The following is a 284,936-nucleotide window of genomic DNA, read 5'->3' as shown; positions in this document are numbered from 1 at the left end:
TGCCCCCCCTTCCTCCTTCTTCCCTCAGCTTTATATGCTGAGCATGATGTCATATGATATGGAATATCCCTTTGGTCAGTTGGGGTCAGCTACCCATCAGATTCTGGCTGCAGACGAGAAGCAAGCTGCCCACAATATGGGTGCAGGATTTTTCCACAGTGCTGTATAAGGCTGGCCTGGGTGTCAACATATTTGTTTAAGAACATGGGAGGGTTTGGATGTGAGCGGAGACACCACAGTTGTAATTATAGGGTGAGAGAGTGTGGAGGCTCATTCTTGAGGATTGTTTGAGTGTTAATAAGTTTTGACAAGAGTCATGGATGAAAGAATAGATGATTGCAAAGCTTAAGTGAGGCTGGCTGCAACCCTGAGACATCTCACGTTTTCCTGCTGAAGAAGTGCCAGATGAATGTGAAGAATGATGAGCTCCCTTTTTTCCCTGCCTGAATTGATTTTGAAAGGCATTTGATGACCAGTATGGATGGGCCTTGGACCATCCATCAGGACTTCAGCATTATGGTGAACAAGACTGTAGAGATGTTGAGTGCCATCTGGGAGCAGAAGACCTGAGAAAGGAGTGGGTTTAGCTTCAGCAGTTATTTCTTTGCTGCTCTGTGGTTCTACCATAGACCACATGAGGAAGAAGTAACAGAGGTTTTTCAGCAGCACATGCTAGCATTGCATAGGTAGATGATGAGGATCTTTTTACACTTAAACTTTATAGACCACTTATTGCTACTAAGTGGTACACTAAAAGCTTAAAAAAAAAAACAAACCACCAAAGTAGTTAGGTTCACATCAGTTGCACTCATGAAAATGTCATGTCAAAATACACTGGAAGGCAAACATCAGCAATGAAGCTGAGTTCTGTGCCAGGGCAGCATAGACTCTTCAAGTGGAAACCCAGAAAAAAGTCAAGCCAGGGAAAACTGAAGCTAGCTTCAACTCTGAAAAGAAATCAAGCTGAAGCAAAATGAAAAATTCAACACAGCTTGGTGTATAGCTGTGACACCTGGTGCCCTCCCAAAATAGTACAGGACTTTAAAAAAAACTTGTGCTCATGAAATGGAAAAGATCTCTCCGCTGGTGATGAAATTGAGAAAGAACCTACCACCTGATCACTGAGCTGAAATATAACAGCAGTGCTAGACATAGGTGCTGCATGTGCTGGAGGGGCAGCATGCAGACTCCCTCCAGGAAGCTGTCAAACCCAGATCAGCCCCCATGAGGTAAAGAAAAAGGCCTACAAACTTTTATAAAGAGAAGCAGAGGGCTGCAGGAAGAGAGTAGCTTTCACCCCGCACGGCAATGCTGGCCTGGGGCAAGTGCAATTTAAGCGTGATGGAAAAGGTGTGACTGGAGCCATTCACCTCTTCTGAACCTCCTTTGTTTTCTTGTGGGCATCAGCCTCTCCCGAGACCGCAGGCTGTCCCCTGCATGGTGCAGCATGATGCCCTGCGACACTCATGCGCCCTGGCTCAGCCTGCTTTAATCCCCTCATCCTCGCTTCCTCCCTCCGCTAGCGAAGAGCAGAGCTATAAAAGAAAGCAGCTCCAAAAGGTCTTTGGCTCCCTGCCCGCTGTCCTGGCGAGCAGCTGCGTGGCAGCAGGGCCCGGGATGTGCCGGTGGTGAGCCCCGCTCTGCACCCTGGCAGCGCGTGCTTTCCTGTCCCGTGCGCCCCAGCAGCTGCTGCCTGACCTGGGAGCACCCTGCTCCCCAAACTGGTTTGCCAGAGAGTCCCAGGCTGCTTCCTGCTGAGTCTGCAGCAGGCGATGGTCTCATTAACCAAGCCTGGCTAAGTAAGCAAAGCACTTCGATGCTTCTTATTTTTGCACTGGCAGCACCATCAGGTGAGAGCATAGGGACCGTCTTCCTTGCTGCTCCTCTCCCATCCTAGAAATGAGAACAAATCACGTTTCATTAATGTTATTTAATTTTATTAGCTTAATTCTATAGATTTATTTAATTAGGTTTCATAGCTAATTAATCTGAAGGTGCTGGTCAGGAGTAAAACTAGTTTGGGATAATCACCACACCAGGAGCACCTGCTTTTAATTGAACTTCTTCCTTTGTTTCAGTATGTTTCCAGCAACGACAGCTCCAAGCTTTTGGAAACAGCAGCCTGTTCCCTCGTGTATCGTAAGAGTAGCTAATAGTTTTGTTCCTGGGGTGTAGCTACACCACACGGACAAGGCCATAATCAGTGGCTGGGACAAGCATGGCGAACAAATATGTATGCGAAACCCATCACTTAGTAGATGCTCTCTACTTAAAGCTGGGAGTCTCTAAGGAGCTGTGGGCTGATGGACTGAAAGGAAAATCTGTAGGTCAAATTCTTAATTACTGCCATTTTGCTATGATTTCTCAACACATTTTCTGTGTGTTGAGCTGTTGGGTTTTTTTTTAAAAAAAAGGGGGGTTGAGTACTGCCTGTGTTACCCTTTTGTTTACCTGAAGGACAGATGGATCATTTACTTGTGCATTGCTCAATGTTTGAAACTCAAGACCGTGTAATTGGGGCAGGGGATTTTGGTCTGATCTGTACAAACAGTTGAACTGACTTAACTGTAATCAGTGATGAAAAACATCACTTGGAAACACAGTATTTTGGCTAATAGCAATTATGTCTTAGTTTCAAGTTAACAAACTACCAAGCTAAGTTTTAAACTGATATCACAATTAACTTACCAACTGAAAGGTAAATTGCTCTAAGCCACAACTGTTATAAATGAGTTCAGCTGCGTCCCCAAAGGAGTTTCTGAAGGATTAACTGAATCAGTTTAATAACTGATTGAAGTTAAACTGGTGGGAACTATTTAGCGTAAACCAGTCCTTGGGGCTGGGAGGTTTCACAGTGAATCAGGTGAAGGGTTGCACGGCAGCGCCTGGGGAGAAACATCAGAGACTGTTTGGAGCTTAACACCCAGATCTGCTTTGCAAGGGGAGCTATGCGCATCAGCAGAGCATCATTTCTTTTGCTGCTATTAGGAAGATACAAAGATATTCCGAAAACTAGATCAAAAATGCTTGCAACCATGTGACACGCTGCCGGTACAGTATAGTTATATTCTATTGCTTCAAGTTTCTTAAAAACATATCAATGTATCACCTACTTTTCAGCAGGCTCTGGCAGATCAATTACTGCTTATTCGTACCACCTGGACAGATGCTTCTGGATGCAGCTATCCCGTAAAGTGCATAAATTCTGTATTGTGTGCACCAGCTCCTTCTGACAGAAATGTGTATGTGTTAGCATGCCTAATCTGGATCAGACTTGCACTGGGCATGGATTCAGTATTAATAATTTTTAAATCCTAGCCTAAGAAATAGCAGCCAGGGCATGTGTTATACTACCCCACTATTCCCTGGCTGAGATTGCGTAGGTTGTGCCACACACACAACAGTATCATTTTCTCTGAAAGATAATAGTATTTCAAAGAAAGCTTTGACTCACTGATAAGGAAGAGAAATATCCTCAATGGTCCTGCTGTGTGTGGGCAGAAAAAGTAAGCAAATGTTTTTAGAAGGTGACAGTGAGAGCACAAATCACGCAATTTGTAGCATCTTTGGATACTGTAGCTCAGATAGCTTTCCCTTAGGCATCCAGATGCATATGGTTCAAAACATCTTGAATATTGATGGTAATGGCAACAGCTGTTCACTAACGTGCAATTGTAAACAAGGTGCGGTTTAATGGGCACAAAATCATCTGTTTGCAAAGAGCGGCCCAACCTCCCCCACCAGATGCAGGTTCCCAGGACAGGCTACAGCTGAGCCTGACCTGTGTACCAGACCCAGGCTCAGTCTGCTGGCACTCAGCACAGCATGGGAGGACCCAGAATGTGGCTCCATGGGCCTGGCTCCTGCACCGCAGTCTTTTGCTCCACAGCACCCAAAGCTGAGCTCACCATTGCCTCAGCTAGCACAAAATGTCATGAACTCTTTTAGATCATGAGACATCTATATCATGCACTGATCAGCACTATCTGGCACCTTTGAGAGCCCTCTTAGCAGAGAGCTCAGTGATGAATTGGGCAAAAAGATTAATTTCTTTTTGGTCAGGGAGGGAGTAACGAGGATGTGGGCAGCTTGCCCTCATTCTGCCTGTGTTTGTTGCAACAGTTTGGGCACTTTTGGACTTTGTTGTTGTTGTTCTTTTTGTGGCTGGTTGGGGGTTTTGCAGTTAACAATCTCCGTGAGCACTGTTAACTTCACTCTGGTAAGTAAAAAATGCCATACTGTCGTGGTTTAGCCCTGGCTGGCAGCTAAGCGCCACGTAGCTGCTCGCTCCCCCGCGATGGGATGGGGGAGAGAATTGGAAGAGTGAAAGTGGGAAAACCTGTGGTTTGAGATAAAAACAGTTTAATAGGACAAACAAAAAAAAAAAAAAAAAGGAAGATAATATATACAAAACAAGTGATGAACAGCACAATTTCTTATCACCTGAAGTGGATGCTGCACAAGGCCCCCAGCTGCCCAGTTAGAAAATGGAACATGACATTGTATGATATGGAATATCTCGCTGGTCAGTTTGGGTCAGCTGTCCTGGCTGTGTCCCCTCCCAGCTTCTTGGGTGCCCCCACCTTCACGTTAGCAGGGCAGTATGAGAAGTTGAAAAGTCCTTGGCTGCTTGGCAACAGCTAAGGACATCAGTGTGTTATCAACATTATTCTCATCCTAAATCCAAAACACAGCACTACACCAGCTGCCAGAAAGAAAATTAACTCTATCCCTGCCAAAACCAGGAGACATACGCATAACCACAGTCTGTTGGCCTGGACCATCCCCCTAAATTAACAGACGACAGGGCAGGCATCAGTTTCTGAGGAGTTAGTATAGAGGGTGGGAAGCAGTGTGGTGTACTCTCAGTTCACCCTCAGTAAATTCACTGAGCTGTGTACACATTGCACAGACAGAGAGTGTTTGTTCAAGAAAGGCATCAGGCTCCACTAATTCTCACCACAGAACCAAGCTCATTAGGAACTTGCAAACCTCAAAGGATAGTCCTTTATCTTCTTTCTTTAATTATGAAATCCACAAGAAATACGAAGCAATTCCTAGCTACATAACACCGGCAGCATCTTGTATTTTAAGTGGAAATGCCCTGGATTTTTTCTCCTATACCACTGGTGATACAGCAAAGTTAATAATCATAAGTGGTATTTATCATTGCATGTAACAAAGAACCGTAATGACATCCTATTTATATCAAAAAAGGCTCTGTGCATGTGTCACCTCTGTGTTTTGGTATAGCTGTCTCTCAAATATCTTCTGATAGGCCATCTCTGCCAATCATTGCGAGGCAGTAGGAGTAAAATCTTCTAGGACATTTAACACACAATACTGAGTATTTTGGTTTGGCTTGGGTTTGTGGCTGTGTAGTGCTCCAAACTGTGCTTTGCTAGTCAAGTTTGAGAGTTTTTCCTTGTAGAGAAGAGCTGTGCTACTGTGAGATTCTTATAGTCGTCTGTTATCATGTGTTGTGAGACAGCTCGGAGACCCCCAACCACACGTGGTCTGCTTGGACCAGGCGCAATAAAGAAATGCTAAAAATAAGAGGGAGAAATGGGGCAGAAGGATGGGGGAAAAGCGAGTGGGGTGTGTGGCTCTGCACCCTTGTGGGTATGTATGTTGCATGAGTCATCTCGTAGTCCTCTTGGCTAATCTCATTGCTCCCACCATGATTCAGAGGCCAGGAATGAGGATGTAAATGCAGGCAGCCAGCACAGGCCCTTTGTGGGTGGCGAGCAGTTGTGTTTTCAAATCATCAAAGCAGAAATCTGGGATGAAAGACGTACCCCTGCCCTTAGTCCTTTGTCCCAGCTTGTAACCCAAAGAGCAGAAATGAGGACAGGAGCTGGTTGTCCTCAGCAGATCCCAACAAACAGGGAAAGCAGCAGATGACAAGAAACAGCTGCACTGATATGCAGGATCCAAAAGATCATTCCTATCACGGTAATTTTTAGGATAGGTCATACTTTTTTCTTTCCTATTCTGACAATTCCTTCCAGTGACATCTCTCATGATATGAAATGTTTCCTGGTGGATAAAGATGACAATTTAGTTTTCAGGTGCTGTAAATAATTTTAAGAATAATTATATTTTATGTTTATGCAGAGTCTTCCATCTCAGGATCTTGCTGTGATACAGGCATTGTACTTAAAATATATTAACTGTCACACAGATGGGGAAATGACAGCTAACCCAATGTCACACAAAGTTTCCCCATTGCAGTTGGGAATAAAATGTGAATCTCTTAGTCCTTGGTTCCCAAAACAAGATCTTCCTCAGCACAAAATCTTTTTATAAGTGTAATATTGACTAACAACCTTCATACACACTAAGACCTGTGGTATACGTAGTCTTTTTTTTTATAGAGAAGTTTGCCTCAGCTGATGAAGTTATGACTCTGTATCAGACACACTTTACTCTGACATCATTTTCATTACTAGCCTTCATCGTCGCAACCTTCATTCCTATAACACTTTGGGGTTTTGAAGTTTTATAGGAAGAAGTGCTATCTGCCCTGACATGAAAAGGACAAATGAAAGCAAACATCCCCCATGCATATCATCTGAATTATCCTACTCAGTACCCAAGCACGATGGTCACTTTGAAGAAAGATATCTCTGTCTTTTTTGGAAACTTTTTTTTAATTCTCAATGGCAGTTAAGGCTAAAGCTTTTCATAATACATTTCTGTGCAGCTACTTAAAGCTGTGCAAAGTGAGTGTATATTAAAAAAAAACCCCAAAAGTCCTTCTATTTCACCCTGATAAAAATGATCACACAAGGTGTGGAATGATACAGAAAAAAAATTTCTTTTTCTTCTCCTAGCTGACTGTGTCTATCAGTGTGGAAGACTGAACACGCTGGCATTCAGCTCTGTCAAAAGCAAAACTCCATGATGTGCTCTGTTTCAGCAAATACTGATCCTTTGTTGCAAGGCTTTCAGTATGCATCATCAGTCACTTGACATTCTGTGTACCCTAGAAACCTAGAAACAGCAGCATCAATGTTAATTTGTTTATGTATTTTAAGGAACTTCATTTATGGTTTGACTTCAGTCACATTACTTCACAAATTAACTTTCAAGTGCCTGACTGAACAGAGAATAACTGGAGACCATCCAGCCTGCCTGTGGCTTTACCATTTTTTCTCCTTATTCCCCATTCCAGTGACTCAACTCACCCACACCACCAGGATCTCTGTAGTACTCAGGACCTCCCTGAGGCTTACTAAAATTATTCATAGTTATGATTCGCTGACTGACTGACACAGAGGACTGTGTTCACGATGCACGGGCAGAGCTGAGATGCTTTGGCTGTAGGCTTAATCCAGTAGATGGAGCAACTGCCTGACACTGTGGAAATACCCTGTCTCTTTGTCCTGGGTAGCTGATCTGGTGGCCTGGGGCATCTGGAAGTTATTAACTGAAACGCGGTCATTGTTATTTGCTAGCATCCACAGGCACGAGAGAAGGCTCTGCTCCGCTGGATGCTTTGACGAAGTTTTACTATTTCCTACTTTTGTGTGCTCCTCTGAAAATAGCTCCCAGCTTCAGAGTTTGTCGTTAGATTCTTAGAACAGGCAAGGCAGATGGGGATCTCCGCTACAGATGGTGTAAATCTGGTATGTCATCTGATACTGGCCTGACTAATGGAAACTGATCTGAGATCCAGCCCGCTGTGGGGCTTAAGAGAAACAGGCAGTACCTGCTCGTGTTCTATAATTATTGGTGACTATAGTCAAAGATAGCCTGATACACCTTGTGGAGTTAAGGACCCCAAGCTAATAGCTGCGATACATGGAGATGCCCCTTGCTTTGCATATCAGCTGTTCCACATCATCCTGTGGGGATGGGAACACAAGGCAAGCTTACCATTCCCAAAGCTTTGTACGCTGCTATTACAACATTTCCCCTACTTCACCCTGGATCAGTTTTCTGTCTCATCTTTTTTTTTTTGTTAGCTGCCTTAGATGGTGCCCTGTTCTGTTGACTGGGTAAAGTGCTGCTAAATTTATTTCCATCTTGACATTGCAGCATGTGCTTTAGAGATAATGACAATTTCGGACAAACTGTGGTGTGATAGGCCCTTATCCTAATACTGTTTAAATGCATACTTCTTCAGAAAAACCAAAGAAAAAGCAGATAATGATGCCATCTGTATCTTGACTCTTGGCAGTGTTAGGTTTATGGTTGGATGATCTTAAGGGTCTTTTCCAACCTAAATGATTCTATGAATCTGTGTCTATGAGTGCAAAAACTGTAGCTACCCTGAACGTGGGAGCTATTGTTTGTCATGTCAGTGCTACCCCAGGCAGGCGGACCGCATCCTCACACAGAGCACAAGAGCGATGGCTTTGCATCCTCTCAAGCCCCAGTCACGGAGTCCAAACAGAGCTCGTGGGGCAGTTCGGGTGCTACAAAGGCAACATGCTGCCTTTCTCCGCGGGGCAAATTTGGATTACCTACTAAGATCTTGCCCGCTCATGCTATTTAAAGTTGTTCCACGGACATGTAGAGTTGTTGCCAGAGCAATAACAATATGCAGAGAAGCAAATTATCTTTTTTTTTTTTTTTTAAATGACATTTTAATATTGGCAGAAGCCCCTGGAGCAGTCTCTTTCTGTCAGTTTGGCTTATTTCACCAGCAGAACCAAGGCAAGTTCTACCAGCAAAATCTCTGTTGCTGCATCTATTCTAGGAGCACTTGCCAATACAGTTCTATCTATATCCAACATAAAGGCCACTTCTCTCCTCGTGGAGACCGTGGGCTAGTTTCCAGTTACAAGTGACTGGTGGTAAATCTCCTGCTAGCCTGGAAACTTCTTCTGGCCAACTCCTGGACCCATTTCTCACTTCTGTTTTCTTGCTGTGAGTCAGGGAATGGTGTGGGAATGATCAATGTTTTGCCCACGGTGGCCTTGCAGGAATTTGGGCCAACGGCATAAATCAGAGCATTTCCTGGACTGCTTCTGCTCTTTCCAGGCTTGGACTGAGCTTTCCCATGCATCCGGAGGTGATGTCCGTTTGCTCCTGCACTGAGCAGAGCTCTGCTTCCAGAGGGAATCTGGCCCATTATGATTAATACTTTGGTTAAAGCCTAGGTGCCTTTGCTTTAATTTTTTTTGCTTCTAAGACATCTTCTCATGTTACAATATTAAATATCTAAGCCCCTCAGGGATTCATTAGCAATAAGTGATACAGGATGTAGTCTGAGAGCTGGGAAAGAGATCTTTATTGACAATACACAGAGACCATGTTTGAGCCAAGAGGCTGGTGTTCGGTGGAGCCCCAGCTCCTGCTTTGCATTCCTGAACATCAGGCTAATTTCTTCTTAAAATACATCCTCCTTTCTCATTTTATGTGCTGTAGCTGTACTTTGTCTTGACTGGCCATAATAGAGAGTGAGCAGTCTACTTTAAATCCTTATTTTCAAATCTCCTTTTAGCCTTCATATAATATTAATAACATCTTAGAAAAATAAAACTGAAGGCTATGTTCAGATCAGGTAACTTGCCTTGGTTATGTAGCTTCCTGTTGTTTTGGTAATATTAAACAAAATAAGAATATTTTCATAGTAGATCTAATTTCTTGGCTTTCTAATTAGCTGCCTTCCTTACATTTCACAAAGGAAATTTATCCCTTGTGGATAAATCAGTGGTGTTTCTCTCTGCTCTAAAATTTAAGCTTGGATATGATCTCAGTACAGGTAGTTTTAGAAAATAGTCTCTGCATTTTTTAATCAAGTATTGTCCAAAATGCGGAGTCCAATTAAATCTAGTGGATCAGCTCCTTGACAGGGATGAAACACGACTGTCTTCCCCACAGCTGGACCCTGCCCTGCCTCTTCACATCTCTACTCACTTCTTCTCTTTTCTGACCTGCTGAAGTGCCAGTTAGTGCCAGCTGCGGTTTCGTGTTATGGAAACTTATCTAGGTAGAACCAAATAGAGACTAAAATGCCATCAGGCAATGCTGATCACTTAACTGACCCAAACTACTCCTGCAGAGACGGTGTTTGCAAGATTACACCCTTAACCAGACACACATGTGTCTCCTAATCTTTCTGTGTGGGTTCCCTCTCAATACAGCTTTTCTCTTTGACTTCTGTCAAGGTAAGAAACCTGATGGTTTTCTCACAGCCAAGCTGTAAAATCATCAGACGTTTTGAGAATTTTTTTTGAGGCAACAACAACGGCAAATGTCTCGTCTCCCCTTCTGCCTGCTGACGCTTACACCATTAAAACTAGCCTCTGCGAGGTGCAGAGCATTTATGCCCCAGAGAAACAGTGAAACCCTTCCCAAGTTGACAAGCCCTGAGAAGCACTATCTGATGTTTTATATTGCTGCTTCTCTGACCCTGTGGCAGGGTAAGCAGATACCGAGTGGATGTTCCTGGGAAATGAGCCTTTAGAGCTGCAGAGGAGCTGCTTTGGGAAAGTTTGAGCGGGTAGAGCAGATCCGTGCTGTTTCCTACCCAGGTTGTGCCCTGGCAGGGTGAACTGACTCATGCGGGAGCAGGATGGCTAATTCCTTTGGAATGAGAAACAGGCCTACAGCTTTTCCCCTAGGATGAATGAAAGCTTTGCGGTATACACACAGATGTTTAGGATGAACTAATTTCCAGCCTGTTTTTGTTATCTCTTGGCAGGTGTTGGCAAGCATCTGCCTGTGCAGTGAATTGTTTTAGTTCACTGGTGAACAGGCGTTTCTGAGGCACTGGTCCTTGCCAGCTGAGATGACCTTGTTTACCCCATCGTGTCTTGTCTGTTCATCTGGCACCCAGCAATCGGTGCGGAGGACCCAAGCTCAAGGTCAGGCAATGATGGAAGAGATGGTGGGCGTTAATGATTTCCAAGGGGGTGAAGAATTGCAGGTACAGAGGGATGCTACCAAGGTCTTGCTTTAGTTTGCAGTGCTGTTTTCCACTAAAAAGCTCCCAGGAATCAATACATTAAATCAGGTGGGGGTTTTTCTGGCGTGTTTGAGGGGGTTTTTCCTACTTTCTTCTTTGAAGTGTTTTTGAGTTTTGGAGGGTGTTTTGGTGGTGGTTTGTTTTTTTTTTTTTTTGTAATAGCAAGTGCTTGTTCATGGGAATGAACAAGAGTATTTAATGTTATCTGAAACCCAGAATTAATTCTGGAAACTTTAAAGCATCTAGGGAGTACATATCACTCTAATTATGACTTTGTTCTTTTTTATTTAACAGAAGAAAAAAAAAAAGGACAAACCACTTCAACTTAATGTAAAGGGTTTCTAGAGCAGGAATTGCAGCCAGTTTTGGTTTGGTTTTTTTACAAATTAATTTATTTTGGACAGTTCAAGCAGTGATCTCTAGCTCCAGAAACACCAGAGCAAGATTTTGGTTACGGTAACCAGAAAAATGCATGGATATGTGCAGTGTGTTAAAATCTGCAATGATTTAATGCTAGTACAGTCCTACTGGCTTTTCTGGAGCTTCCCCATTATGGCAGAATTTCTGATCACCTATGACTTCTTCCATTCTCAGCAGTGAGTGGAAACGTTGTATAAAAGCGTGGTGAAAGCTAAGTGCTGAGGAGATCTGTCCTGGTGAGGTTCCTGTCTGTGTCTGGAATCCTCCTCACTTTTTGGCCAATCCAGTGCACAGCCAAAACACGCTCCTGGGGCAGTTTGGAACTCATGAGCACAGTTCATCTATTCCTCTGCCCAAGGCAAGACTGGCTGTATCCGTGTTGCTCCTGACAGGCGTTTGAAGGAAAATAGGATTTGGCAAATACTACTTGTTGCTGAAATACTACCTGACTTCTTAAATGCTTGGAGATGGATGCGTTTTAGCAGCCAGGCTGCCCAGTGTAGCCAGTGTTTTTATGGTGACTTCTACCTCTATGGGCTTTACTGCGATATTTATGAACAACCGGCTACATCAAGAGCTGGTTTGTCTTTTGGCTGTGACTTGGGCCCAGAATTTCCAAAGGGAAGAGTAAATTCCAGGCTGGCATCTCCTTGTGTGTGGAGCAGGCTCAGATCAGACTATGCAGGTCCGCCATGTGAATAACTGAATAAAGACCTATAGGGTAGAAAAGAAGGTGGATATTAAAAAGCTTGGTGGGCGTCTATGAGGTAGAGGTCCACAGGTCAGGAAGGAAGTTTGTTAACAGAGAGAAGAGCCAGGAGACTCAAGCACAAGGCTTTTTTCCTGAAAGAAAGTGTAAGGTAGCAATGAGAGGGAACCATTCACTCCTGGAAGAGCTCTCAAGAGGAGGTGAAGATGCTGACTGCAAGAGTTCAAGAGAGGCTGAAGAAGCAGTCAGGTGAAACCTGTTACAGGTGACCCTGAGGGAAAATCTGATGCCTGGTGAGGCCTCTCCAGCTGGGCCTTTGCTAGACAGCTGATCATGGTTGTTCTTTATTGGGCATCTCTCTCAACCTGGATCCCTGCTGCAGGACCTTATGCCGATGGAGGTTATGCTTCTGGTGGCCTCCCTTAGACTTTGTGTCTGGGAGGAGTTGTGACTTGGCCAGAAGGATGAATTTCCTGCTGTATTAGATCCTGATGGATGGAGAGAAGCTGAGGTAGGTGCTGGGCAGACATAAGCTGTGTCCTTTCCAGGGCTCTACTGACCTGCAGGTAATCTCTTAGATTTGATTAAGAGATCTCCCTCTCTTGTATGATGAGCAGCAAACTTCTGGCTCCAAAGTCCTCTGCTAAATCAGTGTGTTCAAATTAGTCACAGATAAGCAGAAATCTCAGAGGTAATCTCATCCTCTATAAAATGTGGCTGAAATTAAGGCAGGTGCTATTTTGAAGGTTCAATACTAAACGTACCCACAATCAAGCAAACTGAAATAAATAGCTTGGTTTAGGAGGAAAATGCTAATGGAAAGCAGCTAAGGTGAACATCCAGAAGCATGCCCTGTTTCCAAAAGGAAGAAACATGTAAGTCTTACTGCGGATTTTGAAGAATGTATTATCCAGATTGTTAGCATTACAGGGAAACTGTGGTCCTCAGACATAGCTGCACACACTGCCAAGTTTGAAATTACTTTTCCTCAATACAAATGTGTCTGTGTATATAGCCTAGCTATAAGCTGCTGCTTAAAAACTCTATTGCTTTACGGTAAGCTGAAAATTAGATAAGTGAGTCTGGCTTTATAGTTTGAGCAAAGGCTCTTCTCCACTTCCTTATGCTATAATGAACTCCTAAGTACCTGGATCAGTTTTGCTGAACGAATAAGTTCTGAAATATCTGTAGTTTATTTTGCTGCCTTAGAAACATCTTGTGCTGGTGTGAAACTTAAAGATGCTTTAACTTCCTGGAGGGAATATCCTTAAAGGGATACAGGCAGTTCAGACCATAAAATTTTTTATATGCTTAACAGTGTCATCAGCACTCTAAGAATGGCTGCATATCTGTTACTGTATTAGGTCCTGTGAAAAATCTCCAAGTAAATCTTAAATATGCTACTTTGCACATACATAAAATAGATCATAAAGTTTCGAGATGTCCAAAAGCCAACCAACAGTACTTATCATTTACTTTTTCTTCTAAAATTCTTTCCCAAAAGCTTTTGGTATATAAACTGCTTTGCAATAGCTTACACAATGTGCTGATAGAGAAGGCCAGCTGGTTCAAGAGTACTCCTGACCAATTCCTTCTTCTCTTTCTTTTCTTTGTAATACCATGTGGCCAAGTGACAATTTTGACTCCTGGTGGAAAGAAAAGCATGTGGTTTTTTGTTTTGTTTTTCCTTAAGGTTTAGTTTCCAGTTTGGTAAATTATGGTGCCACTTGAATGTAGTTCTATATAATGAAACTTGTATGAGCATTTTTGTTTTGTTTGGGTTTGGTTTTATTTTTAATGTGAGAGCTATGGCTATCTTGGGTATGGCTATGGCTTGGCTAGGCTGGTTCAGCGGCTTTGTGGCGTGATGCTGAGAGCTACTGCCTCTGAGAAGAGGAAGAAAGAAACCATGAACTTTGCAATGTACCAAACTGCATGTGTTAGCATTATGCAGTATCTTTCTCCGGAGTGGGGTAGCATCCAGAATCCTTTCCCAGGATTAGCTGGCAATGTGAGAATGCAGACTGGTTTTATCTGCCCGGCACAGTGCAGAGATACTGGAAGCAGGTCAGGAATGAGGATCACAAAGTCTAGCTGTGATTACTGCCTCGGTTAATGAGGCAGGCTCTTGATCTACCACTTCAGGACTCAGCCTAGCTTGAAGTCAAGGCTGCATAGAAAGCCTATGAGTGTAGAAATCTCCACTAGATGTGTAGCAACACTGAAAAGATTTGATCCTTGTTTGTTAGGTTGGTCCTGAGACAAGAAGTAATGCTACAGCTGAGTTATGAGAATTCTTGCCAGCAGTAGTGGGAGGTTGGAACATGCTGTGGTCTGTACAAACACTTTTAATGGAAATTATTATAGATTTATTTTAGTATTCTAAAAATATTTATTGTAGCAGGTTGAGGGGGGGCATTTGTCCAGGTAAAAAGATAATTGTCGCTGAAAAAGAGGGTGAAATGGCTCCTCTGGTGTGTCACTGAGCAAAAATGGTCCAAAATCTGGATCTCAGCATACTGAGTGCTGGTGAAATGGTCAGTGTCAGACCGTTGTACAAGCAAATGCATGAAGCCTGCTTGTTCGTTGGCTTTTAATGCTCTCCTCTGTCGTAAGTTCATACGTATGGTGTTTTACTTATTCATGCCCAGGTGATCTATGCGAATGAGAGCTGGCAGCAGCTGCTGAATAATGGATGAAACACCAGAATTCTGCTGGTGGCAATCTCCACAGCGTGGGGAGCCGTGCTGAGGGCTTGCTGCTCCCCTGGCCAAGCTGTTTGCTCAAATGCTCTTCCCTGGCAATAGCCAGAAACTTCCAGCAAGTCCTGGGCTGTCTCAATGAAGAATGTCTTTCTGCAGAGTATACTTTGACATCTTACATCACGGTCTGTTTAATTTTCTAGCTGGTTGCTCCCATTTCTAATGAAGAGCCTGACTAGCTCTAGTCTACAGGAGTAGCGATCCTGTCTTTTCACTACCTTTTGCAGCATTTCCAAAGTGCATTCTGTAAGGCTGTTATGCACAATTTCAAATGAATAAGCTTTGCTAAAAAGAAAGGAGAAATGTTTAATTAGAGTAACCTAATAGGCTGACTGAACTCTGAATACAGCAGTGGTGGAAGATCAGTGAAAAGCTTCTGCCCTTATCTGGCCTTAATCGTATATCTTGGTTTCCAGGGCACTTGGAGGCTTTATTTTGAATGTTTCAGAGATTACACTGACTAATATGAGAACAGGGTCATTAGTATAATAAATCTCAGGTAACTGTAGAGCTAGCCTTAGGAAACCTTTCTATATTTGGCCTCTGGTATCCATTGCTGTAGGAGTCTATAAAAAATAAGTGTTGGCATCTGGTGCAGGGTACCAGTAAGCACGTGTGAAATGCTAATGCTGCCATTTTCCCAGCAAAATGGGGCCAGGCAGTCTCAGCTTTGGCAGCACAGCTCTGTAATATTCCTCGCTTGCCCTGGAGGAAGCCGAGCTTTTCCTTGCTGAGCACCTGTCCATTAAAGACAGCTAATGCTGAAGGTCTGATTACAGTTCAGTGACTTGCGCACACAGTGATTAATTTTTCTCTCCACTAACTGAGGAACTTGCTTCTATAGCACAGCTGATGAAATAGGTATTTATAACCTCATTTGTAGGAGGGGTGGGAGTCGGTTGAGCTACAACAGCCTGGTTAAAAACATCTGACCATCATCACACAAGCTGTGGTCAAGGACTCACTCTGCTTCCCATTTTGGCTGGGCAGGGCTTGACCTCAGTGGGACCTCATTGCTTCACCCTTCTGATCACCCCTGGGCTCACTGTGTGCGTGGGAGAGGTGCTGGCTGGCTCGCCTGCCTGTGTTTTGTGTTTCTGCTCTGAGGGCTAATTGCTATTTATTCATATTCCAAGCCCATATCAGATAGGAAGGGATGGAGAGCGTGTGGAGAGGAAGCAGAGGAACCAGCTCGCGGTGAGACTATCAAGGGGACAATCCAGCGCTGCGTGCAATACCCCAGCTGCCCTCTCTCTGCTGCTTCTGTGCCTCCTTTCCAGCGGCGCTAGGAAAATTACCAGGGAAGGGCTCTGAAAGCTTACCTGCCTAATCCCAAACTGTTGGGGATATCCCGCAGTCTAGCAGTGACGGAGAAACAGCTACCCCACCTCAGCTGAAGCGATCAAATAATGCTCGAGGGCAGGGGGTGTTTGAGAGCACACCAGCAAGATTATTTAGCGGATCTGCCTTTGGGCAGTGTGATTAAATTGCATCCCAATGAGTTTGTTGCTAATTCCATCCTAGCTTGCTCTGCTGCTGTAAACTGCTGGAGATATCTCTGCTGGCTCCCTTGCTCTGGCACACAAAGGCTTCTCTGTGTGAGTGTCTGTAACAGTGTCACTATTTTCTTTCATTTTTTTTAATCCTTCACTCCCAAACGATTCTGAACAGATTGCTTTTCCCTCTCTATAGCTTTGTACAGAAAATACAGTAGCGGAAGCCACGGGGAGCTGTGGGGGAGAGAATTCACACTCTGTTCCTCGCTTTGGGGTTAGTGACCAGATGAGAGCAGGGGACCCAGCTACCTCCCCATAAGACTCCTGCTCTTGGGCTGGGACGCAGCTCTGCTTTGCTTAAAAACCGGAATGGTTAAGGAAAGCTGCAAGAGGGAAAGGGGGGCAGTGCTGAAGTGTACATGTGTGTGTCGTTGGGTCATCTCAGCAGCCCAACTTCACAAAAGCTAGCGCAATGCTCCTATGATACAACTGTTACCTGTTTATGGCTCTGTATACCTCAGTTTCCCCATCACTCACCACAGGCGTGGAGAAGCCTTGGTTCGTCTCCGTCAGCAGCTGCTCCCTTTCTTTGGCTCTTTGGCGTGTGCGTGGCAGCTGAGGGACATGAAGAGCAGCAGCCGGTTGGGGTAGGTCCTGTACAGCACAGCAGCGCTGCAGGGGTGGCAAGGGGGATGGAAAGCCTCTCAGTAAGGACCGTGTGTAAAGTATGACACTAAGAGGGCTGGGGAGAATAGCCGTCTCCTGCACACTTGTGGTGGCACCTTCCTGACCTGGGCATTGCTGCCAGGCAGGCCTGCTTGGTGCTGCACAGTCAGCTGCTGTGAAGGGGGAACAGGGTGCAGGGGTTGGGGAGAGCCTGTCTGAGAAAATTGGCTTCCCTCTCCACAGAAGTTATTGCAGAAATGCGCAAGGTAAATGATGTTGGATGTACTGGAAATACCAACTTCCTTAGACTGTCCAGAGGCTTTGCTTTGGTTGGAAAGATGTATCTTTCCTACTTATTCTCTGTCTGAACTGTCTTACCTGAATTTTCAACATATTTCAGAGCATTCACAGACTTTCTTTATTCCCCCTCACTCTGGAAAATTAGACTTCAATGTCTTCTATTCAAGACAAAACTAATTAAAAGGAGCGGGGAACAAAACCTGCTTTCTAGTTGGTCTCTTGCATACTGGATTTGTACTTCAAAATGTCTGCCTCTAATTACTGCTCATCCTTCCCCGAAGAAGGTGGCCGACCTCAGGTCCTGGTGGAATGGGCTGCCAGGCTCTGGGGAAGGAACCTGGCTGCTCACTGGTACCTCGTCCCGCTGATAGGACTCACAGCAAACATCTTTGAGCAAATATTTAGCAAATGCCCAGAGCTACTGGTAAGAAGAAGAAAGTCTCCAAATCAGTTTAAATAATGTCTGGTCCTCTGTGAGGTGGTGATGGGAAGGGCTAGGGATGTAAGTGCATCCCAGCTCCTCCGGTACAAAGTATTGCTTTCAACATCCTGCATTTTTCAGTTATATCCCACCATGTGTGGCTTCCCTCCATCTTTCAAATAGCCATGCTCACCTTTAATCCACAATAAAACCGCTGATTCAGCATGTAACACATGCTGCAATGTACCTTGCCCCCTTAAATAAGTATGGTACATGTTGCAGTCTTTGCCTGGGCTGACTCAGAGAGAATGAAAAGCACTTTGGCTTGCTTTATCTTTTTAATCTTTTCAAAGAATAATTTTTCTTTAATTTGGTTTTCTTGGTTACCCAAAACGTTGGCTTTTAGCAGTAACTCGGGAATGTCATTCCTGAGTAAAAAGCTAGTTTTATTTACACTGAAACATGTTTGGGAGTTTTATAAATTTTTGTCACTTATTTTTTGGCTTTTGTATTTATTTACACTTGTACCTGCCTACTTGAACTTTCTGGAAGGAACTAGACCACTTGTCCAGCAAGCAGTTGTCTCCAAAGCCTGACCGCAGGCTCGGCACAAGGCGTTTCATGGGGGCTTTCCTCCGTGGGCTCCTTCCAAGCGTGCCCTCGCTGTTCCTCCCTGGTCTCATCTGTTTCACTGCTGAGTTTGCTTTTTATCTTTAGTATAAACGGTCATTGTTCAGCAGTAGAAAATAATTGGACCAGAAAACCTGGCTTTGTTCCATTGGGTCAGGTGCTTTTTTTTTTATCCTGCTTGGTTTGAGAAGGGGGGAGGAGAAAGGAACCCCTCCAGCTCTGTTTTTTAAACTGGTTTTTCAACATCTGTGGTGATCCTTTTGCCTTATGGATGTTGATAGTCACTGCCGGAGGAGCGAAATGTCTTATCAGTGCCTCTCAGGGCTGCTCTGAGGGGGAAACAGGCAGCTGCCAGCGTCACTGGGCTCGTGCACAAAGGCACAAAACCCTGACGCATCACTACACGTGTGCCACGCTACGGAAGATGGTTCCTTTTTGCCTTTGAGTAAAACACAGGGCACTGCAAATGCCATTTCTGAAGTGAAGGGGAGGAGCTATGACTGAGGGGAAGGGTGATGCTTTCAAAGGAACAAACAAAAACAGCTGCACTTTTTTTTCTTTCTCCACTCTATTGGTTAGTAATATGACTTTTCCAAAGCTGTAAACAAAATTTCAAAGTTATCCAACTTCTTAGCTTGAAAACATCAAGGAAAAAAATGAGATAGTTTGGCAGGATTTCTATGGAGCTCTTCCTTTACTTTCTGGAAGAAGTTCAGGCAGCTCCAGGGAGGTTCACGTTATCGTTATTAGTCACCCTATGTGCTCATAGTCTTTTAGAGGTTTTGTTTACTCTTGGTAAGAAAGGGAAAAGTCCATCCACAGTAAACCTGGAAATATGAACGCATGCCTTCATATTTACTTGCATTTTTATTACTGGGTTTGGCTTTACTGATGACATAAAAATTAGATGGAGAGCTCTGCATAGTTAGTCTATCTGGTATTGTTTACTGTTAAAGTAGAGAGATCACTGCAACTTAAGATCTTATTTAAATAAGCCCTTATTTTCTGCTTCCTTACCCCCACATGTATGTATCCTTTCCCTAGTTTTTAAGAGCCTAGGGGTACTCTTTAATAGGTCTGACTATTCACATCTAAACCAGACTCAGGAACATAAAAGAAACACAGGAATTTACATTTGTTCTCATTGCAATCAACTGCTGCTTTTCCAAATGTTTTGTTGTACTTCTTTTAACTAAAATTTAAATGTGTGTTTGTAACGTCCCTTTTTAATTACCTGAACTACACAGACAGCTGAAGGTGCGATAGTCCTTCCAGTGTGACAAAAACTAATGCAAGCCACGCAAGGCGCTGATGCCTCCCAGGGCTAGTCCTCTGCTGAAGGTTACTGGAGTACAGCAAAAAGCCCTCTCTGAATAGGAGCCAGGAGGTTGACCCTGTAACTTGAGTGTCAGATCCAAGAGGAAAGTGCCGAGAGGATTAAGCTGTCTTTAAAATAGAGTTTTTTGAGTATCAGGCTTTTAGTTACATCTGTTTTGATCATAAGCTGCCTCTAGACTGATATTGCAGAAGCTTGGCTATTTATTTTCCTGCAAAGCATCTCTGGACCTCTCCACATTGTAAGGTTCTAAAAGCATTGCTGCATTTGAACACATAGTTCATGCCTGATGGGTCCAAGCTGAGGTCTTGTTGCAAATTGGATGAGTCTGGATATCCTGAAGGTGCAGAAGATGCAGTAAACACATGTCAGACTTGCATTGCCTAGCTCCAGGATTTTTTAATAGTGTTAAGGAGTGAATGGTAAAATGTGAATGTTCAAAAATCCCAAATACTCCAGTTTTAGTAATTTATTGATACTGTATGGGGAAATGCACACTGAGAATTGCAGCTGCTAAGTTTTGTTTTACTCTGTGGAACAGTGCTTATCTGGTTGGCAGGGAGAAAGGCTTTTAGCGCAGTCCTCCAGTCTGCAAGACATTAGCAGATAAATATCCAAATTAAGAGGAGGCAAAAATAAAGACCAGGCTCTCATACGTGTCAGTAATCATGTGAGCAAACAAATTTAATTAAGGGAATAGAGGGGAACAAAAATAATAAATGAACATTAAGGTTAACCTAACTTTGATATGGTTGTTAATGAAAACTGTGTGATCTCACTGTGAAAGGTTTTTTTCAAAGACTTAACTAATTCTTCCTTTAAAAAAAAAAAAAGTTAGGAAATGCTGACCTAGCTCATATCTATGAATAAAGTCTTCTCGGTAAGCGTTCCAACTTGTGAGCAAAAGCTTTGAAATCTTCCCCCGCTCATGATGGAGCTGAATGAGTTCAGTGGTAAATATGCAACAAGTGTAATGCCTGTTTCCGCTCTTTGTTCCCCTGAGAGTCATTTAAGCAAAACAAATTCAGTGCACACTAATAAAGTGGGTAGGTAGCTATTGCAGCTTAATAACCTGTGCTCGACCATTTTCCTTGGCAGGGAGTTTACGGAACGTTTCCAGCTAGGTTATGATATCTTCATCATGGACCGTTATCAGGAGTTGCATTTCCTGGTGTCAAGTCCCAGCACTGAAGATAGGCTGCTCTTCAGGAGCCTGGGGCTGCTCAGGAGGTACAGAGTTAAATGCAGCGTATGTGCTGCTCCCCATGGCCCATTGTTATTGCTGCAGCCTTCTCCGCTTGCATTCAAAATGTTTTCCAAACAGAGCGTGTATTGGGAGTTTGTCTGTTTGCTTTTCTTTCTTTCTTTCTTTCTTTCTTTCTTTCTTTCTTTCTTTCTTTCTTTGGCAATCACTTGTGTCTAGCTAGAACATTTTTCTGCAACTCTACCTCATTTTTTTTTTAGCTTCGTTTTAGTGAGGAGCAAGGTATAAATGTTCTGCTCATGGTGTCTCCTGAATCTGGTGCTCTGTGTCCACTGTAGCTATCCGATTAACACACACAAGCATCGCAGATTTGCTTGGCTACAAAGGATGATGAAAAGGTTTGTTCCTTCAGGTCATCTCTGGCCCTCTGGAGCTACCGCAGTTCTGCTGTGGGAGAGCAGACAAGTGATGGGACATGGGGAACGGGGTAATCCAGGACAGTTTAGAAACTGTTCCCTGCTGCCTGTAGGCAAAAAGAGCAGGGACAGATTAGGGAAAAAGACTAACAGTCACAATGTGCAAGCTACTTACTTCGTATTCATGCACCTTGAACAATGAGCCTGCTGAACGCTCCTCTGTAGAAAAGGACCCTGGCCACACTTAGGCCCGATCTCATGTCAGCTTTGCTGCAGCTGATCTGGGCAGTGCCCCCAGCCTAGCACTGCCACCTCCTCTCTACAGCTGGGTGACTCCTCAGACGTGGCTCCCTGCATGGGCAGGAGGGAGGGACAGCAACTGCCTGAGCCAGAAATGCTGCTGAGGTTTCCTTGGTGAGCTGTGCTCTGAGCCCCCCTTCCCCTACCTGGCCACTGTGTGGGTCTTGTGCTGAGTACATGTAACCATGGTGTGAACCTCCCAAAAAAAGGACCAAGTCTTCCTTCATCTGCAAATGGATGACTGTATTTTACTTTTTTTAGTTTTCTAGTGATCTTTGGAAAGTGGTGAAACAGTCCAGAGGAGGGCCACGAAGCTGATCAGAGGGCTGGAGCACCTCTCCTATGAGGACAGGCTGAGAGAGTTGGGGTTGTTCAGCCTGGAGAAGAGAAGGCTCCGGGGAGATCTAATTGCAGCCTTCCAGTACCTGAAGGGGCCTACAGGAAAGCTGGTGAGGGACTGTTTATCAGGGAGTGTAGTGACAGGACAAGGGGTAATGGGTTTAAGCTGAAGGAGGGTCGATTTAGATTAGATGTTAGAAAGAAATTCTTTACTGTGAGGGCAGTGAGGCACTGGAATAGGTTGCCCAGAGAAGCTGTAGATGCCCCCTCCCTGGAAGTGTTCAAGGCCAGGTTGGATGAGGCTTTGGGCAACCTGGTCTAGTGGAGGGTGTCCCTGCCCACAGCAGGGGGGTTGGAACTAGATGATCTTTGAGGTCCCTTCCAACCCAAACCATTCTATGATTCTATGAAACTAGAAAAAAATGCTATGTACTGAGGAGTTAATAGTACCTGGTTTCCAAAGGGTTTGTATTTGTAGCTTGGCATCCTTGAGGTTTGTCTTTCCTTTTGGGGGTTTTTCCTCATCTACCAAGATATGGGAGCCTACACTGCAGCCTTCTCAGTCAGGGCATCTATGTGGGTTTACTTATGGCCTCTCCACCTGTTTGGACCCTTCCTCTAATATTACAGTAAGCATATTGAAATAAGATGAAGGGTTGTCTAATTACTAGAGGTTGAAAAGAGCTCGATAATGGGACAACACATCCCCTTTTCTTAGGGAAACTATGACACTGCTGAATGTCCTCTAAATGATGCTCTCCCAGTTTAGTTCTGCACTTCTTTCTTTCTAGCTTGATGTGAATGCTTGCTCTTCTAGAAGATTGATCATCTAGAAATCATGCCTGAAAGATTTTTAATTTACCTTCAGCATCTGAAGGAAACCAAAGTTCAGATGTGCAATATGATTAAGTACAGTCTAGTTTCAATCAGAACCTGTTATTCTTGCCAGCTGAACTCTTAATTGGAAAGGAGCGAAGCGTTTCTGGTGAGCAGCAGATTAACTGAAAAATTTATAACAAACTTATTCAGTATCTTGGGTCAAATTCTGCCAATAGCTGAGCTGAATTACAAAGATCTTGAAACACTAACATTTAGAATATGTTTTGATGCTTAATTGCTTATTTCAAAAGGTTTTTTAAAAATTATTTAAGCTTTAGGAAAAATTGAGTTGAGCTAATATGAGTGGAAATTCTCAGTTATTTTGCTCTTGGTTTTGTTAAGAAATAAACACATCCACAATTTTGGTTCAGTCTAACAAAAAAAAATTGGAATTTACTCCCAAACAAACAAACCTTATTACACGCCCACTGCTGCTACTAGTAACTTGTTGAACTTTGCACACATTGGTAGCGATTGTTTATAACAATGTCTATAGCTGAACTCCAAAGAGTTATTTTTTCGCCTCCCAGAACAACAGTATATAAAATGCTGTACGTCAAACTATGTGCTTTGGGGGCTGGTTTTATGTGCCCTACTTTTTCAAATGGCACAGATCACTGATTTAAGGAGCTCTGCACAGTCCTCGCTGCTCCTGAAAACCCAGCTATTGCCATCAGTGCTCACTTGTGGACGCGGAGTCTGAATTTTTAACCTGGTAGCTTAAATGCCTGCATCGCATCTTATAGCATATTTCACGTCGGCTGTATATTTGGCTTTGTTCTGGTACTCTCCAGGCAACTCCACAGCTACTCCCAGCCCCTCTCCAGAATGGTTGTGTTCATAGTTATGGTCTTCAGTCACCTGAAAGCCACCATGAGAGTTTAATATAAGGCTTTTTCTACTTTCCCCTTTTGGTAGCCAGGCGCTGCTTCTGGTATAACTGCCTGCAAATCAAAGCAGCGCTCGTTTTCCCTTTCAGTGGATGTACTGTTCTCCCTTTGTGTAGCGCCTGGTTGCACCAAACCGTACAGGAGCCCCTGAGTAGGGAGCAGTGGTGGGGTGCAGGTCTGGGTGCTGCACCCGTGAGCGTTCTGAGACTGAGACCACTCACGGACAGGGTTGAGCAAGGAGGAAACAGGGCTGGGTGCCCAGGGTGTCTGTAGGGAAAAATTAATCCAGTAGTCTGTAGTATCTCCAGCGAATTGCTGTAGTTGTCAGGACTCGCTGCTGTTGTGAAGCCTGCTGTGTGGTGGTCTTCTGTCCTGTTAACACGGGCATCAATGGACTGCCTATTCCACCCTCATAAAGGAAGCCTGTTTTGCAGAGGACATGATGCAAAGAGGCTGCAAGCTTGAAATATCTGGATGTCTTCCAGTTTCTATTCCCAGAAGTCTTGTTCTAACAAATACCGTTGAATATACACGCGGTACGAGGGGGTGCAGGGAGAGACTCAGCAGGAGATGGGATCATACAAAATATCACCAGTCTTGGAGTGGCATGATTAAAAAGCCTGCACTAGATCTTTCAAGTCCAGCTGGAGTGATTCCTTGTTTGTGGAATCCCATTACCTGGCAAAGGCTGCAACCCAGTTCATGTGTATGATTAGCTACACTTCTGAATTTAGGGCGTTATTTTTCCAGTCCTACTGTAGTCATGCATGTGGATTTCAGGATGCACCGAGGCAGGAATATTCAACTTATGTGAGAGCCAGCTGGTAAAAGGAAAGATGTTGGGAGTTTCCCCACCCACTCCAACAGATGGATAGTCTTCATTTGTCAGTCTAGCACAAGGCAAAATGAACAAAATTTCCCCCTGTTCTCAAGTCCCCAAACTTTCATCTTCCTCTGACCAAGTTCACAGCAGCTGATAGTCCACAAATTGTCCAAGACTGTCATTGCTTGCTGTTTATTTAGGTTTAGACAGTCATAGACCCAGTTTGGAAAATAAGAGCCATGTAGTGAAGTTTGCTAAAGGAAGTTCGGTGGTCCGAGAAGAAACTGAAAAAAATCTCTCCCTCTGCTTTCACCAGCCTGGATGAGCTATCGACAAGTACAACGGAGCCATTGTCCTCCAGGATCTGTCCTGCTTTTGTTTAATATCTGTAAACCTCAGTGTGCAGAGCCAGGCTCCTTATCCATATGCTCCTGGGAATAAGGTAATGAAAGCAAATGCGCTCCCTGGGAGGGATTAAAGAACCACCTTGAAAAATAGGCAAATTGGAAAAATAAACCATAGTAATATAAACGAGCAAAGGAAGAAGAGCACAAATGTATTAGTCATCTCTTAATTGCTCTCAGAGCCCAATATGCTTAACATCCTGAAATAGAAAGCCCATCACTTCAGTTCTGCACATTAACAATTGAAAAAGAAATAAAACAAGATCTCCTGAGAATGAAATAATATATATATTCGTATTGTCAAACAAGTATTTTTCCTGTTTGCAACCTCTCAGCTTAAACCCTCATATTTTATTATATTCAGGAGTTCTAGATTATTTTTTTTTTTTAACAAGAGGAAAGTTTTGCCTGGATTTCAAGGCAGCTTATTTCATATTGCATGACCTGAGTGTGCCAACATGTTATTAATTTAGGAAAAAATTTTGAGTGAATGAGCTTGAGAGCCGAGCAAGAGCTCTCAGGCTTGAATGTTTTCTTGCTTAGTAGAAGCCCATGCATCAGAGGTGAGAGCACCTACAGAGCCATTCAATCCAGCATAGCCACCAGGTGCCCATCGGCAGTTGGACTCCCATTTTTTAAGCATTTTCATTTTTTAGCTGTCAACAAAATCTGTAACTTTTCTTGTAGTGTCTTCAACCACTTATCAGCTCAACTGCCCCTCTACCCATGCACAGTAAACCTAAAGGAAATCATCAAAGTGAGAGTGGTTTGTGCTTAAGAGACGCTGTGATCTGTCCTGTAGACCTCCAGGGACTGTCCATTGTTCTCGTTCCTTTGGCATATAGGCTGTGCCAGAAATTGTCGTTCTCTGTCTTCTGTCAAAGGACATTTCCCCCTCCCTTTCCTTCCTCTTTCTGATTTTTTTTTTCTCTCATTCCTGCTTTATGCACTGGTAGTATTTCAGCTCTCAGGTGCTGTGATAGACCTTGTTCTCACCAACAAAGAGGGGCTGGTGGGAATGTGAAGCTCAAGGGCAGCCTTGGCTGCAGTGACCATGAAATGGTGGAGTTCAAGATCCTCAGGGCAGTGAGGAAGGCACACCAGGAGGCTCACTAGCCTGGACTTCAGGAGAGGAGACTTTGGCCCCTTCAGGGATCTGCTAGGTAGAGTACCATGGGATGAAGCCCTGGAAGGAAGAGGGGCCCAAGACAGCTGGCTAATATTCAAGGGTCACCTCCTCCAAGCTCAGGAGCGATGCATCCCAACAAAGAAGTAGTCAGGCAAAACCACCCAGAGGCCTGCATGGATGAACAAGGAGCTCCTGGGCAAAGTCAAACACAAAAAGGAAGCCTACAGAGGGTGGAAGCAAGGGCAGGTAGCCTGGGAGGAATACAGAGAAATTGTCTGGGCAGCCAGGGATCAGGTTAGGAAAGCCAAAGCCCTGATAGAATTAAATCTGGCCAGGGATGTCAAGGACAACAAGAAAAGCTTCTATAGGTATGTTAATGATAAAAGGAAGACTATGTGGGTCCCCTCTGGAATGAAACGGGTGACCTGGTTACCCAGGATGTGGAGAAGGCTGAGGTACTCCATGACTTGTTTGCTTCAGTCTTCACTGGCAAGTGCTTTAGCCACACTGCCGAAGTGGCAGAAGGCAAAGGTAGAGGATGGGAGAATGAAGAACCAACCACTGCAGGACAAGAGCAGGTCTGAGACCTGTCTAAGGAACCTGAAGGTGCACAAGTCCATGGGACCTGATGAGATGCATCTGTGGGTCCTGAGGAAACGGGTGGATGGAGGTGCTAAGCCACTCTCCATCATATTTGAGAACTCGTGGCAGTCCAGTGAAGTTCCCGCTGACTGGAAAAGGGTAAGCATAATCCACATTTTCAAGAAAGGAAAAAAGGAAGGCCTAGGGAACTGCAGGCCGGTCAGTCTAACCTCTGTGCCTGGCAAGACCATGGAGCAAATGCTCCTGGAAACTATGCTAAGGCACATGGAAAATAAGGAGGTGATTGGTAACAGCCAACTTGGCTTCACTAGGGGCAAATTGCGCCTGAAAAATTGGTGGCCTTCTACAATGGGATTACAGCATTAGTGGATAAGGGAAGTGCAAGTGATGTCATCTACCTGGACTTGGCAAAGCATTTGACACCATACCACACAACATCCTCATCTCTAAATCAGAGACACGTGGATTTGACAGATGGACCACTTGGTGGATAAGGAATTGGCTGGATGGTTACACTCAAAGAATAGTGGTCAATGGTTCAATGTCCAAGTTGAGAGCAGTGACAAATGGTGTTCCTCAGGGGCTGGTATTGGGACTGGCACTGTTTAACATCTTTGTTGGAGACATGGACCGTGGGATCAAGTGCAGTCTCAGCGAGTTTGCTGATGACACCAAGCTGTGTGGTGTGGTCAACATGCTGGAGGGAAGGGATGCCATCCAGAGGGACCTTGACAGGCTTGAGAGGTGGGCCTGTGCGAACCTCATAGAATCATAGAATGGTTTGAGTTGGAAGGGACCTTAAAGATCATCTAGTTCCAACTGCCTTGCCCCCCTGCCATGGGCATGATGTTAAACAAGGCCAAGTGCAAGGTCCTGCACATGGGTCAGGGCAATCTCAAACACAAATAAAGTCTGGGTGGAGAATGGATTGAAAGCAGCCCTGAGGAGAAGGGCTTGGGGGTGTTGGCGGATGAGAAGCTCAACATAAGCCAGCAATGTGTGCTTGCAGCCCAGAAAGCCAACCACATTCTGGGCTGCATCAAAAGAAGCATGACCAGCAGGTCAAGGGAGGTGATTCTGCCCCTCTACTCTGCTCTTGTGAAACCTCACCTGGAGTACTGCATTCAGCTCTAGTGCACCCAACATAAGAAGGACATGGAGCTGTTGGAGCAAGTCCAGAGGAGGGCCATGAAGATGGTCAAGGGCTAGAGCGCCTCTCCAGTGAGGACAGGCTGAGACAGTTGGGGTTGTTCAGCCTACAGAATAGAAGGCTCCGGGGAGATCTAATTGCGGCCTTCCAGTACCTAAAGGGGCCTACAGGAAAGCTGGTGAGGGACTGTTTACAAGGGCATGGAGTGACAGGACAAGTGGTAACAGCCTTAAGCTGAAGGAGGGTCGATTTAGATTAGATGTTAGGAAGAAATTCTCTGTTAGGATGGTGAGGCACTGGAACAGGTTGCCCAGAGAAGCTGTAGATGCCCCCTCCCTGGAAGTGTTCAAGGCCAGGTTGGATGGGGCTTTGGGCAACCTGGTCTAGCGGAGGGTGTCCCTGCCCATGGCAGGGGGGTTGGAGCTAGATGATCTTTAAGGTCCCTTCCAGCCCAAACCATTCTATGATTCTCTCAGGAGGATTTGGTACAATTTCTGGGCATCTGCTTTGATGCACTCGTTCCTTGCGTACAGCTCTGGTTTGGAGGCATCAGATCCTTTCTGTATGATGTGCTGGGGCTGTGAAAATGGTAGCCTTTTGAAATCAATGTGTGCACGTATTAATTGTGAGCACGGGGTTAATGCTGTGGGATCATGGGTGACCTATAATTTTGCTCAGCATTGCTTACCTAACAGCCTGCAACTGTAATCAAGCAGGTTTATGGTCTTTACTGTATTTCCTGTGAGGTGTTGCTTGCAGTGATATTTTTGAGGATGGAGAAAATTACATATTGGGAAAAACCTTCAGCATTTATAATTATATGGCTGAGATTAAACGGTACTGTGTTGAAGAGTGGTTGTTATATGAAAATGACCAATAATGTTCTAAACTGAAATGGCACTTCTAACTAGTTTCTTTAAAATTAATGTTTGGTGCTTTATTTAGTTATTTTGCTATGTGTTAAGAAAGTGTGGAAGTATGTATTACCATGAATTTTAGAAGTACTTCCTAGCAGTAGATTAAAATGTTATTTAGACAGGGCCCAGACAGATTACCAAGCCTTTCTGTTTCCAGATCACAAGTCTAGTCTTTCTGATGGTTGCTCAAGAGTCTATAAGTGCAAAAAGAAAAAAGGAGAAAAAAAAAAGAGCCTGGGGCAAAATCTAAAGTCAGGATATTGGGACTGGAGGTCCAAAATCAGAATTGGAAGTTAAGACTGGATTTTAATTTTCATCAGAATCTGAGCTGTCTACCATCAGTACCACATTGCCGTCACAGGTATCAGTGTTGCTTATGTCTTCTAGTGCAGGAACCAGCAGGACCTGAAGAAGCTGTTCAACCTCAGAAGAAATGGTCTACAAGCCAACAAACTTCCAAGTGAAGCAAAAAACCCAATGAGATAACAGTCTAAAGGAATTACAGAGGCACAAGGGCGACAAGACTGTTCAGCTCTAGAACAAGAGACTTTTGAGGCACACAAGCTGCTCAACAGTCATCCAAGTGTTGCCTAGTCCATGTGGCAGAGGAGGCAGAGAAAGGGAACGAGGTGGATACATGCTGACTGCACAGAGCTGTTCCTAGTTATGGGGAGCCACCTGAGGAGAAAGCATGAAGGTGCTTGTTCTACTCTCTAGCAAGCGGGCAATGAAGTGGCCTTTACCTGTGGGAAGCAGAAATTCAGACTTCAATATATCCTTGCAGAGAGGCCAATGACTGCCAAGGACTAGAGTGGGTTTTGTTCCTGTACTCTAATCACAGCTTGGAGAAAGCTTCGGTGAACAGTACATCTTGCTATATTAATTCCAAGATGAAGCATAATTTAATTCCGCAGCGCTCCCAGTCTCGGTGCGCTTCTTCAGAGCCAAATGCACATGCACTGCTTTCTCAGATGAGCTCAGTGGGAGCGGTGGCATTTCTAGCATCTGTTGAGCTGACTTCCAGCCCTCCACTGCTGGCAAATTCTGTAGGTAACAGTGGAGACAGCAGAAATATCAGCATCAAAGGGAAGGAATTCAAAGAAAGAGTATTTGAAACAAGGTCTTTAAATACAATTGGTTTTCATGCATGTTCGCTAATATTGTATCGCTGTGAGCTAATACTTAAACCAAGGGTCACTGAAGGAGAATGAATGGGGAAAAGCAGTTTTTGAGGAACACCTGGGAATAGGGTCCCCACTATCAACTTTGTACAGTGGGACCAAAGGAAATTCTTTGTTTCTCATTTGTACCTGGTGTTATGTGCTACAGCCTCAGAGCCTTCCCTCTTTATGTCAGGGTAACTGCTCTGGAGTTTAGCTGTGAGCAAGGGAAACCACTGGAAAAAAATGTTTCTGTTAGAAACACAGGATATCCATGGTGTGCTGGACTTGACTTTTAGAGTGGAGAGATATGACATTGGCAGCGCTGTCAAGCTACAGCTATGGAGGGAGTTTTCACCTTGCATTAACAAAGAGAGAACTGGGCAAAACATACCACGTGGGAGCCGGGGAGCAATGCTCCAGACCCACATAACATCAGCTGTGTTTTACAGTCAGCGACTGAGGAAAGCCTATTGTTGTCAGGCTGTTTTGGTGATTACCTGCGGATGGCCCTGGCAGCCAAATGACAAGATCACAGGACAAACTAGCAGGGGAGAAAACTGACATTATTCCTGGCAGAGCGCCACACTGAGACCCTGGCTTCCTGCTGCAAAAGCAGGGAATGTTTTTTTCTGGAACAACGATGGACTAAATTCAGTGCTGGGGTACGTTCACAGAAGTCTCCGCACCTTTACAACTAGGCAGTTTTCTGTGCCCAGTGTCCCAGGAATAATAACTAGAGAGAGAAAAGGCTTTTTAGGTAGGTTCATCTTGTCTTGCCTGTAAAAGATGGAGGCCATGGGGGTTTGCATGCTCTGGTATTTTGGCCAATCCACTCCTAAATAGTCCAGCTGGTTGGAGTCCTACTAGCTGTTCAGGAAGGCTATTCTATAGTGTGTTTCACTGTGAATTGTTTCAGTATTGAGCTTAAATTTTCCTGTGTGATTCCTCATGCCCCCTCTTCCTGGAGCACTTGCAAGACACCTGTGGGTACCGATAGCAAGGCTAGGAGCAGGATTAACAGGTGGTACCTTTTCTTTTTCTTTTTTCTTCTTTTTTTCTTTTTACTTTTTTCTTTTTTCTTCTTTTTCGTCGTCTTCTTTTTCGGTGAGCATTGAACTGTCAAAACTACTTGTCTAGTTTTCGGTTGTAAACACCTCTAGGTGTGTATTCTTAGAGAGTTTTCTATGAGCAGCAATGAAATGGATTATTTCAGATAATTTGAAAAGTTTCCAATATACATTGTTAAAAGGCACTTTCTTTTTCCCCTTCTTTCCCTTTATGGCTTGTACCCCTAAGCTCTTTAGTATTAACAAAATTACTCTGTACTGATGCAATTTGAATATTTATCCACTCTTCTAACTGAGGGAATCTGGAATATCAGCTGTTTTGCGTATGGAGTGTGATGATACAGAAGCAGAAAGGTTCTTGGTGAGGTATGTGCTGATGGGTTAAGTGTTTGGTATGACTCTGGCACAATCAAATTACTAGTGGAAGCTTTTGAAACCGTGTCACAGAACATAAATACCTAGAAAGACTGAATACAGACTGTACACACAAGCTCTAGGGGGTTTGTTTGTTTTATTTTCTAAGCCAAACTTAACTTCATTTGAGCATAGTGAATTACATAAATTATTTCTCTTTCTATATAATGAAACATTTAAAAATCATTATCCCCTCCTGTCCTTGAGATATATACGCTCCTGCCTGATAGGTGCTTTCAACAAGCTGAAAGTACACCCTCTCACAAATAAGCATGGCTCTCCAGGCAAAAGTCCAGCCCTCGCAGCAAGCCTCATCCCAGGCAGGATGAAGCAATCAACATCAAGATCTCCACTGAGCAGAGCCTCACAGAGGGGAACTTGTTGCTATTTCATTCTGCAGCTGAAGAAACATACAGTAGTGGCAGGGAGCCTTGAGGCAGCTGATTTAAAGATTGAGTTTGCAAGCTATTCCTTACTATCTGGCATTCATAAAATTCACCTTGAATAGCTGGGTTTCCTACTGAACTCTTAAACTCTTGCCAGAAGAGCATCCTGCTGGCTGAACGTATTCAGACCATCTCTCGAGCTACACCAGATGGTACCAGCCGCACTGAAATCCAATGAGTAGCGATATTTTTTTTTTTCCCCTGCCAGTTATAAGGATCTACTCTACCACTTTCCTGGGAACTTTGCTAACGCGAGCAGTAAAGTGTCTCCCCAGACAGCGCCTTCCACCAGCTTCAGCTCTGTTCTGTGAAAATGAGGTAGGATTAACAGAGCACGATTGCTTCTGGGCAGGGAGTTTGTGGCCAGCCACGTGGTGGAACAACTTGGGCGTAAATTTTATTTTAACACAGAGTTGCTAATCAACATCAAACGTGAACATCAGTGACTGATAAATTTAATTGGGTGTTTGTTTAAGAGCATTGCAGGAAGTATGTGCTTGAAGCATCAAAGAGTGAGTTTCAGAACTTCAAACAATACTCTGGCTAGGTTTTTGGGAAGGGCTGTCACCAGATCTGTGCTGTTTGGCTGCTGCAGTGATACCTGTTGCATCAGTTTCTGACTTGTATGGCAGTTCCTAAAATATGCATGTACCTAAGTAGACTTACAAAGAACAATATACATGTACATAAACAGACTTACGAAGAATGATGTTAAAAGAACATCATGGTGGGCAGCAAAGACCTGGCTAGGTGATGCAGGGATGGCTGCCAAATCTTAATTCGCTCCTCCTTTCATCTTGTCCCCATGTACTGTGGACATAGTTCTCGTGTGATCACACACTACATTTCTAGCAGGATTGTGAATGCACGGAGTGGCTCTGGTGAGAAGCTGGAGCTGTGGAAAGAGGCCAGTTCCTCCAAAGGAGGACGTATCTGCTCTCTCTGTCCGCAGTGGGTAAGACAAAAGGTTCGAGCTGTGTCAAGGAGATGTAGGTTAGGCTTCACGAAGAAATTGCGAACAGTTCCACAAGCAGCAAAATGCTGGCATAGTCACCTGGAAAGATGGAGGAATTGCCGGTCCTCAGAGCTGAGGCGTCAGGGATCAGGCAGGGCTCTCTCTTCCCTCATCAAAGGAAGGGAGTGGACCTGATGGCTTCCAGGTTCCTTCCGCACATTCCCATTCACTCTGAGTCCTTCTTTTCTACTTCCTTTTCACTGACAGCAGAAGTTAGAAGGCACATGATGAATGAGGCAGGCATTGGGGAAAGGGGAAAGGAGCCTTTGGCAGCTGAATGTGGTCCTAGAGAAAGGCATCCCTTCCCAGCCCGTGCCACGGAGCTCCTGCGAGGGGCTGCAGATGTTTTGCAGCTATCAGACGTTCCCAGTCAGCGTTCCGGGTGTGCCCACTTGCGGTCTCATTTGAAGCATTAAACCCTAAAAATTTGAACTGAAATTAGCAGAATATGTGCTCTGAATATGTGATTTTGACTTTTCCAGAAAGCTATATATTTCTGTGCGTCAGCTGCCTTTCTGTAAAATGAGGGTAATACAGCATTTTCAGGGGGATTGCATAAGTAAGTTTGTTAATACTTTCAAAGCACTTGGGTGCTGTAGTGACATGCAGTGCAGATGAGGCCATAAGGAAATGATGAATTTTGTTCCGACAGCGGGCTCTGAACAGCGCGCCATAAAGAAGGCCAAGGGCCACATGCTGAGTGACAAGGAGAAAACAAAATATTGAATGACTGCTGATTAAGTGAGCACTTTTCATTCTTTGTGTTGAATGAGGCAGGAATGCCAGGGAAAAAGTAGTATGTGTATAATAATTCAGTCTCCTTTTGCATAAAGATTAAGGTGGGTGATTTGCCTCATCCTTCTGCAAGGAATTTAAAGCATTCCTATGCTACAGGCAAGCACTTTAAACTAAGAAACATAAATAACCTAAACAGCAGCAAAAAAGAAAAAAAAAAATCAGCTCTGTAAATTTGATGTCTCTGTGATTCGCCAGCTGGTGGATCACACAGCCCAGCACACAGATGAGCTGACAGCAGTTGCAGGCTGACCTTCTCCAGGCTGATCAGTGCTAGGGATTTGGGGGTCCTTTGCCAGAAATTGGACAAATGTTGATGAGTAGCAGGGGAATGATGAGGTTTGGGTGTCCTGGCTTCATCCCAGATCTGGGAGAGAGTATGCTGAAGGAGGCATAGACCTTTATGTCCCAGTCCTTGTCCTACTCTTGTTTTCCCTGACAAAATACCTTCTGTGGCCTCTGTCTTGGGCTGCCCAACTGTGTTGGACTGCCTTAGACATAAAATCAAAAAATTATCAACTTCTGACACCTTTTCCCTGCAGAAATGGCCCAGCCATTATACTTTTGTGTGAGAGGTGTTGAGCAGCTTACGTGTTGCAGCTCTGTCTGGGATATCCTGTAGCAGTGATGCTACTAGCAGCAATGGCTTGAGAATGCAAGGCAGAAACTGTAGGAAGATTTAAAATCTCTTGTTGTAACAGCTAATAGGGTTAGGAATACCATACCACAGAGGACTGGGAATGTCAAAATACAGAGTAGGTGACCATGCCCTCTCAAAAGTCAGGGGAAGGGGAAACTTGTATATTGAAATCTCAACAGAGCTACATAATTAATAGTGGGGAATTAACAGGTTTCAGGGATTTCCTTCCTCCCCACCCTTCCACCAAGTGTAGAACACCAAGGATCTTTCTCCATGGGATGCTGGCTTTTGCATCTGTCACTTGCTGCCCTTTTTTCTTTTGGATGTGGCAACCAGCAGGAGGGGGAAAAAACACAACTGCTTTTCCCCAGCCCTCCCTGTAAGCAAACCCAAGTTGTACTCTGGCTCCCAGATTTCCTCTGTACTTCAGGAACAAATGCAGGGCTCCTGTCCATCATCTAAGAATTGCTATGCATGGTATAACTACCTGCTATTAAAAAAAAAAAAAAAAAAAAAAGCTATAGGCCTCTGCTATGGGATACCCTGCTCTGGTGATTGAAATTCAGGAATAAAGTTTTGACTCTCTTAACAGCGCTCCTCTGAACTGTACATCCTTCAGGGGAGGCCCTGGAGTATTTTGTTCTTTATTCCAGCAACTTGTCTCCAAACCCTCCTACATCTTTATTTCACAGGACAAAATTGGGATGGTGTAAAATGCCGGGCATTGCCACAGCATGTGAGAGAGGCTGTGGTTCTCCAAATGAAACGGTCTGTGCAATAGACAGAGACCGAGATAGGGGTTTCTACGTGGACACAGCTGACATGGCATACATATGTGACAAGAGAGTATATCAAGGAGCTTCTGTCTGGTCATAGCTCCCCTTTGTTCTACCTCTTAAAGAAAAACCTGGAAGAATGATGCAACCTCCAGTAAAACATGTCTCATTCTTTCTCCCTGTTCCTCTCAGGCAAATGATGCAACACCTGAGGCTGTTGACACATTGAACTGATCTTTAATGAGGAGGCAGACAAGCAAAGGTGAACCTGAACCAAGCAGCAGGCATAATGGGCTTTTGTGTAATTTCTTATGATCAAATATTATTACATCAGCAGAAAAGAAGATGAAAAGAGATTCTATTCCTCTGGGACTCCCTAATTTTAGGTTACAAAGTGAGCTAGTCAGACAAGAGATGCTTAAAATGAATAGGATCACCTTTCCATGCACACTTGGGAATTCCCTGCTTCAGTCACAAAAAACACTAATAAAGCAGTGGCAAAGCAGAAGCTGAAATTCTCGTTTCAGTCGATTCCTGCCCTCACTTACCCTGGTGCAGACTCATTCCTGCCTGGTGGCCTGGCTCAGCCGCAGCCAAGGACACTAGGTCACTCCTGGAGGATCTTCACCGATGCTGCTGATGCTTGCACTGCAGAGCACCCTACCTAATTACAGATGGAAAAATCCATATTTTAAATATTTTTTAACTGCACACCTTAGTGGGTATTTAGTCAATGGTCCTTTCATTGTGAAATAATAATATTTGGAATATAATGCAATTAATTTCAAGTTGTCCCATAAAATCTATCGGAACTCTTATTTTAGCTCAACCAATGTTATTAATGGTACTTTTGAGGGAACGTGGGTTTCTTTGACATTGTACTCCGAGACTTATTGATTAACAATAATAAAATCTGGCCTGACTTGCCTATCTGGAATTTCAAGTAAAAACCTGCTGGTGCAGCATCAACAGCTAATTGACTGAATAATTTTCCCCCATCAGAGATCATAAAGATTAAAGAAAAGAGATCAGACCTTAGTTGTTTTCTGATGGAGACAGTTGACACACAAACTACTGTTGCATCAACAGGGCAGCACAGAGTGCTGTTTTCCAAGGTGAGGTAGGACCTGAGCGGAGCGTGTCCATGTAAGACGTGGCCCACATGGAGCAGCTCTGCGGCGCGTTACCAGGCCCCTTGCAGAACACCTCTTCAGGAGCAGGTTATTGATCCTCCAGGAAGAAAACCACAACGCTGTTAGCAGGCCAGGGCAAAGCCAACACCTGCTCATTGTGCCACGGCACCTTGACGCACAGCCGTCCATCTGTGACTGTTCTACCTTCGTACTATTGGTGAATAAGAAGTGAATCCTAAAGCACTACCTTATCTTCAAAAGCAAAGTCCCATAAATCAAATAAGTGTCCACAAAAGAAGCAGGGAGGGAATGGCAAAGGTATTCCAAAATTGCTTCCAGGATATTGTTGCCCAAATTTTAATAGAAACTAAGAATTTCAGATACCTTAATGAATGGCCTGATCTTTGAAGCAAGCCTTAAGAGTCCCACTAGTGTACATGTGAACTGCGAGGGCTCTGTCATTAAAAAACTCTCACCTGAAACGGACGGTGCACCCACACACTCCAACGTCTCCTTCCCAGGGGCGACCATGTGAAAGGATGTGCGAGAGCCCTGTTCAATAACCCTTCCTATCTCAGTCACACCCTAGCCTCTAACAACTGCTTAAGGCCCGGAGCATAATGGTTAATCTCTCTTCTTAAATTTGCATGATTATTTGTAACTTTCTTCTTAGTAGCCACATAAATGGTCCAGTCTCTGAACTCTGCTGTGCTCACCAGCACCCTGGGGCACAGAGCTCCTCGCTCTTTGTGAAGTGCTCGCCCTCTCTCATAGTTTTGTAGCCGTCACCTTTTAGAGTCACCAGCGGTTCCATTGCTGTTGTGTTGCCAGTTAGGGAGAACAGAATTCCTACACCTTGAATCATTCTTAATTTATTATACTTTTTCATTTCCAATTTCTAGCTCCTCCTTAGAGCAAGAAACTCTGGGGGTTTAATCTCTTTAACCTGAGCTTTTCTAGGTCTTTGACCGCCCCTGTTATTCCTTTCTGAAAAACTTTTTGGTTATTCAACAGCCACTTTTTTAGGATAAGCAGCACTGAGCATGCTGTTCCAAGAGGCCACCCCGTTCGTTCATTCATCATTATGACATTTTTTGGTGTTTATCTTAATCTCATTCCTTATAAATCCTTCTTGTTGCCTTTTGACTGAAGTTGGAGATTGAGCATAAATCTTCACTGAGCTGTCTAAGCTTGAAAAATGTGTCTGTTTTCCCTAATATATCTATAAGCTAAGGAGTAAAAAAAAAAATCCGGGGAGGGGAAAAAAACAGAATTTACTTCTTCCCTGGCCACTTGGCATTCTTTACGGCTCTGTGAAAGTTTTTAGGGACTCCACTTGCAAATGTGCAGTCTTGATCTCACTGTGGTATATGCTTGGGGTAACTAGGAGCAGTAGATCATTAGAAGACCTACAGGTTTTTATTTGAAATAAGATGTGTTTCAATGTAAAAGTCCAAGATAATTTCAGAAATGCCAAGCTCGTTTTCTCATAGCCTTTCTTCAGACTTTTATTTCCGTAACTTGGCAATACTGCAGTAAATAAGGAAGTCACAGAGTTTGAGTCAAGCTATGGCCAAACGTAAGATGCAAAACTGTGGAAACATTTACCATCATAGCATTATTAACCTTTAGTCTCATTAAGATCTAGTGGATAATTATAGTTCCAGGCTCTTACATATAACATGCATTTGGATAGTAAGACTTATGATTATAACTTTGTCTCTGCCGATATAAATATTTACAGCTTATCAACCATCCCTGGATGCTGTTTTATAGTGTCAGCAAGTTTAACATTTATTAACCATGAGATGAAGCAGGAACGTGAAAGCAATACTGCTTCTCAGTAGCTTCTCAGTTTACCGTGCAGCACTCGCAGGCTAAAATCCACCTGAGAAAAGGCGGCGGCTCATGCAGTATTCAGGATCCAGTGCAGGTGAGAAATTACATGCGTGACAGGCTCAGTAGCCTGCCTGAGTTTTGCACAGCACGGCTCGGTTTGCAAGAGCCGTGCCTGATGTGGGATTTAATAAGGCAAGCGAAAGGAAAGGGTGATGGAGTCCTCACCTAAAACAGATTAGGATGCCGAGCTCATACTGGTCTGCAGCCTGGCACAAAGCAGAGCATTGACCAGAGCCAGCAGAAACTCTTGTTTCGTTGGTGGTTGCCAGGTAGCGTAAGCCTTGTGAAGGGTTTATTATCCAAATAACAAAAGAGGAGGGTAAGTTTTCACTGACATAGAAAGATTACATTGCTGAGGTTCATCTCTGCACAACAAATTTCTTCCTGTTGCTTTTTTCCTGTCTTCTCCCAGCTACAAATAGAGAGTGTCAGAAGTGGGAGAGGAAAAGCAAAGCTCAGCCTCCAAAAAGGAGCAGAAACTTGATTTCAGAGTGATTTTAAGAGATTTCAAATCTTTTCTAGCACAGGGAGTTTGGCAGTGTGAGCTGCTGCCTCGCCCCAGGACATGTATGAGGTTGCTGAAGGCAGTGGAGCTGTGGAGCAGCCTCTTAGCTGTGGGGAAATAATTGCTGTCATGACGTAATAGGCTGGGATGTGGTCTCGCACCCCAAAGTCCCGATCTCCCGAGATAAGGGACATGGTCAGAATCAGCGTGTGTTGGGCAGGAGTATGTCACATGTTTGTGCTGCTAGTGCCACCTGTGCTCGCAAGGACATGAGCAGGTTCCCCGGTGAGGGGTACAGAACAAGAGAGGTTCCCTTGTTCCTTACCAAGGTCTTTGCATGACCTGCTGGTCTCTCTCTGTCCATTAAGGATCGCGGTTTATGGCTGCAGTGGTTTAATTGAGCTGCCTGCTCTCAAAATGCAGCCTCCAGCTCTCGGCCGTCTTTACCTTCACGTAGCTGAAAGTAAATGTTGGAGGGGATAGGGATGTGGAGGGTGCGTACAGCTTGCGAAAGGCTGGAAAAGTCCAATTGTCTTTCAGCCTCCTTCACTGGAACACCAATATCCCAAATTGCCAGCTTTTTACACAAACCACTTGCTTTATTCTGAGTACCTCTGCTGGAGTTACTGACAACAGCCGGACCCCTGTACTTCAGGAACACCCGTTTCAGAGCACAGGAGTGCACTGGGAAAGACAGGATCTGACTGTTGTAGGAAGCAGCAGGGCAGAGCAAGACAGGCACAAATGCTGGGACAGTACCAAGGGCTGGGATGGAGAAGTCACTGTCACGTCTGCCGCAGGAGTGCAAACAAGGAGGTTATAGCAGGAGAAACAACCAGCAAGCTGAGTAATTATGATGCAAATCAATAATTGAAAAAATACATTACTACATTCTTCCACCAGTTACTTTTACTCTCCTATCCCTCTTCTCTGGTCCACAAGAGTTTTCCATAGAGAATTATTTTCACTACTGTTATCAAGTTTGCTAACAAGGGAGAGCTTAATTTACAAAATAATTGTCACTTGCTACAGTGTCTCCATCATCCCTTGTGTAGCATCCCAGCCTGACCATAGACTCCCATGTAATCTCCCTGCTTCAAACAGGCTTTTACGCTGCCTGTTGGCTACTCCTTCTGCCCCTCGGGAGCAAGTCCCAGGCCAAAAGTGCTCCATGTTGAAATTCATGCTCCTGAATGGATTATACTTATCCTTACATGGTCAAAGGGCTTTCATTTTCAAAGCCCTCAAACTAGCAAACCCACTTTGACTCTAAGGCTTTGGGCGTTAGGCTGCCTCTTGATGTTGTCTGATGGCATCCAGCTCTGTAGGAGCACACCTTGCCGAGGGCTTTCATTCAGTATTGTGAGTTATTCCTGGGAGGAAAAAGGGGGTTTGAGGGATGAGAGAAAGAACTTGAAATTGCTATGCTTTTTTTTAAGCCTGCTAGGAATACTTCCTATGCAGGCTGCTTTTCACATTGTGTTTTCTTCCTCTCCTTTGGGACAAACACTGCTTTTCTTTATCAAAAGGAAGGATGTAGTTGCTCACAGACATGGGGGAGAGGGAGGTTGCCTCTGCTGTCTTTGTTGTATTCATTTGTGGATTTTGTAGCCTGGTTTCTTAAGATAAGCAAAGCTTGTACAGTCATGTCGTCTGTCTGTCTTCCTACACAATTATTCTTGAATTTATTGGCAAATTTCATTTTAACTTGATAGAGGCACTCGAGATATCAATGATACTAAATTTCCATAAGCTTTAAGGAAATAGAGGATAGATAAGCATGAAAGATTGTGTTAACATCCTTGCTGGGTGACAAGCTAATGAACTGATCCTTTACATCAGAGAATCCCCATGTCAAAAATAGGTGTCTGTAATTCTGCCATCTGTGGAGCTACTGTAGAAAACTGGCTTATGTGCCAAAGGGCTTACAAAGAGTAAATATTGAATTGTCAAGATGTGACTAGCTCTAATTTATATATACAAGTGGAGCATACAGAGTATGCTTTGGAGACAGGACGATGGCTCAGCCACTTCAATGGGCAAGAGAAAACACAGCAGGTTCTGCAGCCCCACCTGCGCACGCAGAGAATCACGAGGCGATAGCCAACCGCGCTTCCTGGCTGTAGGAAGCCTGCTGAGGAATTTGGGGAATGACTACCATCTAATTTAGCGAAGACGCCTTGGTGAGCACCCGCCAGCTTTCTGACTTTGTTTTCGTGTTTGAAAGTGAGCTGCTCTGAGTCTGGTGAGGGTGGTGCCAGTGCAGTATCTATGCTATTCCCAGACTCCTTGTGTTGCAAATGTTAATCAAGAGCAACGGCATGAAGGGCAAAGGTACTCGTTGCAGAAAAGGACAGGGGGTCAAAATCACTTTTGTCATCTCCTATAAATCTCACAGTTCCATCTCCAGGACTAAAACCTAAAACTGCCCAGTGTGCAACTTCTGTGTACAACAGCGCAAAGCTTAAATTGCTGGCACTGCATTACCCTCCGCTTGAAAACCCACTGGCTGTATTTTTAACTACACTTAGGTTGCATGCTGTCAAGGGAAGTTAGAAACTCCATCTCTTTGAATTCAATTCTATTGATGATCCTTTAAATATCAGTGAGGTACTTGTTCTGTGGTGTAGCAGCTCCTGGAGTTTTGTGACTTTCCAGGGCATACAGGCAATGAAGCTCCTGTGCATTTGTCTACCGTGGGCTTCTAATCAGTTGTTACAGAATTGTTTCTGTAGAAGAGCAAGCCATTGTGTGCTCTAATTGTGGCAGTTTAGCTTAGCTGGAATTTAACAACAACAACAAAAAAAATTCTTTTTAATACAAAAAAGTGTTCTTAATCTACCAGCTGCCTGTAAATAACAGCTGTGATGAAGCTCCTTGCCAGCTAAGAGCAAGTCCCTCACTGAGAAATGAGTGAGGCAGGGCAACATGTGCCACCGTGCGTGCAAATGGCAGGTCCCAAGTGGGTGTGACTGGGGGAGGAAAGGGAATGGCAGCCTCAGAGGATGCGCCTGGCTGAGGTGAAATATCATGCTGTTGCAACTAATAAAAGAACAGGCACGCCTGCCACGGGGTACATGCCCTGTGTTCTGAGACCCGTGGCAGAGTAACATACCTGCCCTACACTTGCTCTGTGAACGATCAGGCTATTAAAACCACTGGTGTAGCTTAAATCTAAAATTCAAGGCTGCTCAACAGCTTAATGGGTGGAGCCCTTTGCTATCTTATAGAAGAACTGATACAGATTTCCATTCCCACCCCAAATCCCTGATCTTACCCCCTTAGAGGTGTCAGTTCATTACCCCGTAGGTCACTTCAGATGTGGTACTTGACACGAGTGAGAGCAGTGGGGCTCGGCCCAATGGAAAATACCACAGAGGCGGCACAATGTCTGTCAGAGAAGGAAGCAAATCGTGTTGCTCCTAAATGGTCACTATACAGTGCTTATATCTTGCAAATTAACTGCTGTCCAGTGGATTTCTGCCCAGCTGTGACCAAGCACTTTCTAGGAGCGGCAGTGCAGGAGGAAGGGGTGGCTTGTCAGACCTCCAGCGGGGAACCGGAAGACTCACAGAATAAATAGCATCAAAAACCTAATCAAAATTGATTTTTTTCTTAGTAACACTTCAAGATCCTAGTTCATTCCTGGCTGTCTTTCCAGCAGCACACACAACTAGTGATCAAACCAGTCAACCTTCGAGAGTTGGGCTGTTTGGATAGAATAATTGGCCTTTATTGGCTGTCTCTTAGGGACTTATTACTGGGCTTACAAAAATGGACAGTACAGCATAGTCTGTATTCTCAGTATATTTTACTGGCGTTTCACATGTCTACAACCACTGCATCAATTACAGAGTCTCCACGAGTGGTTCGTGAGTGCTAAAGGGGCCTGAGAGAAGGCTTTGGTCAAACACAATTCTTGGCTTTGGCAGTTCTTGACTGTCAGAGGGGAAATGGAGTTAAGGAAGATGGCTGTGTCAGGAGAGACTTGTCTGGTGGGCATTACACCCCTGGTACTGGCAGTCAGGATCTCTGGATCCTCATGTCAGACTTGGCACCGTCACGGTGTGGAACCTTCACAAGTCATTGCTCGCTGTGTCTCCCGCATCGCTCCCAGAAATGGTTCTGGGGGATGTATGACGCACTGTGGTGTAAAGATTAGCTTTTGAATGTAGATTTATGATCTTTGGATGAGAATTTTCATCCGTGTAACATGGTAATCGTAAGCAGAGCGGTGCAGTGAGGTTTCTTTGGTAGTTGTGTACATGGCCTAATAGAGGAAGCTACCATTGCCTTGTGATAATTTGCTTTTAACCTTGTTGAAATTTCACACCTTTAATTGCTATCTGTGTCAGAAAATGGATGTCACCTAAATTTTTCCCCAGCTCACAGCCACACACTAATTAGCTCAGAAGACATTTCTGGTGAAACTAAAGCCCAGTCATATGTGGGAATGGTAAAAAATGCGCTGAGCCAGAAAGCGAGGGGTCTGCCACAATGGGCTCTGCATCACGGGACAAAACAGCCAAAAATTGTTCAAAAACGATTAGCATTCAGTTACCGAAGACTTAAGTTCCTACATATTGTGCAACGTATTGGTGCCAACTGCTAACCTGAAAGAGCAAACAACAAGGGCACGGATACTCACGTAGTCTTTCTGCTCTACTTTAGAGAAAATAATTTAATGTGCCATTCTGAAAAAAAGATTTCATGAAAATACCCCTCTTGTACAAGAGAGACTTAGGGCCAGTCCACCACTGCTGGATCTACCATTTTATTTTAGTATTGATTTGATTGCAAATCCAAAGTGTTCCACAGGACTTTTCCCCTCTTGTTTCAAGAGCTTTTCTCCATCTCCTTCCTAAGTAAAAGGAAGATTACAGCAATATTCAAAGCCTAGTCTATTGAGCTCATGTTATCTGGTAACTTGTGCTGTACTGATAAGCTGTGCTTATTGTTTAAGTTAACTTCTTAAGTTTCAAGCAAACAATACAAGCTCACTCATACAATTGCATGAAATACCACTTGGCCTGTGGGGACATTCCTGCTGTGTCTACTCATATTGTTTTCTTCTCATCTGTTTCAATATCTCCATCATATTGCAGTTGGCTGATGATGCCAGCTACTTTAAAAGTCCATTTTTGCTCTTGCTGACAGCTTAGAGTAAGTTGGTTTTAAGGATCAAAAGGGATGTGCTGGTTTTCTTTGCATGTTGCAAAAGCACCTGATAAATCAGAAAGTTTAACACAGCCGTACAATTACAACACACAGCTGCATGCAGCTACGTAGTACATTAAAATCTTGATAACGCATTCGAACTAAAATTCCAAAATACTTTTATACCCATTCCTTAATTACTCAACAAAATGCTGGCAGCTTGAGTGAGCTGTGAAAGTGTAAGCTTGGGACCCGTGGGAAGCCTTGCTGGCTTTCTCTTAGTTTCAGCAAACAAATAGAGTTTGGAGTGCAATTCGCTCCTGTGGAGAGGATCAGCACAAAACATATGCATCTTGAAGACCTATTTCGATGACTCAACCAGGACTTAATTGGTACATTTTGTGGTAGATCATTACCAGGCATGAATTTCACTTCAAGTGAGTACAACACCAGACTAAGGATTTTGTTTGTTGGGAATTATTTCTTTTAAGATCTTTACTTTTGCATTCAAGGAGAACAAGCTGAATTCTCTTCCCTGGCACACCAGCAGAATTGTTCTGCAATTCCCAGTGAATTACGCTGTTCAAATCCTTTAAGAATCCTCAGGTTTCCATGGTGTCACTAAAAGGCATAATTTGAAGGGAATGTCATCGCTCTTGCACAAAGGAAGGTAGAAATTACTCAGAGAATTTTCATTTTTACTATCTTTTATGAGAAGGAAAAAACCCCCACAATAAAGGCTTCACTTGAATGCAATGACCCCAGACAGCATCTGCAGCGGTAGCAGTTAGAGAAATTATCTTTTTAGTTTGCATACCGAGCGTGTCAGAGAGAAAGAGGCAAGGACTGTTGGATTACACCATGCTGCTGCTATTTCTGCTGCAGTGCAGAATGATGCTTTCAGATGTGAGCCTCAAAGAAGTGAGATGATCCAGGTCTGGGGCACCGTGGACTCATATTCAGGCAGCACAAAACCAAAGTGCCGTGCTATCCCCCTCCTTGGGACACCTGAGTGCGGCTCCGTTTCCAGGCTATGAATGCGTTCGTCCTCCACAGGTCGGCACTGAACCTCACAGATAAGATAACACAGGGAAAGTACCACTCCATCCCACGTAGCTAAATTGGGGATTACAGTCAGCAGGCATCTGTACCCAGCGTAGCTCCTTGGAAAGCCTGTAAATTCATGTATTTTCTTTTTTGGGGATGCCTGGAAGGCATCACTGGTGAAGGCAGTGGTTGTCGTGACTAGTTTAATTAGTACTTATGCACACTAATTCTACTAAATTTGGCACCTGTGTCTGCTAATCTACAACCCAGCTGGAGGGCATCGGATATCAAAGGAAAAGGGAAAGTAATTGCTCTGGTCTTGGGGATTAAACGTTAAAATTATGATGGAGAATTTAGTCAATAGACAGTTCTATCCCCCCTCTCAGGAAAAAAAAAAGATTGTTACAATTGTCTGGAAAACAACCAACAACAAACCAATGTTAAATATCTGCATGCCACGTACACCCAATAGAATACGTGGTATTATTGAATTGTTTTCGGATCAAGTCACAAGCAGGATTTTACAGACTAATCCTATTAATTGCCACCTATTAGTTATCTGGAAGTAAAAGCAAGGGGGGGTTTTGTATGTGGACTCTGGTGGAGAGTCAAGGTCTCTCAGCACATTGACTCTTCCCACGCTGTATATCGGGACTGAAAATTCACTGCCGTTCACTGTGAGCAGGAGGGTAGACATATCCTCTTCTGCTACTGTCAGGAAGGGCACAGGGTTAAACAGCTGAACGTTATTTTTCACACTCTTTCCAGAGATGCTTAAAAACTTGTTCTTTTCAGGCCCGAAGGAGTACAGGCTCCTGATAGCCTCAGAAGGATTTCAGGCAGAGCACCTCTCCACAGCGTATCAGCCGAATCTTAGTGGCACAGACCAAGCCAGAGATCCCCAGGGTGTGCTCTGGTTCCTCTCACCCCTACCTAAAAATGAAGAAAAAAAAAAAAAAAAGTGAAAAGCTGGAAGAGATCACCACATCCGTGCTCAAACAGGGCTCTTCTCTCCGTGCTGCTTCCTCTCCTCCTGCACCGCGTCCCTGAGTGAGGAGATGTGGCCCCTTTTCTCCCCGCAGGTCTGAGGCGAGGCGAAATGACCCTGCATCCGCTCAGCTCTCCTCCTGCCTGGTGGGAGCCCTCGTCTCGCCAAGGAGAGCGCGGTGGGAGTCCTCCTTCACCAGGGCTCGGTTTTACAGATCCTTACCCAAGTCTAACTGTGCCAAGACACAGGGGATGGAGGGTGTCACGTCGCTCTGCCATCTAGGTCTTTTTGGGGTTCTCTTTGGAAGGAACCAGGGAAGTCACTTTTCCAGTGCAATTAATAGCGAAGGGACAGGATTTTTCTGCCTTGCCAAGTCCCAGACCTTGACATAAAATACAGCGCACGTGTAAAGCCGGCAAAATAACTCATACTAGCTGAATATTGTAGATTGATTCTAAAAAAAAAAAAAAATTTTCCTTAAAATCCTGCAATCCTACACCATTCTTTCTGTTTAAAGAATACAAAAGAAAAGCATATATTTTAAGGTTAACCATGCTAACATGGCTGATTGAAAAGGATTAGCATGAATAGACATGCAACAACTGATGCAAGGCACATCATAGCTTTGTGTGCTCTGTGTTGCTCTCTGGAGATGTCCGACTCTTACCCTTGGCTTACAGAGGTACGTGAGGCTCCTACACTCAGGTATCTATATTGCATTTAAACTAGATGCTGGAAAGGTGAGGGAGATTGGATATTGCTCAAAATGTTCACCGGCACCAGCAATTACAATCAATTTGCCTGTTTGGGGTTTTGAGGTACTTCATCAGCCATAATTTATGCTTTGCTACATCTATAGCTCTGGAAAACACGGCTTTTCTCCCTGTTTGCCCTGGTTTGACTTTTTTTCAGCAGTGATTCCATGATTCAGAAACCAGTCACAGCAGATTTTGTTTAACTACAGTTTTCAGGTGCAAATTACTTGTAACTAGGTGCTCAGGAAAAGCTTTTATATTGCTTGTCCTCCTTCTTTGGGGGGGGGAAGATGTTTGAGACAAATTCTGGAGGTGTTGGACTTTTGTATATCCCCACAAAACAGATGAGAGTCTTCAAAGTGAACAAAGAAAGTCAGTGATACGTTAAGTTTCCTGAATTCCAGGAAGAAAAAGGAAAATGGTAAAGTCCTGATGGAAATATTAAGCGCTATACTTTAGCTTAAAGGGGGGGGGGGGGGGGGAAGAAGGAAAAGGGAAAAAAAAAGAAAAAAGGAAAGAAAAAAGAAAAAAGGAAAGAAAAAAAAAGAGAGAGACTTGTACTGCCATTATGCTGAACAAGCTGAAAATACATCCTTAAGTGGAGATGTAGACTTGAAACTCTATTCATCTGCTTTGTGCGCAAGCAGATTGTGACCCTGGTGTTTCAAAGACTTGCAACACATACTCAACCTCATTTGCTTAAAATAGATAATGGGAATCATGCCTCTTAAAACCACAAGGGAAGTTTCAAAAAAATGAAAGACTAAACTGCAGTGGGCAAAATTACGGCACTTTCTAATAAAGTACAAGCGGTTCTGAGCCTGCTGTATGTGGGTAACAGCATGACTGCTCCTGAAGCATTCACTGGATTATAGAAGGTGGTTACAGGATCTGTATTATTCCTGCTAAAGCTAAGACTTACCAATTATTGAGAATAATATTATGATGCAGCTTCTGAAATGGCAACCTGCAACTAAATTTGCAGTCAGGCTGTCAGAGACGGCTGTATGCTGGGAACTTGGCACACAAGGAAACAGTTGCAGAAAGTGTTTACCCAAGGGATACTCTTGAAAATGTTGATAAAATCTGAAACCAGGACTGAATTAAATGTTTAAAGGAGAGGCTACACTTTGGGACCTGAAATGTAAAGTGTTACATAGCTTGTTCCCCACTACCCCGTAAGACAGCCTGCCGGCAACACAGCAGTTCACTTTCTGAAAACTTTGTTGCACTGTACTTGATGTGGGAGGATGAAGGAGATTCAGAAATTCAGAAAAGACCCTAAAATGTACAGTCAAATTAGCGATACAGTCCTTACACCCCCATCCCAGATGAGTTTAAATTTCCCTGTGATATTGGTCGGGGTTTAAAAAGGAAGTTGCAAGCACTGTGGACTTCTTCAAAACCGTGTCAGAAACCCTGCAAGGAATGGACACCTTAATAAAAGAAAGTGAATCACTTGTTTGCCTCAGCGGTTTGATGGATCAAACCCACCAGAATAGTGTGAATCCGGAGGAACTCAGAATTACCTTCCCTCTGAGGAACTGGAAGTTTCCCAGGAAAACAAATACAGAACAGGAAAACCCAAATATCCAGACTTTACAGAGTAGATGTCTAGGGTCACCTCCTCCCAGAGATTATGTGTAACTTACGGTATCCAATTAAAATCTGATCAGAGGTTCTTCAAAACTATTTTAAAACTTGAGAACATCACAACACCAATTACACTGGCAATGCAAGATATGCTACAGATGTATGGGTTGGATTTCAACCCCACGCAACTGGTGACTCAGCTTTGCCTGTTGCAAGCCAGCTATCAATTTGCAGAAGGTCACTGAGGTCCATTTCAAAATATTTTTTGTTCAGCCAAACCAAATGCTGGCTGTTTTGCAAAAAGGTGAAGCTGACACTAATGTTTTCCATGATAGTAGCAGCCAACCCTAAAAATGGGAGGAATATAGATGCCTAATATCAGTCACAGCTCAGGGGTTTGTACTTCATGCAATGGAAAGAAAAGTCAGATTTAAAGCTCACGGGAGTTTTAGGTAAATTCACTTAAAGAAAACAGCAGCCTCTGAACTTTGTCTGACTTGGACTCCATTCCTCTATTTGTGTATTTAAAAGAAGTAATTATTAGCTTTGTACCATTCCTACTTTGTCCACTTCTAATAAAGTGAGGAAAAGAAACTTTGTCCTAATCTTTAAAACTTACTGTCTGTAATCTTCTTCCTTTTTCAATATAGGCTAATTCTCATTAAGCACTGCACTGATTTGCTCTGAGGTCTTGGACCGGTGAGTAGGACACTTCATTCCCAGCAGAGTGAACATACTTTGTGTCTACATTCACCAACTGGATAAAGGTTTGCCCTCAAATCTGAAAATCCTGGAAGGATGGGTTTAAGTATCTAAGAAGAAAACTTTAAAATAACTGACTTCAGGAGCATTTCCCCATAGCAACATGCTTTTAAAAATAATTGAGAGAGGTTAACAAAGAATTGCTGCCTAATTATACAAATACATCTTCATCTCTTACCACTGGGTTCTTAATCACGAAAGTGAGTTGCAAAAAAGAAGCTGAACTGGGCACTGGTTATTCATCTGCTCCAGGATAAGCAGGAGCCAGTGAGGTGCCTAGTCAGAATAACTGTTTGACACTGAAAAAGGAGATCATGAATAGGTCAACACCACTGTGAAACTAGCCGAACAATCTCCCTCCTGCCTAAAGACCAGGAATGGTATTAAAGCTAATAGCCATACAGAGCCTTTTGTCAAAATCTAACTGGCCAGGAACACTTGGTCCTTATGGAAAGGAACTGGAGATAAGAAATGTCCTGCCTAAGACAGCTGGCAGGACAGCTAAGCCGCACAACACGGGAGGCTTTCACCAAGGTAGGTTTTGGCTCACTGCCTATCTCATTCCAACAACCACAAAACTGGTGAAAGCCTTTGATGTTCTCCCATGACACGGTTACAAGCGTGAACAATTGACAGCATCTGCAGTCACCGGTACAGACTTCTTTATTTTTTAAATGCTAGCTGCTTTAAACTCATTACCCACTTGATGTCTTCCTGAGGAAGATGGCTGAACCTTTTGACACGTCTGAAATGAACATTTGCTTGAAAAGAAACACAGGTTTGCCAGCAAAAAACCAGCTTCTCCTTGCGATTGAGGTCATTGGTATTGCCTGGTCTGCTGGCTGACCATCCATGGACCAGCTGAGGGGGCAGGGGGAAGCAGGGAGAGGCCACAGCAAAAGCTGCTCATCAATGATCCTCTGTTCTTTTGTTCTTTTATCTTTTAAGCACAAATACATGCCTTGTATGGATGAAAGTCTAATTTCCCTTTCCCCCATCATCCTATACCAGGTTTGTTGCTTCACAATATTGTTTACAATTTGTTGGTTTGGATTTTTTAAATTTTTTTAAAGCCTGTTTTCTTTTTTTTTTTTTTAAAGCTAAACCTCCCCCCAAGCCAGGTGTCTATTCCCAGCTGACACCTCCCTTGCAGCATTTCTTCTCATTCCAGGTGTAACCTCTCATTGTCTGGCTGCTGCTGGCAGCTTTTCCCTCCTAGCAAAACGTTTCTAACTAGATGTCTCCAGCAGCGGAAGAACTTGAGTTTTCTGACTGTTCTGTATTTTCAGATTCCTCAGACGTGATGTCCTCCCCGGGCCGCAGAGGGGAAAAAGGCTGGAGTGAGTCTGCAGTGGGTCATTTGGTGCAGTGTACTCGGTACAGCTGATGCCTCTCACCTTTCCTCGGATACGCTGGGTGTGTACTGAGCAAACATCCTGGTGAGCTGCATGTGCTGGCCAGGCCCTACTGGTCCAGAGCAAAACTAGGTGGAATTTCACCCTTTACTTCAGATGCAGCAAGTCCTGGGGCTCTAGTGGTGTAAAATACAGAGCCATTTGGATGAACGAAGGAACCCACCTCTCTTCCTCCTCTCTCCTTTTCTCTGTCTCTCTTTTTTTTTTTTTTTTTTTTTTTTTTAATTTCGAGTCTATGGACTCCTTGATTTTAGGCCGCATAAATTCAGGCCAAAAGAAATTATGAAAGAAGTGCTTGGTATTTCCAGGGTAGAGGCTAACAGCTCAAGACAACATTACTAGCATGCTGGAAAGGGAGTTTTGACCTTTGTGGGGTAAGGTAGAAATTGGTGGTTACGCCTGGAAAGACAAAGTCTGCTAGGCTGACCGCACTGCAGAGCTGTATTTGCACAAGCTGGCCCAGGTTCCAGGTAACTACAAACTATTTAACTCTAGCCGTGCAAGCCCCTTATCTCTCAAATCTTCAAATGTTGATAGAAAATACAACAAAAATATTAAGTATTGTGTTATGATTTTTTTCCCAACCTCTTTCTTTTCCTTTTGTTCTTAAGACTGTTATTTTGTTTCATAACAATTTTCTTGAGCAAAATAAACATGCTCTTTCTCCAACTTGAACTAATTAATGCTCTTATAACCCTCTTAAACCATATGCACATAGTCATGCTTGTTTTGTATGCAGAGAATAGAGAATATGCTCTTCTCCTTGCAATTTTTGAAAGGATTTATTCAGGAGAGCCATGAGCTGAGCTGTGAGCCACTGGTGCAGGTGTCCCCTGTGGATCAGCAGCGGAAGGGTATCCAGGGCTGCACTTGTGCAGATCAAATTTAGCAAGGTCTGTGCAGGGTATCCCAGTAATTCCTGTCTAATAGAATAGAATTAGAATAGAATAGAATAGAATTAGAATAGAATAGAATAGAATTAGAATAGAATAGAATTAGAATAGAATAGAATTAGAATAGAATAGAATTAGAATAGAATAGAATTAGAATAGAATAGAATAGAATTAGAATAGAATAGAATTAGAATAGAATAGTTGGAAGGAACCTACAACAATCATCTAGTCCAACTGCAAGCAGGCCTTGCAGGGTGCAAGCAGCAGTGAGTGCCAACTAACATGTAAATAGGTGGATGTATATATGTCAACATCACGTGGCTACGTGACACAGCTTAAGACCTTCCACCTTCTCAGCCTCCCCACAGGTAACATCCAGTTTACGCCTGTGTTGAAGGATAGAAGCAGCTGAAGTCTTGCTGCTGTACCTTGGAGCTCCCTCCCAGCCCATGTCAGCACGGACTCATGGCAAAACTGTTTGGACACTAGGGGAGTCTGAGCTTGCATACACAATATGGGAGCACACATGGAAAGAAACACTCTCTATCGAGCATCTCTCTTACCCAGGTATAAAGACCAAAAAAAAAAAAATCAAAGGGAAATATTTCATGTGCAAATAAGGTTCTTGATTATAGGTTCCATTTTTATTAAATATTTCAGTTAGGTCCTGCAAGATTGGAACTTGGTGATTCATACATTTGAGGCAATTAGGCTTTCAGTTGCCATCCTTAACATTTGTTTGGTTACTTTCTGTAGTATATACACGTGCTTGCACAGTTAGTCTGTGTGCAAGGTGTAATTTATCTGTCTGAGGACTGCATCCTGAGTCACTGAGTTCCCTCAGGGTGTCCTGATTCCTTTCCTCTGATAATCCCTAAGGAATATCCTAGGTGCTGTTTGGTTTTTGCTTTCCCTTTAGGAACTGAGTTACACAATAAAAGCGACAGGAAGCATCTGCATGTAGCAGGCTGTGATTCCCATTACAGGTGAAAATGCACCCATCTTGCTCCTGAGCTAAGCATTACTGTTCCAGTCTCACTATTTCTGTCTTGTCAGCAACCTTAGAGCAGGATGCAGAAAATATATACATATATTTTCACTACGTGATTTTTCAACATCAGATGTTCAGCTACCATCTTATGACCAAGAGAATGTAAAATGAATGCTGGTAGAGACTTTGGTCTTTTGAAGCAGGAATACAGCTCAAAGCATGTTTAATTTAATTTAATTTTTCATTTAGTTTAATTTATTTAATTTTAGTATTTGAAGATCTGTTTAAAATAAAAAAGCCACTGGACTGACTTAATTCCTACTTGATTTCACTACATTCCATTAAGCCATTCAAACAATCTGTGTCTAAAAATTATACACACTGTAGAACTTGTCTTGTGTAAGCACTCATTAGTTTTTTGCATTGTTTTAATGTATACACACAGAGAAAAAGACCTACCTTAAAACACCACAAAGAATGCAAAATTAAACACTTGAAAGTCAGGAATTACACAAGGTAAAATAGCTTGTGTAAATCTAATTTGGCCTCTCCATGTGTTCACATAATGTCTATGTGTTATACATACATATATATAAAAATATATAATATTTGTGTATGTACAGTGAGAAAAGCCTTTAATTACATGACTACCTACTGCTTTTTCCACAGAGCGCTTGCTTTATTCAGTGAACAGGATAGACCTGCTTCACATGTGGGTCACCTTGCTGTGAAGAAGGCTGTTCCCTATACGACACTGCCTCCTTAATTGTAGAGGTAGGTGCATCACAAATGAGGTGGGAGACTGGAAGAAGAGTTAAGAGGTGTCACTGCTTCTCCAGAGAATTAAATTCCTAACTTAGAAAGTCAACCAGCTGACTGCTGACAGGTACAGAGGTATCTGGTGAGCTCCTGAACTCCCCTCGAGCAAAATTATCAGGACAAGGTTTTGCAATTTAAGCGGCTGGTCTGAGTGAACTTCCCTGATTTACCCTGCTGTAAAGTAGGGAGTGCACGCAGGAACTGCTCTGCGGGCTGATTGGGAGGGGAACTACTTCCTAGCTAGGAAATGGTCACAAGCAGCTGGTGGAGGTAAATTCTTCTGGTGGAGGTAAATTCTTCTGGTGGCACAGCTGTGTCCAGAAGATAACATCTGTTCACAACCTGGATGAAGCTAGTGTAGAACTAGCTTGGGTTTATCTTTCTTACTGTACAGTCACTAACAGTCTACATCAATACCATTGTCTTCATTAACCAAATTTATAACCTCATTTCAAAAAAATGGTAGTGTGACAATTTTTCCTTAAATCCAGGATAACTGGCTCTAATTAGCTTACCTAGTTTTAATTCTGTATTAATCCAGTGCTGCATCAGCTGCTCCATCATTTTACCCAGGAGTGATGTCAGGCTTCTGTCTCTTCCTCAAAGCACCGACGTTATTCCAGTTGCATTTGTCTCATTTTATGAGTGCATGCCTTGAGACTCTGGAATCTGATTTACAAAAGCATTGCACATTCACAGTTGCCAACAGGAGCTGTACTTTGAAAATACAAAATGCTGCACCATGCTCAAGAATGCTAAATTGCTGGGAGCTGCAAAACTTCATAGTTTTCACCTTAACCTATCTGCCTCTGAGTTTCCCAATATGAAAAGAAGGTAATAAACCTTCCCTTTATGGAGACACTGTGAAAATAAATGCATTAATATTTGTGAAACACTTGGATACTTCATAGGGGAGAATTATAAAAAATCCCGCGAGGACATTAATCATTAGTTCTTGAGAGCAGGGTTTGAAGATAGTGCATTAAATAAGTCATGGGGCTCCATACTGAACAAGGAGAAAACAAAATATTGAATTGCTCCTCATTAAGACCTAGATTCTCAAAGGTATTTTAAGTGCTTAAACCCTGCTGAGAGTCAGGGCTTCTTAAGTGGTTTTCTTTGTCTTTTTCTCTAAGACAGGAAATCTGCAAGAAAAATTGTGCATAATCATGTAATTAGAGGTTGCATCATAATGCACTATTAATTAAAGGTTGCATCAGAATGCATGTGCACAAGATTTGGGGCACAAATTAACATTGCCCAAGCAATCTTAGTTACAGCATTTACCAACATCAGATTGCTTGACTTTGCAACATCTACGATCTTTTCCAGTAATTAGTGTACAAATAATTTTCTCTGGTTTTAGGATAATAAATGAAGGCACCCACATTCCTAACAGATGGGGGATGGGAACCCTTCCACTGCTGGATCCCTCCCCATATGGGGTACAGGCCTCTGCCAGCAGAGTAAAAGATACAAGTAATAGGTTGTCATCCTCTGTTTGAATCAGCATTAGGGAGGGACAGAACGTTTTGCCAGTGAGTTTCACTGATGTTTGCTGCCATCGGAAGAATGGTGTAAGTCAGGTGTCTTTGGTTCAATCAGGATTGGAGGAGAGCACACTGAAATAAGTACAGGCTTTTCTGCCTGTTCCTCAAGTGACTTAGCCCCTTTTACCATTTGCAACACATTCTTCTTTCTTTCTGTTTATCTTGCTTCACACCCAGCTCTCGCAGTACTCACCTGGCCCTCCTGAGCTGAAAAATCCCCTATAGCTTCTGAATAAAGCCCTGAACATCCTGATCTGACCCCATAGCTGATCCTGCTTCCAGAGCAGGTGGGACTAGAGACCTCCTGATCCCTTCTAACTTGCATTATCATATGAGTCTATGAAGACATCATGCTTTTCTCCATTATATAGATAGTCTGCCTTCCAATAGAAGATTTCATTAATCGATCTTTGTACCAAGCAGCTCTTGGGTTATTGCACTGTCATAACTTCACCTCTACAGTACATGATTCCTTTAGACAAAAAAGGCAACCAAGCATACATCCCGTAAAACAATAAATTATAGCTAGAGTTGTTGCTATGTGGAATGAGGTTGTCGCAAGTTCCACATAAAGCAGGAATTTATGCCATGAGCTCTTCAAAGTACTGCAGGATGGCCTTCCAAGAATCTGGAAATGTTAACGCTAAGGCTATGGAAGCAGGATGGGTTTTTTTTCCCCTCCTCTCTGTAAACATGATGATATTTCTCAGGGTCCTGGCTTCAAATCCTCTGAGCCGTGGCGGGGTGCCGACTGACAGGATGCTTGTTCTGCAACAGGAGGCTTGCTCTGCAACAGGGCAAAGTTCACCGGTTTTCTCTGCTGTCGTGTTGTCCCAGCTCCGAAGCTGCTCTGCATTACAGAGGGATGAAACTGCTCCTCTCAGAGGAGACAAAAGCCATCTTTTCTGCTCCTCCTCCCCAACCTGTTGAGGACCTAGGTTATAGTGGTACGCAATTTCTTTCTTCAGTGAGTGTGGAAAAAATAAGCCGAAAGACAGTGATTCATTCTCTTCTCGAATGCAATTTATCTTTTAAATGGTATCTTTTTGTCGTCTAGCAAAGAGGCTCCACCAAAGATCCTGTGTCTTCTCTCTGAGGTCAAAGAGGCACTGTTGCAAAAACCATGCTTGATCATAAGATGTAGCGTCTCATGAAGCCTTGCACAGGACAGAGAGGCTTGCCTCTGTAATCTTAACTTCAGTATTTACTCACGTGTAAGCTCCACCACGGAGCTGGAATATTCCTTTCAAACCTTTCTCGTTTCCTCATTCAAACTCAAACCAATTTTCACAAGAATATGTAAAGGCATTTCTGTTATTTGAAAGATATTTTTCCATGAAGTTTTGCTTCAGTAGTACTTATTTCATCAAAAATTTATTTCTTAACTCCTAGAAATGTATCTTCTTTCCTTTTTTGTACTCAACCTTCTTGTACTCAGAAACAGTCTCCCGAGGATTATTGTTTCAAGGCCGGGAGAACTACTATGTAAAACTATGTAACTCTCAGGAATATGCTACTTTTGAAATTTTTCAGTTCCAAACAAAATCTCAGGATGTAGGAGCATCCCAGAAGAGGCATTTGGGATGAAAAATATTTGGTCAGCTCGGGTATGTGTTGTTGCCTCTCATTATGGGCTTTTTATTGTACTGCATGATTTTATTCTGTTTGTACAGATCTACTCATTCACAGTATGCCTACCTGCTTCTCTAAGGGCTCTTCTTTCCCCTCCCGTCTCTTCCAAGTTTTCAATTCTTTGCTTTCTTCAGTCAAATTTCTCTTTCCTCAAAACTTCAGCTTGAGACCTCTGTTCCCAAAGTCCTCTTCCCCTCTCCATTTCTTCTTGCCAACCCCAGAGCGTGCCGAGGCCTTTTCCCCTTTGCAGGAAAGGACAATGAGTGATGGCTGGGAGTTTCTAGAAAACTTATCTCAAACGATCCCATTGCAGAAGAAATCTAGGAAAGATAGGAAGCAACCGATCGGGCTAAATTGTTGGCTCATGAAAAGGATGCACGGAGAAAATAGATCAGGTTTCATGGGGTAAGTGCAGAGGTACCACCTAGCTAGCAAGAGCACATGAGGACAAACACAAAAAAGCCAGCACAACAAATAAAACTTAACTATCAAGAGCATTGCAAGTAACAAGAAATCATTCAGTAAGTACATCGGTGGTAAGAGGAAGTCAAAAGCAAGTGGATTACTCATCAGAGAAAGCTATCCACTGATGCTGAGACAGCTCAGAGTGCCTCAGGCCTCTTGGCTAAAAGGGGTCACTTATGATCAGGTGATTGACATAACACATATTAATGACAAGGGTTTCAGCCCAGACTGGGACAGAACCAGTTACAAGAGTGCGTGAGATAACTTAGAGGTGTTCAAACCAACAGGCTGGTCAGACTTCGCGCCAGGGTACCAAAGGAAGCGGCTCAAACAGTGTTGGAAACACTGGTGTTCATCTCCGAGAGCTCAGGGAAGATGGCCAAGGACCCTGCTGATAGAAAAGGGCAAAACTGGTGCCTATCTTTAAAAAGGCCATTTAATAAATAAATAAACAAATAAACAAACAAATAAATAAATACATAAACCTGCCAGACACTTATTTCACCAGAACACACCTAGTAAAAATAGACACATTATTTGTAAACAGATGGAAGGAAACAATGAGATAAGCAACTATTAACATGGATTTGTCAACAAGAAATTGGGACAAGCTGGCCAAATTTCCTTTGATGATAGAAAAACAGACTTTGTTACAGAAGAAAGGAGCAAGGCCCGCAATCATCTGCACCTTGGTTAGGCTCTGCACATTCATTCATAAATGAGGGAGTTCAGTTTGTGTGAAAAATTTGGGCAGTGGGTACAAACCTATGGAAACAGCAGTTGTCAGTGGTTTACTAGCAAACGGGTGGATTATAGACGCAATTCCAAAGGGGTCTGTCCCGGGATGTTGCATTAGCGGCCTTCAGAGATGGCATTCATCAGGGAGCGACTCCAAGTACGTTGGAAGATGAAATAAGATTTCAAAATAATCGTAAGAAATTGCTTGGAAAGCACGGAATGTGACTGAAAAGCAACAAGAAGAGTTGTTTCTGCAGGCAGGGTTAACCCCTTGCACGCACAGAGGCTGGGGCACCGCTCAGCGCACGCTGCAGGCAGCAGCTGAGGCGGGGGGAAAACAGAGGAGAACTGGGGGCTGGGGGCAATCGGTGGCTGAGGAGACAGCGGATAAATTGTTGTCATAAAGAAAACATGGCGTGGGGACGTGATAACAGCCATCAGATGTAAAAGGGCACTGCAAGACAGGAAGAGAAAAAGGAGACTTCCCCGGGCAGGGAGCACGAGGCTCGCGTTTCAGCAAGGAATATTCAGATCAGACAGGAGGATGAAGCGTCGCCTGGGGAGGCCGTAGGGCTGCTGGGGTACTGGGGATCCCTCGGAGCAGGACTGAGGGAGGCCCTACAAAAGGGATCCTGAGCCACCAGTAGATGGGAAACCTTTTTGGTGTCCTATGTAAGAAAAGGAGCTAAAGGGAGGAAGATCTAAGGAGTTAATGGTGTACAATAATTCGCTTGCGGAGACCAGATCAAGTAAATGAAAATCCACCAACAACTTACTTTTCCATTTACATTCAGTAATGATGCCAGTCCTCTTCTAATGCACACAAATATTTTCTGCTCACTAGCCATGTTCATATGTACAAGCATATATTGATCTGTTGTCTCTCTTCCCCTTCTTCCAAAGGAAAAAATAACCGCACACTTCAGTAATGCATGGGCTATGCTCCACGATGAAAATAGTCTGAGGCACTTACATGCTGAAGTAAATTTAGCTTAACATAAAAATAACCTTCAGAAATCTGAAATGTCTATTTTACACTTAATGTCAGGTGTTAATATGATTTTTTTTAAGTGTGTACTAATTTGACAGGCTGACCGAAGCAACGCAGGTACAATTTCTCGCACCGCTCTAGGTCTCAGCAATGTCCCCTTCGACCGTGGGTTCCTCCCTCCAGGTCTGCCCCCGCTCCAACCTCCCCCTTCCAGCCACCCAGGGTGCTCCTGCGACTTGGCTCCCCGGTGCGGTGCTCCTCCAGCCCAGCCAGCTGCAGCTGCACTGCATTATTAAAGGGATACCGTGTAAATAATTGATAGGGAAATAACAGCGCGCTGTAGAGCCAGAGCACCTCTTTCCCCGACCCTCACGCTGCCCGCTCCGGGGCCACTCGGCCCGCCGCGCTACCTGCTCCGGGGCAGCGGAGCGCAACGCAACGCGGCCGCGGGGCGGTGCGGAGCCCTCCCCGCGCCCTCCCCGCCCCGCGGTCCCGCCCCCGGCGGCGGCGGGTCCCTGCAGGGGGGCCGGGCCGGGCCGGCGGCGCGGCGGGAGCAGGTGCGGCCGCCTGGCACCGCGGGGGCGGAGCGGGGGGCGGCGGCGGGGCCGGACCGGACCGGCAGGTGGGGGCTGCCGGGAGGCGGAGGGCGAGGAGCCGGGCGGGCTGCCCGCCTCTGGAGGTGTGGCCGGCGGCGCGGCGCGGCGCGGCTCGGCTCGGCTCGGCTCGGCACGGCACGGCACGGCACGGCACAGCGAGCGGGCTGCCGCGGGAGGCGTACGGCGGCGGTGGTGGTTCCCGCAGCCCGGGCCGCGGAGGGGCCGGCGGGGCCCCTTGCTACAGAGCCAGATGTGCGGGACGGAGTGCTGCGAGGGGCCGGCGGGAGGGTGCTTGGGGCTGCCGCCGCCGCTGCTGCCGCGGCCGGGAGGAAACCCTTAGCTGTGCGGGAAGCGGGGAAGCCGCGTCGGGAGCTGTTATTTTCTTCTCCTCCTTCCTTTGCCTTCCCTCTCCTCCCTCCTCCTTCTCACCAAAACCGGGAGAGGAGGCGTGTTCGTAGAGCCTTGCTGCACCGGTTTTGCTTGGTTTGTTGTTGCTGGGTTTGGTTTGCAGGGTGGGTTTTTTTGTTGGGGTTTTTTTTTCCCCCTCTCCTCTCTCCTCCCCCCTCCCCTCCTTTAGCCCATTGCATGCTCGGATCCGGCTGGATCCTTCCTTTTATTTTTGCCGGTGCCTCTCGGAGGGGGGAAGGGAGAGCTGGGATGAGTGCAGCTTGACGCACAGGCGAGGGGAGGGGGGGCACCGCCGGCAGCTGCAGCGGTTCGTGGCCGCAGGGTGCGGGTGAGGAAAGGAGCGAGCGAGGGGTTCGCTCGGTGCCTCCCCCTTTCTTCGCCCCTCTCCTTCCTCCTCTCCTTTCCTCCCCATCCGTCTCCTGCCGGGTCCGGCTGGGAGCGTGTGTGCAATATATTACGTTGCAAGGTGTGTGTGCGTGGAGGAGAAGGAGGGAAGGACTCGCGAGGGAGTCGGGGCTGCCCCAGCCCCCCCCTATGTGAGCCCCCCCCCGGACGGCTGGATGGCGATAGACCGGCGCCGCGAGGCGGGCGGCGGGGGCCGGCCGCTGCCGGAGGAGAACGGCTCGGTGCCGGGAGCCGCGGGGGGGGGCGCCGCCGCCCCTCCGGGGCCACCCCCCGCCAACGCCGCCGGGGCTGAGATCCAGGCGGTGCCGGTGCCGCCGCCCGCCACCGCCTGCAGCCCGCTGCTCCTCGACTACGACGGCTCCGTGCTGCCCTTCCTCGGGGGGCTGGGCGGCGGGTACCAGCGGACCCTGGTGCTGCTCACCTGGGTCCCGGCCCTCTTCATCGGCTTCAGCAAGTTCTCGGACTCCTTCCTCCTGGACCAGCCGGACTTCTGGTGCCGGGAGGCGGACGGGCAGGGCAACTGGAGCGCGTCCCTGGCGCCGGGCCATGCCAACCGCAGCGGCAACGGCAGCATCTTCCCCCCGCCCGGGCTGCCCACCCCCGCGGGGGGCAACGCCAGCGAGTGCGACTGCCATGAGTGGCACTACCGCATCAGAGCCGGCCTCGTCCAAAACGTCGTCAGCAAGGTAAGAAAGGCGGTTTTCCTCGGCCCCCCCTCCCCGGCCAGCCCTCACGGACCCCCTTGGCCCTACCCCGGCCCCACTCGGCACCCGCTCGTCCCAAGACAAGGGGAGCAGCTGACACGATGCGGATCTGTCTGTGCGTGCCGCTGCCGGGTCGGTCAGGCACCCCGTGGGTTACCGTCCTACCAGGAGTAAATCCCGCATCCCCGTAATCCTTTCCCTCCCCGGGTGTCACGCCGGGCGTCCGTCCCGTGGATTTGCACCCGAGCGCTGGTTGCGGCACTGAACTGTGAAGTTATACCCTGAAAGGGGATCCTCGGCGGCTTTTTGGGATCCCGGCGATGGCAGCTGTCCTGCCATCTCGGGACGCAGGTGTCCGTGGGAAAGACCAGCTAGTGAGGGGAAAGGGTTGTGGAGAAGGCTGCGGTTGTGAGTATCGCTCATCTTTTGTGCAAGTATACTAAAGCAGTCATATAAACCAAAAACCTGATTGGTTTTGGGGGGAGCTGATGAGGTGGTCACTGCTGGGAGCAAAATGAGGCAAAGTTCTGCTGAATTCTTCTTGTTTTGTACTTGTTCCCTTGATAACCGTTTCGGTAGAGCAATAAAAGAAGAAATGTCTCTCACGAGTTGTCGTACTCCAGAAGCAGAAAGTGCGTGCTGCTCTGTTTTGTGTTTCCTAATGTAATGGCTAAGATGGAAAATTTCTAGTGAGGAGGGTTGTGCCGCTTTCTGCTCTTGCTTCGTATTTGCTGAGTAGTGCATGCAAGAAACCACCTCGCCTTTTCACCTGAAAGCTTTTGCTTGTTTATGGTACCGGCCCTGCGAAAACCCTGCCGGTTGTGGATGGGCCTTGTTGGTATTAACAGACAACATGAAAGTGTAAAATGAAACTGTTAGACCAGGAAAGTAGTTCCCTTAATCTCAGGGACCCCTTCCCTAAGATCAGCAAAAATTACTTCCTGCCTGGGAGCAGTGTTTTGGATTAATTGTGCTTGTCTAGTTGGGAGAAAGAAAAGCAGCAATCATCAGATGACCAGCATGATCGTGCTTTGGTCAGCTGGCACACGTTCGTATTACTCATTGAAAATATTTCAGTTTCTTTTTGTGTCCCTTGAAAGCATGTGTAATGGGGAAAAAGTAGGTAAAGCAAATCCCTCAAACCTTGAACCCAGAATGGATTTAAAAAAAAAAAAAAAGTAACTCAGCTATGCTCCTTTCCTGAGAAAAACACAGGCACATGGTGGACTCAAATGTTTGTGAAGTAGAAGTGCATAATGAAATTTGACATTTGAAAGGCTGATTCTTCTTCTGTTTATAACCAGAGATTGAGCTATTTGTATGTTTTACGGTATAACACTGATGCTTAAGCATGAAAAAAAAAATCTTGAAATATTTTTTAATGTAAACTGTAAAAAAAAAATAAAAATTTTTGAATGTTTGAACCTTGTGAAGGTCGTCATCAAGCTGGCCACAAAAGGTTGAGGGAGAGTTAGTTTGCTATCTTGCATGCTTCTTTAAAAATAATTAAAGTGTTCTTTGGAAGAACTTGCGGTAAAGGGCAGATCAATTTTAAGGGATAAATAAACATCTGTGGTCTCTGCTGTCTTGTTTTCTATTAGAAAGAATAATAATCATCTTTTGAGACTACGGGTATTTTTCCAGTGTGGAGTCTTTATTTTTGTTGTATGCTCACTTCCAAAAACTTGGCAGCTTTTTTGCTTTGATTTGTAATCCCATGTAATTATAATTAGGTTGTTTTCTCAGGGTCAGGATTCCCCCTTAGTTTGTGCTTTGGTTTTGTTCTGGGGGTTTTCTGGGTGGGTGTGCTGTCTGGCTTTATCCTAATGCAGAAAGAGAGGAAAAACCCAGGCAGAACAGCAGCGCAGCTTAATTTGGACTTCCTTTCTTATAAACCCCCAGGAGCTCTGATACTGTGGGAGCAATTCTCGTAACTGCTGATTCCTCTTATGTGCATCCCACCATCCTTTGTGAGAAAGAGCTGCCCTGGATGAATTCAGAAGACTGGATGTTCAGATCTCCCTTAACTCCCCTCAAAAATACATTTGTTTCTGTAATGTATTATGCACTGTTCTCATCTTTCTAAATAGAGTTTTATTAAATCTTAGTCTAATATACCCTCATCTGTGTAGTAGCCAGGGGTTATATTGAAATATCATAAAGAGAGCCAAAAGTATATTAATAAAAAAAATGCACTTCTGTTTGGCCAGTAGATCCCCTTGTTCTCATCTTCAGCAGTCCAAGCTAATTGCTGCTGGATGCTCCATCATTGCTTTGTCTTCAGAAACGACAAAACAATTGTGGTTATTTAGCACGAAGCCTATTTCCTGCTCAGCATTTTGTTGATGTACGTGCATGTGAGACGTCACTGTCCCCCATTCCTCGGGAGCAGATAGCTGTCCTTAAACTGTGTTAAGTTCCACTGTCTCCATAGCCTCTCTCCTAATGGTACCCTTCATCAGATGTTGTCCCTCTGTCCAGGCTTTCTCAGCATTCCCTTCACGGGTACCCATTTTCTCCCAGCCTGCGTCATGCTTGGGATTGATGTGAGCGAAGATCTTGCTGTTTCCAGCCCCGCTCTGTGCTTTGCTTAGCCCTGCTTCTCTTTGAGTTTTTGCTGGAGCCAGGGGTGGCCTTGCACTTTCCTTAAAGAGTGGCATTGCCACGCTAGGCACTGCCATTGTCCCAACCTCCTTGACTGAGTCACTGGGAATGGTGCTTTTTATAGTGCTGCCAGTCATTAGAACTGGAAATGGTAATAAAGGACGCACTCCTCATTATTTAACGCTGTTGAAATACATATAGCGAAGAGGTCAGATGCATAACTTAACCACAGGGATTCCAGTGGCCATATTAAATCACCCATCTGAGCTAATGTCCTGACTTGGTACATAAATCTTGGACTTTAGCTTGGTTTGTACATAAGTATCTTCTTCCTTTTAGAACAAACCGCTTGTAAGCCTTTTTCACTGCTAAATGCTTCTTTGAGGATTTGAATCTATTCTTTATCACATCGTCACCATTATCACGCTGCTATAAACAGAGTACACATGTATTGTTTGTGAGAGATGTACCCTGAACTGGCCTTTAGGCAAAAGGCTAGTAAAAAATAAATAAATAATAATAAAAAAATCTGTCTTTTAAATGGTCTGTGTATCTCCCCACTGTCCCAAAGAAGGATGCTGAGAAATACTCACCTTTTTTTGCCATGGGGAAAACTGAGGTCTCATTTTACCTATCTGTAAAGTGATGCTTCAGATAATTTATTAGCATTATCACAATAGGCAACATAATGACAACTAAACATACATAGCCGTGAAGCCTAGCAGGAAGTTGGACTGTGTATTCACAGGGACTTTTCTAACTCTCACGTTAACTTTAGCACCTGTATCTTCTGATCCTCTGCAAAGCCAGCTGTAATCGTGGGGCAAGGTTTTCACAGAAGCTCTTAGTTTCAGGATTGATGGTAGTTGTTTTTCCCTCTGTTACTAGGATGACCCATCTGCTGTGTTCGATTGGGTTACGTGGTGGGGTTGTTTGTTGTTCTGAATGCTAATTTGTATAATGGACACTGAAAGCTGATGATGGGCAAGGACTGAGGCTTGATTAAATTGAAGCTCTTGATAGCACACCATCCCCCTGTGTGTACCTGCAGCGTTCCAGATCGTCCCACCTCTTGGGGGTGGCATAGAGGGAAATGGTTGGTTGAAAGCTGCGTTTTAACCATCTGGAGCAATTATGTAATAATATTTCATGTCTATGAATTCCTGTTGTGGCTGCTTTTCTGCTCCAGATGCCTTGTTTTGCTGCAATGCTGTTCTCTTGGCTCTCAACTTCCCACTTGATTTGGGTTGAGTCATCTCTTTCCCAAGTAACATGCCATCGTTTTACCTGTTTGCCACTGGTTCGATCGTTCTCGTGCCAGTTTGGCTGAGCCTCTAGCAAATTGTCCCCTCCAAAAAAGCAGAGCTTAATTCAGGAGAGCCAAATGGTCCAGAGGCAGTGCTGCCATGCAGCGAGCACCAGGCAGTGCTATCTTGGGGTGAACTTGGATCAGTTCAGGCTAGGATGTGATGCTCTTAACCCCTGCAAGGGGGGAATGTCCGTGCCCCTACCAGCCTTTTTTCCCTTGCTTTTATGACAGTTCTTACACTTTTCTGGACGCATCTTCAGCTGATTTAGTTACTAACCTGGTATAAAACTTTCTCTTTAAATGCATTTTTATTATCTTTTTTCTGTTTTTTTTTCTGCTATGTTAATGAAGCGAAATGGCTCTGTGCTGTAACATGTGTCCTAGACTGTGGTGTTGTCTCATGGGATTATTGCACGTACCTGCAAGTAGCCAGAAATGGTAAAACAAAAAAATCTCTGTGTGGTAACAGTGATGACAAATTTGTTGGTGTTGGCTCCTGGCTGACTGGCTTCTACTCAGTCCCAAATCAATGAAAACCTCAAGTTATTGCACACAGTGCAGTAGTTGGGTCAGAAGCGGCAAGATCAAAGCTGGTATATCGCCCATGCTCTTGCTACCCTGGTACGGACTGAAGGGGATGTAGGGACATGCAGATATTTGCCATAGGCATAAAGACTATTCTAAATTTCTTTCAGATGAGGCTCTGAAATGACTCGCTCTGCTCCTAACGGGTGCTGAAGGTGTCAGCAAGTCCTGCGGTCAGAGGTATCCAGAAATACAGGCAGACCAGAGCAAACTTTTACTTTTTTTTTTTTATGGTTTCTTCAGCTATGGGAGAGATCCCAAACTTTTTTTTCCTTCCCTCTGCAAGTTAGCTGATAAAGAGTTAGCGGTTGCCGGTCTGAGTGCCTGCAGACTTGAGAAATCTGCTTGTTAAAGAGGGAGCAAAGAGAGCGGATGGCGTGTTCTGCTGCAGCTGCCCTGAGGCCTGCCCGTAGACATTCAACATGGTGATGGAGTCTCCTGGTTATCAGGGCGCTGGTGAACAACACCCTAAAACACCCGGGCGAGTTTCTGGCTGAGCGGAGTGAAGGAAGGGGACGGCTGTTTCGGGAACAGTGCTTGCAGTTTCCCGGTGCTGCAGAACTGTCCTCTGCCTGCAATCAGCAAGTTACCTGATGTTGATCTGTGAGATAACCAAGTATGGTGATATCACCAGACTACAAAGACTTGTTTAGTGAGCCTAGATACTGTTTTTATTTATTTGGAGGGTGCTGTTATGTATGGGCCAAAAAATTTTTAAGCAGTTGGTTTAGAAAACAGAGGCTGGGTTAAGACTGATACTGTCATCAGAACTCAGGTAGCCTCAGGTTTTCTACCTGGTATAGGGTTTCTTTTCACTAGAGGGAATGTACATAGAGTTAATGTTTATTATCACCCTTAAGATAAAGTGTCTCAGATACAGGAATCTGATTCAGCCTACCATGAATCGTTTGTAGCATTGGTAGACCTAACAGTAATCCTTCAGGAAGGTAGTTCCATATTAGAATATCTTAAAGTCTTTTTAGCTTTCCAAAACTTGCTGTTGAGCCTTTCATATTCCTCACTTTCTGTGTGTATGTCACAAGTGCATTATTTTTTTTCTGGATGGAGGTGATGTTTGAAATAGTTGAGGTTTTGTTTGGTTTTGTTTCCACTCCTTAATACATCCTGTATCTCAGTCTCAGTTTAAATATACCGACCCTGCCCATGCTGTGGCAGAAGTTGCAGGCTACGGTGTATATTTACCAGCTGTTCAGGCAGTCTAAAACCAAATTTCTAAAGTGCTCTAACAGTTTTACCTCTTCCTACTCTGACTACAAGAGTGTGATTATAAAAGATGACCTCATGTTTTTCTTAAAGCGTTTGTCAAAGACGAGGAACTGGCACTTAGGAAAGCATCTAATTTGGAGCCAGTTCTGATGGTAACCTTGAGATGAGGATTACAGGCCAGCCGAGCTTGAAGGTGTTCATTTTTAATGAAATAACATCAGGAATAGCACAAGGCTTACGGCTTTCCTTAACTTAAAAACTTCTGGCCACGCTAATGCCACAAAATCTTAAATTAAAGCTTTCCAAATGAATTCTAGAGAGCTGCTAAACTTAGAAAATGCTGAAAGGGATCTAGTGCTTTTTTGTACCTTGTCTTTTGTTTTCCCTGTCAGCCTATTTGTTTCTGCCCGGTTTGCCCTCTGCACTACCTGGCATCCTTGCTTGGGACAGTTGCTCTCACTCGCTCCCTTTCATATTCCTCCTTCCCTCAGTGCGACTTCTCTTGGGCTCCGGTCTCCCCAACTCTGAAGTGTGTGCTTAGCTCTCATAATGTAATTTTTTTTAATCCTTTTTTCCAGTTGGCTTTTGACAGCAGATGACCTTGTGTGCACTCTGAATTCCCTTTTAAAGTCAAGGGGGAAGGAAGGGACCTGAAGGAGGGAGAAAGAAGGTTCAAGTCTCTTCCACAACATGTTATCGGGATGTGTTGTAGAGGTATCGATGCAAAACCAGTGTCAGTGTTTGATAACCGCTCAGCGCCGTACCGGAGCCGTGCTGGCCCACACCCAGTGCGGGCGCTGCGCAGCCTGCCGTGCCGCCGGCCCATAAAACCCGGCAGGCAGCGATGATTAATGTGCATGTTGAGTAGCTCCCACCGATCCAGGCCACGTTGTACCTGCTGGGGCCGTGCAGTAGGCCCGTGCCTATTCCCACGTGGTGGGAGATGGATCAGCGGCCGGCTGCGGCGTGCGCCTCTGTTCCGTGCAAACTGGCTCTGTTCCTGCCTGCCCTGCGAGCTGACGGGGCCACGGCGAATGTGCTCGGGGGCAATGGGCTGGGTGGGACTTGCTCCTGTGGAGAAGACTTTTTTCTTTTTCTTTCTTTTTTTACTTTTTTTTTTTCCCTAGGGCTTTGTTAGGACTTTTATTTTGTCTTTTAATTTGGGAGAGCCCCAAATGTTGGTTGTCCTACAGAAACACAAGAAAAAGAAGACTAAAGTGAATATATCCTGATACTCGTTTCTGGGACACATATTTAGATCCATAAGTAGCAAAGCCAGGAGCATCAGGAATGCAACTTGTGAGGTGCAGGGAAGCGGTACGTTTGCCTTGTCCAGTAGCGTGTGATTTATAGTTACCCTTGCACGCTGTTTTCAGAGCAGGGTGGCCTGGTTCCCTGGAAAAGGTTTTCGGCTCCAGACAGTTGTGGAGGAATTCATTTTGGCTCAAGTACCATCTCCCTCTTACTTTGCAGTGCTCTGGAGCTGCTCGATCTCCTCCTGGCCTCCAGGCTAAAGTCCACGAGCATGTATACGATGTTGCAATGTCCACCCTAAAAATATTATTAAGGACAGGGAATGTAAATTAAACTGTTAAGACCTTTTCCCCTGCGCTGTCTCCCAGGCCTGTGTAAAACATTGTCTGCATGAACAATACAAGCTTGACAGACCAGTCTCTTATTCTGATTTGTAAAACAAGTGGAATATTTTTCTCCTTTTCCTTCCCCTTAATATTTTTTTGTTTGAATTAATACCAGACCATCTTCCCCCCCTCCTTTTCTTCTTGCCTGAATTTATAATAGCTGTAGTCCTTAAATGATGAGAGGGCAGGGTCACAGCAGCAATAATTGCTTGTCAAAATTAAGGTGTCTGATCTTTTCATCTACGGTGACTTTGAGGAAGCATTTCTCATGAGCAATGGCTTCCTCCTCTTGTCGTCTCCTTCTCCCTTTCAGAGTTTTTATGCCATGTTTGACATTTTCACTTTCCCCCGCCCCAATCCTTAAAAAGGCCCAATAAGAGAGTAAATTAGGTTTTGTCATGTCAGCCCTCTCAAGGCTGCCTGCATGCAGGACTTTTTACATCATGTGGTTTTGGCAGCCTGAAAAATACCAGTCCTCAAAGTGTTAACTTGTTTTCGATAATCAGATGATAGCAAATGTTAATGTTTAACCAAAATGTTGGAGGTTTTCATACATATGGCTTCTATTTACAGTGCCTAGACATGTTCTAAATACCAGTTTGAAAACTAGTTTATCTTTTTATTTAGTTTGGTTGCAAAGCCAGTCCCAGCAGCACGTACCTTGGTCAGAATAAAGGTTGTCATCAGCTGAGAACTGAGGGACGGCACTCAAAACCATTTTTCTGCACGTGTCTCAGTCTTAGTGATAGGTGTTGCTGCTCCTGGTCTTACCATACAGGCAGAGACAAACAACTATGGGGCTTAAAACAAAGATGAGGTTTAAAGTTAGTCAGTTTTGTGACAGTGGCTCCTAATGATGTAGAAAAGCTACTTAATTACAGCACAGAGATGTGAGAGAGAGATGGGAATATCCTGATTCTGCTCTCTGGAAAGTTATGAATATGGTGTTCATGAAAGTTGCAAGCAAGATTTTGTATCTCCCAACTCTTTGATGTTAGATGACATTATGGAGTTGGTAAAAGTGAAGCAGATAACATCAGCTGAGAAACAAGTTAGTTGACTAATCTGGGGAGGGTGAAGGCTGGAGAAGATCAAAATGTCTCAGAGTAAAGGGAACTCCTGCTACTGAAAATAAAAGAAATAGTGATGGAGAAGTGGGTGGTACATGGATGCTACTAAAATTTATTTAATCATGTTGAGTATTCAGAAGACTGTCATATGATTAACAAATCGTGTTTTAATTGTTAGCGTATTAGTGATGATTATTTACTTAGCAAACTTCCTTCTTCCCTCTCCCAGTGGGGAAAAGAAATAGATCTGTGATGAGAGCAAGGTTGAGAACAGAAGAGCTAATTGCTCCTGATTAAAGTGTGAAGTTGAAGGGTAGATTAAACTTTCTTAGTTTTGCAGTGTTTCAGGTGGCATCTCGTTATCTTGGGACTCTGCTGATGTCTTTGGTGGATAGCTTGGAGGCTTTTTTTTTTTTTTTGCTAATGGCATAAACTAAGGAATAATTTAGTGCAGAGCATTCAATTTAAAGTATTTTCCAGTTTATTTTACTGGCTGTGAAACAAAGTCAATTTGTGTCCTCTCACATATTTGGAGCTTTGGGCTTGTTTTATGATTGCAATGTTGCTTGAGCCATCTCACCACGTTGGGGAGATGGCTCTTACAGGTGAGCCATGACTGAAAGGCATTAGATGTGACACAGGGCATGCAGATGTGCGCGGTGCAGCTCGACTGGCAGCCTGGTGCTGCTTCATTGGGCACAGGCAGGAGATGCTACAGTAAAGCATCTGCTGTTGGCATCACCTTCCTGCTGCTGGGGCGGAACGGGGCCATGCGCGTACTGGATGTGAGCAGGACAGCATCTCCCCGTGGGGCATAGTGGGGACAGCCTAGTTACCCTGAGGTAATTCATACAGGAGGCGGTGTCTATCTGCCTCTCTGATTGCAAGCAACTTGACACAACCTGTGCCTTAGTGTCCCATCTTCATGATGGAGTTGAAATTTGCAAACCAGGAGAAAGTGCCGTTTTATGTATCTGTGTTCACGCAGTGATGTGTGGCAGCACGGCACCAGACCTGTGTGCTTTATTTTTAAGGCTGAAATACCAGACTTAAAAAATACACGCTTCAAAAATTAATGTGGAAATTTCACGGTTGAGCCATGCGTATCCGAAAATGTAGTTTTGAAGGATGTATTTCGGCAACTTCAACTATGTTAAACTTCAGAAACCACTAGGGAAATTTGTGAAGTCCACAGCTGTGCAGTCTTGTACTGTTTTCATAGGTACATGAAACTGCTTTCGTACAACACTGCACGATCTAATTATATCTTTCGTGGAAGACAGCTAAGCACGTGTCCTCTGGCTCACGTGCCCTCTCCTCTTTCTCTCTCCCCAGTCCCTTCCGTCCCCATGTCCCCCAAACCTTTGGCTTTGTGGCAGTAGTCAAAAGTAGTTTCTTTGCTTTATTTTTCAAGTGGTACATTGCCCAGGTGGTCGGTCATGTCTGTAGTTACAGCAACCTGACAATTTCTGTGTGTGTGACCTTGTGTTCACTGTTCATGAGTGATTTTCCTGGACTGCAGCTTTCCCTGCCAGTTGTCTGCCATGGTCAGAAACAGTTTGCTAGTTTCCAAGAATGAAAAGTGCAGAAAATTTTGCATTGTCAGAAAATCAATCAGACAAGAAGACGAACAAAACAAAACCTCGCATCTGTTGAGCTAGCAAGCTCCAGTGTACAGAACAGGGACGCCAGATTTGCCGAGAAAGGGAGGGAGGCAGACATTGAGCAAACAGTGATACTCTGGTACCAACAATATCTCTTTTGCTACCTGAGAAAAAGTTATTGCAAATTTGGATGGTTATAATCACAGAGTGATAGGGGTTGGACGGGACCTCTGGAGATCATCTCGTCCACGTCCACCCCCACCCCCCCTCCTAAAGCAGTACCACCTAGAGTAGGTTGCACAGGATGGCATCCAGGAGGGTTTTGGATATCTTCAGAGGAGACTGCAGAACCCCTCTGGGCAACATGTTCCATTGTTCTGTCACCCTCAGAGAAGCTTTTCCTCATATTGAGATGGAACTTCCTGTGTTCCAGTTTGTGCCTGTTGCCCCTTGTCCTGGGCACCACTGAGAAGTCTGGCCTCATCACCCTTTAGATATCTATAAGTGTCGATTGGATCCCCTCTCAGTCTTCTCTTCTCCAGACTAAACAGACCCAGCTCTCTCAGCTTTTCCTCATACAAGAGATGCTCCAGTCCCCTCATCATCTTTGTAGCCCTCTCAAAATACCAGTGCGTACTTGCTGAGTAGAAACTTGTTTATTAGAAGAATTTATCTTTAAGAGGTCCAAAGCATACAGGCACTGGTTGAAGATTTTCAGCAAAAACATCCACTTATGATAAAGCTGAAGAAAGCTAGATGTCCTCAGCGCTTGGAGGTCTAGCATCATACACAGAGGAAGTAGCGTAAGTCAGGTGTTGACTGCGTAGTGGGTTGAGGCATTCCAGCGTAGGTGGTGTAGGCTTCTTTGAGTGGCTGTTTAAAGAAAACAAACAATGAAACCTCTCAATAGCTGATTTGTTCATTTTCTTGTGGCTGTGTGGTTTTTTTAATTACTATTCTGTTTTCCAGGGAAGTCCAGTTCTGTCTGATAAGAATGTAAGGCTTTTACAAGGATTTCCTCCGATCGATAGGAAAGATGTAGTTTGGAGATGTTTAGTTCTGAATGTGGCTGGCCAAAGGAAGAAGAAATCTTTTATTTTTATACCTTCTTAAGTCTTCCGGGATTACTTGGTTTATTTTTTTTTAGTTGTCTTAATTCCCCCATTTTGAAATGTGACCTTCTTGATACTTCAACCCAGCTGGTTGTACTGGTGGTCAAAAAAAATGCCAGATGTTCTCAAGAACGCTTTATTGACACTTAAAATACAGCTTGGAGTGCTTTGCCCAGCTGTGATCTCAAAGGGGAGACATCCCTACCCTGAACCTTGAAGGTTAAATAGTTTAAATCCCTTGTTGTTGCCACAGCTGAGGGAGATACAGGGACACCCAAGTGGAGCGCTCCTGCGGCAGTAAAACCACCTTGACTTTGTGCTGCACTTGGGCCGGCACATCTCTCTGGGAAGCTTCTCCTGCAACCTCTTTAGTGTGGTTTAACTGCACAGGTTTTTTTCTATAGAGAGTTGAGCATCACACCATTTTCTGGAACTTGTGCACTGTCTTTAATAGTAAAAATGCAGCCAGAGGGTCATCTTTGGCTGGGGCTTGAGAAGGGGAGGAGAGAAGCGTTGTCCTGTAGCAGTGTGGAGGGAAATCTTGGTACAGAGGTCTCCAGTGGCTGAAACTACAAGTACTACTCACATAGTTTAGTACTGGGAAAAGGCATCAGTGGTAGGTGTATTATGGTAGAAGTACTAAGGTGGGGGTTTTTTTACTTTTCTATTGGGTTGGGGTCTTTTTGGTAGTGCTTATTCTGCTGACTTGGAGCTTTTCCTCCAGGAGTAAGTACGTGGAGACTGCTTTGCTTTTTGTTATGTATATTGTATGAAAAGCCTAACTTTGTGGGGTTTTTTATTTTATTCCTTTTAAAAACAACTTTGTGGTTCACTTTTTTGGAAAAATACTGTAAGAGAATCTGAAGGCATCATAAATTTAAACTCTCACTAGACGATGTATTTATATAGAAGATAGATTCTAGTGCTGCGCAGGGAAAATCGACAGGGTTTGGCTATAAAAAGATGAAGCAGGAAAGAGAAGAGCAAAGAAAGATGAGACCCAACACACACAGACCTCGGTGACAAATGATAGATTTTTATTTTCATTTCCTTGTCTTAAAATCAGCATCCAACGTGCAGGTGAGCCTGTGGCTTTTCCCTAGGAGGGATTTGTGTCCGCCATGGTAACCTGTGGCATGAGATACGTAGAGGCTGGGGCTTCCAAAGTGGGAACTTTTCTCTAGGGGTCGAGAGGCTGCTTACGGTGCGTGGGGCACGTTACGTGCCTCAGGATGGAGCCTGCAAAGGCCAGCACAGCAGCTGGGTGCTGCCTGGCTGGGCAAGGACCAAGGGTGCAGCTTCTTGCTCGGCTTAGGGTCTTCCACGGCAGCAGTGTGGGTGATGCTCTGGTCTCCTTGTGCTGAAACCAATGCAGACAGCAGTCAAAACAGAGCTACAAGCCACCTGCAGATTGTTTGGGGAAGGGTCTGCTTTCTTTCAGCAGCGATTTGGGCATCGGTCATTGGAAACACTGTGAACACACAGTGCAGGGAGAGGGTGTGTGTGTCCAGCTCCCCTCTCGTGGGCTCTTTGGTCCAACGCTTGCCCAGAGCCTGGCATAGACTGTTTCTGCTCCTGTCTCTCCTCTTTTTAGGACAGAAGGGTCTGCCTTGCACTTTTCCATGCAATCAGTGTGAAGGTAGAAGCAACCAAATCCATGGTAGACATCTTATTATGACCTTTTTGCAGTGGGTATACAGTGTTCTTAGACACCACAGATGGCATTATGGCCTCTGGAGGACAAGTGTGTTCAAGGCAGGAGCCCTTAGTTGAGACAGCTTGTGTTTGTAGTAACAAACGTGCAGCAGACTTTACATTTGTGACTTTTATAACTTCAGTGCAAATACTGGCTCACGGTATGAACCCTGTCCAGACTTTCACCTATTGTAAAGAAATTACAAGGTTACTTCTCGGGTGCGTTACCTTTTGCCAGATGTCTTCCCAAGGATTTCACGTTTGAAATAGTCCTCCATCTTGATGTGAAGCATAGTGACTCACAGCATGGGTGGTGACTCACCGATATCAATTAAACATTAGGATCCTGAAGGTGTGACTCCTTAAGTTCTGACATAAAAATGCTGTCACAACATGAAAAAACCCACTTGCAATATATTGCACATCTGCAAAGGTGGCAAATTCTCTACATTGCTGTACTGCTACAAAAAAAGCTTTTTTTTTTTTTTTTTTAGGAAACGTTCCCTTTCCACCAGCATAATTTATATACAGTTATTTTTGTTTCAGCATAACAATACAGTCCTATTGGTTTAGCAAGCCACTTTATCAGATCTCTTGCATTAGGAGGATGGATGGAGGACAGAAAGCCAGACAAAACCCGGGGACTCAAAGAGAAATCCCACGGAGCACTGTAAAAGTCGCAGTACCTTTCCTTCAGGCTGGGCGCTGTTAACTCCCAAGTGGGACACCAGGGGATTCAGCCAGAGCGGTTACAGGATTTCACGGTCTCCCTGCTCGTAACAGATTAATCTACCTTTTGTAAGAGGCGTAGAGGATTACTGTATCATCTCTGGCCAAAACAATCTCCCGGTGTGGATTTACTTGGAGTGCCACTTGAACTGTCATCAGCACTGCCCAGCCCAGCATTTTGTTCTGCAGGGATGTGGAAACCTGTCGCTGCTTTCTCTGTGGAACAAATGTGGGTGTTGTGTTTGCAGGATGAAACTCCTGGTGCTTACAGCAGGACCTGCCATGGCTCCAGGCACAGCCGTGTCATGTGGGCACGTGTCAAATACGCTCTGCCCTGCCGAGCCCAGATGTATATAAGGGCAGCGTTGATAATATACAGTGGTTCCTGCTTGACAGCCCTTTATTTCCAGCTCTTCAAAGCTGAGGCTGCAATCCTCTGCCTTTGGCTTTTCCATGGACAAAGGACGGGGGAGTGTGGGTCTCTGGCAAAGTTTCACGTCTTCCAGCATGATGAAGCTTTGCTGGTTTGCTCTGCTGCTCTTGTAAGATGGGTGAGGGCGATATGCTACCTATTAAATATGTATTTTGTCCTATTAATGTCATCTTTACCTGGGTCTGCTTTTGACTGTGGCATCCATTTTTCTTTTGTGTCCTCTTCTTATTCTTCTGTCTCTCTGCCAGTCAAATGCCCCGGTGGCACCCACCACTGTCCTCCCAAATTTATTTTGGACAAATGCTTCACTGCGGCCTCTCTCCAGCTTGTGACAGCTGCCGGAGAAGAAACCTGGGTATGCTTGTGCTTTTAGTACTGAGCAAGTAATTTGGGGTTGCGGCAGATTCTCTGAAAGTTTGTGGTAAAGCAGCTGTTGAAATATTTCACCATTTCACTATGTACAAATTCTGAGGGTTTTGGAGAGGTTCAGGGATGGTCGGGGGCTGCTTGCGTCTGGCAGCACCCATGTTACGCTGCCTTTGTGGGCTCGGGGATCAGCTCTGATTTACGCTGGCCTGCAGAGTGAGTGCTTTGCTAGGACAGGAAAGGGCCAGATGCAGGGTTTGCAAGGAAATACAAGTTTTTATTTTCTGAGCAGCTGGGAAGTTGGGCAGTAGCCTTAAAAACAAACAAACGATGACTCCCAGATAAGTTATCAATAGGAATGGGTGCATTTTAGGCACTGCTGAAGGACCTGCTGATAGATTTACTTTTCTTCTGCTTTTAAATTCTTACTCTGTGTGCCAGTGTGCCAAAGTGGTTTGACCTGTGTTGTCCTGGCCTGAAATTTCACAACAGCCCTTCATGGGACTTTTGGCTCTTCCACCCATAAACTTTTACCTCTGTGTAATCTGGTACTGCATGTTCTCTGCCTGGAGCTCGTGCGAAGGCTGGCTCCCTTTGACTAGCAATAGTCAGCTGTGAAAATGAAAAGGCACTGGGATATCTCCTTTTTCTTTTTGCATTTGGATGACATCACAATTCCTCTGACAGCCGTAAAATTAAAAATTAACAACTTGTAGAGATTGCCTTTAAAAAAAGGTGTTCTTGTGTAAATATGACCATTTTTAATAATCTAATTTGTATTCCACAAATGAAAATGATTTCTCATTTTTAAGCAGCATATACACCTTCTGCATTGTAAAAATAAACCCAGAGCATTTGAAAGCCTGCCTGAAGCTCAGATGTACCTCCTGAATTTTGTTTTGTTTGCAGCTTGTCTGGGCAGTTGTTTTCTTTGCTAGGTGGACGTTGGTTCTGTAATTACAAATATCAGGAATTGCGTTTCCCCCGCTTGCTAAATACTTCTAAGGTGCAAACCTCTGCAGAGAGAAATTCTCGCTGCCTTGCTGAGCTGTTTGCTGCAAATAAGTCAAAGCTATTTGGTGGGAAAAATACTCATACTACTTGCTTCTGGTTCCTTAGTGCCTTCAGTCTGTAGCTTGGAGGATCAGATGCGTATGTCCCGACTTCTACAAGTCAGTACAGTAAGGAACTCAAAAAATACCTTTAACTGAAACAAAAAGCCTGAATGTTTGCACAAAGCTGGCATGTTTCTTTCTGCCACAGAAGTGCTACACTTCTTGGTGAGATGGTGCGTGGTAAGGAGGACATCTCCTGTGATGAACCGGAGCGCTGCGTCAGAGCTAACCTTATTTGTGGGAGGGCTGTATGTCACGGAAATGCTTAAAACTGCACTGCACCTAACCAAACTCTTTTGAAGGAAGCTTTCTTTCACAGTTGCACCTGACTTTTAAAAATAAATTGCATACTTCTACTTTTACGTATTTGCCCATGAAATTTCAGTTACTGGTGTCAGGATGACTGTTACTATTACATTACACACAAACAGCCTTTTATTCTGCAAAGGTTCAATTGTGAAGTGTCTGACTCTCCAAAGTTAGCTGTACTTTTTTTTCATGTAATGTGCATGGCTCCCATTACCATCAGTATTTGAACAATTCACAAACGACGAACAAACACATCTGCCTACACTTATTCAAGGGTATAATAGTACTATCCACACCTCACACATAGAGAGAGATTGTTACATGTCTGAGGGCAATGAGGATGTTGGGCTAAAGCCAGGAATCTGCCAGCCTGGCTCTACACAGACTGAGTCTAATGTCTTAGAGGAAGATGTCTTGGAGTTTAGGGAAGCCTCACTAGAAACCTTGGTGTTCCCATCTTTCTCATGGGAATGAGGCAGTGCCCTAATGATGGGGCACCCAGAAAAGTCCATTTTCTCTTCCTCTGGACAGAAAAGGTAATTTCACTATCAGGGGTAGCTTTAGTGTGGAGGTTCAGCCTCTGTCTGACCTCTGGGCCGTGAAATGTCGCTGCGGAGGCTGCTGTCCCGAGGAGTCACGTGGCTGCGCCGGGATCTCCGGCTGCCCTGTCCGCCGCCGTGCCAGGGCTTGTCCTGGTGAGCCGTGCCATCAGTTGGTCTTCATCCCCTTCTACCGCCTGGGGAATCGGGGTGCTTTTCTGAAAGCAAAAGTGTCTTGACGCTTTGTCTGTGGGAGCCCGGAGCTGACGGCCGTCCGGGGTCTGTGGCGGAGCAGCTGCTTGTCCCCGTGTGTCCAAGCAGCCCTGAGGAGCTCAGCTGGAGAGCTCGCTCTCAAATTGCGGAGCTCGCTGCCAGTGAGCTTCGCTGGGCTCTGGCAGTAGGTGTCTGGGGCTGCTGCGGTGAGATGCTCTGCTACGTCAGTACTGCCAATGTCGGAGATATCCCGCTTAGTCTAAATTCACGTGCCCTGGAGAGGAGGAGACTTAAGTGTTGGATATTGTCATTTTATAAATAAGGGCCTGATAAAACTCGCTGAAGTAAATGAGTCTTGAATTTGCTTCTTGGGGTCTGGGGTTTGCCTTGAGGCAGAAAGTTTTCTTCTGCCATTTCTATGCACTCACACTAGATTGAAATTTGGAAGAAGCTCTACACCAGTGTATGTATGTTTAAACACATCTGAGAAACTAATTTATTTCAGTTTATCTGTTGGGTTTTTTTTTTCTTCCAGTGGGATCTTGTTTGTGATTCTGCCTGGAAAGTCCACATTGCTAAATTCTCCCTACTGGTAGGATTAATCTTCGGCCACTTAATAACAGGATGTATAGCTGACTGGTAAGTGAAAAATCTTTTAATGCAATGTAGCTATAAATAAATAACAATAAAATATTAAATATTGTTTTGATTTTCTTGTACTTTATATTAATGAAGAACTTTTGCATAATGATTTTTCAGATTCTGAAAGAAGCATGATGAATAAACAGTTTAAAACTGTGTTAATTGCTTGAACTGAGTAATTTATATCAAGGTAAATAACATGAATATAAGCTATTCGATAGCTGACTTGGTTATTTCCTGCTGACACAATTTATTACAGCTGTAATGCTAGTACAGAATAAAGTATTTTCTAATTATGTAAGTGAAGCTTTTGGTTTAGGGTTTAGAAATTGGAAGCAGCATTGATTTGTTGGAATACAAGACTAGTGTCATGTCAACCTTGTGCTTACACAGTGTCTTTCAGGGGGTAGAAGGCTGTTTTTTGCAAACCTTTCCATTGTTCTATTTTTAAAGTTCTTGTTAAGCAAACATTTTGATGTAGTGTTAAGGAATCGCTGACTAATGTGCTGTTAATATTGGTGGTATTAAATTTAAAAGCATAGATTGCAATTCTTTAAATTGCAGTGGTGAAAACATTATTGGATATCCCAGTTATTCTGAGTGTTCAGCTTTTATTTAAAGAAAGGCTCTTGTAGTGCAGAAGGGGGGTGAGGGGGGAATTAAAGGCATGACTCAAGTGATTTCAATGGAAACTTGCAGCATCTGAAACAATAGCTCTGCACTGCTGTCCCAGTCATTTCAGTGCCTTCCAGCACAGTTGCCAACGTTGGTGCTTTAAATGGCCCCAAGTTAACTCCTCTGCCATTCATTAAAACGGGAAAGGAAGAAGAGCTGCCTATTAGGGGAATCCTACAAAGCTTCGGCAACTCACCAGTCAGTTGGGAGAGAAGAGGTCCCTTGCAGCTGTGCAGTAATTTAGCTCAAACATTTGTAGCAAAATTGCATCTTAATTCTTGAATAGTCACTAAAAGTCTTTAGGTAACTGAGGAATGACTTTTCAGTGAAGTAGGGAATGTGCATGATGAAATACAGTTGAATTTGATTAAAATACCGAAGTAAAACAGGGCTCTAACAACACGTAGAAAGTATAGTTGGGAAATGAATGAGGGATCTTTCTCGGCTTTCCTAAAAAGGAATCATTGTGGAGAAAGCAGACTTATTGCCAAGTTAGGGAAATGCTGCTATCATTGACAAATAAGTCACCAATAAGTGAACAACTTGTTGCCTAAGGCACCAGCTTCAAGAGAGAAATGCAATAAGCAGATTTAATAGCTCCTTGCCACCAAAAGAAGGAGCATCCTGCTCTTCCATCCATTTCGGTCCCCAGTGTGTACTTTGTGCTGCCACGTGCGCCTGTTGAACCCCTCTGCAAGCTGCTTAGCTGAGCTAATGCAGCATAAAATTACCCTGATATAAAAATCAGGTTGGTTTGTTGGTTGGTTTTTTTTCATGAGTTTAAGAAAACTTGGGGAGCATCTGTTTTCCAGCTGTGGTGCAGAGGAGAAAAAGGGTAACTTGGTGGATGGAGGGATGAGTGAGCCCTTTGCCCTTTCCTGGGTGACCAGAAGGGACAAGGTTTGCTGCCACCAAACCCACTCCTTGTGCTCCTCTTCAGTCCCCATCCTTGCTGGCTGATGTAGCTGACACAGTGGGGGTTCTGCACTGGGTAGTCTTCTGGTCATTTAACAGTAGCATTTGGGGCTGGTAAAAGAAGGCTTGAGTGGGATTTACTGAGCTATTTAATCACAACTTGAGTTTCCACTAAAGCAGGGGGTTGTGTGGAGAGACAGATACAAAGGGGTTTGTACCTGTAAAAAGAGAAAAAGAACAAAAAAAAGGATGTCAGTTCCCAGCAAGAACAGGGGAGATTAAAGGGAGTAATGTATGAAAGTGTTACAAACTTCCAAAATCTGTTTCCATTTCACTTATATACCACTGTCCAGTTTACATAACTAGACAATGCTTCTGGGTTTTTATAGCTTTAGGGTTTGGAACTTTGCTTTTCCTTTTTTGAAAGAAAGCTTTTAAAGCTGTACGTGGCAAAGGCTTTGAGTGTATCAAGGTCATTTGCTAAGTAAACTGAGTGGTCTGTGTTCAAAATACAGTAGGTGTGCACGCTTGGATAGCTCTATGTGGAAAATCTATAGGGAGAAGGTCTGTAAACGTGTTCGGCTGTGCGATGACTGACTGCGTCCAACGCCTGTATGGGTTACTTGTTCAACAGGCAGCGTGTTGCTGGCAGCTTTGCCTGCTCTGGATGGAGGCTGTTGAGGTCTCTGTGGAGCAGGTGGGTTTGGTGTCCATGTAGTATTGAGACGGCAGGTCTCTGCCTCTCATTGCCCAGAACTGCTCCTGCTTTGCACCTGCTCTGGTGCTTTATGGAGCCTTGGTGGCAGTTCAAGTCACAAAACCTGCAAAGAGCAGCATGGAAAGAGCAATCTGACCAGCAGCAAGAGCAAACCTTAGCCTTCTCGGGGTGGCAAGGTACACGTGTAGGAGCATGGGAAGAGCAAATCTTGCCCTCAAACCCACTTGCTTTCCCCCTGTGGTGCAACTCTAATGACGTTATCTTTCTGTTGCATCTGCATATCGCACTGTGGGGACTGCAGATTCTTCAAAAGCCTGAGGTTGCTTGTATCTCTAGTTATTTACCTGTGCAGGCAGCATTTAGCATTTGATCTAGATAATAGTATGTGCAGTGTAGGCTGAGACTTTTGTGGCACAGAAATCTCTCTCTGGAATACTTTGAATGGCAGCAGATAGCATCCCAGGGCTGTTTTACCAGGGAGATTGTGTATGGTTTAATTTCTCACAAGCGTCTCCTTGTACTGCTAGTCAGATAACTCTGTCTACATATAAAAGGCTTTCTTTATGCTCTGAGACACCATCCTGTCAAAACACTGCTGGATCACCAAATATATGGCTGATAACTGCCCTGGAGTTTTGATTTTTGAGGAATGTGGTGCATGCCTTGGTGAGGAAGGAGACTAGTTTTGTGTCTGGGAGGAGGTGCTGATGATGCCTCTTACCACAGGACTTCTCTGGCCTGAGTTGGCTTTCACAGGCCCAATCCAAGGGTCTTGGATTTCCTGATTCTTCATTGGCAGCAACCATTCATTTGCATAACTTGTGTAACGTTAGAATAAATTCTGCATCTTAATGATGGATAATGTCTAGTAAAGAGAGCGGGAGGAGGGGAAGAAGGGAAGTGATATATGTTAAGCATGAGGTCTTTTTTAATCAACATCAGGGAATGGCAGGTCAGGCTTGTGATGAGAATTAAGTTCCTAATTCTGAGTGTTTGCATAATGCCTTTTGTCTACAAAATACTTCCACAAATACTAATTAGTATGAATTACAGCTTGGCGATTACGAAAATAGGGCTGCAAAAGTCTGTGCAGATTGCTGATAACACAAAGTTCATAGCTGCTTGGGTTTTTTCTGTATTCAAGGTTTCATATGAGGTATTTCCCCTCCCTGTCCAAGTGCCTCGTGTTCCATAGATATAAAATCTGAAGCACACACAGCAGTAACTGCCCCAGTGTCCAGCACGTTCCCAGTACATCCCGTATGACCAAAGCAGTGATGTTGTGTTCCCACCCTGACCTCAACAGCAACTCATCTTCTGGTGGGCTGGGTTTGTACGTTGACTGAGAGCAGTCTGCTTTGACCTTGCTGTCTTTAGTTTGCACGTTGGTACTTTCCATTTTGAAAACATTGCACAGCTAATGCCAACAATTTAAATCTTTGAGGTGCCCCAGAGGTGATGCTACAGCTGAAAAAAATAGTAAACCTGTCCTTATGCAAGGAGCCTTCACATCACCTTCCTAGACGTGACTTTGCAAAACCGTGAATAGTGACACACGTGTTGGTGTACTCTTCTAGTTCCATAAGTGTCAGAAATTATAACCATGCCTCTTTTTCAGCCCTTCACCATATATTTTATTGATCTTGTTCCATTTTAAGTAAAGCAAAATCCAAAGTTTTAATTGTGAATGTATATAGGATATACTTTATAGCTGCTGGTAACAATCTGCTGAAATAATTAAATAGAAACACTTCAGTACGCAGAACTGGACTAAGTTGTGAGATTTCAATGCTCTTTATTGTGCTGACATTCAACCTGATGGCTGGCTTGCAGCTGACAGACTACTTTGAATGGCTCTGTGAAAGCTGCCTACGAAAAGCAAGTTCATATATTCTTTGTGGAAATGGCATATGGAGCTGACTAAAAGGGATCCTCAGTTCCACTGGAAACCTTGTGGGAGTTGACAAGTTGAAAAAATTTTGGAAATCTCCATGTAACGATCCAAGTCTTGCTTAAAAATAGCTGTGTGCTCTGGTGCTTCGTATCATTCTCCTTGCACAGGAAGAGGGGAGGGAAGAGGAATTATAAACAGTAAGCATATGAGTAAGAGATGTAAAAGTCTTGTATTCTTTTGACGTAAGAGCCAAACTCTGCAGCAAGTGCCCCCACGTTCAGTGGCAGCGTAGCTCTTCCTCCTTGTTGGTGCTGCACCAACAGGTGCAACTAGAGGTTGCAGCTGCAAAGCCTGCCTGCAAAGGACAACTGCAAATCCTCACGCCCGCGTTGCTAGTAATCATTTTTGGAGAGATTTCTTCCTAGTCCTCCAGTCAGGCTGGTTTTGCAGATCTTGGCAGCCGCTGTGGGGATGCGAGGTGGAGGAAGTTCACTGTTCTCCTGCAAGCATTACTATCAGCTCTCTAAGGCTCAGGGAAGCGATACAAACCCTGCTTAATGCTTAGTCTGTGTTTGTTAGGCTTGCCATCAATGAGGTCAAGAAAAGTAATTTTCTGAGCCTGCTCCTCTTGCAGATGAGGCTGAGAAGCACATGTTGGGAAGAAGGGATCTCTGCAGGAAGCTCTGTGGCTGTATACTATGGAGAAATAATAATATACCATGCTACATATAACATGTAATACCATATACTCTACTGTGCTACTATAGAAAGCTCTGAGAAGTTGTTTTTAATCTCCAAGGTATTCGTTTATGGTCTTATCGTAGTTCTTAGATGTTCCCTTGTTCACCTTTATTGTTTCGAAAATGATGTTTAAATCAAGCAGTGATACATCATGTGCTGTTCCCACTTAATCCCACTGGAAATGAACTTGTCAATGTAAAGCTGATGGAGGAATCTGGGTTTTAGTAAGCAGAAAAGAAATGAGAAGAATGAAGCAAGCATTAAAAATGGATGGTAGTACTTGGAATGGATTGCATGTCTTGTTTCCTTCTTTGCTAGTTGTTGTCCATCCTGGCTTTTAACACTGTTTCTCCCTACTTTATTTTTAGGGTTGGTCGACGGCCTGTACTGCTCTTCTCTGTCATATTCATTTTGATATTTGGACTGACTGTGGCACTCTCAGTGAACGTGACCATGTTCAGCACACTCAGGTTTTTTGAGGGGTTTTGCCTGGCTGGAATAGTCCTCTCCCTGTACGCATTGCGTGAGTATGCCTTCATCACCCTTCCAAATGTGTCTTTATTGAGTATGTGGTTTCCTGTTCTCTGGTTTCCCGCTTTCATCCGAACAGATCAAACCAGAATCGTATCAACTGAAAAAGCTTTTGGCTGAGTTTTGGTAAGGAGGTAGAGATTTTGCAGCTGTCTCTTTAGGTTGCTACAGAGCAGCCTGTGAAGCTGTTCAAGAGCTCATTTTAAGAGTTACAAAGTTGTTTTGGGTTTCCTTGTTGTTATTTAAACCTAGGAGTCGTCTGTGTTGTGGCCATAATGTGTAATGGGAGTGGGTTTTACCTTGCAGTATTGAGCTCGGTAGGACACTCCCCACTTTTGCTTTCTCTAGTGGTATGTATTCTGGCACTTTTTCAGAAATTCCTGTTACTTGCAACAAGAGATCCTGTGTCCTGGCCTCAGGATTGTAAAGTACAGCAAAAACATGTGAGAAGAAGCCTGAAGTCCTTTAATCAATAATTTTGTTTGGTTGTTGATATTTTTGTCTGTTTCATGGTGGGGGGGGCGGAATAACTGAGAGAACTTGGGGGAAAGCTTGTAAGAAATGTCTACACGCTCATACCTGGTGTGACTGCTAAACTTGTAGCCAAAACATTTGAAAACCCCTTTCTGAGTCCTTGCCTTCGGACAGTGCATGAGCGATGCACCAGCCTAGTTTGTGTCCCTTGGATACGCTCTAGAGAGCTCTGACGGCTTGGGCTTCCTTGGCTGTTTGTAATTAACAGGCAATACCACACCAACTGAGGAAAACACAAAATTCCCCCCTTTGTATATAATAGAAGTATTATCTAACTATATCCTGGAAGTTGCTGTACAGATCTTCATAAATTTTTATTTACTTCCAATTGTAGATGGTGTCTAACCCATTAAGACTTAGCACAATAACCTTAACCTGCATAAAGTGCTTCACAGTATCAAGTCGCACCACATTTTGTTTAGATTTTGGTGTGCACCAAGGAGAAAGAAGCCTGGCTAGAGTATACAAGAGTTTATCTGTATTGCATTCTTCGTTATGGCTGATACGGTACCCAAGATGCAGTTTGGTGGTGGGTTGTTTTTTTTTTCCTTCTCTTGCCTTTGGTCATGTAGACTCTACTGAGAATTTTTCACCAAAACTACCATTTAAGTCATCATGCTTTTATTAGGAAGTGTTTTTACCTGTGTGGTTCCCATGGGAGTGGGGTTTCAGCCATTACCAGTATAATATTCAGCTGGAAATTAGGCTTGTTGGGATTTTTCACAGCCCAATGCAGTATGTTGGTTTTTCTTGATTAGTGGTTTGGGGTTTTGTGGGTTTTGTTGTTGGGCTTTGTTTTGTGGTTTGGTTGTTTTTGTTGTGGTTTGTTTTTGTTTTGTTTTTTAATTTTAAGAGAATGACTGAAACTGAAGATTTTTGTGGGGAATGCCATCTAAGTAAAAGTTTTGTTTTGGACCTTCTGAGGTCAGAGCAAGAGAGTGCATGTGTCACCTCAGATCAGACAGTAGCTGCCAGCCAAGGCTTTCATTCAGCAAATGGGAGATGCTGGTTAGTTCATGCTCTGCTTGATCCAGAGCAAGGATTTGAGTCTGATTCCCCCGCTATAATTCAAGTGTGTGCTGTAACTACCGCATGTCTATGTCCATTGCAAATGAGCAGCTGCATGGATAGAGCTAGTAGGTGTTAGGAGAGATCTCTGTGAAATTATCTGCAGTCTGAACATCGCTGCACTTCCATAGAAGTGAGAAAATACGAAAGATGCAGCACCCACACCTCTAGTAAATCTTCTGACCTTCTGGCTGTGGAGGTGAGGGGAGCGGGTTTTTCTGTGCTGAATATTTTCATTTAAACAACTATAAAAGTTGTCATCTTGGTGTAGAGTCATGAGAGAGGATTAATCCCTAAAGTCTTAAGAGAATGGGAGGAACGGGGCGGGGGGGGGGGGATTTGCTTGGTTTTTTTGTTGTTGGTTTTGATTTTAGTACTCATAATCTGTTAGGCTTCCTCTCAATTTAGATTTACTATCTTTCCCTTTCTGCTACAATCTGTAGCATGCCATCGCACAGCTTTGTGGAGTCATCTTCCGTTTCAGACACCCTCTTCTCTTTCTCTTAATGACCTTGATTTCTTCTCCTGGAGGTTTGTTGCTCCTGAATTCCCAGTTGGCTGCCCTGGGCAGAACAACAGAAAGTGGAAAGTTTGATCTGCTAGACACAGTCATTAGCCAAAGTTTTCAAAGCTGTTGTGCAGAAGCAAACTGTATAGGCTTGCATAGCTTGCAAAGGTAATTAGCCTGCCACAGGGATCCTTTTACACTGTGTTGGGTTTGCTAGTTGTGCTTGGATTTATGGCCCGCCTAAGGGAAATTGTAAATAACTGTCCTGGATGCTCTGGGAGTGGGAAGAGCACCGAAGTGCTGTCTTTAAAACACAGAGCTGCCAGGGCTGAGCTGCCTTCGCCATTCAAACTGTACTCTTAACAGCCCAATGCTGTTTTCCTACCTGTTTGCCCTAAGGTGTAGAGTGAGCCCAGGGATAAACCTCGCCTCAGCACCTGAACCTCTGTGCTCCTCTGCGGGCTTTCCTCGGTGTTGTAGTGAGCGAGCTTCCTGCGGTCTCCAAGTACAGCCTCTTGCCTGGAGCTGCTTGGGGTTTGTCTAAAGAAACCACTTTTGGATGTTGATTTGTTAAACTGAAAAGTTTTCCTGTAGCTGCTGTAATTCTGTTGGAAAAGATGTTTCAGGTGAAATTTCTAGTGAACCTGGAAGAAGGCACAGGCTTGGCACAAGTGATGGTGTTTGCTGCAGAGTAGTAGTGAATTGGGGGCTTTCTCCTCCCAGGTGCTGTGGGTCATTGACCATCTAGGAGAATGAAAGGCAGTTAATCCTCTTCCACTGAACAAACACACACAGCTTTGAAAGGCTTTTGTTTCATGCTGATGTGGAGTGGTGGGAGTTTCTACTGTCCTCTGGAAGAGGTTTCCTGCCCTGGTACCCAACCTTCAATGTCTTCCTGTGCTCCTGAGCAGCCTGCACATGTTTTGTGTGGAGAGGCACCAGCAAGGTCTTCAGGAAGTTCTCCCCATAGGGAGGAACCAAGTGGTTCCCGATACACCACACTCAGCAGTCATCTGATGCACAGAGTTGGAGCTGTTTGCTGAGATACGCTGGTTAGGTCCCCAGCTATGTTTGCTGAGCAGATTTCTGCAGAAATGGGCTGCCCCTTGTTGGAGGAGTGGAGGCAAAAATCTCCTGGAGAGAGAAATAGTGGAAGGGTGCTAAGGAGCACTCTGGCTGCAGTGGTTGGAAGAGGATGTATGGCCTGCCCAGCATTTAAATGTAGAAAAGAGTGTAGATTGAGGGGCTTTTAAGAGGAAGCAGAGGAAAAGCTTTTTTTTTTTTCTCTGAGAGTGTCTTTTGTCCAAGTATTTGTCCAGGGAGGAAGGACAGGCATCCTGCACCTGCTGGCTCGGCACGGGTGGATGCACGACGCTGTAGCCTGCTGCCCAGCTGAAGACGAGGAGGTTTAAGTTTACCGATTGGGGTGGCCAGTCCTGCGAGGAGTTTGCTTCGGCTGAGAGCGAGGGGAAGAGGTGTGGGAGCCCTGAGCAGGGATACGTATGCCTGAGTAATGCCTCAGCGGGCATCTGTGGACTCACACAGCAGGCAAGGTGTGCCGCTCTTGCTGCAAATAGCTCTGCTTGCTGGTTGCAACTCGTGTGGGACAAAGTACACTCAGCAAATGTGGAAGTCATGGGAGAAAGCGAATCTGATTATCTTAAGGGTGGGGAGGGTGGTGCTTCTGGGTCACTTTAGTATCACTGAGACATTGCCTCAGCCATGACCTCAGGGCAGCCTTTTCCTGTGTGCTTGCGCAGAAGGCCTGATGCTGCAGCTGACTCAGCATGGGTCCCTTCCTTAGGGCTCGCTTTTGCGAGCTCGCATGAGCTGATGCAAGAGCCTTCATGGCTGAGGGCAGGAGTTCCTCCTCCCCGTTCCCCCCCCTTCTCTCATGTGCTGCTGCCCAAGCCATGCTGGCGCCAGCGTCTGCCCGAGCCCCTGCGGGGAAGCCATCCACCTTCCCTCTGGGGAAAGCCAAGTATGCTGCTGTCAGTGGGATGCTCCCTTTGGTCTTGTCCCCTCTTCCTCTGGGAGATCTTCTACTGGGCATGGCATCCCTTGCACTGTCTGAGCCTGAGGGATGGAGCAGGAGTGTGGCCCAGTACTGTGCAGGGCCAGTTAAATGGGTAAAAAGAAGCAAGGGTTCCCTTCCAGCTGATCGCTTCCTATGCCGTATCTGCCTCCTCCCCCGTGTCCCTGCTTTTGTCACTTTCTGGAGTCAAAGCTAGGATGATGATGTTAATTAAACTATTTAAGGGGGAGGATGATGGGGGCGGGGGGGGAGAGTCACATTTTTCTGGCAAATGCTCCTGGCAGGTATAACGAGCCTCCTGTTCCAGTGCTGTGTGCCATCGCTAATGGCTAGACCCCAGCTCAGACAGCGCAAGCCATGGCACGGATTTGCATACAATTGCAGGCTGTTCAGCAGTTTCATGGGTGACTGAACTACAGATTATGCTGCAAAATTAGGAAGTCTTAGACTTGAATGAACTAGCAAATAGGCTCTGGAAATAGCTTTGCTGAAAGGGAGACAGCACTTTCTCAGGTTGGAGCGAGGACGCAGGGGTGCCCCTCCGATACGAGGTAGCAGAATGAGTAAGCACATTTTTTCTTATGCTGTTAGAAGAAAAAAGGTAGAAACGCTGTTGAAAATCATAGGTTGTGTTTCAAAAGCCTGGAGAAGCTTGGCAAAGGCTTCCAGACTGGTTAAGATGTCCAGCTGTGATGTATCTTTCTCATTTATAGCTAGGTCAATCTAACCTGTTACTCCTGTAAATTGCACAGGCACTGATCTGAGACAGGCTAAAATGTGGCTTCCTAGGATTTTTATTTTTTTTTAACACGTATCCTGGAAAGCTAGAGTGGTGTGCTAGAAAGCTTGCTCCAGTCTGAAGAATGAGCAAGTGCCAAAACGGAGCATGGAAGCTGTTGGGCTGTAGTGATGTCAGATGTGCAAAATAATTCTACTTCCAGTCAGGTGTCAATATAAAGGGTGACATTTATCTCTTCCCCCCCGCTTCCTCTCCTCCCAGAAGTGTATAGGCTCAGATCCTGGAGCGTTCCCACCTCCCTTGGAGTTGGAATGGTCTAAACAATACAATGGCTCAATATATTCTCCGTTTTCCTCTCCTGACTCTTTAGTAGCAAGCATGGCCTCAGCTAGGCAAGGCAGGTGAAGCACTGGAAATTGCAGGCTCTGAAGTTATCCCGTGTAATCCGAACCGGCTCAATAAATAACTTTGCAACGCATTCCCAAATTGGATGATGTGGAAAACATCTGACTGCTTTCCAGTACATTGACATGTGCTGTAGCTCTGCGGTAACGTGCAGTTCTCTCCGCTGACAGGTCTGTGATAAGATCAAGGTTGTTAAGCCACCTACCTTCTGTTCATGTAACCAGCCTTTCCTTGCTCTGAGTCACTTGGTGCAGATCCAGTAGGAGTGATCGCAGAGGGATCCACTGAACGAAAATCCTACTGGATCACACTAAAGTGACCGTTAACTGTTAAAGGATAAATCTTTGTTTAAATAGCAGCCACAAGCTGTTCTAATGTTGAGATGGGATGTGACTTTCTGGAAACAGCACCTCTGTATTTTTACTAGCTTTGTGCGAGAACTGTTAAAAAATAGTATGGAGTAGGAGCACTCCAGCTGCTCAGAAAAAGGACTGTGCATGCCTGTTATTAAATGCCTGGGGGCTCAATTTATGCAAGAGTGGAAAAGGTTATTGGAATTCCAGTACTCTCCTTGTAAGTATAAATCTTCCTTGCTCTGCGTTGCTTCCTTCAGTACAATCCAATTATGGCTCCTTGTATAATCTGTTAGCCTCTTTCTCCTCAGTACTTCCCATGAATTTCCTCTCCTTTTCTGATGGTCAGGATGGGTATGAGCTTTTCTAGGCACATGGTGTCTGCCACTAGGGCATGGACTGTTATCCTTATTTTAACCCCATAAAACTATATTCTAGAGCAGAGGTGCCCTTGAAGCATTGTTAACTTATTGTCGTGAATCCTGGAAAAACTGTACCATTTGAGGCAGTCTGTTTGAAATGAATTTATACAAACTTTTAAAGTATGCCAAAGTGCAATAAAAGGAGGATCTTTCTAAAGCTCCTTGGGAGGTCAGAAGACGTTTGGTTAATGCATAAATTGCAGCAGGATCTGATTTTAATCAGGTTTTTTCCATTTCAGTTGCTGAAAATCTTGTGTTGTCAATGTGACCAAAAAGCCCAAGGAATTAATTTTATTTGAGGTGGTACTTGTATGACTGGTCAATTGGGAATGCAATTAAGATGCAGCACTGCAGTTGTTATACTTGTGGTGATGACAATTGGATGAGATTAGAGTACACTTGTAATTTCTCCAGCTCAAAACACAGCTTGCATTTACCATTTAAAGTGTCTGTCTTTTAATTGTTCCAAAACAGCTCCAGCAGTTTGGGTATGCTCAGTATGTGAAATCTTACTTTCTGTCATGCAAATACTTGTAACTGTAACTGTTCAGGATTGTAATGATGCTTTAAGGGATTTTTATTTTTTTTTAAATCTGAATGACGGCAAATAGACGCACAGGTCTGCTCATCCCCGTTGTGCAGCTAAGAGCTCACTGCCGCTGAAAGGAAATGAGGTGATTCCTTTCCTCCTCTTCCAAATTCCTTTGCATTGTCTCAGCTGCTCATACAACCACAGTTTCAAACTACAAGGAGGTGTTTAAGATGGGTGTATAGTTAAATCCAGAAAGTTGCCTTTCACTTGCAGCTCTTTGACTCGGCTAAAGTGATGTTAGAGCCTCACTGCAAGCATAAATTGTAAAGTGTCTGTTCCCCTTGCTTTTTTTTTTTCTCCTTGTTTTAAGACAGCTGCTAAATAGCTTTTCCTTGCTATGCAGATCCAACCTAGCGTTCAGTGTTGTGAAGGGTTGCTGGTAGCAAAAGCTTCGCACAACTCGTGTGCATGCATCCGTGCAAGCCCTGTCCCAAGTGACTGATGCTGCCGTCGGGACGTGGGTGGTCTGTATCTTGCAGAGTCCTTTGGCTGCTGTGCACAGTGCCCCTGCTAGCCTCCCTCCTGAGACTGGGTCTCGGTAGTACCTCCAAGGAGTCCTCCTGGCAGGAGAGCACTCCACCGCAGCTGTCAGGTCTGCTCCTTCTTACTGGGAAATTAAAGTGCAGAGCCTCCCCACTGTGACCTGCCCAGTGCCTGAGCTCCAACTACTCTGCTTAGTTTGGCTGAGAAACGGTTATGTACTCTGCGGTTGCAAGGGCTTGATAGTGCAGCAATATTGTATCACTAGCGTATGTCTGATGTTGTGGTGGGTTTATGGTTCATCCCATACTTTCATGATCTGAGCGGTATTTCCCCCTCTAAGAAATGCAAGTGGTTTGGAGACAGGGATGTGAAAGCTCTGTCAGTTGTGATTTTTTTTTTTAATTTTATTTTTCCTAGCAGGAAACTGAATTTTGTGCAGAGAGCATCAGAGAGAAGCCGTATATATAAAGCCTTTTCTGCTAAGCCTGTCAGCTTACTGAGTTTTAGCTCTCCTGTTCCTCGGCTATGTCCTTACACTTGACAGAACTTGAAAACTGGTAGAGCTAGAGCTGGAAATGAGATGGGCAGCAACGAGCTCAGGAGCTGCCCTTAAAGTAGTCAGCATACAGGGTTGGATTTTTTTTTCGCCAGCTGCATGTGTTAACTTTCTGCTGCAAAAGGAAGCACGCGTAGCTTCATAAATCACCTATGAATGAACAGTGCTTTACTTCCCTTTCCTGCCTGTCCCTACAGGTTAGCTTGTCAGGAAAACGCAAGCCAAATTATCGTGGCAACAGGATGTGCATAGAGGAAAAACCACGTGTATGAGGAAGGTGGATTTAGAAGTTATCTGTACTGACTTGAGTATTCAAGTCCAGCAACAAATGTCAGCACACAAATTCACATAAATATTTATGTGCCTTTCAAGAGGAACCGTAATTTAACAAGGCTAGCCAAATTTCCATCCCCAGTCACGCAGACATGATTCCTATTTTCTCGCTTACAAATAACATAACCCCGTGGGATTTTTACTAGTTCAAGTTAATTAAATTTCACTCAAAGCATGAAATTTACAGGCAGCACTCACTGCAGTATTTCTACAAATGCATATTATTTAGTCAGATACAATAAAAAGTTCACTTTTGTTTTAATTCATTTTATGTGTTGCCAGTCTACAGAATTTAATCATACATGCTGTACCAGTGCTCATATCACTCGTTTTTCTTTTTTAAAGAAAACTGCTCAATGTTGCATTGTGCCTGAATTTGTTTACAAGTCAAATGCTGCAATTACTGATGGACCTAAAAGTATGAGCCATGTTTTTGTCTTTTGAGAACATCTGGTCCCTTCTTAAATGAATTGTATGTACACTTACGTAGTTTTTAGAGATAAGTTGAGACATAAGTACTTGTTAGTATCTTGAAAACTTGTTTGCTCACATTCTTTGAATTCTGGTTATGGTTTGAATTGTGAGAGAAGAAATTGGTTTACTGAAGTCTAATGAATGATGTGCAAATCTTTGCAAGCACTACTTCAGTTTTGCATGTGTGAGCTGTATGTCTGCATTAGTCACCCATACATTCAGTAAGGAATATTTCAACCATAGTTAACCTTGAATTTAGGCTTGGTAATAAAACAGGTAGTATCTTAGAGAGAAGGGGTGTTTGAAGAAGGCTCCGTGGCTTGGAAATGTAGCTGTACCTTGATGCACACACAGTGTCTGCGCTGAACCGTGGGAGGGAGCATGATCCAGTCTTTGCATCAGAAGTTCTGGATCCATGTTCCCGCACCTCTGTGGGTGATTTCCCCAGCTCCTGGATGCCCTAGCACCTCTTTCCAACAGACTTGTGTTTGGAGGAACTCAGGGCAGACTAACCATTATTGTGGCTTCTCCTTCCAGCTTTCTAGCCTATTCCTGTGGCAGAGATCACCCTCTTGTAGAGCAAACTATTCGCTTGTACACTGATGCCTCAGTCCTCTCCCATACAGTCAGGCATTTAAGTGCAAATACCTCTCCATCAATGGCTTACCTCACGTATTCAATATATTAGGTTAAGGACATGCATTTCATTCTGCTGTTGTTTACTCTCGGAGGAAAGTAATCTCTGGCAGCAGCAGCAGCGGGACGCAATGTTTGCGCATGCCTTGGCCGGCCGGGGACGGGAGGACGTGCCTCGGTGCGGTGGGAGAGGGCAAGCTCTGCCAGAGCACTCTGCGCTGTAATTAATAATTCTGTCAAAAATGCAGACTGGAAGACCTGTGTGCCCCACTACTACGGCATAGGTAGGTAACTTCATGTACCATCTCTTATCCAAACACTTGAGACTAATTCCCTGGAGAAACAAGGAGGGTGTTTTCTCCAGGTAGCATTCAGTTCAATAGATATTCAAGCACATGGACCAGCGATCGTTGTCTAAAATAATGTTCTACTTGATGTGAAACTGCTGTCCAGAAGGAACAAAATGCTGCTCTGTCAGCTCCTCTTTAAGGGCCTTGTCCAGCTCCAGTGTTGCTTCCACCCTGATTTCAGTCCTGTACTGGTAGACAGTGTAGCTGTCCCCTGGGTGTAGAGCTGTTCTCCCCTGAAGCACTTGCTTTACAGCTTTATAAGATAAATAGGAAGAAAGAAAAGTAACAAAAACCATACAGGAAGCAGAATCAATAATGTGGTGAGGCAAAAAGCAATATAAGGCAAGAAATGTTTTTTCTTATTATAGCAAACAAAAATGGATTGAAGGCAGGGAGGAAAAACAAGAGCAGCTTAAAAAGATTGTATAATGGTAGAAGTAGCTTATGCGGTGAAATTGCAACCAGCGTTCCTAATAAAATCTCATTTTGGTTACATTTATAGCTTTGACTTTGAAAAGGGGGTTTTGCCGAAGACTTGACTGACTTGTTTTTCAAGGCACAAAACCAAATCTGTGTTTCTAGGAAGCTTGAAGAAAATTAATTAAAGAGCTTTTGAATTATAGATCCATTAAAAATGAATGTGCTTTGAAAGTTAAATAAATAAAGTTGCCAGTGTTAGTCATCTACTGGAAAAAAAATGGATTCTCTTGTATCTGTACAGTAGGGAAACCCAGTTACCACACTCCAATGCTTTGGAATTTGGGCAGGAGAAGCTTTGATTATATGAACCTTGACTCTACCCATACATGACATCTGAAGAGACTCGTATGAGTTCAGAGTTGTGAATCAGCCTGAAGTGTTGTCCTATCTTTGCTTTTTTTTTTTTTCTTTAATGCTGTGCTAAGTCTGGAAGAAAATATGTAAAGTTCAATCTGCATCTTTAAACTTTAAACCTGATGGACTTGACTTTTTCATGAGACAAACTTTACCCTTCTTGACTGAGTGTTGCATTTCAGTAAAATAAGTATTCGTGCAGCTGCCTTTCTTCCCTTCCTGGCTTTTCCTTAGTGTTCCTCTTTGGCTGAGGGTAGGTGCTTCACATGGGTCTGGAATCAGTAACATGTGGCAAAGCAGAGAACAAAAATAGGCAGTGTGTGACCCAAAGAGGGGAAAATAAAGAAAAGAGAATATATAATATGTACAAGAGCTGCCAGTTTTCTCTCGCTGCTGATAAGAAAGAGTGTGACAGATATTTTTCTAAAAGAAGAAATCTGCTCCTATCCAATGAAGAATAATAGCAGCAGTTGAAGGTTTTGTATCCTAGTTAATTTGGAAACAAAAACATGGCCAGACAAAGCAGGCAGCGTGTCATGCTAGCTTGCGTGAATCCGAGTCGTGCTGCTGTCTCAGTATTGTACTCTGCTGGGATCCTGGCTGGGAGTTTTCAGTGCCTGGTGGGACTCACACTGGAGACACGAGTGCCTTTTCCTGCCAGGACAGCTTTGCGTATGACTTCTCTTCAGATTAGGAAATGCTTATTTACTCCTAGTCTCTGTGCCTCCTTCAGGCCACCGATGCACGTCCTGCTTGCCCGGTGCCACGCTGCTGCAAGGTGGCTCCGCTCACAGCAGCGCAGAGCAGATGAAATACCTCACAGAAGTCAAACTTCTTTGAGAAATAACCCACCTGCCTATCCAAGCGGGAGAGGGCCTTTTATTTATGCGTGTATACAAAAAAAGATCCTTTCTGCCCTGATTGCTGGCAGTAGTTAAAATCTCAAAGTGACAGTGCAGGAACTGCCTGAAGTTTCTGCCCTGCAGGAGAATCTGACGGCAGCTTGGGAACAGCCTGAGCTGACCCAGCTCTGCCTGCCCCGGATCTGCCCATCCTTCCCTGGCAGGTGCTCCCACCTACTGCTGGCCCTACACGGAACTGATTCAAGTGTGTAAACCAGCCGAAAACTATTGACTTTATTGTTTGGTTTGTTTTTAAGTCAGTTTTCTCCTGGTGTCCTCCCTCCCCCAAAAAGCTCACCGCAGTTGGATGAGCCTGGGCAGACAAAGGAGGAGAGCAGGAGCAGGCGACCGGGGAGTCAAGGACAGAGGAGGGACCACAAAAGCCATGATGCTAATTTGCCTTGCCCTGGTGCCTTGCTACAGATGTAATTTAAGAACCCTTGTGGCTTGCTCGTAGTGCAGATCAATCAATTCTTGCAAGCTGATTGCAGCAACCTTAGGTCAGGAAATTCTCTTGGTGAAAACAGATTAGGCTGTTACAAGTCACCGTAAAGCTTGCCTGTATTCAGTGTTGGTCATTCTTGAACATGGGATTTAAAACTTCTTTCTTAAAGGCTTTTTAAAGATTAGACAGTGTTTAATTGCATCTTGGCAGAGACAGCAGGTCTAATATGTTTAGAAATGTATGTCTTGGACAGGTTGATGTTTCCTCCCAGGATAGCTATCCTTGTTTGAAGTAGTAGCAGATGGAAGTCCTTCCACTTCTAGGCACTGACTAACTTGTCTTGGAGAACAGTGGATAAACTGGCAGCAGAGAAAAGGATTCTTAAAAATAATTTATAGGGTTCTTTATGGTTTTAACTTTATTTATTTCAGCCCTCAGAGTGAGGAAACTGGCTTTGGATTTATTTAAAACTTTGAAACTCAGTTGGAGAACCAAATATGATCAGGTCTTGGTTATGAGACTTGCACTTTTCTGGCTGGCTTTTCTTAGCAACATCCAAATTAGTGAATAAATAGAAGCTTTCGGTCTGCCGATGACAACAAATAATCTGTGATTCAGAGTAAAACATCTTGATCATGGATTTGGCAGTCCTAAACCTTCAGGAGCAGGAATGCAGACCATCAATCTGATATTACAGTACTGGAAAGACCTAGTTTCTTTAAAAAGGTAATTTTGTTGCTGTCCCTTCAGTTTTCTTCAGAAAATTTTACCCTTTAAGGAGATTAGATTTTGGTTTTGGATTTAGGAGGAGAAGAGAAAAAAAAAAAGGTTAGGAATTGAAACAAAGGGCAGAGATTATGTTGTTTGTGTCTAGTATAAAGATGCTGAAAGATACTCTGCATTGAATTGTCTGACTGGCTTGTATGACCTTGATCTTCTACTCTGAGCATTTCAAAGTCTTTGGGATTGTTGTAGTGTTCCTCTTATTTCTGCTTGCTTAATATTTGATTGCCATTTAGGTGGCTGCCACAGTATGTCCGTCTCTATTTGAAAATATTATACTGTTTAAAATAAGGAAAAGACAAAGGGAAAATGCTGGATTTATGTGTTCAGACTTCAGCTGTGTCTCCCATTTGTTTTGTTATAAGTGGTAGGACTGAAAAGAGTAAGTTTTACTTTCTCAGCACTGGAAGGGAATAGTTCTTATTCTTTGGAAAAGACATCTATGAGAAAGGTATTGCTAGAAGACTTGTTATGTTAAGGGAATTTACTAAGATTTGTAAGATTTCTATGAAAACAGATTTGTCCTGGTGATTCTGAATTGGTAATATTGGTCTGCAAAGTATTATGCACAATTCTAATTTCAGGTAACAGAATTTTAGTGACTTAAGATGTTACTATAACAAGATTAAATGCCAGACCAAACAATCTCTACGGGTTTTTTCATACTGCATTGCAGTTATACTTGTACAACGTGCAACTGGTGTGAAATAGTGCTGTTGTGATGTAAACAGTGAGACAATTTCAAGACAGGCGTTCAGTGTAAAACACATTAAATTTAATTTTGCTTAAAAGCTACGTGCAAAATTACTATACATTTGAGAAACCTAAACATACAAACTGTCAAAACTTTCGTTGCCCATTTGTTCTGAAAACTGGTGTACCTTCAGAAATCATCCATTTTCCTGCTGACTGAGGAGTTGTACAGGAATAGGATGTGACTGGTAAAGCCATCCCGTGTTGCCTGTACGTGGAGAGGTTGGCGGCAGTGTGTTCCCCTCTGAAACCCTCTCGTCCTGCCCCAGCACAGGTATATGTTGAGAGGCACTGTCAGTGCGGTGCAGGTCTGGGGGCCAGCAGAGCTGCTGCCTACGTGTCCAATAGCTGCTTCTCAGAGTACTGGTGTTTTCCTGGTGGTCTTAAAGGAAAAGTTCTACTGTATGGGAACTGTGATCCCAGTAAGATACTGCTGTTTGGTAATTATTGGATATAGTATTCCTGTTACTGTGGTCACGGTGTAGGAGAACCGTGTTTGCAGTGTGGTAACTGCACATTAACTCCTGCGGGCGAGCCCTGGGGGAACTGCTCAGCAGCTTCTGCCGCCGGGAGGAGCAGCCCTGCTCACCCACATCCCTCTTGGCAGCCACTTGCTTTCTGCCGGCTCTGACGTTTATCTCGTCCTCTTCAGCCACTTAATCCAGCCAACAAACAAATTCACTTTTCTTTTATTGAGCTGATTTTCTGCTCTTCTATTGAAATATCCAATTAGGAAGCAGAGAGATGCAAATGTCAGAGGTAAATGTCAGGAGAGGCAAGAATGCAGGAAGGTGGACTTTGCTGATGGAGTGGCAAACTGCGTCCTGAGCAGCACTATCTCACAAAACTAAATCTGAAAATAGAGCAAAGGTGTGGCTCCGCATTACAGCCCTTGAACGGCACAGCCAGTTTCAGAAGTTTCTGCCACGTGTTGCCACTTCCTGAATTTTGCTGATTTAGCTAGTTTTGTAACTGCACTCAAAACCAACTGTGAAAGGTGATGTGGCTTAAACAAAAATATTCAAAAGTGTCTCCTGAAATATTATTCCCACCCTACCACTGCCAGTTGCTGTGCTCTGTTTTTTTAACAAGGTCCACTTTAGGATTATTTTGTGATTACATCAGCAGTGGAATTAGTGCAGATGAGGGAACCATGGCGTGTAGTGTGCTCTCTCCTTCCCACGGCACATTGTTTGTGTGCATTCAGGATGAACTATACGTAAATGAGTTTCTTGTGTACTTCAGAGTATGCTTCAGATGGAGCGAAATCAAAAGGGAAGAAATCAGAGCATCATCGTGTGAGGAAAATTGAATTTTTGAAGTATAAAGTTTTCTAATGGCAGCACGCAACCTTGTCTGACATGGCTGCAGTCTTTGGACCCCAGTAAAGGAAGTTAAAGAAACGACGAGTGGTGAATGGTGCACGCGTGGGTTCCAGCTGAGCTGGCCACCCCTCGCATGGAAAGGTCAGGGAGGGGAAGAGAGGCTCTTTCACTCAACTGTTTTTAATGGAAATCATATTTAGAGTTCTGAAATATTAGCAGCAGACCTAGCAAAAATGGATGTATGAGTGAATGGTGGCAAAGGGGTAAAAAGCACATGAAGAAGCACTAAATGGAAAGTACGTCATATGGGGGCATGTGACTTAGAGGAGGGGAAGATTGCCTAAAAACAGATGTATATTTCTTCTTTGAAAATAATATTCTGTTGAGGTAGAAACTTTCTACAGAAAATGCTTGACTTCTCTGGCATCTCCCTGTGCTGAGTAACCTGTAAATGTTTTGTTCTGAGTCAAACTTAGTATCTGTGTTCTCTGGAGATAATGTGGTGCTTTCAAGTGCTATCATAGAATCATGGAATGGTTTGTGTTGGAAGGGACATCAAAGATCATCTAGTTCCAACACCCCTGCCATGGGCAGGGACACCCTCCACTAGACCATGTTGCCCAAAGCCCCATCCAACCTGGCCTTGAACACTTCCAGGGATGGGGCATCCACAGCTTCTCTGGGCAACCTGTGCCAGTGCCTCACTACCCTCATACTGAAGAATTTTTCCCCAATATCTAATCTAAATCTTCCCTCCTTCAGCTTAAGGCCATTACCCCTATCACTCCATGCCCTCTCCAGCTTTCCTGTAGGCCCCCTTTAGGTACTGGAAGGCTGCAATTAGATCTCCCCAGAGCCTTCTCCTCTCCAGGCTGAACAACCCCAACTCTCTCAGCCTGTCCTCATAGGAGAGGTGCTCCAGCCCTTTGATCGTCTTCGTGGCCCTCCTCTGGACTTGCTCCAACAGCTCCATGTCCTTCTTATGTTGGGTGCACTAGAGCTGAATGCAGTACTCCAGGTGGGGTCTACAAGAGCAGAGTAGAGGGGCAGAATCACCTCCCTCGACCTGCTGGTCATGCTTCTTTTGATGCAGCCCAGAATGTGGTTGGCTTTCTGGGCTGCAAGCACACATTGCTGGCTTATGTTGAGCTTCTCATCCACCAACACCCCCAAGCCCTTCTCCTCAGGGCTGCTTTCAATCAATTCTCCACCCAGCCTGTAGTTCTGCTTGGGATTGCCCTAACCCATGTACAGAACCTTGCACTTGGTCTTGTTGAACTCCATGAGGTTTGCATGGGCCCACCTCCCCAGCCTGTCAAGGTCCCTCTGGATGGTGTCCCTTCCCTCCCACATGTCGACCACACCACACAGCTTGGTGTCATCAGCAAACTTGCTGAGGGTGCACTCGATCCCACTGTCCATGTCACTGACAAAGATGTTAAATAGTGCCAGGCCTGGTACCGACCCCTGAGGAACATCATTTGTCACTGGTCTCCACTTGGACATCGAGCTGTTGACTGCAACTCTTTGAGTGCAACCATCTACCCAATTCCTTATCCACTGAGTGGTCCATCCATCGAATCCATGTCTCTCCAATTTAGAGACAAGGATGTCATGCGGGACAGTATCAAATGCTTTGCACAAGTCCAGGTAGATGTCACTCTTGCCTCATCCACCAATGCTGTAACCCCATCATAGAAGGCCACCAAGTTTGTCAGGCACGATTTGCCCTTAGTGAAGCCATGATGGCTGTCACCAATCACCTCCTTGTTTTCCATGTGCCTGAGCCTAGTTTCCAGGAGGATCTGCTCCATGATCTTGCCAGGGACAGATGTTAGACTGACCAGCCTGCAGTTTCCTTAGTCTTTTCTTTCCCTTTTTAAAAATGGGGGTTATGTTTCCCCTTTTCCAGTCAGTGGGAACACCGTACTGCCGTGTTCGTTTTATTCCTCATGCCTAGATTCCTGGATCATATATTTTCACCACAGTTTTTTTTTCTTGTTAAACTGGTCTGTTGTATCAAGGGAATCCTTAAGCAACCAGGACAGACTTAGGTGAAAGCAGATGTCAAAATATTAAAATTTCTTCTTGGATAGAAACTCCCTGTCCCACGCACACAATATACATAATGTATTGTTGGCATAGTCTCCCATGCATTCATTTCTCTCCTCTGTAGCAAGTTCTTAATTACCTGAGACTGGCTTACAGAAAATGCTGACTGAGCACAATCCAGAATGGCCTGAAATATTCAGTGTTACTTGTGCGCTGCATGGGTGTGTGGTAAGAAATACAGTTGCTCCCAAAATCTGCAGACATTAGTATCACAGTGTTTATTTGCACCTAATAACCCAATGAGCATTCTTTCCCTCATTGATTTCAACTGAGCTAACTGAGGGTGGCAATCCAAAGCCTTCAGATGGGAAGTCAGAGCCTTTCTTTGGAAGCTGCTGGAAAACCTGTGAGCTGCGGAATCAAAGACAAGAGCTCTTGCTGTTGTGGTTGCCACCGGAATCCTCCATTCCAGAGAGAAACAAATTCCCAAGTGCTGGTTTGTGGTTTTGTCTTCATTTCTTTTCGTATACTTTTTGTCGGGCTTGGAAACATTTCATCTTTCTTTGTACCTTATTCCAAAGATCGTGTGTTGAAGAAGCACAATGAAAGACTGGTAGATACAATTTGCAAACTTTGTTATCTGTGTAATGATAAAAATGTATGAGATCGGGTGTTCGATTTACAAGGAGATCACACGGGCTTTTTAATTCCAGTGTGCTTGAGTGCTTGACGCTTTTTGCAATGTTAATACATTGCATGTGACATAGGAGAAGACTTCATTTCTGTGTATGCGCATGATCTCTTAGGCTGTCTTAAGGGACAGATATTCCTTGCTGTGGCACCAAGTCGTTTCTCTGTGGACTTGGAGCCTGTGACTGAAATGACAGAGGACTGTAGGATGAGCATTAATGCGTTAGCGGGCTGTCCGCTGTCATGTTCATCGCCTGGCTTTGGTGGGACTAAGCACCCTGACGCTGCTCATGGTACTGGGGTGAGGGACAGCCATGCCTTTGGGAATATTTGCTTTCAAAATAACCGTGGAAAATGGGCTGCCACCCCAAAATGGTGTGTAAAGCCATCGTGAGAGAACGTGTCGCTGCCTCTGTCAGAGGCGATATGTTGTGCAGCAAGGCTGCTGGGGACACAGACCTGCTCACGTGCACCTGTGTGACACGGGAACGTTTCTGTGTATGATAGCCACAAACTAATGAAATGTGACTGGAAAGCACTGGGAGGGTGTGGGCGGGTTGTGGAAGTGGTCTTTTGACCACTGGTTCAGGCATTGGTCTGTCTTGTGCTTTCCTAAAGTAGCATAGATTTTTGTTTTCTGGTTTGTTATGTTAGCAAAGGAGCACATAAATTGTGTGTGCAGACTTTCTGTCATAAAACTGTAACTAAAAAAAACCCAGCAAAATTAAAAATCCTAAATTCTTTGTTAATGCAGTTCTTTAATTCTCAAGTTGGAATGTAAAACTGAATTATTTCTTGACCTAAGACATTTCATTTGTTTAAAAGAGAAGAGGAAAAAAGGTTTAAGTCAAAAATTATGCTATTGCCTTTAGGTGTCTCAGCATGGAAAAAGATTATGGGATGCAGTGTAGTCAGCAAATCACTTTTGATCCAATGCGAATGCTCCTCACCTGAGCAAAATCATATAAAGTTCTGCGTGTGTGTGCGCGCCTTACTATTGACCCTGATTTCCTGGCAGCGCCACTTAATGGCTTTTGCTTCTTTGGAGACAAGCCTGGGCTGAATTCCCTGGCCAGGCCAGTGTGATCTGTCCCTGAAATGTCCCTCACCCCAGCAGTCACCACTTCTCCCTCGAGCACCGAGGGTGCCGGTGGCAGCAGCTGGTATTAGCATTGCTCACTCTGTTCGGTTTCTTCCTTGACACAGCTTCTTAATGAAACACCTGATGAGTCAGTGTTAACTAATCTCACTTGGGTCTATGGCTGCCGCCTCCCTGGAGACCAGGGAGAAGTTCTGTCTGTGTCTTGAGGATGTTGTGAACCAAAGAGATATCATTTGCATGCAGCTACATCTTCCTTCCTTTTATAATTCGGTACCTATAGGAATAGCAAATTGGAAGTGAAACTGGCACAATCAGAAGGAAATGTATGTGTCCCTCGCTCCCCCAGGCACCACTTTTACATAAGAGGGACACTTTAGAGATGCATATCGAAATTGATTTCATCTTTCTGCCCCATTAAACAAGCAATTGGTTTTCAACAGCAGTTCACAGATGAATCTGAGTCAAAGCAGGCTGATTAACTGGAGAACGGCCAGCTTGGCAATTCTTTGTCATCTCCTGTTTAATACTCGTGGTGTATAGTGATACACACATCAGAGCCTTAAAACTTGTCTCCTCAAGAGACAATACAATAAATTAATCTGTTGAGAAATTGCTGAGATTCCAGCCTCCCTACCAACTTTTTCATTTAACCAAGTTAAATACTGCTAGCTGGAGTTGCTCAACTCAATGACTCGCAGCCAATGATGGAAGACTTTATTTTTTGCTTTTTTTGTGTCTCGTATCTACAAATGGGTGGTTTGGGGTTCAGTTGGGTTGAACGCACTGAGGGGAAACTTAATTCCTGTCAGCTAATAACAACAATTCCTCATTCAAACACAGAATATGCTCTGCTTTTACTCACAAAACTAGGTGATCTTTGTGTCTCTTTCCCAAAAGTTACGATGTCCCGAGGGCACATATGCCTGTCCCTATTCTGAATATCTGAATTTGGGGTATCTTAGTGACTAACCTGACTCCTGAAAGGCAAGGGTGTTAAGGAGTGTCTCTTCAACCTCTGACAGGTCTTATGTTTAATCTCCCAGTATTTGTCATCCTGATTATTTTTAAAGGAAAAATAGATGTATTTAAAATCTCTTAATCATCATCATGATCCCTCTTTTGGTTTGTTGGTGGGTGAAGCAAACGTGCTCTAGTCTTTTGGGGGCTGAACGGGAAAAGGTGGAAGGACGGAGGAAGCTGCTAGTACTGCGTACAGGATTCCTCTTAGATTTTCTAATTCATTCTTACAAAGGGAAGTTAATGCAAATGGTAGAGTTTAAATGGCTGTGTTGCTACCTGCAGGAAGGGGGGAGTGAATCTACAAATTAAAGTACAAGGTTATTGGAGCACTTATCTGCCTATAATGTAAGTATATGTCTCTCAACTACTGAATATTTTTATTGCTGCTGCTTTAATAATTAACCTACCCTTTGGAAGCTGCAGGCTTTTTGTCTAGGATTAATGTACTCTTAACATCCTCGTGTCTGCCACCTCGTCCTGAAAGTGAGGTGGTAGCACAAGAATCTGCTACAGGGGGCTTGTCCCATCTTCGACCGCATGTTCGTTTATCTTCACACAAAGTGTTTTCAGTCCCTCTCTGCTGCCCGGTTCAGACATAAAATCTCCAGTTCTGTTCTGCAGATCTCTTCCGTGTGAGCTAGGAGGGCCGGTCCATTAACAACTAGCAATAGTAAATGGCAGCTTTCTCCGAGCTAGGCTAAGAAAGAAGGCACGTGCCTGACTGAAAGGGCTGTTGCACGCCTGTCTCTGGTGAGGAGTGGGGAAACTCTCACCCATAAAACACAGATCTTGCTGCCTAGAGGACGAGCTCTTCCCCCGTGTGAAAGGCTGAGTCAGGCTCTGCTCAGGGCCTGCCCCCACTTCCTTGGGACAGACCTCGTGGGGTGAGGTGTTATTCGGATCTGTCAGCAGGCACTGCAGGTTGTTGGTGCGTGTTCTGTTTTTCCTGTTCTGCCCTGTCCTGTTGGTGTAGAAAGGTGACAAATCAGCACGTAATGTCTGCCACAGTGGAAGAGGTATGAAGCGGATTGCTTGGCTGCTCCCATTTGTTTCCCAAGATCCTGTTAGATTTCCTGGTGTTACTCTCTGAAATGAGGAGCTCTTGCTTTTTTTCATGTAGGATAATCAACATTGTGTGCCGTGCTTTGCCCTGTTCACCCTTCTGCTTTCCATTAAATGCAACAGATGCCTGCCATGGATTGCATGTCGTACAGTCTGGCTCCAAGGTGCGGTTGATGAGGAAGAATCTCCATCCGTACGTTGCACATCATGCTGGGCAAGATGGGGTGAGGGCATATGTCTTTTATGTTTAAGGAACATCTGGTTGGTGGATTTCTGATCCCTGTGTTGAAGGGGAGAAGGGAAGCAAGACTGGGAGGTTGGCTAACAGGAGCACGGAAGGTGGCAGAGGTAACGCGCTCATCTCTCAAGGTAGCTTTTGTGCCTCCAAGAAGGAAGTGCGTTGCTCAAGGCAATTACTTTGGGGCAGCCAATTAACACAAGCCCTCCTAATTATAGAAGGAGGGATACCCCTAGGACAGGGTTTGTGGAAGGTTGGAAGAAGCAGAAGGAAGGACAATAGGAGCTGGCAAAGCTGCATCCGTACATTGGGGAGAGGGAAGGACAAGGAAACTTAGGGTAGAAAGGTGTAATAACAGGATTCTGGCTCAATAACTTATTTCTGAAACCCAAGGAGTAGAAAGAGAGAGGCAAAAAGGTGGAGAGCTCTGCCTTCTAACAAGGTTTGTTTCCAACTAGTACGTTGAATGACTTAATGGCCAAAATAAGCCCTTTGAACTGATCCCCTCCCTGCCATGTTTGTATTTAATCTTTTCATATATGCAGAGCTTAAATTCTGAAGATCTCTTCAGTGCCACCAATGACATCTAAACAGAGTCTTCCTCGGTGGGTGACGGGGTTTTTTCTGTTTGTAGCAGCCCACGCAGTTAAAATCACACGATGTTTGCCTTCATGGCTGACACCATGATTTAACCCAGCTTTCCAGAGGCAAAAGGTAATATTTTTCTGCCTCATTGAACTGTTTTTAATTCAGTTGGGGCATTCCTCAGAGTCTCCAAACAAGGTCATACAGACTGTCTAGAAGTAATAGAACAGCTCGGTTGTATGGCTGTTGCCCAGTCTCAGTAGTAGGAAGGTGTTTCTTTCTGAATCAGCAAACAAAATTGGTTGAAACCAGGTCTGTGCTCCTTTGTTCCCTGTGGTGCTGTTGGCAACTGCACATATGATAAGTACTGGCTAGAATTGATGGCTAGTTGAAAAATAGTAATTTTTTTTTTCTATCATCTGGTGCTTTTTCTGGTCATTTCTGTCAGTTTGCAGCAAAACATCCACCAATAAGGCAAAGATGCCCCATCAGAACAAAGTATGCCATTCCCACAGCAATCGCAGAAATACAAGGCTCTTCATTTTGTTTTAGCAGTGTTTGAACACACAGATTTCTAGGATTGCTGAGGTATACAATTTAGCTTGGATGACTGCTGTAGCGGTGACACTTCAAGTCATCAGAAATACTGCTTTTTTTGTTTGGTTGTTGTAAAGCCATAGGGATTTTACTTTAGAAACAAAATAATTACTAATTTTATTCTCTAAAATTTAGCTTCCTGTAAGGGATAGTTGTATAAAATCAAACCAAAACTCTAGTAGCTCACAGTTTAGTTGTGTTGGTGATATGGAAAACTGAGTTGGATAGTGCAAACTCAAGTCCTCCCTTCCTGAAGAGGATGCCAGGAGCTGAAGAGGATGCCAGGATTAGACATAGCTTCTCTTAGGGAGCCAGTTCTGCGTACAGGGGTCTACCATGCACAGATTCACGAGAGGTTTGTTTTGAGACACGCTATTTTCCCTTATACTGCCCCGGCTGTAGCCTGTCTGCATTGGAGGGCTAATAAGCTGCCTCTCTTGCTTGCCTTCGCGTTGGAGAGTGTCAGTTTGTCCGTTCTCCCCGGCTACTCCACGTGCACCACCCAACTGACTGTTGTCTGTAATTATTATTTGAGCTGTTCTTGGCTTATAGCTATTTATTTGTCTTGGAAACTGGCCAGTGTTTTCCATGGGTTTATTTCTCTTTGTTAAAGTTGTTATAGTCGTGATGGTTTAGGCAAAGCAATGCAACTGTTGGTTTAGGGACGCTGAAGGCTAATTCAAGACTCAGAAACCTTGATTTACAGCCCGGAAGCGTGCACTGCTCAGTGTATGGGAGATAGTAAGTGCTGTCTCTTGCCTATATGCACTTAATGTTTTGCCTTCCTTGAAAACGTGAGGATTTTTGCTTGTGGAGATCAGTGCTGTTCAGTGATAACAGAGCACCCTCCAGGAAATGATCTTACTACTTTTTGGTTAACTGCCAGCAGAACAGAGCAAGTTTTTGTCAGGTGGAAGGGCAAAACTAGTGTAGGAGGAGGACCTTCAGCAGTCTGGAAATGGCAGATTTATGGACATGGGACAACTTTCTGTCAGTAACAGCGTGGCCAGATCTAATTAAGCGGGTCTCAATGGACGGACAATGTTTGTTTCTCAACTCACCACAGTGGCTGCTTCAATTAGCTTTTTCACTTGTGTTAAAACTGTCCTCGAGTGCCACGGATGCAGGTGGCAAACTTGGTTGCTTCTGAGGTAAGGGGTTTGCTTTTTTGAGGCCAAAGGAGGCCAGGAAGCCAAGTTAATTTAGTGTGGGTTTCATCTATGAGGTTTCTGGTGTTTTTTTCCACAGCAAAAGCTGGCAGAGTATGGAAAGGAGTCTTGGTGACCTCATAATTGAATAAAATGAGACTGCTAATTATGTTTAGGAGGGTTGCTTAGATTGTCATAAATATTTCTGCTCACATTTAAGCCCACAGACTTTCTTTTTTAAGAAGGGAAGAATTCAGGGTGGATGTCGCTGCAGTCTGACTTTACTCCCTACTTCTGCTTCTGTGACTTCTGCGTGGTTTAGTAAATTGCTGCCTCGCCTGCCTTGACAATCGGTGGTTCTGGGCAAACGGAAGGTTATAATTGCATTATCCCACAAATGAGACATGAGGGGTTCACCTGATCTATGCTTCCCTTGCCCTCTGGACAGGGGTCGGAAAGGATGCTGCCCTTTGGGTGGTGCCTGCCTGTTCCCTGCTCCCAGAGGAGCGGAGGGCTCCATGGGGGGAGCCCCACAGAGCAGGTGGGACCCCGGAGGCTCCCCTTGCTCTGTTCCAGCTCTTCAGCACTCCTGTCCAGAAATGCCAATGAGGTGAGGAAAATGCTGTGCATCGTGGGTGCTCAGGTATTTAACTCTAATCAAGCTGGAGGGGGAGGAGGCAGCTGGACCCAGGTTTCCTGCTGCTCTCCCTGTTCTGGCTGTTCCTCTGCTTTCCTACCCCCTCGTGCCTCTCCCTAGAATCCATGGCATACTCTTTTCACCCTCTTTCAGGCTGTGCAGTGGCACATGAGAGCCTTTGTTGTAGCTGGAGCGCTGTATCTGTATGCTGTGAAAAGCATTGCAGCAGCCGCCTATATTTGAGACTCTGCACTTGGGGACACTTCAGATGGGAGCTGTGTGGCCAGCACACTGAGCCGAGCAGCAGAGCTGTGGGGAGACTTTGGGGATACAGGAGGGATGCTGTGGAGTGAACAATATGGAAACACGCTGCTGGTCACTGCCATGGAAGTGTTTCTGCAAAACAATTGCTGTGTGTTCACATAGCGGCGAAGTGAGTCTCAGGATATCTGTAAAAGGGAAGACACTTTTTTGACGTCGGGTCAGTGGTACAGAGGCCAGAGAGAGCAGCGGTGGTGGCTGCGTCGTCCACTTGGAGAAGGAATACGTCTTCTTGGGGGACTTCTCAGCTCCACCTGCAAGGTGCTTTCCTTCACTGCACAGCTCCCAGTCCGCGCCGTGCCCCGCGGCCAGCCTGTCTCCATTACTATGGCCCAGCACTACTCTCTGAGAAGAGCAGACCTGGGGAGGCTGCTGGCACTACAGAAAGCCCTATTTTGAGTCAGCATGTTTATGTTTTGCTGCAAGTGCATCTTGTTCAAAGGCTGTACTAATTATAAATTGGTCTTGGGAGATGAGGCCAAAAATAACTTTAGTCAGCTTGTCTCTGTAAACAACCTGTGATGTTATTTGGAAGCACGGCACAGTTTTCAGGGAATGCGCATGCCGCGTGTGAGGGACTTCAGCAGTCATGGTGCAACACTTCCTCATGGTCAAACTGATGAATAAAGAGGGGAAGGAATTTTTTTGACTCCCAGAGGTGGCAAAGTGGATATTCATAAGATTCTCTTCCATGCAGTTCTGGGAGAAATCTGAGTTTCCCTCAGTATTGGGGGAAGAAGAGTGTTTATTATACCAAGTGTATGCCGTAATAGTGCCTTCTTTTTTAAGTAAGAAAACGCCCTTGAAGAACCTTCTCTGTCTTGGACGTATGAATTTCGGTGGAATCTCTCCTGTGCATTGCAGGACAGGTTTGCCTCTGCGTGTGGAAGAAATCATCTGGTTCGCTCCTAAATCAAATGACAGCATGTACTGTCATTCGCAAGGTAACGTGCCCTACTGGGAGGGGGTGCCAGAGGCAAGAAGAAGAGTTGGGTGCCAGCTACCAGCGATGGATGTGCAGGGAGTACCCGTAAGCGGATCCAGTGGAAACAGTGCTGGATAAAGCTGCCAGGAAGGCGTCCGTCCCCGCGGCAGGACTGGTCTGCACAGCTGGAAGCTGCTGCAACGTGGCAGCGAGAAGGAACCAGCAGAGAGGCCCTGCAGCCTCTTACGGCCAGCGCAGGGCTGATCCCAGCTGATCTGTCGCTCTGCTTCCAGTGGAGCTGAGTTCCCCATGGACCTCCTCAGCCTTCTGTGCGTGCCTCGTGCAAAATTTCCAATGCGTGCCAGACATTTGGAAGACGAATAATGCAAGCATGCTTTTTAGTGGGGAAAAAAACACTTTGCCTTTCCCTTGTTCTTCAGCTGAACTGTGACTTAAAGCAATGTGGTACACCACATCTTTCCAGTTTCCTTTGGGTAACACATCTCGCCATAGGTCATAAACTGATCTATGTTCTGAACTCTACTTTTTACGAAACAGGCAAAATAAGAGCAGAGGAGGAAGGAGCAGTCAACAGCCCCAGTTAAGTGCCTTTCATTTCAATACTTTGGGACCACATCGACGGTCTTGAGGAGAAAACACCTGAAGTATGCAAAAAGGTTTATCTTCTGAATTAAATTATTCATCGGACTACTAAAAGAAGAGTATGCAAAGATGTAAACTGAGCGCATGCCCCACTGCGGGCTGCAACAAGCTAAAACACAGGCATGGTCTTGAGGAAAGACCTGAGAGTCTCAATTAGCTCTGCGCTATTGGCTGCCTGTGTATCAGCACCTTCTGTACAAGGATGATGCCAGATGTTCATCACCTTTGTACTCATTTTTTTAGTAGCTTAAATAAAATAGGCTTTAGTCTGTATTAGCAGTAGATAACAGTAATGCCAGTTAATAGTGTTGTAAATCTGGTGAATAAGTAATGGCAATTGGAACCCCTTTGCTCCTGTTGTCTTGTAACTCCCCTAGGTTTTCTCATTTGTTTTTCTCCTTGTTGTTTGTCCCATAAACGCTTATAGCTAGCTTTTCTGAGATATCATCCCCTGTGTCCCCTTCTTGCATCAGCTCTGTTGTCAGCTGTTGAGTACGTGTATGCTTGAATCTGTCTCCATCAGCATTTTAAAAATTGATGGCTTCTTCCTTTAGTTCACAGTTTCTTTTTTTTAAAACCATCTCAAGTTTAACGGTCTATTTTCTGACTCTGTTTTAAAGGAGGCGGGAGTCTTGCTTCTCTAGCTAGAGTGTCATCACTTGCATGTATCCTCTGCATTTCAGAGCAAAGGTGAATGATATGTTGAGAGGTTTAGAGTAGGTGAGTGATGAAGAGGTTTCTCTCCTCTTTCTTTTGGTCTGTCTTAATGCTGTTGTGGAAAGCCTCGGTTGGAGAACCAGGTCTTGCCGGGATTTTTTAATGCTGTTAAGTCTGCTTTCTCTCTTTGTCACTAGTAGTGCTTCAGGCAATGCCTTTCTCTTCATGAACTTGAAGGTCTTGCCTTAACCTTGATGACAAGCTCAGATACTACAGCAGTGTGATTTAACTCTGAAAAGTGCTAGGGCTTGAATAGAAGTCAGTCTGCATTCAGGTTAGTAGTTAATATGCTTGAAGTTGGTCAGCTTGTAAGGGGATTTCATTGTTTCCTGGGATGAAGAAGCTTTTCTGTGTGTTTTTCTCTCTCCGTCTCTCTCCTAATGCCCTTCTCCCCCCCCCCGCCGCCCCCCCCCCCCACTTCTCTCTCCCTCTTATATTGATTAATAATAATCATGGTGTGGGTGGGGATTTGTAGAGCCAGAAATGGAATGAACTAGAAATGACCCAGGAAACTTCTGCCATTCTACATGTGTATATATAGCTCCTAGACAGCCACAACAAAGAACATACTGCTAATTATTTTCCAAGTAACTTTGACAAAGGCATGAATAGAAAAAAGTATGTGAATATTTTTGGAAGATCATCTGAGCAAAAACTCTAAATTTAGAAGTTGTTTGATCTGGTTTTAAATAATGTTCAAGAAGTCTTTAACAGCAACTTTAAAAAAAAAAAGAGAACTTTTCATTGAAGAATCTAAATCAATTTCAGTCTTAAATGAAAACCTGATAAATTTGGACAGGCATTTCTATTAGATATATTCAGGAAGGTTGGGGGAGGTGTTGGAGAAGTCTCTTCCTGAGAAGTTGTTCTGTGTGCTCTTGGTGCCAATATATGGCGCAGAGCTCATGTGAAGCAATAACAGGAAAAAAAAGCTACACAGAGCTGCAAAATATGCTGATTCAGGGATAAGAAACGTAATTGGAATATTTAGGTTGTGACAGTATTTTAGGCTTCCTTCTTTTTTTTATGAATTCATTTATATTCAGTCGTGCTTCTTGGCAGTATCTTAGTTTCCACACTGCAAGAAAGTCTGATTCTCAATGTGAGAAATACTAGTGGAGGAGGGAGAACAGGGGCATGTAGGTAGGAATACAAATGCGAATGGCTTTCTGCAAAGAGGAAGGCTGTTATACAGGATCAACAGTGGAAGCCACAGGTCTTTCTTATTATTATACGTAGCCTGGTAGACATTGCAGAGAAATACAAATTGGGAAAGTAAGCACATATTTCTTTCTTCGAAATGGTTAGGGGTGGAGTTGTCCCAACCTATTTCACCTGGAAAAAAAATTTAGTCCTATGTGCTTGACTCTGCAAAGAACTAAATAGTTATTGTCATCTACTGTTGCTGCAGCTCTGGAATGCTCTGTGTTTGGTTGGATGACCTTCTGTTTGGGTTGTTTAGACATCTTTCTAGTCCCTCTGCATTTTCAAATAGTGTTGTGTCCTGGGGCAATGCTGTAGTTGGTTGATCTAGCCTGGTCTGTTGCTTGTGGCCTTTCAAATTGTAGGAGCCTGCATTTAGCTCTGTTCACCATCTGCTGGATTCAGGCACTTTCTTGTCTGATGTATTTTAGGCTTCTCGCTCTTATTTAGTGTTCCAGCTAACCTGGCAAGGCTCTGGTTTTATGTCACTTCTAGCTCTGCGCAGGGGTCCGTTGCTGTTCACGTGGCCCAAAGGAACGGGTGGAAGAGAAGTGTCTGAATCCTCAGCGCCAGTGGCTGCACCCAGCAGTACCAGAGCCCTCTGTGCAGGCGTGTAGGCCTGTGGCACACACCGTGTGCTCTCTGCAAGGATCAACGTCGTTTATGTCCTCTTCTTGTTGTAAGACTGCAGCATCACTCAGATTCTTTAAAAGCAAGAGTCAGTGGGGTGCTGATCAGACTGTCATAGTTTTGCTTAATTTTTTTACCTGCTCTTTGGGGTTGTTCCACTTCCTCTTAATTAAAACTGGGAAGAGCTTCTGAGGGAAGAGTGTGTCACCTCAAACATGAAGCCTTTCCTTAAACTATGTTATTTTCTTATGGACTTCCATTCAGAAAATAAAGCTTTTTTTCTTTCTTTCTCCCTTTCCCTCAGTCCAAAGTGTAGCCTAAGTTGATGCTGGCAGGTTGACTGTGGGAACAATTAAGCACTTCTATTTTTGTCAATTTAAAATTTACATTCTTGTTATGCTACAGTTCGCATGCTGGCCTGCAAGCAATGGTACAAATTGATACAGGTAATGAACTCCTGCGCTCCTGGCAGCTTGCATGCTCTTTGGCAAGTATGCGAGCCGTCTGAAGTAACTGGATGCAAATTACTGGATGCAAATTGGCAGATTGCTTCATACAGAGCTGAGGTGCACAAAAGCTTCAATTGCATCATGCTTAGGGTGAGATTCCCTGCCTGCTGGAAATTTTTTATGTATGGGGAGAACAAGCAACTCTGGATCATAACTGAGAGGCATCAGCAGACTCTGATCTTCAAGTCTATTTGATTGCAAATGAGAAGGAAAAGACCCTTGGGGGGGGAAAGAAAAAAAAAAAAGAAAGAGAAAAACCAACAAAAAATATCCTAAAAGCCCTCCCAAACAAACCACTGCGTGTGGGTTGGCTGTGGGTTTGTGGGGTTTTTGCTTGTAGCTGGCATATATTTATCTCTGTGTTTATTGCCATATAGTTGGCACTGTGAAAAACTGGCATCTTGCATACTGAGTTACACAAGCCACTTGATCCTGAGCCTCTTTAGCTTAATTTCCCATGCCTCTTTTATTAGTAATCATCACGTATCTGTGAGCAGAGGGGTGATGTATTGTAATATGTGAAGTAAAAGCAACTGCAATGAAATCAGATGACTGACAGTAGGGGGGAAGCACAGGGAAGACAGCTTGCTTGGCTGCCAACTTGACAAAGCATGCTAGTTCACTGGGGTTTTTTCCTTCTGTTTTACTTGCTTCTAGTTTTGATTCCCTGGTTGGGCTCTGTCTTCAACTGAAGTGTTCATTATTTATGTAAGGCAGCACTCCTATTCCTTCAAGGTAAATGCTTTTAACCACTTGTATAAATAGAACTGACAGGATTGATGCAGAAATACTGGTATTGGACAGGCTTTGCCATGTGCCATGCATTGTCCATACTCTTACGGGCATCGTCGCACAGAACTGTTGTTGCAAAGAGCGCTGCTTCTTCAGGGTGTTATTTTAAGGTGTTTAACTTTCTTCTCAGGTGCTGAAATGAAATTCAGTTTGCTACTTTATCTGTACTATTAAGCCTTCAGAAAGACTGGGGAGAATATTTTGATTAGCTTTCACTTTGCCCTGTGCCAGACTGAACTGATTGTCTGTGACAGTACTGAACAAACCCTGCAGAAGTGGAGGGAAAAAATTCTTCCGACTGCTGTGTTTGCAGTGCTAGGAGTGTTGAGCAAATATGCTTGCGAGGTATTCAGCAGAGTTTATTAGTAGTAAGTATAAAGTTGGGGTTTTTTCCAGGCACTAAGTACTCCATAATTGAAACTTTGTTAAATTGTTGAACCAATTTATATATCCTTCTCAAAAGCAGGGGTCAAGCTTTCTTGGCACAGGGAAACATTTAACACTTCTTTTTATTTAATCCAAACAATCTTTCCTGCTGGCAGCCAAATTGCCCATGTCATTTCATGCTCAGTGCTGCCAACACATTCTCCCTTCCCCGTAGTACTTGCTATCTCATATCGTACATACTAATTGCAGAATTCTTTCTGGAATATCAAACCCAAATTGAAGGAAAAATAATTTTCTTTTTGAGTTATTGCCACTTTCTGTACATTTCCTATATTAACTGATTCTGTACCCCTAAGACCAGACCTGATAGTAGAAAACAAGCAGCTATCTTGGGAATGTGAAGGAAGAGTCATGAGCAGATTATAGTAATTGTTGGGACTGGGTGGACATCAGAGGAGAAGGTCCAACCTTGCTGCACAAAGGCTAAATTATGGATACTTTTATTGGGTTGGTAGCTAATTTTGGGAGTGCAGATCTAAATTGAACTTTTTAGATGTGGTTTGTTCAGGCAAGTTTTGTTGCTTACTCAAATTGGCGACAGTGTAAATCTGTGTTAATCAGAACCAAACCATTTTAAATACGCTGGCAGGTCTCACTGGTGTGCCAAGAAGGCCAGAGCGCTTAGCCTTGAAGGTGTGACAGCTTCCACAAGAGCAATGAGCATTTTCTTTAGGAGTGTCTTTTCTCTTGGCTTTAGTTTAAAAGCAGCTCTGTAGCTTGTCTCCTGCAGTTGCGTTAGGTGGAAACTTGTCTTACAGAGAAACTATCCCAAATAAAGTCTTGCCCTGTGGTTCTAGCACAGGCCACAGTCAGAAACAGCACTCTGAATTTCTCAACTTTTCCTTAAGCATCTTGGCCTGCAGACAGAGAAAATTTGTTGTTCCATGTAACTGATTTTTTTTTAAGCTTGTTTTCCTAAGAAAATCAACTAATGTAGCTCATTCAGTCACTGTGTATGCTCCTCCTTGCTGCTTGCTTTCTCCTTTTTCCTTCACCCCCATCACTTTTGAGCCTGTTGACCAGTTCCATTCACACAAAAGCAAGCTAAAATCCTCAAGTTGCTCCTCATGGTGGAGGAAGGACCTGGCATGGTTCAGGCTTCGTTAGTGGCTCTGCTGACGGGCAGCTTGTTCGCTCTGGCAGGGGCCATCCAGAGAGAAGAGTAGGACTTGAGGACCAGCACAGTTGGGATGGAGGAGACACTTTCCCCTAACTCCTAACTTGCAGTGGAGGCCAGGCTTATGGATAAGGCAGCGTGGGGTGTCCCCAGTACCACTTGCACCGTGGTGAATCGTGGATCCCTTCTGGGGATTTGCTTCAGCCTCCTTTGTTTGCAAGGCTCTCTGCCAGCAACAGACCACAAACCTGGCATGCGGCTCCTCAGCGTTACCTCAGCCTTCTCTCTGAAGCCAGTTCTTACCAGGCTTGAAATTTGGGAAGTCAGAAGGAGGAATCAAAGGAGAAGTGCATCTGGAATTGGAGAGGTCAGCAGGCCGGCAGGGCACATTGGAGTGGCTGTGTGTGTTGTTTCAGGGGCAGTACCATCCCAGCAGCTCCAACATGCTTGGCATTCAGCACCCTCACAGGGTGCTCGGCTTCAGCTGAAGGGCAAGAGGAGGGGTTTGCACAGGTATTAAGAGTAGCTGATGATAGGTAAAAGCTCATATGGCACTTAAGCTTTGCTAGCCATTGCCAAGTTTCCACATGGTTGTAACATCGAGTGCTCCTGTAAACAAGATCTCAGCCCACGTCCTCCTCCTGTGTAGGTGGCCACAGAGGTTTCACTTAAAACCCTGTACATCCTGTGTGCAGCCACAGTCATGACTGATCTAATGACTCTGCAAACTAAACTCTAACTTTCAAACCTCATTATATGGCTGACAGGGCTAGGAAATGCTTGTGCGTCTTGAAGCTGCCTGGACAAACTGCTGTGATGTGAAATATTTCTCATTCCTGGAGCAGAGGAGTCCACTAAAGGTAGCTGAATAAAAGGAGAAGTAGCACAGCCTGGAGATGAAAGAAAACGGCCTCTCTTTTTAACTTAAATAGGTGTGAAGCTCTGAGGCTGGTGGTTGTTCAGACTTGGTTCACATGAGGCTTAACTGAAATCTGTGCTGGGCATGGCTTGGGGTGCTCAGCTCGTTTGAGGTCTGATGGAGATTTGGCCACGGATGCAGGTGGAGGTAACCTGGTGTTTGACAATAAAATACATCCCAGTGTGGCAGCAGAGTTCAGCCAGGGGTGGCATGACAGTCACAGTGGGGCATCTCCATCCTCCAAGTAAAGGCTGTTGCCTGTCAGAGGTCCATGTTGTTCCCAAACCTCAGTCTCTCGGTGGGCTCTTTCCCATGGGAAATGAGTGTCTTCTGCAAGTTATGTACTTTATGCTTCATGCATAACTCCTCTCAAGCAGAGGAGAGCTCTCTCTTTCCTGCTGGTGGAAAGAAGAGCTGAAATGGAGAATATGGTATGGTCCCAGCAGGTCTTAGAGCCCAGTCCCATCTTTGGGCCCCCTTTAGATACTGTGCTGGTGCCAGAGAAACGTCAAGATGGTGCCCTTATCTATACAACGTCTCTGAGGCACCACATCAGCAAATGGTGCTGTGGCTTTACATCTATATACATTGTCTCTGGCTTCTCATCGACCACTTACAATGTGCTTTAAGCCTCTCTCCGTTAAGCTGTTTTAGAAGCTGTAGGTGTTGACCTGTGCGTAAGGAAGGCTGCAGCTTCTTTACATCTTGCTGCTAAGGGGCTGGGGTAGTCTTGTGAAGTAAAGTAAAAAAAATACTGTTTGGTAAAGCAGTTTTTGGAGATTGCCGTTGGTAGAGCAGCGTCTGGCGTGGACACTGCTGTTTCTCACACAGGCATTTCTAGAGACCAAAAAAATCTCTGTTTTGTAGACAAAGTCTTCGTAGTGTCTTCAAACCGATATGTAATATATACGTATTTGTAATAAATGGTACTGAGAAGGATGCCCTTCCAGCTGTCTGAGGGGTGAGGAGAGGCAGGCGGAGAGGAGGGATGGGGACACTGTTAGACAAAAACATCTTCCATCCAGTCGCTAACAGGGAAAACTTGGTCACAGAAGGGCCTTATGTGGGAGGACCAGGATTTCTTGAACTTGTTTCAGTTCTCTGAAGTTATCTGGAACAAAAACAGTCAGAGAAGAGTGATGGACTTCATGTGTGCACAAAGACATTATGTTAGATTGTACTGGAGAAATCCACAGCAGTGGTCCCCAGGGAATTTTGGGCTATTGGTTTTCTGTTTTGTTGATTCCAACCAAAACGTATTTGCAGTTAGAGGAAAAGGTTTCAGTTGTATAATGCACAGACTAGCAGAACAAGGAAATCCTTGCACCTTCCATCGCTGTTCTTAAGATTTCTGATGACTCTATTGGGATATCTCTCCTTCTGGAAAGGAAGCTGGATGGTTTATAGAGATCTCTGAATTTCAGATGTTTACTGACATGCATCTGGCTTATTCATTTGTCTCATTGTCACTTGTCAGAAGGTTAAAACCAAACCCACTTCAATGCAGACATATTTGTTCCCTTTTATTTGTTCTTTGGAACAGGCTGGAAAGAGTTGTTTGTGAGGATATGCAATTTCTTGTTTATAGTGCTTTAGTCTTTGGACTTCCCCGTAAACATTAGGATGAGAAGAATGTGTCGTGGTCATCAAACTGAGCTGAATTTACGTGCCTGGCAATAAGACTCTGTGCTGGGAAATGGAATGAATCTACTTAGGGATATATTTAAAGAGAAGAACTGTAGTGAACCCACACGCAAGTGAATTTAAATTTAATTAAGTGAGTCTAAATACTTGTCTAATCTCCCTGACCAACTTATCATTTGCTCTATAAATACATTTTACCTGTTGGTTTGGGGTTTTGTGTCTTTAGTTGTGTGCTGTTAGTTTTTGCTTCTGAGATGCAAGAGCCTTTTTCTTCTTTTCTTTAATCCAGGTTAAGGTCTTCATACAGAGCTGTTGTTTCTGAGTATTGTCTTTCCTACATCTTCAAACATTAAATGTCCCAGCAGTAAAATAAACAGCCCCTCACTCTCCCCAACTTAATTGAGGAAGAGCTTTTCTAGTGTTAGAACATTTGAGAAGCTATTGCAGTGCTCTGGCCTCTTCCCACAACCCCACAGCTCTTTGTCTGAACAAAACTGACATCAGTAAAATATGGTTACAAGGTGCCAGATACTAAGGTTGTGGTTTTGTGATGCAGTAAATCTGGATTTAAGATGGTTTTTGTGGGATTAGAGGTACCCTGCAACCATGTGGGTTGATGGGTTTATTCAGTACGGATTCACTCTGATGGTTCTCCTTTGCATGCACAAAAACATATGAAGGCTATTTTATTTTATTATCTTTTTTTTTCCTTGGCAGATGTCAATTAATTATTGTCTGTCTGCGCCTGTTAGTGCAGGTCAGGCATTGCTGTCCTGCTTCGGACAGTATTGTCCAAGTCCTGTCCAGCATTGGACTTGGCTGGCTACTTTAGACTGTGACGGGTTTTGCATACCTGATTGTGCTGGTGATACATTTATTTTTGTAATTTTTTTTAACTTAGCACCAAGTCTAAGGCTTTGTTGGCTGAATGAAGCAACATCTAAAGCCTCTCTTGATGTTGTTTAACATGGCTGGTGACAACCATCAACATCTTTGAGCTAGAAAACCTTCCTGTATCTGTATTGAAAGGGTGGACAGAGCAGCTCTAAAATGCAAAATGTTTTGAACATTTTGTCTGTCAGACAGAAGGACAAGAAATAGTTGGTGGGAAAGCAGGGAACTGAAGGAGGCAGATTGCTTCACATAATACACAAAATTGTGGTGGGTCTCCTAGTCAGTGCAAGAGGTGGTTCCTGCTGCTGACTCCCAATCCCAATTTTGGATCACATCTTAAAGTAGACAAGATATCTGGAATGGAGAATATAAGGAGTTGGCTATAGACTTTATACTTTTGCCTTCAGATAGCAAGGTTGAAACCCTAGCTTAAAGTTAAACTCCGTTATTCAAGATGCTTTTCAAAAGGGAAGTAGGTGATCACTGGTAGGCAGTAATTCAAATGTGTTGACTTGTAATTAAATATAGTTTTCACTTTCATTTGGCACTATTCCTGGAGAACTGGGTGGGCGCATGCCGTGTGTGTACACATGCTCACTGAAGCAGCTGTAGAGCTCAGCGTATACTTACTCAGATCCCTCATTAATAGTTGTTTTTTTCCTTGTGGTTTGTGCCAAGTTGCACTTGGATGGAAAACGGAATTAAAAAGCACCAACATTGTTTAAAGACTAATTATTAATGAAATAAAAGCTTGTTCAAATGCTCTTCTGTTTGAGCAGAAATAGAAGTTGACCAAAATACAGTTTTGTTCTTTAATGCTACCCAATGTCATTAAACAAAGGAAGCATTATGGGTTTTTCTGGTTACCACGTCCTTCAAGATTTTAGATATTTACAATAGATAACAGTGGATACCAGAGGGAAGAGAAGAGTAAACTTTCCATATCCTGAAAATTCCTCACTCCCACAGCTTGCTTTCAGTGGCAAGTTCAAAGCCCATAGTAATAGGTTAATTTAAGCAATCTTAAATTTACAAAATATTTTTTGCCCATTTGGGGAAAAGTGTAGTTGTCAAAAGCCACGTTAGACCTTCTGCAAACTCTTGTTTCAGAGTGCTGGTCAATGGTTTCTGCACACTCAGTGTCCGACTTTCATTAAGGCTCTGACAGCAAATCATTGTTTGCTTGAACACTGTTTTGAATTAATTTAGTTTTAATTTTTTAGAATTAATTTAATTTACAGTAGACATACTGTGATTTCAAATGTAGAATTAAAAGGATTTGATTAAGAGAATTGAATAGCTCTGATTTAATTCCAGCTGTAGAAGTGCAGAAAAGTGTGATTCGGATTTGAAGGGCTGTCCCTCACTCCCTAAACCACCACCCACCCCAGCAGCTCTTGCTGTTAACCTTTTCTTAAATAAAAAAATCAGGTAACTATCATACCTGAGCTATCCCCAGGTGAAAAGCAACACATTTGAATAGGTTTTCTAGAAAGGAAGGCTAGTCCTATGTATTGCAGTGCAGTATTGGAGATAAAAACTAAGTAGCAGGGGATATGTCCGAAAATAAGGGGAGGCTTTCTTGGGCTCTCTGGTATCTCTGCAATGCACTTGACCAGTCAGCAAGTTAGAACCGAAGCCTTTCAGAAACTGCTGCTCATGTAAGGAGGAGCATCTCTCACCCCCTCTCGGGAATGCCTGGGTCGCTCCAGGGTGAGGGCAAGCAGCAACAAAACATCTTTTAATGCATTTGACTTTCTAAATTTATCTTTGTTTCCTACCTGACTCCTGTGGTGTGCGGTAGTTCGCCTATCGGGGCAGACTGTGTATTTGAGTGGTGTTTGCAGGGAGACTGGCACAATTCCTCTGGTCAGGAGTTTGGGAACAAGAAAGGTCAGCGTATATCTGGGTGGGTGGGTGTGTGCCCAGTGGGGGAAGTAGAAACAGTGGTTTAGAAAGAAAGGATACGGATTTTTAAAAAAATTTTTGAATTTAATTTCTCAGGGCAGAGGGGGATTGGGGGGTGGGGTTACAGGGAAATGGGGGGGACAGACATGACCCCATTTCTTCTTGAACAGTTCTTGATTTTCTTTCTTCTTTTGTGATATCTGAGTGAAATTGCAAAGTCAAAGGTGACTATAGCACCATCAGCTTACTTAAGTGCACGTCAAGATTTCAGCAGGCTTTAGCTATCATTTAAAAACAGCTCCGTCATCAGAGCGTAGGTCCACCTTGCGGACGCAGTGGAGACCCCAGTGTTCTCAGGCTCTGGAAGCAACTTAGCCGTAGCTATAAAAATGGCACAAAAGATGGTAGATGAGTCTGTGTGGAGCTCCACTCTATTTAAATATGCAACAGAAGCGAGAAATGTCTGGGGTGGATGGGGTTTGGCTGTGGGAAGAATCTGGATGCCCAGCCACTTGGGATGTGGCACCTTTGGAAGGGAAGACTGTGACCTCTGAAAGGGGATTGCTCAGCTTTGCTCACTCAGTGGCTCAGCTCAGTGCAGAGACCTGGTACGTCACCTGGTTTTAGAAGTAAGCGGGACTGTGCCAATGAAATAGGCAAATCATGTATTTTGGGTAGTGTCTCTGAGGATGCCCCTTAGGAAAGGAGATGCCCAAATTCTTTCATAGCACTTGTGTTCCTTGATTTCCCATGCAGAAGACATCCTCCATCTGGTTCCTGAGGAAGAAATTATTCTTCTCCAACCTGTCACTTGTGTGCGCTGATGAGACCTAAGAGCGGAAGTTCTTGCTCTTTGAAAGAGCTATCCCAATGCAAAGGAGACTCTGTGGCCTCTCCCAGAGGCTTCCGATGGGAGCCACTGAAGCGTTTCAGCACAGTGTTCACATAACGGCTAACACTGAAGGAAATGGGAAGAGGGAAGGAGGGGAGGTCAGGCTGCTCGTTTTGGGGGATTATTTATTAAGCCTCAGATCTGTGCCTTTGGATTAGGAGCAGATTTGGCCCACAGTACTGAGTACGTAACACCACAGACTGCCGTGTGTTTGTTTTCTAATATAAGATATGGAAATCTGCTTTGTTGCCAGCATTGTAAACGTACTAAGAAGTTATTTCTCTATTGCCTCTCCTCGTTTCATGCCAAAGACGTTAAGCCCTTTAGTGTCCCAGGGTGTTTTGTTCGCCTCAACGCAGACACGCACGTTTGGAGCTCGTACAGCATTTTGTAGGGAGCTTCTTGTGGGGAATGCACTGCAGTCACAGAGAACTTAATTTTTTAGCCACAGCTTTGCTTATTCTAATCCTATATAAAGTGCATTAGGTCTTGGGATTTGGGTCTTCATACGCTTCAGTACATACCTTATTACAGGGATCAATTTTAATTTGAGCAATAATGTGTGGAAAATGCTTGTACTGTAATGTAGGACTCTCCCATAATCCTGTGGATTTTTTAAGTGTTTCATCTAAAAATCTCCTATAACACTTGCAGACATCATTGGTTATCTTAAAGCGTTATAAAAAACAGACCTGCCTGTCCCATCTCATCTACGTTTGCACTTGTACTTGGAAATTCAGTGCTTCGGTTGCTGACCTGCCAAGGAGGGTCCTGAGGATCATTTGGTATTTTGTGACCAGGAGTGTCTCCACTGCTGTGCCCACATACATCATGCCCCAGGGCTGTCCAGCCAATTAATGCCTAATCCACAGCTCCTTCATGGTAGGGAATATGCCAGGCAGGACTCAGACACATGGTGTATGTTACAGGACGTTTGGTGCTTTGAATATTTCTGGCATAACTTGATAGCTCGCTGTCGGAACTGGTTGTGATATGTGGCATGGCAGTGTTAGCCCCAATCTCTGGCACTTGTTTTGCACTTTTTAATAAGAGGAGGTGCCTCTGATTGCTGCCAACCTCTTCCCATCCCTGCTCTCCCTGTTTCACCTCCTGCTCCCGCTGCGTGCCCTGTTCCCTGCATAACGCCTACTGCTGCCCGGTGTCGGAGCAGCCCCAAGACCTGGGGAAGGGATGAGGGCACTAAGTGGGCTGGTGTCGGTGCAAGCACCCTGCACACTGCCCTGCTAGAGGCATGCTGTTCACTGCGCCGTGGGCGTGCAAGGCTTCTTCCAAGCAACCCGTGGGCAGATGCAGCGTGCACAAGGTGCTCTCAAACACGTGCGCTTGCCGCAAGGACCACAACTCCCTTGTTGGTGACTGCCAACTTCTGCTCTTACTTTTCGTTGCTTAAAATATGTGGCGGTTTTCTGCCTGTTTTGATTTAAAACAAAACAAACCACCCAAATAAAAAAGCAAACCACCTCTTTAATGCCAAAATATTTTGCTCTTCTCCCTGCAAAAAAAAAAAAAAAAAAAAAAAAAATTTGTATGAGGAGAGGAGTTCACATAAGTGGAAGAAATGAACTCCACTTTCCAGAAGGGGCATCAAATAGGGTGGGTGCCCCAGCAGCAAATAGCACTGGTGAGTGCCAGGTGTTAATTATACCCCAGAGAATTTTGCAGTTAGCTGTTTTCAGCCATGTCTTTAATCAGTATAGTATTTTAGTTCTGTCAAATTCAGAATAAAATCATGTCTCAAATATTCCTTGTTGCTATCAATTTTTAACCAGACACACTTTAGAAAACTTGCTTCAGCTGTTGCAGGGCCCAACTTGTGAATATTTCAGAGACTGGATACTTTTAATTAACCTGGTTTTTTGGAGAATGACTGCAATGGATGTCAGCTGTGTTATGATACTGGGTACTGTAGCATGTGTAGTTTCCCATTCTTCTGAAACATTATAAATAATTTCCAAAGTCCACAGGCCAGTTGCAGTTGCCCTGCTTGAGACAGAAGAGTCAGGACATGAAGTACTATTTTTTTTCCCCCAGCTCACAACCTTTCTGGCATGACATGAAAGAGAAACCCAGATCACTTCATGGTGAAGGAGTGTCATGTCCCTCCCTGGGTAAATTCCCCATCTCATTTCAGAGCAAGGATTTTTTTATTATTATTTTATTTTAATTTTTTTTTTATTTTCTGCTTTCTTTAGCTGGAGTAAATTGCTTGGATTTCTACAAAGCTCCTCTACCCTGTCCCAGCCCCTAAGCAAATGTGAAGCGACTCCCATGTATTTTGAGAGTACTTGTTGTGTTAGGATCCTTCGGTGATACAAGCGAGGTAGCGTAAGGATAGCTAAATATGAACTGACTGCGTATACTGCAGCACACAGTCACTTAGTGGTTTAGGTGTGAAACCATGGAAGGAAGAGGCTGGAACAGAGAGACCTTCTACTGTTTGGTGAGAAATACCTGTTGGTACAAGGTATCATCAAATAAACGCATTCTTAGGGTGGTTGTCTATACATTATATTTTTGTGTTAATTAAGCCTTGTCTGTTATACATAACAATGTTTCCAGTAGTAAAAATGTCTGTTTGGCTGCTTTAAAATTCAGCATGATTTGTTCAAGTGGAAACAGTGTGGTCGATCGCTATGTGACAAAGTAACTGAAGGGTCTGAGCCAGGGTCACTTGTTTTGTGGACTGCAGGAGTGTTTCTAAGGTTAGGCTCTCTTTCTGCTGGAACTATGTTCGTTAGCTGAAAATGTTGATTTGCTGATGCTGTGATCATATGGCGCTCTCAATATCAAAAATAACGTCCAAAACAATTCTTCTGAAGCTTATTCTGATGTTGGCCAGTTAAGTGTCCCGTTACCTACTGTTCTGGTTCTGTCATAAAGAAATATATAATTCAGATGCCTTTATAATGACATTTTCCTATTCTTTCCTGAAATAAATTGTGCCTTCTATGAATGTTTCTAGGAGGTTAATGAATAATTGACTAGCGAGGAAAAGGGAAGAGCCTTTTAATAGGCAATTGAATCTGGTGTGATGTATGAAAATTAATAGGTAGGCCTTGAGCTTTAAAGGTGATATAAATAGCTTAGTGTAGATACACAATGTTTGGACACGAAGATGTCCTTATTAGCCTCAATTCCAAACCTTGTTATTTATTTCACATTCATCTCCAAATAACTTTAATTCAGTTTCCCAAACAATGAAGCTTAGAGTTTATATGTTTAGGACCTGTACTTGAATACAGTTATTCAAGTTAAGGTAAGGGAGAGGATACCAAAAAGCAGGGGTGGTTTTTTCTTTCTTTTTTTCTCCCTTCTTAACATTTTTTTTTCCTTTCTGTTATGCCTGTACAGGCATTTGTTCAAATTGAAAAATCAAGTTTGAATCTCTCTATCTTCTTAGGAAGGAAGAGTGTGCAATGATAGTGTCCTGGTTCTGGCTAGGATAGAGTTAATTTTCACCAGGAGCCAGGACAGGCGAGCCAAGCTGGCCAGAGGCTATTCCATACCATGGGACGTCATGCTCGCCATAAAAGGGGGCCAGTCGGGCAGGGGTGGGTTCGGCGTGGCTCCGGGACGGTCTGAGTGTGGGCTGAGTGTCCAGTCGGTGGGATCGGTAAATTGTGCTCTGTTATCACCCATTGTGAATATCTGTTATCAGTGCTGTTGTTGATTGTTTCCCTCTCCCTTGCTGTCCCAGTAACCTGCCCTTATCCCAACCCACGGGGCTTTGCCTTTGTCATTCCCATTCTCCTCCCCATCCCGCTGGCGGAGGGGTCAGCGAGCAGCACGTGGCACTCAGCTGCTGGCTGGGACTAAACCACATCAGTCCTTTTTGGAAACTGTCCCTGTTCGGGCACCAAAAAAGACTGTGGTGGGTTGACCCTGGCTGGGGGCCAGGTGCCCACCAGAGCCGCTCTCTCACTCCCCTCATTCACTAGACAGGGGAGAAAAAGTATAACGAAACACCTGTGGGTCGAGATAAGGACAGGGAGAGATCACTCACTAATTATCGTCACAAGCAAAACAGACTGAACTTAGAGAGGGAATTCATCTAATTTATTACTAGGCAAAACAGAGTAGAGGAGTGAGAAAATAAAATCAACTCTTAAAACACCTCCCCCCACCCCTCCCATCTTCCCGGGCTCAACTTCACTCCGGGCTTCAACCTCCGCCCCCCTCAGCGACACGGGGGGACGGGGAGTGGGGGTTACGGTCAGTTCATCACACGTTGTTTCTGCCACTTCTTCATCCTCAGGGGGAGGACTCCTCTCATTGTTCCTCTGCTCCACCGTGGAGTCCTTCTCATGAGATACAGTCCTTCACGAACTTCTCCAGTGTGGGTCCCTTCCACAGTGTGCAGACCTTCAGGAGCAAACTGCTCCAGCGTGGGGTCCCCCACGGGGTCACAAGTCCTGCCAGCAAACCTGCCCTGGCGTGGGCTCCTCTCTCCATGGGTCCACAGGTCCTGCCAGGAGCTTGCTCCAGCGTGGGCTTCCCAGGGGGCACAGCCTCCTTCAGGTGCCTCCACCTGCTCCGGCGTGGGGTCCTCCATGGGCTGCAGGTGGAATCGCTACACCCCCTCATCCTTCCTCCATGGGCTGCAGGGGGACAGCCTGCTTCACCATGGTCTTCTCCAGGGGCTGCAGGGGGATCTCTGCTCCGGTGCCTGGAGCACCTCCTGCCCCTCCATCTGCACTGACCTTGGTGTCTGCAGAGTTTCTTACATCTTCTCACTCCTCTCTCCAGCTGCAAAAGCTCTCTCTCTCTCTAAGTGTTTTTCTTCTTCTTAAATATGTTATCACAGAGGCGCTGATTGGCTTGGCCTTGGCCAGCGGTGAGTCCGTCTTAGAGCCGGCTGGCATTGGCTCTGTCAGACACAGGGGGAGCTTCTAGCAGCTTCTCACAGAAGCCACCCCTGTAGCCCCCCCCCCACTACCAAAACCTTGCCACGCAAACCCAACACAGATAGTTAAAATTAAAAATATTTTACAGCTGTTGCTTTTAAAGTTGGTTTTATATGTTAGCTACTGATGAGCCAGTAATAAATCAGTGCAAGCCTCGCACACCTACGCTTTTCCTTCTTTCACAGAACCTGGATATTTTTTGCTCCCTACTCTCCTCCATGTGGTGAACTGCATGGGGAGTTTTCCAGTTTTGAAGAAGGATTTGGAAATTAAGTCGCTACGGCACTTCAGATCTTAATCTTCTTTGCTGTTTGCAGATGCTTCTTCACCAGTCAGCTGGGTCAATATTAAAACCAAGCTGTGCTACCTAAAACCCAGAGGCTGCATCTATATCAGAATTTCCAATTTCTCATATCTGGAGTTCAGAAATTGGCTATAAATTGAATTCCCTGAAAGGGAGGAGGGCCACGAGTTACAAAGCTCAGCCATCTCCTCATCAGCCTACTAGTGAACCCTGCTGCCTGCCTGGGGCTGGGCAAGGGCTGATGGTTTGCCTTGTTCGAAACCTGTGCTACTTGTGTTTGTTCTTGTCCTTTTAGGAGCTTGCTTATCACTTTCTGTCAGTTATAAGTGAATATATTAACCTAGATGTGTTTGTTTAATTTTTTTTTTAATTTCTGGGTCGTTCTCAATCCCTCTCCCAAATCCACACACACCCAAAAAAAAAAAAAAAAAAAATCATAATTTTCTTTTGCTTTGCTTTTTTTGTTTATGTGATTATGCAGAAACATTGTGGGTGATATCAGCTCAGTGATGGAGATGGCAGCCTGGCTGTAACTGGCTCAACAATTCTCAGGCTTTTAAATCCTTCAGCTTTCTGGTATCTATTTGTTTCCATTTCAAAGGTGGCCTCCCTTTTAGATGGGTTTATTTTAATCAAATGCATGTGAGTACTCGGCTGTGTTGTGGATGTGTTATTTATAGCTCTACGCTGTCAGATGCAAAATGATCTGAGCAACAGCTTCTGGCCAAGTTAAAAGAAAAAAGACCTCAGGGTGAAGGTTATAAGGCACAGGTGCGTGTTATCTGGGTTTTGGGGTGAAGGAAACCTATTACTGGTAGCGAAACTGTTGCAGGGAGTTTGCGTATTGTTGGAGTATTGGTCCTCTGCATTTACTGGCAGTTTACCCTCATGTAGTGAATGCTGGAAAATGCAAGTAGGGGGCTTAGGGCAGGGGAGTGAGTTTTAGCATGCAAAGGAGCACGTCTGTGCACTGGGAGCTGCTAGTCTCTTGCTGAAGAGTGAAAGTGTGGGCAAAAGCTAGCTGGCTTCTTTGGAATATTTTTTTCATTGAAAAGGTCCTTTTCTACTCTACCACCACCGCCAGTGCACTTGTTCTGTGCCATGGATGCAGGGGGCAGAGGAGGCAAAATAACAGGCTGCTTCACCTCTTCCTGCTCTGAGATTTGGTGGTGTTTGCACTCTCCCATACCGCTGTGCTGCAACTGCGTACAAAGTTGGGTGATTGCTTTGTGGCTTGGGCTGCTCCTGCAGCTGTGACTTCCAGGGACAGAGCGATGAGCTGGACTGCTGGGGGCTGCGCACGCTCCGGGCTCAGCAGACCCTGACCTTCAGCATCGGTGGTGGACCCTGCAGGACGTGGTGGCTGGGTGGTGGGAGCAACCCTCCAAGAGCCGCATCAAGGCAGGCGCGGAGCAGAACAAGTACCACGGCGATGCAGTCAGCCCTGCTCGCCGCAGGAAAAGCTCCCTGCCTCTCGGAGCTGGTCCAAGGACCTGCAAACAGACCTTCAACCACTGCAAGGGAAGACCTCTTTTTGATCAGTCGTTCCCTTACATTTCTAAATTAGCCGAATGTATAATCTAAAAGGAGAACCGTTTCCCATGCAAATGACAACAAAAGTATCTGTTGTTGGTAGCAGGGCAGTTGACATTAGCTCAGATTAAACCAGGAGAAATTTCAAGGCGAGCCTGTGGTGCTCGTTCTTCACTCACAGGTATTACCTACATACCCTGACTGACGGGTAACCTTTTCTGCGTTAAAATGAGGACTGCAGAGTCCCACATTTCTTTCTCGGGCAAATTCAGACCTGTTTGGGTATGTCTGTAAACAGACACAGATATCCCAAGCAACATAAAAACTCATAATGACAAATAAAAGATAAAAATAGTGTTGTGAGTTTTTACATGCAAAAAAAAAAATAATGGTGTATTATGCTGGCACATGGACACAGAGAGGAGTTGTGGTGATGGTGATTTTGGGTGTGACAGAGGAACAAAACACACAACTAGTCTGGCTCTGGCTCACCCTGAACGGAGGTTTTTCCACTGAAATGATGATTGTAGGGGCTGGGCTCTTTTGATGTTTAGAGTTGTCATAGGACAACGCAGCACCAAATAACTCTTTGCAAGCACGTTCCCTCTGGCAGGCTGGGGGCTGAGCAGCAGATGCCCGGCACCTCGCTCACCTGCGAGTGGGTCAGGGCGTTGTGTCACCCAGCATCTGGGAACGCCCGGTGTTCCCTCTCCTTTGGGCAAGAGCTAGAAAGGAAAGCTGGTTTATTTAGATAAAGGGGTTTTTTGTTTACTTCTGTCTATTCTTATTCTTGGTAGAAATGGTATTCCTCCTTCCATATGAAACATCTGGCTAAATTACAAATGTGAAGAAGCGACTGAAGAAATGGCTTAACTGAATTGTTGTTTATCGGGTAATTTTGTAGGATTTCTGTATTTTATCGTGGTGTAGCCATATAGCCACATATTCCTGTAAAATAAGGAAACGTGACAATAGCGGAAGCTCCTGTTCTTAGAAACCTGAGGGTAAGCTTGCCCCAGGGAGCAGCTGGTGTTGTGCAGTGCTGCAGGAGGGCTCTTGCCGGTGCAAGCCCCTTTCTTGCCCATCGCTCAGGAGCCACCTGGAGCAGCCTCAGCACCCGGTGGCTCCAGCCTGAATTCTGAGCATTCCAGGATTTCCAGTTCTACCCCTTTTTTAGATGAGAAAGCAGTGATTAAACGTTCCCTTCGTCTGGAAGCGTCGTGCAAATGGGCAGGGATGTGTAGAGAGACTTGGTTGCTGTTCGGTTCCCGGCAGCCTCGTGCGAGGGCTTTCTCCGGGGGTCCGGCTGCTCCCGGGTGGGGAGCGTGGGCAGAGCTCAGCGGAGCAGTGGTCACCCCCGGGAAGGGCTCTCCAGGTGGGACCTGCGGGCATCAGGGTTTTGGGTTTTTGGGTTTTGGGTTTGGGGTTTTTTTGGTCAAATCTGCAATCCTCAAATCTCATGATTCAGAAGTTTCTCCAATCCCTCAGTCAAATCCGAAGCAGACAAAGGTCTTTTCTTTATGACAGCACTTTGAATAGCGAAAACTAAAAAGAAAAATAAGAAGACTGGTTTTGTTACTCTAGTTCCTAAATGACATAATATGCCTATTCCTCTTAGGTGATGGAGGCTTTTTGGTTTGTAACTTATAATTTATTTTATTTTATTTTTTAGGACCTGTAGTTCTGAACAGTTTTGCTCTTTATTTATTTTTATCACTCTCTCGTGTTACTCCTCCTTATTTACTCATTTATTTTTGCTCTTGACTCAGAATTCCAGATGCATCCCAATTATACAGCCCTCTGAGCTTTATCCTTCATTGAGCAAACATCAGAGTTCAGTATAATAAACATGACTGTTCTTTGGCAGCGCTCTCTGCATGTCTTTCATAGCTGAAGGGTTTACAGCACTTTCAAATGTCTCTAATTTTTTTTTCTTCAAATTTTGATTAGAAACATCACTCAGCAAGACAGAGTAGCAGTTTGCATTTTCTCTGCTTCTGTAAACATATATAAATATAAGTGGACATTAATTTTTTTTTTTTTCAAATTATGTCTGTTGGGGGTTTTTTTTTGAGATTTAGTTATGCTCAGTTCCCATGTAAACCAGTCTGGTCCCTAAGAGGTTTCTGTGGTGCTCGTGCCAGAGGGGACGTGTACCTGCGGTGCGCTCACGTTTGCTGTGTGCCAGCAGGTATGGGGACCTGCCCTGGGGAGGTGATGGTGTTCGAGCCCTGCGTGGGGGTGCTGAGGACCCCTTATCACACCGGGCACGGCAGCACCAGCCACAGAGCCTTTTCTCTCCGGTCACCCAACATTTTTCTCATAGATGGAAACCATTGTCTAGTTTATGGCATTCCTTTAAGTGGTCGAACATGGTTACGAAGCAAATCGGTATTTGAGCTGACAATTGAGCTCAGCTCTTGTACCTTTCCAGTTCAGCCCTTTCTTTCCTATCTCCTTACTGGCTCTGCAAGATGATCCAGAGGAAAATTTGGAAACCTTAAGTGAATTATTTCTGTTGAGTCGAGCAACAGAGTGATTTGTTCATTGCTCAGTGTGGGAAGGAAATCAGATAAGATGAGCTGGGGACAATGGGTCTATAGTTTGGTTCCCTTCCCCCTATGGCCACCATCTCCTTTCTGCCACACTGCCTCCCTCTTCCACCCCCTCTTGCTACAAAAGGGAGGTAAATATGGGAAGTTTTTCTGACGTACCTGAAGCTACTCCCTCGAGCAGGGGAAACCTAACGCTACATGCCTTGCTCCTCTGGCGTTGGATGCATAGGAAGCAGCCATGTAAAAGTCATGTTGTCATTTATGTACTATAAGCAATTTAAGTATTGCTGGACAAACAAAAACGTGATTATCTTAATGGAGAAATGCTGTGTGCATTTGTCTTCAAAGTAAGTAGCAGAACTTAGGGAGAGACAATCTCCCAAACCTCCTCTGACCTTAAGAGCACGGCGTGCCGTACCTAGGCAAGGTGAGGTCTGGACCAGGCTCTGCCAGCTGGTCTCCTGGGCAGTATTGCCTCTACCCACAGGTCACGTCTGCGACTTTGCACTATCACAGGTACAGCGAAGCACCACACAATAGGAACTGCCACAGAAAAAATACTTAGGAATTGGTAAGAAAAGGTTAACAGTCATTTATCTCCCAGGGGCACGTCTACATCTCCACAGTTTTAGCTGTAGTTGCGATGTGTACAAAGTTTACTGATGTTGTAATCAGAGCAAGTGAAATCCCTTTCTATGAACTGCAGCTGGATTCTTTCCAAGGAGCTCAGCTTCCTTTTAATGTTGTGTTATTAATTAGCTCAGCAATTCGTTCTGGTTTTATTTGGAACAAATCGGCGAGTGTTGCCATCTTTGAACTCTTCTGTAAGTGGCAGGAGTTTTTTTGAAAGAGGTCTTTCACTGGAGAAAAGCGAGCGTCCTCCGCAGAAGGATGGCTTCTGCTCGGGGAGATCGGCGTATTCTAGCAATACTTACCAGCCTCCTCAGAAGGAGGATATTAAGAAATGTGAGCTTCCTTTTTTTCAAACTTATTGCAAAGCAATAGAAGGTTTTCCAGCCATTCAGCAGAAATATTTAGCTCTTACCACAGTTTTATCAGGATACATTAGTATTTTATCCTTGTAAAGCTACACATTCTTCTTGGCTGTCTGATACCCTTGAACAAACTCGCCCATTTTTTCAGGGATGATCCTGGGAAAATTTCAGGTCCCAGTGGATGGATGTCTTTGGGTGGTCTGGTTTGGTATTGCACAGATATCCTTAGCAGAGCAATTTACATGGAAATACAAGATGCTGGAGACATTATAATGCCAGTTTCCCTTTTATTGTTCTTCACCCTCAAGTCAGGTTTTACCAATTCAGGGAATTCTGGTACTTCAGGGGGAAAAACTTTTCATAGATGGTATTTGTAAAGATAGCAAGGAAAAAATGTAAGGAATGTTTAAGCTTTGGGAATTATGAGATCATTTTAATTACATATGTGACAGCAGCAGGTGAGGGATGTTCCATTGCACTCACCTCTGTGTGTGCAATTACAGGTGCTGCCCTCCTGAGTTACCCTTGGCTGGAAACAGAGATGTGCTTGAAGAGGGATGCTCTTTCCCCAGCTGCACTCTCACTGAACTCATTGCATTATGCCGTTCGCTGCAGAACTGCCCGCAAACCAGCCGCGAGCAGAGCCCACCGCACAGAGCACTCCTCGTGCGCACAGTGGTGGAAGGTGTCCTATACAGTATACAGTTCGTGTATTTAATATAAAGAATAAAACTTAGGACTTCATTTTGAAGGAAAATTACGGTAACATTAATAGCTTCAAGAAGCAGGTTTTTTCCCAAGGTTGGATGTCATATCTTTTTCACTTTAAAATCAGTCGATCGAGAGGAAATCTTCACTGGTCTTTCCTTTTTCGCCTAGAATATATTTTTTTCCTCCCTTATGGGAATGTTACTTAGTAAATAAAAGCTCATTGGCAAATGGAAGAGAAAAAACAATACCTGTACTTCTTCTAACTGTGCATTGGCTGCTTTTCTATCAAAAGGAGTTTTCTCACCACCTATATGCTACCATAGCCTCATTTTTCTTTTTGTATTGTCACAGGTTTAAGATTAGGGGAGATCTGACCAGGGGCTGTCCTGCTTGTGGTGGTTCTGGTGTAATGGTTGCAGGCACTGTTTGACGCAGTCGTCGCTCGTCGCGTGGGTGTTCCCATTCTGTCTGCCTGCCTTTGCCTTCCCCAGACCCGTGTCAGGTTTGACGCTGAGTCGCGGAGACAGAGGACTATTAATGCAAGAATCACCGCGTTAGTTTGGGCAGCACTTCCTTCTCCAGTGAAAGCACCCAAAATATAATGGCTTATTGGCTCTGAATCTCCCAAGCTCCGCGTTCACAGTGTTCATGAAACATCTGTCCAGAGTGCCTGGCACAAATCTTTAAAAAGAAAGATGCCCCAGGGGCCAAAAGTGTGACAGCCTTTCACGAGGATGCTTGCTAATTGCTTTTGATTAAATGGCCTGCCTGTCTGCCAGCCCTTGGTGCATGCCTTCAGCCAGCGCTGCGGTATCGCGGGCTCTCCCCAAAGCGGGTGATGCCACCCAAGCAATTCAGGTTCTCTGAAATGACATGGGGTTCTTCAGGGCATCACCCAAATTTCCACTGATTGCTTTTGACATCACAGGGGCTCATGAAAAGAAAAGGGACTAGGGGGTTTTGCCTTTACAATTATATACGTGTGTGTGTGTTTACACATATGTGTGTGTGTGTTTACACATACGTGTGTGTGTGTTTACAGCTGTATGTATGAGAGTTTAATAACCAACCACCCAAAAGTTTGCTTAGACTCTGTATATAAGCATTTGGAGGGCTTATGACTAGGTTTACACAAGCTAAAGGAGCAAGGTGCTTTCCTGGGATTGTGCCCGTGGTGTGCGACGCTTCAGACAAGCCATCCTCCTCTGGGGCGAGGGAGGGCATGCAGGGCAGGCTGTGCTTTATTAAGACCTAGGGAGCACCAAGTACATTTCTTGGCCATCCGTTTAAAGGTTTCCTCCGTGCTTCTCTTTTCTGCTTGGTAAGCTAGGCTGCAAACAGCTCGAGGCTCCCGTGTCAAATTCTTGTTAGCAATATACAGTTCTGCTGGGAATTCGGGGCTCGGTGCGTTTATTCACTCATCCAACGGCGTGACGGTGAAAAGCTCCTGCCTGCAGGATCATCTCGTGTGGGATCAGCGCTTGAGGAGAGAGGGGCTGCTCCTCACTGCCCTGCTGTCTCAGCAAGCTGGGGAACATTTAATAAACCTGTTAGGCTGTTATTTCTTTGTTCTTGCCTTTCTGAGGACCGTCATCTGTCTGGAGGTTGCAAACGTTTAGAAATAGCTGCTGTTGGAGTATTATTTGCCACTTGGTTAATTAAGAGACTGCCATGCAAATTTGTGGCTATTGAATTTCTTCTCTGTTCTTATTTTAAGTGGCTACAATATTGTTAAAAATTTGCTAACAAATACAGATGCAGAACCCTTTCATCTGAAGCATCAAAGAAAATGGAGGTTCTCTGATACCTCTCACACTGGTTTTTGTTTCATCTGCTCTCATTCATTCCCGTCAAAAAGATGCCAGTTGTGATTTAGATCCTGCCAAGAGCAAAGGGGCCGGCTGTGGTGAACAGCAGAGGTGTTCGATTTGCAAAATATTCCTGTGATCGGCGGTGCATTTGCTTTAAAGCAAGCCACCGTTTTGGAACAAGGAAGAATCTAATATATTTCTACGCAATCTTAGTTTTGTGCAAAAATAATCAAATATTGATACGGGTTTGGAGAGTGTCTTAATGGGGGGGTAGGAAGTTATAGACTGGAGATGGAAGAGGAATATTTTTATAGATAGTGGTTAACGTATATGAGGATGTATGTCATCACAGAGCTTTTTAATCACTTTTTAATTGCATTTAAATTAAGACATCTTTATTCTGAAATTAGCAAGTTCTGTATCTACTATTTTCTTACACTCTTTGTCACTGCTGTTTAGGTTTCCAGGACCATCCTCCTGGTTTTGTATCATAATGCCACTATTCACATATAGGAACTGTCATCAAAAATCAGTGTTGGCTGGGAGATACTGCATGGCAGCAGCAGAGATGCTGCTGCTTTCCTCTGGAAGTGGGATAGATGGCAACTGCAGTACCATGAATGTGATTTAACATTTCTTTGGTTTTATTACTTTGTGAATGGCAGGCAGCGTAGTATGTTAAAGGTTTCTTAGGCAATCAGACGCCTGTTTTGTAAGATGTTGTTTTGTGCAATGTAAAACTCGGCAAATACAGATGCTTACGGGATGAAGAACGACGTGTGCTCCCTGGGAGCCAGCTTCGATCCAGAGCGTGATTGCAGGCATCGCTGCGTCCCACACACTGGCTGGGCAGCCGCTGTTCGGGGTCTCCTGTGCCTGGAGGAGCTGAGCTCGCCCTTGCCCTGCCCAGCTCCCTGCTGCGAGCAAGCCTGGCCCCAAGAAGGGGTTCTGCTGCACGCGCTTGGTGCCCAGGTGGTCCCCAACTCCCGCAACTGCGTTCATGGGGGGCAAGCGAACGCCCTGCATTGAATCCCAGCTGGCTCCGTGGCTGTGGTCCAAACCCTCTGCCCGTGGGTAGCTACAGGCTGATTGCAGCTGGGAGAAGATCTCCTGAAAATATCCTGACTCAGTTGAGCAATACCCGGCCTGAAATCGGGTTGGCGTGTTACCCGTTTGTGCCTTACGGGAGGGGGTCAGGTGCATGGAAGGAAAAGAGAGGGAAAGGTTGCACCTTGAGCTTTGTTTGGATTTTGGACAAAAAAGGTAGCAGCGCTTACTTTTTTTCATGCTGTGCCTCTCTGTGCACGTTGTAGCGTTCACAGCAGCAGAGGTTGAGTAGTTGATCTAAAAGGCATTTTTCTGAGCATAAATTCAGCACTATCCTGCTACTTGAATACAAAATGAATGTGTGATCTAATAAGAAAGATATCTATTCTGATCAGATATCTACCGATCTGATAGGTCCATCCAGCAGATACGGGGTACCTGTGCTGCTCAGCCGCGAAGAGTGACACCGCGACTCTGCCGAGGGGTCGCGCTGGCTGCCTGACCTGGAGCCAGTCTGACAGCCCCATCAGCTCGGGTTATGTCAGTGCACAGACGACTGATTTGACACACATAAAAAGTGTTAATTAGATATAAATGGGGTCTAGTGTGTGTTTAAAAGAAGCCCCCACCAAATCTATGATGCGTAGAAAAGTAGCTTTGAAGGAGCACCTGTGTCACCTCATAGATGTATTTTAGAATAACTTTGGTCCTGCTGTGCTGTTGGGGGAAAATAATCCCATTTTTCTTACTCGGCCATTGGAGGTTCAGTCTATTACTGCTGTCTTTGCTTGGCAGTGGATTGGATTTCTCCAGAGAGGAAATTAGATTTTTCCTTTCCTTCCACTCTGTCTCTGTCCTGTGTTTATACCAATTCACAGTTGTCTGTGCACTGCGGTGCGCGGGATAACCTTTCCTTCCACGTGCTACTTTGTTTGCAGATCTCTAATGAACTGTATTTACACGTGGTGCTTCCTCCCTTACTACTGGGGACAGCAAAGACAATCTACAGATGTGTTCCATGTCTAAACACAGCCAGGGGCAAATGCGGGCTTAACCTGGGCTGTTTCGGCCAGCTCTAATGGGGATGAGAAGTGTACGTAGCCATTGGGTAGGGCTTGCAGCTCTTAGAAGTTTGTAGCTATAAGCAGATATGCTGGATTTTATTTATTTACTTTTCCCCCTAGCAGCCAGCTGCAAACTTAAGGGCTTATCTGGGAGTTATTAACAGTTTCTGCTGCAATTGTATCTGGTAGCTAGCCACAAGCCAGCCTGGGGGCCGTGTTTTTCTAGGAATATCCAGCAAGACGATCTGTTTAGAGTGGAGGGCAAATCCCACGGAGAGTGTTGGAGGAAGAAGTGGTCCCTGAGGTTTGAGAGAGCTTGGTGGGAATTAGGAAATACGGCAGCAGCAGGGACGGGGTCGTCTCCCAGCAGTCTTCAAGAGTGCCCTGACGGAGGTGCCGGAGTTCGTCATACCAAAAGGCTCAGCTCGGGGAGCACGGCGGTGGTAGGATGTGCTGGAAGTGCTGAAGATCTTGGAAAACTAAGTGCTCTAGGATTATTTTTTTTTCTTTCCTTTTGTGCTCTTTGGAAAAGCAGAGTCCAAACTCAAAATCCTGCCGTAGTGCCTCAGCCTGGGCTTTATTCGTGACTGAGCTGAGCAGCTGCTGGGGCTGAGAGGCAAACCCAGGCCTGGTGCTTTAGGATGCTGCCACCACTGGCAATTTCTGGCGTCCCGCGTTTTGCACGTAATGCTATGTTGCCTGAGCTTTCCTCTGCTGAACTGATAGTATGGGTCTTGTTCATCTGAGTCTGATTGTTTTCCTCCCCTCTGGGATAGGGGAACATCTTGAGGGTTCCTTGGAGGGAGGGAATTAAGACTGTTGGGGGTACAGTAATATGGAGGAAACAGTCGAAAATGGTGATTTTTTTTTTTTTTTTTTCTTAACGGGAAACTGTGAATGTGAATCTAGAATCAGCATGTCTCCTTGGGGACTCGTTTCAGTGGGGATGCTGTTGCTCGGGCTTCAGGTGCTTTGTCCTGGCCATTTTCTCCAAGGGATACTCCTATGTAATTACAGTCTTGGTGGCTCACAGACTGAAACAGGGCAGGGAGAGAAAACTGCAAAGGCACAAAAAGCAGCCAGCTTGTGGTTTCTGATGTAGCTAGCACTTGGGCTGCAGTGCAAGAATTGCTTTGTGTTTTGGGACTGGAGATGGGTGAGTGAATGCTAGAGAGTTGTTCAGGCAGTGTGATTTAACCTCTTTTTCCTCTTGGTATATAATTTGCAAATGACTTACAATTTTTTTTTCTTTAAATAAAAGTATTTGCTATTCATCCTAGCGCAAATATCCTGTGAGAATAAATGTCAGCCTTTGAAGACAAATGAGAGGGTTTTTGAAATCTGAAGCAAGTTATTTGTTACTAGTGCGCAAGCAGAAGACCAGGTGAGAAAGGGTGGGATGTGGCCCTCAATCCCTTCGCAGCAATGACAGCTCACCCGGCGGGGTTTGGAGGAAGTGGGCTACGTAGGGCCATGCTCTGTGGTCACATGAGCTGATGTTAATCTGATTTTACTGTAGTCCACCCTGGTCACCTGTTCGTGTGTCCATCTCTCCCAGATGCATTGCTCCTTCCACAGCTGCAGGTGGAGAGGGTGGGATAGAGGAGCCGATGGGAAAGGGGAGAGGGCAGCATTGCAGATATCAGGCCGCAAAATACTTGGGCAATTTTAATTCAATTTCCCATCTTCTTTTCACAAGACGTTGTCTGAAAAATTGTAGTCAAGGATATCAGCCCAGGGTTTTTTTCCATCCCAGTGCCAGGGAGAGGAGAAGCTGTTAGCAAAGACTACTTGCCCTTTCCGATCTAAAATCAACGTGCCCCTTGTCACCAGTGCCGGTAGCATTTGCTGCAGGTAACCTGCTGTCTGACTTATGCTTTTATCATCCTTTCCTCTGCTGATGCCCGGGGGCAGCAGCCTCCCGTGCCAGGGAGCAGCTCTGCGCGCGGTGGGGCTGAGCCCCCGTGGGGTCGCAGAGGCTCTTCATTAGCTCCCTCCTTGCCCGCATCCCGACGAGTCCGAGTGCTCACGGTCGTGCACAGGCAGGGCTGAGCCATGAGCCCTCCTGGCCCGTCCCTCTGGCCCGTGCAGCTTGTGAGTGTGCCCGTGGGAGGAGTGCCCTGGTCCTGCTCGGAGCTCTAACTCCCCCTGATATCCCATCTGAGCTGTCAGCAGTGTTGGGATCTTCCTAAATTTTACCAGCCATGAAGAGATATGTGCTGGAGTCCTGCCCTTTTCTGTAAATCCAAGCCTTTTTGGTCAGCTGTCGGGGACAATTGATTTTGGTGGGGAATAATTCAGAGCCCTGTTGTCTTTTGCAAGCTATTTCTAGGTTTCTGAAAAACCATAAAAAAGTAAAACCTTTCAGGACTAATGGCTATCAGCAGACGCTCCAAAGACATGTGCAGGTCTGAGATGTGCCATACCTCAGCCACCTATGGCCTGACTCCAGAAATGTCCTCCTTTCTGCTCCGCTCCCTGAGTTCTTCCAGGCACGCCTGTTTCCAGATGAGACGACATAAATGGCATGCTCTGGTTCAAGTACCATATAATTGTAGTGAAGTAATTCACTGCAGTTTATACGCAGCTTCTCTTTGGCAAAACCACAGATGCGCTTGCCGAAGGGCCTCCCAATGCTTCATGCGCTCCGTGGAATGGACCTGCTTTTGCCTGTGAAGGGTTGTTCTGGCTTTGCCTTCTCTCCAAGGAGGGTCCCAAAGGACTACGTCAGGGGAAAAAGGGCAGAGCGAGGGAGAGAAAATGAACCCCATTAAAAGAGAATTAATTTCAGTATTCCAAAATCTGCTTGGGAGATCTTACCCGGTTCAACTCCGTTGGTGTGCCGTGGGCTGGCTCCTATCAAATAACAATGAACTTCTCATTTTCAGTTGTTTCTTTGTTTTGCTCTGTCAAGAAAATCTTACTCTAACCTTGCCGCTGTTGTTACATAATATGCTATGCGAATCACACAAGGACTTGCATGTGACAATGTTGCCTTCAGCTCATTGTTTTCCTGGTCCTAAAAACTACTTATCGTGCTTTTTAGACACGTTTGGAAAATGCTGCAAGTTTGAAACCTCTATTGGGCTCTGTATTTACCTAAGATGCAAGAGGGTACCCTGGCAACCCGGTTGTTAAAGCTAGATGGTCAGAAAATCTGACCAAGCTCAAAGCCCTGTAGGTCCATCGGCATCTGAGGCAGCTTTTCTCAGGTCAGCATCCCTCATGAAACTTAACTCCCCTGAAACCCAAGGGCTGCCCTTGCTCTGGGGGGGACCACACCAGTGAGGGAAGCCAGCCCAGGGCATCTCCAAGGCTGCCTCCAGAGGGAAGTGTGGGGAGCGTCAGGGACAGAGCCCTCCTCAGTGGGGGCTTTTCCCTCAGCTCATATCTAGAAAGTTTAACTATCGCATCCTAGGGGTGCGTGTGGCGCTCTCAGGAGTTAAGTAGGGCCATTGCTGCAATGCTAGGGGTCAGGAAAAAGGACAGTGGATTTGGTAGTGGGTGAGCTGCTCTGAAATTGGTCCTCTTAGTATACCAGAAATGTTGGTTTGAAAGTCCTTTCCCTGAGCTTGGCTTTTGTCACTAGCCAGTATAGCTGCTGTGGTTCCTTTGGTTAATATTAGAAAATATTTCCCATGGGGTTTCTATATGGTCTCTCACCGAGTTATCTAGGAGGAGAAAGTTGTTATGTTTTTTTTTCCCCTAAAGTCTCTAAGTAGGCAGAGTTTGCACAACCACATTCATTCTCTCCCAAATTTCATTCATGCATGCTCTCATACCCATGCGCTCACAAGTACCGAGGTGTATGTCCACATGGTCTGGCCAAGGTCACTTGTGTGATGCAGAGGACAAGAGTCAGTGGCTGCTGCGTCCTCATCACATCCCTGAGGTTGTTCTTGGCAGGCAGCAACAAACCAGTTTGGGGATGTTTTTCATACCCTTTAGGAGTTGATGATATTTACAATTTTTTCTTCATTGTTTTTTCTCATCCCTCATAATTCTCAGGCAAACAATGCATTTCTGTTCTTTTTTCTCATGGTCTTGGTATTTTATGACTCCAATCCTGTTCTTCATCTTCTTGACACCTTATCTGTAGGTCAGGTTGTTCCTCCTCCTTTTGTTACTTGAATGAAATCACGGGCAGGGTGCGATTGGCACAATGAGTGTGTGCCACTCCTTTCACCCCGTGCTCTGCCCGTTCTTCTGGTGCCTGCTCACTTGCTCTCACACATCCATACGCTCATACACACACACAGACTTTTACTCTGCCCTTGTTCATTACCAGTTTTAATACTTCTGGTACAAATCGCTGCATGCAGGCTCATGGAGTAACGTATCTGGCCCCAAGTGCTGTTCCTTCCATGCCAGAACATGTGTCTGCACATCCTGCACATTAGTAGTAGGGTTACTTTGAGCGCATCAAGCAGCCCCCAAAAATGCTTGAATCCCTTGTAAGAAGGGGCATAGTTCACACCGACTCTCCCTGTGGCAGGTTTGTGGTCTGTGAGGCTGCTGAACATTGACTTGGTCATTTTTGTAGAGGAAGGACATACAGAATAGGATCCAAAAGGAGGATTTCTACACTTTATTTCTGCATTTCCCTGTGGCAGGTCTGTGGTCTGTGAGGCTGCTGAACATTGACTTGGTCATTTTTGTAGAGGAAGGACATACAGAATAGGATCCAAAAGGAGGATTTCTACACTTTATTTCTGCATTTCCCAGCCAGAGGCAAGTGCCGTGCAATGAGCCTCGTGTGTTCGGTGCCTGGTGTCAGTGATGCCTACAGGGACCAGATCTGCACCCCACGTGTGACAGGGCCATTGCCTTCAGGCTGGATTGTACTTGCAACGTGTGTGGAGCAGTTCTGCCACGGGGGTTGGCTGGGTCCTACTTCTGCGCTTGTGGCGTCCACTGTTACTGGGTATCTGCTGATGGTGAGAAAGTCTGTCCCACGTGTCCTGGGCATGTCTGATTTCACTGCACAAGTACTGCAGGACTGCTTTGTGTACAGGTTTCAACTTGCCCGTACGATGGTTTGCCTGGGACTTACGGAAATCAGGCATCTGAGTTGGATCTGCCGCTCTGACTCTGCTGCCTAGAGTAGAAATGCTGGGCAAGGAAGCAAAATCATTTCCTCACCTGTCTCCTTGCCCACACAAAATTTTCCAAGTAGAGCAAACAGCTGTTTGTTTGGTACTGATGGTAATTTCCATGATTTGTGCGTATGACAAGAGTTTGCTTGACTCTCTGTGCTCCACAGAGAAGTTGAGGTGGAGATCTTTTCACTGACTGGGGGAGCCAGAGCTTTCTTGCTGGATTTGCCATGGGTGGATAAAGCTGTCCTTTGCCTTGTAGCGATTTTGTGCGAGTTGGTAATTTATCATGCAAACCGAGTGGAAAACCTTGCAGCCATAGAGGCCTCATGCCTGCGTGCATCACGGCACGGATGTGAGCATCAGCAGGGTGCCCTACCTGGAGCTGGGTGCTGCGGTGGGTGGCTTTGCTGGCAGCGGTGGGAGAAGGTTGATTGCTAAATGCTTGCTAAAAACTGCCGTGCTGAATGTTTTATCATATAAAATTGATGCCAGAGATGTTAGAAAGTCAGTAGGCTGTCCTAATATGTTGAACATTTCAACAGAGATGTGATATTTCATATACACGGAGCGCCTGCTGATGTCACTTGAAAGTCATGCTCACTCAGCTACAGCAGGAATTATTTTTTGTCTTCTCCAGCTTTTTTAGAGGAACGGGCAAAAATTGATCGTATGCATGTGATAATCCAGAGATGATAGATGCTAAACAATCTCTGAAGTTATTTCCTTTCTATACAATGAATAACTTGCATATGGAGTTATGTACTATGCACCAGCGACTTCATAAAATATAATTTTATTATTTGGACACCTCTTTCCGACTTCATATAAAAGTTGTTTTCTTGGTTAATTTTTTTTTTTTATCTGATACTAACCTAAGCAATGCAATTGAAATGCCAAAGCCTTACCTATCTAATGCAGACTTCCCGTTTCTATAGCAACAAAGCTCGTCCTTGTACTTAATGAAGGAATGTTGGAGTGTGAGTAACTGCGACTTGAAGGGTTAGAAAAACAAACAGAACTGCTTTACATTTGAAGATTAGAGAAATAAAACGGAAGTGACCTCTTTGCATAGAATAAAAAAAAAAAAATCGCCTAGGCTCGGGATACTTCGTTAGTAAGAATGAAACCATATTAATGTCATAAGGAGCTCTGTGTTTTAATCTTGTTTTCCTAATTAAAATGTAAAAGCCTTTTATAGCAAGTGAGAGAGTCTTTGAGGGGGTTTTTTTCCCCCCTTTCTCTTCCAAAGCTGCTGTGTTTGTGGTTAAGCTAATGAAAATTAGGGCTGCCTCGCAACAGATATATTTTCCTTCGATATCGGCAAAAATCCATCTATAGTTTTTGTCATTGGCTGAAAAGAAAGCGAAGGGAAATGTGTGGTGTTTAATCCCACATTTGATCTACAAGCTAGTTCCTGGTCAGCTAGTTTAAATCTGTGTTACAGCGATAAATGCTGAACAAGCTACCGATGAGGGAGTGAATGAAGGACCAGCTGTCATCTCTTCCTATTATCTTATAGCTTTTCCATTACAATTTTAACAATTGTTAAATTCTAATTTAAAATAACCTTAGGAAAGATTGCAGGGAAAAACAACAATGCTGACAGCAACATACCATGAATGTTTACAAGCTTATGTTTCTGTAACATCATGCCGATAAGTACTACCCAACATTTGTGGCAGGTTTATTGTGCTTAATTGTAAATCTGTAGAAGTGAATGGGGGCAAATGGAAAATATGAAATAGGGGCTTCTATTGCAATCCTACTGGTGAAAAAATTGATTGAATATGTTTCTACAAGGCAGTTCAATTTTTCTGCTATTTCTTCTGTGATTATTTTTTTTTTAAAGCTGTGATGCTGATAGATTCATCCTCATTTCTGAGGACTGATTAAAGGTAGCCAGAATTCAGCATTTAAAGAAACTTTTTATGCACACAACTCACTTGTCACAAGGCAGCTGAGACAACCAGTGATGACAGTGATAGTAGCAAATTGCCCCACAGCAAAAGGAAGGATGGAGGACAGGATAAGACAGATGGAAGGCTGGCTCATTTGGAAGTTGATCAAGATTAGCGATTGCGAAACCAAAAAGCAAACCCAGAAACAACCCACTCAGCAAAATCCAGCTTGAAACTGGCTGAGTCGTAGTGTATTAAACTGTGGGCAAGTGGCATCCCGTAAGAGCTGGGCGGCTGTATCCAACCGAGAGCTGTGCTCTTCTGCCTCCCAGCAAACTGATTGGAAAGGCATGCGGCGTCTCTGAGAAGTGTGACAAGGCTCAACCCAAAATCTTTGCATTGTGTTTTACCCTACATTCCGTTTAAAAAACCAAATATCTTACAATTTGGTAAAATGCTTCTCTAGGCAGAGACTGGAGGAAAGCTGACAATGAGGATACAGCAGGTCTGCAGGAGACGCAATAGGTGTATGGAATTTGCAATGTTCACACCACAGCCAACTGCTAATGGGTTTCTCTAGAGCTGCTAGGGTATTCGAAGCCTAAATACAGGAGGAAACAAGATTTATGTGATCGTGCATAACTTTGGCAAAGGTCTTGAATGACATTAAATCCCTGGAAGTTTCATAAAGAGATGCTCTGTGGGTGCCTTCGCTGGTGGGAGGCTAATGCGTTTGCGTGTGCTCTGTGTTCCAGGGATAGAGCTCTGTCCTCCCGTGCACCGGTTCATGATCACCATGGTGGCGAGCTTCATTGAAATGGCGGGGCAGTTCCTCATGCCGGGGCTGGCTGCCCTCTGCAGGGACTGGCAGGTCCTCCAGGCAGTCATCATCTGTCCTTTCCTGCTGATGCTGCTCTACTGGGTGTAAGTATTTCTTCCTCCTGTCAGGTCAAAGGCAACGCGAGCTCCTAATGCTGGACTTGGGAGGTGCTTCACTGTCGGGAAGTGTGCGCGCTTCGCGATATATATCAGCCTTTCCCTTTGTTCTTCCATTCACTTTTTGCAAAGGTTTGACTTTGAAATATGAAATAATAATTTTGTAATTTTGCGTAGCACGCACATAGGTTACACGCTGCGATGGGGTGGGAAGTTGGGAGATGGTCCTGTCTTGCTGAGCAAAGTTGTATTTTGCAATTATTCTGGCTGTTGCTTCCTCTTTAGAGGTGAAAGCAATTCTTGAGAGGATGAATCTAACCCTAGCTGTTGTTAGATTGTGCCGGTACAGCTAAGTATTTCCATTAAAACCTATATTGTGGTTCTGGGCTGTCACTGTTGGTTTCTTTGGCCTGGGTTAGCCAAGCTAGGTTAAAAATAACACGCATCAGCTTGTGAACAAGCGCACTTGGACGTTTTCTGTGTGTGAGCTAGCCAGCCCTCAGCTAGACTGCCTGTTCAATTTTGCCAAAATTAGCGCACGCTGCGCCAAAGGCTGGGTGGCCGGGCTGTGCCGGGCAGCGGCTTGGGATTGTTCCCGCAAGGAATCCTCCCCTCCTGGCTGCTCCCACTCCTCTCTGCCTGCTGCACCGGCAGCGCTGCGGTGTTGGTATGGCTGTCCTGAGAGAAGCAGGGTGGCTCTCACCTTGCAGATGGTGCCAGGTCCATCCCCACCAGGACTCTATAAATCTCCCAAAAAGTCTTTCTTTGTTGTTCTGTCTTAATAGTGACACGCAGTGGCGGCATAACACAACGGAGGCTTATGAGAGCAGTGTTGTACACAACCATGACAGTAACAACATGCTAGATCGTTCGTTTTAAAGATAACTCTAACAAGACTAAAATATTTAGTTGGCCTACACTGAAAAAAATGAGGAAAAAGGCCACCACACCATGCAGGACCAGGCTGTTTATGTACCATGGGGTGCCAAGCTGCTAGTTGTAATGCCTGACAAGTTGCAACACATAAAAACTTGTTACAGTATGTAAGAATTTTTAACAGTTGTATATTTATTTTTCTATTAATGCATGAAGGCTTTACAGAGTTCTCCTGTGTTCATCGCGGTAACCCTCAGTTGGGATTTCTTCCCTTATCCCCAAGCTCACGGAGGTAGACGCGCTGAAGCTTGGGCTGAGGGCGAAACGCAGCACATGGAGGAAAGTTACAAGTCCTTTGCAAGATAACAGTTGTGGTTTTTCTTTTCCTCCCTGTTTTCCAACATATAGTATCTAAATAGTCTCATCTTGTCAGTGTTAATCTTGATGATGAATAAGCTAGAGTGCTCTTGTTAATGTACAATACCGTTCTCCCAAACCTGCCATATGTTATATACATACAAACACGTGCAGGTCTGCTCCAAAACCTCCTATTGGGATGCCCGCCAGCTGGAAAGCATTATAGCCACCACTGGATAGAACCCAATACCAAACATAATGTTTGTAGGTATTTGTGTCCAAAAAGTAGGTACAATAGTATGAAGACGCCTGACGACATGGGCAGCAGTAACCCCTCAGCAGTCTTGTGGAGGCAGCGCGGTTTCCAGGTGGCTGAGTCAGGGTCTCGTATGTTCCTGATGAGAAGTCGTCCTTGGGTGACGCTGAAAGCAATAGGAAATGCTAACGTTTATTTCCTAATCTGCAAGAGCTTGTGGCTTTTTTGGCTGGACAGGACAGGCAGACCACGCAAATAGATCTCCCTTATATAACATGTGATGCGACAGCTTGATAAATAGTGGTAATAGTCAAAGTAACAGGATTTGCGTTCCTTGGGGTTTTTGCGTTTGCAGAAACGGACTCTGGTTAGGATGCCTGTTTAATTAGGCAGTCGGTACAATATGCACTTTTCTCTTAGGCTTTTCTCTTCCATCTGTTGCATGTTCTCTGGAAAGTGCTACCATTTTATTACCTCTTTCCTTTCCTGCCCTCTTCCCCCGGTATTGTGTTGAGGAATAGAGCGTGGACCCGCAGCATATGTTACAGGTGGAGGAAGAAAACTGATTTGTAATCAAAGAAGTGGAAAACTGCGCTGCTTGTTAATTCCCCATTGCGTACCCTAAGCAGAGAGTCCAACAGCAGACGCTGCGACAGCCCCTGTGCTGCCTCCCCCTTGCTCTCTTCGCTCCCCTCTCCCGCTGTGAGAGCTGTTTGCCCTCCCCCACCTATAGACTTGCTCTGCTCCCGGCCGCGTACACATGGCAGGCTATACCATCCCCAGGAGGCAGGCGGCTGAGCAGAGCGGGGAGCCGGCACGGATGGGGAGTAAGGAGGGAGCAGATTTGTCTAGGAGGGATGGGCTGGCGGGCTGGGACACCCGCACATCGAGCAGATGCCTTTGCCGAGCTCTCAGGTCGCTCTAGAAGGGCAGAGAGGCACCCACGTAAGCTGGATGTGAGCACAGGGGTTGGTTACAAACATATGAAAATAAGTTAATAGAAATTAGGCTCCTTTCAAAGTGTGTCTGTGTGTTAGAGCCATGAGGGAAGGGGAGCTCCAGTTACACAGAGGCATTATTTCCTCTCCCTTGGATGCAGGAAACTCCTGACAGGACCATGCCATGAAGGTCGGCAGAGGTATCAATAATCTGAAATAAACTTCTGCTTCACTCTAACCAAAACTGAAGAGTGGGAAGGGGTGGCCAAGTCTTTTCTGGTGTTGTTAGATTGGATTTACTGTCACCAATACAGAAAGCTGTAATAACTGGGCTTGTTGCCCTGAGGCAGACCCCTAATTGACACACTGCACCCTTTCATGGGCACGGGTTTGCTCTGCATCTGGACAGGATCGTGGTTCTCCTTGCAGCTATGCATGGTACCTGCCTGGCCTTTTTCTGTTTGGCAAGGATTCTTCACTCTTAGGATTTCTTGGGCTTAGGATCTTTTTTCCCAATGTCCTTCCCACTCTTCTCCCTTTCCTCTCCCGAGCAGCAGCTGTGTAACAGGAGATGAACGTTTCCCCATACCCACCCACCCCTCGTTCTTTTCTTTGACTGTAAAACACTGGTCCTTTCCTCTGCCCCCTCTCTGGAGCCAAGCACAGGGAGTTTTTGCATTCAAAGAATTCTTAATTTTTCAAATATGCATTTGCAGTACAGGACTTTTTGCAGGAGGATATGGCAAAGCATCTGTGCAGCACCAGTGGTAGTAAATAAGCTGTCAAGCTGAATGGCTGTCATCATGGCTGTTATGTATTTTTATTGCCTGATATCATTTGTATTGCAGTCTGCCTGACTTCTCTCCTTTTTTTCTTCTTCTTCTTAAAAAAAAAAAAAAAAAACCAAACCACACACACAACTTTCTCTATCAAGGATGGTGGTTTCGCTAAGCTGTCTGCTAAATTGCATCAGCCTTAAAAGATAGTACCGTAATGGTGCAATTGCCTGGTCCACTGCTCAGAAGTATAAGAACCGAGGCAGCACCCACAGCAAAGATCAGTGCTTTCTGAAGTAAATTTGAGGTTTATTAGGTATTTCAAGTTAAAATTAGTTGTTAAATTTTTTCTTAGGTCTTTTGGAAGATAAAAATATGCTTGGAGTCAGATCTGAAAGTTTACATATCTGTAGCAGTATGGGAGATTTTGTTTGTTTTAAGATCTACATACTTCTTTTGGTTTTGTGTTAAAATAAACTCATTTTAAAAAAAAAGGAAGAATAATCAGTTGAACTAATGACTCAGGTGAATATCAGCACTTGAAGGAAACAACTGGATGGAAAATAAACTTTATTTTGTAACTCTGTATGCATGTGTATATTTTTAAGGCAACTCAACTAACATGATATTGTCTTTACTAGGGAAAACTTTTAGAGCAACAGCTGAATGTTGTCTGGAGCGTACGCAATACTGACCTGTAGAAAAGAATGGCTTAAAGTCTGCATATGTGGGAGAAGATTTTTGACGTGTTTAAAAATTAAAAAAATCTGTTCCATTATAATCCTAAAAAGTAATTGTTCTCTTTCCTTTCTTCATCTTTACAAGAGAATCCAAATCACTTCTGTCAGCTATTTTCCTTTTTTGGTCTGAATTACCATGTGTTAACTGCAGATCTCATTCATTCCCTGCTTGGCAGCAAATGTCTATTGCAGACAGTGCTGCCTCCTTCCCCCACTTCTTTCAAAATTGTATTAACAATTACACAGAGCACGTAATATGTTATAAAGTTCTAATATGTCCTATTTCTAGGTGATAGAATAGTTCCTATATAATTTGTGAATCAGTGTAAAAGGAAATGTAATTAATTTGCGCATTCTGAAGCTTTTCCCTCTTATTTGTTTCATAAGTGATTCTCCTGCTTTTTGAAAATAAATATGTAGCTCATGAACAGTTAAATGAGCAGCTAAACACAATCAGTTCTTCCTCTGACAGAAACTCGGGAGCGACCCTAACGTGTTTTCCATCTTTAAAGTATTTTCCCAGAGTCCCTTCGGTGGCTGATGGCTACACAGCAGTTTGAGGCATCCAAGGAACTGATCCTTCAGTTCACGCACAAGAACAGGATGAACATGGAAAGCGACATCAAAGGAGTGGTACCCGGTGAGTAGGACAGACGGACAACCACAAATCCCTTTGCTCTTCTCTAAAGGCTGCACGTGACATTGCTGCGAGAATTAATCTATTTGTTGCCCGTAAAATCATCCCATTCATTCATTCATCTTGCTTTTCCTGAAAAACCATTCCAAACTCCGGCGCTGCGTTTAAAATTACTCGGCCTGTTGAACAGTCCCAGTAATTATAGTCTCATCTTGCAGTGCCGTACGTCTTTAGAGACGTCTCGTGAAGAATTTTGCCGTGGCTACAGAGTGCACCTTCAGCCCTGCGTGCCTCTGGAAACTGTGTTTTAAGACAGCAGCTCGCTGGGATCCTGCCCATCATGCAACGCTTATTTTATTGGTTCGGAGAAGTGGCAGCACTCAAACCCCCAATTCTGAAGCGCCAGCCCCATGGCAGACCTAAACCACGTTGCAGTTTCTCCTTAAAGCCTTGCTCTAAGAGCCATTTTGCTTTCTTTTCCGGCATCATCTGAGTGATGCTGCTCAGGGGATGGGTGGGGGGCCAGCAAGTGGCAGCGGTAGGGTGCAGTTTTCAGTTGAGAGTCTAAATTCTTCTTTCCTTGGTTTTCTAGTGCATTTAGAAAGAGCTGACTCCTCTCCTCACCAGCGTTGTCACTGAAGTAGCTCCTGTCTCGCAGGGTGCTTTGCAGAGGAGATTCTGTGTGTGTGTGTGTGTGTGGCTCTAATTACAAAAGAGGGGAAGAGTTTCTGGATCTTCATCTCACCGGTGCACCTGTCAGATTTGGTTCAGGCTCCCCTCTTCCTTCTCCCAGGCCTGATGGTGCCGATAAACACCCATTTTGCACTGTCACTTGCAATCTGTATCAGACTACCCACTAGTCAGAAAACAGTGGAAACGTTTCTTCCCCCCCCTCCTTTTCAAACCCTACTTACTCTGACCCCAGGGGCTGCAGGGAGAGCTCGCCAGCTCTGCCCACGGGTAGGGGTGATGCTTCCTGTGCTTGGCCGAAGGTCAGTGCTAAAGGTATCAGTAAGCACTGAAACAGACTTCATCCAGAATAGAAAAATGTCACCGTTAACATCAGTGCCTAACAAATGAAGCAGTTTTCATCAGTGAGGGGTGAAAAAAGTCTGATTTGGGTCTGTGGTATTCATACCCAGGTCACTGCTGTGATTTCTGGTGCAGTTGGCAGACTGGTGTTAATTAGCTGGTTTGCACGCGAATTGTGCATCTGGGGTTACAGTTCCTGGATCTGCATCGTGCACAACATGGCTTTACAACGTAAATGCCATTTTTCTGGGAAAGTTCTGAAAAGCTGGAGGGTATGTGAACAGCCATTAACCGGGGGATCTCCATCCCCCCCTCCCACCACCTCCTTTTTGCAGATCTTCTGCAGAATAAGTGATGGATCTTGTAGAAAACCTATCCCTGAGGCAATTAAGTGTCTCACACTTGGCCTTGGAGTTTCCCAACCAACTCTGAATTTGGCTTTTCTCAGCTAGTCAGCTTCTTGAATTTGCAGATGAAATGAAATGTGTTTTAGGGGAAAGAAAAAATAAATTACCTGAGTTTCCTTTAAGGAAAATGATAAAGATGCAACTGTGCGCTAGAGGGATTTGTTTAAGCCATGTATAATGATATTGTCCATGGAGGAATGCTAAGTATCAAAATGGTTTTATGACTATTATTCGTGACTGATTACTTTTTCCAGCAGTTTCATGGTAGAGGTACATTCCTGTTTAAGGAGGGACTCCCTTTCATGTGGAAAACAGAGCATTATTACACACCTTGATGCTATGGATTCTCTGCCTGCAAATACATTTATAGGCACTTGTCAGTACATTAACTTTTGCAAACTCAAAGGGATATAGAACACGGTCATTTCTGCCTCCTTGCTGATGCTGGATTTGTTGGGGATATCATTGGAGGTTTTTATTATTTCTTCCCTTGCTTTTTCTCTTTAAACTCTCTCTGCAGCCCCGCAGGTTAAGGTTTTCCTGACCCAGCTCTGGAGGGATGCTGCGTTTCTGAAGGGAGAGTAAGAGAGGAGAACTATCAAAAGGATGAAATGAGCTTAACTAGGAATTTTGGAAGGACCTTCTCTCTCAATCTGGGTGCATGGCAGTGTTGATAGTCTGAGCGAGGACAGGAGAAAAGTCGAAATCCCAAATGAAGAATGTGATCAGACCGCAGGCCATGTGAGTCAGTGGGACTCACTCTCGGTGGGTCTGTAAGCAGAAGAAAAGACTTCTCTGATTTTGAGTGTTACCATCACATACCCGTAGTGGCTGTAGCAGGCGTAAAAAGCTGGTACTTGCCTGGGAGAAAGGATGCCATTGAGCCTGATGCAGATATCCCCTATTTCCCCTTGATTCCATTGTTGAGCTTTCCTGTCTGCGTGGAGGGGTTTTTGTTTGTGATTTGTTTTATTCTTTGTTTTCCATCTGAAAGGGCTGGAAACTGTTTTGCTGTAGTTAGGGGCCATTGTGTTGCTGTTGATTATTCTTCCCTGCATTGTGGTAACAGCCTCCTGTGATTGAATTACTCCCCATACATTTAAATGATAAACTGCTCACTTGCAGTCCCTTCCAGCTGGAAACCCCACTGTAATTTTACTGATACATACCAGTCAAATTAGTGTATCCTATATAACAGATCATTACAGGAGTTGCAGTAGTTTCACATGTACCCATTTTGGCAGCTGATACAAGTTCCATAATAAAAAGAAGTAGTGTTCAAGTGGGTGAAGTATTTCTGGGATAGAAGAAAATGTAATTTTTTTCTCTTCTGAAGAATCGTGCCATTCCCATTGCCTGCTGAAAGTAATTACTGATCTGTTTGGCCACACCGCCCATAGAGTAAAGTGCCACTAACCTTCTGTAAGGCCTGTTTGCTCCATAGGGTGGTGGCTCACATGCTGGGTGGGGGGAAAAAAAAGAAGCAAAATTGATCTGCTGTTTTTGAATCAATCCATAGGGTGAGTGAGAGCACTTTGCCAGTGCTTTTCTGGAAGATGTCTGTGAAGAGAACAACTAAATGTCTGGAGACTGGTCCAGCTGCAGCCGAAAGGTCCAGCAGCTGTGGTAACAACCCCTGTCTGGAGAAAAGCACCACGGGCAGTTGATGGGCAACGCTTAGCCAGCTACGCTAAAGCGAGACAAGGGATGTTGATAAGGAGTCCAGAGTGTTGTAAATTAACATTGCCCTTATTGTCTCAGCAACCTGCCCCAGGGGTGTAACGCAGTGTCTGTTGTTGGTTGCAAAGCCAAAGGAGAGCTGCCCCCTCCAGAGCTTTAAGTGGCTTTATTTTTGAGTGAATGGTGCACCTTGTGATTTTTGGCAGGAAAGGTTACTCTTCAGAAGGAGATTTCTGAGTTTATGTGGTCATATTTTCTTCTCTAATGCTTAAGAAATCTAGGTGTGCTAATTAGATCTGGCTAAATCATCCCTGATGTTTTGAGTCTCAAAATTTCACTAGTTGGCTCAACACTTTGCCCTCTTTTAGAAACAAAAGTTTAAATTCATTTTTACATCAAGGAAATTGTTTTTATCCAACTGCATATTGAAATGTCATTTGTAAAACAGGCTTGGTGAGATTTGTTGACAAAGATTTCAAAACATTATCCAAAAAAGTCAGCTTCAATCATGAGCAAATGAAATATTTTGATAATATTAATTCAGTACAGGTTTTAAGCTGCCAGTTTCTCCAAAAACTTCCTCATCTCTTCCCTGTCCCCCTGTGGAACAAGAAACAAACATTTCGGTGCAGCTGCAGGACAGTTGTTTTGACCTGAGTGACATAAATGCCAAGGAAGCATGGAGATCTGTTTAAAGAACAGCAGAAAAGAGTGCTTTGGGGAACTGGAAATCCCAAAGCGCCAACTGTCCTTACACCATGTAAAGGCACGTTGTTTAGATGGGTTTTGTTATTTTGGTAGGATGCATGTTTTTAATTTGCGTGGGGCAGAGGGTCTGTTTGTTGGCTGGAACAAATGGACTGCTGCAAGCTGACCTGCGCTGCACCAGCACCCAGCCCTGCGCGTGTTTGGGTGCGCAGGGAAAGGCACCGCTTGAGAAGCCGTGTCAGCACTCACCTGGGTGTCCCCATGGAAACCCACCCTTGTGCCATTCTCCTCCTCTTCTCCCCGTGTGGGAAACATTTTGATGTTCCTTAACAGAAAAATAACTGCTTGACCAGGCTGAATAACAAATCCCCCTTTTTTGCTCACCTCTAGATGAAAATCAGAGTGCTCCTGTGGACAGACAGGTTAGAGCTCTTCTTTTCCAAAGTTCCTTTCTAAGCTTAGAGAATAATATTATATGTAGTTACAAAACTGGCCAGAAAACATCAAGCATCCAAACAGATGCAGAGACTTGAGCATGCAGGACACATTGTGGAGAGGAGGAAGGGGTCCAGTGGTGACAAGTACAAGTGTGTGTATGTGTGTGGTTTTCAGTTAGGAAAGCTGTGGTTTTCAGGAGCTTTCTTTTTAATGAAAAAAAAAAAAATACCATTCACCTTTCTTGCTACTGAGCAACATGCTGCCATGACTTTTCTTTTATACACACGCTAGTTTCCTGTTTTGTTTTGCTATATATATTTTTTTCTCCTAAGCCTGAGGCTTGGACCTATGTATTTGCATGCTTTTTTTTTTTTTTTTTCCATTGGGTAAATAGTAGAGGTAAGAGTGAAAAAGCCTTATGTCTGAAAGTCAATCTCTTTCCCTAATAGGAGAGATTAACTCTCCCTACAAAGCTTTGCTCATATCTTTAGACAATCACATCTACAACTACGCTGCTGTTTTAAATCTTGTGGTAGATGAAGAGCCAGGTGTATTACCTAGAGAAAGCAAGCAAGTTCCCTGGCCCCATAATATAGGTAACTCTGTGTGATGCTGCTACGTACAAACCTGCCAGAAGTGTTCCTTTACTAGATCTTGTTTTGTGGTTGCTTAACGGTGCCAAACTTAAACATCCCATGCAAGTCCCTGTGGGCAGTCAGGTAAATGTGGGAAATTTAGTTAAAACAGTTCAAGGTGCTACTTGAAGGCAGCCTTTAAGTCTTACAAAGGACTGTGTGTCAGCCACAGAGGTTTCCACCTCACACAAAACCAGCCAGTGATTTCTGTTCCCCTCTTGTATGTTAAATCAGCTTTCAGGAGAGGCTGGGTTTCTTCTGGTGGTCCCCTCTTGTCCAGGAGCAGGAACTGATGGAGTTTGTGCAACTCTTTCAGGACAGGCAATACATGATAAATAGCGAGTAACGAGAACAAAACTGATCAGTGTAAGTCCTCTTCTGCTGGCTAGGTCTACAGGAATGGAACAGGAGAGTCCACGTGTGCCCTGAGTGTATCCCTGGCAGGGGCAGTAGTGACCTCTGACGGTGGCAGGTTTTGGAGGGGGACAGGGGAAAAAGGGAGCGCTCCACTGAAGACGTGCCTTTTGATGCCACTGCGAAAAGCCAGATGTGCTAGAAAACTTTAAATCAAAAAAAAAAAAAGGAGAGGGAGGGGGTCAGTCTCTATTTAAGTCTGAATGACTCCTTCTCACCAGTTGAGTCCTGTGCAGACTCGCTGGCCGCGCTCCAGCCTGTCGCAGCTGCTTTGTGCCCGGCTGGCACACTGGCTCTTTGTCCGCAGTGCTACCTTTCCTCCTGGAGGAGCCGGCTTTATAGGGCAGGAACCGCGTGCGGAGGGCTGGCAGCAAGCCCCGGCGCTCCCCCAGCCCATGGGCACCGAGGGAAGAGGATGGATGAGTCTGGATGCAGATGTGAGGGGTTAGGAGAGGAGACCTCGGGAACCAAGCGGATCCGGGCAGAGAGCGTAAGGGGGGACTGCTGGACAGAGAAGAGGACAGAGAAGAGAGGAAGTAAGAGTCAAAAGAGTTGTGGGAGCAAAGAATAAAGATACTTGGAGGGGACTAAGAGGGTCAAAGTCGACAAGGGACTGGGTGGAATTAACGACTGTACAGGAAGAAGAGAGGAGAGCTAGAGCATGGAGACCAAAGGGGCTATGACCATTTGCTTCCCCCCTCTCTCCAGAACAAGCTGTCTAGCCTAAGGATTCAGTCTCAGCACTCTTCTCTTGTGAAATCCACTCCTAAAATGTGTGCTTCACCCCTCCGTACTCCCCAACTCACCTGCTCTGCCTGCTTGTCGTTTCCTCCACAGCTCCAGCAGTAGATAGCAGCAATGCATGTGTAGGTATCTGAAACCTCCTGATGGCCCAGACGTGGCTCTACATAGTGACATTTGAGATATTCTTTGTGTTGTTGGGTTTTTTGTTGGTTTGGGTTTTTGTTTGTTTGTTTTTTTAATGTTGGTAACGTTAGAGGAATGTAAACATTGACAAGTCACGCTCTGGGAAATGCAAGAAGTCAGGTTGCCTGGGCAACCCTCGCTTGGCCTCCTGGCATGAAGGCATGATGATACAGCCTTTAATAACATGATTACGACCTATTTTTTCCACAGGGCATAGGATGGACGAATCAGTGCATAGGATGGACGATGCTGTGGGAATGAAGCTGTTGTCTGTTCCTCATTTGTTGCAGAATTTGGAAGGTGTGTAGTGAATGAGGCAGAGGGTCGCAGAAGGAAAGAGGACAGTCTTGGGGAAATGAAGCTGAATGCCTCCTGAAGAGCTGTACTCATTCCATGTGTCTGCCAGGGATCTCCTTGTACAATGATGGAAATTTCCCTGGAATCAGGCTCTTCCAGTGCTGTCACTTATCACAATTTCTTCAGTGTCTGTCTCTAGCATGTAATTCCAGGGCTTGATTTGCAGAAAGCTTTTATATCTGCACCTACAAGGGCTATTGCTGCATGATTTTTCTCATTCTGGACACAATTCCTCTGTATTTTATCTCCCTGCCTGCAAAACAAGAATAGTCTTTGTCCTTACTCTTACGAGAAGGTGGTGGGGACGATTTAATTGGTATTTATGAAGTACATGAATATTCTGACAGCACTGTAAGAATGTCTCTGAGGAAACCTATCATTTTTGTACTCACTGGGAGGTTTGGATAACAAGGCTGAGGGGCACACGTTGAATGGGATAGGTAGAGACATCATTAATAGCTGCCCATTTGCTGACTGCAGTGAGCATTCTGGGGGAAAAACTAATGTGTGATCATCTAATTAAGTGCTGTATCATAATGCATACGAGCAATTGAAGACTGCAACAGCAACATTATGCCTGGCTTTTCCTATCTTTTTTTGAATGTAATTAGAAATACAGGATTGAAACAAATTATTGCAATCAGTCCTTTGCTATTATAGTCATCGAGTTATACCGTTGCTCTCATGAAATTAGCTTCATTTTAAATGCTGTTAGTATTTAAGTCCCGTGCTTATGTTGGAAGGCTATTCCAGACTCCAAATTGCTCTTGTACCAGGGTACGTTTCAGCATTCAATTCAAATGCGCTATGGGTGTCCAGTTTCTTTCTCTTTTTTTCCTTCCCATTTGCTCCTGTCTGTGTCTATCTTAATTTTTTCCTCTTTTCCCACGCCTGTGAGCAGACAGCAGCCCCATTCCTTTGCTGAGCTGAAGTTCTCCTCTATCTCCTCTCCTTTTATAAACAGGCTTGCCAAGGCTTTAGTTTCTCAAATACTGATGACCAGAATTGTAGAAGAGCACCAATATTTCATTGTCTGAATTGCAAATACCTCATGGACACAACAGACTGGTGCCTTATAGTCACTTGTGATCAAGTATTATATAACCAAGTCCAACACAGTATTATCTTCCAGCAGAAGCATTTCCCATTAGTCCCTGAGTGTCGTACCATATATTTTGCATTTTTTACTTGCTTTTGCCATGCACGGTGTCGAGCTCGCCCAGTTCCCTCTGATGTGCCGTTTTTGCGTTGTACTGCTGGCAGTGCCTCACTTTGTCGCCAGCAAACTTTATTGGCACATTCCCAAGGTTTGTGCCAAGCTCCCTAGTGAGGTTATTAAACTAGATTTCTTTTCCTGAGAATAAGACGAGTCATCCCGCCGCTAACCTCCTGCCATCCGCTTGTGATTTCCATTTTGCTACCCCTTATTGCTGTCTGCCCATCAATCAGCTTCTTACCCACCTCATAATTTCTGTATGTGACTGGATAGACTCCAATATTCCTTTACTATTAGGCTTTTGAAAAATACAATGTATCAGGCCGCTAGTCCTCCACAACAAAAACAAAACAAAAACAAACAAAACAAAAGAAAACAAGAGCAGAAAGGGAGATCATGGAGACAGAAATCTTGGAAGGCAGAAATAACCCTGCGTACCAGTAACTCAGTGCGGCTGAGAGTAAGTTGCTTTGGCTCTGCATTTCGGACCAATCTACCTCCTGCTGCAGAGCTGTCGTGCTCTGGGGATTGACTGAGCCTCTGTGCTGGGCTTCCATAGCTCTTTTCATCTTCAAAGAGCTACTGACAGTATCGTTTAGCAGCCAGGAAAATGCAGCAGAAGTCCATCACCACAGGACACTTGTCACTTTGGACATCCTTTTTTGGTAGCTTGATTTGAGCTTTGTCTATTTTGTCTTTGCCAAGTGATGCGGAGATGGGTGGCTTCATCTGAAGGCTTTAAAGATACTGTCTGATTTTGAAAGCCGTGCTCCTGAAAGGCAGAGGATCCCACGAGAATTCAGCAGTGTTGGGAGCTGGAAGCTGGTAGGGTTCCCCTCCCCATGAGACTTTTAAAGTCTCCCAATGAATAGTTTTAATTTCCACTGAGATATAAAGAGTTAGCTTGTTGACAGTTTTCCTACCGAGTCCCTGAATAGGAAGCCTAGAGTGTGTGTGGGCTCCGGAGTATGGGAAAACTCGTAATGGGCCTCTGAGTAAATGGATAAAAATATTTTTTATTTTCCACTCTCACCCTTCTGGTAAATCAGTCAGAACCAAAACATTTAATGCAAATTTCTTCCAAACTGATGACTTCAGTGCAAAACCAAAGAATAAGCTGGGGGTAGGGGGGGGGTTCCCGATGTTATTCCAGTAACTGACAGAGCAGTCGTTTGCTTCCATGGGGTTTCAATAGGCGCTGGCTTGACTTCTCTTTTAAGATCTTAACGTTAACCTACGAGGTCCAGACAGCCTAAGAGCTGTCACTCTCCTGATGCCTGTCGCGGTCAGCCAGAGCAGGTCCCTTCGTGCAAGCGAGCTACCTCCAAAAACAGCAGGCCTCTTAAATTAGAGCCATTTCTGTAGGTGATGACAATTTTGCAAGTCACACAGCTCATTTGTTGCTATCTGAATGATATTTTGAGTACTGTAAATGATTGATTTTGTGGTAGGGTTGTTTGGTTTGTTGGGTTTTTTTGAGAACATCTGAGTGATATATATAGAAATAAAGGATGGAGAAAGTTGTCAGAAAGACAGATGGTGTTGGAGACTTGGGGAGTGTCATTCATCTGAAGCAGGTGACTTAGATTTGGAGTTTTAACACATCATAGAGAGATGGAGGAGTAAATAGCTGGTAGAGCCAGAAGGCTTTCAGTAAAAAGTCAGGTGCTCTTTGCATTCTTTGGTGTAAGGTTTGAGGCCAGATTCTTTCTTTTCCTTTTTTTTTTTTTTTTTTTCTTTAATCCTTGTCATCCAGCTACATCTGGAGTCTCTTTCGGGACATTTTCATCTAATGATGCTGTGTATTCATGGAGCATAACCCCCATCAGAGCAGAAGTAAGGGTCCACTGAAGGGAGACCGCTGCATGCGGCAGGGTAGAGAAGGGGTGAAATCCCCCTCGCGTGGGATCCTCGCTGCAACCGAAGCAGAGGAAGCGTTTGCCAGTTCACATAACCCACGGGCTATCCGTTGCTTGAGGGCAGAACAGCAGTTCAGTGAAAAAACACTAAGGGGAATTAGTTTGGAAGGACTGATTTATAAGAAAGGTTAAAAGGGGGCCTGAGCGCACGCGAGAAGGATGTGTGACAGCAAATAAAGAACATATGGACTGTAGCAACCCCTCATATATGAACAAGGCAGGAATGGAGGGTAAAATAATGTTTGGCTCTGAAGAGTAACCAAGTTAAGCGTCACTTCTCTTCATTTTATTAAGTTGTGGCTCAATAAAGCACATATTGACAATAAAATCTACTTTCTCTTCCCAAAGAAAAAAGTAAAAGTGACTCTGAGATACAAAAAACCCCCATATTAAGAAAATTCAAAGAATATGGCATCGGGGCTGTCCTCTGCTGACGGAGGAGGAGGCATTTAAGTTTGACAGGCTGGATCTGGTTGTTCTTAGACAGTTTGAGAGTGAACCTTTATGTCCTCGTGAAATCTGTGCAAAGTGTGTTGTTTGGGGAGTGATTTTCATTGTTGCCCTTCAGCTGAAATAGTAAACAGTCATCAACAGCTTTTCAAACCCTCGAGCTACGTCTAGTGCTTGCTTTGACTTTTTCACTGTAGAAGGTTTGGCTTGGGCTCAATTATAGGCTTTATAATGATGTTTTATCTAACTGCTTCAGTTGTTCTGAATTATTTTATTCCCACTTACTCCTTTCCAGAATCTTGCTACAAAAATAATTTTGACCTTGCTCCTTGAGATTAGGTACCATCTTTTTTTATTGCTTATTTTTTTAATATAGCCCTGATCCATTGCTGAGCCTGCTGAGTGCTCCTGTAGTACAAATATTAATTTGACCAATTTCCTCTTTTGCTCCACTTCTGGTTTTATGCTTTTGTGAGCTTCATGCTGCGTAGGTTCTGGGGAGAAATGGATATTAGCAGGTAGAAAGGAAAGTAATATGGCAATATTCTACTTAAATACAATCATTAATGTAAAACACCCTTTGCCGCTTTTCTCAGAAGCGTTCCCTGTAGTTAATCTAGATAGAAGACCAGGAGTGACCTGTGAGCAGTGAATAGCTCAACTATTTGCATATAAATAGTGGAGGGTTTTATTTATTATTTTTATTATACAATTTTCAAATAACAGCAGAAAAATGTGTCCTTTGTTTTGTTTGTAAATTAGGGTGATTTATCTCATTTCTTTCCCTGGGGCTTGCTTTTATTTTTCCCTGTCTTGAATATCTTAAAGAGATTGCTATTCAGTGGAGTAAGGCAGAGGTCGAGGCAGGCCAGTGCGGACGACTGAGGACACCCAGGCTAATTGCGTATGCACAAAGGGAACGGATGCACGGTCCAGAACACGGCCACGCTGCCGCCTTCAAAAGCAGCCAGTCTAGAAAGCAGCAGTACAAGTCTTTGCCCTAAAAACCAGTCCTAGCTCATACTCTTGCAGTGCATCATTTTTGTGACACTTCCTTATAGCTACAGCTTCTTCCATTTTTACCAGACTTTATGCCCTTGCAGCTGTCTCACTGATCCTGTAGCTTGGAAACATTGGCTTCATTGGCACACTTAGGTAGGTGCTCAAGCTCTAACCTAATGATATTTGGGAAGTAAGCAGTGCCCTTCTTTTTTTTTTTTTTTTTTTTTTCCTTGTCCTGTGCCAACAATAATATCAGATGCAATACCTGCGAGGCTTATGTGTTGCTGTAGCATTGCAAGGAAAAGTTAGCTTGCAGCTGCCCAGCACTTTAAGGACATGGTGAGGTTTTAATTCTGAAATGCACAGGTGACACAGCTGATGACACCCAAGGATTTTGCTTTAAAGAATTCTCTCCTGTGTAGGACATCCATCAGAACAATTTCAAATATTTGAAGGGGGGGAGAAGAGAATGAGCTAGCATAGTGTTCTAGCCACTTCTTTTTTGAAGTCTAGATTCAAACAAACCTCAAAAGATTACCATGAAAAATGAGTTTGAGCGCCAGTCCTTTCCATAGCTTTTCAGGTGTGCATTGCAGAAATGCAACAGGTCTCGTAAGAAAGCGAAGGGGCCCTCTTTGAGAGCAGTCCTGCATGAGCGCAGTCCTGCTTGTGGGGGTGTAAAAATTCACAGAATCCTGAAATTCTTCAGGAAATATTATATCACGCTTGCTGGGACCAAGCTCCGTATTGCCCCCATTCTACATAAACACTTTGAACTGGGGGAAGGTCTGGGGTTTGAAGGAGTTCTTGGGCAGTTCTTCAGTCCCAAGAAGGTTAAGGGAAACCTGGAAGAAAAGGAGGAACCTGAGGTGGACTTTAGGCAGGTTGTTCAGTGTTTTTATAGCTCCTGTTAGTGTAACTGATAGTGTCCTGCTCTCCAGAACATCCCTCAGAATATCTGTAGTTCACAAGCGAAGCTTCTCTCTCTCATTCTCCCCAGTGAAAGAATAATTTTGATTTGATTTGTTTCAGAGCTGGAAAAGGAGATCACCAGGAGACCGAAGAAAGTCTGCATTGTTAAAGTGGTGGGAACCAGGAACCTGTGGAAAAACATCGTAGTATTGTGTGTGAACTCGTAAGTCCGATCTCTTTCTGTTTGAACAGTTGTGTGGTTGGTGAACTGGCAACAGTAATGGGAATGATGGGGGAGCTCCTCTGTTTCCTAGCGTGGGACCCTTCACTAGTGTCTTTGATAAATGATCCTGGAAAAACACTAGCTGTTGCAGGGAACTATTTTTTATGGCAAATATGGAGGAAATCATTGGCCGTTTCAGGCAGCAGCACCACGTGTCTTCTCCCGTGTCATGCTGCAAGCGCATTGCTTTCGCCAGCGGTCTCACAGATCTCGCGCGGCCGCGTGCTGGTACGTGCTCATGCACGCAGACATCTGCTGCTGCCATCCTGGGTGGGATTTTTGAAACCATTCATGCCACAGGAGCACAAGTTTGAGTTCTTTACATCTGATATGCCTGCGTTGCGGAGGAAGACGTTGCTTGCCAGTAAATACAAGCCTGCTCTCTTGTATAACGGCTGTCCTTGATAGGTCTTCACAAGCAGGTTACAAAGTGCTTCAGCTCTCCCAAGGCATGCACAGGGCATGCAGGGACAATGTGCTGCCTCACACAGAGCAATGCGGTGCCTGTGTCCTAGGGCTTCAGCTTGGACATGCCGATGTGGGCAAAACCAGGCATCTGCCTCAGAGTTTTGCAGGTTACAGGCTCTGAGACCTTCTGTCCAAAACTGAGCACCTTGTAAAGAGGAAATAGATGGGCTGCAAATTTAGCCTCTAACCAAATCAAACTTCCGGGGTGGCAGCAGTGGTGGATTTTCTAATTTTTCTGTCTATTAAAATACCCATTTTTTTCAAATGGGATGTGGGGAGAAGACTGGAAATCCTCCATCTTCTACTCTCTTTAGAAGTACATCGTGGTCTTGTGGCTTTTTCTTCGTTGTTTCAGGGCCCTGCTCTGCAGCCTTCACTCCTGTTAGCAGGCACATGGATCAGTCGTAGCCCAGAGAGGGCAGCCCCTGTGCTGGGCAGATAGTCACCCAGAGGCACGTGGGCTTCAAGGCTCTGTCTCCAGCACAGTGGTTGCAGAAACAACTCTGTTTTTATGATTTTGTGTCTCTCTCCCGCCTACCGGTGGGTGACTCCCTCTGCTCTGAAACAATATTTTCCTCTTAGGCTGAGCTGGTAGATTTAATAGCCAGTGTTAATTGTATTTGTGAAAAACTTTTACATGGGGAATTCTCCCCTTCTCCCTCTACCTTTTTAATTACACACACTTGGAAATTCCCTAAACCAGAACTAGGCAGCCCAAAGAGTGACTTCTGGCAATAGCACACAGAGGCTGTTTGCCGTCCAAGTACAGTGTGAAGCAGATGTGTGTTTGAGGAAATAGCTTTCATGTTTGTTTTCAGGGGGTGGAAAAAAACCCCACTATTTAATTTTAATTCTGTTATTCCTGTTAGATGAGGATGTGCTGAATTATAGTAGCATGGAATATGGAGAAGGAACCTTTTGCAGGGCATGATGAGACATCAAGGGAGATAAATGTGTTTAGTTTTAAAAGCAACTGTTCTGAGCTGCTCAGCAAGTTAAGATAATAGAGTAATTCCTGGGGAAGCAGGCTGGAAAGCAAAGTCCAAGTGATACATTAATTTAGTTTACAGGTCACGGCCTAAATAACAACTTCAGCAAGTGTGTTTGCATGCACGGAAGAAAGAGAGAGAGAAGATACACACTGGTTAACTCTGCCCTCTTATTAAATATTGTTTTGTCGATTAATATTTCTCTTATGGGAGGAGTCAGTTATAATCTAGATATCCAAAGCAAATGACATTCCTGCGTAACAGCAAGTACTTGCGGTAGGTTTTTATCAGGGGGGAAGGTGTTTGGTATTGGGAATGTATTTTTGAACTACAGCATCGGTGCACAAGATCACAAGAGAAATTCCCTAGGCCCTGGGCTGTCATGCACTCAGCAACTGCATATTCCCCCAACTGTTTATACCCAGTTTATACCGACAGCGCTTCAAATTCATGACATTCAGGCAGATAGAGGTGTATCAGTGTAATGTAACTGTCATTCATTTTTTGGAGACCTGGGTCTGTGCCTGCTGCTCTGCCAGGCACAATTAATTTGCGATGTGAGGTTTGTCTGGTCTAAACGCCTGGGACACGAGGTCCGTGCCGGCAGCGGTATTTGTGCTGTGATGGGGGCAGTTGGGAGCATTGACTTCCCCTAGCAGCTCTGCTGCAGTTTTGCACCATGTCAGGGGTGATGCTGGGGCTTCTCGTTCAACTCCCTGCTCTGCCCCCCCCTTCCCCCCCCCCCCCCCCCTTCCCCCCCCTTCCCCCCCCCTTCCCCCCCCCTTCCCCCCCCCTTCCCCCCCCCTTCCCCCCCCCTTCCCCCCCCCTTCCCCCCCCTTCCCCCCCCTCCCCCCCCCTTCCCCCCCCTTCCCCCCCCTTCCCCCCCCCTTCCCCCCCCCTTCCCCCCCTTCCCCCCCATTCCCCCCCCTTCCCCCCCTTCCCCCCCCTTTCCCCCCCATTTCCCCCCCCCCTTCCCCCCCTTTCCCCCCCCCACATTGAATTACGTTGCAGTGCATGGCTGCCTTCTCAGCCATGATCCCCTCTTGCCCTCTCCCGTTTCCCCTAGGCTGACTGGTTACGGCATACACCACTGTTTTGCAAAAAGCATGATGGGGCACGAAGCAAAGATGGCGATCACGCACAACTTCTATGCGGACTACTACACCATGGCTGGGATTGCGCTGGCATCCTGCCTGGCCATGTGCCCGGTGGTCGGGTTTCTGGGGAGGAGAGGAGGACTCCTGCTTTTCATGATCCTTACAGCTCTGGCATCGCTTCTGCAGCTGGGCCTTCTCAACTGTAAGTTGGAGACGAGAGCTTTTCAGGACACAAGGAGTTTAACATGCAAATAAGGGACCAGGAAATATTAGCATTTCCTTTGCCTTTCTCAGGTTTGACGTGCCATACACCTGCTTAGTTTAAGAAGATGGATTCGTTTGAAGGATTCCCCGAACACTCGTTGTCTTAGGTTCATTAACAAAAGGCATTGTGTTCTGGATGAGTCCCCATGGAGAAGCTCGTTGAGCATTGGTGCTGCTTCTAGGGCTGTCACTTAAAAACAAGCAAACAAAAAACACTTTTAATTTTATTTCAGTGAAACAGCCTCTGGGGAAAGAGCTGGATAGGGATTGGGAAGGGAAAACTTTCCCACTTGAATCTGCTTCTCAAATGGCCTCTAAACCAAACAGATGTTAAAGCAGTAGGCGTATGTCCTCTGCCTGCTCTGAGCATCTTGCTACGTGCAAGTAATGTGCAGGTAGCATAGAAATATGCAGCTGAGAGACCCTACTTTTAATACGGTATGCATGTATACTCCATGTGAATGTATACACGTGATTTTGTGAGGTAACACAGTTTTTCAATGGGTTGTTCCTGCCAAAAGCAAGAATGTCCCACCTCCTCCTTTGCAGGTGGCTATCTTTCTCAGGCCCTTTTGAGCTGTTTCAGCTATTAAAACTGCTACAGAAATATTCCCTTTCTTTATTTTATTTTCTTGTCTTAATTTTCTGATGGTTGAGGAAGTTGAACTTCATGGATAAGAGCCATGTTGAAGCAGAGGGAAGGTGGGATGTGCTTTGCCACTCTGACAGTTGCCAACCATTAGACCTCTGTCCCATGAAACCTCACCCCAAGGAACGGGGAAGAGGATTGAGACGTGCTTTGGACAAACTGGATATGAGACGAACACCAGAACGCTGGTTGTTGCTGGTTTTCATTTCTAAGTTTAGGAGTAATTAAGGACTTTAATGAGAAACCGTCTTTTGCATTGAGGATAGAAAGTTTTCACATTCCTGCATGCTGAAGGCAGCCCCGAGCCAGCAAGAATTGTCCATATTTACAGACCGTGTTTCCTGAAAGCGTTTACTAGTTTAACCTTTAGCGAACACACTATTTGTGGGAGTGTAGGAGGGAAACAGGGAACCTCTTTCATGACATGGAGGAAACTCCAACATCATGTGTGTTTGCTCCCAGCTTGGCACAGGTGTCCACATTCCCTTTGAGCACGTTTACCATGCCCAGCAGTCCCGGCTGAGAGCGGGAAAAGCCCCCTGGCCCCATCTCATCCCCAGCCCGTTGGCAGACTGCGACCATTCACATGCACGCTGTGCGTGTGTGCGACCTCCCAAAACTCCATGCTCTTGTGGTGGTGTCCAGCAGGGTTTCTCTACACTAGATTTGTCTAGTTGTTTTTTTTTCAGGAAGTTAGATGCTTTTTGAGGCTGTTGAGGTAATAAACATGCAATTGCTTAGTGGAGAGAAAGTGTGCCAGAGCCATTAGTCTGCTCCAGAGCCATGAAAATCTGGTTGCAGTTTTTGAGCAACAACAAAAAAAGGGGTGAGGGAGGTGGGGAGGAACACCCTGTAGAAATCATTACAACCTCTTCCATAACAGGTTCAGGTGGTTTTGCGAGCAAAGTTGCTAAAACTAAGAGCAGCCATGGGCTCTAGGTGTGTTCTGCTACGTTGGCACCTAGGCTTCTCTCAATATTGGGCACCCATCGGCCTTCCCCGCTCTGCCCTCACCCCTTTGTGAGAAGAGGAGGGAAAGGCAGCCTTGAACTTCAGAGCAGCTCATGTCCCGCTGCTCTAGACCGTGCCCCCCTTCTTCCTCAGAAGAGCTAGACAGTGTTTTGAGAGAAGCAGTGACCCTGCTGATTATGAAATCTGTTACAGCCTCCTGCGTGTTTTAGTTTAGCATAATTTGTGTGTAATTAGCAAATGAAATCAGAATTTGAGGAGGAAGCTGAGAGAGGGAGAGAGGTATTCTCCATCAGCAGCAAACCCACGGTAGACCTTGAGGCTTGCTGTGTTCTGCCCTTCCTCCCGACCGCGGGGCGTCACCTGGGATGTCGCAGGAGCCCAGTGGGAGATCATCAGCAAAACTGCACCCAGCTCGTGCCGCTGATGCTTGCTGCCCAGCACTGCCATGCACTCCTTTGCAGCTAGGACACATGGCACCCAGTGTGACACGTGGACCACTAGCTCAGGGTTTTGGCGAGGAAGACGTCTCCCAGAGTGCAACAGTGCTGATGCACAGGGTTTTGCTCTCTAACTAAGGATCTGTTGGCCATTACCTTGGGGCTGCAGCAGGATAGTTTCTCTTCTCCCCCTTTGCTAACATCAGAGAGGTCTTTGTGTTAATCCCAGTGGTAATTCTGGGGCTCTTAAAAATGCTTTACCACTGCATTTGTTATCACTGCCTCATTAGCATGCTGTCCTCCAGCTGAAAGGGGCCTGGAAATGCCATGTCCTATCTGCTGGCCATGGGAAAATGTGCCAGTCATGGCATGGGAAAGAGGTGTATGGGGCTGGGGAGTATGTGGGATTTACCTTTTTTCTTTTTCTTAGTATAAATTGCATATGTAACAACAGTATGTTCTTGTTTTCTCTCCCTTTCTCTTTTATTTTCATCTTACTCTACTTTCTATGGTCTTGGATCCAGTGATCGGAAAATACAGTCAACTTCCAGACTCAGGTATGGTTTACAGATGGACCTGCATCATGCAGGAAGCGCTCCCCCAGGAGCGGGTGGATCCGAAAGGCTGTGGCAAAAGCACCCAGAGTGGAGCTGCTGCTGCAGAGGGGTGCAGGGGGAAAGCCCCCTTATACAGTGCCTTGAGACCCCGCTCGTGGGCAGGCCTCTTTGTTTATATGCAGTCTCCTGGTGTAGCATCCCCTCCACATATTCTGACCTGCTTCTGCATGTCAAGAGACTGTGCAGAGGTCCCTCAAGGTTTATTTTTAGATATGGGGCAGTGCTCCCTTTGAAAGTCTCCTTCTCACAAAGCAATGCTTCCGCTTTGGTCTTTTCCATAAAGGTCTGAGATGCCAAAGTCCCTTCAGATAAGGGGACTTAGACACTGTAGAAAGTACTTCCTTGGGCACCTTATCCCAGCCTGAAGTACTCTAATAGCAATGCGGTGACAGTCAGGGGAACAAAACCTACCTTTCTGTGTTCGATTTAACAGACCTGTCCTTGCCCAGCTGTTCCAAGGTCGGTTCTGCTGAGCAGTTGTGACTCCTGCGGGGTCAGTGGTGCAGCTTCACCCACTATGCAGGAGGTGCCAGGGCGCCTCAGAGACCTGTAGTTTGCAAGGTGCCGCGCTCACATCCCTGTCTGCTGGCAGTATTTGCCCTCTCCCACAGACTTGGGGTGCATTGCAGAAAGGGCTTAGCCCTGAGCAGGCAATAGCACGCTGCAGAAGGTGTAACCTAAGAGCTCCCAGATACCTTTTGCTCTCTTGAGAGCTGATGTATTCAGTAAGAACAAAAGCAGGTGTTACTTTTTGTTGAATCCATACAGAGAGCGTACCTGCTTGGGACTGCACGCTGGTGAGCAGCCCTTTCTCCGGGCAGATCTTGGGACTTGGCTGTAGGAAGGTTTGGGGGTGTTTGCTGCAAAGCTCCAGTCCTTTCCTCAGCGCTCCTGTGAGGCAGGATGCGTTCCCCTCGTATGGCGCAATAGTCTCTGTGAACAACTTGGCCTCCTCACTGGCCATGACGTACAACCCTGGGTCAGATATCCCACCCCTGCCCGCAAAAGGTGGTGAGCAGGGATTAAGCAAGGGATTTATCATCATCGAGGCCAGGAGACAGTTTCCTTGAGCTTTGTTTGGCTTTACTGGGGTTTCTCCCTATGCTTGACAGACACTGTTCGCTCTCGGAAACCTTGCTGCCATCCAGCCGTGAAATGATTGAGCAAACAGCCTCGCTGGACACGGGTACTTAGGGGAGTGCTTCACCGTCCTTGGCATCGGCTTTTCTCGCCCAGAGTTGTCAGGCGAAGGCTGTCAAGCTGGGGGTTACGACAGAGTTTGCAGACTGATCACGTGCAGGGGCTTAGCACGGAGATGGGAGCACTTCTGTTTCTTTCCCCGCTTGTCCTGCGAGTCTCTCCAGTGCCTGAGCCACCGAGCTGTACCAGATGTTTGGCAGCTTGATGAACGCTGCCTGCCTCCGCTTGTCTGTCAAATGTGGGAGGGAAGTGGCTGGTGCCTAAAAGACTGCCCAAAGATGTGTTTTTTCTTGGGTTTTACCTTTTTGTGGTGGCTGGGCATAAATAATTCGGAGATCGCAGCTATTTTTGGCATGACATTATGATTTTTTTCACGTATGTTTGTGTGACGAGTGCTTTGGGAATGGATTTTATAAATACCAGTTTTAAATTAGTATTACAAAAATGACTCAAATTCTTATCTAGGGAGAATGAGTAACATAAGCGTGTTTTCTTGTTTTCTTCCTTGGAAGTTTGGCCTCATTCTCACTTTTTATGAACACGCTTGTCTTGACAGGTATGAGTGACAGCGTCAAAGACAAATTCTCTACCGCGTTTTCCATCGTGGGTATGTTTTCTTCGCATGCTGTTGGAAGCCTCAGCGTGTTCTTCTGTGCTGAAATCACACCCACAGTAATCAGGTGAGATATTGGAGCCCCCTTCTTCAAGGCACGGGGGAGAAATTCTCCTCGTTTCATTGATAACTGGCTGTGTAACTGCACGCATTGTACGGGAGGGGAAATCCCCCATAATTGGAGACCTCGCAGCAATTTTCGGGCCGCTCTTCAATTTATTGTCGCTGCAGTCAGTCTGCCTAAGTAAATGCCTGTCTGTAGACCGAGAGGCTTTGTTTCCGATGGCTCCACCTTGTGTCCCATCGTGGTGACTATCAGCAGGCCAGGCGTCGCATGAGTGGCGCTGGTTTGCAGTGCGGTACCGTCTTAACCGCTTAGCTGAACCAGATTGCGCGGTTGAACCGTGTTATTGCTTCGCTTACTCTGCCGGATTTGTGCAAGCGGCGACCGTGTGAGTCTACGGCTTGATATTAAAAGTGAAATTCCACGGGTGCGCAGAGGAGGACGTAGGTGCAGGCAATCCCTGCGTCTGTAGGGCAGGCTAATTGGGCCAGCTATCGGGGTGCTTCAGTGGAAAGGAGGGGTTGCGACATGCGGTGTTAAACACTTTTTGTGCATGTGGGTGCTCTGAGAGTCTGCAGTCCTGCTGCTCCTACAGCACCAGTGTGAGGGGTCTGCCTTTATTGCAGATAAAGTCGTCTTTCTCTCTGCACCCTGTCTTAGCAGAGGCTCACAGTTTTTCTAAAGAGGAACGCTTTCGTCCTGGGCAATAGTAGAAATCAGGCAGATGATCTTCGCTGGACAGCTTCCCATAAAATGTCTTTGTATGGTCAGGTTTTTGTACCATTTTATGTATTCACTGTTATTTTTCATGGCACAAAGGTTGTGCTTGTGTGTTCTGGATCACACGTTCAGCAATGCCACAGTCTGCCCTGACTCCATTGAATTTCCCAGGAATGTAGGTCATACGGGTGGGAGGGAGAGAGGATGGAGGGAAGAGGATACTGTTCCTTTTTTTTTTTTTCCCCCTCCAAATTATATGCCTTTTCAATAACTTAGCAAAAGTATTGTAGCAAAACTGTCAGCTGAGTAGCCAGAGTCTCCTTGATCCATGGCCTTTTCTTCCAAGCTATCTGACTTTGTGAATGTATTTTACAGATAACATTATTTCCACAGGGAAAGGCAGTGTGAATGGTGAGGAGATTATACAGCAGCCCAAAACCACTAACAGATATTTACTTATGTGCATGTCAGTCAGTTTGGTGTTTTCATGCCTCTCTAATTTTCTCCTTGTCTCTGTTTGAAAGACATATAGATAAGGACTTGGACACGTCAATCAGAGGAGAGTCTGCGGAGTAGGGTCAGATGCACAGTGTGAACTTAACGAGCTCTTTTCTTTAAATCACTTATGTTGCTACAGGGAATGGGACAAAGCCCTGGCTGGGAGCCAAAATTCTGCTTCCCCTGACGGTGCTGGGTGACCCCAGGCGAGTGACAATAGCTGGATAGGCCTCGGGGTCCCCATTTATTGATAGGGTTGATGACACTCTGCAGTGCTTTGCGGTCCTACGGCCATGAAGCTCTTGATAAGATGCACTCAGGGCTGTAATTAGTAGGTGGAGCTCAGGAGGGCACATAAACCTGTCTCAGGCAGAGGTGTGGTCAAGCCGCCTTGTCTCTTGCGTTTCAGTGGCTGCTCCCTCATAACCTGTTCTCCAAAATAACGCCTCAGATGCCATTTAGTGTTTCAGACCATCTTAACATGCGTTTGGTTGAATCTCGAGGAACTTTAAGGAAAAGGGAGGCAGAGAGAGAGCTGGGGCTGTCTGTGGGGTTTCCCCGATCAAATCCTTTACCTGTAATCCCCCATCCCTGAGGGGGGAGAACGGCGCTGCTGTTATCGGGGTGGCAGTGACACGATGAGCAACCGGTAGCATCTGTCCAGCTCTACTGCTGTGCTGTTGAGATGAATGGTTACAGCAGCACAGGAGGAAAACAGCATCAAGAGATGCTGCCAGTTCCAGAGAGACAAAGGTCCCACCCTGTCACGCAGCACAGAGGGGTCCTTCGTACCCTTGCACTGCACTCCGGTCTCCTGGCACTAGGTAGGAGGGCTTCACCAGAGAGCTCCCGTTCCTTGCACCAGGGGCTTCAGTTCAGAGCTCCTTCCAAATGCTGAATTTAAGCACTAAGTGACACCGATAATCCGTCCGTAGTAATCTCAATGGGAACGCCACTGCGGGTTGCATGGCTACTAAGTAGGAACAGGCTGAGGAAAGCGTGATGCGTCCTCTCCCTGTCCTCTGCGTGCTCGGTTACTAACAAGCAGAAAAGCAATCTGATTTTTTCTGTCTGTCCTGCTTTTGCAGTAATGAAGAGTGGGCAGCAATAGCCAAATTAAGAGCTTTACCCATCAATAGCTGTCTCAAGCCAAATTTCCAGTGGAGTGCAGTGCTGTTTGCTGGGACCTGGCTATTCAAAGGTGGTGCCTTGCCCCGTGAGGCCAAGGGTGTGCTGGTGTGTTACTGAGGCTCCGACCTAGGACGGAGCACACAACAGGGTCACTTACGTACAGCAAAGGCAGGGAAAACCATGGAGGTTTTCAGGGACTGACTTCTAGAAGTGACTGAGCTGAGTGGACAAAGCCCTAAAAAAACCTGGCCTGAATTCAGGCCCTGTTTTGTGCAGGAGGCTGGAGTAGGTGCTCTCCCAAACTCTCCTCCAACCTGAATGGCTCTCTGGCTCTTCTGTACTCTGAGCCGTGCCGCTTGTCAACCCGTTTGCTCAAGACAGACAAACGCAGATAGGACTAGCATTTCTCCATTCTCCTGAGCAGTGCTGAGAAGGGCAAGTCCCAGTTCTTAGGTTTAGACCGATTCGAGCAAAGGACATCAGCGAGGATATTTTGCTGTTGTCTGAAAAAACTCTGTGGTAGTGAGCGAGGAAGTTCTCCACTGTGATCAGGGAGGCCCTTTCCGAGGACAAAATTTCGGAGCACGGTCCCTTGGCGATTTGTCCGTGTCAGGACCATAAGCCTCCCGTAAACCATCCTGCCTTGCTGCCGCTGGGCGAGCGGGGATTGGGGAAGTGTCTCTGATCACCCGTGGGGCCATGCCGTGGGAAAGCCCCCCACAGCAGCCGCTGCCAGGCGGAGGTGCGAGGGGAGAAGCTGGGGTTCGCTGTGGTGCCAGCAGCCCTCACACGCCCTCCCTCAGCTCCGATCCGCACCTTGGAGTGCGTTTGAAATACAAATGCAGGTGCCCCACTGTGGGAAAGCCCGTACTGAGGAGGAGCGGTGCCCCAAAACACCCTAGACATTTTTGGTTTCCACCTGCTCCCCCACCGTGCCAGTGAAAACACCGAATGATGAGAGTGTTGCCTCTCTTGCCCTGTACCCATTTTCTTGATGTGCATGTGAACAGCAAAAAATTCCTGACGGTATTTTCACTTTTAATTTTTTTTTCCATTTTCATTTTTGCAGTGTAGTAAAACATGAAAATAAAAAGTCTTCTAGGACACATACAAAAATGTATTTTCAAGCCTTCTTCTGCCAGGTTTTTGATGGTGCTGCATAAAGTAACACCTGCTTTAATTACTGATGTCATACGGAAAAACTTTTTTTTTTCCCTTTCCAAATCTGAAGCTGCCTGACCCGTAATGACAGAGCCGTCTTTGTTGTTGCCTTTTCCTGTTTCCTTTCAGCTTGCTTGACGTCCTTCTACAGCAGCTTTTAAAACTCACCTCAGGTTTTTCCTCGGTGGTTGAGATACAATTTAGCCGTAGCAAACACTGATGTGAATGAGCTGGGCTTTTGTTGCTCCGGAGCCGACTTGGAGAGTGATTTGCCATGCGTTCGGGGCTGGTTGTGTCGATTACTCGTGTGAGTGGATTAATGAAGTTGCAGGGAGGCCAGTTGCACAATGGCCGCATTCAGCTGGGTTTCTAAATTGCCATTGGAAAGCTGGCAAGTTTTTAATAAGGGCTTTTGCAGTATTTGGGGAAATCACTGCTGCCTGTGAAAGATGCTCTGCAGAGTCTGGAGAACTAGAAGATACATACATGAATTTTTGATGTGGTCAGTGTCCCAAGAGCATTTTTTTTGAAACCTGTGCTTGCTGCCCTTTAGCTGCCAAGTAAGAAGCAGTGGATTTTGGAAAGGATTGGGTGAAGATCAGCTCTAACACAGTGGCTGGCCGAGTGAATTTGGCATTTGTAGGTTTGTAGTGCTGTGATTTCTAGTATGCTCAATGGTCGATGAATTTTTTTATTTTTTTTCCAAGCAGTTCCTTTATCTTCTGCAGTTGTTTTCTGTAAGGTCCGGTTAATTATCATTAATAATTACATTTCCACCTCTGGGCCAGGAACTGAAGCACCTGAAGCCCATCTGATCACCAGAGGGTTTGGGAATAGATGGCATGTCCCGGAGGAGCCGCAGGAAGCGTGCTGCCCGGGCCAGCTCAGTGGGGGAGTGAGGAGCAGGGGGCCAGCGAGTAAGCCCACAGGGAGACCTCCCTCTGCAGGCAGCAGCGTCTTTGGAAAATCAAGGACAAGCTGCCACTCGCTTTCAGGGATGTTGGTAAAATGAGTCACTTGAGGGTGACGCTCCACTGGCCAGAGACCTCGGTTGTGCCGCAGCAGGAGGAGGGAACGATGCTCCAGAAACGCCTGCGGTGCCGCTTCCGTGTGGGATCATGAGCGGAGACGAGCCCCGGGAGCGCGAGCTGTGCCTCAAAATGTGGTGGGCATGCGTGCTTGGCCGGAGATGTGCTGGGCATGCTGCTCCAGGACCTGGAGAGACATTAATGAGCAAGACGAGGAATTGCAAGAGAGGTCGCTTGCATAGCCGAGCATCGGGAAAGAGCACTGAATTTGGTGCTTTTTTCCATGCTTGTGACTGAGGTGGATGAGGTTATTTTCACACTTTTCTCTTTTTTTTAAACTTTAATGTGCTTTCACTCTTTTTTGGTGTGCATATATGTATCATCTCAATACATGAGCACATTGCATTTAATAAATAAGCATTTGTGCCATAAAGAATATTTTATGAAGTTACCTATTTACAGTTTAAGCATTTCACCAATGTTTACCTTTTTGTAACTCCTTTCTGTGATACAAGAATACACAAGAAGAGCAAGAAAGAGCGAAGTGAGGGACCTTCCTCAGTTTGTACAGTGAGTTAAGAGGTCTCGGAAACTAATCCCAAACTCTTGTTCTCCTATTCTGACTGCTACTTATGTTATCTTTATTTTGTAATTTTTTTTTCTGAAAATGATGCATGTCATTACAACATCAGTGTGTTGAGAGGTTCCAGCCACAACACATTTTTATGGAGATAATATTTCAGCACTTGATGTTTGGTATAACGGATCGAGGTAGTGGCCTGTAAAGTCTAATCTTCTGCCTCCACTGCTGATCGATGCCAGATGTTTTAAAGGCAGCCAAAACTGACTTCCGCACCTACTGTTTCTTGGTGTATCTTGTCTAGGCTGGAGAAGGCTGGCATGCTTAGCAAAATCTGGTTTTCCTTCACTGAATATGGGAATACTTGGACGTGGCAGTACTTTAGAGGGCTGTCTACGTACTCACATGATAGCGCTTCTCTTCCCCTTACGTGGGGACAGTTACATGGGCGTGAAAAGATACTTAAGTGAGTACGGTTATTTCCCCACAGAGGCAAACGGGCAGTGATGATCTACAACAGCAAAGCCACTCCCTAGCAGGGTAGCTGTACAGTACAAAAGCTGGGAGCAAACCAGGTTTGCCTTGAGGATTTCGGATGCCCGCGTGCATGCCGGACATGGGGGGAGCCCGGTGGGACCCATCAGGGCGCTGGGCTCCCCACCCCAGTGCCGATGGGGCTGTGCGGGGCCAGGCTCTCACCTCTGCTGTGTTTGCAGGGGAGGAGGGCTGGGGCTGGTCCTGGCCAGCGCGGGCTTCGGCCGCCTGACCGCCCCCATCATGGAGCTCCACAACCAGAAAGGCTACTTCCTCCACCACGTCATCTTCGCCTGCTGTACGCTCATCTGCATCATCTGCATCCTGCTGCTGCCGGAAAGCAAGAACCAGAACCTGCCTGAGAACATCCCGGACGGGGAACATTACACCCGGCAGCCCCTCCTGCCGCACAAGAAGGGGGAGCAGCCCCTGCTCCTGACAAACTCTGAACTCAAGGATTACTCCGGCCTCCACGACTCGGCAGCTGTGAGCGACGGGATCTCGGAGAACACCACTGCCAATGGGATGAAGTCAATGTAACCGGGTGGATTATTTTTTCCTTCTTTTTTTTTTTGGTTGGGTTTTTTTTTTCCCCTTCTCTTTCTTTTGTATATTATTTGATGCTGTTGTGCAGGAGGAGCAGCACTTTGGGCAAAGGTGTTTTGCACAGATTTTACAAACCAGTGATGGAGCAGACACAGACTTGGGGAAATTCAATTCTGCTGCTAAAGCAACTTCTGGCATCTTCAACTGTTGTGCAGATTGCTCTTGAAAAAGTATGGGAGAAAAGACTCATCTGAGAAAAGACCTGGCTGGAGGTAGCCCTTCAGACCTCTTTTTTTCCTGCCATTAAATATGTATATTTATTTTGATTTATTCTCAAGAAGCACTTTATTTCCTTTTCCTTTCATAGATCACAAAAATGAAGCCATCTTATTATAAGAGGTGCAGCCATTCCAAGAAAGAAACCATGGGGGGGGTGTTGTTTTCTGTTTTGTTTTTGTGTTTCTTTAAAGGAAAGAGGGATCCACTGCAAAGTTGAACTGACTGAAATTTAGACTTGTGCAACATTCTTCTGCCTGTCTAGAAAGTCCAAGTGCCCAGGTTGCCTGCTGTGTTTGTATACACCAAAAAAAAAAAAAAAAAAGCAAAACCTATTGTGACTCTGACTGCATTTTAGGCAGCTTATGTTTGGTTTTTATAGCCCATGTGCACTTAAAAGTTACTTTCTAAATTAGTACCTTATTTTTTTTTTCCATTGAATGCAGTGAAGAAAATCCTACCCAAACAAGCTGATTTTTCAACAAGAATCAGCCGTCTGCATTTTAAGTGTCCATTAACCTCTTTTAGACGGTTCCCGCTGGTCTTTAATAGTGATGTACATGATGTAAATGATTTGACCAATGATGCAAAAATTAGTTTTGCTGACAATGGCTTTAATTACCAGGAAGCCCAGAATCTCTGATTGACATAGACCAGCAGGGACAAAAAGTAAGGAGCATGGGCTATGATCTGTACTTTTATTCCAAAAGGCAGCGCAGCTGGGATTCCCGCTCCAGGGAAATGAGTGTCCTGGGCGTTGCCTTACCTGTTTTTAGAACCAGAGGTTTTGTTTTCAATTTAAGTGGACAAAATGCTTAAGGAATGAATTGATAGCCTGTGAATAATGACTTACGGTCTGCTGTTGGCCGTCTTGGGGCTTTTAGAGGTGTTTTCTGGTTCTGACCCAAGAATATACAGTGAACTCACCCAGACTTCCCCCCTTCCCCAACTGCTTTCGTCGTATTTTCATTCAGGGAAAAAAAAAAAAAAAAACCAACAAAAAAAACGTAAATTGGATCGATTCTACTCTAGGCTAAGCAAAGTGAACATCCAGTTTGCCTCCTACTGTGCAGATGGCACTTTGATAGTGGCCACTCGACCTCTCTCCTCCAGCCCCCAAACCAACTATTTCCTTTGGCCATCGGCTTTTGGTTCTCACTGTGTGAATATTGTGAGGATCTAGTTCAATGCAAGGACTTTGTAAAGGAACAGCTTTCTTGCATTGTAGTTAACCTCCCTGCTCTCTCTCCCTTCTTCTCCTCCTTCCTCACTCAGGCCATCCATTTGTGATTGCTCGGTAGTGCAGACGTTCAAACAGAGCAGCAGGATGTCGATGTTGTATTGACCGTCCATATGATTGCCACTTTGTTTGATGTACATCTTGCGTTCGTACGCATGGAAAGTGCTCATTTGCACTTTCGTCCTCTACCTTCCCTCCCCCTTCCTCCTTTGCTGTATATATTGTCGATTAACTACTGTACCTAACAATTTCCATCCTCCATTAGGCTGCCGATGTCCTCTTACAGGCCCCAATAAATTAGAGATACGTGCTCCCCGGCGGGCGATGCAGCAAGTAGCGCAGCCTCGGACGCTGATGAGTGCAAGGGGACAGGTAGACCTGCAGAAGCGACAGAGATTGTTGTGTTCAGAGTAACAATGTTGTCCTAAAGCTGCTAATTTTTGTACAGAGGATGTGGACATTCAGGTTCTTCTGGAGCCTGGTAAGAAACACTGGACCAGTTGATGGTAGTTTTGCCCAAAGTTACACTACTGGTTTTTTTCACCTTTGCTAGACTTGCTGTGACAGCGAGAGCCCGATCTTTCTTACGCTCAAGTTTTATTGTCGAGCTCGAGCGTGGCTGCTTCTCTTTTTGTTCTGTGCTGAGATTTCTGCAGCCTATGTTCACCCAAGGAAGAACCCCAGGCCTTCCTCATTCATGCAGTATTCACGTGCCAAATTTGTGCAATAACTTTTGCCTTGGATATGAGATGCTCATAGCAACCCACACACATTTGGGGGGGGGGGGAATAAAAAAAGTGGGTTCACAACAAAAACTTGAAGAAGCAAAACAAGTCTTAATGGAAAAGGGCTTGAAAGCAGAGGAGCAGGGGCGAGCGCAGAGGCGGAGAGCGGCCTCCTGCCATCCATTGTGCCGTGGAGCCAGCGGCTCCTTCGTTCGTGGTCTCTGTGCGCGTGTGCTCAAGCTACGGTACGGCTCTTGTAGACCATCCACAAGCCTACTACACCAGCTGCTTCCAGCACTGCCAGCGGTCCTGGTGTGCTCACCGCTGTTGTCCACGGCGCTTTGTCGTTTCCTATTCTGGTGGTTGCTCTCTTGTGACAGATGGGCCCAGGGAAGAAAATGGTTGTTTAAGCATATCGATGTTTATATAATAAACAAACTAGGTGACAGGAACATGCAGCAATTTTTTTTTTTTTTAATTCTAAAATTGACTTGATTTGCTGCTTTTTGGGTTTTTTTGCCTGAAACCAGGTAGTTGGTACTGATGTTCTGCAAGGTGGAGAGCCCCAACATCTCAAGTTGGTGTGGCCCTCTGCCTCTGTCATGACAATAAAACACAAACTAATTTCCTGCCTTGGCAGCTCCAGCTTTGCTCCTTTTCCTGAAAAGACAGAACACTTCTGTGATTATTTTTTTTTTTTCCCACACACGCTCAGAGTTGGGAAAGCTTTAGCTAAGCGTATCTCGTGTGGAGGAGTCGGGCACCAGGTGATGCAGCAGGGCAGAAAGGCAAAGACGGAGAGAAACCGTCCTCCGCATAGTCCCGCGGCGGGACAGGGCTCTCGGTCTGCCGCACCATCGGCTCCTCGGCCGCGTCTCCTCCACAGCCATCATCAGGAAAAGCTTTTCTCAGGCGGCGCCTCCTGGCCACCGCAGCAGGGGAAGCGGTCAAAGCTGTCCTGTCCATTTTGGCCTTTTTCTGTGAACCTTCAGTAACCTCTAAGCCCATCAGTGGATTTTTCTTTGAGTTTACCATTTAAGGGCTTTCTTCCATCTTTGTGAGTTTAAACAAAAATGTGAAAGTGATATTATGCTTGATCTTGGGGGGAGGTTTCCCCTTTTAAGGTTTCAGTACTGCTTTTGTTGCCTGACACACTGCAAATGGATAACGACAGTCACCTGTTTGCAAGTGTTTTGTGGCACCTCAGAAAGGAGTTTGTGAGATTTACTTTTCAGTTTTGTTAACTGGGCTTTTTTTTTTTTTTTTTTTTAATGGAAGTATTTTAACTGTTGCCACTTCCTGGAGCCAAACACTAAAGGTCACCAAATTGGAAGCAGAAGTGCCATTAACTGAACTCTGTGAATGTCAAGTCAAGTTGCGCCTGTAGCTGGCACATAAGACAACGCTATTAAATGGGGGGATGATCTCCCCCGCTGTAACTTTTTTTTTTTTAAAAGAAAAATAAAATGAAAAACCTCATTTTAAATGTATTGTGTAAAATGTTTCAGGAAAGGAGTATGGTGTGCTATGTCTAGTGGGTGAGACCTCCCTCCCCATTTCAGTTTCTGATGAAGTTTTAAAGAATCGTGTTACTGTACGTTTTGATCATGAATAGTCTGGTGGTGCTTCCTCATAGCACAAGCTTAAATCAAGTACTGAAAACAGTCTTACAAGCTAAATGTCTGCATGATGTTACATCTGTTGTACCTACTGAAAAGAACTTTGTATGTAGATGTACAGAATAAAATGACGTTGTCCCATCAGTTTGCTCTCCTTGGTCTGGCTCCCTCGCAGTGACTTCCCAAACCACCCGGCAGCAGCTAATGTGACACCCCAGCAAACAGCCCTACCCTCCTCTACAAACAGAATGAGCTGATTTTAAATCAGACTAATTAAATCAGCTCATTGATTTGCAACTAATTACCTTTTACATTCAGTCACAGAAGAACAGTTGACTCACTTTCCTGGGTGGTGTAAATTAGAAAGAAAATACCCTCCAACGGTTGCTTTTTGCTATTCCAAGGACCGGCGCCTGTTCCCACCAGGTAAGGAAGGGCCCTTTGCGCCCATGTCAAACCTGCAACGTCGAGGCCGCTGGGCGTTCAAACCCCTTCGGACAAGAGACTCATCAGGGGTTACGTCTCCTACGTCAGCAGCCTCTCGGTTACAGCTTTTAATTGCTGATTGTGCCGCCGCAGCAAGGTAAGTTCATCAGTTTTCTGTAGGTTTTTAGGACAGCAGTAGCGCTATTTTTTTCAGCTGTATCAGAAGCTTATGTCCGAGTCAGGGTTCAACTTGCAATGCAAAAGAAAGAACCTGGACTCAATCAGGTAGCTACGCTCAGCGTTCCTCCAAATTGCTGTGAACAGTAGGTGGTGTGCCGTAGCTCAGCACGTATCCACAGCTGCAAACGGTCACCGTGCCATTGGCTCTGTGGGCAGTTGGGGAGTTTTTGTATAGTTAATTTTAGCTGCTCTTCCTGTTGAACAAAATAGCCCATGGATCTGCTTTTGAAAGGATATCCATCCTACCTAAAAGCAAGTCCAGAGATGTGGCAGCAGGACACTTTGCTTTGGTGGCGACTGCTCTGATTTTTCCAATAAGTATGCTCAATTTACACAAATGATGCTCTTCTAGCAGCCCGACAGATTCATTTCTTGCTCCAAAGTTCACGCTGTGCCTTTTCCTTCTACATAGCCCTTGGGGACATACAGAAAATCCTTTGTGAAACCCTTCTGGTGTTCTCAGTGCCCAAGAGATGGAAGGAAATTCAGTGTTTAGCACTACAACCAACAGGGGCTAAGAAGACAGAGCAAAGTAACGCTCATTTTATGTTGCAGCTTTTCAATACAAGAAAACATGGGGGTTTCATTATTTGAACACTAAAAACTGCAACACTATGTTCAGTACTACTACATAGTACATTAATCGTACAGGTAGAATTTGGAACTGATTTCCCAGCAGATCTCTACACTGCATGCAGGCCAGACACCACACGTGCTTTTATGACGATGTTCTCACACTGCAGTGTATTTTCTACTGGGCTATCCCCTACTTAACAAGGTAGCAAATTTGGAGCGGGGGGAAAAAAAGGGAAAAAAAATCCAGGTCCAACTGTATTTAGGTCCAGCTATATTTAATAACAATTGCAAATTCAATCAAAACAATACAAAACAAATATACTAACTTAATGTCAGTGTGAAAATGGCAATCAGTTTTTCTAAAACAAAAACCCCAGTTATTTTACAATGACGAAAAGTCAGAACTTCTCTGGAAAAGCCATCATTTCTTCTTTGATCCTGTTTTCTATGAGTAAGGTGAAATTGCTGTCTGTGTTTTGAAGATTGTAGCTGACAAATATCTGTTTTTTGGTCTTGCTGGCTAAAACACAAAACAGAGTCGTCAGCCATAGTTTGCTCTTACATGAAAGTGACGATGATATTCAAGCAAGCCTTTTAAAAAGCCGTATCACGCAGGTTTCTAAGACAACATTCTCCACTCCTGCCGTGCTGGACCCAGCTATAAAGGGACAGCAGAGCAAGTACCTGAGCGCTGGCACGTTGGGCAAAACTACGCGCATCACTGAAATAGGCAATGTCAGCCTGGGGACTATCAACTAGTTTTTGGCCTGATGCAAAAAGTCATTAGTCACTGGAAAGCCTCACAGTGCTGTCAGTGGATTTTGGATGCTGCTTAAATGTAGTACAGTTTAAGTGAAACCACAGACTACACCGGACTCTCAGCACTGAAATCTAATTTATGAGTTGGTAAGTCTACGCTGTGAAAAAACACTTACGGAGGGGAAAGCACATGAGAAAGTGATTAGGCCCCAATTAACAAAATTCTGTTTTATTATGAACCCCTAAAAAGACCTCCAGTAGTGTGCACCGCTCTTGTCTAAGCCTGCTCTCAATCATTTTGTTTCCTTTAACCTTGATTTATACGGTGTCCGTGAACACTCCGGGAGGCTGCAGAGCCTGGCTCAAACATGATGAAACCAAGCTCGAGTTCCAGGCTGCTGTAAGGACAAATACCTAGAGAGAGGCGCTATAAAATTAAGCGCTGCCTGCCTTCCATGACAGAGCTAATTAACAGTGACAAAAATAATGTCCACTGGGGCAGGAAGACTTAATCATCACAGTAGAACAGATAACACCAAAAAGTGGTTTGTAAATAAAATGGAAGCCTACTTCGCTTTTAGTTGTAGCAGCAATATAGCATATTTGTAATTCTCTTTATACACTGCTAAAGCTAAACTTTGTGAAGAATGTAAGCGCTATAGAGGAAAAATAGGCACTATATTCAAATTGAGTTGTGTAAAATACAAGATAAAAAATGGTATTTGGGTCACGAGATATTCCTGGCAGGGAATGAGCTGGGAGCTGACAATCCCAGGGAGAAATCAGACCATTCTGCTGAATATTCAAAAATATCATCTGAATTTTGAAAATTGAAAATAAAGACACCAGAACTCCTGACATCTCAATCCTTTTTAAATGGGAAAGTTAACTACAGGAAACCTATATATACATATAAAATGTACTTAAAAAAGCACCTTTGAGGCATTTTCATTAGGCAAATCAATTTATTATCATTTTTCCATTCTAACAGGTTACCAGCTTCCTGGCTCAGTAAGTAGAGCTGCTTCTGAAATGCAAGGACTCATCGGCCTTTTAAGACTTGGCACTACAAAATGCTGATATAATGCACCACGTTGCTCTGATTGCAGAAAAATTAGTGCTTGGCACCAGATTTTGTGGTATAAAGCAGCATGTTTTGTAAGCACTAGTGCTTCATTATCACGCCCTAAATGAATGCAACACTAATTCTGAACTAATTAATACTGTTAGCCTATCTAATGAAGCTACATCGTGCACTGCAGCATCAAAACTCAACTTCTTAATTATGTTTGCGTAAGAAACGATTGAGTCTCTGGGATGCTGCTCCAGTTCCTGGGAATACTGTGAATCCCTCAGGGCTGCCTGCACCGAGCAGCTCTGCTCCCAGCGGGACCTTTTCTGTCCCCACTTCCCTGCGGATTCATTCGGACACGTGGACTCTTGTGAGAAGGACATTAGAGGGAAGATCTTATACCTCCATGGAAGACCATCTGCAATGTCAGAGCAGAAAACTGCGAAAGAGAAGGCTTACATAAAGAAACCTTTCAGCAGGGCTGCTTCCCACGCAGCCTGGCTACCAAGCCCTCTTGCACCAGCCCCTCAAAGCGGGAAAAAAGCCTCCTCGACAGCCCATCGTCCGGGACGTGCTGGGTGCCGAGAGGCGCCGTGGCAGCATGGACCTGCTCCTACCACCTCACGGACAGGGCCAAGGCCCAAATCTCAGCTTGAAGAGGAGCCCAGTGGGAGCAGGAGAACGGACAAGTGTTAGGCACGAGTTTGTAGACTGTTCGTGCTGGAAAAGAGGTGGTGGAGGGGAACTGTGCCCAGCTGGGGAAGACTTGAAGAAGAGGTTGGGGTGATCTTCACCGAGAGTCTGCCAGTCCCTTGACCAGTGAGACACATCTCATGCCAGAGCAATCAGGCAGGGTGGTGGGAAACAGTCCCTGCACTAATACAATCAGGTATAGGTAGAAATAGGAACAGGAATGTGGCAGATGTCTTCAGCAACAGAAAAAAAAAAAAAAACAAAACAACAAAACCCCAACCTTGAAATAAGGGAGAAGATAGAGTCAGTACACCAAATGCAGCTGTTCTGGTGAGGACCCCTACCAGGCTATAAAGAAAACAGCAGGAGAATGTGTACCCCGTGCACAGTAATGCTGAAACTTCTGCTCCAGGGCAGGAACCTGACATTGCAGGAACAAAAGGTAGGTGATGGAATGTGACTGGCAAGTAGAAGAAATAAAAATACTTATGTTCAAGTGGCATTGTATGGTATTTAAGTTAGTGCCCGTGAAGACCAGAATGGAAACAGCATGGAAAAAATGGTGACAGCATAGGGAAAGAAAAAAAATTAAAAAATAATACTGCCTGCCTGAAGATGCCATGGCAGGATGGTTAAAAATGCTGCCATGGAAGTACAGCTCAAATCAGACTTGGCTGTGAATAAGTATCTCTGTTATTACAGAATTTGTGGGAGTAAGAAGGATTTAATTTCCCAGAGAAAAACTTAGCAGTAACAGCAAAGCTTGGTATTTCCAGTCACAGCAGAACACAGATTTCCTTACCGAGCACTTTGTGAAACAAAGAAGATACAGAGATGCTTGATGATGATCTTGCAGATCCACTAGTTTTGGGAGAATAAAGAATTTTGCCATAAGTGACCATGAGCCAACTTAAATTGCTGGACTGACAAAAGCAAGCCTAAAAACTAAGGTGTAGGATTTCAGAAAGATTTATTTCTCTTCTCAAAACTCTGTTATGTTCAGGTGAAGGGGAAGCATGTAATTATTCAAAGCCAGAAGCGTATTATTGACTTTCTCTTTCCAACTAAAGTTGAAAAAGGTCTACAGGCCTTCCTCAATACAGTACACCTTAAGCAGGATAGCACAAGAAAGACTTATATTTATAACGAATATAAAAGGGACTGACCAGCAAGGAAAACTGCAACCCAGAGGTTTGACAGCACGGATACAGAGGAATATTGCCCCAAAGCCTAGCTGGGCCACAGCTGGCACAGAAAGCTTAAGACAAAATAATGAAAGATACTTAAACCACAAACAAAAAGAAAATAGGAAGCTGCATTATGTTCTGAGGATAAAGATAACTGATATCCCAGTACCAAGCAACACTATCAGTTCTCAGTAACAAAGTATGTGAAATTAGCAATGTAAATGAGAAAAGGACCTTAAAAAGAAAAAAAGGCAGCAAAACTTAGACCGCTTACTGGGAGAAAAGAATCAGGGGACCCGGACAGCCTTTGTCCTAGAACATCGAAAGAACTAATATAAGAAATGACAAGTTATTACCAACTCTAGCTATGAAATCTTTAAGAATAAAGATAGCATATGTGCTTAAAAAAAAAAAAAAAAGTCAGGAGAGGGTGGGAATCACAGAGACAGCTTAGAGCTGTTAGCTGGACTGCAACGCTACACAGAAGCTTAGAGCAAGATTCAGAAGAAATAAGTAACGAGGAGACCAAACAGAAAATGGAATAAACTGTTACGCTTTACCCAAAGTAAACCCTCTCTGACTGTATTTTTACTAACTGACTTCTTAAGGATAATGCACTAATTACACATAAAGAAATCATGTTATACAGTGCCCCACAGAATTATTACTTAAAGTAGAAATGATTGAACACAGTATGTAGAGAAAGAGCTGCCACCAGGGGAGACTACAACAGTGGTTACTAAAAGCTAAGCTACCAGGATGGAGAAAGGACGCTAGGACTGTTTTTCAAAGACCAGTCTTGTGAGCAATCCTTTTTTATATATGTGTTAGCAGCCATGGAGAAAAGTAGGCATAGACTTGTGAAACTGCCTGACAATATGAACTCGGGATATACTGCCCGTAACAAAGATCAGCACACAAATAATTAAGAATTATGTGGCCTTTCCAACTGAAACAACAGAAGATGAGATTAAGCAGCACAGCAAAACCCGGTAACAAGTACTTCAGCAGTTCACCAGCTGGAGCCGCATCAGCTACTGGTAGGTGATGATGAGTAACCAGCATGATGCAGCTGTCAGAGTTGTAAAGGTGCTAGGATGCATTAGGCCAAGAGGTTTTTTTAGAGCTACAGGAGTTTGAAAGTGTCCTGCTTTCAGCAGGGAAAGAGTTAAGTTTCTTCCTAGCAGCTGGTATAGTGCTGTGTTTTGGGTTTAGGATGAGAAGAATGTTGATAACACACTGATGGTTTAGTTGTTCCCAAGCAGCCAAGGACTTTTCAGCTTCTCATACTGCCCTGCCAAGGAGAAGGCTGGGGGTGCACAAGAAGCTGGGAGGGGACACAGCCAGGACAGCTGACCCCAACTGGCCAAAGGGATATTCTATATCATATGACATCATGCTCCATATACAACTGGGGGTTGGCCAGGAGGCAGGTTCACTCGGGAACTAGCTGAGTATAGGCTTTGGGTGGTGAGAAATTGTGCTGTTCATCACTTGTTTTGTATATTTTTATTATTCATCTTCCTTTTCTGTCCTATTAAACTGCCTTTATCTCAACCCATGAGTCTTTTTTTTTTTCCCCGTTTTCAATTCTCTCCCCCATCTCACCGAGAGGGGGGGAGCGAGCAAGCGGCTGTGTGGTTATTTTAGCTGCCGGCCAAGTTAAACCACAACAGAAAGAAACGTGACTAGGTCGGCATTGCACCAGGTATAGCAGGACACTCTTACACGTGCTCACAACAGAGACATCCCGAGAGGTGCCCGTTAACGTGCTGCAGGGACAGTCAGATCAAACACAGGCATCTCGGACATGATCCACGACTTTCCAGGCCAGAACTCCTCAGAATTTGGGGGCTAAAAAGTGCAAGATGTGACGAGGGTTGGCTTCACCTTCAGGCAAAACGCACGTGCCTTGCATGATGGCCATCCCACCCTATAGCACAGAATTGTTACAGCTTTACAGAGAGGAGATCGCTGAAAATCCCACTTGATAGGCACGAGCGTGCGCTTCCCCTGCCTCGCACCCAAAGCCAGGCTCAGGATATTAAATAATACGGCTTTAATAATGCTCAACGTGCCTTGAGGCAGAGACTCCATCTGCTGAGGTCAGGCTCACTTGTACACTGCTGAAAAACGTGACTCGTAACGGAGACGGCCGTGAACCTGCCATCGCCGGAAGGGCCGGCCCGCAGCAGCGGCCCAGAGGGCACCGGCTGCGGCTCGGCCGGGGGCAGCAAGCGCCGCATCCCCCCTGCGCCCACCCGGACCGGGAGCGGTGGTTCCAAGGCCACCCGAAACGCCTCCGCCCGGGCCCGACCCGCGTGTTCTCGCCGCCCCCACGGAAGGCAGCCTCCCAGCGCGGCTCCGCCCGCCCCCCCGGCTCCGGCCTCCCTCCCCCGCCGGCGGGAGCGCGCAGCCGCCGCGCCCGCACCTACCCAAGCGCTGAGCCAGGCAGGCGGAGGCGGTGTCGGAGGGATCCCCCAGGAGCGAGGCGGCCACCGGGATGCTGTCCTGCAAGCGGAGCACAGCAGAGAGCAGGGCTTAGTCCCCGGCAGCGCGGGGAGGGAGACCCGGGGCAGAGGCGGCGGGGCCCCGCCAGCCGCCCGCCCCGCCGCTGGGCTCCCGCCGGCCGCAGGGCCCCGGCAGCCCGGGAGAGGCGGCAGGGACACTCACACGGGGGCTGCACATGGCGACGGCCAGGCTGGCGAGGGCGGGCGCGGCGCCCACCCAGAGGAAGAGCGAGTCCCGCAGCCGCATGGCGTGGAAGTGCACCCGCTGCTCGCCCAGCCGCCCGCTGAAGTCGTGCAGGGCGATGCCGCCCGTCGCCGCCGCCGCTCCCCCGCCGCCCGCCGCCTCCATCGGCCCTTCACCCGGCTCGGCCAGGCCTCAGCGAGCAAGGCCCGAGCGGGCGGCCCGCCCCGCTGCCCGGGGAGGCGGTGCTCCGCCGCGCCCGCCCCGCCACAGACGCTGCCGGCGGTGCCGCCCCCGGTACCGGCCCTGCGCAGCCGCCCGCCCCGGGCACCCGGTGGGCGCACGCTTCCTCCGTGCGTAGCTCTCCGGGTGCACGCGCACAGCCCCCCCTCGCCCGGTGGCTGCGCACTCACACGGATGGGTGCACACACCCCCATCCGTGCACGGCCCCTCCCCGTGGCACACGCGCAGTCCCCGGTGCACACCTCCTCCGTGCACAGACCCCACCAGCACGTACACGCACCCCTCAGTCCGTGCACAGTGCCCCGGGGTGCGCGCTCCCTCCGTGCCGCCCACCCCCCGAAGTGTACACTTCCCCCAGTCGGTGCACACCCCCTCCGTGTACCCCCCACGACGGACACAGCCTCCTCCCGGTGCACACCCCCTGTGCGTGCACGCACACACGCACCCGGGGCACACACGCAGCCCCCGGTGCGCACCCCTTCCGTGCACAGGCACACACACCAGGTCGGTGCACTCTCCCCCCGTGCGCAGCTTCCCCGCGGCTCCCACCCGCCCGGGGCGGTGCACACACGCACCCCACGCCCCCCCCACGTACACCCCGCCGCGCCCTCCGCAGGGGCCGGGGCCGCGGGAGTAAGGCGGAGGCAGGCGCAGGGACGGAGAAAGCCCGCTAGATGGCAGGTAAACCTCTGCGTGCCGGGCTCGGGCGGCTCCGGTCAGCCGCCCGGGAAGAGCCCCGGGGTTTCAGGCTCAGGGGAAGGGGCTGGCGTGATGCTGTGCCGCCTCGGAAACCCCCCGGGAAAGGGGAGGAGGAAGGTCACGGTGACCTTGGCTTCGTTCATCTCTGGAGGTTTTCAGAGTTATGGGGAATCGACAAAGAAGCGAGTCGTGTTGGCTGAGCTGCGGAGAATACGGGACCGTGAATTAAAAGCCCTGCTCTGGGTACGGCTGTGCCTGCCGCACTTTCACCAGAGCACAGCTAAAGCTGGCCATTACTGAAAAGGATTTTCCTCGACTGTACCGTCTGTTGCTGATAAGAATATAGGTGGCACCCTGATGGCCGTGAGCCCTTTACAGTTGGAAACGCGTATCTTCAGACCATGGGCAGGGCGATCATCTCTGCTTAAACAACAAGCAAGTTAATGATACAGATTGGTTTTTTAGTCGGTATTTCCTCTGCCTCCAATTTCATACACACCTCTAGAAATCAAAATTTCCATTTCCAAATTCTAAACCTTCATTTTCACGCTGAAGAAAAAGGGAGGAAAAAAAGGAACTGTTCATCAGTTTTCTTCCCTAAGCTGCTCTGGTTCTTTTGGCATCTGCCAAAAGACAAAATCCTCAGCCCTGCTAATTTCTGGCCGTGCTGCCACATCGACACTAAATCCCGGGAGGCTGCTAAGCCCGGCTCAGCTGCCATACCCCGACATCCCATGGCACAGGATCAGCTCGGGGAGAGGGGGGGTCGCAGGCTGCCTCCTCTGCCCTACATTTGTCACTTGCTGCTTGCACAAAGCATTATGGGATGTATGGTGGCAGACTCTGGCTACGCCTGTCACCAGCCCCGCTGCTGAGGCGGTGTCAGGCTTGTGCTGGTCCCCAGCTCTTCCCCATGTTCCCGCTCCACAGCCTGTCCCAACCCTTTGCCCCCACATGGGTTGGTCTCCCACAAGGTGAGTATGTGCAGAGGCTGGGGCTCAAAAATCAGCCTCTCCCTGTCCCAGCAGCCTGCTGCAAACTGACACAGCCCGTGGCAACTGTGGCGATCAGGCAGGCAAACAGGTGACAAAAGCCACCTTGGAACGGGGCAAGTGGCAGCTGCGTGCACCAAACATTTCCCTCTGCATCATGTTCCTCTCTCTGCTCGTTGCAGTTGTGGGTTTGCTCTGCACTCCGTGGGGGGCCCAAGGCCACCAGCTAAAACAGCAAAAACTATCACAGGCTGTGAGCATTGCAGGAATCAGAATCTAGGCACCGGATAAAATACCTGCTGGGAGCCACACAGGTGGTGGTGAGATTCCTGTGATTAGACACCTGCAGGTGATGGAGGAGATTTGCCCCAGGCTCGCTTGATCAGAGGAGAGAAGCAGGAAATTTTAGGGCACAGTTCATCTGAGCTGCTTTAAATCTCTCTCCTGAGTAAGAAGTATCCCTTCCTGACCAATTTCCCTTGACCCCAAGGAAGTTAAGGTGAAAGGTAAGATATGTACAGCTTTACAGGCAGACTTATTCATGTAAGCAAATCCTTCTTTAAGTGTTCAGGCCCAGTTTCTCTGTTATACTGAGACAGAGTTGGCTTCTGCAGTAGAGTCCCAGTGGAGGATCTGCTCTAAAAAAGTTCCAGCCCGCTGTGTCTCTTTCCACCAAGTTGAAGTTTGGGCCTCCTTGCAAGCTAAACCTATGTTTAAATGACCTGCTGGAGTAGAAGTAAGTTGAAGTAAGAGTATTCTGTTTTCTTCCCTGGTCTTTCTGCAGCAAGTACAAGTTTCTTGTGTTGCTTCCAAGGCTGTCTACAGGCTTGCTTCTCCCTAGGGGGGAACTGCCCCTATCACATCATGCTCTGATCTGTTCCTCTTCTCCTCAGGAGTCTTCTCCAAAGTGCTTGTAATTTTCCTTGGGGTCCTAAGCCCTGCAGACCTCTGAAGGTAAGTCACAGGGTTCCTCTGCACATAAGCAGTGCTATATATTTAATGCTTCTCTGTGAAATGTAGCTGCTATCTGTGAATCACGCTCAAACCTTGTTTAAGCTCAAAAGAGGAAAAACATTCATCTAGCAAGTAAAATGCTGGGTAAGCATTTTTATTTGCAGTGCAGGTGTGAAGAGTGAGTGGAGCTGTGCACAACCAGACCATTGAGTGTGAAATGAATTTCCTAATTGCAGCACTGTAAGGCCATTATCCCTGCAAAATGACAGGGGAAAGCCCTCCAGCAGTGTATGGAACCTCTTGTCTTTCCTTTAACATGCTGATCTTTTTTTCTGTGGCTATGAAAGTAGTGCCCATTAGTCTGCCTCTTTTGTCAGGTATGAGGCTAGAACGAGCCTCAGCGGCAGTGAGACACCAGATAGCAAACTGATGACAAAGCAAAAATACTGTAGCAAAGGCACTGCATGTGTATATGGATGTGCGTGTATATATATATATTGCTGCTCAGATGAAATCCAAGCCCCAGGAGATGTGGTTTAAAGGTAGGTACTTCTATGTTCCTTGTTCTTCTCCAAAAGTTAGGTTGCCCGCAAGAGTTACTAGATCCTAAACCCCCATACTCTCCCCTGCAGTACAGTTTTAAGCCAGGAGTAAATATTCTTCTTGGTAACTGAGGAGTTAAAAGATGTAAAGTATATAGTTATGAACTGGGATGTCACTGAGAGAAGCAAATGTTTTCTGATTTTAAAATACATTTTGCACTTTTTCCTCCTGCATGAATAAAGGGTGAATTTGACACATGAGAAAGCAGTTGATCATTAGTGTGTGTCAGTGAACCCTCTGTTGATGCTCCAGGATATGCCAGTTTTCTTGATTTGTTGTCCTTTTGCGGAGGAGTAAATGACCGCTTGGTAAAGCCAAAAACAGTCTTCAAGCTGCTCTGGTGAGGCTTTGTGGTACCAGGCTGCTGCAACGGTAGCTCTGCTGCAGCTCCAGACTTTTGGGGGCCTGCTTTGTGTTGAGACTTGGAGACTCATTGCATGTAGACTTCCCTCAGTGGCACTGGTGACTGAAGGAGTCCTTTTCTCTCCTTGTGCCATCAGGGCACCCAGGGAGCTGAAAAAAATACTTAATTTTTTTTTGTCATCATTGGATTGTTTTTCACAGCTGGATCAGTTGTCTGGTCCAGCTTGCTGTGACACTGCTCAAATACTTGTGCTGGCACCACGGAGGGTAGCATCAGGCAAGTAAGCAAGGGAGAAGCATCTCTGCTTACACTGTACAGTTACCATGTCTGTGATGCTGTGGCCATGTAAACCAATTTTAGGAGGGGCTGCCCCAGTCCTGCTTTCTAGCACTAATCTGATATGATGATGAGTCAATTTGGGGAACCAAACTGGTCAAAAGCTATTCCTGGGATCCTGGGATGGGATGTTTGTTTAGCTGTGATAGGAAACTGCCTCTGAAATGTCTAACCATGGCCACAGCACTTTCTTAACCTGAGGGCTCAAAACACTGTCAAGTGTTGATCAGCCTAACTTATAGTCCTAGAAAGAGACAGGAAGACAATCCAGGCTGGGACTTTTTCAAAAGTTGCATAAAAATGGGGGGAATCAGACTGGTAAACTTGTATGAAAAATCACAGTTTGAGATCTGCAAGGGGACTGCACCAAATTCATGCTATGAATCTCATGATCCAAAACAATATCACCCATAAGCAAATGCAAAATGTAGGTGCGTAAGCAATTCCAAATCTGCTATAGCTGCTGTGATGGTGTTAGCAGATAACTGCTCCTCAGTGCATCTGCTGGTACCTAGGCAGGCATTGCTCCAAGGAAATCCAGCTCCTGATTTCCAAAAGACTTAAGATACCAGCTCTTCCTTCGAGGAAAACCCTCTTCTTTTTTGTGGGGCTTGTAACCTCGGCTGTTGGGATTTCCCTGCCTGGGTGGGATGAGGCCTGGGATGCACGTGGCACGGTGATTCTCTGACGGGCAGCTTGTCGTGATCCACTGTGCAGCATGTTGGACTAGAAATTGGGGCTGTTAGGTTTTGTGCCTGGCTACCACAGTGACCTTGTGCAAATCCCTTCTGCTCTGATTTGTTTTCACTCTTCTGCAGGCTGGAAGAGCCAAATAACCCTTGCCGATCTCCCTGCAGCTGAATGAAAGTCTGTGTAATACACAGCTCGTAAGGACATTTATGAACCCAGACTAAATTTCTACCTTTATCAAATGAGATGTTTTCCTTTTATTATTATATGAGTCATTGGAAGAACTTGTCTTAGGTCTGTCAGAGCATTTGAGACATGTGGGTTCATAGCTGCCGGACGGGAAGCACTAACATGGAGTGACTCACCGCTCCCCTCAGGGACAAGAAGAGGTTTATGCAGTCAACTGGAAATCATATTTTATATGCAGATAGTCCGCTTCATGGTGGAGAATCCCAAAGCAGCTTACAAATACTGACTCTAGTGCATAAAAGCCAGCAGCTGTAGTGAGATCTGCAGGTGCAATGGGCTGTTACATACCTGTGACGTGACAGGGAAGGGAACAGGTGTGAAAGCCTAATGGAAACGAGCTTTTGAAAGGCTGAGAGGGGAAGAAAAAACCCCAAGATAATATTGAAAAATATTTTCCCTTTATATTGCTCAATTCAATGCCTAGATTCCACATGACATACCACACACCTGATGGATCCTGCTATTTTTCTGTCCTTGGGTCACCTAGCGGGATGCAAGGCTGGGGTATGTAACGCACACAGGGTATGTTGTGTGCTTGAAACAGAGAGGATGCCAGCCTGCTGCTGGCTCAAGGGCTGACTTGTCTGCTCAGGTTGCAAAAAGTGATGTTCTTAGCCGTAGAAATCACTGATTCAACATGCAGTGCTGGCAGCCGCATAAACAAAGGTTTGACCGAGAGTCAGGTTGCTTTGGGAGGGGAATGAGGGTCTTTTTTTTTTTTTTTTTTTTTTTGAAAGATAGTTTGCTAGTGTCATGGTTATGGGACTTGCTGCGCTTCTGGTCTCTTCCCCATTGCTCTGGGTACTTTGCCTTTGCTGACGCCAGAATTTCCATCAATCTTCTTTTCCTCCTTAGTCCAGGTCTTGGACTTAATAGTCTCCGTCACAGAGTCCCTGAGCCTGCAGGTCTGACTGGACATGCCTGCACACAGCTTCTCCCTTTCTCAAGCATGCCAGCAAGGGCCTGCCTCTCAGTCTGGTTCTCCAAACAGCCACTCTCTTTCATTACTTAAAAGGCCACGGCATTACTTTTTTTAAATTTTTCCATGTGCAAGCAAAACTAGCCGGACAAAATCAGCTTTGATTATTCTGCTTCCTCCTCCCTGGACAAGGAGCGAAGCTAACAGGCCTGGCATTGTCCCTTAGCAGCCCTCGAGTGTTCACTCAGAGGTGGCTTAGCTCAAGCCAGTCTTTTCGCTCGGCTTTTCCTTCCTGCTCTGAATACAGTGGCTTAGCAGAAAGAGTAAATATCCCAATCAGTAGCTTAGTACCTGTACATCACTAGAAAGCAGCCCAACATTGTCTGATCCATGAAGGATGTGGCTGTTCGAGCAAGGCTCTCCAAGTTCTTAGTACAGTTCTCTGCAGTACAGCATGATTTAGATCAGGGATGTATTTGATTTCCTAGCAGAAGTATGTCAAACAGCTGCTGCTGCTGCCTAATCAGCGTATCTGATGTTATTGATGATTACACAGAATATAACTTTTACAATCATCACTTCAGTGATCTGTCTCCAATCTCCGGAGTTAAAAAATTTTAATTAGCACCAGTATCAGAAGATGGGTGTGTCACCTAGTTGCATGATAACAGGACAGAATAGTTACGCTGTCAGAACATACACCCTAAGAAAATGCTGTCGGAGTTCCTTTACCGTATTTTCAAAGTCAATTAGGATCCCAAAAGGTTGAAGCTGTGTCTTCAAAAAGTCTGTGTCCCACCCGTGAACAGCAACTGAAAAACATCCTTCCCTGCTGCCTCTCAAAACATGAGAAATCATCTCTTCTGTGCGGTGCTTGAAAAAGCTGGTGCCAGGTGCTGTTGCTGCTGTTACAGAGTCCTTGGATGGATGGTGGCCTTCCCCAGGATTGAAAGATATATGTCTGTGTGAAGTCCCATAAAGGGACATTTGTTTTGTGTTTCTCATCAGGCAAACACAAATCAGGTGAAAATTATCCCTAAGTCCTGTAGAGAACCGTACATGGGAAAATAGGAGGAAAGAGGAGGACAAAGGAATCCATGGCATTTGGGAGTGATACCTTTCTTTAACAGATTCAGGATCTGAGCCAGCCTCTACAGAAATCAATTGAAAAAACACCTGCTAGCTCCTGTGAGCTGAAGATAAAGCTTGTAATGATGAACTTCGCTTAGCAGTTGTCCAAAATGCTGCAGTTTGGGCTCCTGAGTTACTGCTGGATGGTTTGTTCACGTACCTGCATCCCCACTGGTGTGAAGATGAGTCTTAGCCTGTAAAACCCGTGCAGCAATGTGGGCGCAGACTTGCGCGCTCCCCTGCAAGCACCTGACACCCCCCCTGCTCGCCCTGAGTGACGATGTCAGCGCTGGCACAGTGGCCCTGTGTCACCCCACACCCCAGTTTCGCTGCCTTTTCCCCATCGCTGCAATCTCAGCGGCAGGGATTCCTTAAAGTACAAGGGGAAGGAAGGGCTGGAAACAGCGTTTTCATCTCTGCCACCGGTTCTAGCTTGGCTGGGATGCTTCCAGCTTTAATGAACGAGGTGATCAAAGCCTTTGTGTAAATCCTGCCATCAGGAGTGAGGTTACACCGCTGTACTGGCAGCACACGAGAGCCCTGTGCAGCTCCCCCAAACCCTGCTTTTCTCAGCTGCGAGCTCTTGGCACCCAGATCATCTCCCTCCAGCCCAACGCGGGAGGGCAACTGATGCTGGGGAGACAGAAATCTTTCCAAACAGTCCTTTTCTTTTCTGGTAAGCCAGAGATTTAATATACATATGAGTGATCTGGGGCCATTTTTTTTTTCAGCCTTCAAAATTATATATTATATTTATTTTCTTTCCAGTCTTCTGAAAGATGCCTATCGGAGGCATACCTGAAAGCAGCCAAAGCAGCTGCCTGATAAGATCTTTACAATTCATTTGCACAACCATGCCTTTTGCAAAGGAGAAAAAAAAAAAAAGTGTTAACGAGTTGACAAGCACACTCTTCCTTGCAGCAAGCAGCACTGCCAGCCGCAATATTACTGCAGGGAGGAGAGAGCAGGGTGGTGGCAGAAGACCTTGAAAAAAAAAAAATGCTTTGTTCAATCGGGTTACAAAAACTCCTGCTTCCTTAATAGACCAAATCCTAGCTGGCAGAGCAAGGCAATGGATTCAGTAGAAGCTCGACTTAGTAATGATGCTGGGCAGCATGTCGCTATTGCGGTTTCAAGGGTGAGTCCTTGGGGGGGAGGGGGGGGTGTTGGAATAAAAAATGTTCAACCTAGAAGGCTCCAAGCAAAAAAAAAGAGTGTTTGTCTGGCATGTGGCTTCTGTATCGCTGCGGTTCCAGATTCTGACCTGATGACCACAAATGAGTTTTACTCTCTGACACAAATGGTTTTATTCTCTGACACTGCCATTTGCAACCAGATCCTCAAACGATGCAAATTTGCTCAATCTCAGTTCACCCTGAACATGCAAAAAAAAAAAAAAAAAAAAAAAAATCCTGCTTAGGAAAGAAAGGACCAAGCCCAGATTTTAAGAATAACTCAGACGAGCAAGTGAATATTCCCTTTCATGCCTTGCTCTTTTGCATTTACTGAATTTGTTCCACATGAATGTAGAAACAGCTGCATCAGCACCAGCACTGAGGCTGGAACCTTGTTAATATTTATGCCTGGAGAGCAGAGCACACAGGAATCAAAATGCCTTCCCATCATTGGTTCGGGGACCCGAGCATCCACACAGCATCTTGCCATGTTCGGTGGCCAGGCAAGCGGATTTATTAGAGAGCAGATCAATTTCTCATCAGCACTCTCACCTGATCGCAGGAAAACTGCCCTCTGCCTCCTACCTGCTCTTTGCTTCAATAATTTCCTAATTAAGGGAACCATTTTTCATCTCTTCTGCACTTCTGTGGTTTATATTCTCATCTGTTAAATATAGTTGGAGACATTATTAGACGCTCGAATTATTACTGTTTGCTTATGTAAGGGCATACCTGTAAGCCTTAGTATGAATGAGATGAAACAAGAAATAATGCTGGGACAGGTTCAGCATGTGCTAGGGGGGACCGAGTTCACAACACATGGTGCTACTGTGCACATGAAAAGTGTTGCGTGGTGCCAGTGTGACCTCGGAGCCTCCTTCGGGACTTCTTACTGCTGTAATTTTTGCTGACGAAGTGCCACAGTGAGAGTCCTTAATCTGAGGCTGGGGGTTTTCCTTTCCGAGAGTGCTGAGCAGGGTTCTGGCTGACAGACTTGCTAAGGCTTTTGTTTCGCTAGAGTAATCCTTACCTTGTTTGATAATGAGTAACTGGTGAGCAGGTAGGTGCAGACAGTGTTCTCAGCAAAATGGAAACATTCATGTATTTTTAACTAATTAATAGAAACAGTGGCTTGCAGCAGCAGTAAATGAGAAAAACATAATCCCGTGATCTGGCTGAAGCTGGTTGCAGGTAGGATGTGTAGCAGCCCCAGACGGCTGCACCAGCAGCCACCGGCTTCACCCCTGCTGAGGCCAGGGATGCCCCCAGATGGGCAGCACCACTGGGGGTGTGGGGTAGCAGCCCCGGCCCCTGGGCCCTCTGGAGAGCGTGGCAGCACTGGAGGGGTACCCCTGCTCCCCTGGGGTGCTGCCCGGGTGGGCCTGGGGGCTGCAGGTACACCATGGCCACGGACTCACCCACCGGGGCTTGTCGTGTGACCAGTGCCCACCCAGCAGCCGGGCTGGTGTGGGGCCACTGCCGATGGTGTGGCCACCCCTCACTGCCTGTGCATCCTCTTGGGCACCTGGGGACACACCAGCATCGATCCTGGGTATCACAGCCTGAAGACAGCTTGGCTTTGATGAGTTCTGGGGTTTAAGCGTCGCACCGACGGGCAGAGACAGCCACTGGTGTGCTGGCCAGGCAGGGGGAGGTGGGCTGGCCTTTGCTGCTCCCACGAACATGTCCTCAGTGTTGATGTGCTGCAGTTTTCTGCTGCCTCCCTCTTTTCTTCCTTTAGGATCTCACAGCTTTCCGTGCTGGTGTTGATCCTCCCCTGTCCTTGAGCTACTGATGATCACATTCCTATAGTCCTATCTCTACCTGTGGTTCTACCTTTCCTTATTGGGCGTGGTGCTACGCCGCTGACTTTCCCATAGCTTAGCAATTTTCTAGAGAGCCTGGGCAGACACCATGCAGCTAAGCCATGTCACAGCCAGGACTTTTGTTGGGGGTAAGGCTACCTAGGGTCGCAGTTAGCACACAGTCATGGCTGCTATCAGCCTTGTCTGCTTCTTGTCCTTTCTCACCAGCTGACACAGGTTGGTCCAGCCGCTGGTATAACCTCTAAGCAACCCATACACAAAAAACAAGAAGGCACACAGAAATCGAGACCCCCCCAACAAAAATTTTGTTTGTATAGATACAAAATATTCCCCCTGCGCAGGCACCACCCTGAATTCCTCCCAAATGTACCCAGGGTCCTCCCAGCCTGCCCCTCCCTGGCCCTCCTCTGAGTTACAATGATGCATGCTGAGGAGCAAAATGTTGGCTTGCCCTAAATGACCTAAGGAGATACCCTAGACACAGGTCACCTACTGTCTAGCCTGGTTTGTGGTGTCAGACTTCAACTTTTGAGAGTCCAAACTTTTTTCTCATTTTTCTACACTACAGCATCCTGCCCCGCAAGATACAGAAAGCTTAGGTGCCACTCTGGGAGTTTGGGCATAACTTCAAGGTCTGTAAGTCATTCACGTCTTTCTGAGAGGAGCCACAGACGAGGACATGACCTATGAAATAGGATGCTGAGCCATGGGATGGGTGCATGTTTTCTGAAAGGAAGAGCAAGTTTCTCTTTAGGAAAAAACCTTCTAATGACCCACAAACTGTGCTGCAGTACATCACACAAATGCACATATTTCCTATTATAAAGTAAAATGAGTGACTCCTTCCCTTGGGCTTTTGTTAGCTGGCTGTTGCAACCTTCTGCATCCTTCAAGGGAGTCGGGACTTTCATCAGTGACCACTTTGGTAGCTAAAGGCAGAGGCTCTGACGGTGATGACACCCAACCTCGTAGCTGGGAGGATGGGAACCACAAAAGCAAGGGGGGAGAGGACACGTTGGCTAAAACTGGGTTGATTCTCTGAGCTTCATTAAACTCTTGACTGAAGTCATGTTATTCCCCCTCTCGTGTGTCCGGTGGGGATGGCTGCAGAATAACCCTGTGGGCCAGCGTTTCACCCACCCCGCTGCCGTTTCTGCACACCCAGAGCCACCCTGCTTTTACACCCTGGGAAAATGGCCAGGCGAGTGAAAATGTCGCAGGGGTTTTTTGCGTGGTTTTCGTTTTGGTTTTTGGTGTGGGGTTTTTTTTTTTTGTTGTTCCTTTCTTTTTTGTGTAGCTCGTTTCTGCCGGGAGGGGGGGCCGGTTGCCGGGGAGACTGGGGATGGAGGAATCCAGCCAGGGCCGGCCCCGGGGCTGGGGCAGGGGCTGCGCTGACAGACACATCGATGTGAGGCAAATACAGAGAGGGGAGAGAAAGGCACCAGCATCTAGTAGCTGAACAGTTAATTTCCCAGCAAGTTACTTGCAATAAGCTACGCTGAACCTTTGGGAAACCCTCTGTTTCAAATGCTTACCTTTGAATTAAGCTGGACCTTGTCTGAAGTCTCCTGAAGTTATGTGAATGGCTGCTGTTCGCCTCTAAAGGGTCTTGTCCAGGGGCTGCAGAAAAGCTAGACCTGGATTTCCTCCTTCATCCCCCAGTAATGCAGCTGTTTATTTTAGAACTTTCATGTTGTTTTTTTTCCTTCTAGTCTCAACAAGTTCTATACAGAACATGTACTTGAACCTCCCCCCCCCCCCAATCAAAAAATTGTGAATTCTTTTAAGATAAAGCAGTTGGGGTGGGTTTCTTTCCTCCAGTGTTAATAATCGGGTCTCCTTGAATTGGATTTTAAAATGGCTTCCTTTGAAGCTTCAAGCTGTTAGGAATGAGCTTAATATAGGTATGGAGGGTGTGTGAAATCAGCTACTCCCTTTTGTGCTGAAATATCAACAATTCTTCCAGTAAATAACTAAGATGCACCATATGATATGCAGAATACTTGGAAATCATAGTAGCGAGTAATCATAGTACCTGTATTTTGCACCAGCTCTGCTGTAACCGAGTTTTGCTGCAACAGTGTTTTCAGGAGCACACCCACTGCAGCCATGGGAAAGACTGGCATTACTTCGAATCATTACCTGAAGCGGTCAGTGGTCCACTGGAGTTGCTAATCTGCAAGTTATTTTTAAACAAGTAATTCTAGATGTGGCCGTTGATTATGCAGTTAACATGCCACAAAAAAAAAAAAAAAAAAGTGCGCTAGAAATTAAAGCTACACATTGTTTGCGAAGCGTAGTCAACCAAATAATTAAACTGCTCCTGGCTTAGACGAGTAAAAACAGATTTTACAGGGAGTGCAAGTGATCAGACTTATTTTTCTCAAAATCACTATAGAAGAGACAAACCTGAGAGTGTATTTTCCAGCATCCCCTTTCTGGAGCTGGGATGCCTTCTCCCTGTAAGGTGAACAAAAGAGAGGTGTGGATGCTTTGGCATATCAATCAGACGAAGCCGGGTTGTTCTGCAGATTGCCTTGGAAGAATGTAAAATCAGGTCTAGCGTGATCCACGGGCAGGGTTATCGATCTACAGAAACGAGGTTAGAAAGATTAGGGGGATCGGCACATGGATAGAACAAAGGAAAGAGTATATTGAAGAAATACGTGCTGGAAATGGTGATGAACTTTTATCTGTACCTCTAGAATAACTGCAGCCTTAAAATAGTGGGTCACTAAAACCCGGTTTAGCGGGGTACCGCCCGGCGCTGGCTGCCGTGACCCTACCTGCGCTTGCGGGGCTCTGGGCCGTTTCTCGGGGGAGCCGCACCCTCCCATCGCCGCACACACTCGTACAAACCGCGGCGTGAAGCAGCGATACCGACGGGGACCGACACGCCGCGCTGACCGCACCAAAGGGCCCCGGGCGCGGCGCGGACCGTGCCGCCCTTCCGTGCTCTTCCTCCCGCGGACCTCCTCCTCCTCTTCCTCCGGCGGCGTGGGCATGTGCCGTGCCGTGCCGTGCCGTGCCCTGCCCGCCGGCTCTGCGGCCCTTGTAACGACCGCGACGCCACACCGGGCTGCTCGAAAATAAGCCGAGGAAAGCATCTCTGGGGCGCACATATTCCACCCTCCCCTACCCCCCCCCTCCCGCTTTTCAGCTCCTCGCCTTTTTTCATCCCTCACCGTGTGTAAATCCGCAACGAAGCGACAAAGTCCTGCGAGTTTGCAAGACCCGATTGCTGCAGAGCTCAGGGAAAATACACCCCCAAAGCCCCCTGGCCCTGCGCAGCAGCACCCGCGTTGTCCATTGTCTGGCTGAGGGTCGCGGGTTGCCGCAGCCGGACGGGGGGGACAGCGCGGAGCCGGTCGCTTTGCCAGAGAACGGCTCCTGGCTCAGCCACGGGAACTAAATCCGACCTTTTTAGGCGGAGAAAGAAAAGCTGAGCCCGGTACCGGGGGAGCGGCAGGCAGGGATCGCTGGGGGACGGCTGGATATAGGGCAGGGTGGGCGGGCGAGAGGTTACACGGCACAGCCCGTGCTGGGGGGAAACCCACCCGTGTCCAGCCGGGGGTAGATCAACCGGGTCAGGGCGCCGGGTTCCCGACCGCCGGCGCGGGCATATGCAGGCAGAGCGGCGGCAGTCACCGGCGCTTGGTGATGCCGGGGGTGCGTGGTGCCCCCGCGGGGACGGGAGTCTCCCGCCGGCGCCGTGTGAACGGAGACGCGGGGGGGGGGGCGGAGGCGGTGGCAGCCGCTGGGCTCCCCCCGCCCCGCGGCAACGCCCGCTGCTGCGGCAGGGAAAGCTGCTTGTCTCGGGGAACAAAAGGCTGCGGCGGCCGCGGGAGGGCGGAGGGACGGCGGCCGCCAGCTGCGCAGCGGCGGGGCCGGTTCACACATGGGCGGCCAACAAAGCCCCGGGACAGGCGTGGCCCTGCCCGGGGAAAGGGCCCCCCGAGCTGAACGCCCGGCCCAGGGCGGCCGCCCCACCGCCGCGCTCCGCGCCTTTGTCCCCGCTCCCAGCGGCGAACCGGGGCGGTGGCACCGGTGTGCGGTGGCCGCTCCAGGGAGTCCCGCCCCCGGTGCCGCGCCACGCCCCCCGCTGCGGGAGACAATGCCGCAGCCCCGCCCCGCCGCCGCGCGCCCATTGGCTCCGCGCCGTTCCCGCATGACGTCACCGGCGGGGCGGGGCGCGGCGCCCGATTTAAGGCGCGGCGCGGGGCGCGGCCGCTGCAGCGGCAAGTGCGGGATCGGGCGGAGAAGGCGGCGTTAGCGGCAGCAGGGCAGCGTCAGACACCGGCACCATGCGTGAGATCGTGCACATCCAGGCCGGGCAGTGCGGCAACCAGATCGGCGCCAAGGTACGGGCCGGCGCCCTGGCCGCCTGCCCGGGGCTCCGGGTCGCGGTCTGGGTCGGTGCCGGGCGCGGGGCGGTGCCCGCTCTGCAGGGCTCGGTGCGTCCCGGGGGGAGCGCTACCGGGAGGGCCCGCTTTCCCGCTGGGGAGCACCACAGGGCTCGCCCCGCTACGGGAGGGTCCGCGCGGGGCGGGTCCCGGCTGTCGCCCCGTGGAGGAACGCGGGGGGATTTCCGCGGCGTGGGCGCGGTGCGCCTTGGGCGTGTGTGGAGAAGCCCTGGTGTCCATCCGCTACCTGTGGGCTGCAGGGGTCCCGGGCGGGCGGAGGGAAGGGGCGCCCAGCCGGTGCCACACCCCTCGCGGCGGTGGAGGGGGGGGCGCTGAGGGGCGCGGTAGCGGCCGCGTCTGGCGGGGTCCGCCCCCACGCGTGGCGAATCCTCACGCGCCACGTCGCGGGACTTTGGTCAGGGGGCGCGGGTGGGGCGTGGCAGCGCTGACACCCCTTCCCCCCCGGTCCCCGCAGTTCTGGGAGGTCATCAGCGATGAGCATGGCATCGATCCCACGGGCAGCTACCACGGGGACAGTGACCTGCAGCTGGAGAGGATCAACGTCTACTACAATGAAGCCACCGGTAAATGCCACTCTGTAACGAGCTTCCCGGCTCAGGGCCGCTGGGGGGGCAGGCAGGGGGTCCCCAGTGCATTCTGCTATAGGGGCTGTGTCCCAGCCCTCCCTGCAGCGAGTCTCAGCCTGGCAGAGCTTTAACAGCTGCTTTGTGTTCCCATCCCCAGCTATCTCCCTCCAAATTCTGTCACCCTCTGCATCCCGGGCAGCAAATAGCAGGGCGGCGGAAGGGAGCACAGCAGGGCTCCTGTGACGCTGGCTGCGGGGCTGTAACGCCAGTGCTGGTTCCTCCCACAGGTAACAAGTACGTCCCCCGTGCCATCCTGGTGGACCTGGAGCCCGGCACCATGGACTCCGTGCGCTCCGGCCCCTTTGGACAGATCTTCCGGCCGGACAACTTTGTCTTTGGTGAGTGAGCGTGGGATGGAGGTTTCCCGAAGTGGGAGCTCAGTGTGCGGAAGAGGCTCAGAGGGAGCATGCAAGTGACCTGGGGGACCTGAGTGGCACCAGCCCGGTGGGGACGGGGATGGCAGCGAGGGGTGGGGATGCCCATGGGGCAGGAGAAGCGGCACCATCTCTGTTCCTCCCCGGGGCGCTAACGCGGCACCTTGCTTCTGGTCTGCCCTGCAGGTCAGAGTGGGGCTGGCAACAACTGGGCCAAGGGGCACTACACGGAAGGTGCTGAGCTGGTGGACTCTGTCCTGGATGTGGTGAGGAAGGAGTCGGAGAGCTGTGACTGCCTGCAGGGCTTCCAGTTGACCCACTCGCTGGGCGGTGGCACGGGCTCTGGGATGGGCACCCTCCTCATCAGCAAGATCCGGGAGGAGTACCCCGACCGCATCATGAACACCTTCAGCGTCATGCCCTCCCCCAAGGTGTCGGACACGGTGGTGGAGCCCTACAACGCCACCCTCTCTGTGCACCAGCTGGTGGAGAACACGGACGAGACCTACTGCATTGACAACGAGGCCCTGTATGACATTTGCTTCCGCACCCTGAAGCTGACCACTCCCACGTACGGGGACCTCAACCACCTGGTGTCGGCCACCATGAGCGGCGTGACCACCTGCCTTCGCTTCCCCGGCCAGCTGAACGCCGACCTGCGCAAGCTGGCGGTCAACATGGTGCCTTTCCCCCGGCTGCACTTCTTCATGCCGGGCTTTGCCCCTCTCACCAGCCGTGGCAGCCAGCAGTACCGAGCCCTGACGGTGCCCGAGCTGACGCAGCAGATGTTCGACTCCAAGAACATGATGGCCGCCTGCGACCCCCGCCACGGCCGCTACCTGACGGTGGCCGCCATCTTCCGGGGCCGCATGTCCATGAAGGAGGTGGACGAGCAGATGCTCAACGTGCAGAACAAGAACAGCAGCTACTTTGTGGAGTGGATCCCCAACAATGTGAAGACGGCCGTCTGCGACATCCCCCCGCGCGGCCTCAAGATGTCCGCCACCTTCATCGGCAACAGCACGGCTATTCAGGAGCTCTTCAAGAGGATCTCGGAGCAGTTCACGGCCATGTTCCGGCGCAAGGCTTTCTTGCACTGGTACACCGGCGAGGGCATGGATGAAATGGAGTTCACGGAGGCCGAGAGCAACATGAATGACCTGGTCTCCGAATACCAGCAGTACCAGGATGCCACTGCTGATGAGCAGGGGGAATTTGAAGAGGAAGGAGAGGAGGATGAGGCGTAAAGTTGCAATGGGTAGGAGTTAAGTATAGTCTGAGCAGGCAAGTGTTCATTGAGAGGAGGAATCTGTGCAGTTGTGCTGAAGCATGCATTTTTTTAATTTGGTGCTCTCCACTGTTGCTTCTGTCAGCAGTTTTGTATCCTTGACTGTCCAATGTAACAGTAGTTGCAAAAATACTTCAGAGTCTTCTGTTGAAATGGTTAACTTCTCAAACATAAAGGCTTTTTGTGTCCTAAACTGTCTCCTCTGCCTTATTTCTCTCTAGATTAAGAAAATAACTCTTGTGTAGTTTTCTGTAGCTTCACTTCTCAGTTTAATCCCTAACCTCAATGAAAGGTTAAGCTCAATAAAGCAAGATTTCTCAGGCCGTGAATTTGGCACCATGAGTAAACTGCAGTTCTTCAGCTTAAGATGGTAGCTAACTTATGGAAACAGAGTGTTCACTGTTAGACGCTCTTGTGTCGACAGCTAATGTATTGTTGGGGAGAAAGCTGCCTTAACTAATAGAAACAAGACACTGCACTTGAGAATCCTGCAACTCCTATTTATGGACATACATGTAGTGAGGTCAGGGAGAAGGTATTGAATTCCACATTACAAGCTGTCAAAACTGATTTGACAGGATAGCTGCAGGCTTCCCCACTGCCATTCAGCAGCTCTCAGTTAACTTGTTCCAGGGCCTATAGTAGATGTGAGTGGCTGCCTGCGTATTTGACTTGGTCCTGAACTGTCCTGTCTCCCCCACCCTTCTCTAAATATGAAAGGTCCATGCAGAGAAGCATAGGTGTCTGTTAGCAGACAACCTGAACTTGATTAAGAACCTAAACTTTCTCTTCAGGCATAAAATTCTTGAGTGTTTCCCAAAAATAGCCACTAAGTTGCCCTTACCTGTAAAAGGATTGACTCTTGAGGGCTTGCCCTTAACTGTAAAAGGATTGACTCTTGAGGGCAATCAGTTCCTTTCCAGAGGTAAGAGGTGATGGGCAGATTCTAGATATGGCTCAAAAGGCTGCTCAGAGCATACATACAATCTTGGGAGTAGTCAGGTAGATACCCTGACAATAACTCTCTCCCACATCCCAGTTATGCATTTACAGGGCTGTTGTTTGATGCTCTTGGTCCCTGCAGCAGGAAATGGACCTCTGCCCAGGCAGGAGAGAGGTGCAGCAGCACCCTGTTGTGCATCTTTGCAAAGGTAAGTGTGGCTTCCTCATAGTGAGGGTGGGGGGACACTTATGCTGCCATGTGCTTAAAGGATGCAAGAATCTTGAGTCTACAATGCAGTTGTCAGTCATTATAAGGCCTCTGAGACTTTTCTTACTCCTGCAAAACGAGTAAAGTCCCTCCCAGAGTATAGCAGCTACCCAGTATGTATGCTTAGTCCTTAGTTCACCCAGACACCACTTAGGGGAGTGCTCCTGTACTAAAAAGTGTTGCCTTCAGAACTGCCAATGCTACAATTACTTGCTGCTCAAAGAGCTGGTATCTGTGTGTGTGCAACCTCCTTTGTGATCCTTTAATGAAATGCTTGGAAGGCGTTACTGGAATAAAGACTTAAAAGGGAGTTACTGTGCATGACTAATATCTTGCCTGTTTGGGCTCTGTTAATTGACCAGTGCCTGCAGACACTGCTCTGAGGCTACCCTGTTCCTTTGCTGATGGGCTTGTTATCCTAGGTGTGTGCAGGACAGCAGGCACTTGCTAAAGCTTTCCTCTCATTTATATGGTTCATTTCTGGTCTGTACCCTGTAAAGAGGGGTGAGAAGCACTTAAATTGCCAAGACTGTTGGTAAACAAATAAACTATATATACCCACAATAGGACTTGTATTTCTTAGCACTTGAGCAGTTCTAGGATTAAGCATTAAATAAATCGAGGTTGTTTTAGTAACTGAGTTACTACATGCTGCCCCAGGCCCTTTGGGGAAATAACTTACCTGGTTGTCAAAGAAACCTTCCCTTGAAATTACCTAGCTGGGTTGCACTTGAAACTGTTTATCATACAGCTTTGTTTGTAAAGCTGAGAAGGGGAGCCAGCAAATGAGTTTAAACAAAGTTTAACTAAAAGATGAGAACCTGGTCTTTGATAGTAAAGATCTTCCTTTCTGCCATGGGACTGTAGCAGGTTTCACTAGTGTTGAGCATGTCTAGCTTCTAATTCTTAGTGTAATTACACTCTGTCTCTAGCTAACCCTTAAATATAGTTACCCAAGTGACACATTTCAGTACAACTCCTGTACTGGAAAGTAGGACACCATCCTACAGTGCTTGCTGTTTTTTGTATTCTAGTTCTTCTAGAGGAAGAGAAGCCATAAATAGAGATATTCTAGACAGAAACATGTCCTTTCATAAATCCTACACAGCTTGTTTGCCAGTCATAGTCATTTAAAAAAAATAAACCATTATTTCAGTGGTTGTCGAGGGAAATACAGGCAAAAAGGGGATACTGGAAGGTTTAGAGGGGAGATTCAAAACTCCTTGGTAGGAACAGTAAGCCAATTATAAGGGAGGGTGAGTCTCATACTGGGCCTGGGGGCTGCAGTACCTTTTGTTTTTTCTGACGGATCTTTGAGCTTTAGCTCAGGACATCATTTGCTATAAAAACTGAAGGCTGACTGCTGTATGCCAAACAACAAACAGATGTCTTAGCAAGTGCTCATGGTTGCACTTCTGTTTCACAGAGAAAGCAGAACCACTGAAAGGATTTCAGATTAGCTAATCTGACTGCCTTAACCTCTACTGGGTGTTGATTTGTATTTGTCTGTGTGATGAAAAACATCTCTAGGGCTAACGGTCTTGCATGAGGCATCCTGTCTGGAAGAAATGAGGCTAGATAGTACAGGCTTAGTGCTGTGCAGCTTAAGCCACTTACAATGACTCACTTGTGTGGAGATAGAAGTTACTATCAAGCAATAAATTTTTGTTTCAACATATCAGTGGTGGCCTGCAGGGGAGCATTCTCCGCTGACAATTAGAGCTGATGGTGTTGGGGAAGGGAACAATCTCTTTTCTTTGTTCCCTTTGTTTAATGTGTGGCATTAAGCACCTTAGAATGTCTTGACCAAGGAAATGACTCAATGTTTGTCCACTGGTAGATGCAAGATGGTAAAGCTAAATAAGGCTGTAAAAGCAGCTAGGTACTATGTAGGTTTAATTTAAAGAGAAATGGAATGAGATGTGGTAGCACAGAGATGCCATCTCTCCTAATTTCTCTGTTTAGTTCTAGGACCTCAGTCTAAGCCATTGTACCAACAGTGTTGTGAAAGGATAGTCCAATATGTGGTTGGATTCTTCAAAACACTGAAGTATCTGTTGAGAACATGGGCCTACATCTGTTTTCCAAAGATGTTTTCCAATCTGTCAAGCGGGAGCAATAAGGATTCTCTTCTTACCAACATATGTAAAGTGCCCATATATGTCAGGAATTAGGTTGCATTAAATGTACAATGGTCCTAGTGATGTGATAATCTATGAATCAAACCTGAGGCCCATCCTGTTGGCAGGTGTATCTTTCCAGAAGGTATGAGATGAAGAAAACAGTAAACCAAAGTAGCAATAGGATTTATGACCTGCACAAAGAAGAGAATCCAGATCTTTGGTCTCTTCTCTATCCAGTTCTCTGTAAAAATGGGGCTAAACCCTAATCTTCTGTGTAGGAAAATCTGTGCATAGATGATATCACATGCTGCATACTTCAAAAGAGTATAGCGCTAGTAGGTCCTCCTAGGTATCTGTGCAAATACTGTGTGCTTAAAGAAACCATGATGGACTGACAGAGTCCTTACAGGGCAGTGCTGCAGTGCACTACTGTAAAACGCAGCTCTGGTGCCCGGGGGAACTGTGGCAAGAGGGACGAGTTTTCTTACCTCACTAGAAAGAGCTGGGGCATCTAGCAATACTCTCTGCACCGGGAAGAGCTCTTCCCTTGCTTCCTTCATCTTTTGCCCCTCCCTGTAAGCCCCATGGCAAAGTTATGTATAAGATCAGGATGAACCCTGGTACTGGCTTTGAGTAGGGCCAGTTTCATGGTTGTTCCATTGAAATCACTTTCCAAAACCAACCAGACAGACAAACAAAACTCCAGCAAACCACACCTCATTGTCTTACTACATTTTTTTAAGAAGTGCTGTTAAACTATATTAAATTCTGCTTCATGATGGGAGGTGCCTCAATTACTGCTTTCTGTTTGTTGAGGCCTAATATTTTTGTTTGCTAAAGCTATGAGGAGATAAAATCCTCTCTGGAGAAATCATGTGACTACCCTTTATCTGGTAGACACCATTTCTCCCAAGGGATGTTATTCTATTTTTCTGTTCCACTTTGAAGCATATTGAGTGTATACCTTTAGGGACCGTTCACATGTGGTAGCCTGCTTAGGAGCTGTAGGTAATGCTGCTCCTCTGAATCTGCTTATTGTAGGGGAGGCACTGTTTTTGCCCTTACAAATAATCCCCTTCTCGATCTTCCTGTGTATTATTCAGCTGCTTCTACGTTTCCGCAGAACAAAGCTCATGGCTCTTTTGATGTGTCATATGTGCCTGAGGTAATCCAAGTAAGGGTTTTTTTTTCCCTTCAACTCAAAATAAACCTTTGTAAATAAGTATTAGGAGCTAAACTTGTATGTGACTAAAAAAAAAAAAATTTTTTTGAGAATTTTCCCCCTTCCAGTCTAAAATTCATTCATGCTAAGCCTTTTGATACTCCAGCAATCACCTGCCCTGGACTGGTTGGTATTTATTAAGATGGGAAAGAGCAGACTATGGGATCTCAGATACTTCCATTTTAGATGGTGGCTATCTTTAGCTCACCTACATGACAATTCGAAATGGAAGCATTTGGTCACAGGAAAATGCCCAAGGCCATGGTGCATTTTGGAAAAAGACATTTCTTGGCCCTGACTTCACTGGACACTTGTCCAGCTGGAGTCCTCTGAGCAGTTGAATCCGAGGTGCAGGGAGGGTACGGGGGGAGCTGTGAAAGCCTGCCCTCCCCCCCCTCGGCCATTCTGCTGGCAAAGGATGCAGTGCAGGTGATAATTCTTTCCTCTCCCTGAGCAGTTCAACAAGCAGCAAACTGTTTCCCTGCTCCTAGCTTCAATCCTACTTCAAGTATTTTATTTGTGAATCTGCCAGAAAGAAAAATTTTGTCTTTTTCAAGTGTGTGTATGAGAAGGCTATCTATTTACAGTATCTAAGCAAAAAATAAATAATTTAAGAGTAGGTCATTCCCTCCTCCCCACTCAAAGTCATTTTTCCCTTACGGGCAGAATTCCACTCGTAAGGGAGGAAATCAAGTTAGCTTTGTTCAGTTCTTGTTTATCAATGTTTGATTCTTGTATGATAGAGATTTTCTAACTGGTCTCAATTTATCCATATGTCATCTTTTATAATCAGATTATTTTTCTCACTTGGCTTCCTTGGTAAGTTTAAGGCATATTTCCTTTTGGCAAGAATGCCTCTATCATTGCAGACAGAAATGTTAGTAATAATCCAGCTTAAGCAGAATGTGAAAACACTTGCTCCAGAGAATGAAATGGCTACCCTGGCAGAGGTTGTGTAGTTTGTACGGTAAACAGTTGTCTGTTTTGCACTGAAAAATGTTTCCACATTTTCCATGAATGTAATAGAAAGATACTGCCTTCCTTCATAGTGAATAATTAAGCAGGCTTTTCAAGCAGAATTCAAATGGTCTCACAACAAGCTTTACAAACATTAAATGAAATTCAAGCATTGACTTCTTACAGTCTGCTTTTCTGCATCCAGCATAATGCTGGTCTTATAATTAATAAATTAATTGCATGGCTGGTTTTTTGGAAATTCCAGCTCCACCTTAGCAGGCAGGGAGAAAAGCAAGCTTGGGATAGAGATTTCTGGCGCGTTGAGAAAACTGCCACTTGCAGAAGTGGGTAGCTCCATGGGCCGGGCTGATTGAGCATGCTCCAGCTGCTGAAAAGGGTGGTCCTATTCCCTTGGCCCTGCTTCAGGTGTTACCTTTGTGCTATTTCCCTTAGGCAGCTCCAGGGCCTGACCGACCCCTCTACCAGTCAGTCCAGCTCCCTAAACTCCACGGTTAGGCTCAGTAAACTGGCGGTGGGAAAGAAGCTTTTTCTTGGATTAGGAAGTGTGCCAGAGGGAGAACTGGTGCAAAGGAGGAGGACAAGGCAGGCAGCTGGAAGCAGGAGAGAGCAGAGCAAGCTGTTCGGTCGATTCAGCCACCTAGTGCAACGGCACCCTGAACTCTCCCACGGGGAACCCAGGCAATTTTAAACAACGTACATTGAATCCCACCACAAACTACTGCATCTCTTAGCAGACATCACAAGATGAAGTTTAGAGTTTGCTCGGTGTCTGAGTTACAAGTAACTATCGGGTTGCAAGATAAGCAAGGAGGCTAAGGAACAAAAGAAACGGTGACTAGCAGATCAAAGTTGCTGTCTGTGCCTTGTTCTCGATGACGTGCAGGAAATAAGCTACCCTGGAAAACGTGATATCAGCATTTCATTTATATTGATGCTGGAATCTTAGTCATCTCTTGACTGGAGGACCCGGTTCGTAGAGATGGCAGACACATTTCATCTACGGAGCGATCTTAAAAGGTAGATGCAGCCTGGATGGGGGCAGGGGCCATCTGGCTGCTACCCATCACATCTGGTGTGCCAAGCAGAAATAATGACAGGCTGCATTGTTTTGCCTTTCTTCTCAGTAAATCGCTGCCTGATGATGATCAACATATTTTTCCCTTTCTGGAGTCATTTTGCAACATGTGATCTTGTTTATTACGGTAGCTTTGGAAGCCAGACGACTGGGGTTCTCTGTGTCCTCTACAACCAAATTCACAGAAATTCCTGACTCTCAGAGGTTATAATCTAAGTTCACAAGAGAAACCACAGGATATGGAAGAAATATTAGGTTTGTGAGGAAACAATTCTTCCCTCAAAAGGAACATGGGTCATTTTAGAGTTGACGGTGCCCTAAATTGTTCCATAACATGATGTTCTCTCACACACTCGTCCTCTCTCCTCTTTTGTTCTTGGCCAAACACACAAACCCCCAGGTACAATAAATCCAAGTACAGAGGAGTCTGCAGTGAAAGTACTTTGCTTTTGCTCATTCATAAAATGCTCAGCATTGTAGTATTTAACTGCTTCTAGTGCCTGCCGTGGGTTGTAATTTTGAAATAAAAATAGTTTTTCCTTTTTGGTATTTTATCACTAGAATTAAATATACCTTCATTATTATTCCACCCTCTTGCTGGCAGAAATATTCTTCTATCTTAATGTGCATTGCAAGCAATTAAAGATCACGTTCCAAAGGTGAACTCAGATGGTCCTGATCAGGTGGGAATATCATAGTTATCAGGTAGCAGGCAAACAATAAGCTAACAAACAGAGCCGGCTCATTCGAGTACCAACAGAAAGATGCAAAAAGTCATGTAGCCTCTGATATACGTGCCTGAGCAATAAATCCATCACAAATAAGTGAGAATAAAGCCATCGTCAGACATTTGGTATGCTTGAGCAACTATCACATTTGTACATTTGTGATTCTTTTTCGAACAATGGGAAATTACGGACAGATATGAAAATGTTGTGGGATCCCTGTTGCCTCCCTTGTGCATCCATCGCTCTGGTTCCGCTGTTGCCTTGGAAACTGGGAAGGTAGGGTTTGATGGAGCAGGCTGCGGCACTGCCGGAGGAGTTTCGGCTGCCGAGGAGCACATGGGCATCCCTGGGCACATGCGCTGCCTTTGTATGAATGGGAGAGTTTTGACTTTCGGTTGTAATTCTGAACACTTAGAATGTATGGACCTATATTAAAAAATACAATAGGGAGCTCCCGTGTCTATTTAAATAACATTGATGGCTAAGATTTGTTAAAGTGTTTGCCAAAATGGAGGGTTCTGAATTGACATGCATGTAATCGACATTTAATTCGCTTCACTGTGTGTTCGTGGATGTTCAGCATTGCTGTAGATGAGGGAACTTACATAAACATGTACCTCCCTTTAGGTACTCAGTTTTAAAACCTGGAACTACATCCCACAATAAACAATGGGGATCTATAAAGAGACCGGTGCCATAGCATCTAAGAATTAGTTTCTTAATAAAAGCTCAGAATCCTTAGTGGAAGAATTATAGTCCTAGGAGGCCCCTGTGTGCATGTCAAAAGACGACATCTCAGGGAGTGTCCAGGTGCCTTCAGGAGGGGAATCAGAATGCATCAAGTGGGTCCTTTGTAGATTGCCAGGAAGAGTTTGGCACCTGAAAAGCTCTTCAATGCCTGTGTGGATCCCACAGAGATGCCAGAGATGCAGTTGTGTTGCAGTTCCATCAGCAACGAGAAGATGTAACTGTCTGCTGCAGCCCAAAAGGGCAGGTTATGCCTACAGCGCGTAGAAATGTATATGCACAAGTTGAGTGAGCAATTACAAAACCTGCCTGTGATTAAGTATTGTAGCAATGTGTCAAAGAAAAATACTGACAACAGTTGGGATTTAAAGAACACAAAATTCAAGAGAAATTGGTGAAAAGATCTCAGTGCCAGCACAATGCTGGATATTTTGTGATTGCAAAAGCCCCGTGTAATAACGCGACATATAATTCCATGTGTCGCAAAGCTTGAGCCAGTCCATGCTCGTGACATTTCCCAGCAGCTGAGGTTTCTGTACTAGGGGAGAAAAAGAGCCATAGTTTATAAGCAAGTCAATTCACTGGAGCAAACTGAGAGCCACTTTTGCAAATATGGCTAAAGTATTTTTCCAAGTTCACAGCAGCCAAATGCTGGGCAAAGATATGGTACTTCTTTAGCCACTGGTACTTCCCACATTCCAGTGGATGAAAAAAATGAGTGAAGCTGGTGACATTATGCATCGATTTATATTGTGTTAAGCACAGCTAACCTGAGTAATATGTAAACAACCCTGTCCTTTCTGGCTGCAATTACCTTTCTTGTTGATAGTGGTAATGATTTACCACATTAATTATTACCTCACCTTTGAAAAATCTGCTTGTTTTGTAGCTGTTGTAATTGAACATTAGAGTGTGGCACCAAGATCAATAAACTGTCAATCTGGTGCTGATAGTCACACACAGCCTCCTGCTTCTTTCTCTCCTTTTCACAGAATTGTTGAGGTTGGATAGGACTTCTGGAGATCACCTAGTCCAATCCTTTACTCAGCCTGGGAGGGTCAGCTAGAGCTGGAGCTGGCTGATCAGGGTTGTGTGCACTCGGGTTTTGAATATCTTCAAGAATGAAGACTCCACAACATCTCTGGGCAACCTGTGCCAGAGCAAAGAAGGTTTTTTCTTATGTTTAGATGGAATTTCTCGTGGTTTGGTTTGTGCCCATTGCCTCTCCTCCTGTCACTGGGCACCACTGAGAAGAGCCTGGCTCCACCTTCTTTACTCCTTCCTATCAAGTATTTATATACACTGATAAGATTCCCCTGAGCCTTCTCTAGGACAATCAGTCCCAGCTCTCAGTATCTCCTCATAATACAGATGCTCCAGTTCCTTAACCACCTTTGTGGCCCTTCACTGGACTTGCTCCAGTATGCCCGTCTCTTTCTTGTACTGGGGAGCCCAGAATTGGATGCAAAACTCCAGATGTGTCTCATCACAACTGATCCCCTTCCTCAACCTGCTGGTAACGCTTTTCCTAATGCAGCTCAATATGCTGTTGGACACTTTTGCTGCAAGAGCACATTGTTGACTCATGTTCAACTTTGTGCGCACCAGGACCCCCAGGTCCTTTTCTGCCAAGCTGCTTTCCATCTGGGTGGCACCCAGACTGGATTGGTGCCTGGCGTAGTTCCTCCCCAGGCGCATGACTTTGCACTTCTCCTTGTTTAATTGCACGAGGTTCCTGTCAGCCAATTTCTCCAGTCTGTCAAGGTCCCTCTGGATGGCAGCACGACCCTCTGGCCTATCAACCACTCCTCACAGTTTTCTATTATCAGCAAACTTGCTGAGGGTGCACTCCTTTACCATATAGGTCAGTATTGAAGATGTTAAACATTGTTGGCCCCAGGATCAATCACGGGACTACACCACCAGTGGCTGGCTTCTGAACTTTGTGTTGCTGATCTCAAGCCCGTCATCCTGGCAGTTCAGCTGGTTTTCACTCCATCTCACTGTCCATTTATCTAGCCATACCTCATCAGTATGGGGATGTTATAGGAGACAGTTCAAAAGCCTCAACAAAATAAACAATGTTAACCGCTCTCGCCTCATCTACCAAGCCAGGCACTTTGTTGTAGGGGGCTATCAAGTTGGTCAGGCATGATTGCTCCTTTGTAAATTCATGGTGACTACTCCCAGTCACCTTCTTGACCTTAATATGTTTCAAAATAGTTTATAGAAAAATTCATTCTATCATCTTTCTAGGAATTGAGGTGAAGCTTGCTGGCCTGTATTTCCTTGGATCCCCCTTCTTGCCCTTCTTGAAGTTAGCAGTGACACCCTTTTTTTTCCCCAGTCCTTGAGAACCTCCCAAATTGGTTTGGCCTTTCAAAAATTATCAAGAGTGTCCTCACAATGATATCTGCCAGCTCCCTTGGCACTCAGGGGTGCATCTCATCAAGAGTCATGGACTTGTATATAGTCACTTTATTTAAATGTTCCCCGAACTGATCTTCCTCTACCAAGAGTAAGTCTTCATTGCTTCAGACTTCCCAAGAGGTCTCAAATGCTTGTGATCCCTAAGGGCAAATCTTAATAGTGAAAAACAAAGTGAAGAAGACATTGAGTACTTCAGCTTTTTCCATGTCCTTTTGTCACTGAATACGTCCCCTGCCATATTCAGCAGTGGGTCCGTATCTTTCCCTAGACTTCATTTAGCTGCAGATGGACCTGTAGAAGTCCTTCTCACTGTCCTTCACATCCTTTGCTTTGACTTTCCTAACCCTTCCCTAGCCCTGCACACTAGGACAGTGACTCTATGTTGCTCCTGGATCACCTGACTCCACTTCCAGCTCCTGAATGCTTCCTTTTTATGTTTGTGTTTACTCAGGAGCTTCTTGCTTATCCAGACAGGCCTCCTACCACCTTTGCTTGATTTCTTGATTGTTGGCTTGGACCATTTTTGAGGCTGGAGGAGGTGATCCCTGGAAATTAACCAGCTCTCTTGGAGTCTTCTTCTCTCCAGGACCATCTTCCATAGGATTCTTCCAGACAGATAACTGTAGAGGCTAGAGTCTGCTCTCCTGAAGACCAAGGAACTGTGATACTGCAATTTGCCTTTTTTCCTTCTATCGGGATCTTGGACTCCACCATTACACAGTCACTGCAGCCAGGGCTGTCCCAAGCCTTCACGATCCTGACCACTTCTTCCTTGCTTGTAAGTATCAGGTCCAGCAGTGTCTCCCTTCTGTACTCCTTGATCATCTGTGTCAGGAAGTTATCACCAACGCACGCTACAAAACTCCTGGATCGCTTGTACCCTGCTGTGTTGTCCCTACAGCAGATCTTGGGAAGGTCGAAGTCCATCTTAAGGAGTAGGGCCTGTGAACGCAAGATTTCTTCCAGTTGTCTGAAGGTCTTGCCTACTTCTCTTCCCAATCAGGAGTTGTTTAGCAGACACCCACCACAACATAGCACACATTAGTTTGCCCACTAATCCTGACCCTTTAGATGTCAGCTGACTCATCATCCACCCCCAGGCAGAGCTCTGCGCATTTCTGCTGCTTTCTCACACAAAGGGCAACTCCCCTTCCTCGCCTTCCCAGCCTGTCCTTCCTAAAGGGCCTGGATCCCTCCATCGCAGCACTCCGACCATATGACCTATCCCATCATGTCTCTGATCCCAGTGAGACCACGGCCCTGAGACTGCACGCAGATCTCTAACTCATCACGTTTATTGCCCGTGCTGCGTGTGTTAGTGTAGAGGCACTTCAGAGAGGCACCCCAGCCTGCTGATTGCCTGGGAAAAGCGTGAGAGCTTGCCCTGCCATGCTGTCCCCTCGACACTTCCACACTGTGCTTGAGGTGGACGCCTTCCAGCTCTGCTGTGCTGAATACGAGGTACCTTGTTTTTGCATCCTCCTTGCCAATCTGCTCCACCACTTCCTCGTTTGATTGTGGGTTGTCATCTCTCTTCCCTGGTCCTAGCACAAAGCTGTCCTTGCTAGGTTGGCCGGCTGCGTGGCAAAGAAACTTTCACTACTGAAAAATTTACAGCTCTGAATTGATTAATGTTTTATAGCCAAGTTCAATAGTTTCTGCACAATCCATTCTAGACCCTGCTGAAATTTATTCTGGATATTCTCCACGGCAGCAGTGTAGATACAGGTGTGTATCTCGGTTGGTTTAAACATGTTATTTTCACTGTTGTGCTTGAACTGTACCTCTTCCCTTAGTCATCTGGCAAGTACTTAGTTTATTTCTACGGGGGAACAAGCAGAGATGCTAGGAGGAGGATCCAAAATTTTCCAAAATGAGGTCCATGGTAGGTGTTTGGTAAGACAGAACATAACTTCACTTACAGAAAAAAAGATATGCCATTTCCATGGGTGTTCAAACTCTCATCACTGCTGGACCACTCCCAGGAAAAGCCATTCTTTAGTAGCCACATGAAGTTTCATGCCAGCCCTCTGTGTTCCTGAAATCAGAGCCCCACACGCGCAGGTATGGCCGCGCTATCTGAAGGAGGGTTGCGCTGCTTCAAGGTGGCCGTGGGCTCCGTCAGCGCCACTCAGTCCCCCCTTGGTTCGGTGCCCGAGCTATGGAAAGATGATTCTTGTGCCTAAAACCTATCAAAACGTGATTAAGTAGGCCTGACCTAGAAATACACGCTTGAGGGTGCTACTAAAACATAGCAGTGCATGCTATGGAGACGAGCTCCGACAGGTTTGCAAAGGGGAGTTGGGGGTTTTTGTTTTTTTTTCTTTTTTCCACTTTTTCAGCCCCAGACGCGCCGCGCCTTGTCCCATTCCGCCATTCTCCCACCGGCTGAAGGCGAGGTTCCTCCCCCGCCTCAAGCCGGCCGCGCTCTGCCTGCGGAGGGACCCGCCGGACCGGGACCGGGACCGGACTCCCCGCCACCCCCCGCTGCGGGAGACAATGCCGCAGCCCCGCCCCGCCGCCGCGCGCCCATTGGCTCCGCGCCGTTCCCGCATGACGTCACCGGCGGGGCGGGGCGCGGCGCCCGATTTAAGGCGCGGCGCGGGGCGCGGCTGCTGCAGCGGCAAGTGCGGGATCGGGCGGAGAAGGCGGCGTTAGCGGCAGCAGGGCAGCGTCAGACACCGGCACCATGCGTGAGATCGTGCACATCCAGGCCGGGCAGTGCGGCAACCAGATCGGCGCCAAGGTACGGGCCGGCGCGGGGAGGGGGTGCTCTTCCCTATGTGGGGGGGTGCAGGGCCCCAGGGTCGCGCCCCGCGGGTAGCACGCAGCCCTGTCCCTGAATGAAAAGCGGTCCGGGGGCTGCGAAGGCATCGCGGATCCTGCTCCCGTGCGCCCTGTCTCCGCCGGTCTGACCTGCCGTGGCGCTGGGCGCTGGCTGGGATGTGCCCGGGCTCCGCGCAGGCAGCCGCGGCAAGCCCTCCTCCGCCTCGCCCCTCTGCAGCCACGGCACCTGCTCCTGCGGGAGGGAAAGAGGTGTTTCAGTGCCACGGATAGCCCCCGAGGGTGTCGGAGGTGCTGCCATCTTCTTGTAGAGGCTAGAGGGTCTTCAATCACTGCTAGACAATGGCAGACCACCAAATTGTGATACCTGAGGACTGTTATCCTTTGGATAAAAGCTATACAATAATTAACTTGCATTTTGGTGCTCCAGCTGCCTGTCTGCCCTCTGTTAATTCAGCTGCTGCTGCCAGGGAAGCCCTTCTGCACTGACTCACCTTCCTCCCAGGCAGCTGCTCTGCCATGTGAGGGAGTGGTCAGGGCCACGGCATGCACAGGCTGTGCTGGGGTGTGTGATTGGCACCAGCTGCTGTGGTTAACAATTGCCCTTTTCCAAAAATTTCTTCTAGTTCTGGGAGGTCATCAGCGATGAGCATGGCATTGATCCCACAGGCAGCTACCATGGGGACAGTGACCTGCAGCTGGAGAGGATCAACGTCTACTACAATGAAGCTGCTGGTAAGTGTGTCTGCTTCCTCACATGCCCTTAAATGGGGGATTCATGCCAGCTCATTGAGGCTGGAAAAATCCCTGAACAAGAGCTGTCATCTGCCAGTGAAGCCTCTGAGAGCTTTGTTCTCAGAATGGCTCTGATAACACAGTAGTCTTGATCAAGACAGCATGTCACTCCAGTGAAATACAGGGAGGTGGAAGGGAGCACAGCAGGGCTCCTGTGATGCTGGCTGCGGGGCTGTAACGCCAGTGCTGGTTCCTCCCACAGGTAACAAGTACGTCCCCCGTGCCATCCTGGTGGACCTGGAGCCCGGCACCATGGACTCCGTGCGCTCCGGCCCCTTTGGACAGATCTTCCGGCCGGACAACTTTGTCTTTGGTGAGTGAGCGTGGGATGGAGGTTTCCCGAAGTGGGAGCTCAGTGTGCGGAAGAGGCTCAGAGGGAGCATGCAAGTGACCTGGGGGACCTGAGTGGCACCAGCCCGGTGGGGACGGGGATGGCAGCGAGGGGTGGGGATGCCCATGGGGCAGGAGAAGCGGCACCATCTCTGTTCCTCCCCGGGGCGCTAACGCGGCACCTTGCTTCTGGTCTGCCCTGCAGGTCAGAGTGGGGCTGGCAACAACTGGGCCAAGGGGCACTACACGGAAGGCGCTGAGCTGGTGGACTCTGTCCTGGATGTGGTGAGGAAGGAGTCGGAGAGCTGTGACTGCCTGCAGGGCTTCCAGTTGACCCACTCGCTGGGCGGTGGCACGGGCTCTGGGATGGGCACCCTCCTCATCAGCAAGATCCGGGAGGAGTACCCCGACCGCATCATGAACACCTTCAGCGTCATGCCCTCCCCCAAGGTGTCGGACACGGTGGTGGAGCCCTACAACGCCACCCTCTCTGTGCACCAGCTGGTGGAGAACACGGACGAGACCTACTGCATTGACAACGAGGCCCTGTATGACATTTGCTTCCGCACCCTGAAGCTGACCACTCCCACGTACGGGGACCTCAACCACCTGGTGTCGGCCACCATGAGCGGCGTGACCACCTGCCTTCGCTTCCCCGGCCAGCTGAACGCCGACCTGCGCAAGCTGGCGGTCAACATGGTGCCTTTCCCCCGGCTGCACTTCTTCATGCCGGGCTTTGCCCCTCTCACCAGCCGTGGCAGCCAGCAGTACCGAGCCCTGACGGTGCCCGAGCTGACGCAGCAGATGTTCGACTCCAAGAACATGATGGCCGCCTGCGACCCCCGCCACGGCCGCTACCTGACGGTGGCCGCCATCTTCCGGGGCCGCATGTCCATGAAGGAGGTGGACGAGCAGATGCTCAACGTGCAGAACAAGAACAGCAGCTACTTTGTGGAGTGGATCCCCAACAATGTGAAGACGGCCGTCTGCGACATCCCCCCGCGCGGCCTCAAGATGTCCGCCACCTTCATCGGCAACAGCACGGCTATTCAGGAGCTCTTCAAGAGGATCTCGGAGCAGTTCACGGCCATGTTCCGGCGCAAGGCTTTCTTGCACTGGTACACCGGCGAGGGCATGGATGAAATGGAGTTCACGGAGGCTGAGAGCAACATGAATGACCTGGTCTCCGAATACCAGCAGTACCAGGATGCCACTGCTGATGAGCAGGGGGAATTTGAAGAGGAAGGAGAGGAGGATGAGGCTTAAATCCCCTGGTATCAAAGGAACTTCTGTAAAGCAGGCATGTGTACTGAATGACTTCCGATAGTGGTGGTGAAGCATGTTCTCTAGAAACTGTGTACCCAATTATCTTCTCAGCACTTGTAACTTTGACAGATTTCTCAATGTAACAGTTCTGAATCCCAGTTACTACAATGTTTTTGTCCTTTAATGTTAAGAGCACATAAAGGCATGTATTCTAGATCATGTTTTCTGTCTTTCTTAACACTTCTATTGGACACAGACAGCTATATGGCCCGTGTGGCCAGAAGTAAATTTAAAGACATGTCAGAAATCTTGCGGCACAGTGGTGCGGTCTGATCCAATGAGGCTTACATATTCTCAAAATGTATACTTCTCATGCAAATATCTTTCATGGTTTTTCTTACAGGACTCAAACCTACCTGTAACTTGAAAGAAAATGGAAAGCCAACTAAAATGCCTAAACAAGGCAAGCACAAACATCTAACTTGTTTTACAGTTTTAGTCACTGTAGGAAATCTTCTACTTGTCTGTTGAAGTCCTCTGCGAAACGCAGGTGTAGATTATGCTTTCCTTCTGGCATCAGAAGCAACCTTAACAGTGAAAAAATCAAACACTGAATATACATTATATTCTGTCAGTATAGATAATTAAAATATTTGTTGCCTTTTCCTTGCTCTTGGTTACCCCAGTACAAAACTGAAGTAGCTCTTGTTTTAAGTACTATCCCTATGCATGTCACTCAGAATGTGAGCCACAGCAACAGTTGAAGCAACAAGCATGCTACTTGCCCCACTTTGGGGAAGATAAACTAAGCTTAAAACAAATTTGTGTCCTAGACTCAGTTTCTAGGGACCTTTCTGGTGGTCTGCAAAGATGATGACATTCCAAAATTTGTGTGAGCAGGATGCATCTTTGAAAGGTATGTGAAGTACCTGAGCTCTTTTGCCTCTCTGAGAACAGTGGTTGTGCTGGGCAGTGAACACACTGAAGACATCACTACAGAAATGTAGATTTCTTGTTACCACCAAACTTGGTGTTTGAATTTTGTCTAATCTTTCTGCAAAAAGACAATCCAAAACTAACACCATTGAGTCATCTATTAAGGTAAAAAGGGAAATCAGGACTTCTTCAGCTGTAACAAAAGCTTAAAAGTAGTATCTGTGAAGAAAGTTAAATCTTTGTAATACTGATGTGTGACAAGCCTGAAATGCTATTTGTCATTGCTTTTTATCTGAGAAAAACTATACATCAAGTATGTACTTCTAACACTTTTTTCCTTTATATATGGGGATGGGAAATCTTTAAATTATTTTATCCTACTACATACTAAGCAGTTTCAACAGGGCTAAAGCCATCTTGTTTGATATTTTGTGTGCTGGGTTTGGCTGAGACAGAGTTAATTTTCTTCATAGTAGCTAGGACAGGGCTATGTTTTGGATTTGTGCTGAAGGCAGTGTTGATAATAGAGATGTTTTTGTTATTGCTGAGCAGTGCTTACACAGTCAAGGCCTTTTCCATTTCTCACACTACCGCACTAGCGAGGAGACTGGGGGTGCACAAGGAGTTGGGAGGGGACGCTGCTGGGACAGCTGACCCCAACTGACCAAAGGGATATTACAAACCATATGATGTCATGCTCAACATATAAGGGGCTGGGGGAAGAAAGAGGGAAGGGGGGCAATGTTCAGAATGATGGTGTTTGTCTTCCCAATAAGCATTACATGTGATGGAGCCCTGCTTTCCTGGGGATGGCCGAACACCTGCCTGCTGGTGAGAAGTACTGAATGAATTCCTTGTTTTGCTTTGCTTGTGTGTGGCTTTTACTTTGCTTATTAAACTGTCTCTATCTCAACGCACGAGTTCTCTCACTTTCACTTTTCCGATTCTCTCCCCCATCTTGCTGTGGGTGGAGTGAGCAAGTGGCTGCATGGTGCTTAGTTGCCAGCTGGGGTTAAACCATGATACTTGGCTATGTTGCCTTCATGACATCTAAGCCTCATTACAGCAAGGCAGATCTTTCTGCTTTTGGTGGTGATAAGCGCTGTTTTGGGGAAAAGAGCGATAGTGTGTGAACATACCCAACTCTTCCAGCACTTCTGTCTGAATTTTAAGTCTCTTTCTTCAAAGATGAAACAGCAAACAGATGCACAAACCTATAGCACTGTGTATGCTATTAGCTACTGCTTTTAAGCCACTGTAATGCCAGCTAACTCAACTACAGAATGATGGCATACTCCTTTCCCATGAGAGAAACAAGCAATGTATCTGCACTACAATCAGCAAAAGCTTTTTCTAATTTACTACTTCTGGAATTTTTGAACAAAGCAGATGGTGCCCTGAGATTTTTTCTTGTTTATAAAGTAATATCTCTGAGCATAGTTGTACTTTTTTTTTTTCTCATTCTGCTTCTCTCAAAAAACACTGAAAATTCACAGGGCAGTTGGAAAAACAAAGTCTTTGAGGTGGTGGTTCACATCAACAAGGCAGAGCAAATATCAGTATCCTATGCTCTCTCTGTCCATAGCATCTAAGTTCACTGCTTTACCGAATGGGACGGAAACAAAGACTCTTGCAGCAAAAGGAATGCAATGGCCATAACAGAACCAGAGAAGAAATTTTGTTGTTTCAATAAATATTAAGGAGTGATTCTGTGGGGAAAGAGGAAAAGGACCTTAGTTTCTGTTGGAGGACTTTAGGAAGGAGCTTATAAAAATATTATACATTTTATAACACAAGAGGTCCAGCACAGTGTTTGCATTGTAACTTGCTAGGAAAGTCTAGAATAGCTCTGTCTTTGACAGAGACAACTTGTCCAAATACTTTTTTTTTTTTTACACTGTGGGTTTGAACTACTTCATTTCTTCAACAATGATTTATAAATACTCCATCATATAACTTACTGAGAGCCTTTGATGTGCTTATGAATGTATTCTGCGTGAGCTTGTGGAACCAAAGGGTCTTTCTCACCATGAATTATAAATGTGGGACATTTAATATCTGGCAGCAGCTCTTGGCAGATATTACCTAGGGAGAAAATAAATGAAGGTCACACTTTGTTTTAAAATAGTATGAAAGACCAAAACTGCTTTTGTAAAGGACTGTGAACTCCACTGGGTTCTAGCTATTGCCTCTCCTTGTGGATAGCATGCAATTAATCCGCAGAACTATGTAATCAGAACTATAATTAACATTTCTTTCTCCAAACTGTTACTTCACTGAAATTTGCTTCATTAATGGATACAAGCACAAACGGATAGACCGAATGAAGGACTTCTGTCCCCCGTTTCCCCCAGGCTCTCTTTGACTCTTGAAAGCAAACTCTTGTCTCTCTGCCTGGGCTTTGTTCTTTCCAGCCTTAGTGTCTCGCGGCCTTCATGTTAATGCTACATTTTGTTACATTGGTTGACAGGTTACCGGATTTGCTACTTTTATCAAGTTAACTTAGGTTGTACTCATGCTTGTTCCACCTTCCAGACCCTTTGCAAATCGTACTACAACTATTCAAAGGTTCATCTTACAGAACTTCAAGAATAATTTTATGTTTACTAGTCTTTAATCTCACTAGAAGTAATTTTAATGCTTTTCTTTAAAGACTCTTCTATTTTTTCCCTTTCTTTTTTCCTCATCCCTTAGCAACCTAGTTTCCAAACCCATTGCCTAACTTCTCATACTCTTGCAAGACATACTCCATGAGTTTTATGTTCCATTTATCTTTGAGCTAACTTTTTCCTATTTGTAGTTGTCTCCTTGCTTCTACCAACAGCTGTACAATTAAAGCTGATATACGCACACTTTTCTTAGCTCTGAAGTCATAGGCTGTTTCATAGAGTTTTTCCATTTGTTTGGTTATTTATACAGTCTTAGTTTGCAGTTCCACCAGTTAAATATTTTCATTTAGAACATTTCACCCACAGTCCTCAAACACCTGCCCAAATGTTGACTGTTTTTCAGGATAAGTAACAAGTAAATTTAGGTTATTTACCTAAGGTCATAGTTGGCAGTCAAATGATTATTTCCTACTTTCCAGTCCTAAAACTGTTTTGTACTATAACCACTAGATTATATTTACTCCAAAAACACAGAACAGCAAGAAACAGCTTGAATTTTGCAGTTTTATGCAACTTATTCAGTTTCATTAAGTGCTGGCACCTTTAAAAAGTTCGTTTCTTATGGCATTTCACACTAAAAGCTGTCCCATTTAGGGCAAATAGTCTATTGCTTAAAAAGAGCTTGAGTTGAGTTTTTGACCAACAAAGGCTTTGCTGTCATCCTTTTATCTCTGCTGGGTTTTATTAACCCCTTTTCTTGTATTTGCCATATCTGCACCTTTTGCATAGTGTGTCTTAACTTTAATTCCAAGGAGGCCTGCTTATAGTCTAAGTCACCCTCCCCAAGCTAAGCCTGGGAAAACCTGCAGTCTGATGGTTGCTCATCTTTTTTAGCAAATGTTAGGCTTCTCCCAATATCTGACCCAGTTACAGCATCTAGGTAATTCAGGCTCTTTGTTACATGTATCTAGGTGGCTTCTTTTTCACAGTGAGACCTTCTCATAGCGTTTGAGGTGTGTGCAGGCAGTAAAAGGATGTCACAGCCAGAGTTTCATCAGTCTGAGCTCTGGACTTAAGAATAAACTAGTTTTAAGGAGATGCATTCTAGAAAGGGTAAAATAAAATCTGATCATTATTTGTTACATCACTCTACTGGGAGAAATTCTAGTACCATGTTGCTGATTCCGTGCAAAACTTTATGGAAAAAATATGAAATGAAGGAATGTTTTCCTTGTAGTACCTGCTGCCTGTTAATATATGTTACCTCCTGTCTTTCATTATGAGAGGTACAGGAAAATGTGTATAAGAGAATTACAGACTCCTTATTTTATATATTATGTATTTCTGCTTTAGGCAAATTAAAACCACTTTTCCTCCAAATTAAAACAAAACTGTAAGTTATTATTCATGGTATCCTTGTCTGCAAAAGTCTATGTAGAGTAATTGCAGATATCTTCAGAAATAAGCATTTAATAATTACATGGTCTAGTTTAACTATTTTTTTTGGATTTTTTAAACACCTAAACTGTGTCAATAGTGCTTTTAAAAATGTGTTTTGTTAATCCTGAGTTCTCAAAATCTGAACTTCCTTCTTTTTTAACTCATATGCTACTAGGTTTGAAATACTGCCTTAGCTCCTGCTTGCAGAAATTGGAATGAACATGTCTCACTTTCGGGATATCTTAACAATGTCATCAAGAGGTAATCCTTCAATGCTGAGAGAGAAGACGAGAAAAAAGCTTGAGCAGAATCCCTCCCATTCAGTCTGCACAAAAGCAATGATTTAATAATGTAGATTTGTGGTGGAACAAGAGGAGACACTCACCAGCTAATGCTTCCCATAAATGTGTTTTCCTCCTGTACCTTGCCGGTTCTGTGAACCATCTACAAAGTAATTGCTTTATTCGTGAGTGTGAGTCAGATCCAGCTTTTAATGCCATATGCAGGCCTTCCTTTACTGGCTGCTAGGAGTACTGTTACACTTTTTTTATCGAGAACTGTCTGCTACTGTAATTGCTTCAGTTTAACTTTGTAAAAGCCTTACCATCTGATTTTTCAGCAAAGCGAGATATTCCATCTACCCATTTCTCACATGTTTTTGCAAAGTACTTATGTCCATACATCTCCTCTAGTGGTTTCTTGACCTTTTCACTCCATTTTGAAACATCTCGGATGCCTACATAAAATAACATTGAAATATGTTAAGTCCTTTCCAGCAACAAGATATTACCCAGTACTGTCAACACCTAATATGAGTACGTTTTCAAACCAGACCACAGATGTATATTTCAAACTTGAAACTGCACTGAATGGTTTTAAATAATTCATAGTATGGGAAGGATATAGAAAAAGTACTTTTTACAATCTCTGCTGGAGTCTTTCTGAGCTGCAGAAGACCATCTTATTATGGTCACAAGGAACAACAGGAAAAAGAATAATTATCAAAGGACTCAGTCCTAAAACTTCTGATGTGTATTTCTGGAGAGCTTGCAGAAGAAGAGCTCAAGGAGATACCTTATTTATAAAAAGGGGACTGTTTTATAACAGTGTGCTAGAGCTGGCAATTATTTTTTATATCCTTCACCCTTTTGTTTTGGCTCATGGATGGAAGTTCTTCCATGGCTCCTAGCAGTATTCAGAGGAAGGAAGCTCTTACTAAGGCATTCCAGCAGGCTGACATCATGGTACATTTGCCATAGTCTTACAGAAAAACAAGCAACTCTACTTAGTAGAGTCCTGTGACTCATGGCAGGCTGGCTAAAGCTGTACAAATAATCTGACATTGTCATTACTTATCAGATTTACCTATTTTTCCCCTAAAATTTCCAGTACCAGTCACAAACCAGATATCCACAAGGGTGACTTTCACTAAACTATATTTCAGCTGTACAGCTTTCTATCGATAAATCCCAAAACAATGTTGGCATAGCAGAGAACCTGAGAGACCTGAAAAGTACTGAATCATCAAAGACCAATATATGCCACTAGCAAAGCTTTTAATTGGTTTCAAATGGAAATTATGGGAAGAAAGGAGTGAGGTGTTAACAAACAGAACCTGTCCAGTCAAATGAGCATGACAGCAGTGACTGAAAGTGTTTTATAACAGCATCTGATTGGAAATGAGTTTGTTCACCCCAGGCTAGCTGTTACTGAACAGCCATTTCCCTTATAGAGTCTACTGTTTTATTGTTGTGGCTGGCCTTAATTTAAAAAGGTGGTGGAGGGAGGAAGCCAATGTTGAAGATACCAAATAAACACCTTTCTCTCCTACCAAACCCTCGCAGCTGAGACGCACTGATAAGCCAGTTGTAGAAGGCTTGTGATGCTACTGTCTGAGCTCTGTCGCCCAGAGAGAGATGTTGGAAGCACCAATCCATGAAGAGGCCAAAGGTTAGTACTGCTGTGGGTGCTCCATGTAAAGTAAGACTTCTTTTTTTTTTGTTTTTTAAACATTTTAGCCTGTTGGCTGATACTAACATGCATTTCATACTGATGTAATAAAAACTTCATACATATAAAAGCATGTAAAGAAATAAAACAGTACTCTTACAGACCTAAAAAGCTTTTTGCTTACTGAACTAAAAAATATACTACTACCACTGCTACCAAAAGTGCTTTAGTATAGGTGAGGTAAATACACATGTGCAATACATACACCTGTAATTTAGCTGAAGTGAGACAGTCAGATTTCACAGCTGGTATAAACCAAACTCCAATCACTTAAATGAAGCTATACTGGGTTACATGTACTGAGAGTCTGCATGGTTAACTCTTTAAATTTCTAATTTCAAAAGGAGATAAGGTTTCTTCATGAGTTCACTAGCAATTTTTGCTATTTTCCTTTAAAGTGACAAATGGCCAGATTCTATTTCATGTGAGTGGAATAAGGATCAGAAATCCCATGTTTCTTTTCTTTGCAAAGGTTTTGTAACCACAGTAATTAACTTAAAGGAATGCAAATTAGAAAGGCATCCTGGGACATTTACTTGAATGATTCATTTACTTCCTGAGCACAAATGGTAAGTTATGAGCTTGTTTTTTTACTGTCTATGTATTATATAGGCCCTAGAGCCAAAACTTGTGTGCTAGCCCAGTGATTTTTCTGTGGACCTTGTCTAAAGGTTGCACAAAATGTGAGAAAGGAAATCAAGCCTGGGATCAGTAGTAGAATTTGCAATTTATTTTTAGGAACTCGTTACAACAACAAAAATTTTACATTCTGAAAACTACTGATAAGCTCTTATGCTTTTCAGCAGCTGTTGGTAAGGACTTTTTTAAAGTTCCATTATATTATCCTTAGAGTAATTGTTAGGGACCTTCTTACTATGACTTTAATCTGTCCTTATACTTAGCAACTTGGTGAATTTTGTGTCCTGTTCTTTAGGTTTATTGTGTCCTCAACTCTGTCTCCACTTAGCTGTTATATGACTAAGATCCTTAGGTCAAGAAGCAATGAAAAAAAATATTTTAGGATACGATATTCAGTTTGTACATACCATGATAAATTCTCACATCCTCTTGAGTAACGCTGGCATTTGCTCCCCAGACAACCAACTTGTGGATAAGAGTTGGATACTTTGCAGCTGCAATGAGTGCTGTAATTCCACCATCACTCCACCCCAGCAAAGAAAACTTCTTAAATTTCAGTGCCTTGATTTGTACGATAAAGTTAAATGCAAATCATCAGCTGGTTTTACAAGAAAATATCAAATATTTCTTGAAAACTAACAGTACAGATTTAGACACAGCACTACATAGTTGAACTATAGTTAACTTTAATAATTAGAAAGTGTAATTATCCTGCTATATGTAAAAATACTTAAGAAAAGATAAAATATTTAGAAAACAAATTATACTTGCTCTTCCATTTTTCTACAACTGTTTAATGAAACAGCAGTAGTCATATTAGATTCTTGCTGCATTTGAAAAAGCTCTCTTGAAATTAAGAAATGTTTATTTACAACAGACAGTAAAGACCTTTTCAGAGAGCCTGATGGTACCAAGAATCTGTGGATTCTCTTGGTATAAAGTTGGTAAAGACTATCACAGTGTGGGATGGTAGGTAAGAAAAAGAAAACTTTAAGACTTGAAAAATGGAATCTACTGATCTAATTTGCTTATCCTAGCTGATCTTAAAAAAAAAAAAATCTGCTCTGTAACAACCAAAAAAATGCTTAAAGCATTTGCTATACAGGATTGTATCAAATTTTAGTGCCTAATTCACATTTTTCTGAAGCTTTTAAGTGTACATTTTAAATGTTACTTCATGGTGAATTGCAATTCAAAACATTAATAATGAAATTCCTCCTTCTCAAAAAGGAAGGCTCAGGGCAAAAAGCATGTCAACCAAGACCTTAATTCATTCTGACTTATACAACGCTTTCCACTAGAATTTGAAACTCTTTTTTTTTTTCCTCAGATACCACAACCTGTTATAGGGGGCTACTGGTAGAGACAGGAGAGAGGATTTTGTGTGTGCAGTGTTCAGTGGGCAAAGAGTGGGGAAGGTAAAGGCACTCAGGAGCACATGCATCTCAAGGTTGTACAGGGATGATATTTAGTGGTTAAGAGGTATATAGGAGCCTCAGTTTGTGAACTCTTTCACAAACAAACAGAGGTTTCAAAGGGGGTTTTTTTCTTTTTTTTTTTTTTTCTTTTAGAAATGAAAGCCTTTTGGATGTGATTAAGGAAGATATTGTACTTTTGGAGGAAAAAGAGCAAGTTAGTTGAATGAGTTGTTTTGGTGCTTGGTGGTTTGTTGTTGGAAGTCCAGAAGAAAGCAAAAATGCAGGCAATGAAACAACTACAGAGAGAAAAAGCAGTTTCTAGTCTGGAAGCTTACTCCTGCTTGTAAACTTGATGCTCAGGTGCGGCATAGCTTTATCAGTCAACTCGATACCTAGTACAGTTCTATTGCTTTCAGGCTTTTCTGGTTTTGGCTTCTTCCTTGGTATTAACCTTACTGTAGTGTTGTTCAATATTAGATTTCACTTGGCTAAGCCTGAAGAAAAAATAAGGTAAGGGAAAAGGGACGTGTAAGGTAAGAGCTGACAGCAAGAAAAGAGAACCTTGAATTTTAGCAGCTGATCATGACTTGGCCCTGGCCTGCTGAAAACGTAGTTACCTGTGACCAACATTCAGTATTGTGCTACTGAAAGGTTACTGGTGTCCTGGCAAGTTTCAAGAGTTGGCAGCGATGCTTGTAAAGCTTACATTTTTGCTGCTGCAGTTCCCCTACCACCAATAGCAAATTGTGGATCTCAAAGTTCGGCTGATGGGTGGAATAGCTGATTAAAATTTTTGTTCTTCGTGCCAGGTTATTTGGCAATGCATCAACTGAGACCTATTTGCCTCCAGTATTTCTCTTGTTTACTAGCCATTGTCTTGATGCATTCTTTGGGTTGTCCCAGGATGCCTTTCCAGCAGGAGGAATTTAATTTATCCTTTGCAGCCTTCCAAACCCCAGTGTGACGTAACAGATGTGTTGGATATGGTATGCCTGTTTGCTTGCTTTAATCTTGACTTACTTACAGTACTGGCCTCTACCTAACATTGGCAATAACCCGAGAGCTGGTTGCACAGCTCAATTCTGTGGGTGATTTTGTGCTGGCTTTACCCTGTAAGTGAACAAAATCTCTTTTGAAATCAACTCCTCCATCCAGGCCTTTGTGAAATGCAATCAAATGATCACCTATGCTGCGACAGAAGTAACTTACAACAATGAGTTGCAATACAACAGTACTCTGTACTGTATGCTTTCATTGGATCACAAGGAGTACACCACAAGTAAGGGTTGAGCTGATCTACAAAAACCTGGAGAAGCCCAAGCCCATCCTTTCACTAGGACAGTAGCTCTGAAGAGCAAGAACCTCTTAAATATCAACACTAATTATTTCCATGATTGTTTTAACGCTATTGGCCTTTGCTATTGTTAGACATTGGGATGGAGTGCAGCAAGCTGGACTTATTTGCTCCTTTGATTTCAAGCAAACTCCTTCACAGAACGCATACAGAGCAGTGTCATCTGCATCAAGGTGCTAAATGCTCTGCAGAATTTCAGCTTTTGTTATTTGACAGAAGCCTTGCAGCACTCGCAGCTCCAGCAGAGACACCAGAATCTGAAGGAGCCTAGAATAAAGGTTCTGAAGGCTCACCTATATGGATGGGTTTTCTGGCTGTGTGTAGGCAAACCAGATACATTATAAAGCCCTCTGCAGGAGTTATACTGGAAATCCTAGTTCGGATGACTCTTTGGGATTGTGCTATCCTGTATATGTTATGCTAAAATAGAAGCAAGTTATCACGCTTGGGAAGATTTTCATAATTTGTTGTTATATGCTTCTATCAATAAACATCTTCCCAAAAAAAACAGGATACTATGTCTCATTTGTTTTGGCAGCTTTAGAGACTGGTAGGCTGCTGTCCTGTTTGACTGGACACTGTGTTGCTACATTCTCTTTGGGGACACCTCTATTTTGCATTTATTAGTATTTGGGCAGAGGCAGGAAAGGGGGTTACAAGCACTTAGACTGAAAGTTTGTCACCTATCCATGGCAGCATCTTTATTTTCTTTGTTAGCGTAGCAGAAGAAATTTGTGATTTATGGTGCAGAGAGATTGCTTTTACGGTTAGAGGGCAAAACTGTGTCTTAATCCTGATTCTGCTGTCAGACTTATTTTGTTTCGCTATGCAGAATGCTCCGGGAAGGCTGTATTTCCAGTTTCAGATGGGTTTCTGCACGGTTACTGCCTATTACAGAAATGCAGTTGGATTGACTGTCTAACTCTTGTCTCATATTTTTGGAATTTTAATGCTCTGCCAACTTTCTTAACATGGCCAAAGATACTGTATAGCTTAATATAACAAAGCCAAAATATTAGTTAAAACTAAACCAGAAAATAGCGTTAGCATTTATAGGATGGAATAAAAGAGGAAGACAAATACAGATTTGAAATAAAAAATTCTGCAAGATGGAGAAGTAATAACAGCTTTAGGTCATTTTCTTTATAATCGTAATAGCTATATTAGTTATGAAGATCTGGTATGATCACAGGAACCCTTCAATTTACCACAAAAATTATTTCAGTAATATGCTGTAAAATACAAAGTGTCTAGTTAATTTTTAGAATCAAATGTTTCTTGAAATGGGCTGCTTGAGGCAAAATGCCAAGATTCTATTAGCTAGAAAATTTTCTAAGAACCTTTCACTACTGTAATCCCTTCAGCTAAACTACTTAGCATAGGCTTTGTTTTTTATATACGCTTTACCTAAACTTACGTGGTTCTTGGCTGCAAACCTCTTAGGGCAGGGCCTTGGAATAAAAACATATTGCTTCATAATTAATTCCCACTGCTGAAACTCATGTATATTGCAGAAGAGATGGAAGAAGAAAATATTTTCTGGAATAGTGTACATCTGCCCAGTTTTAAGCCTTCATTTTTATGCTCTTTTGCATAACTTGCTGTCTGCTGGGAACAACATGCTTAACAATACTCTTCCTCCTCAAAATTTAAGGAAAACAGCTTTTAAATATATATATTTATTAAAAATAATAAAATTTCAGAATAGATTTACCTGCATAAGATCCACAGCATCTTTTGCATCCCTCTCAAAGAAATCTGGAGGAAAGTCTCGAGATGGAGGAATGGACTGTCCATATCCCCGAGGATCCCAAGCAACAATTGTGAAAAGTTGCTTATTCATACACTTAAGCTGTGGTCCAAAATCGGTTTGACCACTCCCTGAAACATCATCATTTTTCAATTATAGTAACCACCATAATACATACATAGTAAGTATACATACTCTAAATGGAAACCTGGGGAAACTTGTATCTTAATTCTGAAAAAGAGATTATCCATCAACTGAAATACACGTTATCCCTAATTGTAACTAACCATTGCAACCCTCGGACAGGAAGTACCACAATAAAAATCTTCAGAACTATCTGCAGTATGCTCAGAGCAAACCATTTCTGGTAGGTACGTAAGCTTATCAAAACCTGTGCTCTGCACAGGTACTTTCATACAGAATCTTAAACTGAGTTACTTGGAATCAGTAAGGATATATCTTTCACAGATTTAAAGCACTAGCATGGTCATTGCTGTTTATCTAGACAGCACAGATGAAACTGAAAGGGGAGGAATATACTGACTCTAGCTACAAGGTGAAAAGCCCTGCGCGAGACAGTTGTTCTGATTCGATAAAACACTTCTATGAGAATATTAGTGCTTAGAGCTGAGCTTGAAATACTTTGTTGCCTGAGGAGACAATAGTGACACAAAAGCACAAAACTCTATTTTTTGATTTTTCTAATATGTATGTTACCAAAATAAGCCAAATAGAACCATTTGTTTAATGCAGAACAGTTTCTTTTATTGATGGCTCAGACCTTTAAAGGATTTAAAGAAGAACTATTCCAGTCTATTGCACTAAGCTATCTTTGAACACTAGCATGAAGGGAAGACTGCAATTTATTTCTCATTTCCATTATGGTCATATGGTAACAGTATCAGAAGCTACTTGATTAAAACCTGTTCAGATCTAATATATTCAAGTGATATAAATCAAATATCAAATTGGCTATCCATCATTATATTAAAAAGGCCATTTAAGGGCATTTAAGATTTTTTCTGTTTACTTGGAGAAATATGTCCTCAAATACCTCCTCCTATACCATCAGCTGGTCTAAATGATAAAAGAGGCTGTATATAGCACACCATGATGAGCTGACTACAGCCTGACATGATCTCTTCTCTCTTGCAACACCAATTACTAACTAGAGTCAGAAGAAAAATATCAGGTTGTTTGAAAAATACCAATGCAACCTGATTAATATTAATCACGTATACTTACATAGGCTTCCTATGAATCTCTGCACTATCATTCATATGCTTGTTATAATATATTTTGTAAAAATATTAAAAATATTAAATTAATATTAAAAATATTAATATATTATTTAAAAAAAAATCCACAAGGCTGAAAGCATATCTGATTGCTGTGTTTTCTCAGTACTTTTCTAGTTAGAGAAACATCAGTTTTGTTTTAATGTAGTTTACAAATAGCCTAGAGACTAATCCATTCTTTTGAGCTAAAAGCACTTATCTGGTTGCCATGACACACTTATTAGTCTGTTAATTCTGTAAGTAGCATACGATAATAATGAAAACTTAGTGTCAGTACAAAGGGAAGAAGTATATGGCAATCAGAATGTAAAGCTCACCCACATATGTTGCCCAGAAATATTAAACATAAACTTAACAATGGTAAACATACTAAGCCTGTTACTGTTCGTAGTAATGCTAACTGAACAACAGCAATGTACACCTAATAATAATATCACTCACAACTGAAGAAATACATTATTTTGATTTAAAGACTTAGCATTGGCAACAGGATTTCTAGTTTTAAAAGCTGTTTAGAGTGAACAGGTTAAAACATATGACTACTAAAGCATCCCTAGCACTAACTTTTTCAACCCTCCACTTCTTTGAAAGAAAGAACCACTTCATGAAGAGTTGAAAATGTTGCTGCCAGGAACAACAAATGTTTTCTGCTCTTCAGTTCTTGACATTCTATTATCTTGATCCAGCAATTCAGCTAAGCATGAGCTCAACTCTGAGCACAATAATGGTCCTACTGACAGCCTGCAATGAACTGCCGGTAAGTCTGATTGGTTCTTTAGAACTGCAAGAACCCAGAAAAAAAGCCTGTGTTAATTTGAAAAGTTTGTTATCAAAAGCAGTGATCTCAATACACAGACATCATGTAGCTAGCAGAACATGGTGTCCATCTCAAAAAGCCACTGAGAATCTTAACAATGTTTCTCTGCATAACCAAAACATGAAAATATATTTTTAATCAAAAACCAAGTTTAAACTGTGCCTTTTTCACTATGATAATAAGCTGCAAGTGCTGCATTATGTCTATTAATTCAATTGGAATACACCTGGTTTCTAAAAAGGAATGCATAATTCAGTCTGTGTAACAAATATAGCTGACCCGATTTTTTTTTTTCCCCTGTTATTTTGCACCTTGAGTAACTACACAAGTCAAGAAATTGTGTAAAAAGTGCCTGGTGAGATAAACGAAATATTTAAAAGTTAACTGATTGCAATAACTCTGTCCTTTCCTATATGTTGTATGTGTAGCATTTTATTTTACTGACAATGCTCCATAATGAGGTATTGAACGTATTACAAAATAGCTTTGTGCATTCTATCTTGAGACCAGGTGGCGAAAGAGGTGGTTGCTCTACAAAGTTAAGACAAAATCTCCACACCTAGCATCCCAGGAAGCAGAAGAACTGCATGGCTTCCTTCTCCTGTCTGCTGATAATGTAGGTGGACTCCATTCACTTGGATTTTGGCAGATTTTATTGAAGTACTAGGAATGGAAGAAGGGGAGAGAAAAAGGAAAACATTCAGACAGTTAATTCTCATTACTACATGGTCATTCAAGGAATACAGAATAATTACTTTTTCTAGAGATGAAGAACAATACAGTGAGATTTAAACAGGTCACTTGGCCTTTCATGGGTGCACAGAAGACTAAATAAAAAACTTGTCAGGAGCAGAGAAGTATTCAATTGTAACCACTATGTAGCATTTGTATTTAGGTTTCAAAAATTTGTTAAATTTCTTAAGTTAAAGGTGAGGGGAAAAAAAAAAGTCTTGACTGTACCACAAGGGTAATATAAAAGCAGCTTTACATGGCTACAGAAACGTGTTGAAAGAAATGTATTGGAGAGGAGAAACCTCATTCTGTCGCAGCATAGCTTTTGAAACAACTGGTGTTCACCTTGTAATTGCTAAACTGAGCCTCTCCACCTGCCAAAGAGACCACAGTCTATTGTTACGGTTCTTCCTGAACCATAGGGTCTACAATGAAAACCACCTTGCACTGGGATGAGAGTGGGGAAGATGAATGTGATGATAATATTTCTGTCAGTGTAATCTCAGCAGGACATAATGTTTAACTGGAAAATACCACATGACCCAAAAAACTGACTCCCAAAAGAAGTACCACAGAAACCGACTGCATAGGCCACCTCCCAGCCCTGACCCTTAAACCTCTCCACTAACCTTCAGTACAAAGCAAGACATACGTATAAATGTAAAGAGGTAACTTGAGATACCATGTCTAGATACAAACACCTAGCCAGAAAGCAGAAGCAGCATAGATTGAAGGTATCTTCTGAACGGTATAAACCATTGCATCTGCTCTCTCAAATTTGTGCCCTAATGGTTGCAAGAGATCTTTTCACCAACCTAATTCGTTTTATTTAAAGGGATGTGTATTCTGCTTTCCTGATTCAGATGCTAGATTTTTTTTTACATAGTTCTACATTTTTTAAGATTAATTATTAACATCAGGGGTTTGAGAATTTTGCTGAGTTTGTGATGCTTTTCTATTCTTGGATTGTTCCTCAGTGTAAAGTCCAATGAAATTCAGGAATTTCACAAAGAGAGTATTTGCAATACTTTCTGGACTAAGAACAAAGAGTTGGGTTTTTTTTAATGTGCTGAGAAACTGTACTGGAACTGGCTATACCTAAGACAGATTTGGTCTTCCCCACACCAAGTCTGAAATCACTTCAGTATGCTTGTCAACGTGGTGACTTCACTTCTGTCAAGTTTTCATCAAGACTGCATTTTGCATTGGTTGGCATAAGCAGAAACCATGTTAAAACAAAACACCCACCCTACTCTGTAACTGAATTAGTAGTGTTAAGGTTTATAGCTCTTTGAGAAGTATTGGATACATACTGCCTACGTTTACCAAGACAGTACAGATGCAGAGTAGGCAGGTCTTGTATTGTGCCTTGTTGGAGGCCACACTTCACCTCATACTCTGTAGGAGTGAGCTTAATCTGGGAACTACCTTTCTGTTCCAGCTGTGCTACAATGCAACCTAATCTTTATCTGTGCGGGGGGGGGGGATATGGTATTATGTCTGTTTTCCTTAATAGGATTTGCAGAATAAGCAGTATTTTATATATATATATATTACATAGATGTATTCTCTTTGCAACCTTGGCGACCTCCGGGAAACACCTTATGGGCAGGCGGCTGAGAAGCAGAGCACGTCCTGCCTTGCAGGGGTAAAACGGACTCGCAGAGAGGAGTATGACAGACACTGATGAGAAGGGGCTGTGGAGCCTCGCTTGCACAGCTCCTTGCAGCACCGGGAAAGCAGCTAAGGAAAGAGCTCTTCCCTCCCCAGCGAGACGAACCTTCCCGCCTAAGCGCAGAAGCAGGGTACTACCAGAGTCCCCACCTTGTCATCCCCCGAAATCTACTGTACCCCCACTCTCCTAAAACACCTCGTTCGCTCCCTCCCCTCCCCCCACAGTGACACCCACCCAGGCCTGTCAAATGTCACCTTCCGCAAGCCCCGGGCGGAGGGGAGGGACGAGGAAGCAGGGGAAGGAAGCGGCTGTGGTTTTTACCCGTAGGAAGCAGCCGGTCCCCGGGGCGTGAGCGGCACAGCCCGGGCGGGCAGCTGCAGCAGCGCCCGGAGGGCCAGACCCACGCTCCGCCAAGCCATTTTGCCCACCGAGGCCGCTCCGCCAGGGAGGGGAGGAGAGAGGAGGGGAAGGCGGAGCGGCCGCCGCCTCACCTCACTCCTCCCCTCCCCGGCGGCGCATACTGCCGCCCTGCCCGGTCAGCTTCGGGCCGTGCCGGTGCGCGGAGGCCGCGGCCTCGGCGGGCCCGGAGGTGCCCGTCAGCGGGCTGCACTGGGCACTACCGTCGCCCCGCTGAGAGGGTGCCCTGAGATTGAGGGCAGCCAGCGGGGCACCGGGAGCTTTGGCCACCCTCCGGCCGCTGGAGGCGGGAGGGACCGCCGCACCATCTCTGAGGCGTTGGGGGTGGGGGGCGCGACAGGCGGTACTGCCCATCTGTTGCCCACGCTCTGACTGGCGGACGCCGGTGTCACTCAGGGCAGGGCGGTGTGCCAGCGGCCGTAGCTGTGTGGAGAGTTTGGCGCCTTGGCTTTGGCGCCCCGCCCCCTGGCGGGGGTTAACGGTCACCTCGCGGCGGGATGTACGCGTCGGGTTGGGTCTTTGTCGCTCCGAGTGAGAGCGCTGGGGCGGGAGGTGGGTGTTGTCGGTCTCTCCTCACAAGCCATTTTCCCCACGTGCAGTGCGATCCCTGATCCCACCTGCGACCCCCTGAAGGGAAAGTAATGCCTCGCTTGAGGGGAGGAGGCGGGGGCTCAAGGCCCTGCTGTTTCCTGCTGCCTCAGGAGAGGACAGCAGCGTCCAGCCCTGCTGGGGCCGCACCGGTAGCTGTGTCCGGGAGTAGGGCACTGTGAGCGCCTCCGTCCTGTGCCTGAGGTGTCTGCACGGCATGAAGATCCCTGCCCTGGGCAATACAAGGGACCAGGTCCTAAGCTGCACCTCAAGCTCTGCCCATAATGTGAGAAGCTCCAGGGACTGTGAGAAAACAGAAGGCATGGTGGTCATCTGTGACTCCAGGTCTGCCCGGAGAAAAGCTCCCTGTGCAGCTGGGGCAGTTAGGATACTGAGGGTGTCTCTGGGAACTGCAGCTCCCCTAAGGCAGGAATTAATACTGCCTCACCAACATTTTTTGTAGTGCCTGCCTGTGGGAAGAATACTCATCCCCTGGCCAAGGGCTTTGGTCTGGCAAGTGCCCATACCACTCAGGGCTAGGCACCTCTGGAGCGGCCTGACTGCGTTTGTTCACCATAGCACTTTGGACTCACTTTCCTTTGGATCTCCTCATAGGTCGCTCATAAAGCATCAAGGAGACTGACTGCTTTCCCTGGTGTCTGCTTTCCAAGTGTGGAGGAGAATGACCAGCCTGAGTCATGGCCTGCCCAGGGCTATGGTGTAGAGGGCTGTGAAGGTAAACAGAAGGTACAGAAAGCTGTAGAGCTGGTACCAGGCTTGAAACGGACCCAGGAAACAAGGTCTCCTGCCTTATACCTGGATGAGAGACATTTTCTCAAGACAGGACAGTGTTACATATTCACTCCAGCTCAGCAGGAGCTCAGTGACTGCCCTGAGAGTGAATAGCTGTCAGCCTTCCCACTCCATTGCCATTTGTTTGCATGACACTAACAAGTCTTAGAGGTGAATGACAGTCATAACAAATCCCAGCTCATAAAGAGATTAACTCAACTGTGTGAGCATACTAGTTCAGTTTATCCCTTGAGCAGATCAAACCATTTAAGATTAAGGTCTTTAGTATGGCCAATTACAAGCAATCCGTCATCAGGACAAGCTGCCTTCACTCTTGCCCAATGACATCTACAAGACCCTACAGTTTCCTTGGCTCTTAGGCCACTTTCAGAGGCTCATCTCTGTTGTGCATGTCACTGTCTACATTTCTGTCTCATGGAAAATGACTGGAGGTGACAGCTGACTAGTCTGCATTTAGGGAAATAGAGGTAGGTTGGTCTTTTGCTGCACGAACTGATTTTTTTTTTCCTGAATTCTGTAATTACCACAAATCAAAAGGAGATCTTATTTCATGTTTCACTATGAGCTTCAGAAAGACCTCAAACTGTTTCTATCCAATTTCGCTCCTGCAAAATGCCTTTCAGTCTGATCTTCCTATATATCCTCTATCTACTGTGGCTGACGGAGTTATAACAACTTCTCAGAACCTGTGCTGAAGGACTGAGGCATAAGGTAGAAAGGGTTCATTGTACTAGGTAGGGGGAGAAAAGAGGTAATTAGAAAGGTAAAACCAGAAGCCCTCACCAGATAAGAGAAAAGGGAGATAAGGAGGTGTGTGTACCACTTAAAAAAAGGATGAGGTAGTTCCAGATAAGTTACCCTGCTGTCATTGAGACAAAAGCTGAGGGGGTCTCTGCAGAAAATGCTGTCAGAATCAAGGTGCTGCACTGTGTGTCATCTCCAGGCCTTCAGCCACAGCTCTGCAGCATATGAGGCCTGTAAAGCAGCAGTTCCTCTCCCAAGTGCTTGGACTGTGCAACCCCTCTCACAGTCAGTATCCTGCCTTCTTTGGCCTGGGGAAAGAAAACTAACATGACAGATGGGGAAGAACTGGCTATGGCAAAACCTTCTTTTCTTTGTGTGTGAGGAAAAAGCCTGGCTCCATGAGGGGTGACAGGAGAGAGCCGCTCTCGAGGAGAGAGTTGCCATTTGGGTCCACAGGGCAATTGCCCCAGATGCAGCTGTGGAAACAGGACCCTGCCAAGGCTGGATGCAGGTGGTAGATGATCTGGGGACTAAAAGAGTGTAAAGTCACAGGTTCAAACTGTGTTCACCATACTCAGTTCACCAGAACATCCAGTCTTGTTAGTAAAGCAGATTTGGATGTAGTGATGGGCAGCTGGGAAAATGAAGTATTTCAGCTCAACCATTTCCTCAAAAACGTTCTCAAATGGCTGAAAGGAGAGAAAATGGTTTGAGCAAGCCAGACATAGGCTTACTCTTACATAGTCTGTGGAAAGAGTTGAGGACAACTGGGGCACTAGTCCTTCTGTCCATTTCCATAAAATGTTTTTATTTGCCTGGTTACTGCTGATGGTTTAGGTTCTAGGAACTAACTGTTTCTGGCCATTGCATGGAAAAGAAAAAGAAAATTTAAAAATGTTTAAAAGAGGTAGCACTGCTGGTGATGTATCCCTGAACACAGATTTCCCTCTCTCTCTTAACTGCCCTGTCACTTTTTTGGCCTCCTTGTTGTTGCTCCATCTCTCCAGTATGGTCATCTCCACAGACAGAAACTTGCGTTTAATGGCAGCTTCTGGCTGCTGCTGCTGCTGGCAGGATTTCTCCCTGAGATCCATCCAAGGGTCTGGAGGGCATCGCTGCTGCGCAGTGGGACTTTGTCACCTGTGATGTACCCTCACAGTCCTTGCAGCTGGGCTGCACTGTTGGTGCTGCATGGATTTGTTCCTTATGGAACTGCACAGCGGTGAAAAGGGTGATTCAAATGCCATTTCCCAGTCCACAAGTATTTTCCCAAACATCTTGTGAGGGACAGAACTACAGAACAGTGACATCTTTCAATATGCCTATTAAATTGCAGCGTATTCTTTTGACTCCTGGTTGGATGGAAAATATGTATCTGCAATTTTTGTACTTCTCAGGTTGTAGAAAATCTAGAAAAGACCTAGTCAGATATTGACTAGTGGGTTCCTTGAGACATGCTGGAACATCAGGTAGAAAGACTAATTTCAGGTTTCCAGAGGCATTAATTTCACTCACACATGGGTTTGTCATATCAGGAGCAGTGATCCCATACAAGACACCAGCATCATTACCATTAGTGGGGCTTTAACTCTGGTGCTTTCAAGGAGGAGCTCATTTGTCAGGGCCATTGGGGCACTAACAGGCTTTAATGGCCATCATCAGCATCAGCTGGGGTCTCCTTTCACATCCTCTGCTCTTGGGCCCAGGAGTCTCATTTCAGCTCAGTACTGGTCCCTGCTCCAGCTGTTGCTGTGTTACAGCCATATCTATGTCTGTTTGGGGTCCCTAGTGATCCAGGTACTGTTGTAGACTTTGCTTCTTGTTGCAGACTTGCTTCCTGAGCCTGTGTACACATTAACTGATGATTTTTGCCTCTTTTTAGCTACTTCTATGAAGTGAAATATCCTGCTGTTCTTGTGCCTGTTTTGATACTTGGGCTCTTGTGCCTCTTGGATGTTGAGTGTTAGAGCAGACAACATTTTCACCTTAGGACAAAACCTCATTGCTCTGCAAAGAGGTAAGATTTGGATAGTGGTGAATTGCTAAATTCAGAAGAAAATGCTGATGTTTCTATGATTTGGTATTGGCCTTCCAAACAAGAAAGACTGAGTGGATGTGGAATGACTTTTGAAGCTGTGAAGTGTGGAGAGTGGCGGTGTGTAGGTTTGTAGCAGGAGGCGTATTTAGCTAGAATATTAGCCAAGTTGAGAACTGGGCTTACATCACAAAGAAAAGGATGCTTTCTCATAAGCAGAGCAGCTGGTAGAAAAAGATCCTGGATACCTTGGCCCAAAGAACATTTAGACTGATGAAGAAACTAAGATGCAGACATGCATTTAAGAGTTGTTTTCTTTATATTTGCCTGTATTTTTCTTATGCTAGTAAAGGATACTTGTCTGTCAGCTTAAGTAGTGTTTGCATATCTTTTATATGTTCATGAATAACTGCATTATAAATCTGAAGTGCCCAAGTGCAGATGTCAATGTGAAGTGGTCTCATAATTTCAAAGTTGAATATGATCTGCATCCTGTAAATCTAAGCAGAATCTTGGTATAATTTTTGTTCTGATTCAGGGCATTTTAGATTCAGAAACCTGAAATGTCTCCAAATACTCTGGTATGAAAGCAGAAACAGCTTCCCCTTTGGAGAGGGTAACAGTAACTAACATTCAGAAGGTGGTCCTTGGTATGTTTATGGAAGGGGTTGTATGAATCTATTTTAGTGAACTCAGTGACCCAGACATCCCTTCTGGTGCTGCGTTTAGTTCTCTCAACTTGAGATGTCTGTGAGGCACAGAGGAATTGCAACCCATCATTCAAAATCCAAGCAGTGTTATTGGTTTGCTAAGGTGATTAGTGTGGATTTTTGTCTCAAACAGCTCTCATCAAGCATCTCTCTGGCTCTATAAGCTTTAATGCTTATTACCTGATCACTTCTTAGCTCTGGCAGAAGTTAGTGTCTGTACCAAAGAGCTGAGGAGACTGTGCTAAAGGGAAAGGAAGTGACCTAGAGTCATAGAGGAGGAGTGGGAGAGCAGAGGGAAATCCAGCATAAGTCAGGAGTCTGGTCTCCTTCATTTCACTCTGAGGCAATACTCCCTCCAGCACAAAGACAGCTTCTAGACTCTGCACCCTAGACCCTGTTCTGATCTTAACTTCCCCTTTCCCTTCTCCCCAGGGGCAGTATTAAGGATAGAGTGTAAGCGCTGTACTTTCCTTAGCTGCTGTTTTGTGGTGAGAAACAAATGAGCATCAGTCAGCTGACTCCTGATGCTCATTGGTATGCTCAGAGGGAAACCTGGCATGCTGAAAGAAGCAGTCTGTAGAGACTGCGATGAGGAAGGGGTGGAAAAAATGCCCAGAGGGCACTAGGATCCAGGGAAGAAAGCCCTCCCAAGTGCTATTTAGCTCTGATGTGGCCCTGCTTGTACTGGATGATCCTTCCTACTTTGTTTTCCTGTAGCTCCTTCTCACCATGTACGAGGCTGGGCATGTTTCAGAGACGCAGAGATTCCTACTCTATTTTTCATGTACCTCCAAGGCTGAAATAAAGTTTTCATTTGTTGTAATATAATGATGAAAAATCTATCAGAGTAGAGTGACATAGCTTATTTAAAGCTGCTTGATCAGAGGCCAAGTTCTCGAGTATTGCTGCTGCTTGGAAACTGGCCTCTGAGGAAGAGGAGCTGTATGTTGCCAGCTCAGTTCAAAGTTCGCATATCAAATACTTGCAATAATGTCCTCACTGAGGTTTTCATTCAGCATTATTAATTGGTATTATTTAGCAACTATTTTTGGAAGCAGTAAAAATTCCCCAAAAATTCTTAGCTGCTTCTACACTGTTAGTGGGGACATAGCAATTTATTTAGTTAATTTTGTTACTCTAAATTATGTGGACTCTAATCCTCTCTGCATTTAAGGACTTCAGCACAGATTGGCTGCTGTGTAATGATGACTGTAGCTATGGGGTGGAGGCTGTACTTGAATGATATTTGATCTTTTGCTATTAAACAGTGTTCTAACTTTGCCTCTGCAGAAAAAAGCTCCTAGACCTCTTGCCTAGAGTAAGAGAGAAAGCAAAGGCAAATGATTCCAAGAAACACAAGAATTCTAGGTAGGGAACTCGTTAATATCTTAAACTAGTGCTTCCTGCAAGCAGAACTCAACTAGCAATAAAACCATGATCTAAAGTCTCAAAGCTTTTACTCTCTTAAAATAGGAAAACATAATGTCCTTGTGCATAAGTGGGTGAGTTCACCTGCTTTATAAGTTCTTTGAGGAGAGAGCATGAGAAGGACATTTGCTGCTGCTGCAGCCCACAGCCTTTTTCTCCCTGGCTTGCACCTTGCCCATCTTATGAAAAAACTCTGTAAGGCTGCTGCATTACTGCTGCCTCTGCCCTTGAGGCTGATAGCTTGCCAGTTTGATGTGAAATTACTGTTCCATCCTTTCTCTTCTTTCTTTTGCCATGAAGGGTATCTGATCTGGGCCTATATATAATCTTTTTTTCTCTCTCTTCCTTGCCCCCTTATTTTCCTGCATTTTTGATCTGTCATGATAGGTTGCTTTTCAAAAATCAACTCTGTCCTTGAATTTTTTTTTTTTTGGGGGGGGGGGAGGGGTGGTAAATGAAATTAGCAACCCAGTAAGTTAATATTAGCTGATCTCTTTGCCATAGTTAACATTTCTGTAAATTTTTAGGCCAGAGGAGAGCACTAACACTTTTATTTGGACCTCTTATGCACCATTATCTTTTACATTTCACTTAGCTAACCTTGTATTGAGACCTATAGCTTTGATTTTGACTGTATCCATCTTAAGAAACAAGACCAGTCTTAATTAAAAGATATCAAGAGGATTCACAGATTCCCTAGGTAGCTTATTCCAGTAGTTAATCATCCTTATTAAACATATATTCTAATTTTGGCATGCCTGGCTGCAGCTTCCAGGCATTGGGCCCTATTATGTGGTTTTCCACAATATGCTAAAGAGCTTGTAGTACTTTGTCTTTTCTGCCCACAAAGCTGAATCTTCTTCTCTGTGATTGAGTTCTGTAAGTGTTGTTCTGAAAGAGATTGTCTCTAGCTTTCAGTTTTGTGGTTGTTTTCTATACCATCTACAATGTCACCTGAACTATGAGCACTAGTCTAGAATTGGAGCTGACCGCATCAAAGCTTAAAATGACCTTCATCTCCCACATCCCACTATAAAGATCTAGGACTGCCCTATCTCCTGTTCCGAGATGCTTCATGTTTGCGCTTTACATCTTTGTTGTTGTTTCAGAATGTAAGGTCCAGGCTTGCTTTCTTTAGTAAAGAGAAAGTGAAGCATTTGATGTATGCCCAATAAATGATCACAATTCATTCTGTGTGGCAAATAAGACAAGGATCTTATGAAGGAAAAATAGCGTGTTGTGTGGAGTATAGGCATGTGAGACTTAAAAGCAAATGAGGAGTAGGGAATAGACATAGCAATACAGTAAAACCAACCTTACTGGAACATAAATGGACTTTTCAGATCTATTCAGGAATCTGTTTCAAATCTGTTCAGGAAGCTGTTTCATGAAGTAACATAATAGCTGGTGGTTGTAACACTGTGGACTGACACAGAAAAGGCTTGCTACTGCCCCATGGATTTATCTGCTTCAAGAAGTGTAAATTATTATTTCTGCAAAGTGTATACTCATTACACTAGAGAATGATGTCTTTTATCTGTTATACTCAAGAGTTTATAGAAAATTTAGCACGTTGATAAGTCAAAACAGTAAGGCAATGCAATAATTTCTGAGGAATTCAAACTATAAATATCTCTGGTATATACTGATACACTCCAAGCTAGCCTCAATGGAAGGGGAAGTATGGGTTTTAGCATATGTTAATAAATATATAAATGCTCCAGTATCTGGCTGGATGACACACTCTTTGTATTGATTTCTGCTAAACTCTTCATTTGGGGGGTATTTCCATTGTTGCCTTGTGTGAAGTAGGTTTAAAGATGACAAATGTGTTGGTGCTTCCTATGATTCTGGTCTCATTTTGCTTCTGCTAAAACAGTGGCTGCTGTATCAAAGAGCAGAAACCCATTCCAACTACAGTTTTATTAAATTGTTAGGTTTTTTTGACAATGACCAGAAGATAGTGAACACTTACTGATTTTTTTTTTTTTTTTTTTTCCTCTCTACAGCATAAAGAACGATCTGGTCCAAAACATCTGCTGGAAATATTCATAGATTTGATGGAAATTGAAGGACTATACCTTCTTAGGATGAGTTTGGCATAATTATTCTTAAGGCATAAAAATTTACAGCTCAGTAATTCTTCTTTTGTAGATTTTGCACACTGAGATTATGTCAATACTAGTAAGAGTGGCAATGAACATTTCCAGGCACTGGGATACCATCACCTATGCTACAGAGCTGTTCCAGTGTTCCCTGACACAACTTCAGCTCCATGAAATAGCTGTTGCACAGTATTTTTGAGGTTTAAAGAATTCGTTATCCTGCCAGCAGTCTGTGGCATGCCACTTAACTTCATCACCCAGGAACATTCCCAGGCACATTTAATTTACTAGTATGAATGCAGCCTCAGAGATTCAGAAACTGGTAGTGCTCTGAGCCCCCAGAGGGAGTAGGAGAAGACCACCTGTCACTTTCCCCTTCCCAAAGCTCTTGTGTTCCCAAGTTTTTACTTTGGATTGCATAATTTCTTTTTTTAACTATTTAATAAAGCATATGAGAAGCTTGTAAAATATTTTTCTATTACGCAATGTAAAAATATAATGCAATATTAACCTGTGAAAGAAGAGTATTTTATCATTTATATACTTTTTAAGCAAAAAATCAGTTTTACTTTTATTCACACCGCTTTTCTGCATAACTCCAGGCATCTGCATTTAAAAAACATTAGAGAAAAAATTAAAAATAATGTATTGATTTAGAGTAATCTGAGATAGTGCTGTAAGGATTCCAAGTATTGGCACTTCTGGCAAAATTTAAGCATTGATTTTGTTTTCTGTCCGAGTTCTTCCAGGACTGAGTCAGTCCTTCACATATTGTTACTGATGTATTAGCTTTGTTGAAATGACACACTTTTGTTCAGAACTGAACAAGGGTACCAATGTGTTTCAAGATAGAATCTAGAAATTTTGCATAACATGTTATCCTTGAATTGATATCACAATTGCATTTCATTGTTGCTATCTTCAGACAATCACTTTATTCAGAAGGAAGAAGCTTATTTTCTTTTATCCTCTGGAAGACCAATTATCTTCACATAAACTTTTTGATTTAGTGGAAGTATTCACTGAAAACTCCTTGGCAGAAAAAAATGTGCTTTAAAAAGTCTGTGCAAAAAGGAGAGCTCCAGAAAGTCTGTTCAGAGTTATTACCTGTTATTGGAAGGTCTTTAGGAAAAAATACCCTCATTTTCCCCCAGTTCTCAGTCAACTTATTCATCGTTGATTTGCATCAAACTAGTAAGGAGATCTAGTCTTTGGCAGCCAAAGAGGGCTTTGGCAAGCTTTCCAACTGTAGCGCCTTTGGAGCCTTCCCTCATTACCCACTTAAGCAGCATTTGGTAAACTTTTTCTTTTAGTCCATCTCTTTCATAGTCGTGATCAATTTCATCAATCTCGGGATCACAGAAACCCAGTTTACGAGCACAGTGCTTCCACTGTTTAGCCAACTTTTCTCTCACTAGATTCAGATGTTTCTCAGTAAGGACAGTAGAATTGTCTGCAAAAAGAAAAAGACTATGAGAAAATGGCATGGTTTAACACTTCTGCTCCTTTCACTATCTCATCTGTCCTCCCCCAACTATTCATAATATCAGGAGACCAAATTTTAATGATACAATCAGAAGTGGGTTTCATGCAGGCAGTGTTACCCAACAATGCCAGGAAAGAAACTCCCAGTTAGAACACGTGTATTAAACAGGTCAGTTGCTGGACTTGCATTTTGATCCAAGGCTATCATAGTTTGTCACTTAAAAACCTGCAAAATTGAAAAACTCCTTCCTAGAGTTTTTATACAGCTCACTGATGTCTGTATGATATGTTTTATATTCTGGGACACTATTAATTTGTTTACTTAAGAATACACAGGGATAGTTTAATTTATTTTCATTGGTCAGTACTGAATTAAACTTCAAAATCTTCCAATTTCTACTGGAATGAAGTGGCCGTGTTCAAGAAGTGTTTGCACAATGCTCTTAGATATATGGTTTAAGTTTCCCTGTGTGGTGTCAGGTGCTGGACTCAATGATCTTTATGGGTCCCTTCCAACTCAGGATATTCTATGATTTAAACTATAAGTCAGGTGAGGACTACCAATCCTGACCTTGCTTCTACCAATGTGAGTGTGGTTATTCCTCTTGTTTTTATGCATATACATCTATACTTGTATTTGGTGTCTCATAAGAGGTCATAAAACTACAGGGCAAATGAGGTACATGGTATTACAAACAGTATTAGCACAAACCCTTACTTGTTTTATATGCTCTTGAGTATGTAGAAGAAAAGGACCCGGTTATTTCTCAAGTATCAGAGGGAGAAAGCTGTACTGCTTTCATACATTCTAAACCAAATGATTCTTAGATAAATATATGGGAGAATACATCAAAACTAGGGAGATATTTCTCTTACCAAATATACCCGTTGCTTCATAATGCATATAAGTTGCTTCTGTAACAGGAGAAGTGCTGATGTGTTGATTTTGCTCTTCAATCTTCATGTGATTGTAGGATCCAATTTGAATTCCAGAACTGTTACTTATGTTGTACCTGATTGAATCTTCTGTATAAGGGAATTTAATACAATTGTATAAACAACTGCATATGGCCCAAAATGTCAACAAGTAACATAAGGAGGAAGAAGGTTCTGCTAATAAGTGATTAAATGTTTTTATTGCATGTAATGTAGAAATGGCCATTTACTGGCAACTGTGAGCATTTTTTCATTATGCAGTGTGACATAAATGTACTTTAGTGAAAGTCCATCCTATTCTATGTCTATTATGACAAAGTGTCATAACCAAGCCTTACACGCTGGTAGTTACTATACTGTAAATAATGTTCCCTGTGCTGTAGGAATGCGTAGTAGCAGCCTTGCTTTTTTTTGTTGGCTAACAGCTTCAGGAGGTCAGTCTTTACTCGAAAGCACTTTTCATTTAAATCTTAAAGCCTTACTTTGATTTTCAGCTTTACTTTTCATAGATGTTAAGTTCAGGTTTACAGTTATGATTTCAAAGTTCTGTGAGACTACAGAAAATCACTTCCAGTTGCTCATAAGGTTTCTGTACTCCATGTTATACTATGCTGTCTTGATGGCATCTCTGTTTTGCAATGTATTACATCCCTGCTATCTAGGAGTATATCTTTCAATTGTATCTATTTTCACAGTGAATCACAGGGCACTACTTGCTCAGTGTTTGTTTCAACAACATTTCTTCTCTTTATTTTTTTTTAAATTTTTTTCCCCCCGATCTATTCTTTTGGTTCTAAGGCAAGACTAGTATTTTTTCTGAGGTACTTTACCAAATGACCCTACTCCTTTATTTTAAGGCCTGAATCCTCAGCAGTAAAAGTCAATGTGTATATGCACTGATTGCACAGCTAAATTGTGTGCACCCCTGGGAGCTTGTATCTGTGGTTTACTTGTATGTGATTAGTTAAATACCTAATTTGGTGTGTCTTGCTTACAGTTGTCCGATTTCCACACATAACGTGAAAGTAAGTGACTATTCTAGTCCTGTTAAGTGACATAGTTTTTCTATTCTCTTGACAATGTTTTCTGAGCTCTTGTTTAGATAATCATCCATTAAACATTCTAACTCTAGTTTAAATGGTGAATATCACAACCTGGGTCTAAAATTTAAGAACAGGTACTTAAAATGATAGACCAAGTTCTGTGTGTAATCACCCAAAATGATGGTTAGATTTACAAACATCCTTGTTACACACTCAATTGTAATGTGAAGTGTGGAAATCTGTGGTCACATATGAAAATCTGACTGAATGCATTTAATATTTCTTAACCTGTAAATGCTAGTCAGAAATACTTGTATGCATGATTAGTTTCTAGAAGTTGCAGAAAAGGAATGCATTTTATCATGTCTCAATATATAATGATTCCTGTATCCTCTCCTTTTTTTGAGGTGAAGGACCCAGGAAATATGTTCATATTTTTAGCTAAAAAATGAAGAAATCTCTCATGTTTGCTAATTTCTTATCTGGTAACAAACTGAATCTAGCACAAGATATGAAATCATGTACAAATGCTTTGTCAATATTAGCAGTAAAAGTTACTGTGCTTATAAATCTCCTTTCCAAAGCCTCTGCACTTTGCTTGCTTGTCATGTTTGGGCCATCATCTAAAGACTCTAAGGGGCATATAGTCAAGAAGACAGAAACCTGCCATTTCAAGTTTTCTTTCTGTGAGTGTAAACCACTTACAAACTGGACAAGCCTTGAAAGGGTTAATTAAAGAGTTCAGGGTGCCTCAAGCAACACAACTTGATAGGAACATATATTAACAACTGCTGAAGGACAGGACAGAATTTCAGGGGTTTAAGACAGTTGAACTAGAGAGACCTGTACTCTAAGGAAGACTGATCAGCATGAAGCTTGCAGCTAGAGACTTGTATTAAAAATCCAGAGCAAGAAAGAACAGGTGTCCCAAATGCACGTGTGGTTTGGGAGTTGGGTAGAGTCACAGCAACCTGATCTTTAATCTAAGAAAGTGACTAGTTTAAGTGTATGAGAGATCTTAACAGTGCCTTCATGTTTTTAAAAGCTCTTTTACATAATAAAAGATGTTGTCTTTGATCCATCAAATACACATTTAACGGCATGTACAGGCCCTGCTAGAGACAGGGATTAGTTTTACATACAGGTACTGATAACTTCAGCTATGGTTAGAGGTATTAAGCAATAACATAAATTATTTCAAGATCCTGAATTTTTTTGCTTTAGTGATCAGGATGCAGTTGGCTACCAGGACAGATGAAGGCTACAGCACTAACCTGTGTTTACTCTGGGTGTAGGAGGATAATATGTAAAAGTTCCCATTGTGAAAGAAGTGGAAGCCTTGTTACCTAAACAAAGAGGGAAAACAAAAGAAAATGCAAAAAGCATTATGTACTTAAAAAGCAAATGTAATTAAAAATGACTGCCGTATTTGCAATGGTGTGAGTACATAGTTTGTGCTCTTAAAAAGCTTCTCATCTCTTTGTATTTAACAGGATTGTATGTCCTTGAATAACTCTTGTTAAAGCAATGACCTCACCGTAGTTTTGCTCAGTGACTAATAGCCTTAACCTTCCTTGGATCCCAGCGAGGGCAATAGGCTTCCACATGGGTGTATGAATACCTGGCTACTAGATGGCAGTGCAGAGTGCACCGCAGTTATAGGCTGCCTCATATCAGGTATTCAAATTGGAAAATTCCAAACTCCCAAGTGTGCTCTTACTGCTGAGACTGATTGTAGTTTGTATTAGCACACTACTTGTGACCAGCTCTAGGAAAGGCAGGGGACACCACTGCATCTTCTGCTGGTGGCAGTAATGTCCAGCAGAGATGTAACTTCCTACCCAGGGCAGCAATCGATTTGGATGCTCACAGATGAGCTCTGCAACTCATGATGGGGCAGTAGAGTGGATGGGTTATGGTCACCCAGCAAGTCAGTGGAAGAGCTGCAATGCAGCTCTTCTGCATCTCGGTCTGCTATCTGCTACACTATTGCATGCAGCATCCCTATAATAACTGTTTTCTTATTTCAAACAGGACTTGACTTTATTAGTGATGTCGACACTTCTAATCCCTGCCTTCTGACATGACAGCTCTCAGATTCATTTCAGTAAATAAACTCACATAAACAACTAATCACAGCCTCTGGATAAATAATTTAACAGAATAACACCTTTGTGGCATTCTGCCTGTAAACAGCTAGGCATCCTTGATTTTCTTGTGAGATTATCTGGAAAAGAGTGCCACACTAAAAATAACCAATATTTAGTAGGAGCAGGCTAACGTATCTCATGCTGTCTCTAGTTCCTAAAAGTTACATCTTACAGGTCTCTAGTTACTATTTATTTATAATTTTTGCCAATGCTCAGTGTCCTCTTCCTTCTTCATCTCCATACCTTTCTACTCCACAGCTCACTAGCAAATACCAACAATCTCCCCACCAGCACCAGGCAGAGCTCTCTGGAGAAACCAGTTATGAGCCTCAGCTCCTTGTTGGCTCCCTTTGCTCAGGGGTCTCTTACCTTGCTGCAAATCAAGCTAAAAATCTATTTTTCTGAAATGCTACAAATGTTGTTTCTGCACAAGCAGAACTTATGGTATGAATGTCACATTTTTGAAAGTCAGAAGTTCTCGTTTGCTTTCCTAGAATGATTGGTAGCAGCTCTTGGTTTTGGTAGCTGCTGTTGCAGCATCCGCTGTCTGCTATTACTTGGTTGGTAGCTGAAGAGTTAGACATTGGGTCTGATGCTCCCCTATTACACCGACGCTTTAGAAAGTTCACTCAAAACTAACAGCCTGAATCAGTGAAAGCAGCATATTGAAGTTAAAGCTAGAGCGTTTTAGTGACTTGAAGTAACTTCAAGTAAACAAAGCGAATGTCATGGAATAAAGTCACCTTTGCTATATTACAGATCAGCTGTTAGCAATAAGCAGGTTGTTGTTACATAAACTACAAAACACTTTCAACCACTTCATTTTTAGAGAACAAGTGTGTTTTCAGAAACATAGGTGTTGAGGGAGGAGGAATCTCACCTGTATCTGTGTCTGCATTCTTTGAATACCAGTTTACATTGGTCTGTGGCTGCAGGTTTGGGCCAGATTCAGGCACAGGAGGTTTACTTAGGCTAAAGGCACTGGCTGAACACAATCCATAGAGATCCTCTGTGTTTCCCATTAGAAGATTGTTAGGGTTTGGCCCGTAAAAAACATCTACATTTCCCCGTTTTGGTGTTGTTGCAGCTGGCTGTGGCCAAAAATATGGATTAGTGTTTGATCCTGTTTTTTCAGCTCTTGAATATGGTTCATCCCATTGAGGAGCAGGAGATGGCTTTGTAAATGGATCATAGGAAACTCTTCGTCTCTTTTCTTCCTCTCTCATTTCAGGGGTGTATACTACAGGTGGAACTGCTTTATCCATCCGGCTCCCAAATGCATGGTAGTTGTATTCCCGCTGAAGTTTTCTTTCTAGATTATCAGCAGATGTAAATGAGGTCTCACAGCTCTCAACAGGCTGGTTATCAGGTGAGGCAGCAAACAGGACTTCATTAACCTGACTGGTCATGGGACCTGGAGAGCTGTGTAGAGAATTAGGCTGATCTGAAAGGGAGGAAATTTAAATATTTGAAATACATCCAAATGCAAGTATATAACTTATTGCGATGACACTAGAATCTATTAATCTACCTTTAATATTATGGTAATATATAAAAGATGAAAATATTACTTGCAGCATAAGCTGTGTTTTGTTTTATAGAATGCCTTTACTGAGAAGTATTACACATTTTTATCTAGGAAGTACATGCCTGTTTAAGCTATTGGTGTCAAAACCTTATTTACTCAAGTGGTGTCAGAATTCACTGCATGCTCTGCTTATATTGACATCAAGTTCTAAACTACTGAAACAAACAGTTCCTGGAGGCATTTGCAGGGTCCGATTTACTGGTGTGTCTCCACTGGCGTTAACTGGAGTTTAATCAGTGCAAAATTGGAGTGTAACAGGGTGAAAAATAACACCACTGTAAAAGGTGTTACTTCATGCAGCACAAATAACTTGCCATTAAAGTCATGTTTGCAAACGATTATTTCAGTCCATATTAGGCAGGACCAAAGCTAGTTCCCTTTGATGGCTGTATATTAGTACACCTGCAGTCTGACTTGCTCTGCTTCTGTTGTTACCGCTGCTAGAGAAGGAGTGGGAGGAATAAGCTAACACAGAAACAACCTCATCAAAAGTGACAGCTATTAGCAGTTCAGTATTGGCATAAACAACGTGGCATCCATTCTCCAGGGCAAGCTTGATATGTATGAACAAATCCTGTGGGATATCTTGCACTACCACTGTCTGAGTAATGCCCATTGACTGGAGAAAAAAATCTGACTTTGACTGACAGGCTTTCAAGATAGTATCTTTTGGCAGTGTAGATTCACAATAAAGCCTTTCGTACTTAAAACACCAGAGCATCTTTAATCTGCTGCACGCAGGATTATTTCGCTAGGGCAATGTAACTATACTCATTTAAAAATATAGTAGTGGGGCAGCCCCACTAAGTCCATCAGTTCTACTGAAGAACAGTTATGGCAAACCTAGCTTTGGGAAAGATTTATTAGTTGCATGTTACAGTTTAACATTATTAATTTAATAAAGTCTTTCAAATGGTATGAGCAAACTTAGCAGGATTTTATTTCTACTGAATTTGATATTGTTGTTTGTAAATCATTTTTGCAAATATGATCCTATATCTTTTGCCATTAAGAAACTTTGGTAAAAGAATTCCAGATTCGCTACTAAAAAATGATACGGTTACAGTATCATCAAGTATTAGTGAGACAGCTCTATAAAACCATGAAATGTGCAACTCATCCAAGATATGACAGAAAATACGAGAGAAAGGAAAGAAAATTAATCTATTAGTGCTCCTCAGATTCCATAGAGAGGAAGATCATAAACAAAGAAATATGTTAAAATTATGCATCCTGGTCATATTCAGAGCATTCGTAAGAAATGTTGGAGTGGGGAAAAAAAGGAAAGTCTTGATGAAATTAAAGCCTGCAGACCAAGCAGTTGGCATGACTACAAGGATGGGAAGAAAGACCAAGTATAAAAAGTAATTACCAAAGTGACCATTGAAAAGTCTAATGTTAAAAAAAAAAATTCAGCATGGGAGAAGAAAGCAGAGTAGTGTAAAATGAAATGGGTTCAAACTGTAGATTGTGGAAAATTCGAAACAGTAAGCATGACTTTTGGGAGCCAGGGAGCAAATTTAATCTTTTCAGTGATTTACAATTCTTTCTCAAGTGCTAAATAATTGAGTCTCTTCATAACCCCTTAATGGTAAGATTACTTACTTTGTATATGTACACAACTTTATCTTTGGCAGAATACACACAATAATGATGTGCTAGGAAGTGACTTACCTACTTGACCATTACTGGTATCTTCTGCTACAGCATCTATTTGAAGGGACTGCATCCTATTCAGCAGTTCATTTGACTCAGGCCCCATTTGCTGCATGTAAGAAAGAACAAATGATCAAGTTACAGGCAAAAGCTTAACCAAAGGGAGTACCTGGAGAATAGGAAACAGCATGGCTTCACGGTGAAGTGACCTGGATGAACAGATTCTGTGGATCTGTGGGAAGAGATTCCATACTCTTACAGAGGGCACAGCCTGACAGAAAATACCCATTGCTTTGCTACAGATGGGCAAAATCTTTTCGTCAATGAAGGGAGGAAGGACTGCAATGCAACTGCAGTATATAATACTCTGAGTTGGCCACACAATGCTCTTGTCGACATGAGTATGAGCTTAATCCAGAGTGGTTTTGGATTGTCTGTTACTGCCTTATACTTGAAAGCTAGACTTTCTGCAAGCAATATTGGTGAGACGATGCTGCTGAGGTAAGGGTAGCAAATGTGCATCTTATTTTGTGGATTTAATAAGTATATTCGTCAACGGGGAAGAGATGAGGAAGAAGATTTATATTCAGGTATGGCCACATTGACTTTTATGAAGAGTATTAGGAACAAGGAGTTCAGAGCACATCTTCAGAAAGTTGTAGTACAATTTCTTTTCTGCAAACCCTCATCCTCACTTCACTAGAGTGAAGACAAAATCCATCCCTGTTCTATTCTTTTGATGCTCCCGTTGTTCAGACTTCATTGGAAGTAAAAATTTTTTTTACCTGGCAAAATTATTTCTTAATTTTCCCCCAGCGCTGCTTACTTGTAAAATAATTTTTAAAAGTAGGGCTTTTCTTTTTAATTAAACCCAGGAAGAACTTTCACAGATTAAAAATCAACAGCTACTATCTCTTCCCCCAAAAAATACTTCCTTCAAAAAGCAAAAGATGACATTCTAAAGCACATTACAACCTTAGGTCCTTAGATTTTACTTGAGTAACTGAACTGCTTGAGCAGGGAGGTTGGACCAGATGACCTCCAGAGGTGCCTTCCAACCTCAACTATTCTGTCCACCTTTCAGTTAGGAGGCTGTGGATTCTGCTTCCATGATTGCTATTGGGGGGGTGGGGAAAGGCTATGCCCAAACCCTCTAACTCACGTTGCTGCTGAAGCTGTACTAGTAGTTCACCACACTGACTTGCCTTGGATGCTGTATTCACATCCTGCGCCCAGATCGGAATGAATGTTTTCCTTCCTAAGAAAGTAATAGACTCGTGGCCCATTTTCTTAATAGTGCTTTGGTCCCTATGATTTGAGGTATATTTGCAGAGAGCTAATGCAGCTAGTATAATTAGCCATGATCCTGATTTGGAGCCACTATCATAAATTAGACATATATACTTCACGCGGTGATTTAGTTAGGTCAAATCAGTCCAGGAAATTTGTATCAGCGGTTTCATTTTGCAAAACTCTATTGCTTTTTTGAACAGTCACTGGTGCTTCACAAACATCACATGTTCTCTAAACCAGAAACTTTCATTTCCACAATTATAGACTTGGTGACAGGAGGAAGTGCTTTAAAGAAAACTGTAAATTAATGGTTTCGCAAAGGAAGTTGGTTGGGGTTTTGTTTGTTTGTTTGTTTCTGCTTAGTTAAAATAACTGGGTATGTACTCTTCTGAGCCTCACTTCACTGCAAAGATTAAAGCCCTAATGCCAGGAGTTATCACTGATAGCTGTCAGTAATACTAAAGTGAGTAAATTGATAAAATCTGTTATAAAAACATTCCATAATCAGCCCAATTGTTCAAGAAGTTCTCATTCTCTTATTTTCAGTCAGGAAATAATTCTTTTGTATCATAATTTATAAACCTACAGCCAGAAAAGTCAAGAGAAATCAACTTGGACACTCAGGAAAAACATCTGATATAAAATTTTCCCTGTTGTTATTACTGTGATACAGCTTCCTTGCTCAAGCAGGCTGGGACTCATTAGACACTGCCTAAATGCAGGAAAAAAAATTCCAAGAATTTACAGAGGTTTTTTTACGCTTACTCTAAATCAGATTCTGCCACTTTTGAATCTCTAGAAATGTTTTATTTCATGAGTGAGACTTAATGGATATACGAGGGCCTTTTGCAAAGTGTTATAGAATCAATGTGTCACTCAGGTGGGCATAGACCTTGGAGGACCTCAGGCCCTCCTGCTCAAAACAGGGTCACTTACAGGATCAGAGTCGGTAGCTCAGAGCTTTGTGCAGTTGGGTGTTGAAAACCTCCAATGATGGTGACTGGACAAGCTCCTTAGGTAACTGATTGGGTGTTCTCATGAGGAAAAGTTGTGGGTTTTTAGTTTGGTGGGGTTTTTTTCTTCTTTCCCCTCTTACATCCACTTTGACTCTCTCTTGTTTCAGTTTATGTCCACCGTCTCTTGCCCTCCTGTGCCCTCTTGCACTGCTGTGAAGAGCTGGGCTCTGTCTTCTCAATGAACTCCTCACAGGTAGGGTATGCTGCTATTTGTGTCCCCCCAAAGCCATCACATGTCTGGGCTGAAAGGGGCCCAGTCCCTCAGCCCCATCTCGTATGGCAGGACTAGCAAGTGCTGAGCAGATCTGCTCAATCTGCTGCCTGTGACACTACTGGTACGGCCCGGGATGCTGCTGGCCTTCCTGGCTGCCAGGCAGGCTGTGGCTGGTACCCAGGTTGCTGCTCACCACCACCCCCAGGTCCTTCTCAGCAGTGCTGCTCCCCAGTCAGGCAGACCCCAGTTGGCACTGAAGCCATGGGTTATTCCAGGTGCAGCACGTTGCATTTGTCCTTTCTGAATTTCAGAAGGTTTCTGTCACCACATTCCTCCAGCCAACAGCCTTGCCCTTCTGTATTGACTAGTGGTCCTAGTTTGGTGTCACCTGCGCACCTTATGAGAGTACGGTCCGTACTGATAAAGGAGTAAACCAGGGAAGGTCCCAGGATATGAGACCCTTGTACTACTGCAGCTGTTACTGGCCTCCAGGTGAAGTAGGACCCATTAACCACTACCCTCTGAGACTCACCATCCAACCTGGTTTTGTCTGCCCATCCAGACTGTAACATCTGAACTTGGATACAAGAATGTTTTGGGAGACAGTGTTGAAAATCTTCCTAACGTTGAGGTAAATGACACGCACTGTTCTCCCCTCATTCACAAATCCAGCCGCCTTATCACAGAAGGAAGTTGGGTCAGTCAAGTAAGATCAGTCTCAAAGTAGCAGAATCTGGTCATAACTGGGGTTGAGGAGAGGGGATGTGGGGAACTGACACTTCAAAATGCTTAGAAAGTTACTCACTTTTAACTCCTTCAGATCATCTTCAATACTTTTTCCTAGATTTTGATAGTAAAATGGCTTGTATGTTTGACTAATTTCTGCAAAAAGAAAAGAACTAAGTGAAAGTGGTTTTCAATGAAAAATAAAGTGATTTATACTGTTAACAATTTTGATGGATAAGGATTGAATAAAGATTTATACAAAGTCAGAAACAGGAAAATTTTACATATATTTGGAATCTGTTCACATGGCTCGTTTGGCCTTAATATAGTAACAAGAAGATGATGATTTCTAGGGATTTTTTTTTTCATTGTTGTTGTATTGCTTTTTAGGGTGAAAGCTCTCTGCCTATGATCTGTGGCTGACAGCAATTTTCCTTAAGTGGCCCAAAGATTAGTTGCCACATTTTAAGAAACAAGATACATTCAATTGCATTCAGCTATTTGATGAACAACTATCCTGTCTCTGCTAAAGAAGGAATTACTGAAATAATCTACAAACATGGTAAATATCAGTATTTTGTATATTGGAAAGTTAGAAGCTAAGACACAGTGCAAGCATAAACTCAATTCATTAGCAGTAGATTATGCACGTTAAATATGGAAATAAGAGATGATTTCCTCTTGGTATACAAATTTCCTCTGAGTATTTAAGTATATGCCTGTCGTATATGAAGCTCTTGGTGCCCCTGTCTAAATCCAAATCTCCATTTCCTGTTATGTGTAGGGTGGTTTATTTTTTTTGTGGGCTGGGGTTTTCTTGCTTGTTGTTTTGAGGTGGTTTTTTTGGGTTGGGTTTGGGGGTTTTTTTTGCACTACGTATTGAGGCAGAAAGAAGAGACAAGAGGAGATAAAGATAAAGAATTTTGACTTATTTTGACTTAGTTGCTGAATGCTTTTGGTCTCCTTCCCAGACCATTCAGTTAAGACTTTTACTGACTGCAGGTGTTTTGGGATTTGACCATATGAAAGGATGATTAGCTAGTTAAAGGCTGTTGCATTGCTCATGGAAAGCTAAACTGGGACAGCTTTTGAAGCTAGTTTTGTTAGGGTATTTTCTCAGTCATAGCCAAGATATGTCCCTTGGTGTTATCTTTTCTGTAAATTTTAACAGATTATATTGTGCTGAAGACAAATTATCAGCAGGAATAAAGTGTCTTAGCTCCATCCACTCACTAGTATTTCTCAAATCTGTAAGTGTTGGATCAGATCCCATTTTTAGTCCGGGCAAAGGGAGTACACTTTACTGGGCATACGGATTGATATTTCTCTTTTCGAAGCAAAACAATCTGTATTTTAAGAGGAAAACACTCAGGTTTGTTTTGCTGCATTACAAACTATTGACAGACACGTAACAAAAAGAATCCTAAAGCAATGCCTTACCTGCAAAGGTTGGCCGTTTTTCTGACTCTTGCTCCCAGCATTGTTTCATTAAGTCAATAATTTCCACTGGACATTTTTCAGTGATCTCCTCTATGTCTGGTCTATTTCCATTCATGATGCCAAAGCAAATCTGGGCTTCATTAATACCATCTGAAAAATAAAATCTCCCATCAGATCCTAATCATAGGTTTTGCTACCTTTCTGTTGGTAAAAGAAAGAGTGAAGCGGCTCCCTGTGTGTTTGTGGATATGTAAAAGAAGACTTCAAAGATGTCTGAGTTACAGCTACAAATCTCTCACATTAGTGAATTTGAATCCACTGCCCTAACCTCCATGGATTAGAGATTCATTTTAAGAGTAATGGATTTACTTCTATGTGGAAGATGTGCCTAGTGTGAGGAAGGGTGACAAATCTAGCTCTCTATAATCTGAATCTCAGTTATGCTCTTCGCTGGGTACAAACACAAAGATGGCCACACAGGCAACGTTTAGCCATTTAGTTAGCAAAAAATCCATTGAAAATTATAAACGCTACTCTGGAATTCCACGGTCTGCTCCTACGTGCCCCTAACATGAGCACATCACTGCATGTTGAGAAATTTAGCACCACACCACTGAGAAGCAGTAAGTGGCTGTGTGACTGTTCCTGTTAAAAGAAAAAAACACACATAATAGTCCACCTCAGGAAATAGCGTACATCAGTCTCCATCCTTGCCTGCCCAAGGTTTGTCTAACTTCTGCCACTGAGTGCCAGTTTATGCCCACACCATGTGGATGTGAATAGACTGGGCTCATGTCTGTATTTCAATTCAGATGTTCTTGTCCACGCTTAGAACTCAGGAATGATGCAACTAATGCCTCTTACTGGCCATGAGGTGCTGAACAAGGGCTATTCTTGGGTATAGGCAATTTAATCTCCTAATCTTAATTTTATAACTTTAAATGCTTAACACTTGTAACGTAATTTTGTGATAGCATAATTCTGGAAGTAACTTACGTTCATATGGCTCTTTGTTAGCAAAAATTGCCCAAATCACTATGCCAAAGCTGTAAACATCTGATTTCTCCACAGGTTTTACATTAACAGAGCGTAAATGCTCTGGGGCCATATAGAAAAGAGTGCCAACATTGTTCTGGCAAGTGCTCTTGGTGTGCTTCTTCCGGACAGTCTCTTCTTGGGTCAGCCGACTCCAGTTCTTAAAGGAGGCAGCACCGAGATCTGCAATCTGAAAAATGAGACACATCAGAGCTAGTGCTGTGATGAAGAGGAGATAAACAAGTATTTCATGCAATGCTCAGTTTTATAATGAATAGCTGGTTGTCTAAACTTGCCTAAATATGAAACACTGCAAGCAACTACAAGAAAGGAAAACAAATTATTTGCCCTTTTGCTGTTTTTTTGCATAAATAAAGTATCACTGCCAACTGGGAACCATCAGACTGAACCTTCATTATTAACTTAACCCTACTTGGAACAATCGCACAATGTAAGGAAAAAAAGTTTTGCTCATATTGACAATCATGTTCAAGATCTGCTTGCAGTGCTCATGGCAGAACAGAAGATCCATATGAGAAGAAGCTAAAATTCAAATCCAGAAGTAATCTGTGACGGGCAGACATCCCTCCTCCCTCACTGCCCTTTCCGTTTAGATTCCATCTAACTCAACTTCCTTAGATCTTCTTACTGAGAAGGGGAAGAAGAGGATCTAAAATGATGTGATGTGTATGGCAAAGAGACATGGAAAAGGATAGCATGGAGTAAGTTAAAGCAGGGATACCTGGGTACTGTGCACTTGACAAGGTGACATTGTTGAAAACTTAGGGTTCAGTGTTACAGTTCGACTAATGTCTGATGGTGAAGAAAGGAATCCTTCCCTCCTTCCCTCACAGCCTCCTGTTACATGCTCTCTCTGCTCCTCCTGTCCCAGCACTGACACTTACCTGACACTGAGAAGACCTAGTGTGAGGCAATCAACTGGCTTGCTGAACCAAGTGCTGCCCAACAGGAGGGTAGCACTGCCAACAAGGTAAATGGTAATCTGCTGGTTTGGCTTCCTAAATCAGGGCAGGGTGGTCTGATTAGCACCAGTGCTAACACAAGGGAACAGGAGGTCAACAGGAGAGGAAAAATGGAAGAAAATAGGACTGCCTCTCTTGGCCACAGGCAGCTGTCAAACTGAGTTGTGTAACCCAATCACTTCAGATAAAACTGAGGTGACACTTTGCCTCACTTCTCACTTTCGTTTTCTTTCTTGTTGCCTCTAGCCTATTGTTTCTCTTGAGTTTCTGAAGCTTTGGGCTAAATTTAGAGGTCATGTATTCAGAGGAAGAGGAAAATCTAAGTGACATCCTCTTGAGGAAGTAGGAGTCCAAGTTCATGTCTACGAGTGAGAGGAGGTCTAATGTGATAGAGAAAGATGTGACAGAAATCTTCCCACATTTGCAGTTTTCTAGAACAACTGTTTCCCTTTATAAATATTGGCAACATTAAACACATTCAGGTGGATAGATCATACAACAGCTGCCTTAAATTATACTTTTGATCAAGCTGCTTAAGGAAGTCTGATCTGGTTCTGAATTTGATCTTGGGTTCCAGTCAGTTTGTCATGCAGTGTGATGATAGCCTAGTTTGGTCCTGTCCATATAAGCAAGCTAAAACCCAAAAAACCCAGCCAATTTACATTTAAAGCAGATCATGATGTGGGTTGGTTTTGGGTTTGGGGTTTTTTTGGCAAAAAAAATATAGTTTATACCTCTTATCCACAAGCTGTTCATACTCCACTAGGACTTGCTACTATATTAAACTCATCCAACAACTTCTCACTATTTTCTGTGTAAGAAATATCAAGTGACAGAACTCTCTTCACAGGAATTTATTCTGTAGTTTCAAACTGTAATGGGGTGATTATTTCAGCAACTCACCTTGACCAGAAACAGGACATTTGATGAGGACTGCTGCAAATTCTACTCAGGTTTATTCAGCAGTAGGCTCTATATCTATGCGTCTTGATCCAAAACCCCACTAAAGTTAATAGGAAGGCTTTGGAACAGGCTTATAAACCATTCTTTGAAGTGGTCTCCTGCTGCTTTTTTTGTAGCTGCTGGCTGTCATTTAAAAATGATGACTAAGGGAAAAAAGAAGGAGACAAAAGAAGAAAAGATAATAGGCAAAAGAAGGAAAGGAATAAAAAAGAGGAGGTAAAGGCAGGAGGAGAAATTACAGCAATAAAGGACAAAAGACATAATCCATAAGACATTCCATTTTGTTTCAATCTCTACGTGGTAAGGTTTGTTTTTTTCTTTCTAGCTGTTTTGTTATTTGTAGTTCATTAATTCTCAAGAATATTATTATTTTTTTAATACCTTTAGTGATTTTTTTTTCTCCCCCACAGCTGGGGGAAGATTATGCAAATCTCAGGCTCAGAGATTGTATAGGCCACCATACTTCAGTGATCCACTGCTAACACTCTCTTAGCGATAGCTCGCTAGACTACAAAGGAGTTCATCTACCAATCAGGAATACTAACCAATGTAGCTGAACTGGGTTCTTCAACCCAAATCACCAGCTTTCTCCATTTACGTTCTAACTAGTACCTTAATGTGGAAGTCTGTGTCCACAAGGATGTTTTCTGGTTTTAGGTCTTTGTGTACGAAGCCTTGCTCGTGCAGATACAGCATTCCTTCTGTGATCTCCAGCACGAAACGCCCTTTCACTGACAAAGGCAGTGAGAGCTAAAACAAAGAACAAGAAGTACCATCTATTAAAAAATACTGCTACCACAACCACCAAATTAAAAAACAGTCTTTAAAAAAAAGCTTCTTTCTCAGTCCTAAGAATACCTCTGCTCAAGGAATGGTAAAAAAGAATGAAGGTCGGTCTTGGATCTAAATTTTTGCATTAAAGTAATTCTAGAGTCGCTCCATGTTTACAAAAGTATTCTTCTTCAGCAAATTCTCCACATATCTATACAAACACTCCTATAACTTTGAACCTATAACTGTGGTCTGCTCCTCTGTGATGCACAGGAAAACCATAGTTGTCCTCTGCTACCTCTAGACAAGGCAGGGCTTCGACTGGCTCTTTAATACAGAAAGGAGAATGAGAAACTAAAGACTCCATTCTCTGGAGATGCAGTAACACCCTGTCCCTTTCAAGCATCTTATCAACCCTAAGGAACAGGCAAGGGATGAAGCAATTCAATGCTCACTTTCTGTAGCACTTTCATCATGTTCCCCCGGTCCACATACTCCATCACAAGTGAGTAGTTTCCATCTTCCAAAATTATACCTAGTAGTTTTACCACACGGTCATGCTGCAGTCTGCGCATAATCCTGCCTTCTTCAAGGAGGGAATCATTATATCTGTAAAACAGAAATTATGCTGAACTTAGGTGCCAGGCTAGAAAGAACACAGGGATGAAAATGCTGTTAAGTCATAATGAAAACGATGGCCAAAAATGTCAACATCCCTAGAGCCGGTGTAAGATGAACCATACCCTCAGCTGACTTTTAATTGATACAGTTTTGTTCATGTCAGGTTATGTCAAAGTCTCTGCTCAAATGTCTTGCACAGAGACTGTCTGCACAGCCTGATTTTAAGGCCTGCTTTTCAGAAAGTGGATAAGCATTTTTTTTGAAGGTGCACTGCTGGTTGTGTATGTCCAAATCCCTCAACTGGGGTGGGATCAGGGCAGGGCTGAAAGAACCTTTGGACAAGGAGGATAAAGACACACTCCACTACCTCTTGTACAGGACACTAGGCAGGTCTCTTTCCCAAAGGGCTGGTATTCATGTTCACGTTCAAAATGGATTTATTACAGGGGATCCACCCACCTGCTGGATGATGATAACATTTACTAATGATTACTGGTTTAGGATGAATTCAAAGCCTAACTCTGTACCTGGGCCTCAGTACAACCCATCAATGGTCACAGGTACACAGCTGGGAGCTCACTAAGGGTGTTAAAGAAGGATGGTACCCATTATATTAAATAGAAGAAGGGGTGGTATTTTTACTATTGCTCCTCTTCTAGTCATCAGGCAAAAGGATGTAAGAAAATCTTAAGACTATGTTGCTTGCTAATGCTCTCCTACCCTGTCACTTAAAAGGAAACTGCTTTCTGCCTCTGTGTTCCTCTGTAGTACTAGAGAAGAAAGAGTTTGTTTTGTTTGCATTAGGCTCACTTATAAATTTGCTCAAGACTTTAAGGAATAACAAACTTATGGGCCTGTGTAGTGAGAAAGTAAAAACACAAACCCAAAAATAAACCAGGCAAACTACTAGAATATTTTAATTTGTTTTCCACTGGCAAAATAAAAGCTCAGCTAATTTATTTATCATAACCCAAACTAAAACGTGGGGTTTTGTCTCTCTCTAGTGGATGACTTGTGGGAGAGTTGTAGGACTGTTATGGCTGTGGGGTAGTAGGGCCGCAACGTGACCTGAATCCACTGAAATCAACAGCTAATTCAATCCTTGAATTAAATCAGTGGGCTCAGCTCACATTGTTTTTTCTCATGGGAGAGAGGGTTACATTCTTGGTATTATACATGTGGTGTTGGAATCCTGCTGATAGCTCCTAAGTGTTTAGCTCCTAGTGGACATCCACTGTTGGACACTTGTCTTGAAAATTGATCTGCAAGCTTGAAAATATCACATGTCCACTGAGTTCCTGCATTTCTTTAAGTGTGCAAGAGTCCCCTTGACTCTTAACAATACACAGAAGTGCTCACCTTGCAACAGGAAACGGGAACTTCACTGGAACAATGAGTTGAAACTAAAAAAATTGGCTTGTGAGGGGAAAAAAGGAAAGTTTACAGAACTAAGATCTGTAACTTACTCGGTGCGCTGGGGTCCTGTATACACTTTTTTTAAGACTACATATCCATGTTTCTTGTGAAAGCATAAAGAAATTGTTCCAAATCCTCCAGCATCTAATTGTTCTTTTTCAAGCAAATCCTGGGTGTTCATGTGGATGTCTTCCAGCGACATGTTTGCAGTCTTTGTGGCTTAGCAATTAAGACAAAATCAAGTACCCTAGTGCTTCTGGACCTGTAATACAAAGGAGGAAAAGAAAGTGTCATCATCAAATGCTTAGCTGTTCCACTAAATAAGCGTCTATGTAAGGAGTGGGACACAAGTGCATACTCTCGTGACCCTTATGAACAAAGGGCCTCAGTTTGAAACCAAAGACACTGTGGTTCTCAGAGGATCAGACCTGAAGATCACCATGATTTATCCTGTCAACTCATTAGAGTTATATGAGGTCGATGTAAAACCATTTCTTCACCTGAGGATCTCAAAGTGCTGTTAATAAATAGTTTTTATCCATACAATATGCAGTAAAATAAGTACTGTCCCTACACTTCACACCTGCAAAAACTGAAACCCAGAAAAATCAAGGGCCGCAGTTCCAAAGGCAGGTAGTTCCTAATGATTCTGATAGGCATCTCATTTTCTAAATTGCCTGAACAAATGCCTGTCAGGTGCCCGGAGACTTATAAAACCCTAAGCTACCTTTTAGGCATCTTTGCAAATATAGCTCTAAAGGGTTTGCTTGAAGCTTAAACAAACAAAAGGTTTCTCTGGATGGTGAAACAAGGAACCCAGCTTCTGTGGGAAACTAATTTTCACAGCTGTCTGAATTTAAGGAGACAAGTGCCAGGAAGGACTGTGGTGGGGATATAAGGCAACTTCTCCCCTGCCCCTCAAAAAGAAGAGGAACAAAGAAATTGTGAAGATTTGCAGTATCCCCTAAGTACACCAAGAGAAAAAGAGCTTGGGGGAGCCTACAAAATGAGTAGATAAGTAAACCCCAGTGGATGCCAGAATAATTTCAAGCCTTTGGTAAAGCTGTGGTGCTCTCTTGCCTAACACATCTCTCAGGAGGTAAAATGTTAAAAGAAGGCTAGACAGCCGGTACCTTCAGCACACGCCAGCAGGCTGCGTTGCTGATATAGGTGCAAGCCGCAAGCTCTGTTTTCTTCCTCACCGAACTTTTACTTTAAGCACCTTATGTCAAGTAAGGGAAGAGTTTGCTGAGAAAAGACAAAGTCCAAGAGACCAGCAGGGCTGTTCAGTTTCCATTCCTCTTGGGTGACTGACACCTATACAGAGCTGGGAGAAACGCACCCTTTCAAAGTGCTACTATCAGTAGAGCAAATTAGCTCATTTGGGTAATTAAGAGCTCTAAATAGTGTAGCAAAGGGATTCCCAAATTTTTCAGGCCGACAAGTAACTACTAACTCCTGTAAACTACTGAGCACCTGCATCATCAAATCTCTGATTGAAAAGGTTACTTAATGTTGTTATGAGTATCAGCTGCAGCCTAATTACCACAGCCTCTTTCTGGAGCCTGGGAACTACGGAGGTAGTGAAAGTGTCTGAGGGGAGAGAGATGTTTATGTGTGGACTTGGAAATTGTCATGTCAGTTCAATACTGACAAGCCAAAATAAGGAAGAGTAAACTTAATTAATAAAAAGGTTGTGACTGTAGAAGACAGCAAGCAAGAGCTTCCTCTTCCAAGTGTGTATGTGTACTCTATGTGTGGCCTGTTGTTATATAGGCTGGGAACATCCTCTCTACATCTGCAGCAGTGTGCTCTCTTCACGGTTTTCTTCTTTGGCTTTCCTGGATTTGAAAGGATGCAGATTTTGTCTGGCTGGAGTGCTAGCCTGTGTTATGAGCACAGGACTGAGGATATGGCTGCATTCGTTTAGTAAGAAGGTAAGCTCTGCTATGCCTAACAATTGTTAGAGAAGAGGAGATTGTTGTTGTGTTTTGTTGTTGTTTTTTAAAAAGTCCTTTATAGTTAATCAAATAGCTGAGTAACAAATGACTTATAGCAGTGCAAAGAATACTGACTGCTGCTCTTATAGGTGACTTTTGTCTCCCTGGAAGTTTCTGGTGATGGTTCTCTGGCTTTCTCGAGGTGGTGCTACTGACCGTTGTGCACATGGGGTGGGTGTCACAGGTACGAAGGCCTGATTTCAGTCATGAGGCTTTAACATGGCATGAACTAATATCTTGCTTCTTTATCTGGGGTCTCCCTTTCAAGAATTTGTTTAAAGTCACGTATCTATGGTAATTTTTCCATGCTAACAGTAATTATGCATCTAGGTAGTAGTTATTCTTGTGAGAATTGCACGTGCTCTTCTTGTGAATCCAAAATAGATGTGCATTTTTGAATGCTGAATCTCTAAAGTTGCATTAATACTGTTGATAGCTCAGGCCTGCCGTTCAATACCATATAACTTGATGAAAACCAGCCCTGCCTCAAACTGCAACAATATAGGACCTTGTTCCTATTTACATTGCTAATACCTGCTCCTATCAAGCAGCATGTAATCATTGTAACCAGAGGGCTTGGAAATTCAGTAGTAATTATTTCTGAAATCATGAGGTAGCTGCTGAAATGAACCAGGTAACAGTCAACTGAGAGAATTTTCTCATAAGATGGGAGGGAACCCTTCTCCTTGGGAATGCAACTGTTAGGATGCTACTATTTTTTTTTTTTTTGTTATTAAGTAGTGAGGTACTCTGTGTAAAAGCTCTTTGATCTTAAGACTTATTTCAAACCTGAAGTTTTTTGTAGGAAGGAAGGCAATCTATAGCCAGGTTTTTAAGCAAAGACTTTTGGTATTTGGTGTATTTTGGTATACTATTTAACATGAAGCATTGCCTGATGCTACCTGGAAATATCAGATGATACAGAAATCAAGGAGGGAAGCCAAAAGGCTCAAGTTCATTTCAAGCTTACTGCTTTTTATTGAGATACATTGTGACTCAAATGTATCCTCAGTGCCTATGATATATAACATCTGCACTGGTGTATCTGTGGTGAAGAGAACAGAAATTCTGTAGCTTCTTTAGCCTAATCTTACATAAACTGTGCATACTTACAGGGGTTAATTTGTGTTCTATAAGGTAACCCTCATCTGTACGCTTCGTTGATTACACAGCAATTTTTTTCTAATATACTATTCTGAACATCTGTGTTAGGGAGGGTTCATATTTAACAAGTACTAACATGTATTATAAAAAGTTTGAACACAAGTTGCAAAAAAAAAAAAAAAAAAAAAAAAGAGGGATTTTTTCCCACCAGTATGTTTGGGTTTTCTTTAGAGAAGGATAAAAGTGTAATAAGTGGGTTTGTGACTTTTTTTCTTTTTAACCTCATGGTTATGTTCTCCCCTCTGACCCCCAAGGAGCACATAAACTCCCAAGAATCATGACCTGGTCGTGATCGGGCCTGATCATCATACAGAAGCGGTTTGCTCCATTCTAATGATTTGTTACCAATCTGATGTAGCTCTGGTGTAGCCTGCACAATTAAGGAGGATTGCTGAGCGTGTTAGCACAGAAATATGAAAGAAGGTCACATGGTAATTGCAGCCTTTTTGGTCTAATGATACTCGGTTCTTGAGAGGTGTTACAAGGTATAATCAGAGAAAGTGAACAAGTTTGCAAGTGTCAAAACTCGTGGCTGCTTAGTTATCAGTCAGGAATGGAAGGGAATAGCAAACAGAAACCAAAGCTGGTGTCATGATATGGGTAAGAGGAAATAAATGGAAGGGTTCCTGCAGCTGAAGACAAAAATACTGCATGTGCAGATGATGTTTCAAAAGCTGTCAGTGCATCTCAACTCTATTGCTGTAACTCTCATAACCTGCTCTGTCTAAACCTTTCCCTTCTGCTCAGCTTTTTCAGCTGCTGCATCTTCTCACTGAGGAATGATTTCTGTTGTTTTTTCTTTTGGAAATAGCAAAGAAAATACCTATATCAGGTCAGCAGCAGGTTACAGAAGGGATCCCGTGGGAACATGAGGAGTGTCGAGACAAGGGAAGCAAAGGTGTTTCATAGGACCAGAGCAGAGGGAGGGGGGGAAAGGGCTCCGTGCGGCAGCTTGTACCAGTACAGCTGTGTCACAGTCGGTTCTGGTTTAGGACAGAAGTGCTCACAAAAAGGTGTGTTCTTGCACGGGAATGAGAACGGGCTGTCTCGGCGGAGGTACGTCGTACTGCCGTGGCTGTCAGAGGAAGGCGGGACCCGGTGCCGGGCCCTCCCGGTCAGGCCGCGCTCGGCCCCGGCGACCCAGCTGGCAGCCGCGGCGCCCTGGGCGGGGAGCGCCAAGCGCATCCGCTCGCCGTGATCTCGGCAGGACACCCGGGGCCGGGACGCCCTAACACTGGTTTTCTCTGGCCTAGTTCCTCGTTGGCCGACTTGATATGTCCTCCTCCTCCTCCCAGCGGCTTCCTGCCGCCTCGCCTCGCCCGCACCGCTTCCCCCGCCGTGCCGTTTCCCGTCGCAGGGCGACACGACCCTCCCCAGCGCCGCCGTCGGCAGGTGGGGGACGGGGGCGGCGGGATGCGCCGCAACACCCCCGGGCCACCTCGTCCCGGGGCCCGTCATCTGCCGGCCCGTCTCCGGCAGTCCCCCGGGATCGGCACCCGGACCCCGCAGCGGCGCCGCCTTCACAACATGGGGGCGGCGCGGGGCTTTCGGTTTCAGCAGAGCAGCCCGGGTCTCCCTCCCACCCCCGCCGTTCCCGGTCCGCGGTGCCCTACCGTGGCTGCGGGCCGCTCTCCTCCGTCCTGCCGCCTCCCTCGGGAGGGCCCGGCGGCGTGCGGGTGCGCCCTCACCGCCCCTTGCGGAGCGCCCCGGCCCCGCGGCGGCGGGAGGAGGACCCGACCCGTCCCGTAGCCGCGCCTACTCGGAAGCGGAGGAGGCGGTGCGGGCTCGTCCAAGGGCGCCGCGGATCTGCTGCTCCCGGGGCTGCGAAGTGACTCGGTCGCCCCCTCCGCCGGGAAGCGGGGTGTGAGCCGTGCCTGCCCGAGCCGGCCGGGCGGCCGTAGCCAGCACCGCTGCCTCCCTCTGCCAGCTGCGGAGCCGCCGGCGCCTGGAAGGAATCGGCTCCCAGTGCCCACCTGCCCGCGTGAGCGTGGTGCGGGCTATGAATGGTGCAAACCTGGCCACGCCACCACCGTGACTCACGGCAGTTGGGAGTTCGATGCTGGTGGAAATGCGTTTCTTTGTTGTGGTTTTGGTGCCGAAGGGGCAGCTTTTCATTTCAGGAAGGGTGGAGGCAGGATTTTCTGTTTGTCAACAGAATGACTGTAACGGGCAACAATCACGGGGACAGCTGCAGAAATATGTAACCTGAGAGGGGACCACCATAAACCATTTTCTCCATCTTCTTGCAGAGGTCAGGTGTGTCTAGGGCATCTCTGACAGATTTGATGTAGTTTGTCATTGTCATAACAGCAAAGAAGATTCTGTAACTAACAGATTTTATTATTTTTATTACAAAAACTACGTACGTGAAATTTGTAGGTGTCATCACACCACTGGAAAAATTGTAGAGAATGATAAATAAAAAGTTTCAAAGCTCCACAGTGCTAGACCAAAGCTACCTGGAATGGTTATTTATCCCATTAATCCTAAAAATTAAAATAAAATCGCAGTAAGCTTGTGCCGTAATGGGAAAGTGACTTTGCACAGGAGGTATTTTCCTGGTATTAACTTGGAAGGCTGTATTGCGGTAAGCTTTGCCTACAGAGGTTTGCATTTTTCCACTCCTTCCTCTCCAGCTGCAATTTGCTGCCAGGTATCTCTTTCGAGGCTTTTCCCTTTCCATGTCTCGCATGAATTGCAAGTTCAGGAGTGACCTGAGCATAATGGTGCTGTGGCTGTCCCAGGCTAAAGGCTACGCTGGGACCAGTAGGGATGAGTGTTCCTCACACAGGAGGTTCCCAGCTCTGATGAGTCAATGCTGAAATGTTAATTCCGAGCTCAGCACCCTGCCCAGAACTCTGGGGAGGGAGATCATTGGTGGGTGAAACCATAAGGATATATTGGTCTGTAATCTTTCTGTAATCTACCTTTTAATCTAAAGCATTATCTGGTCTGATTGAGCCCACTGCTGTCCAACAGCTGTCAAGACATTATGCTGTACAGCTGACTTTAGCTAAAATCACAGCTTCTTTCTGTAGCTTTGGCTCATCAATGCAACAAAACTATTATATTTCTCTGAGCCCCCAGAGGGCTGAGGTGGGAGAAACTGCAGCGCTGCACAGCCAGCAATGTTGGCACATGGGGAGAAGGGCCGTACGCCCCAGGGAGTCCGAACACAGAATGGGATGCTCCAAGAGACTTGGGAACCACCGCCGTTTGTGACTGACAGCAGCCACAATTTTTCATTCCAGTTAAGTTCAGAATACAGCCGCCTGAGGTCTGGATGCTGAGGTGTGGCCTAGCCACAGACGACAGAAATTCAAAAGTGTACACGTAGAGTGTATCGAGAGGATTTAGTTTCCCCTTGGCTTCACATTAAATTCCAGTAAAGACACCGCCTTTGTTCAGCACATCTCACCGGAGTACATAGCATTTGCAGGCGTGGCGGTCCTCTGTGGCGATGTGCTGCTTGGACAAGCTGGTTAGGTCTTGGTTTATTCTCTCTGTCTGATGTTAACAAATGCTTTCTCATTTCATCAAGGGCAACAGAAATAGCTATGGAATATTTTGGTTGCGCAATCTTAGGGAAGAAACTGGTCTTCTGCCTCCTTACTGAGTTTTCCACAGAGATCAGAATTCCTGTGCATTCAAACTGTGTTAAACCACTACTGCTGAATGTGGAGGAGTTGAAAAATGTCTTAGGATGATTGGAAATAACTGGTTGTGAAACATTATTTCACTAAATTTTACTGTTCAAAAAAATAAGAACTTCACCAGTATTTATAATTTTATTTTTGTTTTTACATCAGTCTGCACTGAGCACTGTGACACACATTCTTCAGTAGGTGTTTCCTTGGTATTCTGTTCTGTGGAGAGAATGTTCCCATAAATATATGAACACCAGCAGAGTAAGATGGAAGCAACAAAAGTATTGCAGAAATAGACATTTCTCTGCCTTGTTTGTGAAATGATCAATTACTGCCACTATGTTAAAGGGCCTAAAATGAGACTGCTGAAATGCAAGGTGGCTGCTCTGGACTAAGCCCTCTGCTTCCCCAAACCTTTGTAGTCAAAGATTCTTTCATACTTTATAACTCGAGTTTTGGAGCTAAGGCTGGAATAGTTCTCTTGACTACTCTTTGTAGTGACTCACCTGATTTAAAAGGAAACATCATGGATCTTGGAGTTTCACGTATGGATACAGCAGGTATTTTAATACTCTTAGAATAACAGGACAATTACTCAGCACTAAAACTTGAGAGCACCCTAAGCTTAAATTTTTTTTGCATCGCTTCTGTAGAGTGTAGGCTCTGTAGGCTTTAGGATATCTACCAATGTAATAAGATTTTTCTTTAAGAAAAAAAAAAAGTTGGACATGAATTATGCACGGTATTTATTACTGGCTGTTCCTCTCTTCAGCACAACCTTTTGATAATTTGTCTATTGCAAAGGATAGTCCTCTGCAAGCAGGCAGCTAACCTTAGTGGTATTGTTCCAGAAATCAAATATTAAATCAAAGAAAGAACTATCTAGTCTGCCTTTAAATGTTTGGTTTTTTGAAACCTGGATTAAAAGCACCTTTCCACAAGAAGTGAGTCTTGGTTTCTCTAGGCTATGAGGCTTCTTGATAACATAGTTCAGATGGGGATCTATTTGTGTCCCTGTATTTTTCTGAAGCTGCAAGTGTGTTTCACCTGCCATTTCAGAACATCAAATAAAAGAAATTAAGTTATGATTTTTGCAACAAATTGTCAGAGGAAAAGACCAGGGCATTGCCTGAAGTGTGTGGGAGAAGAGGACCATCAGCAACAAAAACCAAATCCCTAGACTAAATGGAAGAGGAAAGCATGTTGCGCTTATGCCCTTCTCCCCAGCCTGAAATGCAGCTACGAGTTACTTAATTCTAGCTTTAGATGAAACTTTTAGATTAAATCAGTGCTGTTTTGATACAACTACATCTGACTTTTACTATAGTGTGATTTAGCAGGGTAACTATTCTTTAGATGATAAATGACTCTAACATTGCCAGTACTACTAAGAAACTAATACTGCCACTTCCTTTCTCTCTCCTTATTAACCACAGACCACTCTCTATTGGTTTTCCACATGGTAAAGTTCTCCTGAGTTTTTGAAAAGCATGTGCCAGAACATACCTGCACCCCTGCCCAGTGTGCTGTATAGCAGGCACTGAAAGCATGTTGGGACGAGGACGTCAGCTCTTGGCTTAGCACCCACTGTCACTGCACAGCTGTGACTGGCTTCCAAAGCACGGCAAGAGCAGCACCCTTCAGCAAATGTGGTTTAATCTGTTACGTGTCAACAGCCAAGATACAGCTCCGATTACCTCTTCTCTGAACAGATGTAGGAGAACTAGACCTGAACTAAAGGCAAGTGACAATTATGAGGCACGTGGAATAATTACTGTACGAGAATAGACTACACAGACAAGGACTGAGATTGACTGCAGAAAGTTACAGTGCAACAGTGGTTCTTTAGTTCCCCCCCCCGTCACATACTCCCTCATATGGGGGCTTTCAAATTGGAATGATATTCCTGAAGAGTTTACTTTAGGAGGAGTTAAAGCATGTGGAGAATGGTGAGCCAGCTGATACAGTCTACTTGCATTTTCAAGAGGCTTTTGACAAAGTTTCATATAATTTTTTTAAGGAAACTAAGCAGGTAGGGGATAAAAAAGGTCATGGCATGGAGATGTGTTTAAAAGATAGGACAGAGGGTGACAGTAAGTGGTCAGCTCTCAGAGCAGAGGGCGGTTACAAGTGCAGGGATCTGAGCTGTTGAAAATTATCTGGAAAAGGATATGAGCAATGGGGTTGAGAAAATTTGCTGGTGATACAGATTACTTAGAGGAGGGGGGACAAGGAAAGCAATTTGTGAAGAGTACTGGAAAAATGGTTGAGTGGCTGGGCAATGAGACAGGAAGTGAAATTCAAGTTATGTAAAGGGGTACACATAAGGAAAAAAAAATTACCCTAAATTGATGTATAAAATAATTACCACTACCACTGACAGCCAAGATCTAGAGTTATAACAGATGAAAACATTAGGTAAAGCAAATCATATGTCAGAAATTACTAGGAAAGGAGCAGAGAAAGCATGAATTCAAGAGTTGCAGAGTTGACTGTGCGTGCACTTCTGGTCCTCTCTTATCAGTAATGGGATAATGAGACTGGAGTTCAGAGAAGAGCAACAAGGGTGACCAAAGGCCAATGCCTTCTCTCTTGGAAGAACAACTGAGCAGGACAGGATGCCATGGCCTGGCAAGGAGATTATGTAGGAGGCAGATGATGCACATCTATGAAACTCTAAGTGCTGTGTAAAAGAATGGATGGGACTGATCATTTAGTGTTAACTGGCAGGAATCAAATGAAGCTACTGGGAACCAGGTGCTTCACCCTCCCCGGGATCCCTCTCCATTCCAATGTTTCATGCAAGGTGTTGTGGTTTAACCTGGCCAGCAGCTAAAACAACCACACAGCTGTTTGCTCACTTCCCCCATGGGATAGGGGAGAGAATCGAGGGGGGAAAAAAATGGTAAAACTTGTGGGTTGAGATTAAGACACCTTAATAGGAGATAAAAGGAATAGAATAATAATAAAAAAAAATATACAAGTGATGCACAGTGCAACTGCTCACCACTTGCAGACCACTGATGCCCAGCTAGTTCCTGAGCTGTGGTCCCAACCCCAAGTGACATACTGAGCGTGACATCATATGGTACAGAATATCCCTTTGGCTGGTTTGGGTCAGCTGTCCTGGCTGTGTTCCCCCCCAACTTCTTGTGCACCCCCAGCCTCCTTGCTGGGGTGAATACACTTGACTTAGTGTAAACATTGCCTAGTAACAACCAAAATATCAGTGTGTTATCAATATTATTCTCATCCTAAATCCAAGCAACAGCATTATACCCACTACTAGGGAGAAAATTAACTTTATTCCAGTCAAAACCAGGATACAAGGAAAAAGCTGACCTGCTGAACTTTGCCAAAAAGTATTGGCTGCTTCAAGTTGGCATGAATTCAAGAGAAGACCCAACAAAATTCAGACCAGAGATCTGTTTGGCTTGGTAAATACAGAGAAAACATATATAGCTCAGGAAATCCCCCAAAGTAAATATAGTTGGAGCCCAGGATGGTATTCAGGGGAAGTGCTTGTTCTTCCTGGCCTATAACCACTGTGGAGAAAAAACTCCTTGTTCTGACCTAGCACAGCCACTCTTGTATACTTTCATTACAACTATCTCATCTAATACAGGCACTTAATGCTATCACGTATGCAGGAGCTGGCACGTGTCTCCAAATAGTGTTGAAAAGTGTATCTTCATCGTATAGGTCAGTCTGAGATTCTTCATCTAACGGTTAAACCCACTAAGCTCTGCAATTGATCTGATACAGTAACATCTCATTTGACAGTTGCGACTTCTGCTTTCATATCCATTTCTTTCTTGAATAGTCTGGTAACTGAACACAGTGAACATAAGGATGATTCCTGTCCTATAGAATTTTAATATGTGCATTTGCCCTTCAACCTCTCTTCAGGTAACTTGAACTTGTTTTTCTCAACTTTCATAGGCAAGAATCTGCTTTCCCCACAACTTATGTGTACAACGTTTTCCATTTTATTCCCTTTCACTTTCTTTTTCCTATACGAGAGTTATTGAGCCAAAGCAAATTTCTTGCTTGTGTAACCTGAAGACTTTGACTCATATGTACTGAAGCAGACATCTGTGACAGCTTAGGGCAGCGCTGCTTCCAGGGGTCTGTCTCTGCTAGAGGTGGCCCTTCACTTCATACGGTGACAAACAGGAATATATAACTTTTCCCCTGTGGCAGCAATTCCCCGTCTGGTGTATCAGCTTACGTTGCTACTCCAGAATCTGGGCTCAGCATGTTTATTACCTAAATAGCCCTTAAAGAAACATCGGGGTGGGGCACGACAAGGCCACTACAAAGAACACATGACAGATGTATACTCTATATGTAGAGGCCTAAGTGTCATTTCACAGTGACTCAGAAGACTGTTTCTTATTCAGGCCGCATTCTTTTAATATCAAAGTGCAAAGCCAGCTGTTAAGCTAATCAAAGCAAGAAAGCATGTAGCTAAGTGGGAAACCCACCCTTTGCCATATGCGCAAAAAGGGTTAACAGCTCTTAAGCACAAAAATAATTCCACTAAAGTTCAAAGTAAAAATCACGGATGTTAAGAGCCAGACAGTCATTTTGTACCACTAGATCCTGGCTTGTAGACGCTGCTCCTGCAGGTGTTTGGATAGGTGTTCTGCCTCGCTGACTGCCGGTGCTGGAGATCTCTGAGGAAGCCCATCCACACTGGTGCTGGAGGGGATGCATCCAGCCCTCCAGACCCAAAGGTGTGTTGAAGGGGCAGGGAACAGATAGGATTCCTTCTTGCCTCTACTTAGGGTAACAAAAATAGAGAACTCCCTTTGATTTTTTTTTTTTTTTTTTTTTTTTTAAGGAAACTACATACTTTACAAATGGGAGCTATGTTCTGTAAAGTAAGGCAATACATGCATATACTGCTATACAATATCTGTATTTGGGGTTTTTTTCCTTTTCTGGTATATGTCATAGTGTTAATATTGCTTTGTAAATATATGGAAAAGTCTAAAGCTGTCCACAAGGCTGTCCAGCTAAGTCACTGTGCAACTGCACATCCTTTTGCGTTATCTGTGATCTGGCTTCATAGCTCAAAGGCATAAGTGTAGGGCTCTCAATTAAACGAATGGGATTGGCCATAGCAAGGTCGAATATGGGCAACATATTCCCTGACAAATAAATAAATAAAAAAAAAGTGGCAGCTGGTACAGAAAGTGTTAAAATAAACTTGGCAATGTACTGTTTCATAAGTAGCAATCGTATAATCTGCAATTAAATACTGCTTGTGTTATCAACCACTTGTAGGCAGGATGTCACTGTTTATATGAGCAAGGATAATTCTTCACAAAGAGTTTGGCGCCCGTTGTTGAAGAGAATCCCTCAGGAATCAATGAAGATAAATGCTATGTCGTCAGTTAAGCTGCTAGCTGTACTACTCAAGATACTTATAATACATTTGAATTAGGAGATTAGCATTCAGGTATTGAGATAAAGCACCAAAAAGAATGGAGGAAAGAAAATCTTCTCTCTGTAGTCTTGTACCTGAACATTACTTGAAATACCACTCAGGAGAGCAGTTTATGGGTTCTTCATTCCAGAGAGTCTTCAGACGCTGGGCCCAGGCAATCAGCATCTCCTTCCTCTTTTCCTCAGACACATACTCCGGAGCAAAGCAGATGTGAGGTGCAAGGACTTTGACACCACAAAAGTGCATGATTCCATGCTGGACTCAAAGCAAAGAAAGAAATGCCTCAGGAAATAGTCTTTCACTTTTGATTTAAGAAAGTGGAAGATTCAAATCTGATGCTGTTTTTCTAACCCAATATAAGGCAGGGTTTCTAAACCTGTGCACTTATCAGGAGAAGGGAAATAAACTGCAAAAGTTCATTACTTATCCTGGCAGTCACTATTGAAGGCTAGGCATTAAGCAGAATGACATATGATACACTGAAAATTACGGTCAACTTCATTTATTCTGCTCTGTGGAATTTATTTCTAAGTGCTATTAAACCCACAGAAGTGTTCTCTTTGGCTGCTGTATGCTATTAAATTTGCAAGGATCAGAGACAGACTAAAGTTCATTGTACTGTTTGAATCTCCACAGATTGTTCCTGAACTGCAGTGTATTTCTCATCTCCTTCTAAATATTTCTTTTAACCTTTTGCCTCTGGCTTAGCCAAATGATCCTGAACGAAGGCTAGTGCCTTTCAAATCAGCTCAACTTGCCATTTTCCTTCTGTGTATTTCTGAATTCACAGTTGTGTTTCAGGTTCTTTGTTACGTTGACTTGCAAGCTCTGCAGCTGGATAACCTCGCAAGGGCTGACAGCTAGTAACAGCAATGGGTAGAAGACAAAAGAATTTAAGCACAGCCATTGTATTATATCAAGAAGTAGCTGCCACAATTTGCCTTATCACTTAAATTTCTCAAATCACGCTTGCTACTTCTGATAAAAGGGTAGCAATAAGAAAAGACTTGCTAACTTCTGTATGCTGATCGCTAATGCCAGCATAATGTGTGACTCCCCTCCTGTCCCACGTCCTGCATGAATCAGGTAGCTATGGGGAAAAGAATTCCTGCATGCTAGGGCTAAAGAAAATACGGTAACACCAGAGAAACTTAAAAGGCTGACAGTATAAGCTTTCTCCAGATTCCAATCTGGAGGAAGAGGCATAAACCAACTTTAAAACTCTGTGGATTTTAGGGCCCAGTTTATAACCTGCAGATGCTCAGAACTGACAACTCAATTATTTCTTATTATATTATATTTCATATAAAATGAACAATAATACAACTGTTAAAAATAATTGGAATAATAAAAATAAAGGCAAACAACAGCCAAATATTCATATCTTATACCTGCATGGGCCACAGGAGATAGCGAATATCACCACTGATACCTCCTTTTGCATACATCTCTTTGCTTCCTCCAGTGGTGAAAGAAAACAGGGCTAATTTGTCCTAGAATTAAGCAAGCAGTGCTTGAGTTAGGCATGTTATAAGAAGAGTGGCTGAATAGTTCAAGAGATATTCAGGGGAACCCAGCCAGCATAAATTTCTAGAGGAGGAGGTGGTGTCCTCCTCTTTCCCAGACCTTGTGTGTAGTGGCAGCTCTGAGGCAAAGATTGATGACAAACAACTAGACATTGGACCGTGTGTCAGGGCTTTGGGCAGAGACAGGTTAAAAAGAAAAGGAATTGCATGTCTGAGACCCTTGTATGAAGCAGGGCTAACCTTTGTTCTCACCTATGCAATGTTTGGAAAACTGTGACTGGAAAGCACTGTTTCTGAGAATATCTTCATTCCTGTCCTTCCTGAATGTAGAAATAGAATGTTACTGTACCACTTCAAACTTGGGCTTGCTTGTCACTTGCCAAGGAATAATTGGAGAACAAATTATTCCTCAGGTGTTCTAAACCCCTGTTGTTTCTTCTGCTTCTGTAACTATGGTATTAGCCATGGGCTTGTGCTCAGCATCTATTCTCACAGTTTTAGCTTCTGTAATTGAAATAACATTTTTCCAGTGCAGCATCTGAACTGCCTTCAGCCTGCACGCAGCATGCAGCTATTATCATTGAGGATTGCTCCTATTCATCTCAGCGAGGCAGACACTTCTGAAATTTAAACAAACTGAAATGTTTGGAACTGTAAAGAAGATCAGAAATTGCAGAGTTTAATGTGCAGCAAACATAAATGTGAAACTAATATTGGTTGTTTCTGGATGCTGCAGTTGTTACCAAATAAGATCCATCAGACAGTGGACTAAAATTTTCCAGGGATGTTCCCAGTGCCACGGAGAATTAAAAATTTATGAATTGTCATCTAGAAATACTGATCTTGCGTAATTTATAAGCTACAGAGAAGAAAAGGTTGAAAGGAGATAGTTGGGACAGACGTTCATGCACTGGGTATTTCAGGTTTCTGATTAAGTTTTATAGTTTAATTCCAACCTTTGACATCTGATCCCAGAACAGGATCTTGTCACCTATTCTGTCACTCATTAGATTTGTGCAGTCTGGCAGTGGTGGGAAGAATGACAGACTATAGTTTTAGGAAATGGATTGATTTAAACTGTTTGCAAGCTGTATGTCATCCCAGTGCACTCTGATACACCTACCAAATTATAAAGCCCATTTTGTGGTCCAACTAAAAATCTCTAGGAGATTGCTTATATCTTTAAGAACCACTGAATTATCCTTATTGTACTGCCTTTCAGAAAGTTTTAACAAGCCAGACAGTTACGCAACGTGTTACCAAAGCATTATTCCCGGAGAGTGTAAAGTGAGAGCTTTAAACAAACATAATGGAAAAGAAAGACCAATACTGTCAAGATCATTGTGCAAATCTTGATCTTAATAAAACAATCTCAGAAACATACCTTGAGCAAACCGGAGTCATAACAGTTTGGAAATTCATGAGCAAATCCTTGGACCAAGACTCTGTCCATCCAGCCCTTCATGATTGCTGGCATGCTGAACCAATACAAGGGAAACTAGGCAAAAAGTAAATTACTTCATTAGCACAGAGAGTCCGGGCCAGCCATAGGTCTGGTCTGCAGGCCAAATCCTATTCTCTTAATCTGTTCAGATCTTGTACGTGCCTTCTTCCAGCTCTCTGTCAGGAGAGGCAATAACTATGCTTGGCAGAAACAACTGACATGCTTTCTGTTTGTCGTAGTCTCAGGTACATACCTGAGCAACTATAGCACACTAACACCACGGTGAATGTGAGGGCTTCCGCACAAATTAAACTTGGAATATGATGAAGCAGGAAGGTGCCATTTAATTAAAATTTAAGACTGTCCAGAATTGCATCTCCTGTTGCAGAAATGCAAAAGGAATGTACGATCTAATGGAGAAGGTGGCCAAAATGCACACAGAGAGCCTTATTACCATGTCTGACATCTGGTGATCTGTTCTGATCTGACAGTCTGCTGACAAATGCCATGGCATCTTAAGAGAGACTTACTTTCACACCCTGCTGACATGATGACCCTGAATCACTTTATTGAGAAGAAAACTTCTTCTTTAACAGGAGGACCCTCTGTTTCTAGATCCTCTGGCTGGTCCATGGGACTACAGCCTAAAGCTATGATGCCTTATTTGCACTATCTTGAATGTTTTATGGACTCCTATTCTAGGATCCATCACTATCCCTAAACCTTTGTACACATTGCAGTATAGAAGAAGAAATTCTTCTAAAAAGAAGCTTATCCACGTGTGGCTTAATTCAAGATGGAAACAATGTGGAAACTGGGCAGTCACCACTATCTCTAGAAGTGCTGAATGTAGTCCGTAGTAAATTTTAAATTACTTTATGGTGTTCTTCAGAGGCTTTTTTCTCTTTTTTTTTTTCTTCCCCTCATACTCAATTCTTCATAGCATTATACAGACAGAAAGTAGAAAGCAACCACTTCCTTCAGGGGATGTTCTACCATACTTATCTCAGAAGCAATAGTGTAAAAATGATGAAGACTTAGGGTTAAATGCTTGAGATATGGTCACATCCTAAATTTAATCTAGAATAGGACAGCGGAATATATATATAGGCTATGTCTAAGGCCAACAGTCACACAAAGAAATGTAAGGCTAGTATTGCTTTATACAGTACTTCTGGGACTTGCAGGCACTGAGGACAGAGGTGGCGCAGGGGGGAATGGAGATAGGGTGTAATGACCCATTAGCAAGTCCAGATAGTGCTTCTGCAACTCAGCAATAAAGAAGGGCAGTCTGGTTGGGGAACTCCAAATTCCCCGAGCCTGCTGGCTGCTCGCCCTGAAAAAAGCCTTGCCCTGCTTTCTGCCAGCCTGCCTGACATTTGTGGTCACGTTATCTTTGTGCATCCAGATAGTAAGCCTGGCCCAGTGTTGGTGAATTACTGGATTTGCTGTTGAAATCACCTAGATAATTGCACTAGTGATCTGTATTTCGTAGCATACCGTTACTTAGAGATAAAGTGTTTATTCCTAAGGCTGTTGGTCTGGTGTCTGTTGCTGTATCCCAAATCTGTAACTCAGCGGGGCTGCCTTAAGCTCTTACACACATTTCTGTGTGTAGATCCGTGTTTGCTTTGCGTGAGCTCCAAGACAAAGGGATAGTATCGTGCTGCGTGACAACGTGGCACGGTTCCCACATTGAGAATTATAGTATTATTTTGCACTCAATACTTTCTGGTCTGAGCTGCTCAATGCAATTGATTTTGAGTGCAGGTAGTGCGAGGGCCAGTTTTCACACAAGCTATGCAATCAGACCACTTTTGAACACTAATTTTTAAGTGAAGCACTGCTGTGAATTTTGCTCAGGTATTTTAAGGTTCTAACTTCCTACTCTCCAAAAATGCCAGTGTGGAGCCATTATTTGTGTGGAAAACTCATACTGAATAATACTCACACGTGACCTGGTATTTTTGATATTTCCTAAAATCTACATCATATCACAAAAACCTGACACCCTGAAATTGCTACACTGCATACAAACTGTTTTATGTCAATGGCAGAGCTACTACCTCTTTTTACTCTGACTAGATTCAGTGTTCCTAATGAAAACTATAATCATCTCACTATTGCTTTTCTTTTGTTCAACCCTGTATATTACAACTGAAGTATTTTTTTTAATACAATTTAAAATAATGACCTGAAAAATCAGTAAGTCTGCTTCCTGCACCTTCTTTTGCTCTTCAACCAGATCGCTGGACAAACTTCCTCTCTTGTAAGCTTCCCATGTCTCCACACCGTAATTGAACTCTTCTGAGTTGTGCAAGCAACCTGTGGGTAGAAATGAACAGTCATTTCTTGCCCTGTTTCTAGCATTGTAGCCAAATAAGAATTAAATACGTGTTGCAATCTGCAGATGTAAATTGAGTTACTGTTTTCCATTTTTACCCACTTCCTTTTTTTTTTTTTTTTTGGTGGATATTCAGCATCATCACAGTTGACAGTGATTTGATTTTAAACTGGAGAGTAATGTAGTGTCTCAGAGTACTAAAACTTTCACCTTTCTATAGCAACATATGAAGTGCAATAAGAGGACCTAAGCTTGGCTCTAGACTCTGGTGACACAGGTGGATGATTTAAGAGGATTTAAGAGAATTTTGCTAATTGCTCTGCCTCTACATTAGGGATTACTGAAACCACCATGCAGTCACAAGCACTATGTAGCTGCTTTTCAGCCTCTGTAACTGGGAAACTCAGCAGGGCCTGGGGGAAACAGTATTGGCTGGTTCTGCTGACTCCACTACAGTTGGGTGAGCTGATTCAAGTACATCTGAATCAGACATACACATTCATTTTGTTGATTTAACTAGCAGATCATCAATGTCTAGCAGAAAAGAGAGGCAGTAGCCTCACGAGCTAAACTCTAGCAAGTCACAGAACAGTGTCTGAAGGCATTCCTCACCCACAAGAAGCGTAACTTCAGTGATTGATTGTGGACACGTGCTAATGCATTTTTACCTCTCAGTAACATCATTGTGAGCCAAGGTTCATATTCAGGAGTGGATTTTTAGAAATGCTTATGTCTGGTCATTAGTAAGTTTCTTCTTGTTTTTGCCAGTGCTTGCACTGGACCTGTGCTATTTCGTTTTGAGTCTTGTTTCAAATAAAGTGTTTAGCTGTTGCAGATTGTTATGGCTTTGTGTTTCCTAACCTGGAAAAATACTGGGGCTAAATGCTAGTAAAAGCACAGTGAAAATATCACATTAGCCTAACAAGAGCATTGCTGTTTTTCTCAAGCCTTAACTGTATCATCTAGTCATTTTTAGTAATCATATACTACCAAGGTAGGAGGTGCCAAGATAACTCAAAAGCCCAAGCACTTAAGTGCCTGGAGTTAATTTGCAGAAAGCATTTGTAATCTTGTTTGTTAAGAGAAGGTGGTTCTTAGAATGTCTCTGCACTTGATTGCAAATACTGTAAAAATAATATTTTCCCTCATTCACTTTAGTCTAAAGGCAAACACTGTTTTACAAATCTGTACTATACAAATATTTCATTTTTCTGATTGAGGGGTCATTTCTAGTGATCGGATTATTTAAATGAAGATGATACTTGTTGAGTTCCCACACTGACATTTCTTAGTCGATACTAATAGAAAAAAAAAAACTGCGTCTTGTTAGTTGAGGAATATTTGTACAAAATAGCAACTATTTTTCGGAGTGCAGCTAACAGCGTGGCTCTGGATTGTTAATGCAGCAGGATAGGCATGGTGAAAGTTTGTCTCATTGTTATTGTCGAAAAAAGTGTATTTTGGCTAGTCTCACCAACAATGTCATTTCTTGTTGCTCTTGGCTCAAACTGCATTGCGTATAAATCGGACACTGTGACGCTGCAGCCCTGCTTGCTCAATTCTTCCACAGCAATGCTCTTCAAAGATCCGTTCAAGGACTTGGGCTCTTGATGTGCATAGACTATCAGGACTTTTCTCCCTGGAGGCAGAAATAAAACCAGAATATACCTTTGAGTACAGGAGGCAGACGCAAAACATTTAGTGGAGCCAGGGCCCGGTCCTTCATTTTCTGTAGTGTGTTTTCCAAGTGGCACAAAAATAGTGAAAACAGAATGACAGTGGCAGTGTTTGACTCCTGCCTGGCAGCAATGAGTGACTCATAAGGAACTAATTGGCAAATGCCCCCCACCCAGCAATTTTGTGCTACACTGGGCTTTCCTAGGTGGAACTCAGAGGACAGTGGGTGCATTTCCACAGCAGGTCATGTCCCCCAACATCAGCACAACCCAACCTCTCCTCTTGAGTCAGCACTTGTGTTCACGTGATTCCACCACCCCGCAAAAACACTCACCCAACAACAGAAGAAAAAAAAAAAAAAAGCTGTCTGATGGTTTAGTTCCCTAAGCAGCTGGGGCAGACAAGTGTGAGGGGTGGGCTGGGATGAAAGCAGTGCCAGCTTAGATCCCCTCAAACTGCGGTGGAAACAAGTTCTGAGAGCTCAGAGCATCTTTCTCCTGCAATGTGGGATCCCCTCATCTACCAGTTCAGTGCTGTACAAGTGACATCATCAGGGTAGATGTTTAAGATGTCACTATCCCACTTTCAGCATCATCACAGTTATTTCAATAGAAAGCAACATGATTTTTTCTTAGATGCAAGAGTGAGCTGTCTAGTGTATCTCAAACTGCTGACAAAGTGGATTTAAGGTAAGCTGAGTGGCAAGATGGATACGTTGGGATGGAGGTTCTTAAACTGATGTAACAAGGTCTATCACAACTTACTTGTTCAAAGTTTTATTGTACATAGGCCATTCAGTTTTAATAATTCTCTAAAAAAATCATTCATCACTGAACACAAGAGAAAGGTGAAATACTTTCATGGGGTAGTAGTTATTTATACATAAACACTGCAGAGAAGGAAATTTCCAGGGATTACTGAAAATGACTAGATCTGCGAAACATGCAGCGCTTGGTTCCTAACTGTCAACACAAAAACTCAGGTATCTCCTGAGTTCAGTTTCTGCAGGGAACGCAGAAACTGCATGGCCCAGAGCACCACCAGGGTGACAGGTGAGTTTAAGGTGTCAGAGATAATTAATAGAACCAGAGCTGAAGGCTTGAAGAAACAATACCTCATTTTTCACCTAAATTTTAAGGGGTGATTATTTCTCCAATGTGCACAGTGTCCATGAAACAATAGCTTTGCCATAAGACTATTGCAATGTGTGTACTAGTCAGATGCTGTCACGAATTTAACACGTGTATAAGCTATTTAAACCCCTGCTCCACAACTTATTCTGGAATATCAAACAGCAGTGACGTCTCTGCTGTTCCTGCTAACTCTCAGCCAATAGGTAGTTTGGTGGCTGGAGATGGCACGAGCTCACAGACGTGACACAATTAATTCTGCAAGCTGCTGCTGTTTCCGTTTCAGTGGAGCCGAGGGCACTTGGACACGGTCCTTGGAGAGACTGGAGTTTTCAATGGCATCATTTACTAAGTAATTTCAGTCATTTGAAAAACTAATTCCTTAGTATCCCAACTAAACATTACATATGCCACATGCCAGCGTGCCCAGGCCTGAAGTGAACAGCATTTTTGTCAGTATTTGTTCTTACCTGCCATTTTCCTGAAGCACTCAGTAGCTTCTCTGTCGAGAATCTGATACGGCCTGTGAACTCACATGACAAATTTGCTTAAGTGAGAAACATCAGGAAAAGGTACGAGGAAAATCACTGCTGCGCTACCACCTGTCCAGGGATGTTCCTTTACCGTGGGGAAGCGTGGGGAAAACATTGTGCGAGTGCCTACGTGTGTATATATGTATGTGCACGCCTGTGTATGTATACGTACACATATACACGTACTAGAGCCGCAGGACCCGCCGGCGGAGGAGGGCGGGCCGGGCCGGGCCGGGAGCGCTGTCCTGTGGTGGGTGACCTGCGGCGCCCCGAGGCCTGGCCGCCGGCGGGACAGGCCGAGCCCCGCACGCCGCCTCACGCTCGGCTTCCTCCAGCTCGCCGCCGCCAGTACGGAGCAGAGGTCCCGCCTTCGCGCCGCCGGACGAGCGGCAAGCGGCTGCCGCACACCTGCTTCACCCAGGGGCATCGCCTTGCCTACCCTGAGAAGAGGCTGCGCGATGCTCCTCTTCTTCCTGATACCCCTTCAACAGCGGTTTCAAAACGACTCCCCACCCCCACCCGGTCCCCGGCGCCACCCCGCGGTTCAGCGCCGGCTGCGCCGCTCGCCCCAGCCCGGGCAGGGCCGCGGACCCGCCGCCGCGGCCCGGGGTGCTTTTACCTGCTGCCCGTGGCCCGGCGTACCCCTGCGGCGCGGCCTGGAGCGGCTCTCCCGGCGGCCCCGCTGCCGGCCCGGCCCGGCCTCGGACTGCGCCAGCGTGGGGCGGGGGTGGGGGCGGGCTCGGAGCCGCCCGCTGCTGCGGCTCCGTTAGAGACATCGGCCCGTTAGGTGCGCGTCACACGCTTCAGTTACTCCACGTGATAATTATTATTAATACTTACGTGTCTCTCACACACTGGCTCATCGACGGGTACCCCTCCATCTCTTTGAAGCGTTCCGTGAGTCCTGACCCATCTACCAGGGGCCAGGTACCATCAGTCGTGGTTTTCACATGGGGAATCCGAGGCAGAAATCAAGGGTCTGGGCCCAAAGCCCTGGGCAATGAACCACAGACCTGCCTCCCCTTGCAGCGGGGTGAACAGACATCTGTGCAAACATTGCGCCATCTGCGTTTTTCACCTGCTGCCCTCTGTGCTGTCAGGAGAGACACGCACCCCATAGCTATGTCCCCGGCTTCCCTGAGAAAAGGTGACACACGCGGTGCTGCGGGCACTGGGACAGCCCTGTCTGGAAACGAGCAGCAACTGCGCCAGAAACCAGGGCTACAGCTGTCACTCACCAACATATGTTGAGTATAAAACACGAGTCCAAATTCTGCTTGGCTGCA

General features: G+C 44.7%; 7 protein-coding genes across 15 annotated transcripts; 3 read left to right on the top strand and 4 right to left on the bottom strand.

Moving 5' to 3' along the window:
• Window positions 1-58,988: 58,988 nt before the first annotated feature.
• SLC22A23 (solute carrier family 22 member 23) lies at window positions 58,989-177,795 on the top strand. 3 transcript variants are annotated; one of them, XM_054816726.1, is made up of 11 exons: window positions 58,989-60,459; window positions 77,563-77,666; window positions 82,981-83,135; window positions 143,083-143,251; window positions 147,719-147,846; window positions 154,295-154,384; window positions 160,061-160,163; window positions 162,747-162,979; window positions 165,624-165,656; window positions 167,473-167,596; window positions 173,202-173,421. In XM_054816726.1, the coding sequence occupies exons 1-11, from the start codon at window positions 59,929-59,931 to the stop codon at window positions 173,245-173,247; spliced, it is 1,716 nt and encodes a 571-aa protein (XP_054672701.1). In that variant the 5' UTR covers window positions 58,989-59,928; the 3' UTR covers window positions 173,248-173,421. The 3 variants fall into 3 exon arrangements, with proteins under 3 accessions (XP_054672701.1, XP_054672699.1, XP_054672700.1); XM_054816724.1 differs by lacking the exon at window positions 173,202-173,421 and adding an exon at window positions 173,428-177,795 and having other exon boundaries at window positions 58,990-60,459; XM_054816725.1 differs by lacking the exons at window positions 154,295-154,384; window positions 173,202-173,421 and adding an exon at window positions 173,428-177,795 and having other exon boundaries at window positions 58,991-60,459.
• A 1,356-nt stretch (window positions 177,796-179,151) lies between these two features.
• Window positions 179,152-185,695, bottom strand: PSMG4 (proteasome assembly chaperone 4). Its single transcript, XM_054818289.1, has 3 exons — window positions 185,278-185,695; window positions 185,040-185,115; window positions 179,152-179,413 (listed from the first exon to the last, which is right to left on the bottom strand). The coding sequence occupies exons 1-3, from the start codon at window positions 185,461-185,463 to the stop codon at window positions 179,292-179,294; spliced, it is 384 nt and encodes a 127-aa protein (XP_054674264.1). The 5' UTR covers window positions 185,464-185,695; the 3' UTR covers window positions 179,152-179,291.
• A 13,989-nt stretch (window positions 185,696-199,684) lies between these two features.
• LOC129202553 (tubulin beta-2 chain) lies at window positions 199,685-202,381 on the top strand. Its single transcript, XM_054815548.1, has 4 exons — window positions 199,685-199,837; window positions 200,355-200,463; window positions 200,754-200,864; window positions 201,087-202,381. The coding sequence occupies exons 1-4, from the start codon at window positions 199,781-199,783 to the stop codon at window positions 202,145-202,147; spliced, it is 1,338 nt and encodes a 445-aa protein (XP_054671523.1). The 5' UTR covers window positions 199,685-199,780; the 3' UTR covers window positions 202,148-202,381.
• Window positions 202,382-215,291: 12,910 nt separating this feature from the next.
• Window positions 215,292-219,725, top strand: LOC129202554 (tubulin beta-1 chain). Its single transcript, XM_054815549.1, has 4 exons — window positions 215,292-215,447; window positions 216,112-216,220; window positions 216,483-216,593; window positions 216,816-219,725. The coding sequence occupies exons 1-4, from the start codon at window positions 215,391-215,393 to the stop codon at window positions 217,874-217,876; spliced, it is 1,338 nt and encodes a 445-aa protein (XP_054671524.1). The 5' UTR covers window positions 215,292-215,390; the 3' UTR covers window positions 217,877-219,725.
• Window positions 218,074-234,993, bottom strand: BPHL (biphenyl hydrolase like). The gene is made up of 7 exons (XM_054815550.1): window positions 234,876-234,993; window positions 232,707-232,810; window positions 229,997-230,163; window positions 225,918-226,071; window positions 223,466-223,597; window positions 220,774-220,897; window positions 218,074-218,463 (listed from the first exon to the last, which is right to left on the bottom strand). The coding sequence occupies exons 1-7, from the start codon at window positions 234,971-234,973 to the stop codon at window positions 218,376-218,378; spliced, it is 867 nt and encodes a 288-aa protein (XP_054671525.1). The 5' UTR covers window positions 234,974-234,993; the 3' UTR covers window positions 218,074-218,375.
• An 8,911-nt stretch (window positions 234,994-243,904) lies between these two features.
• RIPK1 (receptor interacting serine/threonine kinase 1) lies at window positions 243,905-267,656 on the bottom strand. Its single transcript, XM_054817713.1, has 12 exons — window positions 267,508-267,656; window positions 262,781-262,992; window positions 261,149-261,302; window positions 260,535-260,672; window positions 257,938-258,166; window positions 256,942-257,091; window positions 255,581-255,657; window positions 252,271-252,361; window positions 249,889-250,452; window positions 248,133-248,204; window positions 245,756-245,905; window positions 243,905-244,847 (listed from the first exon to the last, which is right to left on the bottom strand). Exons 2-12 carry the CDS (start codon window positions 262,930-262,932, stop codon window positions 244,561-244,563), a joined length of 2,064 nt encoding a protein of 687 aa, XP_054673688.1. The 5' UTR covers window positions 262,933-262,992; window positions 267,508-267,656; the 3' UTR covers window positions 243,905-244,560.
• A 2,012-nt stretch (window positions 267,657-269,668) lies between these two features.
• NQO2 (N-ribosyldihydronicotinamide:quinone reductase 2) lies at window positions 269,669-284,372 on the bottom strand. 7 transcript variants are annotated; one of them, XR_008575988.1, is made up of 9 exons: window positions 284,270-284,368; window positions 283,588-283,640; window positions 281,785-281,949; window positions 280,161-280,291; window positions 277,907-278,020; window positions 276,388-276,489; window positions 275,071-275,251; window positions 271,048-271,275; window positions 269,669-269,760 (listed from the first exon to the last, which is right to left on the bottom strand). XR_008575988.1 is itself a non-coding variant. In XM_054817721.1 (8 exons), the coding sequence occupies exons 2-7, from the start codon at window positions 283,592-283,594 to the stop codon at window positions 275,078-275,080; spliced, it is 693 nt and encodes a 230-aa protein (XP_054673696.1). In that variant the 5' UTR covers window positions 283,595-283,640; window positions 284,270-284,368; the 3' UTR covers window positions 269,785-271,275; window positions 275,071-275,077. The 7 variants fall into 7 exon arrangements, 6 of the variants coding, with proteins under 6 accessions (XP_054673696.1, XP_054673697.1, XP_054673694.1 ...); XM_054817721.1 differs by lacking the exon at window positions 269,669-269,760 and having other exon boundaries at window positions 269,785-271,275; XM_054817722.1 differs by lacking the exons at window positions 269,669-269,760; window positions 271,048-271,275 and adding an exon at window positions 272,830-274,323 and having other exon boundaries at window positions 284,270-284,372.
• Window positions 284,373-284,936: the final 564 nt, after the last annotated feature.

The sequence above is a fragment of the Grus americana genome, chromosome 2 (genome assembly GCF_028858705.1).
Source record: "Grus americana isolate bGruAme1 chromosome 2, bGruAme1.mat, whole genome shotgun sequence".
Lineage (NCBI taxonomy): Eukaryota > Metazoa > Chordata > Aves > Gruiformes > Gruidae > Grus > Grus americana.
The sequence above is the reverse complement of the archived record's forward strand: the minus strand, read 5'-3'. Positions and strand labels throughout refer to the sequence as shown.

What these genes read in the sequence shown, in the direction of transcription:
- SLC22A23 (XM_054816724.1), top strand. Translation starts at nt 59,929, where the DNA reads ATGGCGATAGACCGGCGCCGCGAGGCGGGCGGCGGGGGCCGGCCGCTG. An exon ending in ACAGGATGTATAGCTGACTG is followed by an intron (nt 77,667 to 82,980) that starts GTAAGTGAAAAA and finishes CTTTATTTTTAG; the next exon opens with GGTTGGTCGACGGCCTGTAC. An exon ending in GTAGTATTGTGTGTGAACTC is followed by an intron (nt 160,164 to 162,746) that starts GTAAGTCCGATC and finishes CGTTTCCCCTAG; the next exon opens with GCTGACTGGTTACGGCATAC.
- PSMG4 (XM_054818289.1), bottom strand. Translation starts at nt 185,463, where the DNA reads ATGGAGGCGGCGGGCGGCGGGGGAGCGGCGGCGGCGACGGGCGGCATC. An exon ending in TCGCCATGTGCAGCCCCCGT is followed by an intron (nt 185,116 to 185,277) that starts GTGAGTGTCCCT and finishes CTCCGCTTGCAG; the next exon opens with GACAGCATCCCGGTGGCCGC. An exon ending in CTGCCTGGCTCAGCGCTTGG is followed by an intron (nt 179,414 to 185,039) that starts GTAGGTGCGGGC and finishes TTTGTGTTTTAG; the next exon opens with CCAGCAAGACCAAAAAACAG.
- LOC129202553 (XM_054815548.1), top strand. Translation starts at nt 199,781, where the DNA reads ATGCGTGAGATCGTGCACATCCAGGCCGGGCAGTGCGGCAACCAGATC. An exon ending in GCAACCAGATCGGCGCCAAG is followed by an intron (nt 199,838 to 200,354) that starts GTACGGGCCGGC and finishes CGGTCCCCGCAG; the next exon opens with TTCTGGGAGGTCATCAGCGA. An exon ending in GCCGGACAACTTTGTCTTTG is followed by an intron (nt 200,865 to 201,086) that starts GTGAGTGAGCGT and finishes TCTGCCCTGCAG; the next exon opens with GTCAGAGTGGGGCTGGCAAC.
- LOC129202554 (XM_054815549.1), top strand. Translation starts at nt 215,391, where the DNA reads ATGCGTGAGATCGTGCACATCCAGGCCGGGCAGTGCGGCAACCAGATC. An exon ending in GCAACCAGATCGGCGCCAAG is followed by an intron (nt 215,448 to 216,111) that starts GTACGGGCCGGC and finishes AATTTCTTCTAG; the next exon opens with TTCTGGGAGGTCATCAGCGA. An exon ending in GCCGGACAACTTTGTCTTTG is followed by an intron (nt 216,594 to 216,815) that starts GTGAGTGAGCGT and finishes TCTGCCCTGCAG; the next exon opens with GTCAGAGTGGGGCTGGCAAC.
- BPHL (XM_054815550.1), bottom strand. Translation starts at nt 234,973, where the DNA reads ATGGCTTGGCGGAGCGTGGGTCTGGCCCTCCGGGCGCTGCTGCAGCTG. An exon ending in TCTGCTTCCTGGGATGCTAG is followed by an intron (nt 230,164 to 232,706) that starts GTGTGGAGATTT and finishes ATGATGTTTCAG; the next exon opens with GGAGTGGTCAAACCGATTTT. An exon ending in AAGCACATCAAAGGCTCTCA is followed by an intron (nt 218,464 to 220,773) that starts GTAAGTTATATG and finishes TTCACTGTTAAG; the next exon opens with GTTGCTTCTGATGCCAGAAG.
- RIPK1 (XM_054817713.1), bottom strand. Translation starts at nt 262,932, where the DNA reads ATGTCGCTGGAAGACATCCACATGAACACCCAGGATTTGCTTGAAAAA. An exon ending in TAACAAAGAGCCATATGAAC is followed by an intron (nt 257,092 to 257,937) that starts GTAAGTTACTTC and finishes TTTATTTTTCAG; the next exon opens with ATGGTATTAATGAAGCCCAG. An exon ending in AAAACGGCCAACCTTTGCAG is followed by an intron (nt 255,658 to 256,941) that starts GTAAGGCATTGC and finishes TTCTTTTTGCAG; the next exon opens with AAATTAGTCAAACATACAAG.
- NQO2 (XM_054817722.1), bottom strand. An exon ending in CAGACTTACTGATTTTTCAG is followed by an intron (nt 278,021 to 280,160) that starts GTCATTATTTTA and finishes CTTTTTGCCTAG; the next exon opens with TTTCCCTTGTATTGGTTCAG. An exon ending in ATGACTCCGGTTTGCTCAAG is followed by an intron (nt 276,490 to 277,906) that starts GTATGTTTCTGA and finishes GCTTAATTCTAG; the next exon opens with GACAAATTAGCCCTGTTTTC.